The sequence below is a fragment of the Anopheles moucheti genome, chromosome 3, assembly GCF_943734755.1.
Source record: "Anopheles moucheti chromosome 3, idAnoMoucSN_F20_07, whole genome shotgun sequence".
NCBI lineage: Eukaryota > Metazoa > Arthropoda > Insecta > Diptera > Culicidae > Anopheles > Anopheles moucheti.
The window spans coordinates 86,465,453-86,681,565 of record NC_069141.1 but is presented as its reverse complement, the minus strand read 5'-3'; the positions used below and the strand labels follow the sequence as shown (position 1 = coordinate 86,681,565).

Below are 216,113 nucleotides of genomic sequence, written 5' to 3'. Positions count from 1 at the left end.
TTTTACACTATTTATTTGGACGAATTATACTCTTCATATTGCATACATGCAGGCGCTTTGAAGACCTCACCTTGAATGTAATTTATTATACTAAGATAACTTAAACTCCTTTACCTTTACCGCTTTATATTTCTAGTTATTTCTATCACGTAAGGGTAGTAAAATTGCTCCAAATATGCTACTACACCCGCCAAAACGCAGTAGAACAATAAATAAAACCGAACTAAGTCGTTAAGGAACAGACTGAACATACTAAACGGTTGTGTTAATGATTGTAAGTCGCCTTTACGGCGATCCAGTACGATAGCTTATGACTAGTTTCTACTCATTAACGTTAACTCATCCCTTAAACACAATCATTCCGCAGCTTGTTTTCGCGTCTTGGCGCAAAGCAATGAATTCACCCAGCTCATTACCATTTTTATGCATCAAATCGCCCGTGTTCACCCAGAGCGTTACCGAACGCGATAGTTTTATGACAGTGCGCGATAATTACAGCGATCATATTTCATAATAACCGCCCCGAAAACCCACTCATCCGCTACCTTCCTCTAGCGCAAGATGCTAATTAAGCTCCAAGACCATCAAACCGTAATTAGTATCCAAGCTTCTAGCTCTTACATCTTTGGCACCACCGTACCCAGGAAGCGTGAATACCTTCCGATGCATTTAATCGACAGCCACGGTGCAAAAGAGCATTTGCACCAACCCGCATATGATCGACGGTGACTTGAACTCCTCACATCGCTCACCATCGTTTGTAACTCATCAAAGTAGTCTCGGGCAAAGAGCTCGCTCGGGAAAGCTGTTTAGGGACGCCCAGTTCCAGGTACACTCAAGCATCCCTTCAGCGTGCCGGAACCGACCGTTACCATTGGTATGCTTTTCAATCGATGAAACTTGTGGCAGATTTAACCTTCAGGTCTCACAGCGCGTCCGCCAGTTCCGCTGCCATGCAACGGAAGAGTGACGATTTTCTGAACCGGAAGCCAAGCGCTCAGTCCAACCGGAAAGTTCTTCAAATCTTGCTCTCCATTCGCACCATCAACACATACCATAACTGGTTTCGCTTTCAGGAACGCGAGGGTGTAAAATGTAAACAACGGGCACCTGTCATACGGTTCAGCTGGTATAAGGTGGTGAACGGCGGGACAAGGAATCCGGTAAGCTCATGGCGTACTTGACGGCACAAACTGCTAGCGATTCGATTACGATCAACCAAAGCGTGCAGCAGAGGCTGGGAAAAGGGGACGGAATGCTCAGGAATCTAGGAATAACTCTAGAAGAGGCGACCGACTATTGCATCTCGCTGCCATGGCAGGAATCCGACGACACCGTAGCAAGGCTGGTGGGCCAGCAACAGGCAGAGGAGAGTTTTCCATTAAGCAGTAAATAGTGCTGGTGGCATCTTTCGAAAAGCCCGATGCAGTCACCATGAGCGACGGTGAACTGTTCCAATTTCTGCCATTCAGCTTTGCTCAGGGACAGCTCGAAAACTTTACACCCAGAGGTGAAGGTGTGGGCCCGCTTTCTACAACGGACCAAGTTGTGACTAAAACAAAGTCATTTAAAGTAATCCGGCACCAAACTTCGTGTTTTTTTTTTTGTTGTTGTGGCTGTTGTCTTCGGTGTCTTCGGATGCAGCGTGATTTATTTTTTACTGTCCCACCTAGACAGGGCAGCATACCAGGAACTGATTTGTCACACGGTTTTCCGTTTTGCTTTTCGCTTCACAAGCAAAAAACCACCGAACCAGACGTTATACAGCAGAAACAGTGATACAGTGAGCAGGAAAAATAGTACGATCAAACCTGCAACACAGCAAGTGTGAAAACAAACTCCAAACATTGTTTCAATGTTGACTGAAAGCAAATTCTTCAGTATATTTGTCTGTCTCTGTTTATTTTCGACTCTTTTTTCTCCTTGGCTTCTTGTGTTTTTCTTTCTTTCCATTATGTACATGCTTATATATCCGTTTTATAACAAAATAGCAGTTTTCTTTTTCCGCAACCTTCGTCCCAACAAACAACACCAACTGTTCTTTTAGCTGTCTGCCAGAGCAAAGGTGAAAACTTTACTCCCGTGCACTCTTCCTCTTAATAATGTTAAATGATAAGATGGGGAAAACACCAAGGGACGGCTAAAATACGCTCACCCATCCACAACACACACTCGGCTGTTACTCTTCCCGAAAGGAAGTTTCCTTTTCCGTACCGTGTTGAAACGATAATTCTTCTTCCAAGTGGCTCATGCATCCATCATGGCGTCACGAGACAATAAATATCTACCGAGGTAAAGGTAAAAAGTTCACTCGTTTCTTCATTCCTGCCCAACCTCACGTAGCAACATTTCAAATCCTGACAGATGTCACCAATTTCTTTGCTTGTTTTATGTTGTGTGCAGAGCATTTCGTCTGCCTACCGCTGTCGGATTTTGCGACCGGAACCGGATGCACTGTGTTATTGGGATGGTGCTAGCCATATGGTGGTACCGGATTCTGGCTAGTTAAAGCAATTGAAGTTTTTAATTTATGTCAGATCGTCAGACAAGTTATGGACGAAGACGAGTTTTTAGGGTTATTTTAATTCCATTTTCAATGTTGATTGTGTCAAAAACGCCTAAATTCATGCAATTCGCCATACATATTTACACTCATCACTATTGACCGTACTTGTCAGTCACATTCAAACAGGTTGCCAATCTAGAAAAATATTTCAATTAATTACCATTGGAAATGCTTAAACATTGAGTTACCCAATGTGACAAAATGACTAAAAAATTTCAGTGCTGCCATCGATGAAATAAAATCAATGCTACCTTTAAATCGGGATTGCGTCTACTAATCCCACTGAGATAAATTGTTCCTCAAAACCGGCGTTCTGCATTCCTGTTGAATGATTTAGTGGGGTGGCAGTCATTTGCTGATGTTTCTCCCCATTTTGGCCACCTTGCCGGGTATTTCTCTTTTTTTTTCGTCTCCCCTTTCGATCACACATCGTAAATCCTCTTAATCGATTCCCAAACGGAGTCAACCAATCATCAACAAAATTGGGCTTAACAAAACCAAGAGCACTGCATAATCTGAAACTGTGTCATCAAACCGGGTTGTTCCCAATGCACGTAGCTCTACATATTATCGGTTGATAAAAATTGCATTTCGATCAACCGGATTATGGATGCATGGCGGATTGGCCGATCAGGTCGGTTGCCAGGGCTGGTTGTGTACTGAAGGGTGGCGGTTGGCATTGGTATCAGGTACACGATTACTTATGCACTCGCCAATTCCGAGAACATTGCATGGCTTATGTCCCTTCCGGGTGGGATTTCTGTATTGTGTAGCATGTCAGAAGCAGGACGTACATTCCGTTGGTTGTAAAAATTCCACAAAAACCTTTCCATTTCCTGCTTGCTCGAATGATTTGTGTATTTCGTAGGTTTATTTGCCGGTATCATTTCCAACAACTTTTAATCATTTTAATAGCAACAGTAGCAACAAATACTGAGGTGGAAGTTTAATTTAAAATAACAAATTGGACAGCATACTAGAACTAGGCCAAGTTTATGACAGCTCTTATAGTGAGAACGAACGACGCCTGGCCTGCTGGGACTAACGTGAATTAACTCGCATTTGAGGTGGCGTTTATTCGTTTTCCCTTAAAGTAAATAAGTTGAATAAAAGTTCTCCCAAACAAAAGCGAATAAAAATTCACCTTAAAAGCAAACCTTAAACTAAAGCCATTCCTTCCGACCAAGCGAAAGAACAAAGAACATTTTAATCATTGCTACTGACCAAAAACTTTCCTCCCTTCACTCCTGCTGGCTTTGGGTGTGTATGTGTATTTGTGTATGAGTAACTGTGCACGCTGTAATTACTGGGCGGTATTTGCATGGAAAATGCATTCGATATCCAACAAAAAAAAGCCATTCTTAACAAAGACACAGAAGCTTTGTTGCAGTTCGTGGAAAGGATGCGGCACTCACACAAAAAAAAGAAAACCATTTCGTTTTTCGCGGCAATAATGAAAACTCGAACCTATTTTGCTATCCACCGACAGCGTTCTGTCGTCCGGCAATGGCGGCAATGTAAACGGAGCGTAAAATTGCGGAGACCGCATTCAAACTGGTAAACTTTGTTTCGGTGCTGTGCGGGGAAATTTGGAAAGCTTGCCTATCATTCAACCATTTATTTGAAACCAAGAGAAAGTTAAAACCGTGAGCATAGTTTCATTCTACAAAAATCACGATAAACGTCATTAGCCTCGGATGTAAAAACATTAAATTAAAATCACCACACTGTTTTATTACGGTGTACAAGATTTTTCCACAATTTCTTGTGTTTCCTTCTATTAGTAAAAGCATCCTCTTTCGACCATTTTGACTCCACTGAGAACGGTGGACAAATATGCCGACGTGCGGATTTTCCATCCACAACCACATCACAAAACAGAGAAAATGGACAAGAACCGCATTTTTCATCACGAACATGTCGCTTCATGTGTTCGCAGCCGGTAAGTGGAAACACATCTTTCATACTGTTCTGATACCGTGGAATTAATGTTTGCTTTTATCTCTCTTTCTCTTCATCTCTTTTATTCTCTCTCTGTCTGTGTTATATATTTTTCGACCATTCATAAATTCCAGAAAAGAATTGCTTTGTTATGAGTGCAAGTTTGTTTAAATTAAGTTCTTAGCATCATCGTAACATATATCAGATTTTATTGCTACAACTATTTCGTTGGAGTGAACAGCAATTGATTGCAGTGCTTCACACTCTGCGATTTGTTCTAATTGTCTCGGATTGTTTCAATTTATGGTATGATTTATTTTAATTATCCAGAAAGCTTTAATTTAAAGAAAGAAAATGCACAACAAATGCCTGGACGTAAATATTCGTAGTTAATAGTATTTCCTTTTAACAAATGATGAATGATGCATCATTTAAAACAGAAATACAAGTCCAACCATTCCAGAACGCATCATCGCAACAACAGTATCGTGAGCAACTTGAAAACTCCCGCGCATAAACATTTACCCTTACCTTAGTGCCACAGCTCGCAAGTCTGCACTGTTCAATCGAGTCAACTAACACCAAGCCCTCTTTAAGTGAAAAGCTAAAAACATTTAATTTGCTAAAAATGAAGACCCACCTAAGACTGCTCCTGTTCAGTCACTTCAGCACAACAGCATCACTTCCCATCCATTCGAGAAGGTGTATTTTCAACCGTGTGCCGGTGCCGCATTTGTTCTGCTTTTATTTGCACCTTTGCTGTTTCTGCTGTTTCTTTTTCTGATCAGCATGATTGCTGCCGGCTGCTTGTTTCCCAACCGACGCAACCACACGGCTCATGAAAATTAAATCGCTTGTTCCGAGACAGTTAGGAGGTTCGGTTGTGGGCTATTCTGTTTTCTCTGCCCGTGCCTATTCATTTTTCCCTTTTTCCCCACGCTTTCACTTTCAGCTCATGTTTGCAGATTTGCTCCGGCGCCATGATCGCGCCAGTAAACACTTGGCGGATGTGACGCGCACAAACTGCCGGATACCGGTCGAAAAATACGGCTTTTAGTGCAGGAATAAAACGAGATAACCAAACCGAACGCCTTTCGGGAATGGCCATACCTTCGGGGATTGGGACAAGGGATCCCGGGTTCGTTTTTTATTCATTTGCAGCCACATTTCGCCGGTATTTTAAAGCGTTCGCGCTATAATTTGCTCTGCGCAAATGTGTCCCTACACGCGCGTTCGCGTTTGTCGATTTTACTGAAGTATCACCAATTTTTCTTTCTTTGCCTACCTCCGAATAGGCCTTTCACACGAACCCTTTGGAGTTGGTTCTGAAAAAGAGACGATGGCATTTTCACATACCATCGCCATTCTTCGCGCCCCGGTTCATCCAGATGTTTTGGTAAGATCTCGGAAACAGTGAGCTCTCCACCTACCACATTCCTGTCATTCCGCATTCGAAACCAGTCCCGTATGGCCTTTCAAAGCATTACCCGAGACGTACGAACAAACGTTATCTTGAGCGAAGAATGGCAAAAATCTGTACGTAGCCTCCGGGCACAGTTGTCGAATCCTTCGCATTTTCCTCTTTACCATCCTTCCGAGCTGGGTCCCGCAGTGCAATGTACACGTGGGCTTTTTACGAGTTGTTAGTACATTAAAATGTGTTATGAATTTTACAAATGTCTTCATTTTTGTTTCAATGAAACGTGTACAATTTGCACCATCGTACCCACGCTGCCACCGTCGTTATTGTTGTCAACGACTTGAAATTGACAATAAACGTCTCCACTAACGCCGCAATGATATTGGTTTGTTTCAGCGTGAAGCCGTTTCTCGCCAAGTTGAGAACTACCTTTGCCTCATTCTCCTCCCAAGCCCCGTTGAAATGATTCTTGCTATCGTTTGTATTTTTTAATGCTCTACAGAAATCAACTTAATGGAAATCAGCCAACCCCGCTGGGGGTTGTAAGAAAGGCATTTGTTTTCTTTGCAACGATGGCAGACATTGATTCATGCGTGCTGGATCATTTACTTGTGCTTGCTTCATTCTCCAAGGGCAAGCGGCAAAACAAACATCATCTCGGCAGAACAAAGGGTGTTTCTTTCGGTAAGAAATTGAGTTAAAATTAGTGTGTGTTGTATGTAAAGATGTCAACAACATGTTCCATTTATTTCCCATCAAACGACGAAAGTTGTTTGTGGAGCATTTGATTCATTTTACAAGAACTGCTAATATCATATTCATTTTAAAACGATTCTAATTTTACGCACACGTGTATAGCATCAGCAAATGTACGCATTTTGCATACCTTTAGGCGACGGCTTCTTGAACAAGGTTCCTTTTAACAAGGTACACGTTCAATGTGCCAGTTGTCTACATCCTCAAGGTAATTTATTGTTTACCGAAGCATACCAGTAATTCGATACTATGTTGTTTAAGCTCGTATGCACATAAGACACTATAACTAAATATACCTTTTTGGGTCAACTCGCTAGCATTTTTTCCATAAGTGTACGCGCCAGAAAGTATGCAATATACGATTTTATTTTGACTTTTATGCGATATTTACCAAATAAATCAACCTTTATGTCATTTGTTATATTACTTTAAGAACGATCGTAACCGTAACTAAAATAACTAAACACAATCTAAAGTCTCTAAGTCAATGTGACTGATACATTCATGTTCAACGTTCCTCCTATAACAATGGTAAATTTAATAACTTGAAATATGTTAACCGTATACACGATCGATCGTAGTTCGAATCGCTCAAGCATCACTCAGCTTTCAACAATGTACCAATTTCAAATCACAAAGAGCACTTTACATCGCCCACGGTAAACCTGCGCAAGGTATGTCAGTATACTTTAATATCCTTTGCTAGCTCAGCGTCGTGAATTTCCTCAAATTTGATCCGGTTATCAATTCCCGCACACATTTTACACCACATCCAGAACGGGACATGCAGCACATACACCGCATTGCTCAAACACTAACCTGGATGCGGCTCTTGGAGCACGGTTCACGCCCTTGAACCGTGCCCTTTACTACCCTGCGTACCGTGGGCACTCTCCAAAATTGCGGTAAATTCAATAGAGTGTTTTATTGCAAGGGCGAAAGGTAATTTAATCTCTTCCCGCGCAGGTAATTAATTTCCACAAAGACCATCCGCAAACCGCACAAATCTCTGCGTGCCTCGGCATATACGTGAGTGTATGTGTCCCTATTTTGGTTAGCTGCAGAAGAAACCTACCCAACCCCAGGGCCGGATGTTCAGAATGTCACCGCGGTTGCAATCATAGCGCGACCGTGTGCCAGTGTGGTTGTGTTAGGTGCCTGGGATTACGTGGCGAGAGAAAACGATACAGTTAATGTATTCAATAAAGTATGCTTTGCAACTGATCCAAAATGCTGCGACCGGATCATCCTGGACCTGCCTCAAAATAACGCTCACACACAGAGAGACAACTCCATTGAGGGCACCATTCCCAAATCAACCCGGTCCCAACTACCAGGTCAGTTCTCGTGCCATACTGCTGCTTTATCAAATCCCCAACGCTAACACTGCAAAAAACGCCCCATTGTTCACGGTTATTTATGCTCGCAATAGAGCACCTCTTACAAACACACTAATGGACGCGCACAAAATAAACCTTTTCGCGTCTTCGCCGTTTTTAAGGCAAACGGAACGAGTTTTGTCCAATTTATCTATGGTATCGGTAGGATGGTAGGCGATATTTATAGCCACAGCTGGTTAGCGATCTCATGTTGACATCAGTTTTTGGTTTGTTACTACTGGTTCCAGCTTTGTTCGCTTCCCTTGTCCCTTGTTGCTGGCACTCTGTACTAAAATGGTAGTCAAGAAACAAATCGGATTTTCGCAAGTAAATTTACAAACATAAATCGGCGAATACGATACGATAAGATAAAGCTTTGGTTCGTTGCAAACCGGATGGCAGAGAGTTGATTTGTGCTTATTAGCTTTACGATAAACAAATGACGCTTGGATTTCCCTTCCCTATTAGAATCCTTATCTACTTTTAACGTACGATGCACTACATCAGTGTATGATGCACAACAAAATTGCCCACGTTCTATACCCTTAGACAACCGCACACACTAAACGAACCCATCCGATTAAATGGTAAATCGATGTAGAGCTTCAAACTAAAGCGAAACGGTTAAGAAGCTTAACGTCTCTTTATTTATACTCTCGATAGAGTTTGGAGTATGCTTTACCCGGAAAGCTCATACGCTAGATCGTCCTACCTCGATCGAAATAAAATTCCTCTTCAAGCCAACGCTGATGCCTCCCATGTACTCCACACCGTCCGTTTGCCCAATCAGCTGCGCACTTACAATTTTCCACCAAGTTGAAGGGAATTTGGAAGAAAACTTTCATTTTTCACGAAAGCCGTACCGTTCCGGCTTCTCATTCTGCTCGATGTGCTATGCTGAGCTAATTGAGCTTAGCATTCGGGGAATAGATTTAGTTATTTTCACCAACATTGGACGAGTAGATGCTTTACTGAACCAATATTTACCGACCTGCTCTGAGTAGGTATTCTTTATCGGTCGAAGGTTTAAAGAGTAATATCCATTCAACGAACATTTTATTTTGAAAGATTCGTTTAGCATGTTGATATTAGCTTTTTTGCTTAACCAGGTTGGATTACTATAAAACCACTCTGATGGTAAGAATTAGTATAGCTGCAATGAAACTACCACTATAGTGAACCGGAGATTATTGAAAGCTTTCCTAGCAGAAGACGACGACCATCACTACTCACAACACTCAAGTCCTTTCTTATTAGCCATTATGTTTCCATCACACTCAGACAACATCAACCTGCCTGTCTGTTCGCAAACACCCAACGAGCCGGATTAATAAACAAAACAAAACCATTGGCAAACGCAAACAATTCAGCATGATGGAAAAGGGAACAAACTAATTTTATCCTGAGAGCACTTTGCAAACCTTCTCACAATTCACTTCCCACCTTAATGATGTCCCAGCCATGAAGATAAAACAATAATCCACACGTCCTGGCCGGAGCTTTGCGATGGTGCTTAAATGCCATAAACCTCGACTGAAGCACCAGGGAAAACTTGGAAGTTTTCCCCGCGGACTTAACGCATCGGTAGTGGAAAACTCATCATTAGCAACCCGTGCGGTGTGCACGCTAAAACAAACAATAACGATCCCACTCGTGCAGGAGAAACAATAGCACCGCATGCAACCAAATCCACCCCACAAAGCCCGATTGATTCGTCGGAGCATGCTAACCTTTCCACCTTCCTCGGTAAACACAGCAAGAAATAAGCTCTCACGTATCCGCTAGTTGGCACACACTTCCACATAACAACGATCAACAAAAATCAATATTATCCCTAATTGGGCAAAACCACTAATAGAGACGCCGAAAGTTTAACGTTTAATTTAATTACACCCGGCCATCCCCTTTGTAACGGTGTGTAGAGTGAACGGGGGGCATTAGGGGAAAACGAGCTGCCGAGAAGGATTCGAGGACCCAAATTGTTCTCGATTGCTTTTTGATAAAGGACCGATCGGCTTCTACGGGTGTAACGACGAAGAAAGCATCCTACACGCTGTGTATCGCGCTCAGACTGTGTAGGTCATCCTCACTTGCTCAACCGGTCTCGGGGGGTCGGACCGGCCGAAGAGATTAGACTTTCGAAGAGAAGAATAATTGCCACACCACAGTTCTAAGGTGTTTGAATGATTCTGCCAGGGAAGCGAATTTGGGAACGCCTTGTTGTAGTCCGTAAGCTTCTTTGTTTGACAGATCTTTACTTTAGCGCTGTTACTTATCACCTCGTCCTTTAGTATCTTTTACATGATTGGCTAAGATTTTGTGTACAATGTTGGTCGAGTTCATTTAGAGTTAGCAGAGCTCAAAATAGCGTTTAGTCATTGTTGCGGATGAAAAATGTTTCCAATTGCATAGTTTTAGGCGCAGTACATCACAACAAATTTTGTAATTCTTCTAGCAGAAAAGTATGCTTTTACAACATTAAAAAGCCAACCGTGCTATTATTATATTACATTATTTCACCTCAAAAACACAACATTGACGGTTGACTGCCATATTGCCACATGTTTTCCATTCATCGCAGACACTAAACATCCTTGCAAAACACTCCAATCTTGACAGGTATTCGCACGAAACATACACAAAACAAGGAAAATCACCACCGAAAACAATTAATCAAGATCATTTTCCCTTCAACCTACGGGTTGGTGAGCTGCTTTTCAGGTTCATTGCTTTTGGTGCGTGCTCGGAAGGATCCAATTTTCCGCACACACAAAACAACAATTTCTTCTACTTGCTTCCGCTCCCTACCATCCCAAACCAAAAGCCCAAACGTACGCTTACGGCTTACAACCAATTTGCGGGCTCTCTTTTTCGCCCAATGCCCAGTGCGTTTTCCACCACCATGCCACCAAGGTGGTGTGTCACTCATTATCCAAATTAATTCACCGACTGTAAACTTCCGTCCTGTGGCGCGCTACCGAACGAACGGAAGAGAGAGAAAAAAAAACCATACCGAACGACCTTTTGGGCCCTTATCCGGAAGGTTCTGTTTTGGGCTGTAACACCACCGGAAGCTAATTGCTGCGGTTTGAAAGTAAAAAACTTTTCGCTTGCGGTCAGAAATGTCCTCACGTGGAGTCCCTTACCGTCCTGCGTGTGAATGTGAGCAAGGATGTACTAACGAGCTGGGATTTGGATCTTCTTGCGCGGTGTATTTGTGCATGTGAAGAACAATTTTCCAGTTCATTCTCATAGCTGAACCCATTGTTTGAATATTTGTACGAATTTTCTACTCCACAGTACAGCACCACGCATTTGGTGTGGTCGATGTGTCTTTCCGGTTTTCAACACTTTCCATCCATTTGCCGAGTCACTTGTTGGAGCGAACGAGCCAACGATGTTTTCATTCCACGTTCCATACGTTCTACTGCTAGAACAGGTATATTCATTGGACTTATCCCCCCCTGAAATGCCTATTTTTTCTCAATGCTTTCACAAATACCGAAAAACATTTGACTTCGGACTGTGCTTTGTACAATATCTAGAAAAGGCATACGGAAACAAAACAGCCCTTGATCAGCCCTGTTGCAGCATTCTTGACGGGCCCGGCAGGAAACCCACATTTGGTTTGCCCCTCGAAACGGATCGTGAGTGGATGTACCCACAGGTGAGAAGTTATCTGCATAACACCGAGATACGGTGTAGTCAATATATGCTTGTGTTTTCATGAACACAGTGTGCGAAGCGCATTCAACGTATAACCCATTAAACCAATTTCATTCTGCTATTTTCGATCACTGTCAGCATTTGTTGTGCGGATTGTATACATTTAGGGGCTTTTGTAAAGGTGCACGTGCAGGCATTTAAATGGATGGATGATTCTATTTTGGCCTTCGATCTTGAGATATTGGCTCATAATTCGCATGGGTTTGCCGTACTTAGCCTAGTAGTATGCATTCTAGGACATTCCGAGACGATGCATGCTATTCACCAACTCCTGCCGATGAGCAACCAACAGCAGGCCCGGAATTCGTTTCGGTTTACTTTGACGCAGTACGGAAGACGGACTAAACACAGATGGCGCTCAAAAGAATTCATACCGATCTCACCTAAATTTTTGATGAACCCGTTAAGCATGTGTGAAGATCCGTAAATAAATAATCAGACAAAAAGCTACCAACAGAAAAAAAGGATGGTCTCTTTCCTCCGGGATAAGAATGGTCTTCTTTCCTTCCATTCTTTTCCTTCCCATCCTTTCAGAACCTCCGGAAAAAAGCTCTGATGCAAGAGTGTACAAGCCTCTGCCATGTTAGCAAGGTGTTACACCCAGCATCGCAAAGCCCCGAGAGTGACTGAAACGTGCCCGGGAAAAATTCCAAACATACCTGACCTGTAGACGGTCGATAGGAATTATGGGCCAGATAGCTACGCAGTGCGTGCTTTGAAACGTGTCTGCTTTACGGGCCGCACAAAAGCTCCACCGGGAAGAAAGGATGATCAATCAAAGGCCCAATTTGTAACCAACAGCAGGAAAAAAAACGTCAAAATACATGAAATTGAAGCATCGCTTTGCTATCTCTGGTTGAAAGACCTACAGCACACAAGAATGTACGGGTTTGCTTTGAATGTGGTACAAACAGAGAATCCATTTGTCTTAATTTAGTCCTAATTTTCATCCTTATTTAGGAAGGAGCAACTAGCAAACGGAAAACTACAACAAAGAAGTACATGAAAGAAAATCATACATTCCTTTCTAATTAGCTAGAACGAAAGGGAATTTTTGCAACCCACAAACAGAAAATGAAAATGGTTTCTCTGTGTGTGGCACTCAGATCAAAGTGAATTTACAATTTGTTCACCAATCGTTGATTTGATTCGTGCTCAAACTAGAGTGAATCTCGATTTCTGACACATTTGGTGTACCTAACGCATTAACCAAATGCATTATGAATAATTTATCGACTAGTACGGATCTAACCTGCTACGCTACCTGGTTAGACCAACGCTTGTGATCTTATGGAATAAATTTTCCTTAACATAAGCATGAAATGTGTTTATGCTCAATAAGTTTAAAGTTGTCATATTGCTTTAACATATTTTTTTTATCTTACACATTTCGAAATACAGCACCGTAATTTAAACGTGATGAAACATTTCACGAGTGACAGTGAAATGTTTCAATTTAAATATAAATTAATATGTGGTGGTGCACAAATTCAAAATAATTTATATTATTATTTTTAAAAGCCTTACGCTTTCAAGGCAAATTGAATATTACAACTCCATTCATTTTAACGATCAATTACGATTTTACAAACATGTATCATCAAGCTGCAATCGAATGCAAATGTAACGTTTCGGACAAGGAAAACGTCACAACGGAGAGGGCAAAGCGACGAGATGACACCGTAGTTGAAAGTTTCATTTACAATTCTATAGAATTAATCCTAGGTATAACGATCATTGATTCTTCCTTACACTTTCGGAGCATTGCTTTATAGAATCATCATGGTCTTCTATCCTGTAAGTATCACATACTCTCACTCAAAAGAAGCTTTTAAAATACATGTCCGAACTTCTGATGTATACAACATATACAGTAAAGTAACGCCGTAGGATGAGTTGGAATAAAATGAGATCATAGTTTAATGAATCATATAATACATGTAAACAAATGCAAAATGAGAACAATACAATGCATTCTATAAACCAAGACGATGTTGCCTTCAATAGTCTATCGAAGACGCCTATTCACCCCGCTCTAGATTGTGATGGAGGGATGTTCCCGTAAATCGAGCATTTGTCATACAATTACAATCATATTTGTATGAGTTATCATTTTCGTAGAAAATCCACGCATCAACACACTACTTGTAGTTTGCTGTACAATGCTGGCAAGCGATGTAAACTGTGGAATCTTTGAACTACCAAAGCTATTAAGTCGCGAGCCGTTTCGTTCTGCTACATAACATACAATTCGAAAATTCACGACCCCTTGCGTCTTAAGAAACATTCTCATGTTGATAGCGTTATCATTTAAAGAGCCTGCTGCTACAAACACTCATATACACTCATATTCAAACAGAGCAATAAACACATAAACAGGAAAAAAAAACCAGATCCCACGTTTCCGTTTGTTAAATATTGTCAATGCAGTCCATCACGAACCATTGCCTCTTACGCATTCATATTGTTTCGTTTAGTTAATACATTTTCGTCAACACCAATTAACAGCTTATGGTGGCTTTAGTGTTCAAAATGTATCTTTATGTCGTGCGACCGTTGTTCATAGCGCCACCGTGTAATCAAGCGAAAGTGATGTGTAAGGACAGTGTCTTCTTTGTTTTAAGTGATTATTATTCATGGATTATAATGTCATTGGCTGGTCAAGGTAAGTTTATCGCAATACAATGTAGCATCGATCGCTTGCGGTAATAGTTTGGGATAGTGTGGGATAAATCTGTTTTAGATTCGTGAATCTGAGTGAATGCCCATGAACCATGAATCTTGAGGATTAATGGAACTCTTGAGATTCGACTCCTAATTTGAATGATTCCTCACTCAAGAAGCATATAAACAACTCTCCTCAAAAGAATCATTAACCACAACACTATTCTACACAAAACATCTAAACTGATATTCTCAACACTGAACGCTCTGCATTACATTGGTTTCGAACTCAACTGCCGTTTCCGGAATCGGTTCAAAAAATATAAGTCCGACATTTGCAGTTATCAAAGGTTCGAGGTTCAAAAGATTACTGACACTATACAAAGCTTGCTCTTCAAGTACACTGCTTCCAGTTTGATAGTCGAGAAACATTTGTACAGAGGCCAGAGATACATTCAGCTTTGCAGCTTTGCGTTCAGCATCGAGAAAGTCACATTAAAGAGCAATTGCTCACCTGGTGTTCATGCCTTTAACTGTTTTTGGTATTGTTGTTTTAAATTTTTGTTGTTGGGTAATATTACTACCACGTTGTGCATGTGAAAACAACCATCCCCCCGATAAGAGAATCTAATCTTACCCGATGCTTCTAATCTTAGTAACAACACGTTGCTGAACTTAATTAACAGCAGCAATGCAAAAAAAACATATAGCGAAGAGATTTAGTAAAAAATGATGCACTATCAATCATGGCGTGCGCGTACACCTTTGAAGATCATTAAGCGCTGAGCGCTTGACAAGCGTGAACGTATAACGATCATCGAGCGCTAGGCCTCGTGTGGTAAAAGTGCCGAATCATGATGAAGGTCAAACTACTTGTCGCGTTTGTTCCACGTAAAGGTATTTTCATACCAAACTGTTGGTTGATCTTGTTGCTGACTCACGCTACTTCGAATAATCGAAGAATTTCATGATTTTAATATTTTGTTTATTTCATAAAGCATTTTGTCAGGAATACTGGTCACATGCTGCACTGTGAGCACAATTTATGTTTAATTTCGCTTCTTTTTCGCATTTACCGAAACGTTCTTTTTCGAACGTCCACCACACAGCAGCTTAAACAGAAGATAGAAAAACAGAACCGGAACACCGATTATTGTAGCGATCACATCGATTCCGTGGTACTGCAGGAAGCCCAACTCCTGGCCGGCCGATTTTAAATGCACCGCTCCGTGGTGCCGAATGACGTACTCTACCCAATACACGGCCAGGTCGAGTGGTTCTTGCGGTTGATCTCGGTACCGAGCCGAAATGCTTTGGGCCACGGTTTTGTACTTCGTATCGCCCAGGATCTGATTGATTGCACTCGAGAGACGATCCTCGGATATTTCCTGGTAGGGTAACAGCAGCCCGAAGCCAGTACGTTCCGCTTTGGCCATGTTTAGGTACTGATCGCCAAACACCGGAATTCCAATCACGGGCACTCCATGATACATTGACTCGGTCGTACTGAGCAGTCCACCGTGCGTAATGAACAGTCGCACATTCGGGTGGGCCAGTATGTCGTCCTGTGGCCACCATGCCTTTACGATCACATTTTCCGGTCGGTTTGGTAACGTTTCATCTTCCCACTTCCAAAGCACGGTTTGCTTCAGCTTGGCAAAGACGCGCAATATCGCTTCACGCTTTTCCACCGGCAGTTGACTGCTCTGAATGTTGGAACCCATCGAAAAGTAAATCACACCGTTCGGAGCATTATCCAGCAACTTCTGGATGTCTTCCGGCAGCGGGTTCGGTTTGCGATTGACGTGCATTCCACCGACCTCGATCATGTTTGGTACGTACGGACGCGGATAGCTAAGACTGAAGTGATTATTCAACAGTGCCAGCGATACGGCGTGGCGACGTAAATATTCTAATGGTGGTTTTGGATCGGGAAACGCCGCTTCATACATTGCACTTTGTACCGGAAAATCCAGAATGTGTCCAAGAACACTGTCCATAATGGTCATCAACATGTTACCGATCCGCTGTATAAATGACATCTGATCGGTAAAGCTCAGAAACGGATGAGGTACGTAAGATATCGGGGATGGCGTTCCGACCATATCATTCGTCCAACGGGATGCTCCGAACGTGGACAGAACAACGCATGGAGCTTTGAAGTGATGTGCAAAACCTGTGCCAAAAGATTCGTTTAATCAGTAAAAATTCTCAAATATTCAGTGCGTTCATTTAAGCTACCTAGATGCGCATCATTCAAGAAGCTTTCCATGATGACTAGATCAAACTTTTCGTTCGATTCGATCAGTTTCTTCACGTTCGGGTGCAGAAGCGTGTAGTTGGTGAGCATTTGTCCAAATTTGTTCGTCATCGTAATGCTCTCCCATACGCTTTGATCGGCCATTTCGAAAAGATTTGGTACGAGATCTAAAAGTAACGTTTGAATTGTTACAACATGCAAAATTACAAAACAATGTACTTACCCTTGACGATATCTACACTTCCGCTTATATCTATATCACGGTAATTTTTTAACGGTTTCTTCTGAGGGAAAGCGTTGATAACAGTCATCTGTGGGCAGAAAGTATAGTAACCAATCTTACAGATCACAATCCGTATTCACACAGCTGATAAAGCACTTGCTACACCTTGAAGGAACGCTTACCTCATGTCCACGTCTTGCCAGCTCTTTCGTTAGCGCCGATCCGACAATGAAGTGGGACCGGGCGGACGTTGGTAAGATGGCCAAAATCTTAGCCCCTTCAACCGAGCCAGCATAAAGCATGGCCAGCAACGCTATCACACTTGTCCACTTTATCTTCATGGTTTGCGTTGTGTACAAGGTCACCTCGTTAAAAAAAAAGTTACGTAAGCCACCAGAACTCCCGACCGTATTGGTACGCGGCACAATTGCAAATGAATGATTCGATATTTTTTGTTTGCCGTTGGAGGTGTCGTATGAATCTTCCTCTACAAGTAGCAGCATTATCTCATCACTCTTGAGCGGCAAAACTAACACTCTTCTAACGCTGTACGCATGTGTGAGTAGAACAACGTTGTGCGGAATTTGTCTACATATTTGTTCCAAAATTCCAAACAAACTATTAATCAGCGATGAACATTGAACCTATCCGTTAGGTAGGGCAAGAATATTCAATTCGACTAGTTAACACTAATCACGCAAGCAAATTCAAGTGAGATTTATCTGTTGCAACACAATACTTCTGTTAGCAATATACTTTTTTAACTACAATATCTTTTTTAAACATAAGATTTCGTTTTAATTTTTATTTGATACTGTTCATCCGTACAGCGGAGCTTCCCTAGCATTTTACGCAGGCTTGCTAGATTGTTTTCTAATCGTCAGTGAGCTTGTGTGTGTGAGAGTCCGCAGTTATGCGTATAAGAGAGGGGTTGTAAAGAGAGCTTAAATCAAACTCAATGATGGCTCAGGTACCCTTTCCGAACTCACGCATGATAAGATTGCGCCACTAGACAGACGGTTCTCACACGTGCGCGATCCTGGTAGACGACTAGTTTGTACTAATAAATGACGGCGAGCAGTTCAGTTTTCGGGAACGTGCGCTCAAAATCATTCGCGAGATAAGGGGTTATTTGGGTGACATCTTCTCCCTGACCCGGAACTAGAATTCGTTTGTGCACGAACTAGAAATTATGCACGGAATTAGGAATGGCGTTTTCCTGGCAGTGCTAGCCTTAAGTTTATTCGGATGCATTACGCCACCAACGGATGCGGCCCGAATTCTTGGCATATTACCTTCCGACGGACGATCCCATTACATCATTGGTGCTGGTCTAATGAGAGCATTACTTCACGCAGGTCACGATGTGACCATCGTGAGTCCGTATGCTACGCCGGATACACCACCTGGCCGTCACCGTGACATTCTACTGCCAGAGTTAGGCGAACCGCTGGATGAAGCCAAACAGAATCACTTCGAACTCAAGAACTCATCGAACCTGATGGTGTTATATATGGTGTACAATGAGTGTGGACCTCTGCCCTCGCAAGCCATCCTGAACCATCCAAAGATGATTGAGCTGATGGAATCCGGTGAACGGTTTGATGCGGTCATCGTAGAGTCATTCGCAACTGAGGTACTTTACGGATTGGCGGAACATTTTGGTGGCCATCTGATCGTGTTCGCTACATTCGGTGCATCAATGTGGACAAGCGAACTCGTCGGTACACCGTACCCGTACTCGTACATACCGCACACCTTCCTTAGCTTTACGAACGAAATGTCCTTCTGGCAGCGCTTTGCGAACGCGGTGGTGGGACATGTCGACAAGCTGTACTATCGCTGCGTGTTTCTTCCCAAACAAGAAGCCATGTTTCAACGGTACTTCCCGAACGCGAAGCTCACCTTCCAACAGACGCTTGAAAGTGTCCGGTTGGTGTTCGTTAATCAACACTTCAGTCTCAGCTATCCACATCCGTATGCTCCGAACATGGTTGAGATCGGAGGCATACAGATTCAACCGCCAAAGAAACTTCCTGTTGACATCCAACAGTACCTGGACGAATCTTCCGAAGGTGTTATCTACTTCTCGATGGGTTCTATTCTTAAGGGACGAAACTTCCCGGAAGAAAAACGTGCCGCTTTCGTAAATGTGTTCCGTGGACTGAAGGAGAACGTAATCTGGAAGTACGAGAACGATAGTCTTCCGGACAAACCGCCAAATGTGCTGATCAAGTCGTGGATGCCACAAAGCGACATTCTTGCTCATCCGAAGGTGAAACTGTTTATCACACACGGTGGCCTGCTCGGGACTACCGAGGGACTTTACCACGGTGTACCAATGGTCGGTATTCCAATATTTGGAGATCAGGAGCTCAATTTGGCTCGTGCAGAGCACGCCGGGTATGGTGTGAAGCTTGCCTACGAGACACTGAACGAGGAGACGATCTCGGCCGCCATCCAGAAGGTGCTCACTGATCCTTCTTTTACCGAGCGTGCCAAACTCATATCCGAACGCTACCGTGATCAACCGCTCGGACCGGCCAAAACTGCGGTCTACTGGGTTGAGTACGTATTGCGTCACGGTGGTGCTCCACAGCTTCAATCCCCGTCCGTACGGTTGTCCTTCATCGAATACAATTTGCTGGACGTATACGCAGTGATGGTCGCGATTGCCTTATCAGTGTTAATTGGCATGGGTGCGGCATTCAAGGCACTGCTGAGACGTTTGGGAATCGTCAAACGAGTGCTCCATGATAGTAAAGGAAGCAAGAAACGTCAATAATAAGAAGAAACACAGTTACCAAAAACAAATACAACCTAAACGCCATTTTGACGATGTGCCATAGATGCGAAAAAAATACAATACCTCTTGTTGAGATAAAACACAAAAGGAATCTATCTACATGATTAGATTATTAGCAGTGAACAGTGAGGCCTTACGCCTTAGTTTCAGCGCAGACATTCGATACACAGACGTGATGTTGATAAGCATAAACTTGATGGATTGCGATTGTCAGAGGGCAACGAATTCTACCACGTGCCGTGAAGATACTAGTTGAGATACTCGAAAAACGGTCCAAGTAAAGCTAAGATAACAACGATCATATATTATAACAACCAGTTATTTTGAGCCCTAACTACTAACGGCTGCCTAATGCTTAATGTAGACGATTCCTCTTATTCGAATCGAACGTTCAATAATATTCAACACTCAAGTTCTATTAAAAAAGGGGGGATTAATCTTTCTACTGTTTCAGTAAAAGTTGAAGTAGATTGATGTAAATGTTAGCTCTAGACCGTATTCGATCGTCGAGGGACGTCTGAATTGACGAATTTGGTAAAATCTAACATAGACCGACTGCCAGTTTTCATATACGGCATTTTCAAGACAGCGAGTGTAATGCGGATTGCATACATGTTAGGCGTTAAAGTATTATCTCACAGACGCATTATGCAGTTAAGGACGGATTAGCTGTTTGATCCGCTATTCAAATAGACCATTATTTGCATATTTTACATTGAATGTTATTGTAGAAGTATCTCAAAGGATCTTACCCATAGCCAGCAAGATGAAGAACAACTTGTAACTGAAGGAATTAAAACTGAAATTTTTGCATAGCATGACCGGCAACAGCACATGAACTTCAAGTTTTGTTTCACGGTCAAGATCGTAAACAAGCTACGCAAACCAGTCTTGGGGTACGACACAATTGGGAATAAATGATTGTTTATTTCTGTTGGAGGTGTCACATGGATCTTCCTCTTCAAGTAGCAACATTATTTCATCACTCTTGAACGGCAGAACTAACACTCTTCTAACGCTGTACGCATGTGTGAGTAGAAACACGCTTAGCCACATATTTGTTCCAAAATTCCAAACAAATTATCAATCCGCGATGTTGAACGTTGAACCTATTCGTTAGATAGGGCATGGATGTTCTTTTCGTCTAGTGAACAATTATCGTGCAATTCCATATCAGCTGTTAATTCCCACATCACGAAATTGGGAATTTTAAATCTAATGGCGGGCAATATTGAATTATCACACAATCTTAGTGATGATTTTTCAAACTATTCCTGTATTACTTAGACTAGTCTAACAAAGCGATAAACTGTCCAACGGAACTCTAGAAGAAAGAGGTGTGCTCATACATTTTTATCCACATATGCAATTTTCCGTAGCTTTTCAAACGAATGTTGAACAAATGGCCCAATGTTTTCGTAACATTTCAGTCGCTCAGCACGAGATAAGAGACCTATCCCAGCATCAACCCCTGCATCATCCACGTCAAGTTCAATGGCGATTGAACGACCGCTTCAATGAACGTGATCAGCCTGAAAGTCTGCTGTTTAGCGCTTGATTAAAACGCTTTAAGTTGTGGGTTAAATGACAGACAAACACTACATCTTTCGTTAACGTGTCGTGGATCGCCCGTTAAAAATAGGAATCTATCGCCGCCGTTGTTTGGCCGGTGCTGCTTTGGGAAGGGCACCATTTGGTTTCAGAAGCTTTTCCGCCCATCGTGCATTTGCGAACATGACCATTTACGAGGGTGCATTGTCATTGGCATTGTTTGGCTTAACATGTGTAAACAAACAAATATAGATCGTCGTCAGTAGCCATCTGCCGGTATATGTGCATGCACCGGGAACGTGATGTAGCGTAGAGTGAAGCTTTACTAGCATTTTACGCAGGCTTGCTAGATTGTTTTCTATTCGTAAGTGTGTTCGAGAGAGTCTGCAATGTATGCGTACAAGAGAGGGGTTGAAAAGAGAGTTCCAATCAAACTCAACGATGGCACAGGTACCCTTTTCCAACTCACGCATGATAAGATTGCGCCACTAGCTAGAAGGTTCTCACCCGAGCGCGATCCTGGTAGACGACTAGTTTGTACTAATAAACGGCGGCGAGCAGTTCGGTTTTCGGGAACGTGCGCTCAAAATCGTTACGTATAGTGTCATTCGCGAGATAAGGGGTTATTTGGGTGACATCTTCTCCCTGACCCGGAACTAGAATTCGCCTATGGAGTACAGGCGTATGTTGCCCCTAGCAGTGCTAGGCCTGCTTTTACTGGGATGTAGTGCTCCACCAACGGATGCGGCCCGAATTCTTGGCATATTACCTTCTGTCGGACGGTCGCATTACATCATTGGGGCTGGTCTTATGAAAGCGCTACTTGACGCAGGTCACGATGTGACCATCGTCAGCCCGTACGCAATGAAAGATGCGCCATCTGGCCGTCACCGTGATATTCTACTGCCGGAACTAGCCGCCGCGCACGACGTAACTGGGCCGAATCTCTTCGAATACAAGAACGCACCGAACCTGATGGTGTTATATCTGGTGTACAATGAGTTTGGCCCTCTTTCATCGCAAGGTGTGCTGGAGCATCCGAAGATGATTGAGCTGATGAAGTCTGGTGAACGGTTTGACGCGGTCATTGTGGAGTCGTTTGCGAGCGAGGTACTCTACGGTTTGGCGGAACATTTTGGTGGCCATCTGTTTGTGTTCTCTCCATTCGGGGCATCAATGTGGACAAGCGAACTCGTCGGTACACCGTACCCGTACTCGTACATACCGCACACCTTCCTTAGCTTTACGAACGAAATGTCCTTCTGGCAGCGCTTTGCGAACGCGGTGGTGGGACATGTCGACAAGCTGTACTATCGCTGCGTGTTTCTTCCCAAACAAGAAGCCATGTTTCAACGGTACTTCCCGAACGCGAAGCTCACCTTCCAACAGACGCTTGAAAGTGTCCGGTTGGCGTTTGTTAATCAACACTTCAGTCTCAGCTATCCACATCCGTATGCTCCGAACATGGTTGAGATCGGAGGCATACAGATTCAACCGTCAAAGAAACTTCCTGTTGACATCCAACAGTACATTGATGAAGCTACCGAAGGTGTTATCTACTTCTCGATGGGTTCCATGTTAAAGGGACGAAACTTTCCAGAAGAAAAGCGTGCTGCTTTCGTAAATGTGTTCCGTGGACTGAAGGAGAACGTCATCTGGAAGTACGAGAACGATAGTCTTCCGGACAAACCGCCAAATGTGCTGATCAAGTCGTGGATGCCACAAAGCGACGTTCTTGCTCATCCGAAGGTGAAACTGTTTATCACACACGGTGGCCTGCTCGGGACTACCGAGGGACTTTACCACGGTGTACCAATGGTCGGTATTCCAATTTACGGCGATCAGGAGCTAAATTTGGCTCGTGCAGAGCACGCCGGGTATGGTGTGAAGCTTGCCTACGAGACACTGAACGAGGAGACGATCTCGGCCGCCATCCAGAAGGTGCTCACTGATCCTTCTTTTACCGAGCGTGCCAAACTCATCTCCGAACGCTACCGTGATCAACCGCTCGGACCGGCCAAAACTGCGGTCTACTGGGTTGAGTACGTATTGCGTCACGGTGGTGCTCCACAGCTTCAATCCCCGTCCGTACGGTTGTCCTTCATCGAATACAATCTGCTGGACGTATACGCAGTGATGGTCGCGATTGCTTTATCAGTGTTAATTGGCATGGGTGCGGCATTCAAGGCACTGCTGAGACGGTTGGGAATCGTCAATCGAGTGCGCCATGCTAACAAGGGAAGCAAGAAAAATCAGTAATAAGAAGAAACGCAGACAGCAAATACAAAAACACCAATTTGACGATGTGCCATAGAAGCCAAAGACAAGGATTGCGACAAAATAGTAAAGGATCTACCAAAAATCCACACGATTAGATTATTACAAATGAGACTTTACGCTCGTCTGTTTCAGCGCAACATTTGACATACCAGCCGTATGCTTAATGATGATAAGCGTAAACATGATGGATTGCGATGAAGAAATTCTACCGCACGCCGAGAGGGTGCTAGTTCAAATGCCCACAAAATGGTTTGGCATAGTGTGGCTAAGATAACAACGGATGTGATATGTATACGCGATAAGAACGTGCGTGTATTCCGTGACACTTGTTACTTTTTCGAATTGAATGTGATTGAATAAATATTTAACAATACAATCTCGCCTATGACTGTAAATATAAGCTAACGACTTTCGTAAATACACCCACAGACCATGCGCAGTGTATAGAAATAATATAATCATTCGTGCTTAATACTTAGTCAGATTTTTCCAATAATGATGCTTCCTACTCGTTATAAAGAGATCCAATTACATACAAACGTTCATAACTGTGACAATATTCCCAATCTCTATCCCAACTAATGAGTTATGCATATAGTAGCTGTATGTGATGCAACGAGACACCTTGGTCTATTGATAACTGTTCATTGATCTACAATTGAGTTTAAATGATACAATGTAAAATGATCAATTTGTCACTTCGCATTTGTAAAACGTCGACAAGTATCATTTGTTTTCTCGTATGTGCCGGCACCGTTGATACGAACAATGCTTTTACAGCAACAATTAGCTTTTACATCAACAACCTTTTTTGCCGCTGTGCTGATGGGTATCGGCGTGTACTTGCTAAATGATTTAACGATCGGTTGTTGAACGTTGAGTTCTGCTAGTTTTCGTAATATTCGTCAGCAAAACTTCGTACCATGTGCGCGTACCTACATTTTTTTTAATGTAGAACATAACAACGCTTTTTAATGTTTTTATAAGCATAAAAGGAGTTGTTTGCGCCATCTATGGGCAAAAAAACGAACATAGCGCTGCTGTCAATTTCAATACAATGCGAGTGTAATACAAATTGCATACACGTTAGGCGCAAAAGCTTATATGTTCGATACAGATACATTATGCTCTACACATTGCGGCTCAAAGGTCAGGGTCAATTTTGCTGTTGGAACAGCAGATTAAATTGTACGTTATTTACATATTTATTTTGAATACATTGTGAAAGGAAAAAGAGACAAACTCTAATCCAGGATGCACACGTACCGCATCACTAACGCTTAAGTTTCTTAAACTAGTTCAGACTAACTTTTAAAATCAATAAAACACTACAAATCTATCCTGGGGCGGTCCAATGGCTTGTTGGTAGTGGGGCCAGTCTTCATAGTGTGAAAAAAATCATATCCATGAGCTTCCAAACAGCAATTTTCAAATTTGTTCCAGTTCCAGTTAAATTTATTAAATGTTGGTCACATACTGTGAGTGCACTGTGAGCACAATTTATGTTTAATTTCGCTTCTTTTTCGCATTTACCGAAACGTTCTTTCTCGAACGTCCACCACACAGCAGCTTAAACAGAAGATAGAAAAACAGAACCGGAACACCGATTATTGTAGCGATCACATCGATTCCGTGGTACTGCAGGAAGCCCAACTCCTGGCCGGCCGATTTTAAATGCACCGCTCCGTGGTGCCGAATGACGTACTCTACCCAATACACGGCCAGGTCGAGTGGTTCTTGCGGTTGATCTCGGTACCGAGCCGAAATGCTTTGGGCCACGGTTTTGTACTTCGTATCGCCCAGGATCTGATTGATTGCACTCGAGAGACGATCCTCGGATATTTCCTGGTAGGGTAACAGCAGCCCGAAGCCAGTACGTTCCGCTTTGGCCATGTTTAGGTACTGATCGCCAAACACCGGAATTCCAATCACGGGCACTCCATGATACATTGACTCGGTCGTACTGAGCAGTCCACCGTGCGTAATGAACAGTCGCACATTCGGGTGGGCCAGTATGTCGTCCTGTGGCCACCATGCCTTTACGATCACATTTTCCGGTCGGTTTGGTAACGTTTCATCTTCCCACTTCCAAAGCACGGTTTGCTTCAGCTTGGCAAAGACGCGCAATATCGCTTCACGCTTTTCCACCGGCAGTTGACTGCTCTGAATGTTGGAACCCATCGAAAAGTAAATCACACCGTTCGGAGCATTATCCAGCAACTTCTGGATGTCTTCCGGCAGCGGGTTCGGTTTGCGATTGACGTGCATTCCACCGACCTCGATCATGTTTGGTACGTACGGACGCGGATAGCTAAGACTGAAGTGATTGTTCAACAGTGCCAGCGATACGGCGTGGCGACGTAAATATTCTAGTGGTGGTTTTGGATCGGGAAACGCCGCTTCATACATTGCACTTTGCACCGGGTAACTCAGAATATGTCCAAGAACACTGTCCATAATGGCCATCAACATGTTGCTGATCCGCTGTACAAATGACATCCGGTCGGTAAAGCTCAGAAACGGATGAGGTACGTAAGATATCGGGGATGGCGTTCCGACCATATCATTCGTCCAACGGGATGCTCCGAACGTGGACAGAACAACGCATGGAGCTTTGAAGTGATGTGCAAAACCTGTGCCAAAAGATTCGTTTAATCAGTAAAAATTCTCAAATATTCAGTGCGTTCACTAAAGCTACCTAGATGCGCATCATTCAAGAAGCTTTCCATGATGACTAGATCAAACTTTTCGTTCGATTCGATCAGTTTCTTCACGTTCGGGTGCAGAAGCGTGTAGTTGGTGAGCATTTGTCCAAACTTGTACGGCATCATTATACTTTCCCACCTACTTCTATTGGCCGCATCCAAAAAATTCGGTACAAGACCTAAAATTTACCGTCAAATTACATTAACCGCTTCTAAAACCAACTCTAAGCACTTACCCTTGATAACATCTGCAGATCCGCTTACATCTACATCACGGTAATTTTTTAACGGCTTCTTCTGAGGGAAAGTGTTGATAACAGTCATCTGTGGGCAGAAAATATAGCATAACTCTTATAAATCTTCCAATTTGTTCCATTCGAATCAATCATACGGCTGATAAACACCTTGACTGAACGCTTACCTCATGTCCACGTCTTGCCAGCTCTTTCGTTAGCGCCGATCCGACAATGTAGTGTGACCGGGCGGACGTTGGAAAGATCGCCAAAATCTTTGCCCCTTCAACTGGTCCGATAATGATGCATGCACATAGCATGGCTAGCAACGCCACCGTAACCGCCCACGTTATCCCCATGGTTTGTTTAACGGGCAAGGTCGTCGTGTTAAACAAGTTACGCAAGCCACCAAAATAAACTACCGACTATGTGCGCGGCACAATTGAAAATGAATGAAATTGAATGTAATTTTTTGGGGCTATTCTTTTTTCTCTCCAAGCGGTGTTATCAGATAAGGTTGAATTGCGATATGGCTAAAGAACGAAATAAATGCACTCGCGGTCTTGAGGGGAAACGACCCAATAATGGATTTGGAAATCAGCTGTTACGAAGAGTTTATAAAGAATTGTGTTATTGAATATGATAAAGTAGTGTTGTGTGTCAACTGCACAAATCTGCTATGTCATTTTAAAAACAATGAAACAATGATTTTTCACACTTGAACAGCAATTGAAGAAAATTCAACTTTCAAGGAAATCGGTGTTAAGGCTTGAGTTATACCGTTAAAAAAGCCATCTGGAAAAGCACAAATCATAACCATGCTATACAGTGTTGTTGTCGGCTTCCTCGAAATGAGCATCTAAGCTGAGCAAATCATCACTGCGGTTTCGTATTAATTTTTGTATTATGTCATTATTATTATTAAGTGTTTAATTTTGCGCACAAATTTTTTTCGAAGCGTTTTCAGGTTCGACACCGTGTATACACACCTTCAGTCATGGCTTTACCTACGCACTCACGCTCACTGTTATGCACCTGATGCTATCTGGGCTTCTTTCCCGTGTAGCACACCTGGTCGTTTCATGCATTGGCATCGAAAAAGCAGCCCATTTTGTTCGCACACTTACGCGTGCGTAGGTGTCCGTAGGCTTTTGATCGCGGTTGCGTTCGTTTCCATGGTTTCTAAATTTATCACGGAATTACCCCAGGTGTGTGGTTATGCTTACCCGAGACCCTCGAACACGCTGCAAACAGGAAATTATCCGACGTAGGCAGCGAGAAAAAGTGAATTTAAAAACTGTTTTGAGCTTATATTAATGAAAGTGCCCGTGTGCTCCGTGTGTATACCACCGAGTGGTTCTAGTTGCACTGAGGAAGGTGTGCTAAAAAGAAAACTACACTTATTCACTGATCAAAACCCTGGAGATCGCTTTTTTGGCAATGGCTTTTTGATATGCTGCGAGCCGCAGAAACGCGTGATTATGTGTGAGTGCGCATAAAGTGTGATGTTGCGGTGTATGCATGTGGATTGTCGCCTGGTGACGTCGGCAAATGGATGTTGTAAACAAATTTTGCATAATGTTACGACGAGTAGAATGATTCTAGGAATTAAATGCGTATGTGCGTATGATCTCGCGGTCAACAAAACTGCCGCCACCACTATAAGCAATGAGCGGCGCTTAAACGACGGTCCCATGGGTCCATTTACTTTTTGGACCACCTCTAGAGCATATTTATATCTTACCATTACCCAAATTCTTTTTGTTGTAATGATTTTTCTTTGCATTATGAACAAAACCCAATATTTTTTTCGAACAAAGTACGTTTTTGCTCCACAAACTGTATAGATATTTTTCGGAACGTTATCAGCAAGTCCGCAAGTACTCCATTGATAATAGCACATTATTACCTATCTGTTATCGTTCTGCACACAATCATGGGTGGTGATTCAACGTTTGATAAGTGACATATTGCAATCAATTCTAAAACGTAAAGTCAACAATTACTGTATCACCTGTACTGTGAACCTGCGTCCTACTTGCTTAGCGAACATTTTCTCCTCTTTTTTAAATTCTTATCTTGGCAAATAAAATGCCTCGTCCCGGCCAGAGCGAGTGATAGACACCCAAAGCCACCACGTTTCTTATCAAGACTAGTGAGTCTTCTGCAGCTTATTTACAGCTCCTCAACTCTGGCACCGAGTTGCTTCCGATGGCTGGTTATTTTTTATCTTCCCTTTTCCACTTAAAAGCATGTGAATGATCGGCTGTTTGCTATAGAACGGCTTATTAGACATATCTTTATCGCGTAGCCAGATATGGCAAATTCAAACCTTGCAGCGAGGGTCCGAGTCTAGACGAGATTCTAGGCATTTTACTGACCACAAGATCATGAAGCTGCATAACACTCATTGGTAGATCTCGTGGCAATGGCGTAATCACGTTTAAAATAAACTTGCATCCCATGCATAAACTTGTATGTTAATGTAGTCGGGGAAAGGCGACCGTTTCTGTTGATAAACTCACGCAAATCCATTTTATAACACGTGGCGAATGAAGTATACACGTTTTAATTACCATGACTTGCGTTGCCCATAGCAACATAATTTTAACTAACGTATGATGCTTCTAAATTGAAAGTACAAAGTGTTCAGCATTGTAAAATTAAATTAAAAGGGTGTCACGTGTAGTAACAGATCTGTTACCATGCGGTTGAGTTGTGTCGGTGTCATACATCTTACCTGTATGGTTTGGCATATCATCATATAACGGTTGTACGCTCATCGATTGCATCTTATCAGCACCTAACGCATTCAACATTGGTCGGATGGTGTTTTTTTTTTCGTTTCTGTTATTGTTCCGATACGCATCAATCGTACGGGCAATCGTGCCCTCTCATCAGTTAGCATTCGCAATGAGATAGACCACGCTATCCGGTTTTATTTTTGTGAGTGCGTCACTTGGAAGCATTCTTGTCGCTGATTATTTCATTTGCCTGCACGATTTTACTTATTCGACGGTACAGCCGATTCGAATTCTCGGTCTGCTGCAGGAGTCGCTCCAAACTGCACGCAGTCGAGTTCCGTCGTCTACAAAAATCCAATTAAATATATATTCATTAACACTAGTAAATCCTCGGTTAATCTCTTAAACACCCGTGGGTATATTGTTGCTTATGTTTGCCGAATGACTGACGTTTATGTTGATGAGGCGTATCTCTTAGAATGGCGCTGAACATTAAACAGGAGTACTCAATAAGCAGACGGGTATAGGCGAGATCATCCACGCCACGCAATGTCATGCTTCGTTTCTTCTCTCAACGACTGTGTGATCGGTGTAATTGAAATATCTCTGACAAATCATAGACTCAACATCAGCGGCTGACCGCAATCTGAACAATCTTTGTTTTGTTGTTGAGACTGCGATCTTCGTCAGCTGGTTTTGATGAAACATTTCTGTTCAAGGTTTTGCGTGCGGTGATCTCGATTTTTCAGCAAAGCATTAACAAAATAACTGTCCGATGCGGTGAGCGAAAAACATAAAAACACGCAAATACCTTTCGGCTACGGGTAGATTCACCCCCCAGTTTTGGTAACAATGTAAAGCATCCCCTTCGGACAGAGAAGGGTGACTGCCCTTCAAACAACGGCTGTAAAATTTGCATTAAAATGAGGTTCATTCTCAGCATCAGCCTCGAAATGTGTTTATTTCAATAGTTTTTGAACACAACATGAACGGCCGGCGCAACAACGTAAAACAATCTGGTTGGCGATCCTGCAACTTGGCGGTTGTGAGGGCGTAGCACTAGCGCTACCAAGAGACTGCAACTACTATTAGAAGCTACTACAGTTCCGGAACCAACCATGTATGCAAAGCGCAACAGTTGGACATATACAATTACTTGCTATTCATCAATTTACTATTGTTTTAATTAACTTATCCCCCCACTGGTGTGGCACTGTGTGAGCAAACAAGTCGAATGCAGTTGGGGGAGAAAGCACCCATCAGCAATAGAGATTATATGCGAAAGACTACAGCCAGACAGAAGGCTAAACACACATCATCTGACTGCATAATACTGGGAAATTGAAAGTTGAAAGATTTCATTTTCGATCTGCAGTGCGTAGTGGGCATGTAGTGTTTACTATTTAAGGACAAATTGAACCAGCAAACATCGTTAATTTCGGAAAATATTAAGTATTTAGTAATCTGCTCGTAATCAAACCAGTAATCAACGTATGAATATGTTTATAATCATTATTATATACACTCTTTGAAGCGCAGCATTAGACGACGTAGGGCGTAGGGCATTAGTCATTGGTGATAACGTTTTCTTTTAAGATACCTTGCAATGTAGAGATTACTATTTAAGTGAGCATAGAACGGCAACGTATACTATGGCAATATCTAACAACTAATTGATTACACAAAAAAACCGAAAGCTATCAGCACAATACCCCAATTGGAAGAGAAAAAGGGAAAGTTCTCCAAGTTCTTGCACTTGCTTGGGGTTGGGTGTGAGTGCGAGATTATTTTGTGTCTACTATAATTTGCATTCCCACTCCAGATACCTACCAGATATCATCGAAGCGACCGACCCACATTGCAAGTGAGATAAGAAAAACAAACCACAATTACCCTACCCTTAATGCTCGTTGAGGTAGATGTGCAGTGAAACAAGTGTGTGTGTACCAAACCGAATTAAAAGACGACAAAGGGGAAATTGCGCCTTTTGGAAAGTGTGAGATGAAGGTTCATTGCTACACTCGGAATATGGTGTAGATGTGTTTCGCTGCATGCAACAGTGTGAAACGTTTGATCACAAACCCACCACCGGAAGCGCACGGTTTAGCATAACACGGCCCGATCGCCGCACTGATCTTTCCAGCTTCAATGAGAGCGGAAGCAGATGCGTCATAGCGCAAAACAATGTCGTCGGATAGGATACACCGGTAAGTGCGTAAAGAAAGTGCTGCAACACGCAACGTTCCGATGCAATTGCATGGTGTGTGGTGGGCACGGCATAGACAATAGGGTGCACCGAGCAGGTCACACCTGCATCCACAGCCATTTGCTCATGGTTGTTTTTTCTCCCTTGAATTCCAGTGCCGCTAAAGATGGACTGTTGGATGTGCTCCGTGAGGCGACCCGTTCGGAGGCAAATGCTAAGGATGTGGACGGAATGACTCCGGTTCTATGGGCCGCATTTGAGGGACATTTCGATGCACTTAAGCTGTTGGTGGTCCGTGGGTAAGTCCTCACTAAGTAGGCTATTGCTGTGTCAAACTGGAGCGTATTTTGAGATCCTAACGCTCTATACCTCTACATACCTCCTACTACGCAGCGGAGACCCTGACAAGTCCGATCAGTTTGGGAATACCGCGCTACACCTGGCATCGGCAAAAGGACATATGCAGTGCGTAGATTTCCTGGTACAATTCGGCGTAAACATTTACGCACTCGATATCGATCACCACAGTGCGCAGGACCTGGCGGCCATTAACAATCGCGATAAGATATTGCGCTACCTTGATGCTGCTGCGGCAAATTTAGAATCGAATGATAGGTACGGGGAACGCATGGTTTTGCGCGCAAGTTGCATTTGATGATTAAGTTCGTTTAATTGTTGTAGAAAAAAGGCTCACGAATTTCGCGAACAGGCAAAGAAGAAGAGCGAAAAGCGGGCCCGCGAATTTGCGACCCGCCAGCAGAAGCTCGAGCGAGATCAGGACACGAGCTTACGGATTCGTCCACACAGGCCATCTAATATGTTGCAGGCGCTGAAGCACAAACTGTGGTCCGGAAGCCAGGGAAACCTAGCGCAGGGACAATCAAGAATAGTCAACGAAGCATCGCAGGCAGCACTGGGCACGACCAAATTCAGTGCTCTGGTTGGAGGGACGGTACGTGGTGGCGGGGCTGTAAAAAAGCGTGCAGATGCGATGAAAATACGGCAGCAGATGGAAAATGGAGGTAAGCAGCACGGCGTAATGTTGCTTCACCATTCATACGTGTCATTTGGTTGGAAATTTCCTTTCATGCGCAAGATTTCAAAATTGGCGAAATGGAATCAAACGGCAAACGGAGCGTTCGCTCGATACAGGGTCTCAGACGCGACTCGGAGATACTATACGTCGGAACATACAGCTCTAATGATGAATCAAACGCGTCCGAACGACGTGGTAAGCTGCAGGATGTATTCGACGTAGATCCTACTAATGGGCAGGATAATGACGACGCGGACGAGGACAGCAATAGCGGTGCGAGTGGAAAATTCGGTACCATTTCGCGTTCGCTTAGTCAGCCCGATTTCCTTGCAACTACAGTTACCACCGACGAAATAACGGAGGACGTTCTTCTGCAACGACCTTCCGGCCTGTTCAATCGACCATCCTTCGGCAATCTAGCCTTTCCGTACGTAACGATGTTTTGTCAAGTAGCAAACATCAGCTAACCTGTCCACTTCTTTTTTCCTCTCTTCAACAGCCGATCTGTGTCCAACGTACTCGCACAGCTAGGTAATGAGCAGTCCTCCACGAGTGCCTCATCTGAAGGCTCGATAAAGGCAAAAGCTACAAAAGCGATCAAACCAAGATCGCAGCTTGTCATCTCTGACTCCGATTCAGATATGGAAAGTTCGGATAACGATGAAAATGATGATTCGATTGCTATTTTACGGTTCCTATCAGCGTTCAAGTTAGAGGATTACTACCCTGTGTGAGTATTCGGCGTAAGGTATGGGACACATTACGTTGGGCGTTCATTAATTGGGCGGATTGTTTTTAGTTTCCAGAAGAATGAGATCGACATGGAAACGCTCATGATGCTGACCGAAAACGATGTCAAGTCATTGGGTCTTCCGCTCGGTCCGTATCGTCGGCTTTGTAATGCAATTCAGGAAAGAAGGGAAGCAATGACCACCCCTGGTTCGATAAGCGACAGTCGTCTGTAGTACTTTTACTCGTGTACAGTGTATAATAACTGGATAGCAGCATGCTGCTGCCCATGTAAATTATTACGAAATTTGATGGAAATATTACGTATCAAAATCTAAAAATTGAACTACCATGTTTTAAAGCATTAATGAACATCATCCGGACTTGACATAGATGCGTCGCGTTAATATGGTCTTACCAGAGACATTGTACAGACCTAGGAAATCACAAGCAGCACGGGAAAAAGGTTTTCACTCAATGATCTTAAATCGATAAGTCGTATGGTTAAAACTAGAACCGTGGAAAAGGAATTAACACAGGCAATTTTTGTGGCCTTGGTGGCCTTTTTTTGTGGCTGGATGCGTACTGCTAGCGACGGCTAAATAAAGGCAAAGAAACCCAGAAATGGCAGGCCTAGACCTCTTGAGGTTGTTGTGCCCATCAAGAATATGTTTGATCACTTCAGGATCACCAGTTTGGGGAATCTTTCGGATGATGGTTGCATCCGAACTTACACGCTCGGTGGTTTGATAAATAAGGATTAGTTTATTCATCGTCCTTTTTGTTCGTTGATCTTATTCCTGAACAGTTCTTGTCGGCTCTTGCCATTTATGCGACTGGCTCCGGTATTTCTTCGTAATACTCCAGTTTTGTTAGAAGGCCTTATGGTTTTAGCTTATTTTGTAACATCTAAGAAGACCATGTGGGTTTAGTTTGTTCTGTAATAATTTACTCGTTCGGTGGCCGTATACCGTTTACCCTATCCTATACGTAATAATTCAATCGTAATCGTAATCAAGCGTACTCTCTGTTTCGCTTTTCTCAATTTTTAGGAATACTAGCATGCTCGCACAGAAATCTGTTCGCGTTTGTAACGAGAAGCTTCCATGAAGCTTCAGTCGAATTTAATCGTGATGAGAGCTAGTCGCTTGTTGTCCTTGCTGCCTAGGTGTTGTTCGTGATGCTCTGGACAGCACTAGCAATCTCATCGAAACAGTCTTCATTTTCCCATTCTTTGTCCGCAATGAAAACGACGCGTTCCTTGCGTTGAGCAAATTTTTTAAGTAGCACTTTGATGTTCTGATCGCTATAAAGTGCCTTCGAAACCACAAAGACAAAGTAACAATTCTGGGCTTCTAGCTTTTGAAGAACGTGACGCATATATTCCGGATTATCGCCGAATACGAGTGAAGAGCAAATTGGTACGCATATTCTGAAGTTGCCGGTGATTCCGGTGTCGTCGTTCCATAGGACTGCTTGAAACTGCAAGTAGCCAGCAATACAATCACACAACATTCCATCACGTTGGTCACCGTCATTGTTTTTAAATAGAACTGCACATCCCTCCGATGGACCGCTCATGTTCACGGCAACATGTTCTGACATGATAGCTTTCCGGTGTAAAATATAAGCAGGGGCTATGTAAAAACAAGAGACGAAAAAGATTATAAGTTTGCGTTTTGCATTATACAGGTTGTGCAGGGTGTGGGTACAACAGGGCCACTGCTAACAGGTATTTTCAGATAAGGGGCGCGAATTTTACGATAACCACCCGAATCAAATAAAAAGGGGAAACGGATCGTGTTGATCTAATACACACAAGTGCACTGTGATATTGCACCTTTGAAGACGGAACGTTTTTCCAGAAAATTGCCCGTGGAATATTTCACAATTCAGGCACTAAACATTGTACAAACGTTAAATGAGCAAACCTGAACCTACTTACAAACTTAAAACACAGTTATTCAACTTATTTCTTCGATTGCCTGTATTTTCACTCTGCTGCAAAGTGTATGAATATAGAATGTCGGTTATCCAGAGCAAATTGACGTTTCTTGTCATGAGAGAACAGTTCCTGGCCGTGCGTTTACACGACGATTATAACCGTGCGTTTAGACGACGATTATGCGATGCGATGTTTTAATATTATTTTTTTAGCAATGGAAAGCGACAACACAACACCCAATCGTTCTAAATTGGACAGTTTGTGTGTGTTTTTAGCGTTAGGCCGTCTCCACATGGGCCGCGTTTTCCGCGGTACCGCGGAAAACGCGTATAACCTGTATGCCACCTCGCCGCGCTCGGCTGCCATATCTCCGCGGCAGGCTGTCAATCTCCGCGGCAGACTGTCAAACAGGCGCGGAAACGCGGCTTTGTTCAAGATGGAAGATGCGGCGAAGTGGCATACAAATTATACGCGTTTTCCGCGGTACCGCGGAAAACGCGGCCCATGTGGAGACGGCCTTACGCACAAACTTACCAATTTAGAACAATTGGGTGTTGTGTTGTCGCTTTCCATTGCTAAAAAAAATAATTTTAAAACATTTTTAAGAAAACATTAGGCCTCCTCCACATGGGCCGCGGCCGCCGCGGTACCGCGGAAAACGCGTATGCCACTTGGCCGCGGTCGCCTGCCAAATCTCCGCGGCAGGCTGTCTTTCTCCGCGGCAGGCTGTCAATCTCCGCGGCAGACTGTCAAACAGGCGCGGAAACGCGGCTTTGTTCAAGATGGACAAGTCTGCGGAACCGTTCACATCCGCGGAAATTGACAGCTTGCCGCGGAGAATGACAGCCTGCCGCGGAGATTTGGCAGGCGACCGCGGCCAAGTGGCATACAAGTTATACGCGTTTTCCGCGGTACCGCGGCGGCCGCGGCCCATGTGGAGGAGGCCTAAGGTAATTATCAAAATATTTTAATCCACAAATACATACCACTGCTAAAATAATCCGATGTTGCAACTGCCTGTTCACAATTAAAGGGTACCAGAGCTATTATCGATTTTGACAGTAGCGATTAATTTTTCGGAGCAAAAAATTAATTTTTCGGAGAAAAATTCATTTTTCGGGGAAAAAAATTAATTTTTCTGGCAAAAAAAATAATTTTTCTGCCAAAAAAATAATTATAATCGTCGTGTAAACGCGCGGTTATAATCGTCGTGTAAACGCACGGTATTATTGTACAGTCTGACTTTTGCAAACAAGTCAATAAACACAACACAAAGTTTGTTTTCCCTATTTCGATGATTTTTACCGATTTATTAAAAAATTACTTATTTAAACAACAGAACATGTCCGATAGCGGTAATATAAAGGTATGTAGGGACGTGTCCACTTTACAAATTATCTCACAATTTCGCTACGCGCAGATGGAGTTTGCAGTACAAATCCGTGGAGTCGGATGTGTGGAAGCGATAAGGAACGCACTATCCGGCGTCGGAACAGTGACGATTGATGCTGACAGAGGAAGTGTGCTGATCGAAACATCACTGCCGTGGCTGGAGATCGACAAACGCATCGAAGCAACAGGACGGCGAGTCGTACTGACGGGATTCGGAGGTACCGGGTTTTCTTCCAATCGAGTTGATCCAGATTGTGATGAGTTGCTAATCCGCATTCTTCTACAGGACAATCAGCGGTTGCGATGGTTGAGCATGGAAATGAATCAACTAACGTGCGTGGTGTTGTTCGATTTTGTTCCATCTCGAATGTTGCCGGTCAAAAAGGGGCCGTTGTTGACGGAACAATCGATGGGTTGACCTCAAACGGTAGCTATCAACTGAATGTGCACGAGTGTGGAGATATTTCGGAAGGATGTCAGTCGGTAGGCGATGTGCTTGATTCCAACAATATAACTTCGGATGCGAGTGGACGAGCTACGGTACGGTTTGTTAACCATCGTCTCGAGGTAAGCGATCTTATCGGACGTTCGGTAGTGATCGCTGAGACTGACAGTACAGAACACTTGCACCGGCTGAGCTGTGGAATTATCGCACGGTCGGCAGGCATCTTTGAGAACTATAAAAAGATTTGCGCGTGTGACGGGACGACGATCTGGGATGAGCGCAACAAATCGAGCCCGGTAAATAGTAAGGACCGTTAAGAATGAAAGATTTGAATTGCTTGCACGATTCGTTCTCCTTCTTTTGTGCGACGTTGCCTGTACCATAAGCTCGGGCCAACTGAGGAGCTTACTTCGATGCTCATATGCCGGTCATCAATCAACTATTAATCGGGTGGGGAATAAAATTCCAAACGGCAACGCTTGTTGGTGTTGCAGCGAAGTGATGTGATACTTAAATTCTTGTTTCATGTAATGGGTACAACCATGAGTTTTTGTTTTGAATAAAGCTTTACCCCAACGGGCTCAGTCTTCTAGCACGATCGTACTACTATCGCAAACCTTCAGCTGGGCAATTTGAGCCCGACACAGCTGCTTATAGTTTAGCACATAATCATTACATTTGGCTGGCGCAGAAATGGCAATGGTTGAATGTACGCCGAGCATCTCCAAATCCCGTTCCAACGGTAAAAGGGCGGTTAACAACTCGATCGTTCTGATAAACTGATGCTTCTTCACACTGTACGTCATTTCACCGATCGTTTGCTTGTACCAGACGGAATACGTCCCCAGTATGGTTTCGTTGGCGGTGCAGACTTCACGTGCAAACAGTAACAACAGTTTCATGTCACTCATCAATTCCATTTCCACCACCGAGCGGAACATATCTTTGAGAAAGTTTTTCAACAATTTGTCTTCCGATTCTCCATCCTGCGCCATCACGTGCAACAGGTAGAGTGCGTATTTAAGCGAAAATGAACAGGATTTTTTGCTGAAATCTTTTAACACACTTAAAAAGTATGTTTTATCGTGGACTAAATCTACGATCAGGCATCCTAAAACTGTACCACGGAGTGTTTTCATTTCATCACGCCACTGTACCTGTTTTCCGAGAGCTTCATCTAAACTATCGAACGTATCACCAGCTGCTAGCAGTAAATGTAAATGTTCCACTGTTACCTTTTGCAGCTCATCAGGTAACAAATGTGGCTTTAGCGCATGCAAATAACAGCGAGGAATTACGTCCGGTGTTTCCTTCAAATCGATCAGCAATGCGCGAAAACTTTCATTCAAGAGGTTGGTGAGAGTGTGCGACTGAACATTTTCTGCAATTTGAACATTTTCATGAGCAAAAGCAATGTAGACCAACAATAATGATTCGTCGTACCTTGATAAGCGTACCTAATGATGTGAGCAAGAAGCTTGTATTCAGTTTCCAGAAGATCATTCATTATCTGTTGCATTAGATCGTTTGTATCTAGGCTGTGAATAGGACACACGAAGTACAGTTGAAGGTAACATTAAGAAAACTAATACTGACCTTAGCATATACTCGCTCGCTGTTAGAATGTTTGCTTCCTGCAACAAACTCAAAACCCGTGCACTTCCTATATTCCATTCCTGGCGCAAGAACGCTTCCTTCAGGGTTTCCTGTGCATGCAAAGCAAGCGCAATAAAGATCGGTTGCTCAGAATCATCAATGGTAACATTACCTTTTCCTTGTAACCTAAATGTGTGAGCTGTCCGCGATACTCTGCCTCGTATGGTAAATCGAGCATAGCGGTGCGACGTTTCGTTTCCTATGGCGACCAATCGAATAAGGTTTTTTTTTACACACAAGAGCATATGCAGCATACGATCCGGAGGATTGCTATACTACCTTTACCAAGTGTTGTATCGTGCCGTATTCCATTTTTGAATTATTTATTTCCCAAAACGCAAAAGCGAACATCTCCCAACGCACTCGTTTTCAAAACTTACAACGTCTGGGAAACTGTCACAACAAAACCCTTCGCCCTTCAAACAAACCCTCTTGCCTACCTTATACGATATAAAACGCAACAAGCTAGTGGCAGCTTCTTTTAAAAGTAATCCATATGTTTATTCAGAAAAGTGTACATCAACATTTGGTGTTGCTGGAACGACACGCTGGACACGCGGTCTGCCGCTCACTCTAGGCCGAATTGTGGATGTTGAGCCGGAAAATGTCGTGCGCACAGAAAAACGTACCACCCAGCGGCTTCAGCACGAACGTCTGGGAGTAGGCGTGCGGTGGATCCTCGTCACACTGCAACCGGCCAAGCACGTTGATCAGTACACCACCGTCAAACATTGGCTGGGAGTCGACGGCCGTAAGTACCCGTTTGATGTTTTGAAACGTGAGGCTTTGCAGCTTCTCCAGTATCTTGGCAGCGCCCTGTATCTGTTGCCCTTCGAACGTCATGAACGATAGCTCCGCATTGTATAGGTTCACCAGGCTGGGCCGTTGGGTCGAGTCATCGAATAGTGCGTAATACTGGGTCACGAAACCTTTGCCTATCTCCTCGTATTGTGGATTTATAGCCATAATCGGGAATGAACTAAATTTCGAACGAGAAACGAACGGACGGTGTTGCTGTGCGTACGGGAATGCGTTATTTTTTCTTCTTTACCTGCCGGCGAAATGTCAATGGAATCGTTTTCGTGTTGTTTGACGTATGTCAAACGAATCAAGCGCGGATGACACACACAAATACCCGACGCTGGTTTCTCGTACGTTTGAATTAATTATCAAATCCCTTGCTTTTGGAAGCCACTAAACAGCCTGCGTAAGCAAACAGCGTGAATGATTTAACTTTTTCTGAACAAATTTCTTCTCTTCGTACCGTGCGGAAAACCGTGGCTTCAATCTTTCGACCCCAGCCAAACAGGTCCAGCTCGCACATGTCAAGCAATCCGATTTGACAACCTAGACGGGGGCTACGTGATGTCTAGACACGGTGCGCGAGCAAGAAAAATGTTCAATCGAAAACTTCATGCCGAATGGTGCAGACCGACACGATTCCCTGTGCAGTCCGCGCGTAGTGTGATGAGTGAACGTAGTTAGCCAGCCCGTAGCACGTTTGCTCTATCGTTTTGCCTTCCGTAAGCATATAAGCTTAGCGTGTTTCCTTTAGTAGGTGCTAAAGAAGGATAGGGGGCCCGTACTTCCACGGGTGTGTGAATGTGGTACGCAAAGCGTGCGGATCCAAAATCGTAGTGTGCCAAGCGCACTTAGTTCCGTGCAAGAGTGCAAAAAGAAGTGTGGTGCAATCATTAATACCGGCTACGAGGGACAAGTCAAATTATCCCTCCCGGGCTTTCGCGCGTTAATTCATCCTTCAGTTTGGGTCCACTTCGATGCACAGGATAACGAATCCTTACCGTGTTTCTAGCGCCATGGCCGGATGGTTGGTGCTGGTTCTTTCATCATACTGCCTCGGTTATGTCATAGCCACCGAATGGGGTAAGTAAGAGGGATGGGAAGTGTCTGCGCCTTCTGCGACGGTCGTCATTGGTGACAGTGCTCGTGACCAGTGAACGAGGGGAAACTAAGCCAAAAAAAACCGCAAACATCGTTTCTCTTCTATCTGCCATCCAAAAATAATCATTTCAGCCACAATTCAGCGAGAGCTCTAGTGGTAGATTGGACACAGGACCATTAGAAAAGAGTTTCTCATGTACCTTAACGCGCGAAGGTGTGGGCTGTTATTCAATGTTTGCCTCAAATGGCCATCAGTGCGCGCATCCTTTGATGAGGAGCTTCTACGCTGGTGCTTGTGGGTGACATGTGTTGCCATAGTAATAGCCAGCAACAGACGGATTACACAATTGGGGAAATGATTGGTTCCTTTTGTTATAAAGGTCTGACACGTGTTGGTGCCAAAAAAGAAAATTGTACCAATATTTATGGAATGAAAGTTACATTTCACATTACATATCAATCAGTTGATCTTCAAAGTTTAACAGGAATTTTGGGATCAATCATGATATAGCCAGTTTTGTGTTCTTTTTGATCACCGGCTTAAAGATCTTCGTAATGCTTTAATAAGTAAGCACATCGTGTTACAAATCTCGTCCTGAATATCGGAATGAGTCCAATTCCGGCATCCATTCACCGATTCTTGCTTTAATCCAACTACGTACTTTATGTATTGTCTTCTAGAATTAGGTGCCTTTATTTTGTTGAACTCCTACATTGTTTCAATAAAATAGCGATCACTTTTCAGAGGACTTTTGTTTTGCTAGAAATCCGCCACGATCGCAATTCACTTTGGGTCGGCATTAATTTCAGTCTGGTGTATTCATTAAGCGTTGTGGAGTTTTTTGATTGCTGTTCGCGATCGTTTGTGGTGGGTTTTCTTACGGTTCCTCGGTTTCTACCAATGTCCTCCCTCTCCCCTATCAAGTTATTCGTCGTACCAGTACTTTGAACCGTGCAGATTTCGCAAAGGCCAACTGATTTTGTATCTTCCTCCTTCTTCGTCCCCCCTTTTTTTGGGAAAGTTAAAAAAGCCCGCAAATGTGGCGGTCAAAAGTCCATTCCCATTCGTCACGTACGCACTCCAAGTCAACCGTGTGGTCAGGCCGAGGCTGTTATATTTATTTTTTTATTGCTCCTCTCTTTCCCTACTACCAGACCAAGTTGTATCGTTTTCTTTTTTTCATTAGTTTTGCACCAGCAAATCAATGAATGATTGAAGGCCCATAGACCCAGATAAATTCCGCTCGAAAGAGTTCACTCGCGAACCGTGCCCACTACTATTGCCCATGGTTCCGTAATAAACTTGATTGAACGTTTCATGTGTCATTTAACGTCTTTCCTTCGCTTTCGTCTCGTGATCGGGATCGATCGTGGTGCCGTACACACGATACACAATTAACAGTAACGAAAATAAAAGCGTCCACATAGGAACGTGTCCTTTATTATGTTTTCTGCGTTTCCAAACCCAAGATTACGTATTGTTTCTTCGTATGTTATCTATATTTACTGTTACATGCTTTGCCAAAATTCCCTCAAGATTTCCTTCTTCGCAGCAACGTGATGAACGTTATTCGCCGCATTTGATTTTGATTTGCTTATCAGCCTCCGACGCTTTCGAGTCAGTTAAGACGCATTTTGTGCAATGGTTTTGATAGGACGCTTGATGCACGAAATGGTTGGATGTAAATGGTTGTATATGGTTGAATGGGGTTTTCCAACATTCTGTAAACAGACTCTAATCTCCTGGATCTGTTTACAACACCGCCGAGTAAAAAAAGAACTAAAACTATAATTGTTTGCAGTGTAGATGTTTATAAAACATATCCGATCCACGCTTAGACAGAATATTCTTAACTAAGAATGCTTACAAAACCATTTCTCAACCCGATGGTATTTGATGGATGGTCAGTCAAAGAAAATGGCATGATCATCAGTACCATTTTTGGCTTATCAACAACAGAGAGCCTCAAACCAACACATAAACAAGGGAAGACATGCCTTCAATCGGAAGAGAAAAGTGAAACTGTGAGGCGCCAAAGGTGGAACCAGTGCGACATAACGATGATAAGCCAAAGTGTGCTTGGCGCTTATCTTGTGCTTGACCAGGAGGTAAACCATTGCACTATTACATACACGAAACCTGTCTGAGGTTCATATACTATGCTGCAAGAGGTAGAAGTTATGATTACGTTTGTTAAAATCACAATTCAAGGTTACAATCACCTTCAATAGTATGGCAATCAGATGATTAAGTTCATATTCCTTAAGAAGTCGTCCTCACTTCCTTTTTTTTGCCTATTTGAGGTGTGCATTTAAACTCTTAAGGACATTCCAGCCCAATCAATCTGTTCTGTCTTTATGCAGTATCTCTGTCTTTACTTGCTTTATCTTTAGTATTATGGCAATTTTGGGCGAAGATCAATAATCTGTCGATCATGCGGCTGAAGATAATCTGTTGATGTATCTCTTGAGGTATTCAGTAGAATTAGATACCCTATCTCTGTGCCTTAAATAGCCCATATCCAAAAAGTCAAGAAATTCAAGTCTTGAAGATACAGATCCTAGATTTATGACCGATCAAACGTCATGTATATCAAAATAGCTCAATATAGGACTCAAGGATGTTTGTACAGCGTTTAAGACAACGATACAAATATTAACCTCAGGCTCTCTGTGCGAACATACTGACGATTGACTGACATTAATGCGTCTCAATATAGACGGAATCGTGATCACTGGTAATGCGCATAAAAAACATAATGAATCAAACGAAACCACCTGTTGGGGCTGTCATACAACTTTTACCCTACCGCCTGGAACTGTAGATGTAGATGCTGTACACGGGTACTGCGCCGGTCTGGAACCGTGTAAGACGGAAAAAAACCAAACCGAGTTCATTGTACACCACCACGCTACACTTCCTGTTTGACAGTTCTTTTAGCAGTCAGCGACCGGATAGCGATCGGAACCTTCTTATTTTCGTTTGACCGTTACTGACAGATCTTTGGTAAAACCGGTGCTTGAACGCCGAGCCACAGATGTTTGTGCAGGTTTCCGTGCTGCACGATTTAACCTCCGCCCGGAACCGGGTTACAACGTGCGTTTTGCTTCCGTTATGCGTTTTTGCTTCGTTTCAGCATAAATTTGCCGAGCTTCTCTCGTGCTGCTTCCCCTCCCGGGGATGCTTGGGGCAGCTGAGAAGCGGCACAGAAATAAAACAAAGGTCCGGTCGATCGCGATCGGTCGAAGTAGCTGCGATTTGCGTCAAATCGTGTACACACGATCGGCATGCACGGTTTCTGTTTCCATTTGGAAGGAAGCGGACGTAGGAAAGGCACGCTCGATGGCCGGCAAGGTGTAAGGGAAGTTCTCGACCGCAATGCAAACACATGCGCCGACCGTACAGCAAGTTGAATCGGTGCGGAGATTTGCGAAATGTTTGTCTTTGAATGAACTTCCCAGGTTCTGGTTGTTGGTTTCGGAATGGAGATAATGAAGGCAACACTGAGGGTAGAAAACATAATCTTGGAGGAGCGTACGTGCGCAAAAAAACAAGTACAAAATAGCGTCAGTCATGTGACGTCTGTACGGTTAAGACACATTTAATTTACCGTATGCCCACACTTTGCTTTCAGCTTAACTCAGTTTGGACAGGAAGTGGCCCCGCGGCGACGTATGAGATGCCCATGAACTCCTGCTGTCGTGCCGCTGTCGTTACCTATGGTGCCCGCGAAAGCGAAAGTACCCGAAACCAGACCAGAGGTTCAAGAATTTGCCAACAACAATCAACTGTGAACCTCCTTCCTTTCGGCATTGATCGGCCTCATTATTTGGTTTCGTGTTTACCATCGAGGTTACGATCGGCCGAAGACATCGCTGCAATTTACCGGAATGCTTTAGCGGCAAACTAGCGCTACATCCGGTGGATCTTTTCCGATGCCGCATTGCGTTACATAACGCAAACGCTCGAGCCCACGAGCGTTCTACGATTGGCAAGTGAATGTGGCACCCTAGACCTTGCTTCTCTCACGTTTGCGATGGACCGAGTGCACCGCCTGCTGCACAGTCGCCACCACGCATGCCACTGTGTTCCTGGCCAAGGGATGTCTCGATTACAAGTATAGATGTATTGGAAATTTGCCAACCATCGGCACCGTCATGCAGCGTCAAGTGTACGCCAAGTGTGATAACGTCGGCACCTTTACAACGAACGTATCAACGTGTCGTGTTGTGCTATCATTGTTATTTGCAAAAAAAAACAACCCGTATCGTAAACGTGGAAACTTTATCGTCAGTAGAGAAGGGTCGTATCCTAATCAGGGGACGCATACCACAACCGTCTCGATATCGGGACTACCGTTGCTGAACGCACCTTCTTCTATCGATGAGCGTGCTTCGTGGTGAGATTTCGTTGTTGATCCTCTAATCACGATCTTTCTACTCGAACGTTGGCACATCGTGACGTGACTGTTTCAATTAGCCAAATCCGATTCCAGCTTCGGCGTTCGGTGTCTCTGATGTGGATTTGGGTGTTATTTACAGCCTATGATAATCGTAACATAGTTTTACCGGATCCCTTTCGCGATTGACTTGACATACGAGATAGGCCCCAGAGTTTTTGGGGTGGGCAAAACAATTGTGAATGGGTCTAATGAACTTGTGGTAGTTTTGTTTTATTCTAAACGGTACTAATGATCGCGAACCTAAAGCTCTTCCCACAGTTAATCACAACGTGGTCCCTTATTTTTGGTAAGGAAAAATGATTACAGCGTGTCAATGTGCTTCTTTTTGGAACGTTTATCAGAGCTGACCGAAGTAAATGACTCAACGGCTGTATCTTTACTTCGTTTCGTAACATCGTGGGTGATTTTTCGGCCATTCACGCGGGGCAGCGTTAAAAGCTTCTCACCCCGAAACAATGATACGTAAGCTGAATAGAATGTGCGTAGAATTCCTGTAGATAAATTCCACCGGTCCGTCACTTCCTGCGCTTTTTGTAGAATGCGAAATTTGAGCAAATCCCAGCTAAATACGCTCCAAGCGCCTTAGTGTCCGGTTCTTTCCAAGCATTCGTATGAGAAGGGAAACCTGAAACTGCTGAAATTTGAAATTGTTTTACGCAACAAAAATTCCAACGTAATGTGGTTGGAAAAATTCCTTGGGAGAGTTGTTGAAATGACGCTTGCCTATATTATTATCGTCATTACGCTGCGTCTAGCAGCGTGCAGCACGGACGGTAAATGAGGTAACGTTGGGAAGTTTTGATTTTTGACGCCCTTTAACTGTTTAATGGTGATAATTTATGCCGCCGAGAACACTTCATTAGTCTGCACGTTAAGGCACTCCCTGCTGAGTAACGATTAGAGGTTATTCGACTCAATGTATGCAAAAGTTATCAAGAAATATTTATTATAAATTGATCGTTCTTATAACTTCATCTGCTCTTTTCCCACTGCTTCACGAGTCTATCGCTTATAATCATACGATAAACATCCTTCCATGTTCTAAACAGAAACTTTGGCTTATTTAGCGAAATTTAAGGCTAAAGAACATGATGACCGTAAGAAGCCTCACGAACGGCAACGCTTTGCATTTCAAAACACAAAGTCAGCAATAGCATGAAGTGGCCTGACCGCAGCTCTGCGCACAAACCGTGGCATCTAATTTGTAACACAAGGTCCCTGCACCTTCTCAATGCGTTTGACCATCAGCGTCGCAGCCGTAAAGCACGGCATTTACAATGTGTTGCAAATGCGAGACATAATTTGCACATTTGCAGTTCTTTTTTTTTGTTATTGCTGATTGTTGTATGCATTAAAGCCCGTCGGTGTGGTTCATTTCGTAGTAGTACCCCCTGAGGCGATTGGAATTAGCTGGCTCGCGGGAAGAACTTTCGGAAAACGTTTGTAGAAAATTGGAAGCAAAGCTCATATTAATTTATAGAGATGATGATATATGATATTTAATATGGAACTATAACCGTGCTGAGAATCCTCAAATGTAATATATGCACCACATATTTTATGCGATTTTTAACAATATTTTCTAAATGATCGTAAATATCATGATCATGTCGTGATCATGTTCATGGAGAATCTATCTATAACCCTGCAGATTATGCTGTCCTTAGCGCTTTTAAAAGTAGAACCCTAAAACAATTCGTTACGAACTATGAAATGTAAAATCTAACTCAAGACCATTAGGACGCTATTGTCGCCGATCAATTGGCCCCGATGCACTTTTTAAAATGGTCTACGTGCTAATTCACGCATGTTCCACAATAGTTTATCGTCGTGCTTAAAAGGTAGTTAAAGTTTATGCCTACAATTTCCCGATTGTAACACACCTTTCAACTGAACCGTCATCTATCTTATCGATCTATTTCATCATAAACATTATACGTAGCAAATTCGCGTTCTCCACACGTTTGGCAAGAGTGTACACGATAGGAGGTAATCCATTTCTAACCATTGGGCGCCGGGCCTGTCGGGCGACTTGCGTGAGAAGATAATGTTTTTGGCAACTTTGAAGATATCTTCCACTTTCTTCTTACAGTTTTTCTTGTTTTGTTTATATTTTTCTATCAATTTACAATTATAAATATATTTATTAATGGATGTATTTCTTTTGCGTTTTCTGTTCCCTCTATAGCGGCCACAGTGACAACGGACAATGGCATTCTGTTTTTCGATTCAAACTGGCGCAAGATATCTTCCGCGGCTCATCAGTACAGTCGCATTTCGGCGTTCGCGTACGACGAAGTACTTGGCAAGCTATACTTTAGCGATCTCGACCATCCGGAGTACCGACTGTTTGCTCTCGACTACGACGATGCGGATGAGCTGCACAGGATAACCAAGCTGTTACCTAAATTGCCCCAAACGGCCTACATCAGTGGTATGGCATTCGATCATCTGGAACGTCGCCTGTACTGGACGGAAAAGGGGACCCGATCCATCTACTACGCTGAGATTGATGCGCTGCTCAATTCTTCACGTTCTGGAAAAAGCGTGACGAAAGAGACGGGTACGACGACAACACCTCCGACAGGTGCGGAAGATACGTCCGGAGCTTCATCGTCGTTAATACACCTTGTGACGACGGTGGAACCAGAGCACGAGCTAGCAGGATTAGCGATCGATGAGTGCAGAAGGCATCTTTACTGGACCAACTCTTACCCGAAAACGTCCAATATTGTGCGCGCATCGATGAACGGCACGGTGCTGAACATGCACGAAGATCAAATATACGTGCCGAGAGGTATCACGGTGGACCATTATCGAAACCGGCTCTACTGGGTGGAGAAGAAATATGGCCGACGCTACGCGATCGAGAGCGCCAACCTGGAGGTGAGCGATCAGCACACCCTGCAGACCGGCCTCGATCGACTACCGGCGGACATAGCGGTGAACAATGATTTCATCTACTGGACCGATCAGGAAAACGATGAGATCTATGAAATGCCCAAAGAACAGAACGCCCAATCCCGTACCGTCTACCGTGGGGAACATCCGTCCGCAGTGATACTGCGCGCAAACCTGCTGCTAAATCACCAGCGAAACAACCCCGATTGCCAGGCGGTGGTCGCTCGCATCCTGGAGAACATGCAAAACTCCAAACCGGCCACCGTGATGCTGCAAGAATCGCAACAGAGTCAGCTGACCGTGTGCCTTAACAACGGCACGGTTAATCACCATACGAACACGTGCCTTTGTCCGTCGGCATTCGGTGGTAAACTTTGCGAGATAGACCTCTGTAATAATTTCTGCGCACAGGGTAGCTGCCGTATCGGACGCGATAATCGACCGCAGTGTGCTTGTGACCGGCGGTACGAAGGTGAACGGTGCGATCGGAATCGATGCGATGGGTTCTGTCTGAATGGTGGTCGGTGTCAGTTTGGTAATGCCACCGCAGACACAAACGATCGGTCCTGCCTGTGCGATCGCACCGGATATAGTGGGGCACGGTGCGAGAATCCAATCTGTGGGACAGATTACTGCTATAATGGAGAGTGCTACGTGGAGGATGGCAAGCATCCCAAATGTCGTTGTAAGGCGGGCTATCGGGGAGAGCGTTGTGAGGAATACAGCTGCAATAACTACTGCCTCAATGGGGGCCAGTGTACGCTAGACAATGAAACGATTGTTCCTGAGTGCCAGTGTGGGGAAGAGTTTGCGGGCAAAAGGTGTGAAATTGCGGTCCGGCTGTGTAGCACTTACAGCGAAGATCCACAATGGCAACAGTACTGTCTGGGGTAGGTTATGATTATTTTTGGTAATACTAATGTCTCAATAATTTAACGCTGTCATAGTGTGTCGTATCCGAAGTAAGCAAGTAAACTAAACTATGCTTTTAAAATAACGTTCTCTTAACCATGACCTGACCAAATCATGTTAACGTTGATTAACGCGTGGTAAACCCTTACCAAACACTCTATCAAATTACGCCTTATTCCAAGGACGAATCGACGAAACATTCACCAAAAAGACAGGTGCGCCATTACCAGATCAAGAGTTGCCACTTGGAAACGCGCAAAAACGCAAATACAAAATACGGACATTGTGAACCAGTGTAACTGGTTTTCGTGAGCACCCGGACTTACAATTGTTTATGCTTTGAATCGTGTATTTTTCATTCACCGCATCCTCTCTGACCACCCGTGATGAATGGTTGGAGATTAGAAACTTCTCTGGAGACAAAGTTGCACACTTTAAACAACACATCAACTCCTCTAAACGTGGATCACATTAGCGTTTGATTAATGATCCTGCATGTGGACGTTTTTAATTACCTGAATCTATTCGTTGCATTCAGTTAGAATATTTTTACGGAGGACAAACTTTCGACGGTCGAAGAATTGAAGCAAATTTAGGCGTATTGGGATAGAAAATAGACTTTCTCCGACGTTGTAATGCTACAGAACTTTGTAGTTTTGGAGCAGAATTGGTAGAAACATTCTCAGTGGACTCACGCCCGTCTCAGTTGTGAGTTAGCTAAACCAGAAAAAGTAAAAAATGAACTACATTCAAAAATTAATGTAATTAAATTTTAAAAACTATTTTCGATTACTACATTTTTTCCTTTTTTTCTATTCTTCCTTTTTCAAACAGCATTTCCAAAACGTTACCACTTATGGAACCAAAGGTAACATACTGCAAGGAATCGTTCAACCGGACCGTAGTTTACACGTCGCTCTGCTTCACCGTGTCGTTCGCGTTGCTGCTAGCCATCGTGATCATTGTACACCGGATGATGAAACCACCGAGGCCACGCATCACAAAAAAGATGGTGGTCACGCCAATGACCTCCCGGCCACCAACGACACAGTGCGAGATTACAATAGAAAACTGTTGTAACATGAACGTGTGCGAGACGGTAGGTCAAACATTATCCAGAAATGTAGCGCTCCTGCAAGAGTAAACTAATGCGTATCCATTCCTTCCATAGCCCTGTTTCGACACAAAGCTGCTTAAAAAATCACAAAAAGAGGACAAACAATTTCTGCTCGAAGACATCGAAGATGTTGGGGGATCTTTTCGAAAGCTGCCGAACTGCGGTGAAGGAACGTTACACGAGCGTAAATGAGTACTGATGACTCGCGGTGGTAGACTAATGAATGCCTTCGCACGCCTGCCAGCAAACTGGTGGTCGTCAGCGCTGCTCGGTGCAGACAGTGAATCGACCATCAGGAGGAAGTCCGATTGATCAACGTGAGGATTAGAGCCTTATTTGTACAATAACGTGTGAAATAGACGGTGCCACACGACTACCCTTTCCGGAAGTGCGGGAAATCATCGTTATCAGCTTCCTAGGTGGAAAACTGTCTGGCCATGTGTAGCAACCCAAATGCAGTGACAGTACACCAGTTATGTTTCAACACTGCACACTGCACACACACACAGCCATTGTCACAGCCAAGTGTAGAAACCAGAGCTATAGTGGTTTGATAGTTCATTCAAGTGCAGCTAGAGTGCATTCATCTCCTGGTTGATTGTGCCCTTACAGTCAGCGAATCCAACTAAAGACGAAACACGTGCTTTTTGGTAGAAGTTCAGCTATACCATAGGGCGAAATAGTACAAAACTTCCTGATTATTGCTCTTACAAACAAAACAAAACTAAGCAAGCTAAATGTTTTCCATGTTGAGTCGCAAACACAGTTTTACAACGCAGTTCCAGAGGTGCACCACAGTAGATGAACACGATCGATCCGGTAGTGATAAGAATCAAGGCAACCCCAAGTTCCTGTATTTGTGTAAAAAACACCTTAGGAGAGTAGAACCACACCCCGCATGCCATATTCTTCTATTGCTCGTTCTGCAGTTCATACATTTTCATCGAGGAAACTACACAGCAGAGAAGCCTTTTTGGTGCTTAAATAAGACAAAAGCTACTCCAGTGTTTTGGCATCGCTGTGCTAAGGCTATTCACGTAAGCCTTATGCGGAGAATTGAACAATTGTTTCGTACTTTACTTTAAACATTACATTGCTGTGAATGGTGCACTTGCAACTTAACTATTTTCCGTCAGTGTAGTTTGTTTGAACAGGATAGAAATGTTGTTAAAAATCGTTTGCCGCTTCTTCATCTCTCATTCATGCGTTTCTCACGCTTTCATTATGTTATGGTTTAGTTTAATTTATTTACATGTAAAATATTAGGGGCTTCCAGGTGGAAAACTTCTTCATGTAAGTGGTTTTGTAACACTCACACCAAAGTGACTCGCAAGCTCACAGCCATAGAGAGGATCTGTTTTAGCTACCTGAAAAACGTCCTGAAAGGAAGGATTGCCTCCTGAGTAATGGCCCCCGCAAACCCCATCTGGACAGGGGTGGAATAGAATAAAACAAAACCGCAGAACAGCCAGAGATCCGAGCGAAAGAAATGAAACAGATCTAACGCCAGGCGTTGCCTCAATGTATCGGAATTGTTAACTTAGCAAAGTATGTAGTGCTTACGTGCAACACTTAAATGATTGTATCTTAAACTGATCATAGGAAATGTGATTGTAATGGAAGGGCAAACCAAATGTCTAATATCCACATGAGAATATGTGATATTAGATAAGTTTATAGTTCAAAGTGAACAACTTTATAGGTGTATATTGAAGGAAGCCACTTGTAGTAGCAATATTTTCAAAAAAGACTTATTTTAGATAAAAAAAATACAACAAAACCAAAATGTTTTTTCTCTGATGCCCCCTGGGTAGTATCCGAATTATTTTTACGTTTCTGAGCACAAAGTTCTTCGCTCACCAGAAAAGCCGGTCTCCAGCCAGCTGGAATATATGTATCTGAAGTTATGTTTTTCAGCTTAATTCAGAGAGGTGAAAATATTCCATTGATTAGGCATATTAACATCATCGATTACTTGAATTTTGATCTTTTATGAACCTCCACAGATGTTAAGTCACTGTTTAAAGTAAGTACCCTTGGCCCAAATGATTGCGCACTTGCGCATTGTTTCTTTGAAGCCCGTCTACCGAAACCCATGCCATCAACCTAACCCAACCCCTTCTTTTGGATTGTCAGAGGAGAGAATCTTCATAGAGAACCCACATCCTTAGCGAAGGAAGTCTGCTCAAACAGGAACCACCATAGTCAGGGAACTGCCCGATTCGCTTGAGCGCCTACTATTAGTCCGTATTCCTCAAGCCTCGGAACCTATGCCGGATGGCCCGCTAGAGCATTTACGTCAGCGATAGGCGCTCTGGTTACATTTGTCCTTACTAAGAAGCTAACAAAACCGAGCGATGATCATTGGTTAGATGTCAGGCGTTCAAGATGATCACGGAATCCACACAGGAGTCATGTAACTACCTGTGCTTCAGCCTACTCCCCTCGCGATCGGCAAAGTACGGTCCGCGTATAGACTAGAAGATAGTGGGGCTATTCCTCCGTGTTTCCTCAAAGTCACTCTTCGCGCACTCTGCCTCCGGTAGTGCCACTTTAGATAGCCAAAGCAATTAGAGGGACACCTAAGCTCGATTCATAATCCCTACTCCCTACTCGGGGCTGATACCATTCGTCTCACGTTTGTTAGTTCCACGATACCTTGACCTTAAGCCCACAACAGAGAGGAGATACGGCGCATTGACACACGGATGGCACCGCGCTTATACCCAACCTTCGCACTTCGCTTCATGCAGATCAAGGTCGTAGTTGTGTGAACGAGACTCCGGATAACTAGTCCATGAGGAGAACTCACTGATTTAATGCTGGAGCTACGGCGCATTGGCACACAGGTGGCACCGCGCTTATCCCTAATCTTGCATTGGCCTCACATAACTGCGGAGGTGATGCGCAGACAATAGCGTTTAAAACAATTAGTCCCAGGATTGCCAGGTTTCTGACCCCTGTCAGTCCTGCTGCAAGGCGCGGCAATATTAGGTTTAAACGTCCAGTGGTAGCTCCGCCATAGTCGTAGAACACCTTTCAGTTCCTGAAACTCTCGATCCTGCGGATACATAACGGATTTTAGAGTTGAGCTGTTGAGGGATGTGACAATGAAATCCCAACAGCTTCCATCCATGATTCTCTATCAACTTCAGGTTCCTACATTTCGCGACCCACAGGCGTCCCAACTTAGTTAGGCCATACTGAGTTAGTGAGGACCAGTATGTCCGGATCCAGCAGCGCCACGAGGAGGCGTGGGATCGGACTGCACCGGTGACTACTGGTGTTAGGTATCAGATCGTATGAGCAATTCACTGAGGAGAGGTTAAGCAGACCACCCTCTGTCTAACCTAACCCCTTAGGAGGCTGGGTCATATGCCTGAATTGGAGGGACGGAGACCAATAAAAGTTTGCTCCGTATTAGGTGTGGTTAGCTTCCTCTTTGGTCCTGGTTTCCTACGGGACTCCATCTGGGATGCGTAGATTTTTTTGCGACGGGAGTTTGAAAAAGAGCCCTCACAAGTCACTCCCAAAACAACCGCAACGCAAGGACATCATCTGCGATTCATTTATGGAGTCTTTGGAATCCTGTGTAGTACCATGGCAATACCTCGGCAAACAAGAGGAAGATATTGGAACCCGTACTTGCAAGACAACTTTCCGGATATAGGACAGCAACGGACATCGGACATTCACTTTTGGCATTTCTGATATTCAATTCTAACGAACTTACGGATATTTTCAAACGAGCATTAGTCTATCAAGAAAATGTTCGCCCACGGTTACAATTCAAGCAAACCCGTACAGCACGTCCAGTCAAATTGTTGATAAGAAGCAACCTGTCAAACGGAGTGCATCACAAGTTTAGCCAAGCACGGGGTTTTGGTACGCTTGTACCTTCTTCTAATAACATCCGTGCTGTAAAGAAAACATTGCCTTGGTGCCGCCAAAATTGTAAATCGATTATTGCCTCCCTTGCACGTTGTCTGTCAACGGTGAACTCGTTTGCCTATCTCTAGACCGACCAACGCGCGACGAATGCTCCTGTATCGGAACAATCTTCTAAATTACCCAGCATGAGTGAACCCGCATCATTAGGCGTGAAGAAAGAACCGAAAGATGTATCCAGTAAGCAACTGAGTGGCGCAGGTTCGTCGTTTTCGAACCTGAATGACGATGGTTTTCCGGCGGGTCCGTCACTTAAATCGCCTACCCCGGCGGATGATAGCACCTTCTTGAGTGACGACGATTCGAAAACACTTACCATGCTGGAACCGGTGAAGAAGGCCGCAGGAGGAGCGGCGAAGAAGAGCTTTCCCGCTGCTGCTAAGGTTGTTCCGAAACATTCAAATGTAAGATTGTAATGTGTAAAGGAAATGATTTATAAAAGCATGTTTTTATTTATCTGTCTGCAGGCACCTCGTATAACACCGGAGAAGAACGCACTGGTGGATAATGGTAAAGCTAAGAAAACACTCGACAAGGAGTCGTTTTCGAACGATAGTATATTAGAAAAGATGCGCAGCAAGCTTAGCAAACAGATCGATCGGAACCCGTTGAATCCCGCACCCAGTAGCCCACCGTTGGACATGAGCGGTGCAATTGAGATACCGCAGGATCTTATACTGAGTAACGATATACCGCAAACTCCGATCGCGGCCCCAGATACGAAAGAGAGCAAGCTGGATGATCACGACCTGATCGCCATTCTGGAGGGCAATGTTGTTGCGATACGTGAAAATGCATCTGAGATCGAGGTATGCGTTGGTTCGGAAGAGGCGAAGGAATCGGGTGAAGAGATGGAGGTTTTATCCTTTGCGATTATCAATCCGGATGAGCTGGAGCACGCCAAAAAGGAACGGGAAAAGGAGATTGCCCGTCGCCAGATGGAAAGCTTACCGTTGCTGCCGAAAGTGAGAAGACCGCGCACTAAAACGGTTCCTAAAAAGGGCGCTAATCAATCAGACACACTGGTAGAGGAATATCCAATAGAGGTTAAACAAACGCCTGCACAGATAATAAAATTGCCCCCAGGCATAACCATCAAGGGCCAGACCACGATTAAACCGCTCGTAAAGATTCCACTGGACAGAGGTTTGGAGATCAAGAAGGAGCCACAACCACCGGAAGCAATTAAAGCGACGTTAAGCAAAAATCTAAAAGAAAAGCTGCCAAAAGATTTGACATTGTCTACTGTTCCGGTGAAGAACACGGTACATACCCCGGATGGTTCGCCCGAAAGCTCGCTGAAGAAATCACAGCTGGTAAATTCACTCGTTTCGGACTGGGATGATGAACCGGCGGTTCAGCGTCAAGAGGTGGAAGATGCGTTAATGCAACCGCAAAACGAATTACCTACGTCTGCACCCATGAACGAAACACCAAATGAAACCGATGGGCAGAAACAGTTCATTCCGCCTATTCCATTTGCAGAACCGAAGCGGGTGATAAAGCGCAAAATTATATGGGATCCAACGGAGTCGAGCATACCGTTCGCAAGCTTGGTCAAATCAAACCGTGCCCAGTCGACAAATTTAAATGCAAATCCTCCGACAAATTTGATTCCGCTGCGTCGCAAGCGGGCGGATTCGGTGGCCGTGCAGATGATTGACAACACGCCCCAGTTTAGTATGGTGGAACCGGTTCGACAGCGAGCTAAAACACCGGAACTGGGACAGGTCATTGAACGGAAAACGGTTCCACCGTTGGTGGTAAAGAGCGAAGAGCTAACAAACGATCTCAAGGCAAAGAAAAGAAAGAAAAACGAAATCGAACGTTTGCTCGGGGACGAGGGCGCCATCAACATGCTGTACGATGTGGAGTGTGAAACGAACCGCAAAGATCTCCTTAAAGCAACCGAAGTAGACACGAGCGATGAGGACGAGAAATTGCTTGCTAAAACAAAAATCATAACCGATGTAGTCATAAATCAGGGTAAATCGCCAAATGAGTCGACAACTCCTCAGGGTTTACGCATCAGGACGAAGCGCTCGACCACACCGATGAACCAAGTGGTAACCCCGCCCACGAGCATCCCTCAAAACAGCACCAAAGCGTCCGTTTCGCCACCCACCTCGACGTCCGGATCGATAAACAACCGCTCGGTGAAAAAGTCCACAAATGGTACGGCCAGCGTCCCACCGATAACCGGCTCACGCAAGCGTAAAATGACAGCGTCTGTCGCAAAGGAGTGGGAATACGTGTACAATGCACAACGGAACGACGATGCCATGATCATACGGCGGCGCTCGAACAGTAGCTACTCGAGCGGTGCTAGTCCACGCCGTTTAAGCTTCGACCAAACGAACGAAAGCGGAACTGGATTTGGGTCGGAAAATTGCACCTCCCCACAAAGCGCAACCAACAGCAAAGCATCCAACCAACAGCAGCCGGAAGAAGGGTTCTTATTTGCCAAACCACCCAATAAGAATGAACCACAGCGCATGGTTACGAAGCCGCCTGGTACGTCGGCCACCGAGGAAATCAAGTTTAATCCTTCGCTGGTGGCTAACATGAGGGGTAAGCTTACGAAGGTGCTGAAAGGCTTGAAAGCGGGTCCGTTGGCAACGAGCACACCCGGACAGGATGAACCGTCCAAAGGCACCAAACAGCCAGTCAAACGCAAGCCCACTCCGAGCGGTTCGGTCGATGTGGTGGATTCTCCCTCGAGTGTAGACGTATTGCCGAGTAGTAGCAACGATAGTTTACACAAGCAGTTGGAACAGCTTAAGGAGATGGCATGCGTCAAGCAAGGAAACTATGCGGAAATAGTACTAGCGTCAAAGGGAATCATTAGCGAAGAGGGAGGAAACACTTTGACAAACGTGTTTTCGCTGGAAGTAGGTTTCACATGTTTTGAACTCTGAATCTTACAAACAGCAGTATACATCGTTTTTGTACGTTCTTCCAGCTGATGCACGGGTTGATCGACGTCTTGACCACACTGCAGCGCGATTCAACCGTACGCGCCGTACTGATACGATCGGCTGGTGAACACTTTAGCCGCGGTTTGGACGTGGGACATTTAATACAGCCAACCGAAAAGCGGAAAGTAATTGCCGAAGAAATGAGTGCGTGTGTGATGTAAGTGGTTTGGTTTCCTTTGGTGGAACTTTGAAAACAGGATACATATTAAGTGATCGTATTTCTTTTTGCTCTTTCGCAGGAATTTCCTCAGGGTAATCATTAGCTTCTCGAAACCGATCGTAGCGGCCGTACACGGTGATGTGCTCGGTATGGGCGTAACGATACTGCCCATTTTTGACTTGGTAGTCGCCCAGATGGGTAGCAGTTTCACCGCGCCGTACGGACATTTCGGATATCTGCCGGAAGGCATGGGCGCATTCACCAGCTGCCGAACGTTGAAAGCAAAAACGGTACGTCCACAATTGAAGCAACATTTCTTTATGGCACAGCTTAATTCGGTTTCTGTTTTCCGGCAGGTGGCGGATCTGTTTATGCAGGGCAAACGTTTGACGGCAACGGTAGCGTTGGATTACGGGCTGATAACGGAAACGGTACCACCAGAGCGTTTTGAAGATCGTGCCCGTGCGGTGGCGAAAACGATAGCCTCACAATCCGTGCAGGTAGGTTGAGCGCACTTCACCACCAGTCGTAATCGTAAATGGGGACGCACCGGGCTAAGTATGCCGGTCCTTGATAAAACAGCTCACTGACGTCATCTTCGTACTCGTCCAGATCGAATTTGCACTGGTGCGACATTGGGCAGGTGCAGCGATGATAGATAAACCCGTAATCGCGTCGCCCATAGCCACAGAACTCGTGCGGTGCGCAACGTTTCATTGCTGTGAAACGAATGGAAGCGATTTCGGTGACACCGGGTGTTGGTTCGGTCGGTTGTTTTCAAGTACTTACCTACGCATTTGTAATTTTGCACCACCGTAAACAAGTGCCGTGCATCGTTAAAGTCTTCGCCAGACCGATTGTGAAACGTCCAGTAGCTCTGCCGATGGTCGCACAGACAGTCGACAACGATCGACACATTTTTCACGCCGTACGATTGGTACAGAGTTTTGCGGCGCAGTGCAATCTCACCGTCGCGGCACGGGCGCAGATTGCGCAGCGGTGCGCAGAACTTCATCTGCGTCCGGCTGTTCACATTCATCACGTTCCCGTGGCGTGTATGCACCACCGGGCAGCTTGGTGTATTTAGCGGGCACCTGCACACTTTGTCCACCGTACTCGGCATCCAGTGGCGATGATGAACGATGTTGCACACCTCATTCTCCCGGCATGTACCCATCATTGTGTCCTGATGTGTATTTGTTTTTTTGCAAGAGAAGAAAAAGCTTCTATTATGCGCGGAATGTGTAGTTTTGATTCATTCTTACATAATCTTCATAATGATAACGATACGAGAGAGTCCCTCGTGTCAGAAGTATGGTAAAGATCGTTACGAAGAGTAAACTCGGAATCAAATCGTTTGTCGCGCAACCACGTGCAACCATCGTTTCACCAGAAGTTTTCGGGCACGCGGACGTTTCTATGCGATGGTTGCGATGAGCCGCGAAGCGACGCGACCCTATTAACCGACTGATGATCGGCCAAGAAACTGATTCGGTCTGCCAAATCGTACGCAAGCCAAACCGTTCGAACGCACGAGCTCTGCCAACCGGACGAGCACACCACGGCAAGGAAAACCATAAATAAGCGGGCCAAAGCTATACGCCCAGATTTGCAAACCATGCATGCTCTCGATTTGCTCGCTCTTTTCTTCCTACCGGTGGCCAGCGTCCAGTCGGGTGTGCCGGAGAAGTGGTAGCTGGGAAACACGATACGTTCGGAAATACACTTGTTCAGAAAACCACCTGCAAGATGCAAGCAAAGGTCTACAGCAAGCAAGCGCCCGCCGATCGTGTCGATCGAGTGTATTGGAATGGATGAAAAACGAGCGTCAGTGTTTGATGGTTTGGTGTTACAAGCACACAACATTGATCGCTTTCGGGAACATGAAAATGTTGTGGAAAATAAATCTTCCACACAAAACCCGCAGCCCCGAAGGTGATCCGGAAGATGGTTTACGAAATTTTTGCCAGTGGAGTGAACACGAGTGCCGCTGTCAATGATCCTTCCCTAAAGGCATACCACGGCACGTCAACTCGAAATGATCCATCACCATCGGAAAAGCGGAATGCGGAATGGGAAAATCCGCGGTGACGAAAAGAATCGTACCGGTTACCAAATGCCGCGCGTGTGTTTAGATAGAAATGAATAGATACATCCGTTGCGGCGAACCATTTAGACAGGCGGGAGACATAAATAAACAAACCTTTGGCGTGGCCCCATCATCATTCTCATTAAGATCATCAAACAGTTTTTTTTCCTGTTGCGCTAAGTGAGTGGGGGGAAAATGAGCGGATCACGTTACGTGCGTTGATCGTGCGTTTGAACGAATGCAACTGTTGCTTGGATGAATGTTTGTTCTTTTGCACGCACTCTCCCTCTATCTCTCGATCGATTCACACCAACGCGGCGAGTGATTTAAAGATGTGTTATCCTTGAAGTTGATTTTATCTCTTCGTGGGGGTGATTGAACCAATAGGTTCGGTGCGATATTGTTTCTGAATGTTATTTGAAAAATTCGCTAATGGGAAAATGGTACACGATGGTATGGAAAAGGTATTTCTGTGACGTTTGTTCCTTACCGGACAATTGGCAAAAATCTGGCCGTAGTATCCAGCTGAGAATACTCAATATTTTTAATGTTCTTCTTGTGGCATGCCCAGCTAACCAGAGTTCTGTGAGTGTTTTACTTCCAGAAATAAAATGTTAATATACTGACTACCATATATCGTAGATCTCGAACCGGATGAGAGATCTTTGTCAGTTTTGAACGCGATCCTTGTAGCGGAGACGTACATGAGTTCTGGAATCTAAAAATATGTCATCTTAACAACATTTCATGGACTGTTAGCAACCTTCAATTCTTGTGAGATTCCACCGATCCCAAAATAGGTGAAGACCTGTACGACTTCAAGTAGACTTCCCCGACTTCAAAAAAATTCCTGCTATGGATTACTTTTTACCAGCTGTGTGGGATTTGAGAAACAATTAGTGTTTAATGTCAACAAATCAACAATATTTTTTCTAAGATCTCCAAGGAGAGCAATGTGATCTCCTTCGCTGAGATCATTGTTCATTTCGGGTTTGACTGGTTTGGATTTGGCTACCAATGCAGTCGTTATTAATAGCATAAATTATGTTACAATCTATATTTATGATCCGTCACGCATTACCGCTAGTGGCAATGCACTGGCTTCATGTGGACGTATAATTTTAGATATATACACACACACCCATGAAAAAGGGATCCCCCTCTTTTCATTCACCCGCACGCTACCGATGGGCGATGTCGAACGTGATCTAAATAATGCTTCCCTTTCTCAAAACTATGAACTCTATTTGGATTTTATTAACCATTTTGTGTTTCTTTTTATTCATCATACAGGCGATGCAATCTATTAAACAACACCTGCGTCGAGATCTTATGGCCAAGCTGGAGGCGATGTTGTGGTTGGAGAAGAAAAAGCACTCCGAGCAATGGGTAACGGCCGAGTGTCAGCAGAAGTTTAAGTTGTTCGTAAACAAGAAAGGAGAGCTTTGAAATTCTTGCATGTAATGTGTGAGGAAAAATCAATAATCAGTAATACGTACAACATGGTCCGAGATTGTACAGTGACGTGTTTTTGCAATGGTAGCATTCGTCCATACCATATCTATATTACACACATAAGTTTCTATAGGTTTCAGCAAGTTTAACAAACTATCTGTTAATGATTTGAATCGTTGTATCTTCCATTAAACCGAAGGTTTTCACGGCAGTTATATTAAACAAACACACACCTTCAGTGCCTATGCCCTTTACACGTAACTTTCAGTTCAATCGTTGATGAATGGTAAAATGATCGTGACCTTTTTTAATTAATTTTGCTACTTTCTTCTTTACCTATTGAATTACAGGAGGCTAACGAGCTAATAATAGGCGAGTAAGATAATATTATTTAAACAAAACGAAAGGGGCAAACAGTGCAACCAACAGAAATTGTAAAGTGCAAAATAATGATGATGAAGCATGTTCAGTTGAACTACGCGACCAGCAGGAGAGTAACGAGATGCTTGAATAGCAAGTTTTTTTTCTTTCACATAAATTCACACATATTTTTTACACTTTAATTCATATCGGGAACCACGGAATGTCTGTAGAATCATATAGGTACAACAAAACACAGTTGTAATGCAATGGGGTTTTCTTTGCAACGAAAAACCAATCACTGAGATGTTTGATTATAGATATACCATTTAGCAATACTGATAAGAAATATATTTTGAGCTGAATTTGTCTGTTTACATATTGGAGTACCTGCAAATGGTGGATTCTTTTGCTAATAAAAGTATGCTTTCATTTGGTATCCGAAATGTGCGCTGAATCATTTGTAAAATGTTTCTCCATTATCTGATTAAATTATTTTTTTTTTTTAAATTATCGTTTGAACGGCTAGGTCATATATCTTATAAACTACGCTTAATATCTAGTAGTTCACCAATTCGGGGTGGGACATTTCCTTCTCTCACCATTGCGATGCACCTTATCCCGGGTGAACTCGGTAGGAATAGCTGCATCATTTTGGAGTCCCTCTTGTCCTCCTTTTTTGGTGGGCTTTACTTTCAGATTATATCGACATTCAGACTAGCCGTCTGCGGCGTCCTTTGGTCGGAGGTGAGTTTTAGAGGTCTTATGTTCGGCGTCGTGACCAGCTTGCCAGTCAGCATCTAGGGGACCTTTAATTCGTTGTCGTCCGTGTGCTCCAAAGGCCAAAGGCTCCCCAATGTATCCTCGACAACAGCAATAGAGCATATAACAGCAAGGACAACAGAAGCGAGGGACAAACAGCTGTAACAAGGACTACACAAAAGGAAGAACAAATAAGAACAAACGATAGTGCGTACTACCTACAGGATGGGGAAGGGGAGGGAATCATAGGGTGATTCCGATCTCTTTGGCGAAGTCGAACAAAATCCGTGAGTACTCGTAGTCCGCGAATTGGCACAGCAGCAGATCTTCCTGATGCCCGAACGGCTGTTAGAAGACCGGGTCTTGCGGCGTCAAATTCACCACATGACCAGAGGATGTGATCGATGTCATGGAATCCAACACTACAGCTACAAACCTTGAAGTCGGACATACCTATACGTTGAAGGTGCGCATTCATTGCATAATGGTTCGACATAAGTCTAGACATCATACGAGTGAACGCACGACCTACCGGGAGGCTGTGAAACCAAGGACGCAGGGATACCTGTGGTGAGATTGAATACGAGAACCACCCGAGCTCATCGTCATCCCACATGCTCTGCCAGCGAGCCATGCATAGCTGTTGTGGGGTGCAAAGTAACTCGTGAGGGGAATCGACCTCTCAAAAAAGTTGCCATCAGAGGCACCTCGTTTGGCCAAAAGATCTGCCTTTTCATTTCCGGAGATACCGTAATGAGCAGGCAACCAGATAAGCGATATTTGGAACGCTTGGTTGTACAGAGAGCTTAGAATATCCAAGATTTTTCGGAAAAAGTAATCAGAGCTCTTTATAGCCTCAACTGATTTCAGTGCTTCGACAGCGCTGAGGCTGTCTGTGAATATAAAATACTGATCCGAAGGACTCGCACTATCAGTAAAATAACGGTCCTTATACTGTTGGTCATACTTATCCACAAAAATGCTGGGAATTGCCCTCCAACGAAGTTTATTAGGAATGTTCTTCATTTCCTCCCTCATCGAGGTATCGATTACTAGAAGGGAATTGTAGGACTCCGGTAAACTGGCGCAGTTAATTGCTCTTGTTGCGCTAGGGTTTGCCTAGATACAAAATCATATACATCCATGATTCCAACTCGTATTCGGAAACCACTATAGTCAGGGAACTGCCCGATTCGCCGGAGCGCCTCCTCAATCCTCAGAACCTATACCGGATGTCCCGTTAGGACATTTACGTCAGCGACGAATATTTGAATCTAGCAGCAATCGAAAGCAGCCCTGAACAATATTGAGCTACCAGGGAAACCATCTGTGCATGACGCTCGGCGTAATCTATATCGACCATTTGCGACTAAAATGCAGTGTTTAATTTAAAAATTACGATTTCCACTACTCATACTGAAATACGTGTGTGTAAACAAAACGTAAAAATTATAATTTTAAAATCCAGTAACCTTCCAAAACGTCCAAATTATTTGTCACTGTTGACGTATTTGAATGACGTTCGTACATAGGCGGCCGCCGTTCTGTCGACGTTCCATCTTCGTTTATTGCACAAACTGATAACGCCGGCAAATCATGTCGTTGAATCTTGGAGATCCATTCCCGAACTTCAGTGCCGATACCACAATCGGTACGATCGATTTTCACTCGTGGATAGGCGACAGCTGGGCCATTCTGTTTTCCCACCCTGCGGATTATACGCCCGTCTGTACGACGGAATTGGCGGCGGTCGCGAAACTGGTGCCGGAATTTGCCAAGCGCAACGTAAAACCGATCGCCTTATCATGTGATACGGTAGAATCGCACCGCGGATGGATCGAGGACATCAAAGCGTACGGCCAGCTGGCCACCGGTGATGCTTTTCCCTTTCCCATCATTGACGATTCGCACCGGGAGCTGGCGGTGAAGCTGAACATGCTCGATAAGGATGAGATCGGATCAGCCGGTTTGCCGTTAACGTGCCGGGCAGTGTTCGTAATCGATGCCGGTAAGAAGTTGCGGCTTTCGATCCTTTACCCGGCGACAACGGGACGGAACTTTGCGGAGCTACTACGCACGATCGATTCTATGCAGCTGACGGACAAGCGGAAGGTTGCGACACCGGCCGATTGGATGCCGGGTGACACGTGTATGGTGCAACCGACGGTTCCGGAGGATCAGCTGCAGTCGTTGTTCCCGGCAGGTGTAAACAGTGTCACATTGCCATCGGGGAAAAAGTACTTACGCAAAACGGATTGCCCGAAATGATGCTGCTGAATGTTAACTGCTGGATACTTAAGCATGTGCATACAAGTTCTTATTGCCAGTACAGGGTGAAGTTTTGTATAAATTGTTATTTCGATTGACCAAAATCATTAATTGGATTTACACTAATATATATGTTTGAAAGCCGTTTGTCTCCAGGCTAACCAGCGTAGCAGTGTGTATGGTGGTTGTGATTTATTGGAATAACTTGAAGAAAAACAAAGGTCATTTAATATCCGACACAAAGATGTACTGGTCCAGGATAACCGCAGAAAGGTACTGCTCCAAATAGTTTCTCGGTATATCCGCGACACGGGTAAAGATCTCTAAAAACCGCAGCGCGGATAATGCTTCAACGCCTATAGCGTTTTTCGCTCTGTAAATAATGAAAATTGATTATACTTCTGTTCCGAACTACGCCACGGTTATCAAGGAAACTTACTCTAAATTAGCGTGCACAAACGAGAGCACATACTGGCACAGATACTGCAGGAAAATGTCCGTCTCAGTCGCATCGAACTGCCGCAATACGGTTAGCAATCCGATCGTAAGCGGATGGCCATCGATCGATTCGTTTTTTCTTTTCGCTACTAAACTGTCCACATTTTCCATGTATTGTAGCTTGGGCAGCGTTGAAATAAGAAACAAGAACAGTACGAGCGGTAGGAAACGTGGTGGTTCCTGCTTGAGGTACACCTTCCGGTAAGGATCGTACAAGCCGGCGAACAGCAGGTATGTGTTCAGTTCCGCTACCAACTCGGGACGTGGGAGTGGTTGAGTTTCGTCGAGCTTGTGACGCTGAAAGTCAAGCAGAATAGCCCTGAATAGGGAGGAAAATATTAGTTTACATTAGCCAACCTGCAGATTATCAAGTTTTTACAGGCCATTCTTACTCGTTTAACGTTCTGAGGGAAGCTTCCAGTTTGGTTGCCCTTATCTTACAACTACAGTTGAGTTCCAGCGCAAGCTGACAGCGAAGTGTTTGTTTCTGGCCAATTTTCAACAACCAATCGCCAGCCGAACTGGAGCTAAAGAAGCGTGACGTGTTCGAGATAAATGTTGGATAGGTTTTTGCAGGATTGCCCACAATGTCCGTACGCTCCAGGTCACTTTTAATTCCCGCAAACACATCGCTCCAGTTTGCTTCGTGTTGAATTTTGCGCTGAAGTGTACCGACGAGCAGGGTTTCCAGTTCGGATTTGAGCATCGCACCGTACAGCCGATCGAGTCCGATCAGTCCAGCAGGACCGAACGTTTCGTTGATTTTGTTGGCGAATTTGTTCGTTAGCAGCAGCTTGTGCGTTTTGTAGTCGTACCAGCTGGAGCAAATATCAATGTAGATCGTTGTTCTAATGGGAAAAAGAAAAGTAGATAAGAAAGGGAGATTCACCGGCCCAACGCTACTCACTTTGGATCCGTAATACGCAGAATCTCTCTTGCCAATCGTCCCATGAAATTAATCGACGTCATGTCGATTGGTTGATAGATCGGAATTGGTACCAAGCTTCCGTCAGGGTCATCAGTCAACCCCACACCAGGCTGTTCCCATTCGTGCGGTTTACTTTTCAGAAACGGTTGACATTCCTTCTCCACGTTAAACCGAATGATGCGGGCCATCTCCTCGTTCCAGATGCGCATACAGTGAATGTTGAGGTAGTCCTGCACGTACTCAAACGAGCGCCGATACCCGTGGATGATCTTGTGCAGCGAGTCTAACTTTGGGAACAGTTCCGATTCCTTTACCTTTTGACCAAACACAAGCTGCTGATGAAATGCATCGGCAACATTCTGCACCAACTTCCTACGTATGCCGTCCTCAAGCAGTTTCCTCGAGTCGAGTTCAACCACCCCAACGAGCGTGGTCTGCATCGCCAGAATGCCTTCGGTAAAGGTGGACAGTGTGTAGGTAAGCTTCGCTATTTGGAACCGTTCCTCGAACTGTGCGTATTCCTTCATGCGTTCCTTCTCAAGCCGGGCCGGAAGTTCCTTCAACACGTTCGTCTGCAGGTCAACGATTTGGGCCAGCAGGGTAAACATCGTTTCCGGAATGATTTGTACAACCTTCCGCACAAAGTTCGCTAGCTCGTTGCTGTAGTAACGCGACACATCGATCAGATGTTCCGATTCGGCTTGATTCAGTCGCAGCAAAGGTATTTCCAGTGCCGATGCGAGCTTCAGGAATGTGGACCGTAGCTTTATCACCAATCTCGGCTGGTGGCGAATGTTTTCCTGCATCATACCGGTATACCCATCGATCAGTCGCCAGGCGTAACTAAAATCTCCTATCAGCTGCAGATTAATCAGATCATTCTCCTTGATGCTGATCGTATGGAACATTTCGTGCAGATACTGGCGCGTCTCGACGATGTGCTGTTTTACCTGCATGTTGCGATTCAGCCCGTGAAAATCCTGCACCTCCTCCAAGGCTTGCAAAAGCTGAATGATTGTACGCCCGGTTTGACTCAAATGCTTTTCCTCCCTGCTCAGCCCATCAATCTCTTTGCGCATGTTCGCGAAGCATCGGCTAAGGCTGTCGTTTTTACGTGTTTTCACAAACGGACGCTCGCCGGAAAATGCATCCGCTAGGTCTTGCATACGGTCGGTGGCTTCTCGGCGATAGTCCGCCCACCGATCGTCTCGTTCCTCCAGCAGCCGCTTCAACATCTCACGCACCTTCAACTCTAGCTGGCTCGTGTTGAGCAGTAGCTCAAAAAATAACACACCCCGAAACTCTATCTCCTGCTCGATAAGTTCCCGAACCTGGCGGCATCGTTTCGTGGCTGCTGTTGTACCGACGTCAATCGTGTTGGCACTGCACGTGTGCAACATTATCCAGCGCACGGTAATGTTACAGTCGCGTACCAAAGCCATCACGCGCGGCATGTGATCGAGTAGGTTCTGTTCGGTTAGGTTCCCTTCGCGCAGAATGTTGCGGGTGCGGCTAAGGAGCATTTCCATCGATTGCTTTTGCCGGTGACATATTTCCTTCAGATTTCCATTGTCGAGCGTGTTGGTGAGTGCCGTTTTGGCAGCTTTAAATGGTTCCCAGGCACCTGCAATATGGAAAAAGAGGGTTGCATTGACGGTCAAAGGAAGAAACAATTGGTTGCATACTTATCAAATTAACCGTGATGCCCATGTAGAGCGATACGATCCAGTTGTTTGAGAAGAACTTGTCAACGATTTCGCGCATTCGTGCCGATTGATTGTGTAGCGTTTTAGGAGAAAAGAAAAGACACACGTACAGCATTCCGGCCTGGTTTGCGAGGGCCGTTGAATGTTGTTCCGGCAGGGGATAAACTGCTATTTGATTGTACACGTCATCCGATCGTAGCCGGCCAATGACCATTTCAATGTACAGCGCACTGATGGGGACGCGGGCGAAAAAGTCTTCTGGATAGCTGACCACTTTACGGCCCAGCGTTCCACCATTGCTACCGGGAACACCATCGTTGAACCCGGTCGAACGAAGTAGCTTGCAAACTTCGTCGATGCTGCTGTCACTGTGGGTTTTCAGTGCACTGTAACGGTTGTAAGACACAAGTATGCGCTCTCTTACGAGGCCGGGGATGTGTAGATCGACTACTAGCAGCATCATTCCGTACAGGTACAATGCTTCACACTAAAACAGAAGGAAATTGATAAAAAAACAACCAATGCCGTTCGGGAAAATGTGCATTAGTCCTCTACCATTAGCTGTTTTCCTTCCGCATCCTGGAACACCTTCTCCATCGACTGCTGTATGAAGAGGCCTGTGTTCAGTTCCTCAATGAACGTATTCAGATCCTTCACGTACTTGTGAATGCTTTCAAACACGATGTAGAACCGATTAAGCGTGACGATGTAATTTTCCCGCAATTCTTCATCGAGCAGCCGTAGCTTTTCGTCAGCCTCGATCTTTGCTTCCTGTGCATCGGCAATTTGAAAGTACCCAAAATCTTTAAGAATTTCGCCATACTTTTGCTGTTCGTCCTTCGTTTTCAAGCTGCAGGTTAAAGAGGGAATACGAGTGTTTTTGATTTGGTTTAGCATTGAATTAAGCCACTGTAACACCCAACTGCTCACTAGAATAGGTCCGGTACGTAATCCTTCAGCCGCAACAGTTCGCATATGATAGTGTTGCCTTCCGCAACGATCTGCAGAATCGTTTGACCGCACACATTATTCTCGGCAAGGAATTCCGTCGCCATCGCGCAAGAACTCTATTATCAGATGATTTGATAATCAACAATGTTCGTGAATCATAATTTAATAAACAAACATCAGAAGTAGGGGCGGAACAATCAACGGAAATTGAGCAACTACGATGGGCGCAGGGTCGCTTGAACCCTTGGTTACTTGAATGGAGTATGCGAGCACACAGAACAGCTTAGTTAACGAATCAACATGCGACATTCTGTAACGTTTCTTGTATATTTTATAATGCATGTCTATATAAATTGTTTTGCTGGCTGTTCATACCGTATTTGCATTTTATTTGATACAGTTTTCAAAAGTTATTCATGTTTGAATAAACACTGTTCTATGTATAACATCCCACAGTGCAATGGGAGAGGGCAGCTGTCAAACAACGCGCTCGACATTTGACAGGTTGTCTTCAGAAGAAATAATCCGCCCGATTGGCGTCTTCGGTGTGAAAAAGTTGAAAACCGGAAATTTACAGCAACAAATCGCTACGGAGTGTATTCGCCGTTGGTTCTCAATTACCAAAAGGTAAGTGTATCGATTTGCAGACTGCGTATGTTTTCTATGGTGCGATCGATTGTGGTATGTTCTATCTAGAATTTAACGCTTGCATTGCGTTGTGATGCCGAAGAGCGCTTGCTCTAGTGGAGGAAGTGAAAAAGTGGCAATACTTGTAAATCCTGCCTAATTGAAATGGTTTGTCCCGCAAAAGAGCTGCATGCAGCAAGCAGGTGTCTTTTCGCATTAGATTCCAAGTGTAAACAAACGTGAAAGATAGTTTACGTCTTTTTTGCGCTCAACCAAGAGCCGTCACACGGGAAGCTTGACGCGTAAAAGCTTTCCCTTGCATTTGGTCCCGTGCGTGCGTCTCCATGTGGGTGTGTGTGTGTGTTTATGAGAGGAAGGATGCAAGAGCGGGAGGTATGATGATTTTGAGTGACATTTCGTTTTCGGCGCGACACTAATTGTTCTAAATTCTGCATCTAATCGATAAGGGTGGTTTACGTTGATGCATTTTCGATGCGGTGTAGTTTTTCCCGTCAGATTTGAATCTATGGGAAAATCTGCGCCTATGCTTGCTGCGGTTCCATGCGAGAACGGGAAGCCATTTTGATTTATGCTGCCTAGATTGGGCACGCAGGAGTGAATGTGGCATGCGGTTTCGCGAGATTATTACATCCCCATGCAGAAATAAGCAGCTTAGCACGGGTCTAGGAGTGATTGAATTAGCTAACCAGGCAGGGAATTTTGTAAACAATTAGGATAACGGAGCATTGGTGAAAATGTATCTTATTTGACAGTGGCTGTCATGTTGCAGCATAGCACATTCATCACGACGCATCGGTGTGCGTCGTGTGCCTTTGCGCGCGTGTGTGAGTGAATAATGTATCCCCAGAGAGAGAGGAATTTGTAGTAAAATGTTCCATCTCCTTGTACATTTTACGAGTGCTGTAAATATGAAAAAATGTTTTTCATTCATAATTCTGAATGCTGTATTGTTGTACTGAGTAGATGGGTTGTAAAAAAATTGTTTGTTAATTTGACATAACGCGAAGAGAAAAAAAGCGAAAAAGCACGCAATGCGCCGTTGACAGACAGCTGACACATTACACGCACACAAGCGTACGCACGCACACTACAGCTTGCCTTGCAGAGCGGCGCCATTTTGTTTTTGTCGTACAGCGTGAATCGACCTAGCATCATTGTACACGGCCAGAGGTGGGCATTGTAGATGCTGCATTTTGCCGCGTTCGAAATAGACAACTCGTTGTCAGCGCTGACAGTTCTCAAGTAGCCATCGGTTGGCTTTGTTGTTTCTCGTACGTGCGTCGTCTCCCAACAACCTGCTTTCTCCGCTTCTCTTCAAGCACACACCAGTCAAAGGATTTTTGACAGCAGAATAACATTCACGAGCATTCAGAATTGTGGTTTTTGTGCGAAACATTTGCTATGGTTTCGATACGTTGAAAATGTTTACGCTGTCGGTGGTTGATGTGGCAGCAGCCGGTGGTCAGTGAGAAATTGTATCAGGAAACGGTGTGGCTACAAAGAAGTGTTTCCCCTAGCAGAGAGTGGTGGTTGTGAAACGAAACAGTGGTTAGTTTCTTTTTTTCACCCCACATACAGCTATCTACTGTGCACGTACGCAGCAAACGAGCTATGAACGAAGTGCAGGAGTGGACTATATATCATATCAAGAAGTGACTAATATCTTCGATTTTCGAACACTATTTCTGGCCAGATAAAACAGGACTCTAAAAGCTACTACATCGAGCTGAGTGACACTGCTAGCGCAAGTATCGACAGTGTCCTCCAGTACGTGAATCAGCAGCAAAGCGGCGATTCTAGAGGCAAAAGGACGGAAACCCAACAGTAAGCCAGTAGCAGTAACGCAGGCGGCTGATACCACCCCCTGTGCCCAACTTTTTCGTTGACACCCCCGTACCAAAAACAGCCTCAAAATTGAGGAAATCGAGGAAATCGTGGAGACCGAGGTTATCCTCTCTCCTGATGAGATGCACCATGAGGAATTCGAAATAACGATGGTACCTATGGAATCGACAACCGTGCTGACGCCCTCCGGTGGAACGGGCACGATGAAGCGAGATGTGCGGGACATGGTGCGAGAGGCCACCTTTCAGACCAAGCTGCTAATGCAGGAAAACGAAGGTACGTACGCTGTTTGCAGTAGAATACGATGGTCCTAATTGTGCGTGCGTTATCTCTGGCGAAGCAAAGTTATTTCGCCGACCGTTAAAAGAAAACCAGTGACAGTCTTACAGCCGTGAATTGCTTTGATTTACCCTCCGTTCGATTCGTAAACAAGAGAACTATCAAAATATGTGTTGCATAATTTTCAACGTCAAAAGATGTCTGATGTAGGAATGAACGAAGAGCGGGGAGTTTCTTTATTCGTTGCGGGAGGTGAGGCTAATGTCAGACATGTTTTCATGCCTTAGAATAGCCCTAAATGGTCTATCAAGCATCCCTGAGATGGCCTTTTATTGTAAAGTAATGTATAAACATGTTGCTAATGAAAAAAATGTGTGCAAAAGACTAGAAAATACGGGATAAAATGTAGAACCGATGCGGTGCTTCTCATGTGTCAGGGTGACATTTCTGAAGAAATCCAACATGGCGCCCGACGACAGCGGCGAAATAATGCTATCGAGAAACAGGGAAGAATGCTTGAGTAAAACCAAATTGAAAGCGATAATCCGTATGGGCGCTATGATTAAAAAATGATTTTTGACCACGTTTTGTTTATAAGCGATTAGTTATGGTTAAAAAGGTTGTGGCCAACTTGCCTAATCCAGTAAATTTACGTAAATTTACGGCGTACATAGAACGCGCCGTAGCTATATGTTGTTAATTTACACCACGCAACTGTACATGACAAATGCTGTGAAGCGCGTACAGTATGTGTGTGTGTGTGTGTGTGTTGATGAGAGCATAAATTTTATACAGTGGCACATATAGAAATATATGATATGCCCTAAACACATAACAGCGCTAGTTTTCCCTTAAATGAATGGCAAATCACCAAAATAAGATGCAAATTAAAGCATGGCCTACTTCAGTTGTTCGATTGAACAGTGTTCGTGTTTCAATGCTTCTTGGCCTGTTTGTCAGTTTGACATATTTTATCAGCTGGAATTGAAAGTTTTATTGAGGCTTTCAATTTTATGTTTATGTTTTGATGGTTACGTTATATGCGCGCGTTTTTTCATTCGTGAACGTCTTGTTTTGCTTACACGGTTAACCAATTATCAGTTGTAGTTTTGTTTTGTTTTTTCACTGTATCTCTCTTTTAATGTCGTAAAGTCGATTTATTCGCATTATCTTATCATATTTTTCTTTTCTTTCTTCGCACACCCGCCCGCATATGCAGCCCAAGACTATCATTTCCAGCATGCGTCGAGCGCCGATGATACGGAAGGATCGGACCAGGAGCACACGATGGGCGACATGACGTTTAAGACCGATCCGGATGGAAACGATACAATGAACTCCAGCAACCAAAGCTCAAGCCGAAAACGCCGCGGGAATCTTCCAAAGCAGTCGGTAAAAATTTTAAAACGATGGTTGTACGAACATCGCTTCAACGCATACCCGACCGATGCTGAGAAGCTTACGCTGTCACAGGAAGCCAATCTGACGGTGTTACAGGTAATGTAGCGTAGTGTCCCTTTTTTGAAGAATGAAACCAATGTTTTAGCAATAATTAAACCTGTAACACGCATTTCGCAGGTGTGCAATTGGTTTATTAACGCGCGGCGGCGTATATTGCCGGAAATGATTCGTCGTGATGGGCATGATCCAATGCACTACACCATCTCTCGGCGGGGCAAGAAGTTAAGCGGTCAGCTAGTGGTGGGGCACGATGGGCAGAATCCGCTTACGATGAGCCCAGCGTCTGAAGTGATTGTCGGTGCGACGGAGGAGATCATCGAGGAGGAGGAGGTGATCGAGGATGGCGTACCGCACATCATCACCAGCCACGGCCAGCAGTTTGTGCAGACACCATCCGGATTGGTGAAAGTGGAAGAAGATGTAGACTTTGAAGATCACATCATCTATCGGTAAGCATATTATGGCTGGTTTTTGAACAATTGAAAATAACGCTGTTTTGTTTATCAACGTCAGTTCGGACGACAGTAACATCGAGTATGAGTACGCGCAAAGCGAAGAAGAGATGCCAGTCACGGAGCAGGGCGACTGGGACGGCATAATCCGTTATGCCAATGAGAAGGATGAAGAAATTCCTGAAGAGTAAGTGTTGTTCGTGCGTTGTAAATGGCGATAGTAGTCACATATTTTGAAACGCCTTTTGCTGTTACAGAATTACGGAAGAGGAAGTCATTGCATCGGATGGCGGAGAGAATGATTTTTTTACCACGACGTCACACACTAATCTCGCTAATATACCCCTTCAGCAAAATGCGACCCATGTTACAGGTAAGCAGACGACTTATGTCCGGTATATTGCTTAAAAACTCAAATGTGTCGTCGAAGAAAATAGGGAAAAAGTGTGAAAGACATTAACATTAATTGAATTTACTTTCCCATGCTCACTTTTATTGCTTTCCGTTTATCGACATCGAATGATGATGATTGCCTAAAAGGTGCAGCTCGCCCAACTGTGACGACGACTGCTGCCAAAATAATTACATCTACACCAGGTACTATTACTGCAAGCTTAATAAACAACTCAACGCTTGAATGTATGCAATTGTGATACGAAAATGAACCATTTTTTGCATGGACTTTTTTGTACTAACATACTTTTATTTCCAAGCTTTATTTTTTAAAGTCCGTGCTTCTCTCTATCGATTTATTGATGCTTGGGTTCGGTTGATTTAAAATGTTATGTTTGTCATAAAATTCTTTTCCGCTAACGATTTTACATTACAAATGTATATCTTCTGAAACTTTACAGTACCATCAGGCATGCAGCGAGTGATTATCGGCCAGTCGAACGTTATCACGACACAGGGCGGTACGCTGAAACTTGGCGACAACTTGACAGCCGTCCCGTTACAAGCGGCCCTGAAGGCGGGCCCCAAGAAGCTGACCGTCGTGACTAGCTCCGGCAAAACGACGACCGTGACCGCAACGCCGTTGAGTGAATCGAACGCGAAGACGATAACGGCCACACTATTACCGAGCGGTAATAATGCCAACAACAATAACAACAATTCCCAGAACACTAATCCACATACGACAACGGCAGTGAAGGTAAAAGGTAAGTTGGCGTAGGGAATACAGGGAGAAAGAAACCAAATGAAGCAGCTAAAATAGACAAATGCGAAGAAGAAGCAGTCGAACATATCCTGTTAGTAATTAAACAAGTAACATTTGTACAGTTGTCGGACAACTTTGTTTGTAATTAATTTCATCTCTTGCTGTCTCATTTGCTTTTTGTAGGTGTAATTCGCGACGATAAGGATCAGTTCAAGTGTTTATACTTGCTAGTGGAAACTGCCGTGGCCGTGCGCCAGCGAGAAAAGGAGCAGGATGATGTGCACGTTCTGGGCAACTAGAATGATGTTTTGTCTGGATCCGGTAGCTGCAGTGAACACTGGCGATAGAACAGATGAAACCTGTCGAAACAAGAGGCACACGATGCAGCATTTTGTGGTTTTACCAAGTCATGAAGTAATGTAGTCGATGCGTTGGGTAACAAATGTATACCCGCCACCAATCTGTTTGCATCGTGAGAATGTGTGGTTTTACAACGGCAGGTGATGGCTACGCGATCGTCGATGTGGAAGATATGTGCTTGCTATGTTTGGAACGGAGAGGATTGTATATATGGATATCTCTGTGTGCTCCCCCGGTGTGATTGGTAGAAGGGATAAAACATTCATTTTAGTACGTATCACATAGGGCGATATGCGTTTGTGTTTGTGTACACAAAAACTAGAAAGATGTGCATGAGCATGAGGAGAATCGATTAGTTTTTAGAGCAAAAGAGGACGTAACTTGTGAACGTAGATAAATTCAATACTAAGCGACCGTTCATATTATGTTTAGACATTTTTTTTTAATGATAGCCGATACATCCAATTGCAAATTGTATCGGGGAAAAGATAATGGATGTAAAAAAATATTTTTGGTTTCGTTAGAACGGCCGCGCCTCATCGACTTATTTTCACCACGTAGCCGGATAGTCAGTCCTTTCTACGGGGATTTGGTCCAGGAGGGATTTTTCCTCGGTCGGCCGTTCTAATGAAACAAAAAGAAGTAGGTTTTGTTATGCTTTTCTCAACACTTTTTCCCCTCTTTTTAATTCTCCGTGTTCTTGTGTGCCGTATTGTAAGGCGAGAAAGAGAGAACACACAACATGAAGGTTTAGCTTTGTACAAAGATTAAATGTAGGGACATTTTTTATACAGTTTAATTTTGACTTTCTTCTCGATTCGGAAGAAAATCGTATCTAACTATAAAAACGATACTAGTGCGTCGCAATTCGTGTTACTGGCACATTGGTCAAAGTAATTTGGTAGCACTGCGAAAGCAATAGAACCGACAAAAAGGAAACAGAGTATGAAAATAAGTTATACGAATTTTTCCTTTTTCTTATTCTATTGCTTCCATTAGGGATGTACACAAGCCTCACAGGTGTTGCAATATTTATGTTTCATTTATGCTAAAGTCCAACCTTATTAAAGTAAAAAATGCGCTGCTCAAATACCGTTCATACGCTGGTCATAGAAATATCTTTTGTTTGGCTCTTAACATGAGCATATGGACAAAGAAAATGTATTGTGAAGAGTTATTGCCAAAACACAAAAAAGCTGTTTTTACGACGGTACGGTACGGTACCATCGCTTTGGCTCGGTGAACATAATGAACGCTATTTGAACGACATTTTCATTTCATCGTAGCTTTTATTTCTAAGCTGTATGTTTAAACGATACAAATTCATTTCATTTATACTATTGGGATCCCCTCGTTTGACAGGATAAAGAGAACTTGATTTTTAAATTTATTTGCCCACCACTGATTGGTTTGGTGTTAACACATGCAACGCCGTGTTAAAATCGTGCTAGACAATTTCTATAGAGTATCACTCGAATTCGGGTGATGCGGCGCCGGGCGTGTTAATTAAGGTTATTGTTTTATTTATCATCTTGCACTCATGTTGGACTTTTGCCTAACTGAAACAGATCTGTTCTGCTGTTTACGATTTTCTTCCTAAAGAATCGGCTTTTATTCATACTTCCTTTAGTGATTGGTGTAATAGATTTTTTTTTAAAAATAAAATCCTTTTTTATTAAATTAATTTTTCTGCGTTCGTTCCTCATGTGTTTTTGACAAAATAAACCATCTCCTTTAAAGCGTTAGTTTTTCGATAGGATTACTCAAACCGAGGGAGAGAGAGAGAGGGAGAAGTAGCAGCGAATGAATGGCCAAAAAGTTGCGCCCTGTCGAAAGGTAACACATATGATGTCTACTGTATGATGATTAAGACAGGTGGGATCTCGCCAAGGGTTAGGAGCGGTAGCAACCAAAAAATGCAAAACAAGAACAGAACGATGTAGAATGAAACATGGTACAATTTGGTAAAAACAATTAGGCTATAGGAAGAGGGTGGTTATAAATGGCGAATACCGTAAAAGATACGAACCTGGCCCCGCGCACGTGCGTGTGATTGTTAAGCGGTTTATCACCTGTGTGTGTTGTCACTCATGCAGTTTTGACCCGAATTATGTAAGAGAACAGATAGACTCTCAGTACGTACTAAGCAGACACGTTTTATAAACAACTATGTAAAAAGAAACCTCCTGCGTAGAGGAATGTCCTGTAATAAGTTCCCCTGCTCGCAACCCCACGTACATTGTTATAGAGAATGTTCTATGTAGTGACCGATGGATGGGAAGCAAAACACAAAAAGCACATCTCTTCTTTCTCCGCCCTCTATCAACCGTACAGAAGGTGATAGAATCATCTTTTATCTCTTTATTCGAACGAAGAATCAATAGCATCCTAAGGGACACACCGGCATAACCCACACAGAGGGGGAAATGTGCATTAAGGGACAACCATAGGCAGTACATCTATCTACGGTGGTTGTATCGTAGAGTGTAACTGTAGGAATCGCCAACAGAATCGATCACTTGAATAAAAAAATGTCTTCAATAAAACTTTAAACAAAAAACTAATCTTAGAACCCTGTCGGTGAAGACACCGTAGAGCGGCGACAATCGGCGGGCAATCTTGTTGCTCGGTGTCTGGCGGCACCGGGAGACCAGCAAACTTCGCGGCTGGTTGGTGCACGGCGGAGCCCGCACAACAGACAGTGTTCGTCCCTACACCACTGAGAAGCCAGCATGGCTGCGAGGTTTACAGCTTCCCCAATAAAGGTGGCATTTTACTGTTCGAAGTTCGATAGAGATCGATCAAACGATCCGCTTCACGCCAACCACTAGCAACCGCACCCTGCACGGTTGAGTACAACTGTGGATGGCTTGCTTCTCCAGCGAACTGTACGATCGGTGCGTGGTCGGATGCAGCGATCAGTGGTTCTGCTAGCTCTGCTGCAGTTGCTCGCATTGCATCCGATTTCATCGAACGACTGCTGTAAGAGCCCCGGAAGTGTGGATTATTGTACCAGCGACTGCGCGAAAACCAGCGTGGAGCTTCCAGCACCGAGAAATGTGGCAGAAATTTACGCAACAAGAACATCAACCCATCTATTACTGTCTGCTCGGGAAGTGCTTCCATTACACGTGCATCATGGCCGTAGATCCACGCAACCAGCAACCGTTCGGTGCGATCCGGCACGAAGAAGGCGCACACACTCTCCAACCATTGGCGACCGTCGAGTCGCAGCTGTTCGAGATCGTTCGCTTCCCACAGCAAACCGAACCCATGCCAGCTGTTATCCTGTGGCCAGAACGGTTCTTCAAACTCCAGAAACATCTTGTCGATCGTACCGATGTAGAGGCCTTCGATGGCGTTACGCTTCGGATCGGGCAGCGGAGGATCGAACCAGAGCGTGTGCATGTCCTGCAGTACACCGAGCGATACGGTCAGTATGAGGTGGTTGGCACTAAATGTGGCACCGTTTGTACACGTTACAGAAACACGATGGTGCGGGTTTTCTGGACGGCTACTTGACTGTGTATTCCATTGAATCGACTTAACGACATGATTAAACTTAGTGTACTCTTCTACCATTATAGGTGCGTCGCTCTGTTCAGGAAGCTTACGCTGTGAACAAGATTGGGATATTAGACGTATCTTGGAGGAATACGAATCACCTTACCATCAGCAAATCAAGCAGCGTATGAAATCCTCGATTTTTCCAATTAATCAAAAACTCGTCCTGATTGTCTTCGAACTCTAGCAAACCAGCTCCGGACACCTCGTGCAGCGTATCGGTCGCATTGTACGTGTTGTGATACTTGACAAAGAACTGGTACAACTGGTAACAGGTGTGCTGATCTATACCGGCAAACTTTCCAGCACGTACAGCATCATAGAACCTGCCGCAAGGAAGATGTGATTTCTACAATCTCAAGATTCGCTGTTAAAACTAATGGCCTTATTGCAACTGAATTCCATCTGTAACGTTGGAAGCTGCAGAAAGATAAGATGAAGAAATAGGTCTTACACTTTATCGTAGTTTGCTCCAAGCGATCCAGAGAACGTTTGCAAAGAGTTTACATCCTCCAGCAAAGTGTGCAAGGTATCGATCACCCGATCGGACGCTTCCTTTGGTACCGGTTCGCCATTAGATTTGTAATACAATTCATTCTCCTTGTGCTGCTCTATCTCGATCAGTCCATACTTCGAAGCCATATCGTAGATGAAATTGTTTTCCTTTCCGTGCACCCTTGGACGAGAAGGAACGGAAGGAAATGGGCCGTTTTAAGTACAGCAAATTTACTTCATCCCATGCACACCATTCACCATTACCATTGAGCGCCATAGTCCAGCACGTTTGTGCCTCGCCGCACGGAATGAATGCGTCCTCCGATACGGTTTTCTGCTTCCAGGATCGTTAGATTTCGGAATCCTCGCTCAAGCAGCCGAGTAGCAGCAGCTATGCCAGCTCCACCGGCCCCCACAATAAGCACGCTTGGATCAAATTTACTCATCACAACGACCGCTTAGAAATCTGGTAAACTATTGGGCCGCGAACAAGTGAATTAAATGTTTTTCAGGCGCGATAATGAGGAGCGATAGATATGTGCGTATCATGGCTGCGATAAGATTAACACATTGAAATAGGGATTGATAAATGTTTCAAACCAGAGGTGGATGTGACAAAGGTTCACCTCACAGCACAACTCGGAGTTATGTTCCGATCAGAATGATGGTTACCTTGGCAACAAACAGAGTTGAGTGAACACAGCACGTTTGTTTTGTCGCCGGCTGTCAAGAAACACCTGTTGAAGGTCACTGCAAGTGTCAAACAGCTTCCCGCGTAACTCAAATGAAATTGAAAGTTGGTGGATCGTTCGGTAAGAAAATCGAAGATACGAAAGTGTTGTGTGCTTAAATTCGTGATTTTCTTTTTAATTTTGTGTGCTGGGTTTTCATTTCATGTTGCATTAAGTAGGATGAATTCGTCACTCCTTCTCAGCTGTAGTAGTTGATCAATCGATTTGCCTCACGGAACCCACTATCGATGGCACCATGAACGGTGGAATAGTGAATCGGATTAGTAGCTTCACCGGCAAACAGCAGTACGGGCTCATTCGCCGCATTTTTAACCGGTTTTCCAAGAGATCGCGCACCCGTATTCAAGTTCTCGGTTGTTATTGAACGGCTCGAGTATGAACCGCGGAACAAGTGATCCGATGACCATTTAGATCTGCAAAATAATTCAAAAGGTAAGCCTACCTTACCAAACAAAAGGTTTGTTCCTACCTTAATAGACCCTGAATGTTGCCAAATTTCAAGTTTTTGCCAAATATTTTTAGCAAATACAGAATACCATCCTTGATTGGCGCATCCCGCAGATACTCGGCTCGCCGTCCTTCGGCACCATTCATCCAAGCCATCAGCACATTCGGTTGGTTGTCGATGCGGAAGAAGGTGGACACTGCTTCGGCCCAGGCGTTCGGTGACTGACGCAGTGCGTTCAGATCCGATTTGTACCAGAGGAGATGGACGGTGTTGGGGAAATCTTCCGGAATCGGCGCATCGAACAGGACGAATATTTTGTTAACCGTGCCAAAGTACAGCCCTGTGATAGCCTGCTGGTTCACGGTTGGCAGTGCGGGTGTAAACATTGTACGATAGTTCTCCTTCAGCACGCCCAAGGAGACGGTTACGATGACATTGTCGGCCTCGTAGGTGGTACCATCTTGTGCCTTAACAATCACATCACCATCTGTCGATCCTTTCCATTGGATGTTGGTAACGAATTTGTTATAGGTGATGAGTTGACTGATCGGTACCGGTGTGAGCGTTTTGTTCGTTGTTCCTGGATAATTGCCCTGTAGAAAGGCGTTGGACAATTTGCTTGGATTGTATGTCGAACATTGAGAGGAAACAAAACCTTACCGAAACAATGTCCAGAATGGTGGAGAATCCTTTCTTCCCATTCCATGCAATCCCTGGTTTCCGGCCGGTTCTACGTAGCTGTCGGTTTCGCTAGCTGCCACCTCGAACCAGGAATCGTAAGCGGTATAGCCACGCTCGTAGTTGTGATAGTACACTAAGAACTGTTCCGCCAATTCACGGCTAATGTCCTTAAACGCTGGATCGGCCATCTTTTTCCAATATTCTTGCGTGAAGTATTCACCCAAACTTCCGTCGAACGTGTCCCTGCCCGATGACTCAATAATACCTTCCGCCATGGTTTGCAATCGGTCCGCCACTGCTTCCGGCACCTGTACCCCACTCGAACGTACCAGTGCGGCAACCTCATCCGCAATGATGGAGGACTTCAGCAGCCCGCGGTAGACCGATGCCAGCTGGTACACTACGTTGCCCTGTTCCCCGTGGCACCATTGGGCACCCAACTCTACAATACCACCACCGAACGGAGTCGTACGGATACGGCCTCCGAATCGATGTGACGCTTCCAGAATGGTGATGTTCTTGAAGCCCTTTTGGTATAGACGACTAGCGGCGGCAATACCGGCTGCACCCGCACCAACAATAATTATACGAGGGCTCTCCGCTCCATTCACCGTAACGACGTCGGCCAGGACGGCAAGAACGACGAATAATCCTATCAGCGGTGTAGACCACTGCATATTGGTTGGAGTTTCGATCGCACGGCACAATACCAGGACACTCACTGTTTGAGACGCGTTGCGTGTCTTAGCAAACACGCGAATAGTGTTCTATTACAGTTGATGGGCCATATTTAAACGATTTCGGGCGAGGGTATTCAAACTAGGAAACACAATGAACTGTTTGTTGTATTAAGAACGCGTTTGCTATGTAAAGAATACGGTATGTGTTTTGAAGAATCCACGTGTCTGTCGGCAGTAACACACCCACTTCTTATATCGAGCTCTTGTCACTTGATGTGTGCTGTAGATCCGGCACTTTTGGCTTAGATCAATGTTTAATGCGATGCTATTGTAGCGGTTATTACGTCAATACTGTACAAATGATCCAGTTCGTGCTCCGTTTTGTCGTGCTATGTCGTACCTCTGATGAGTAACTGATCACCGGGGCCTTGATTAACTCTGCGAGGGCTCTCTAATCTGGCTGTTTATTCAGTTTTTTTTGTGGAATAATGTACAAACAATTTATAATGCGTTAGTACTATTGATTATCCATGAAGCAAACACAGTGTGAGTCATAGTATTTTACAAGTGTAATTTCATATTGTTGAGCTACGTTTTATTTACTTTCAGAACCGACCTAACGGCCATTGTTAGCTGCGGTGTTTCTCGTAAAAACAACGATTACAGCTCACGGATACATCTTGAGCAAACGGTCCGCTTCACGGAATCCGCTCTCGATAGCGCCATGCACCGTGGAGTATTGGAAGCGGCTGGTTGCTTCTCCGGCAAACATTACCACAGGTTTGTTAGTAGCATCTGTCAAAGGCGTGGAAAGATATTTCGCACCGGTGGCCAGCTTTTCCGTTGTCATCGATCGACTAGAGTAAGATCCTCGGAACAGACGATTTGATGACCATTTCGACCTAAGAGGAGGATGGGATGGGATTAGTGTACTAAATAGCGTATCGATTTCACTTTTCCTACATCACATACCTTAGAACAGCTTGCACATTACCGAAATTAACATTCCGAACAAAGATACTCAATAGATGCACTAAACCTTCCTGGATGACATCATCCGCTAGTAGTTCTGCTTCACGACCTTCGATGCCATTCAACCAAGCGGCCAGCACGTTTGGTTGATGATCGACGCGAAATAAGGTGGACACTGCCTCTGTCCATGCGTGTGTGGAACGTCTTAAGACTTCCAGATCGGACTTGTACCAAAGCAGGGAAAGCGAACTAGGAAGTTCTTCCGGAATAGGCTTATCGAATAGAAGAAACACTTTGTTCACCGTTCCGAAGTAAATTCCGGTGATGGCTTGTTGGTTTATGTCGGGTAGCGCTGGTGTGAACATTCTATGATGGTTCTCTTTGAGTACACCTAGTGGAACAGTTACAACCACATGGTCAGCTTCGTATTGGGAACCGTCATCGGTGGTAACACGAACTTGCTGATTCGATGTACCATCCCACTGAATGTGGGAAACAAATTTATCGAACGTTACGAGCTGGTTCAAGGGCACTGGTGATGTCGGGGTTGTATTCATTGCTCCCGGATAATTGCCCTATTTGTAATGGGTGAAGTGGTTTTTATGAGTGTGAGAATAAAAAAAAACCCTGTAATCTAAATCTGTCCCAAGCACACTTACTGACACAATATCGAGGATGATAGAATACCCTTTCTCACTGTTCCAAGCGATCGTCGGATTTCCTTCCGCTTCTTGGTATTTGTCAGTTTCGTTTGCAGCTACCTCGAACCACGAGTCGTAGGCCGAATATCCGCGCTCATAGTTGTGATAGAAATCTAGAAACTGTTCGGCTAGTTCACGGTCTATGTCACTAAATTCGCTATCTGACTGCAAGGTTTGCCAGTACCTTTCCGTAAAGAAGTCACCCAAACTGCCCGCGTAATTCTCCCGTTCGATCGACGTAATGATCTCGTTCGCCATAGTTGAGACTTTTAAAACAGTGCTTTCATCGATATGTGCACCATTGGAACGTACCAAACTGGCACCATCGGTAACGATGGATGATTCGAGTAAACCGGGATACAAGGAGGCCATCTCATATACCACGTTGCCTTTCTCACCATGGCACCACTGTGCGCCGAGTTCTACAACTCCACCGGCGAAGGGCGTTGAAGCGACACGTCCACCGATGCGGTGGGACGCTTCCAGTATGGTGATATTTTTCAGGCCTCGCTGATAGAGACGACTCGCCGTCGCTATTCCGGCAGCGCCTGCACCGATTACGATTATTCGTGGGTTGACCGCACTATTAACCGTGCTAACAGTGATGATCGCTAGCAAACAAACGATCGTACCACCGATAGCAGGGTGACACTTCATGATGGAGGCCGTTTTTTGTTAGTAGATCAGATAAGCGATTTGGTGCTGGAATTAGACATTTAAAGGTATTTACTTAGGTTGGGTTAATAAGAAGAAAAATGCAATGGGATATCTATATTACCCAGTGTTAATAAAAGACTTTACTTACTTGAAAAAATTCTGAGAAAACGGATTGTACAGTGCTGCGGATCAGACTTCTAGGCTCCACCGATTGTGCTGATAAACTGATGCCCTGCTAGAATTTGCCAATCTAACATGAATAATCATTAATTTGCAGGGTTGTTTATGGTGTTTCATGGATTTGAGTTTCTGTACAAAATTGATCCAGAAGACAAACATGTTTCATCGTAGAAATTGCTAGTAATTAAATTATGTTTGCAAGTAATTGGATTGTTTTAAAGACGATACACTATGAGATTCGGCATTTATTCCAAGATTTAGAATAGAATCTGTCATCGCACCGTTAACCCTGCAAAGCTGTTGCTCAAATCACGCACTGAGCTACACTTGAGGAGGAGTTTGAAATTTGAATTTCATCGTAACGACGCACGTGCAAAGATTTTCTTTAGTGGTATCTAACTGTCTATTGTTTTCTCGATTGTTTTTACGTTGAACAAGGCATCAGGAATAAAGAGGTTGATTGTTTTAGCTAAAAACAACTATCATCAATGAATACTGTAAAAAATGAATGGCATGGCAATGGCATTCAGATCTATTTTAATTTAATTATTCATCTTATTGATTGCATGGACTACGAATTGGTTTATGATTAATATTTAGTAATAATAAAAGATCTAGTTTAATCGTGTTATAAAAACCGTTTTCTCATCAACAAGTGGTTGAAAGGCCCTTCGCCTGTCAGAGTGTGTGTGAGAGAGAAAGCAAGAGAATTGAGCTATTTTTCAAATGCCGAACACATCGGCACGCACACAATAAAGCAACGGGAGCAAGCGTTACGCGACGTAAGAGCAATTGTTGACGATTTTCATCTCCCAAAACGATGTTGTGCTCTTCGCCTGCTTCGATGGAGAACGCACGTAGAAAAGAAAGGGAAGTCCATCTCCAACAGCCAACGCGAACGGACGTACGGCGTGTGCGTGTCCACTAATACCCGGTACGAACGACGGTAGTTTTGACGCATTTTCCGATTCAATTGTGTTCCGATTTGTTGGTGTGTATATTAGGAAGTAGTTTAATGTAACGCAGCCAAATACGATCACATTTGACAGAGATCGTGTAGGAGCGAGAAGGAATGAGAAAAGATCAACGATTAATATCGATAGTTTGAAAATTAGTGAACGTGCCAGTTGTTTGCTGCTGTGTGTTGCAAGTGTTTTTTTTGTTTCCTTTATTCCCTTACACCAGGGCGACGTTGTGCGTTAAATGGACATTTACAAAACGGCTCATGCGACACAGCATGTACTTACACACACCTGAAGCTTAAGCCGGACGCCTCGAGGCTCCAAACCTGCGGGCCTCTGCGCGTGTGCTTTGTCTCGTTTCCGCAACTCTAGGCAAAAAGCCTTTCGGTTTTACCTTCTCTCCCCGTGTTTAAACGTGGTCACTCTTTTGTCTCTTACTCGCTCTTTCTCGTTGTGTTCGCGTGTTTTTTTTGTTCGATCTCTTTAAACCGCGATCGTGTAGTGTGTGCCTGTCGCTCTCGTGCAGTTGTGTGGGTGTAATTTTGGTTTATTTTTTGCCGAGTGTGTTTCGGGCTTTGTTTCGTTGCTTCGCGCAAAGGCAAAAGGGTCCTTTTCTGTGTTAATTGAACAAAGCATCCTTAGCGTTTCTTCGTGTGTGTTTGTGTGCATCGTTGATGTAGTGTGATGCGACAGGTGATTCCCAGAAGAAAGAAAGGTCCCATTGCGAAGTGTGTGTGCGCGTGTAAAGTGCGTGCGGGAGCAAGCAGATTTTCTATCTTCTTTTCTCTACCATTTTTTTTCGTTCGTTTCTCTCTTTCTTTCTTTTTTGCAATGCAACCTTTTACCGCAGAATGCACCGTGGTGTGATGCGTTAAAAAAGTGCGGTCGCGCTATTGAATGGGCACGTATGTGTGTGTGTTTGCGATGCAATCGGTCGCTGCAATGTGCCTCTGAAGTAAAAAGTGATGGTAATTTTAGCAACGAATGCACCAAATCTTAATAGCCCGATCGATTCCTGGCGTAAAGTTGGCACGGTTGGCGCCATCCGTGTGTTGATTTGGCCTTTACACGGTTGTTTGGCTTGCAGTGAATGATCGTCTGTTTGTGCGATCGTCGGTACCGGCAAGACGGAGTAGCACCAACAAGGGGCGAAGCCGATGAAGCTGGGTTGTGATTCATGCGTGTAGTCCCCCACCGGCATCGTCTTCACAACAACGAAGATCGTACCTTCCCGTTCGGAACCGGTGATTCATTCCACAGCAGATCTCATTGCTGCCGCTTTCAATCATCATCTTCTCGGTGAAACAATCACTATACGGCTTACGTTGTGACCGGGAAGTGTGCTGTTGAATAGGATTAGTGTGGAACAAATACTATGACATGGGATCGTGTACGAGACGACACTTCCTGTTGTCAATATGCATCCTGCAATTGGTAAGTTAACTTTATAAGGATCTCTTCAACGATTTCAGGCTAAATTTACTTAAAAGGCATTGACAGTTTTGAAGAGACTAAAGAGTCCCGGGAGCATCAAAGTCTCTATAAGCATACAGGCAGACGGACAGGCAAAACCTTCCCAGTGAGACCTTAAATCCCTTAAACCTTGTTAATATTTTTTTTAAACACTTATTTTATGTTACAATGACAATTCTAGTGTCATCAAGCACGATAACACTTCAATCATTAAATGTCCTATTGATTGGCATAGATTTGAAGAATTATTTTGTTAAATGTTGTATATCTTCGGCAGACCTCAAATAGCGTCAGGGAAGAATCATCATCAAGAGGTTATCTTTTGAGGCGTAGATCACTTCAACCCCATCAGTTGAGGTTGAGGTACTGTTAAGGAAAGTTTAGTTTTGTTTTGATAGTCTAAGTACGCTGTTTATATCGCAATCCATCTACTCTAGATTGCATTGATCCAATCTGCTTTTTTATGTTGCTTTCCTATCTACACGTTCCCGCATGCCGAACGCCATTAAACGTAATCTGTTTCGGTGAATCGCATTACGTCACGCCAAGCAGCACGATCATCTTTGATCTAGATGAGTTTTTAATCGTTTTCGTGTAAGAACCGTTTCTTGCCAAGAGCGAATGGATATCATTTCGTTTTTTTTTTAATTTTCAAGCTAAATAAACATTTTTGCTCCTTTAGTGTGTTATAAGGCAAAGAATTTATAACACCGAGCACCATGCAAATAAAGTACATATTTTTATGTCAACTTTTGCTGTACCATTAGCGTGAAGATGTATCTTTTTCGCACGCCTCGGCTGACAGTTAGTGCCTTTCGAACGTAATCCAATTTTATCGTTGGAACGATATTTTTACGCCTCTGTGCACCATTCCAAGACCGGAAGCCGTCCGGTGGGGTTCGTCTGCAAAATCTCACACCATTCGATGCGGTTGCGACACTTGACGAGGTTAAAACACTCATTTCCTGTCGCGGTTCTCGATCTTCTTCCTGGCCGTCCGTTCCACCCAACCAACCGCCAATGTTGAGACACTACTCCTCGAGACCGGTGGGAAAATTCCTTTTCTTTGCGTAGTTTTTCCCCATTTCCTTGTGGATTTTGCCCTGTTGTGTACGTGGAAAGGAATGTATTTTGCGATACTTCACCTAGCGCTCACACCACCACTTGGTGCAAACGCGATAGGCAGACGACCTTCCGACCGTTACTGGCGGCACTAATAAGCGGACATTTTTGAACTGCATCGAGTTTTTCGAACCCTGTCGCGTTACTTTCAAGGAATGGGGACATCCGGGAGAAGAAACCGACAAAAAAAAAAAACTATGATGGAGCTACCGAAATGACGAGTCGGCATTCTGGCAGGGAAGAAATGCAACCCAGCTTAAGCCGGAACAGAGAGATGATGGAGAAGCAGACAGCGACATTCCAGCCGGTTCGAAGGATTTGTGGAACCTTCTTCGCTTGAGAGGTTTCCCGCTCCCGGCCCGAATGGAAGATGCAAAGACGAAGAAAACAGATATTTATTTACATCCTGTCGGTGGCCGACAACGAGCACGAACCTCGATTTCAATATATCCAATAACGCTTTAGTTTGTGCGAAGAAGAGCAACGATTTCTTTGACCTCGACGCGGACGGTTTTTGTGGCCTACCCGTGGCCGTGGCTCCGGCGGAATAATTCTTCCTTCTTCCCGTTCCTTTGCGCTTCGCCAAAACGCTTCACGCAAGACGCGCCAAGTCTTTCTTTCCGCCGTTTACTGTTCCTTATGCTTTATGGTCGTTTCATTAAAATTCATTCATTTGCCTTTTAGCGTGCGCGGCCCGTGCCTGTGCGCGGCTGTGACTATCGGGATTATTGTAGCTCCTTCCCTGGGTTTCAGTTTGTGCCCGTTCTTCTCTCGCGGGACGATGTTGCCTCTATTTCTGTTTGGCTTTACATTTTATCTCTTGTTTTTAAACCCCCTTCGGTTCGCGGTTGGTTTGCCGTTTTGTGTCTTGATCGAGTCGGCTCGGACGCTTTGACGCTTCGTTATGCTTCTCCCCGTTTGGTGGCCGATCCGAAGAAAGGCTCTCGGTAGCACCGGCTTTGTTTGCGTCCTCCCGCGACTGAACATGCTACGACGATGTTGTGTTTATGTTGCCCTTCTGTTGGGCCGCTCTCTAATGGGAAAAGGAAGACGCAAGCAAGCGTAACATGGTTGTAGCAGCATGTGTTAGCTTTAAGTTGCTGCTTTACTTTGTTTTAAACTACAGCCCATTTGTTCGCGCGGGGGTAAAATGGGCTTTCCGGCGGTGGTTGAATCCCGCAAGGGATATGGGAAAGTGGAAAAGAATTGCATTCGACGTCACGTTTGTTTGAACATAGAAATGAAATAAATAAACCGAAACATCGGAGCATCGTTTATCCGTGAAATGTAAGCGCTTGTTTATTTTTTTGTTGTTCTTGGTTTTCCCACCATAAACATAGCACTAAATGGGAGTTTTTTTTCTCTCCTATGAGAAGAGTGATCGCTGGCAGGTAGAATACATGGATTTTTTATGAAATAAAATAAAAATAATGACACATGGATAGAAGAAAGATTCATCGTTGAATTTTAAGAAATTTTATTCTCAAATATTTAGACAATATTTATTTTGCTGAGTGCAAAACAAAAAATAATTTGACTTTTCTTTAAAATCTATCGATGTTTTGTTGTAAATGTTTTACATGTTAGCTTATGACGTTTCTTGGAGATCAGATGATTCCATGGCAAGTGGGCTTTTGACGAAGTACACTGACGTTTGTGGATCGAATCTCATCTGGACCGGTACTCTATATCAGGGACAGCATGATAAAAAAGGAAGACTAACTCCTCAAGCACTCGCTAGCTATATCAATACTTTACGATTAATGCACAATGAATTTTTGAATCCTTGCCAACCTCATTTCTCAAGCTGCAATATCTGTAGCATCATATATCAGCGTAACAAAGTTGAGTCTCCAAATCCCAACCAACATCATCCTCCGTAGTAAAGCATGTCAAAACTGTCCCTAAACGGCGCTACCATCGACAATGACTCTCTCGGCTCAACGTATCCCCATGCTGGTTCCATGCTCCTTTTTTTGTGGCGAATCGTACAACATCGACCAAAAGTGCCTAATTCTCGGTTGTTGCACCGGAGGATGTTATGTCTGCACGTTGTCTGGAGAGTTTAGGATGCACAGTGAACATGCACCGTCCCCATTTATTGTACGGCGTGGTGCGGTTACAGTCCCGTTTCCGCTTCCGTCCGGACGCGAATGGCGTTGGGTCCGGTAGTCAAAAGGCGCCGGTTGTCTACTGGCGCAATACGTCCAACTTTTCAGCGATTCTCCGAGATAAGCGAAATTGGTTCGGGACTGGCTGGGTTGTTGTGTGATGTCGTTGCATCTCCGAGTATCTCCGGATGCACTCAAAGGGTTGCACGGTGTTGTAGCAGTTGGAGATATCGAAATGATATTAGACGCGCTTCCGGTGCGTATAGTAACGTTCCAAAGTTTTGATGAGGAAGTTAGACACGAATAATGTTGACGTTGAGGATTATGTTTTTTTTTGTTACCTTCCTTCATTCACATTCTCCAACTCCACTGCCACACTCACAAATTGAATTATCTGCACAAGAATGCAACCTTGTCGTGGGTTAGCAAACGCATCGAATTAGGGAAAAGCTTATTGGAAACGCGGGATTGTGTTGTTCCGTTAGCATAGTTACAGTTACTACCCCCACGGATCGCATTTGGTTCGATTCCGATAAGCAATCTAGCGCCATCAATAGCCCGCTACAGCACACCGAAATCACCCTTAATCATCTTAGCAATTTGCGGAAGCACCACCTCTGCTTCAACTCTCAACAAGCACACACGGCCGTTAGCAAAGTTGGCCATGCCTGGGGGAACGTACTTTGGGAATGTTATCTTACTGACCTGGTTTCGTTTTTTTGGGTGATTTGTGTTTTTTGCCGTTGTCTACATGGAAAACGCGTCCCATCAAAACAGACGATCGCTTTGATCGTAAGGCAGTGGGGTGTGAGCGGATTTTTAACCTCGCGTTTTCTTCCGCATTTAGCCACACGAGGCCACTGCCGATAGATTCTATAGATACGGATGTTGCGAAAAAGGTGTGTCGTTGGACTTCAAAGCGACCAACGCTACACAGTTTCGCGTTCGTTTCTATTGGCCCCTCGAAAGGGCGTTATTCAATTGCCGTACACAGTGAAGTTTGTTGTCGATCGATGATCGGCGGCGGATGGCGATGTTGGATGGATGGTGGAATGGCACACTAATCGTTCGCTTGCTCGCCTGCTCAAGGTTGCGCACCCGTTCACGGTTGTCGTCCAGCATAAATCAAAGCATTGTTTGGTGTGCGCTTACGATCGGGCGCGTGTAGGCGTGCATCCGAGCCGCGAGTGTGCAATCGGTCGATATGTAAATGTAAATCAACCGGTAACCGGGCGGGATCGTTCATCCCACGCTCGGGCCATGCTCTCCGAGACATGTGTGTCTTAATTGGTGGCACTAGACAAACGATGGGCACTAGGCAAAGTTGTAACACCATATCGTGCCAACCCTGGCCTAGGTAAGTTAGGCAGCTTTTTTGTTTATGTAACACTTCCAATTCAAATGAAGCCTATGCTCTATTGTGAGCAACAAAAACTCGTATTATCTTTATTAGTGATTTTTTATGGAGTGTTAACCAGTTTATTTGTGGAATAATGTTTTTTTTTAAATCTTACCTTATCTAAAAAAGCCATTAGGTTTGTATTGCTTCTTTGGTTTCGTTTTTTATTTGTGTGTTATTTTTTCTTCTATTTCTTTATTGATTCAGTTTATTCCTTTATTTACTTGTCTGTTCATTTATGCTTTTACGTATTGATTCATTTATAATTTGTTCATTGATTCGTTTTCTTTTGTTTATATTGACTTGTTTTACCGGTTTTTCTTAAATTTACTTATTTGCCCAAGTTATTTATTTATTTAATCAATCCTCAATTCTTTCATGTAAAATCATTACTTTTATATTAATTTTCAAAAGCATTCTATTTCGAACCAAGTAGCAAGGAAATAAATAAGCCTCAAAGCTCAACAAATGAACGTCAATGATTTTCCGACCGGAAACGCTTTAAAGCACTTTTCCCAAAGTTCTATCGACTGGGTGGGTGCCGCATTGTTCAATTTAAAGTAAGAATTTTTGCGACCAATCATTGATAAAATGATGTCAACGATTCCTTCCCATTTGTGCCTGTCCTGCGTACTTTGAGCCGTACGCAAACACCGTGACCGAAGGGAGCAAAATACAAAATCGAATCCTCGTGCAAAGGTGGCAGGGCGGTTATAAGGTTTATAAGCATTTGAGTGAATGGGGGGGAAAGGAACAAAACAAAACAGCACCACCTGCCCAAAAAGCATGATGTGAAGTTCTCTCGTCTATCCGCCCTGACGCCGCGTTGTCGTTAACGAGTTGTTGTTCAACCGCTTGTGGGGGTGGCTCGGGCCCAGCAAGAAACAATAGGCTACCGAGCCGGAATTGCTTTCACTTGACAATTTCTGATGTTCGATCGGGACATAAAGTGCGACGAATTCAATGACATCTGTCTTCGACAGCCATCATCACTAACAACCCTCCTGTTACGTACAGTCGGTTTGATAGGGGTGTTTTTTTCTGTTGTTGTTGTTGATGTTGGATGAATAAAGTTCCATCGAGTTGTTCATCCGTTGATGAGATGTTTTCAAACCAGCCAGGTACTGTTTGGGAATGAATGAAAAAATAAACCTGCTTATGCTGTATTTTTCTACAAAGTAAAACAAATTTTGCCTACCTTTGAACCATCCTCCCTTGAAGACGGGTGACCTAATCGGGCACAGTAGGTTCCCCGGTTTTGGTAGCACTTCCGGTCGGGTGCAAAAGGATGGCATTTTATTGACAAGTTCCCATCGAGCTATTAGAGCGGGAAGCTATTCTTTGAAATTATTTTTCATGGTTGGTCACATTTTGTTCCCTTTAGGAGAGGGTTATAGTAGTGCTAGAAAGGGGGACTGCAAAGTTTTTAGTTAAAATCGAAAAGATTAATTAATATTGTATCATTAGTTACATTACCTACAATAACCACACGATAAATTAAAATAACACATGTATTTCTTGTTCGTTCGATAAGATGGACAATATCGTCATTCATTTGTGTAATTCATTCATTCAAAATAAATCGATAGACGTCCATATCGATCGACTGCATATGGTGGTAGAAATCGCAGCAAACTTCACCCGAAACAGTGATAAGATAAGATAAGATGATATATTCGTCAAAGCCTTTTTTGTCCTGTGTGTCCGTTTGTTCCCGTTTTTGTGTGGTGTTGTTAAAAATGAAGTCACCCACACGCAGGGTGTTTTTTTTTTGGTGTGTGTTATCGAAGACTATTGAATTTTCTTCTTTTTTTCTCTAACTGGTGCATTGGTGATAAAAATGGCTGAACAAGGGCATAAACGTAGGGTAACCGCAGGGAGTGATAATCGAAGTGTCACAAAAAATTGTTACTGCCTGTTTGGTCCGTGCATTCGTGCAGGAAGCAATCGAGCGTGTAAATTGTCTTTCGATCGGTTTGGTAGGTATTTTGGGATAAAAGGTGACATGTTACAGCTGTCGGCAGCTAGATGATAGCAAGTTGTAGGTTTCAAAGTATTAATCGTGCACCACAAAAAATATTGTTTGATGGAAGATTAATTTCCTTCAAAGAAGTATTTAAGTGTGTATGTTTTAGATTAGCTACTGTTTGTACAACTTACTGGTAGTGCAAAAAATAACCTTCAGCAGTGTGTGATGTACCACACATCACTTGAACTTCTGCTGCTTCCCTATCTATCTATAGCTTTAGATAAATAAACGGGCAGTTGCAGTTCAACCGTACGTTGTGACCAAACGCAAACAGTTTCCGATGATATCATGTACCGAGAACTTGCAATGACTGGACGCTCATCACCCTCCGTTTGCTAAATTACCTTGACAGTGCATGAAGGCTGTAATACACTCATGTGTCTTTTAGTTTTTTGTTTTGTTTCCAACACCGTATCATTGAAACTCTCGGAAGCTTTTCATCGTCATGGCGACTAATCTTTGCTGACGGAGGTATATCTATAATTTTGTTGCTGCTATTTCTTCTGCAACATTTCGCCCTTATGAGTATGAATTGCGATAGGCGACCGAAGAGAAGTGAAGGAGTCGATAAAATGTTTTTGCTTTGCTTTTGCAAAGCCTGATTAGATTCATTTGTAACAACGTTGGCCGATTGCGTCTTAACAATGTGCAAATTTGTGGCGTTTTTTATTATCACACTGAGCTGTAGGACTGTCTATTGTGTGTTAGTAAAAGCCTTTTGATGATGAAGTAATAGTATTGTTTTGTGTTTTTCTTTAGCTCGGTTTGAAGGTTTTCGTATTTGTTTGTTGTTTCAAATTTCATTCCATTTTTTGTGTGTGAGGAATAATCACCAAAATGTTATAGAAGAACTTTTCCAACACTGCGTTGCGTGTTCCGCTCGGTTGTCTTATTGGGTCTTATCCGTACTGTTTCTGCGCTGATAATGAACTGAGCTAGCGAAAAGTGCTGAACCAGCACGCAGACGTTGCCACTTTATCCGGCTATAACCACCACCACCCTGTGCTGATACAGCTGCTTTCGAGGTTTCCGTTTCAATATTTGATTTGTCGTTGGGCGTTTTTTGTTCTCCACCAATGCATTGCCTCCACGGACGATGGTCCTATTGCTCAGGCCGCCCCCCACCAAAAGAGAGGGGTGGAGAGAACCTTTGACAGCCATCATAATACCGCTGGAGGCAATGTTCTACGTTCCAATACGTCACACGTGTACATACCGATGAAATGTGATCCGTTTTCAATTCTGATTCCGAACGAAAAACGCGCCCGAGAGCTCGGTCGCTCAATTTTTTAATGACTTACGTTGAATACACCCACCCACCCCCATCGCGGTGGCGCATTTGCGGTTCCGTGCGCTTCATTTGATGTGCATTTGATAGACATATCGTTCTTTGAGGTGGGTTTTGAGGTTTGGCGCATGGCGGCACTTTTACAGCAAGCTTCAATAACAACCTGGAAGGGGATTCCTTGACGGGACACGGTTTGGTTCGCGCATATGCCAACAGGGGCACGATCTCAATCAAGCTCGATTTGCTCGAAATAATTAATGAGTTTTCATTTCTACTGCTGCTACTCGTTAACGTCGGCAGATTGGATTGTGTTCTAGCAAAGCGTTCCAGTTGTTAAAGCGCTTCCGAACTTCATTCTATTGGCACAAAATAAACTTATATACTGAATATGAATTTATGTGGGTTTTTTCAAAGTTTTTTGATGATTTAAGGTAATTAAATTAAGGCAAAGCTTATGATTAGGTTAAATTATATTTAATGTTAATGTTTTCAATAGACAGCAGGTCGCATTATGCAGAGGTTAACTGTCTTGGTCGTCCGATCTACGGCTGGCAATTAATGTCTACCTACAGTTAGTAGTTTTCCCAGCAAATAAAGCATACCTTTCACCTCCCCGGTCTTGGCCGCATGACTAATGAAACATAATCGAACACGATCCGGCCCAATTAACGAAACGTGTCTAATGAAATTAATTGTCACATTAACGCCACGGTACGGTGGCATCGGGCATCATATTTCTTTCAGCATTCCCATCCACGAATCCGGTGAAAATCCATTCCATCGATTCGAATTTCGGTAAAATGGGCGCCTTTTGCATCGTTCACCTTTTTGGACCGGCCAGCTTCCGGTCGGGCGAGAATGACCAATCATTAGTCACCGGTAAATCGTACGCCGGGTGGAGGCCAATTCTGTGGAAAGAATTCGGTGGAGGCAATAAAGTTCCAGGTTCGAGCAGACTCATCGTTGAGTTATTTTTCGCTCACCGGCACAAACGGTGAAGGTGTAAGATGATGTGTTTGCGATGAACAACTGCTTCTGGCGCTGTGCGGTGTGCGGTTTGCTCTGAAACAGCTTTATGGCTCTTGGAAGGCTATGAGCTGTTCTTAAATGCAGGAAATGTGGAAGGGCAGATATTTTAGTTCACTTCTAAAATATCATTAATTCTGTTCTGCAAACTGCTTGCGAACGGTGCTGGGGAGAGGGTGGGGCTAATTAAGTGGTTGAGAGGGTCGTTTTAGGTGTTGTGTTTGGAGCAACTTTTAGTGAAGGAAGATGTAGTAATGTAGCAGGCTACAAAGGTGTGTATAAAGTTGTAATTAATTTTGATGGAATAGTTTTTCGTCCAAAAACAGGTTATTTTAGTTTTAAGTGGTTGGGTGAATCTGATTGATTTTATACACAAAATGACTTCGAATCTCTTATGATTCTTTTTATTGGATATATTGGAGAAGCAATAAAATTAAGTGATAAAAGGTAAATAAATCTTCAGGAATTCAACCCGACCGTTCTTTCGATATTAAGAAAAAATATCGTTGATTTTTTTGAGAGTTGAACTCATGATTTGAAAAACTCTTCATTCACTCTTCTTCATAAATTACGCTGCTCACGACTTCTGTGTCCGGACGCGGAACATATATGCGGGGAATTGAGCAACCGGCTCACCAAAAGCTTAGGATTGAAAAAAAAATGGTAAAAGTAGAACTATGCTCCAAGGGTAATGTAGGCAGAAGAATACACTAACGGCCATGCCCCTTTCCCAAAAACCCCACGATCGTGAAGATCATGAACAACGGATGACCGTGGAAAACAACGGCAAGAAAAATAAATGGCTCCGGTAACACCATTCGGACCGTAAAGATACGTAATGGACGTACTGGTGGAGCATGAAATAGCGGCAAAAATGGCCAGGAATGAAAAGTCATGAGTCAAAAAGCACCAAACTGTTCGTAGCAGTGCCTGCGCAGCATTTCTGCTTGAACTTCAAGCCTCTTCCAGGTCGACGGGTCGATCGCATGCGCATCTGTCTCACGTTCCCCGGGGTTCACCATCTTGGTCGGGTGTAATAAAACCTCAGGAAAAGGGTACGTTTTTGCTTTCGGAACTCTCCAAGTCTCCCCGTGATCGTGGCTCGAAAGAAGGTGATGAGTTTAACCCAGCTCGTGCATTCGATGCTGGTTAAATGATTCAAAGCCTCGCTGGAATATATGTGTTTAGCCATCCCTGTTTACATGTAGGAAAATGTGCAGTACAAAAAAAAATCCAATTGTTTGCTCCCCACAATCGCACAATTTACACGTAAGGTATATGGAGAACAAGGAAATAAAACGGTTGTCTCCCTGAAGGTAACGCTATCTGAAAGTGAAGAGCAATTTTACCAATTGTCGTTAATCATTGATTCATCTGTAAATCGGTTGGGCGCCGATCGATCGAATGGTAATTGGCAAGTATTGTTCATCAGCTTAACAGCTATGCATGATTATGGCTCTTTGCTCTTCGTGTTGATTTTTGCAGAATCGACGGATAAAACCAGCCTTTTAAGTACAAAAATAACAAACAAACATATAGACAAAGCACAAAGCAAAAACGTTAACAAAAACCAGTAAAAATGTATCAAAATACTTTTTTCTGATTATTTTAGTTTAAAAATTGCTCAATGAACTGCTGGCTGTTCATCGCAGTGCTTTTAAAAATTCAGATAAAACTTCATTGCAATGCAGAGAACTGTTACCTTTTTTATGTTGCAAAATGTCCAAATATAGTTGTGAAATACCATCCCTTTGTAGGCATGTTTAGTGTTGCATTCCTACGTTGCCTACAGTATATGCTCGGAACAATGTACAATACGGTATTCCCATTTGAGCAATAGCCATTGATCGGGGGATCAGCGCATACCGTTCTGTACGAGCCTAGTCTTTAACCAACCTTCCAATCGCAATGCTCCGACCGAGCATGTACCGAGCTTACCGAGAACCGGTTTTGTGCCTCACCCGATCGGACCGGAAATGCTTCCCTACGCCATTTCTCCAGCCGCGTGTGGACCACTTTTATGCCGGCTGTGCTTTGCGCAAACTGTTTCGCCTTCTGCCGACCCCCACCTTGGTACTGTCAACGCTTGGCGATCTCGAGGGAAAAACCGTACCCAACTCGCCAAAGATCTCATCTTATCGTGATCCTCACGCTTGAACTGAAGAAGTGAGATGGCGAAGGAAAAGAATTTTCACACCCAATGGATGGTGGAGAAACTGGGCACCCGGGCAATAATGCCATTGTCTGCATAAAACGGGCTAGAGCGTTTAGAAATGCGGTTAGAAACGAGACTAGAGTAAGAAAGGTTTTGAAGCGGGAACGTTAAACAGCGAGATGGTTAGTTCGCTTTAGAACGGCCTCGATTTTTGCAAACAAAAATAGCCTTCGAAAAAGGCTTTGTTTAAACTCTCCTCTAAATATGTCGGAATGTTGGGGTGGGAAGCGGTTCCATGAAGGTTTAATAAATTGGCGCTGACTCATTGGGGTCTAGTAAAGTGAATGTAATCGGGAGGTCTGTAAAAAGTGAATAGAAACATTCTATCGATTGCTCATAGCACCACACCACGGTGCTGCTATTTACCATGTTTGATGGCAAAACAGTCATTGTGTGCAGCGAGCACATTTGTAACGACCACTTTCCAACGGGCCCATTAAAATGTAAATTACACCAAATTAGTAACCAAGTGGATTGCTGGATAAATAAAATATATGAAATGTAATGTGAAATGTTGTATGAAATATTGAAGAGACACGAAAGCTTTACTCCAACTCCTGGGTCTGTTCTTGTTTTGGGTAAAAATGGAGTTATGAAAGACATTGCGGATGCGATATTATTTTATCTATTACACAGTACAGCAACTGTGTCCTCTGGCTGTACAACCATTAATCTTTTTTTAACGTAATTTTACCACAATGTCACGGGAAAATAAGAAAGGCCACATGTTGGACGGTTTTCACAGAAGTACACAACAAAAAACTCCAAATCCATCATTGCTCAATCTCATGTTGTGATTTCCCATCGTAGATGGTCCCTCGGGTGGGCTCCACTTGTTCGCATGATAAATCGCGATAACATCGTGACGAGTAGCACAACAAATAATACAAAAACCATTCGCTGCAGACACATGATCCTCCCTAATCGGTCCCATCCCGTTCGTGGGTGCATTCCAATGGGACTGTATCAAACCAACCGTCACTCGTTCGGTTCTCTCCCGTCCTGGGGTTGCGTTGAACACTTCACCGCATCCACTTTCGCCCTCGAAACCTGCAAAGGTTTAGAGCCTTTGGCCGTATGGTCGTCACACATGCTCCTCCACCGTACGGTGTCGTTTTTCCCATACAAAAACATTTACGGCCGCCGGTCGAGTGGGAAATTTTCCGTGTTGTGCGGCTGAGTGGAATTAGTCGACCGTATTTCGGTGAAAATTCTTTCGTCGTATATTGTGGGTTTTCCGGGCTTCCAGGGCAGAGCCGGGGATTAGAACGGACGGTAAACAATAGTAAGCGGCACTACGGTGCAAGAAAATGCGTAAGAAACCGAGTGTCCGGTTGTCGAGGCTGTTGAGTCGAGTTGTGAAGTCGAGTGAGGAAATTCGAGAGCCTTTTGTCTAGGGTAGGTAGACAAGTCCCTGGCCGGTACTTAAACTGCGGGCATACCAGACCAACCACCCTCCGACTGTTGGTTTCGGACGTCCAGTCGGGTTGAAGATCTTTATTGCTGCCCCTGGGGTCAGGTTTGGGTCCTGTGTTCGGAAGGAATAAAGGAAGGATTTTGGTGGCTTATCGTCATGTTGCGGTGAACGTGATTTTTCAAAATTATGTTCTCACTCCGAGAGCGAGTGCGTGGAGGCTTTTGATTCGATTTCTCATCCTTCAATAGTTTAAAGAGATTGAAGGATTTTGTATGATTACTGTTTGATATACATTTTATGCGTAAGCATGATGTTGATGCTTGCGATTGCGAATTTGTGGCGCACGCTGGTGACAAGTGGACCGGAAGCATTGTGCGTGAGGAATCATAAAGAAACCTTGCTAATGATAGCAAGCTTCCCTTTCGTTCCTTGGTTTGGTATGTCCAGAGCGGGTACACTGAGCCAACGATAGTGCACAACTGCTCGTTGAACGCGATAATCATCCATAGCGAGCGAGCGAGCGGGTTCCAAGCTCGGTCCAAGAATGTCGTCCCTTCGGACAGAAGAAGGCTCGACAACAAGGTTCGAGGACGAACTTGCTCGTTAATTCTTCTTCGCCCGTTTTGCGTTGATTGATGTTTTAATCGATTTGTTTCTTCGCCCTGCAAAGCCGTATTATGGACATTCTGGTTTTCTGCTCGGTTCGCCACTCGTTCAGTTCATTGATCAGAGCTACCTCGTTTTTTAATGACTAATGATTCCGTTCAGTGACCTGCGGTGCAGAAGAGACAAACTGGAAAGACGAGACGACGCTAAGCATTGGTCACGTTGACGTACCGGCAAGGACGTCATTCATCTTGTTCTGCCGGGTGACAAATTCTGCACAAACTCGTTTCCGGTGTTTTTTGTTTTTATTCCTGATCTTGTGCTGATGTGGTGCAATTTGCTTTGCATATAAAGTGGATAGCTTGATGGAAGAATGATGTGTTTCAGCGTGGTTTCAAGCAACATTGTATTATAGTTGGGTTTTTATGCCTATCTACGTTATTGATTTCGATTCCATTAAGTTGTTTAAAGAAATACTTCCTTTTGGGTGCTACTGTCAATTGTTAATAGCGAAGTTTGACGTTTAAGTAAATCGACTAACTGTCAAATGTGATTAATCGCCAAAACAAATGTCAATGGAACTATATTTGTCAGAGTTCATTCAAGTGCATCATTATTTAAATAAATTAAAGTACACTAATATAAAATTACATTTTAATGCTATTTTTCTGCTGTTTTCGATTTATTCATTATGATTATCGATCAATTATCAAAATAGGAAACATTCACGAGCGCCATCTACTGGAAACCGTGCTTACTAAATTCGATGTGTCCGAATTGGTTACACGAAAGAGATTAAGTTGAAACAATTTGATTCCACATGATTTCTAATCGTGATCGTCTGGAGTGGGTTGAGTGTTCCAAATATCTTCATTTCCACCCAGTTTACCATCACGCTGTTTATGATAGGTCAATAAAACAAGTCAATTAATCATTGTTATGCACATAATCGAAAGCTCTTTTTAAAGAGCTCATAATGCAGATGATGGGTGATGAGTTCATTAATTGAAGTATCGATGTGTTTAGATATGACTCGTGCGCCTAACATTGGTGGCAATGATGATGATGGTTGCATTCTTTCTTTTTCACTTACTCTATGAACTATCCCCTGGCCCAGTCAATGGTGCCAGCCCAGCCGTTGGCTGAACCCGCATCATTCGAAAGAATCATGGAGCGATCGTTCGAGGTGATCGGTATGCGATGCGTTTCATTTAATGCAACTATCCGTACCGAACCTTCCCTCCCCGAAATGGAGCGAGATTGAAAGATTTATTTGCTCGCGTGCGTGCGGTTAAATGCCACTTTTTGGGGTGGGCTGCAGTGGCACTAAAGTGGCGTCAGCTTTTCGCCTGAAATAGTGTCACTTTTTTATTTATTAATGCCGCCTCACCCGTGGACCGGCAATTGGTCTGTGCGGGGTGCGGGTTTAGTGTGTGTGTGTTTGTCTGCTAATGGACAGAATGGAAACAGTTCATTCAATTTAACGCAGTTCGGTTCTGGGGTGCTGTTTTTTATTATTACCATCATTTTGTAACTCTCTTTTCCCTGTTGCCAGCTACACATTTCCATGGGCTGCATGTGAAATAATTCGGTTTTGGGTGCTTTTCCCTCGGTCTTGTGGGTGAGAAGGAAAACCCCAAGAGAGATGAACCGTTCCGTTGAATCGTGATTCGTGTAGCTTTTCCCAGTCGCGCCAGGCAATCGCGCCTTTGGGGGGGAGTTTTATTTATTTATTCATTTGTTTTATTTATTTAACTTAAACTGTGTCACTTTTTACTGTTGTCTGGCAATGGGCAACAAAATCCGCCTTCCGGTGGTTCACCTTCTCCCTCGTTCCCGAGCACTGAAGTCATCACGCTAATTGAGCGTTATTTGGGATTTTAATAAGGTCGCTTTAATTGATGATTCGCTGCCGACCGACGCAATGGCGCTGGGACTGAGGCTGTGCCAAACGGCACTCCACCGTTCGTATGTTTGTGTTTTTTGTTTGCTGTTTCGTTGTTCCCGTTGTACGAGCGTAGAAACTTTATCAATTATGTGGTACCGTAGTAGCGTTTATAAGCCGGGAGAAGCATGAAAGCATTTTTCCAGAGGGCTAGAACAGGGAGCATCAAACAAGTAAGGGTGTTTTTGTGGGCAAAAATCTGGCATCTATTTAAAATTATAAACCCGATCGGAACCGTGTGATGAGTGCTTTAAAAGGAAAGGCAACAGAAAAGATTTTAAACACCTAAGGATCATTTTTATGGCTTCACTTTTCGGCTGGCAGTGGTGAGTTTAGCTGAAAATGTTTCAGGGTTTTGTGCTTTGTTTTAGGGTTTGTTCCTTGTCTTGTATCCCGTTTTAATCGAACGTTCCTTTTACGACATCAAGCTCAGGAATGTTGCTACCTGTTTGTTGTTGTTGATATCGCATCGCATCAATACTCGTCCTTGATGTTGCGTTTGACCTGCTGCTTTATTTTTCTCCTCCCTCCTAATTCAATTACCAATTACGGTTGTGTTTTTTTTTTTATTTTTGGTGGTGGCAGATTCCAATCCAAGCGTACAAGTCTAGGCCCAAACCGTGCAACTGTCCCTTCGCGGTTCAGAGCGTATCGAATTACCCGGAAAAATGAGTGTGTGAACGTGTTTTGGATTCGTTTTAGTGCTTTTGATATGTTGTTTTGGCCGTTGGCGTTCTTATTTTGTTTGATCTTCTTGCGTGTCTTTATTGCAATAAATGAACGTTTGTAAACGATTGTTAACTAAAGTTCGATATGATGAAAAACTCAGGGTTTATAGGAACAGTACACAACGATAAGGTCAACAAACCGCAACTAAGTGTTTGGCAGCAGTTGTTGGTTTATTAATTTACAACTGTTGCCCATTTGTGGATGCTGCAGTGTGTTGTCATCCTAATACCCGTGCAAAGCAGAGAACTTCAAAGCTCGAAAGCAAAATTGGTTTCTTGGCACGGTGGAAGTGAAGATGAGTCTTTCCCCATCTGGAATAGTGATGTTTGTGTGTGATTTTCATTCCACACCACACGTTTGCCTGCTCTCGTTAACTTCTGTTGGTGATGGGAGTTCCACTCTAGAAGATGGAGTACAGTGTGTGCCAAGAGATTATGCGACTGCGGAATGAGGAGCTGGCAGGAGTTGGGTTTGATGTTTTGAAAATTAATTTAAAAATTGATTCTGTGTCACACTCTAATTATATGTAATTTTTTAATAGAAATTGCAACAACACACACTAAATGGAAATAAAAATATTATGCTTAAATTTAACTCCACTCGTCACTGTAGCTTTTTGACCCCTTTCTGGATGAAAAGGATAATTTTCGTGCTGGTTCAACTGTTGCCCTACTGTTGCGCTCTGGCTTGCTGCAACCATTCGTTAAGCGTTCGTCCCGTTTCTTGAAAAAGTGATTGCGGTGAGCGGAGAAATCGTATCCCGGGTCTTGTAGGGAAAACGATGTAAAAGGGGCCAGCTTCTCGGTACACAAACAGGCGGTGGTGTGGTGTGCGTGTGTGGGTGCGTGCGAGTGCATAATAGCAGGGAAACATAGAAAGATCCTTCAAAAAGGTAAACACATTCGTGCCTGTGGTGGTGCATCCCCGTTGAATGAAGACCCGAATAACCTGTTTTTGACTTGTGTCCCTGCCTGCGCCTTCCTCTGTACATGTTTGCCGCTTTTCAGAAGCTGGCAGCAACAGCAATATAAGCAAAACACCTGTCGTACTGCGTTTCCTTCGCGCTTTTTCTTCTTTGTTTGCTTCTCTCTCGTTGTGTGTGTATGTGTGTTGGTTCATTCCCTGTATAAGTCCTTTTTTCCATTTGCATTACACCACTGTTTGCTTGTCATTTTGTACTCTGTTCTATTTCCATACATCGTTTCTTTCTTCTCGCCCTTCGATTGTTTGTTATTATTTTGGCCAAAGAAAATTGAGCAAAATTCATGCCCTCGGCTCTTCGCATCCTTGCGTGGCCACCAGCCCCAATGTGATATGGGCCCGGTGGGCCCTTCTTCTTACCACGCTACGGTGAGTTGGTGAAGTTGATCTGATGGATCAACGGGCTCAAGTCAATCCTTTTTGAGCCTTCGCGCTTGAGTGACAGCTTTTATCGTGCATCGTGTTGCGACGAGCTTCAAACAGAGGAGGGATTGTGGGATTGCAAGGACTTTTTTCTTGTTACGTTGCCTCGGAACTCGTGTCGGAAGTAAGGAAAGTAATTTAAAAAATATCTTAATCAAAGAATGAAAGGGAGAGCGGAACAAAAAAAAATGTGACATTTTAGTTTAGGGAATTTTTGGGGTTTCTTCGCTTTTGTCACTGTTGCTAAAACAGCTTTCAGAAATAATTGGACGCTCCCTCACTAGAATTTCGCTTTGACAGATTTTCGTTAAAGGCTGCTTTGATTGAACATTGAGCTTTTTTTCTCTTGTTTGATCCCACGTATTCCATCTCTTGATAAAATCTAAAATGAAGAAGAAAAGCTGTTGAGAAAAGGCAAAAAAAAGAAAATTGACAACAATGTTTATCCAATCCACATCCCCCTTCGACGAGGATGATCCTAACGAAACATTACTCCTCCACTTGAAACTCGACGCACAGAGCAGTGAAAGGGAAAGTTTTAATTTCGCTTTTAATTTTTCCCTAATCAAACACGACTCGACTCGTAGGGGGGGTTTTTCTTTAGAGAGAGGCGGCTACCGTACCTTGTCAGGTACGTATCCAAATTTTTAATAACTCCTGCACTCTGCATACATAAAACTGCGATGATTGCGATACATAAGGAGAAACTCTGCCATATTATGTTGCATACCAAGGCAGGTGGCCGTGGGCCAGTGCGCCCGGGCTAGTGTAATTATTTGTTTAGGAGGCACAACTGTTCAACAAGCACCAGCCCCTTCTTCGCCCACTCGTTCGTTAGCGGGTATGTTTTTCTTTTTTCGAGGCAGCAAATGAGCGGCTGGATCATGAGATGAAAATGGGGTTCTCTCCTTTGGCCGGAAGAGTGGTATGTTATTGTTTCGTAAATGTTTGATGAATGTGGCAGAAATGGCGTTTACTTTGGAGGGTTTTCATTTCTGCCCAACAAAAGTGTGACGAAATACGTTGACACAGGAATGTAGCTCTCGCACACGCTTCCATCGTTCCAAGTTGCTGTTAAAATGTTCTAAAATGGCTCATTTTCGGCAGATGATTAATAGGGAATTGCTTGAAAGTTTTTGCTCGCACACCACTCAACCATTAACGAAGAATGCGACTGACAAACATTCTTCTGCTGCAGTTGATTGATAGTGACACTTTATGTTGGTTGGTGACGGTGTCCCATTCCCGTGAATACCACGGTGTGCTGAGAGATGAGCGTATTTATTTGTGGTATATTTTTGTAACTTTGAGTGTTGTGCTTCCAGCGGTGGATATTTTTAAAAGCGCGTTTTCAAATTTCTCACATCATAAACTGTGTAAATTAACGGTGGAACAAGTGCGTAGCGCGTATTGCAGATCCAATTCGTTTTCTTCTCGGATGCTCGAGAAAAGAGCGATCGTTGCGAGAAGAAGCGATTTGAGACGATTTGTGAACTATTTCTTTGGTGCTTGTTCTTTGCCACTTTCACTCACTGGCTTTATGCTTTAATGTTTGTGCCGGCAGTTGGCGCGAAAGGTCAAAGTGTGCGGCCATTCCGAATGGTGCAAAAGTAAAAGTGTACCGGTAGCCGTTTGTGGCTTCAAATTTGCTGGCCTGAATTTCCCGATTCACTCGTGTGTTGGTTTGCATGCGCAAAACAAAACAACGATCAAGCCAAAGAGAAAGTAAACTGCCGCCAACCTCCTTGAACCTTGGCCGTTGTATTGGCATGATTTTTTATGTTGCTGCCGTTAGAAATTGGCTTGTTTAGAGTGGTGGTAATTTCGTTGGTGGAATAAAATCATCTGTGCCATCATTATCAGCTACCTCGTCATGATGATCGAGATCGTAAAATTGGAATATAAAAGAAAATGGCTGCGCGCAATGAACATTCCAACGATCTTTTTATTTTGTTTTGGTAAAAAAATACTTGAAATAAGTTTTAACGATTCATAATAGGGCATTGTTTCGCTAATAAATAATATTTTGACAATTTTACTTTTACTAAACTCCAACACACTTTCATTAAACACTTTCTCTCCGTAGTTTAAAGTTAGGATTAAATGAGGGTAAATCGTAATTCGACTAAACAATTTTAAATCGCCCGAAAATCGTTTATATACTAACCATGGGGCAGCGCTCTGATTTCGACCCAATTTAATATGGGGCTAACCGCGACTCGCGTGCTACCTTGCTTTCTTCAAAGGTAGATACAAAAAAAAAACACCGAGTGAAATGAAATTGTTTCCCCATTTCTATGCTCGTGCAATGTTGGGTTCATTTAAAATTTGGCTTCCCTGTATTTCGTGACCATTTCGTGGGAGGAAAAAGAGCTGAGAAAATGCAATACCAGAATGGGGATGTTGTGTGCTTGCTGCCGCTGTCAGAGCGCGAACCCCGATTGACTTTGATATGCCCTGCAGTGAAAGGGGGCGAGCGTCCCGTTGGGGGGGTGGGAGAGACAGTTTCGTCCGCCATCAACTGCCATCAACGAAAGGCCCCACTTTGCCCACGTGACTGGCGGTGAGATTTGTTTATTTTTGTACGCGCGCAGTTCGCTTCTGGAGGGATACATGCCCCCGGACGAGCAATCGTTCGAAGTCGTCTTTTGTGCTTCCCGGGAGAGTTTTCCTTTGTAGTAAACTCCTTGAAGCGGTTTTTCATTGTTCGACTCAGTTTTATAAGTTGTTTCGCAGGGTACGCGTCACAGTTGTGTGCTAGAGAGTTACAACATAAATAGAATGTTAAATATAACATTACAACGAATTCTCTTCGGGTCTTCTTATATCGTCAAATTAAAGTGGCATGTTGTCATTTATGTTAGCAATTATGCTCATGGTTACACCGACTGTTGAAGATCTCGCCACGGTTTTCCCGTTTATAGACGGACCATAAAAAGAACCTCCTCGGAAGACTCAACTTCATCTTCAACCGCTAAGCAATGCTCATTACGCGGGGGCGACGACCGAGTGGCGTCCAATTTTTGATGGAGCTCAAGCGTAACCCATAAACCGGCCGCTACGACAGCCAGTTCCCTTTAGTGTGTCATCTATTTTTAAACTTCCGTGGATAAGTTTCTGGTACGTACGCTTTCGGTAGCAAACCGACAACCGACTAGCCCTGTTTTGCCGCCAACAGGTGGCCACTTTCAGTTTCGACAGCTTCCGAGCGAGACTGGCTGTTCGCTGGTTGGGAAAAACGCGCGTCAGTCTAGCTCTGTTTGGTAATTGAAATCTAATGTTCATTAAGAAAACATCAACTTTTTGCCTTCGTCCATCGGTGTGGGAGAAACGAAGCCGTTCTAAGTATCTGATGGGGGAGCAAGCATTTGGCAGTGGATTGATGGGCCCTGGAGCGGTAAACAAATACGATGCTCGGGGGTAGTATTTAAAAGTTGTACTTGGATGTACTAAATTGGTTTAGTTGCGAGATTTTTAATGAAAATGGGTCCTTGGGATCTTTTTTATGCCAGAATTGGAGGGGGAATTGGCAAAGTTGATATGAAAAACTTTGAATTTTTATCAGTTAAATTCAAATATTTTTATTCCTTAGTATCCTGAAAAACCCTACTGTTCCCTACTGAAGCCGCCACCTGTCGGAAATCATTGGAACTTCAAGTAGCATTTGTTGGACGTACTTCAGATGAAAGTGCACACTTTTTTAGTTCTTAAAACATCAGAACTTAGTCCTCTAATGCATTGAATTCATTAAACTTATCCAAGAATTGTTTCGGGAAAGTTTCACCACAGTAGTTCGATTATGAATTGATGTTACGCATGTCCAAATGCGTAACGAAATCGAATGAGTTTATTGTACTATCTAGTTCTCGCATCTATCAATCGAGTAAAATTTCTTGTTCTTCCACTGTACCGCCATAAATTAAAGCCCTATTCATGACATTTTGTTTTTCCTCCCTCTCGTTCGTGGGAAAAAGCTAATTTTATGGGCATTAGAAGATGTTATATCTCGTTATGTTCCGGGCTTACTGCATAATCCATGATGTGAGAGACGATTAAAGCCGGTCATTTGCTTTGGACGATATTGCGCTCATCCTTGTAATCGTTGGCCTACCGTCAGCTCACCGTATCGGCGTCCTACAGACAGTGGAATTAATATGTGTTCAACTGCTGCATCCAGAAGGGGGAAGCAAGAAGGGAGAAGACATCCACCGAAATGCCCAAAATCGTTCGCATACATATTGAAAGGCAATCATTTTGTTTGGTCTATATTTTCCTTTCATTCTCCTTCGTTGCCTAAGGGGATCGGTATATAATTTTGTGATTCATTTGCTTTTTCTTAGAAGGTAAGCCGGAAGGTAACGGGGACAAATCTCGACAAGGTGGATAAAGAATCTTACGAGATCGGTCGGTGTGGGGTGGAGTGTGTGTGCGTTTCTTTCCACAGCGATCTTATCGAATCGCACACCGGTTTGTTGTTCCGTGTCCCGTTGGCTCGACCCCGAGCTCCCATCCTGTTTATACTTGGCTGTCATCGAACTGTGGGCTGGTGGTGGTTGAAGAGCAAACATCTTGCATGTTTTATGAGGTCGTGTGTAGAGCCCATGATAGCAACCTGATAGTTAACCGATGCCTTTGTGAGATATATGCTATTTCAGTGGTGCTTCTGTGGGTGCCTCACCCGGTGAAGAGACTGCCCGTTCGAGTTTCTCTCCTCCCTCCCGGTTGCCAAGTGTTGTGTAGCCGTAGTGGCAAGTAAAACGGTGAAAGTAGAACAAGCTCTTCAGGAGAGAAATGCACACACGATCGAATATTGCAATACGCTTAATGCGCGCACTGCCTCAGTGAGTATGGCGAACAGGCATTCCGACACCATGTCACGATTGGGGCTTCGTGCTTCGGTACTCTGTTACAAGTCCAGGCTCGTTTACCAGGTGTATCCAGTGTGGATTGTCAGTTCATATTTCCAATCTCACAGCGTCACTTTCACCAGTTTGTTGTGTTTTGCTCTGTACCAAAAAATGTCAAACCATCATGAATATTATTCATTTCTGTCCATTAACAGCGGTAAGAAACACCAAAAAGTGAGTGAACGTATCTGATGCTCGTAACCGAAGCCCCGTAATTCATCTTCAAACCATCCAAAGATAGACCTTCGCTTGGTGCGTAATTTATGTGACACTGATGGAAAATCGCCGGCCTTTACCGGTGTGAGTTATCGGCAGAAAAGTGATACATAATGCGACGCCTTTTGTGCCTTGGGTTGTCTTTTGTTTTTGAAGTGAAACATCAATAATTGAGTGGCCGTCCTTAGTTTTCAGGGGTGGGATTATTGTGATGGAGGACGTCCACCGTTATGGGGTAGCGGGTGGGAAAAAGGTCGGTTTTTATGCTTTTAGTGTGATCTACTTCCGTTTGCTTTATTGTGCATTTGCTGAAAGGCCAGTCGGCCAGTTGTTTTGAAGGAAGTCCGAAGTAGAAATATGTTTTTTCCCCTTCTGTCTTTTAGACCTCTGCTTTGATGGAAGGGAATCATTTGTTATTATTTTTTGTAAAGGAAGGAAGCGATACACTTTCTTTCATCGATTGATAGAGACTCTACTGCTAATCCGCGCACATAGCACACATGTTGGTCACTGGACGAGTGGCTTCGATTTGCCGCCTTAATGCTGGGTTTGGGCCGGTAACTTTTCTATGCCTCTCTAACCCATTGCACTAGATCGAACGCGACCTAGAAACACAGATCGAACTGGAACTCGGCCGTGCTGCTGCGTGAGATTCGTATTGGCCACACAGACCCCGGGAGGCCGAGACCTATGTTGCCTTCTCTTCCGTCCGCGATCGTTCCCATTACTCGCGTGATGATCTTCGTTTCCTGCTAAGTAAAGTTCATCGTATGTTGTGTAGTTGTTGCTACACCTCTGTTTAATTATTGGTCAATTAGATGATTGAAGTTCAAACGGGTTCCCCTGATGGGGAAGGGTTCGCACTAGTGGCAGGTGACGGGGCACTTAATCGTGACTTTGAAAATTATTTATATTGAGAGTTAGTTGGTCAAAGAAAGCTGTTATTTATAGAGATGATATCACTTTTCAACACTAAAAATGTTGTTGAAATTAAATGAACTCAAATAAATTGCTTAAATTATTCAAAATTTGGGATACTAATTTGTTTCTTTAACAATGCCTCGTCTAATCTTAGTTTTTCCATAAATTAGATGCCTATCAGGTGATATTATCTGATGTTGTTTGGCAAAAATACGGATTGTTTTGATTTACTTAATGAACAACCCACAGTACAGGGGTGTTTTACTGAAATCATTTGAAATTCTTTTCCGTATGTTTGTGTCGGTCAGTACCCACATAAATAAATTTCGTTCTTTATTCATAATTTAGAAAGGTGCGTTATTTCACGCTGATTGGACGTAACGTCGACGGTACGAATAATTTATGCAGCTCTGGTCTTTTTTTCTGGCGTATAAAAGAGCGCAGCAGACTCTTGCCGAAGAGTGGAGCGTGTGGCGTTGGGATGAAACTTAATTATTGCGTACCATTTAATTTGCTAATCTTACAACTCAAGCCCGCCGGTTGGTCGGTGTGCAGAAGGCACAGTAGAAACGGTCTGATTTGTTGTTGATTTAGGTTTGAAGTAATTTTATTTGAGTTAACATGATTAACAGCTGCATGTTTGGGGGATGTGGGCTGAAGTTTCTTCCAACACCAAGCGTGAGTGCGGCTCTGTGTGTGTAGGAAACGGTGATTTCAATGTGCCATGAACGTGATATATTTGGGAACAGAAAGTTACAGAACCGATAGTCACATTTGTGTGAAATGTTCTTGGGGAATTTGTTTTATTTTTCCGACACCGTCACGGTTAAATATTTAACTTTTCGTTTGCTGCGCTATGAGACGCTGCTGGAGCATTCGAAGCCTTTACGACACAGCCTGCGAGCGTTTCATTTATTTGCTCTCCAAATTATGATGACTTTGTGCTGGACGTTTGCTTTGCCCAGGAACTATTTCATTTCCCATCGCTTTCGGACCCGGCGGACAGCACGCAATCGACACTTTGGTGGATCCCACGGTGTATTTTCGCTCTCCATTGTTCCATTCCGCCGACATTTCGTTGCTGTTTGCGGTGGACGCGCCACCCGTGTATTGTATTCGGGGCAACAGAGTGAAGGTGTAAAGGTGTGACTTTTGTGCTGCGGTGAACGATCACGTGCCAGAAGACACGCATAAGGCGCGTTACTTATCGTTTGGGGGATTTTATTTGCATACGATTTACTACCAAACTCCGAATGAATCGGGAATCGCAATCGCGTTTTTTTTTCTGGCATTATTTGTCCTAACGACGAAGAAATTCCAACAACGCATTTCGTTTAACACTATGTCCATCGTAAAAGCAGACACTGAATGATTGTTCAGATTTATTGCGCAATCAAAACAGGGAGGAGGTGAGCAAATTCAGCTTTGAACCGTTCCATTCCAGATGATAAATTTCATCGAATTCATTGTAAAATTTCAAAAGTAAAAACAGCACCACATTGAGAGTAATCAGAAAACGATGAAAGTGCAACAAAAAAATAAAATAATTCATTCGGAATTTAAGTTCGTGTGTAAAAAACGACTTTGTAGGGGGTTATTTGTTGTTTGTTTGAAGTGCGTAATAGCATAACATAGAACGGATGAAAGCAATTACAGTAAAGCAGGGCAAGTAGAAACATCGTTTACTGATAACGTGATGCACTGCAACGCGCAAGTGATTGTTGTTGTGCTTGTTGATACGCAACGTGGCGAGAAGAACACAAAGAAACCAATCACTTCCTGCTTGAAGTTCGAATATTTTTAGCTTAATACATTGCAATGTAAATGCTTTTTACTGCAACATTGCATGCAAGATGTCATTAGTATTCACGTAAAATGTACTTGAAACTGGTGAAAAAAAGCTTCCTCGTTGCGTAACACTGCAACATAAATAAGGTTACAAGCGATCATCATGCAACCCTTATCAATGTTTCATCGTGTGTAGAATTGTTTCTTGTAACTGTTATCTGTACTGTGCATGCATAATAAGCTTCGAAGTGGGAAGGCCATTGCTCTTCTGTTTTCTTACGCATTTACTTGGAGCAGAGTTGTAGTAAATTTATGCTAGACTATTATGCAAATATATAAAATTGTTATCCCTCTTAACTTGCTATTAAAGATTATTTGTTTTTTTTTTTGAAAACTTTTATAGTAATTAAGTACTATTGATCATTCTGTCTCCAACCGTCGTTCGGATCGGATGCATGTTTGCTACGCTCCGCACAAGATACCGGCAATCCCGTAAGAGGAAAGGTCAGCGACTGTACCCAGGTGTTACCATCGGCAATAGTAGTAGTGTTAGTGAATAAAGATAATAGTGCGTACGAGGTGCGTAGGTGTTACGCGCACCTGCTAGTTAAGCGTGTTATCCTTCTCCTTTGTTGTTCGTACTGTTCCGTCTCGCTTACTTGTAGGTAAGTCGAAAAGTTACGTCGTTTTTGTTTTTCGTAAAAATTATTATTTTTGTTTAAAAAAAATAATAATTACAACTCAACCCCGTTCCGGTCTCTTTGGCCATAAAGGCCAGGATGGAAGTTGAAAAAACTTCCTCCGACGATGGGTTCACCCCGGTGGCAAACAAAAAAAGAAAGTCGGCCATCCAAGAGGATGATATTTTGCCGCAACAATCCGCTGCGTCGATAGTCTCGACGTCCCCGGATGGTGCGCAGAGGCACCGCAGTTACCCGATCTCGCATCGGGGTGAATTTCGGGTGTTCATGATGCCCGGTAAAAAAGAGCTGGACATGCTAGCAATAGCATCGTCGCTGCACAAAAAGTATTCGGCAGTGACGGACGTACTTCGCGTCCGCACTAATAGAATCCGGGTCGTCGTGAACGACCGAGTGCAGGCGAACGCCATTGCAGCGGACCCTGCTTATACGGAGAACTACCGGGTGTATATTCCCGGTAGCATTGTTGAAGTGACTGGTGTGGTAGAGGATCTCGACATTCCAGCCGAGGACCTCAGAAAATACGGAATGGGCGGTTTTCGCTCCTGTGCCACCCCAGCTGTGAAAGTGACAGAGGTCAAGCCTTTGTACACTTCTTCCATCATAGATGGTAAGAAAGTGTATAGGGAGACCCGCTCAAAGCGTGTCACTTTCGAGGGAACCGTACTACCGGGCTATATCGTGTATGAGGGGCTTCGCGTCCCTATTGCAAGACCCTTTGTCTCCAAGGTACCCACCTGCGAGAAATGTAGCCAGATCGGTCACTCAAAAGAGTTTTGCAGCAACAGAGTCAAGTGTGTCAAGTGCCAAGGTCAGCACTTGTCCTCCGAATGCACCGCAGCGCCATTCAAATGCGCTCAGTGCAATCAGCACTGGCACGAACTAAAATCGTGCCCGGTGTACAAGAGGACACAAGCTGAGCTTAAAAAAGCTCAATATCAGCTGGCACGTGGCTCCTACGCTTCAGTTCTGGTGGGTGGCCCTTCAAGCGAAAACGCTTTCCGTCTCCTGGAGGAGGAGACAATCCCCTCCAGTACGGAGACACTGCGCCCAACTGTCTCGGAGGTGGTTGTGAGAGTGAAGAGGACAGTGACTCGTCGTCGCAGGAAAGCCCCAAAGAAGGCTACACCTCCTACGGAGAAAAAATCTGCCTTTGCAAAAGGCAAGAAAAATTCTCCCTCCTCGGCAACCCCTCGTCTAGCAAGTGCCCCTCGTCAACATACCCCGGTGAAACCCCGGCAAGACGAGACGCTTCCTTTCAGTCCCATCCTATCCCCAGCATCCAACTCCCGACCCAAGCTACAGCAAAAGCTGAGGGCTCGTCGTCAGGCCCTACAAGAATCGGTCCCATTGTCAGGACTGATCGATTCGCTTATTTCAGTACTGGGCATACCAGAGCCACTGAAAAGCATTATAACCATGGCGCGTCCTTTAATACAAGGCGCTCTAAAGCAGTGGCTTGGGCAATGGCCCGCACTGAGTACGTTAGTTCAATTGGACAACTAAAGTTCCAATGGCTAACATACTCCAATGGAATTGTAGAAGTTTTCTTGGAAAAATAGATCTTTTTAAAACCCTGGTCTTCAAGCACAAAACAGATGTGTTTGCCGTCTCTGAAACCTGGCTTACCCCTGATAAAAGTATAACCTTCCACGGATATAACATCATCCGTCAAGATCGAACTACTGCAGGTAGGGATAGTCGTGGTGGGGGTGTTTTGATTGGTGTCCGGAGAAATTTACCCTTTTTTCGGATACCCCTCCCCTCATTACAAGTTATTGAATGTGTCGCAATACAAGCAAAGCTAGGCGATCTTGAATTATCTTTTGCATCTGTCTATATCCCTCCGGAAGCCGGGATTGAAATAGAGAAGATCACAAGGGATCTTGAAAAAATAGCAACGGCAGTAAAAACGCCCACTTTTATCCTGGGAGATTTTAACTCCCATGGACACGACTGGGGATGCACCAAAGACGACTTACGTGCTCCAGTCATCAGGGACTTCTGCGACAAACATAGCTTGACAATATTAAACTCCGGTGAAGCTACTAGGGTTTCAGGGCCTTTGGCGCGTGAAAGTGCAATAGACCTGTCTCTATGTTCAGTGTCGCTTGCTCTGGATACTTCGTGGAAGGTTATCCAGGACCCCAATGGCAGCGATCACTTACCGATTGAAATGGTCTTCACTGGTAGGAATCGTCAGGTTGATAACGCTCCTGTCAAATGCGACCTGACAAGGAATATCAACTGGGCAAGATACAGCGATCTAATGTCAGCTTCGCTGCCATCTATGAACTCCAGTTTTGATCCACTCGTGGAATATAAAAAACTCGTAGAATGTATAAACGAGTGTGCCCTTGCAGCCCAAACAAGGGGACCCCACCAAGCAAGGTCCTTTAGCAAACCTCCTACTCCTTGGTGGGACAGAGACTGTCAAGCTGCATTTGTAGCGAAGAGGAAGGCATTTGGCCAATATAGACGCCATGGTTCCAATGTTCTATACGAACAGTATAAAGCATTGGAACGAACATGTAGAAATCTGCTAAAAGCAAAAAAACGGGGCTTTTGGCGGAAATACGTCGAAAGCCTCCCGCCTTCCACTTCGCTCCGTTCGTTGTGGAACATGGGTAAAAGGATGCGAAATAGCAAATTCACCAACGAGAGCGAGAAATTTTCGGGAGATTGGCTCTATCAATTTGCGGATAGAGTATGTCCAGATTTCGTTCCTGCGCAAAAATTTGAACAACATGCGCCTTGCAGTGATCCTATCATGGACTCGCCCTTCAGTATGGTCGAGCTCTCCCTAGCTCTACTTTCTTGCAAAAATTCTTCTCCAGGACTGGATAATGTTACAAGCAAATTGCTTCAAAACATGCCAGACTTGGCGAAGAAACGATTATTGAGCATCTTCAACAAGATGTTGGAACTCAATGTCGTCCCGCAAGAGTGGAGAGAGGTGAAAGTAGTCGCAATTTTGAAGCCTGGCAAACCGGCATCAGAGCACGGGTCATACAGACCTATATCTTTGCTATCGTGCTTGCGCAAGCTACTCGAGAGGATGATTCTTTTTCGTCTGGACAACTGGTTGGAATCCAACGGACTGTTGTCCCGTACCCAGTTTGGCTTTCGCAAGGGTATGGGTACAAACGATTGCTTAGCGCTTCTGGTTACAGAAATAGAGTTGGCACATACTCGTAAAGAGATGTTGGCCTCTGTATTTCTGGATATCAAGGGGGCTTTTGACTCAGTATCTATAAATATACTGGGTCAAAAACTTCAAAACGCGGGGTTAAGTCCAAAGTTGAACACTTACCTTTGCAACCTCCTTTCCGAAAAGGCAATGAATTTCGATAACGGTCTGGTTCAAACAAGACGAATCAGCTTCTTCGGACTCCCACAAGGGTCCTGTTTGAGCCCCATTTTGTACAATTTTTATGTCAATGACATTGATTCTTGCCTGGAGCAAAATTGCAGCTTAAGGCAATTGGCAGACGACGGTGTTGTCTCAGTCGCTAGCAACAGCATCGTAGGTCTCCAAAGCCCTTTGCAAACCACGCTTGACAATTTACAGGTGTGGGCAAATAACCTAGGTATCGAGTTTTCTCCAGAGAAGACTGAAATGCTTGTTTTTTCGTTCCATTACGACACACCGAAAAATAGGCTTGCCAACGTGTACAAACCTAATTTTGACATATTTTTATATGGAAAAAAGATCACGACTGCCCAAACTTTTAGATACCTAGGTGTTTGGTTTGATAGTAAAAATGTGTGGAGGTCACATGTAGATCAACTGGCAATTAAGTGTGCCAAAAGAATCAACTTCCTCCGAACAGTCACAGGCTTCTGGTGGGGTGCACACCCATTAGATCTCCTGCGGCTGTACAAGACAACGATCTTATCCGTCTTGGAATACGGATGCATCTGCTTCCATTGGGCAGCCAAGTCGCATATCATAAAACTAGAACGTATTCAATATCGTTGTCTTAGAATTGCGCTGGGCAGTATGAAGTCCACTCATACAATGTCCTTAGAAGTGATGTCCGGAGTGATGCCGCTGAAACTGAGATTTTTGCAGCTATCGCTTCGCCTTTTACTACGTTCCACAGTATCTAACCCTCTAGTGATTGATAATTTCAAATCGCTACAAGAGGCAGGTTCTAAATGCAAAATCATGGATGTATATCGTGATTTTGTATCTTTACAGGCAAACCCTAGCGCCACAAGAGCAATTAACTGCGCCAGTTTACCGGAGTCCTACAATTCCCTTCTAGTAATCGACACCTCGATGAGGGAGGAAACGAAGAACATTCCAAATGAACTTCGCTGGAGGACAATTCCCAGCATTTTTGTGGACAAGTATGGCCAACCCTATAAGAACCAGTATTTCACTGATGGATCCTCTTCGGAGGTGGGCACGGGTTTTGGTGTATTTAACACATGCACCGAAATCTTCCACAAACTTAGACAGCCATGCTCAATCTATGTAGCTGAGCTGGCTGCTATTTTTTACGCCCTATTACTTATAAGTGCGAGTCCTCCGGATCAGTATTTTATATTCACAGACAGCCTCAGCGCTGTCGAAGCACTGAAATCAGTGGAGGCTATAAAGAGCTCCGATTATTTTATTCGAAAAATCTTGGATATACTAAGCTCTCTGTTCAACAAAGCGTTTCGAATATCGCTTATCTGGTTGCCTGCTCATTGCGGTATCCCCGGAAATGAAAAGGCAGATCTTTTGGCCAAACGAGGTGCCTCTGAGGGCAACTTTTTTGAGAGGTCGATTCCCCCTCACGAGTTTCTTCGCACCCCACAACAGCTTTGCATGGCTCGCTGGCAGAGCATGTGGGATGACGATGAGCTCGGGAGGTTCTTGTATTCAATCTCACCTCAGGTATCCCTGCGTCCTTGGTTTCACAGGCTCCCGGTAGGTCGTGCGTTCATTCGTATGATGTCTAGACTTATGTCGAACCATTATGCAATGAATGCGCACCTTCAACGTATAGGTATGTCCGACTCCAAGGTTTGTAGCTGTAGTGTTGGATTCCATGACATCGACCACATCCTCTGGTCATGTGGTGAATTCGATGCCGCAAGACCCGGTCTTCTAGCAGCCGTTCGGGCATCAGGAAGATCCGCTGCTGTGCCAATTCGCGACATTCTGGGTCAGAAGGACTACGAGTACGCACGGATTTTGTTCGACTTCGCCAAAGAGATCGGAATCACCCTATGAATCCCTCCCCTTCCCCATCCTGTAGGTAGTACGCACTATCGTTTGTTCTTATTTGTTCTTCCTTTTGTTTAGTCCTTGTTTCAGATGTTTGTCCCTCGTTTCTGTTGTCCTTACTGTTATATGTTCTATTGCTGTTGTCGAGGATACATTGGGGAAGCTTGGACAGTCGCACCTATGTAGGTTGGGACAGACGCTACCATGACGCAGTCTGGTATGCCAAAAACGTCTGAGACGACAGCCCACACGGACGACAGCGAATCAAAGGCGAGTCAAAGACTGGCAAGATGGTCACGATGCCGATCATCAAACTCACCTCCGACTAAAGGACGCCGCAGACGGCCTGTCTGAATGTCGGAGTAAAGGAGGACCACCGAAAAAGGAGGACAAGAGGGACTCCAAAATGATGCAGCTATTCCTACCGAGTTCACCCGGGATAAGGTGCATCGCAATGGTGAGAGAAGGAAATGTCCCACCCTTATTTGTGAACTACTAGATATTAAGCGTAGTCTATAAGATATACGGCCTGGCCGTTCTTCCGCTAAATAAAAAAAAAAAAAAGTACTATTGATAGAATTTAATGTATAATAAACTCACACACACTCTCTATGCTCCCTGCCAAACAAGCCTGTTGCTCTCGGTAGTGGTGATGGTAATTTACATACGATGAAATATGTATTGTGTCAGTACCTAACCAACAAGTCATCTTCCCGTTGCTAAACCGTCCCCCAGAACGAAGGGAACCAGAACTGTGTCTCGAAGTGTAGCGCTAATGGTCATGCTAATGAGAAAATTCAATTATTGGTTTCTTACGCTTTTCATCGTGTGCCTCTGCGAAATATTGGCTAGATGAAAAAGCTTTCTCAACTCATTACCCTGCAAAAAAGCACTTCCCTCTGTGTGTTGTTGGTGTTGTGTAACGCGTAAAAAGGTCGCGGTCCTCTAGAAGTGAACTGCACCCAATTAAATATCCTCGAATCTTCTCATTATCAGACAGCCTGTGAGTCATTAGCTTCAATGTGCTGTGCTGTAGCTTAATTTTCCAAGCCCAAATGTCTAACGTGCACAACACCTTTCGGTGTTTTTCTTTCTTTCTCCACCTTTTGCAGCTATTCCTCATCGAGCGCCAGGTGTTCGACTTTCTCGGCTACATGTGGGCACCGATCCTGGTGAACTTCTTTCAGATCCTGTTTGTGATATTCGGTTTCTTCGGTGCCTACCAGTATCGGCCCCGGTACCTTGTAGCGGTAAGTGTTTGGGGAGAATTTAATTGATGAATGTATTTTACTAACATAAAACGGTTGTCGTGAGCCAGGGGCGAGGAGAGGGCTGTGATTTTACAAGTTGGATCGTAAAAGTGACAGTTGTGTCTCTTAGAGAAAAGCGAAGAGCACCGGGCTTGAAGAGCTCTCTATTCGTGTGTACTAAGCGCTGCAGCAACAGTGAAAGTGTGAAAGTGTTAGGCAAACCAAATTCCTAAACCTTGGCGGCACCTGTAGCGATCGATAAAAAGTAATAGATAGCCACAGCCTCGCCGAGCAACGTATGATTAATTCGGGGCGATGTTGTTACCAAACCCTTCCGAACGATCGTCAGCGTTTTGTTGGTGGGTTGATTCTTTTACGCCGGTCGCCTTTTCGCTACCCTTTCCTCGGTTATCAATAAACCCAGCGGAATGTATATCAGCCGCAAGGGTAACATAAATTTTCCACGATGAATTATAGCAACTCAACAACCCAGTGATAGCGGGTTTCGTAGCGGGGTCGGTTAAAGCTGATGATGAGCTCGTATTTTTTTTTCCTCCCCCATTTGGCAGAAGCTCTCTGGTGCTGGCAGGGCCGTGGGGCCGTAATTTGGTTACGATTCGAGCGGAAAGACGGACGGAATGGGAATGATTGGGTGTGGGATTTTGCTTCCCATCGTAAAGCGTTCAAAACGGGGTCCGTCTGTTGCAAAAGGGTCGTAAAGAAAAGGGCTGTGTCAGCGAAGCGACTTCTAATCCGCGGCTTCGGTTACGCTACGCTGCACCCATTACCTTTGCAGGGAATTTTAGTATTCTTAACCCTTCGGGAGCACAATGCAAAGGAATGCGAAAGCTGATCAGTTAGAAGCATTAGCATTTTTAAGAAAATCTTTCCTTATTGTGTTGCTAATAAACAAAATGGTAAGAGCAGCAAAAATTCAAACAATATTCAAAATGTAAAATACTTTTCGATTATTAATTTAAATTTTACCTTAAATAACCACCCCTCCAGGGTTAATTTCGTTACGAGCGGTTTCTTTTGAGTTTTTCTCAAGTTTCCCGACCTCTTGTTTGTTGAAAAGAACAAAAAAAGGAAGCATACTCCGTGCTAATGACGGTACGACAACGACAATGACCGCGGCAAAGGAGAGACCCCCGGAGCAAAAAGTCAGCGTCCCTGCAACGGAATTTTCCGAACCCCAAAACCCCTTTCGTAGCTTTCCATTTCCGTCTTGCTGCACGCGGGAGGGTGGCCACCACCGTAACAGACACCGGAACACTGTACAAGCACGTGAAAATGTGTCACTAGCGTCGGTTTTGTGGGATTAAATTCTCCTCCCCCCCCCTGTCCGGGAAGGTTTTCGGTCCATCGCATACAATTTCCCGAAACAGGCCACTTAATAGCTCAATGACAACACAGACTCTGTCGACAACAAGCACCGTAGATGACGAAGATGCGGCGTACAATGGACGGCGCTGCGTTACATGTCATTGTCGGTGTTTTTTTTTTGGTTAATTTTTATCTCTTCGACTTTTTGACATGGTGAACTAATTTTATGGCTTTGGACTGTCGTAAAATGGATCTTTTGGGGTTGTTTCAATTGTTTCGGTTGCTGGCGGTGTAGGGTTTTGGTGTTGCGATTTAAAAAGAGTATTTAACTGTTGTGGACGAAGTTTTAATTCATTTCTACTTTTTATCCATTTCAGTATACCGTGTGGAGTTTGCTGTGGTTAGGATGGAACATCTTCCTAATCTGCTTTTACCTAAACATAGGAATTTTAGATAGGGTAAGTAGTGTCGGATGTGATCATATACATTATTTATATTTTATTAAGGTTTATTATTAATTTTATATTTAAAAAAAAAAGTACTAGTTTTTTTAACTACAATGTTAATTTTTGGCTTAATAAATTATTACTGAGTAATGTCTACCATACGATGGCTTTCATGGTCGGATGGATCGGGCTGGTCAGGCTGAATGAGAATCGATGAAAGACTTTCGCAGTTTTAGACTGATAGCCGAAGCTCAAGAGCCTCACAACGTCAAGGCTAAATTTGGGTTTCTAAATGAACTATTTTTATTTTTCATTTGACATTATTTAAAGTGACAAAAAATACAATAATTGTAACTTAACAAACCTCAGCAAAGAACATCAGCAATTAGTTTTATTTATAAATTTCTCACCTCCACACCCAAAGCAATAGTTTGTTAGAAAAATTAATATGTGAATGTACGATGAAGCTCCCCTCAGATAGATAACTATTTCATCTCAACAAGCTACATACTGTGGCTTAATCAAAGTTTCGCCATACTGACGCTTCACTGTAATTAGAATTCTTCATTAACATCAGGAGGAAACGAATCCCTCTCAACTTGCCCATTTGCCGAAAGTTTGTCTCCTTGTGCGCTGTTTCACTATCGATCGTCTGATCGGAAATGAGAAAATCCCGCTCCAAGTGGTGGACTTTTCCAATAAATAAACTTCTTGCCGTGGAGTGTCCTTGTTTTTTTTATTTGCTCGCCTTTGTCAACTTATACGAAGTTACAGGGTGGAGATAGTGGCAATCCACTGGTTTCCGATAACTCTTTGCCTATCCGTGGCTAGTGGGATCGGGAATGCTAATGGCAAGCTGTAATCTCATTAGCCGATAAACGTTATCATCACGCTACGCTATCAGGCATCGCACTAAAATCTTGTCTAGACGATCATACATTTTTTTTACTATTTTGCGATTCCGCCAAGGCTTACTGTGTCTGCTGGGTTTTTTTCCTCCACACTATTTGTGGCCAAACAAGAAAAGTGTGCATTGTTGCAATTTCGAAGGGAGCAGAGTAAAATGAGTCTCTTGACGCTGTTTGTTTGGACCAATGCCAAGATGCGGAAATCTTCGACCGAATGGGCCATCAACCGAACTGCAACGGACTAAGCTTGTAGGCTGTGTAGGTCTCTTTCGATGCTTTCACCATAATGCTGTCCATTAGGCTTCATTACGGGTTGAGAAATATACGCAAGGTACTTTCTATCGCTTACCTGCAAATCCCAGCGTCCCATATCGCCGTTGGGGACGTTTCGCCACAGGAATCGATAGACTAAAATGGTTATGACTTCGGGTTTCTTTGCATGACCAGGTTCAATCAACGGTGTAGTGTATGCCGTTCTGCAGCAGTCCTACCCCGAAAGCAACCATCGATGCAACTTTCCATAATTGGAAACCATCGCTCTTCACCTTCGGATGGCATTGTGTGTTTGTGGCGAAAGCAGGACTTGTAAACAGCAGCACACCACAGCAAAACCACCGAAACCCAAAATGGTCCCAACAACATTTCGGGACCGTTTCCCATTAGCGCAGTAAGAGCGCTCTCCCTACCTACATCCTCAGGGTTCGATTGGATGCCGGTATGACGTCAGGACGTTCGCGGCACACGAGTGAGTGAGTGTGCGCATTGGCGAGCGCATGGGAGAGCACGAGATGGAGAAAGTGTTTCGATGGCATTGCGGAATTCCGACGACCTTGACCCGAACTATGTAGTCGGTTCCAGGTCCTTCACGTGCGAGCGACCAGTCTGCCAGCAGACGGTATTTCGGCTGGAGAAGAGAGCAAAAGCAAAGTCAGCAGTCAGAAATAACTGCGGCCGACCGACTCCCAGAGGGGCAACTGAGCGTGGTTGACGGCGTGCAGTAGTTTGGTGTCCTTCGTTTGAGTGTCCTTTTGCATCGCTGCCTGCGCTACGGCGCAAAGCCACCCGGGTGGAGTGGGCGGGCGGTCGTAAAATCGTTACGTCACAGACGGGCGATGATGTCGGTTCCACGGTTCGAGACCTCGTCTCGTGTCCTGCGTGTTTTTGTGTGTTTTTTTGGTGTTGGTGCATGCCTTTGTTCGACTGCAGACGCCACTCGGTCTGAGGTGAGTTCTATTTCGTCTTTCATCCGATGGTTACGCGACAACATGCGGTGGAGAGATTGATGATAAACGGGTTGTCCATTTTCTGCCTCAGCTGTACCATTTTCAACTCGATGTTTTTGGTGTGTGTGTGTTTGCAGCACATAATCGTAATAGAAATTGAATTTTCGTGAACTGGAAAAGCATCAGCGCCACGGTTCGCGCCACAGCACATCGTCATTTTGAAGCTGATTTAATTTGACGATTGCATTTGTGATTGGCAATGAATGTTGGAAATAGGTTGCACGCAACACAACCAATCGATTTAATGGACTATAATGGGCTTTGCTTTTGAGGTTTATATGCACCTGTATCGTCTTGTCTGTATTGGGAATTAAGAATGAAATCTTTTATTTGAATTGGTTTTGTATAACACAAAACTTTGCGTACAATTGTCTGCCCACTATTTCAGTGATCATTTAAGATTAGACTCAGAACTCCGCAAAGGACATTCGGCATATAAAATATTCGGTTTATATTTTAAGCTGATATCGTTCTAAGTTATCCTCACAAATCCTCTTTGCCCAATACGTTACACGAAACATTTCTCACCCGGACTGGCCGGATTTAACCACACGGGGGTGCCACTGCTGCAGTGCTTTTGCTGTTTGATTGCCATACTTTCGTGCGTTTTATGTGACATTTCGGAAATCTTTACGACACCCACTGCCATCGTCAATCAAAAGAATTCACATCGCAAGAAGTTTCCCACCAGCCAGCCAGAAAGCCAGCCAGAATCGGTTAAAGAACACTGACACTGATTCTTTGGACCAGGAAGGTGGCAACGACAGCTGACCTTCGGGTTCGATGTCGAAAGGTCAAAAAAAGGATACTTCGGTAGTTGTTGCTTTCAGTCTAATGATGCATTACGTACTGTGTATGGTTGGCCGGGTGAATCTATTTCGGAAGGATAATTTATAAGGCATTGTTTATGGTTGCATTAGCACATGCTCTCGAAACGTGGTTTTGGGCTTAAATATATTATAATTTATATTTACTTTTTGTACAAAATTATGATGCATTAAAATCATCCACAACTTACCGACAATTTCAATTTTGTTAGCAACTTGCCTAGACTTTAAAGCCTTTGTTTCAAGTGTATTTACCATAATTTGATGTATTGTAGATTTAGGACACACTTCTTCTGCAAACCGATGCTTTCTAATGCGGATTTCTTTGCTTGCATTACAAAATATACAGGATAGTGATTTATTGAATTTGGGAACGGGCAGCGTGTCCTGGTTCGAGGAGAATGGCTACGGTTGCCGACCTACCTACCCCACCAATGTCACGTCGGAGGATCCGTACCGGCCAGTGCGACCAGAAAAGGTTGACGGCTGTCTGCTGGAATACCACATCGTGGAGGTGGTACATTCGGGCGTCCATTGCGCACTAGCGGTAGGCATTAAAACCCAAGCATCTGCATGTGGTTTGAACAACTGAAACTAAAACGTACCTCACAATTTAGGTGTTTGGAATATTTGGAGCAATCTGCCTAGGACAAACGTTCCTCGACGAGGATGACAGCTGTAAGTAGCCGTTTCCTGTTATTAGGAGCTTTCGATCCATCCGTAACCCCTCGATCCTTATCCCCCCTGTGGTCCATTGTTCCCGTCCAGTGTAGGATACCTTTCCACCTCTTGTTTGAACCGTGTTGGACATATTTCGTTGCCGTTGTTACATCAACGACATTTAACAATTTGCCTCTTCCCTTTCATATATTTATGTATCAGCTGAAGCAGCTTCCCTCTGCTTTCACTCATTGCCACTAATTCGCGCACCTCTGTTAGGCTCATAATCACTCATATCACTAACCATCTCATCATCTGGTTCGTACTCTACTACCCCTCTGGCTTGCGAGCTGCATGTGTATCTAGGCGTTTGTGTTCTAATCGTATCTAATCCGTTCGAGAAAGTAATCACTCATCGGGCTCGCGGGCTATCGGAGTCGGGGTGGCCAATTAGCAGCAGAAGCGTAGCAAATCGTTACCGTTGTTGACGCATGCAGAGAAGGTTCTTCTATGGTCGTTCTGTTTGGGGGCGTTTTGATACCCAGTAAGCATTCGTAACCATAAATAGCAGTCTCATGATGTGCTTTTATCATATCGGTGAGCTAAATAAAATAATCTTAAGTTAGTTCTCCAGTAGCTATCATTCGCAGAAATGTGGGAGTAGCTGAGGGGAAAAAGAAACTAGGGCAGTAGATCGTATTTAGTGGGGGCATTAGAAGGTTTTGTAATGGGACATTCTTAAAAGATAGAATTTGTGGATAGCAATGTGTCATTTTTGCAGTTAGTTATAATCATTCTTTTTTAATTGATCAAATACGTTTGAGATGTTTGTTTTCCTTCTACGATACCAAGTACGACACCATGGATGACACTTAAATACGGATGATGTCAGGGGGGCATCTTTACGATGCGGAAAGTATGCATCATCACAGTCTCTCACTTGTAGGTCGTATCATTATTACTCAAGTGGATTGTTCGGCGGAAAGGTAGTGGTAGTAGTGATCCGGTCGGTCGTTAAAACACATCATCCACAAGCGGCTGATTGAACGGTTTTTGTTGCTCGATGTGAGGTAGTAGACCCCCCGCAACCGTCGAAACGCAGGGCATTTACAGTCCTCCACCGGTACCATCTTACGCAGAGAACAATGGTTGCTGTGGGCCGTTACAACGGGAAGTGAGAAACAAATCACTACGGTTGGAAAATTACGCCCATGAGTCAGACGCATGCGATTTGCAATGAAAAGTTAGCTGGCAGTACGCGGAAGTGGACGAAAATTATTCTAGTTACGCGCGTGTTAACCTCGTAACGTCCGGATACGTCCCCGGAGCATTGGGTTGGCCATTGTTATGTGGCTTGATCCAACGGAAGATGCGCTTCGTTTCTTCTCCGGGATGGGGGTTGATGCGCTGTGAAACGTGTGCTGATATTGGAATTACTTTTTTTCTGCAGCTCGTAAATTGGCTTCTCTTCTGTTTGGGAAAGATTGTCAGATTGGTGTGTGAAAAGAGGGTGTTTTACGAGTGTTTTCTGGGACGGTATGAAGGTGTTAATTTATTTTTAATTTAATACTGTGTTGTTTTTCCTTGTAACACATTTTTAACATGATTTTATTAAGTATTTCTTTGACAGTTTGTTGAACATTTACATTGAAATAACGTTTTTTTTAGACTGGTTCAACAGTCCCGGAAGAAAAGCTCACTCTACGTGAGTTATTTTCATCTTGCCGCATTCGCAATATTTCATTCACTTCACTACTCTTGGCTGTGAAGGGAAAAAGAGGGACAAATGTGTGCAAAAAACGTGTTCCGTTCCACCGTTGCTGATTTGGCCCAACATTGGCAAACAGCCCACCATGGTACGCACGGTACGCAACGATGCAACATCATAAATGTAGATTAAATTTTTCGATATTACACTTCTGCCCGTAGCCCGAGCTAGTCGCACGACCGGTAGGACATAGCTAGGATTCTTTAACATGGGTCACGATATGGAGCCGGTTCTCGGCTCTGAGGTCAGCAATTGCATTGCCCAAGTGCTGTGGTGCATCCTTGACTAGGCGAGAAAGTGACACCAGTTTGGAGTGAAGAAGGCAAAAGATGTCTCCCCATGAAACTCGATTTCAGTCTCCATGGGAGATGAAAACAGCAAAGCGGAATGAACAGACCCGGTAGAACTTATTTTTATTCCTTCTTCGTGACTTCATCCGTTTTGTCGTTAAATTGGTCTACAGAAGACGGTATTGTGTGCTTATTTCCGATTGGAATTTTTGAGGAAATGCTTGTGTAAGGTGCAGTTCATTGCATTCTGTATTGATTATTCATCCGCACCACAAACCAAGTTGTTTGTTTGGAAGATAAACTATACAGTCCCAAAATTCAAGATGGTAGATATACGTCAAGTGAATGAAGAAAATGATAATTCTGTTTAATTATTATCTCCACCGGCACGATTATGACATAAAGTTGGTCTGCGACCCCCTGTTAATCCCTGTTTTCCATCCGGGCCATAGTTCCTTGCCCTGTGCGAGGGTCAAAGGACGGCCAAGTGTGACAAGCGGTTGCAGTTTTCACACCGTGTCCCAAACGCAAAAACGTGACATTGCTGCGAAAAAATGCGCACGTAATCCTGCGAAACTAGACCGACCGCGGTCCGTTGAAGGTGTGGAATGTGTTTGGGGGTTTGCGCTAGTTCTAGTTGTTTTGTGTTTTGGAAGGCGCGCGGCACCTTCCACAGGAGTGTGTCAGCGGAAGTGTGCCTTCCAGCAGGCTGCAAATGGGGCAGTTGTGTGTGAGTGTGATTGACTTTTGGCCAGAAGTGCCTGAGGATGACGTCAACAAAAGTAGAACTTTGGTCTGTAGTTTTGTAGGCTTCCGGATGACTTGCGGCGGTAGTCTTGCTTTCTTTCACGTTTCTTCGCTTGTGTTGCGAGAAATTTGCAAGACATCGCAAGACAAGGAGACATGGTTTTGTGTAAAATTGAAAAAGTTTTCGGTTTTGTTTTTATTTGTATTATATTTTTGCGTTTTTCTTAAACTTAAATAACAAATAAATAGTACTTAGGCTCCATTTGATTGATCGTTCGCTAGAGAACAATCACAGTTGTGGATTGTGGGTTTTTATGTTTTCTTAGGATAAATCTATTCAAATCCACTTCTGCTTTCCTGCTTTGTTTAACCTTTTCGGCTGATCTATGCTTAGCGGTTAAATTATCGCTTTTCGGGAAAGATTTAGACCTTTTCTTGCATATGTTCTTAACGTTTTATTGGCTTTAGCCCTATGTTGCCGTAAAGGAACAAACAAAACCCGAGCTATAATCGTATCGAAAATTGTGTTTCTCTCGTGCATGCCGAACCCACTTAGAGCACCGGAAGCGGTAACGCGCTCCGTGGCTTTTCCAGCTCATCCTACCGAATCCGCCCGCGCTACCGTGAGTGGCTGGCTCCTTCCCGGAAGAGCCTGAAGGATTAAAGTGAATGATTTGCATTCTTCACGGTGCACATCCATCCTTCTGCTTGCCATCCGAGGGTGGAATTGTATCGTCGCAAACGTCTTTTCCGCGTTCGGTGGTTTCTTAACGCCTTTTTGAACAGCGAAGGATGCTTACATGCGGAACACGGGAACGTTCCTCCGGTGTGGGTTTTATTCTTCTTATCGTCCGTGGGTGTACCCACAGATTTTTATAACCCACTCGCCCTTGCGTACGGCAACCTGCTGTCTCGTGTTGAAAATCAATTTCGAGCCAAAAATTGATCAAATCCCATCATCCGTTCCGGGCAGCGTGTGCTCTCCTCCGTGTGCGCTTCCCGAGGGGGCGTTCGACACAAAAGCTTCAACCGCTTTGGGATAGCAGACAAGCACCGGTGATCAAGCAGGAGGGCAGGAGTCGACGCCAATAACGATTAATAATTGAAGGCCGCATAACCCGTTCCGTGTGCGCGAGCCAGCATAATGCAGAGGCAGTGTGTGGAAAGCATATTTCCAAAGCATTGCGAACGAACGGGGTGCGATCGGACAGGGAGTGCGAGTAAAGGTGGAAGATGTTTAAATTTTCATATACATGAGACGGTACAGTTTATAATCATTTTATTTTGTTGCATCCGTAGCATAGGTGAGAAGAGCAGTAGGTGCAATTGATGCCGCCGTACTTGACCCGAGGTGAGCCCTCACCTATAGTAGACGACATTCTGCCCTTTGTGGCAGGAACAATGAATTGAAATATACAATGTTTTGTCAGCGAGATTAAACGTTCTGTTTAGAGTGAAGTCTAATAGACTGATGTTAATGTGTTTGTGTTTTGCTAGCATAATACATAATGCATATTTGGCTACATATCATGTCCACTTATAAGTTCCGTTGTGATCGCCGTAGAGACATTAATATTAATGCAATTTTCAACACGAATGGAATGTACAAGCCTGAACTACTGATAGTAATTATTATATGTATTAAGTTAAGGCAATAGTCGAAGGTTTTTTTTTTAATTGTACGAGGAATATCCTTTATTTACTTCGGATTGAACTGATAATTGAAATTATAAACTTTTAATCGTGTGTTAGTCTGTTGGAAATCCAGCTTACGAAATAGTTCCACGTCTGATTTTTCATAATTAACGACTGGCATTCTAATCTAAAGTTTGGGAGCTCTATTGGGACATGATTCATCTATGTTGTCCAAGTTCTGCAAGTACATCTCTAACTACAACACCTGGCAGCTCAAGCTCTTTGTAAATAATATCCAATAATATTCCTGTGTTTCTTACCAATTCTTTTATAACAAAAAGTCCCCTTTAAGTTAGTTGTCTTTCAGAGGCAATATGTAAAAAAAACAACAATTCTGACGTTGGGTCTCTACGTATGTAAATTCCGTCATATACCCATTCCAACCACCACAATTCACATCGTCACTTCGCTTCGTCCATTTCCATCATCAGCACGTGCACGGTACCATGTCATGATTTCATTTTCATTGTGATGAACAGCTTCAAAAAGAGGTGTTATTGTTTTGTTTTGCATATTCAGTGCAAGTTACCAATTTTGCTGTTGAATGATGCAGCGTTTGGGTGTTGAAGTTACCTGTTCTTGATTTAATGTTCCCTGTAACGGTGGTTTATACAACTATCATCTCACAGTTAGCGGCAGCGGAATTGCAACACAAGCGATAGAATAAATTTGTTGCATTCTTTTGTTTTCCTTCTCTGTTATCTCGTTTTCCCATGCCGTTTTTGGCTGGTTCATCTTTCTCATTGTTTTTCGCTGGTCCTGTTTTTATTTCCGTTACATTCCAACATATCTTTATTCGCATCTTCTTGCATTTCTTAATTGTATTTCTTTTCTCTTTCGTTTTCTCCTAACCGGTACCGTTTCGCTACTGGTACTGCTCTGCTACTACTACACTACTACTACTTCTACTACTACTACCACACTTCTTCTACTACCTCTACTACCTGTCCACAACCTGTCAACCTGTCTCTACCGCCACGGTACGGTATCTATTTTGCAGTCGATTTTATGGGTGGAGACGCAAAGAGTCCGCAGCACACGGCGGTGCATCCGATGTACGTGAGCTATAGTAGTTTACCAACCACCAACAGTGCCAACTCGACACAGCTCAAGCAGGCGGCCAGCAGCGCTAAGCTGCTGCTGCTAACGGCTAGCAATGGTGGCAGTGGCATAGACGGAGGTGGAGGAGGAGAGGAAGGAGATGGTGGCACTGGTGGTGTTGGGTTTGATCGTGCAAATCACACCAAAGGCCAGAGCAAACATCCATCATCATCTCTGCCGAATCACCCGGTGCCCAATAACAATCCACCATCTGGCGGGGCAATAATAATGCGCAATAACACCGGCATTAGTGGCAGCTTTGGTGACGTGCTGAAGGCAAAGCTAAATGGGCACGGTCCGCCCAGTAACAGCAATCACTCACCCTCGAATACTAACACACTCCTGTCATCCTCATCCTCACCGTCATCCACGTTCACGAACATCCACAGCAGTCCCCAGAGTCTGCACAATGCTCACAACAACAACAACAACAACTACCACCACCACAACCAACACCATCACCACAACCATCCCCACAATGTCCACAACCATCAGAACAGCACAGTTGCTGGTCAGCAGGGAATGAGCGTGAATGGCGGCGGCAATCTGCTGACCAAGCTGAGTAGCACCAACAGCATCAACAGTGGAGGATCGCGAGTGATTCTGCTGCAGCATCAGGATAGCTCAGAATCGTCCCCACCGCCGACAGTTCCGGCGAGAGGTCTCAGCAGGAATTCCAGCTTCAGCAAGGCGACATCCTCCGGTGGGAGAGATCATGCCGCGATCATGAACAACAACCCCCTGCGCAAGAACAGCAGCAGTGTGAGCATTCTGAGGTACGGTGATGGTGGCATACAGGGACAACGAACGGCGGATCCCGAGGACGACACATTCTTCATCCCGAGAAGTGCGTCTTCCTACCAGACACGGGCCGCTAACTTCGGTATCAGCAATCCGTTTAATAACGTGGTACTAGGGCGCGGTCCCGGATACCGTGGAGGAACGTCCGGAACTGACGGAGGTACTCCGGGTGAGGATGACGGTCGTCGATTACTGCTGCTGAGTGGGTCCGCCCAGCAGCTGGGCAGTTCGACACCACAGAAGCGCAACTCGCTGGTCGGTGTGGTTGTGGCGAGTGGCAGCGGATCGGCAGGACCCGCAACACCGGGCTCCTGGAATGGCCGAGGATCTCCAGTGCCGCAAGTACCTCCTCTACCTCAGCATTATCCACGCAAGGGATCCGATGCGGGATCTGCGACGAATAATGCCTACCTGACGCGATCTCCCAACCTGAATCGTATTGCACGCCGTCACAATGGAAACGGTCCTGGAGGCAGTAACGTGCTTAACAACAATCACGGTCACGGTGCAGCGTTGCCAGACCGAGGACCTGGACCGGGACCGCGTAGTGGTAGCAGTGGACGTCTACCGAGCACCGCCACCCAATGTGATCAGATCCGTGAGTATGGTGGACCGGTCGGAGGAAAACCGCTTGGATATTGTGCAGCCGCGGTGCCATCGTCCCCACCGGAGAACAATAACTTCTCCGCACTACCGGGTGGGTTCCAGCGTAACACCAGCACACCGTCGGGCATTCCGGTGATGGTGATGCACCGGGCCAAGTCGCAGGATCGGTTAGCGTACCGAAGTCGCCGGCCGGGACGAACGTTCGGTGCGAATGGTGGTGGCGCCGGTCATCATCATCACCACCACCAGCAGCAGCAGCGTCCACGATCGTTCTGTAGCAACAATGGTGCCTATCCGGACTATGTGATCCTGGAGCACCCAGGGAACTAGGGCTGTAACACTAGATCTAAGCACGCGTCATAAAAAAGAGCGATAGCACGACAAGCCGATAAGGAGGCGCCAACGTGTCTTCGTGCCAACGTGAAGATTCCCCCCACTAAACCATCCCCTTCCCGGGTGAGTGAGGGAATCGAAGAGTCCTTCGGGACGGTGAATTATTGATGGCGGAAACAAGTCGCCGCGCTGGCGTTCGAATGAATTTCCTGTCGCTCCGATACTTCCCCAACTTCTCATCCCGACATCCATTTCCATGGGCTCCCTTTTCGCACAGGAAGCAGCGTGTCGCCAGTGTCGGATTGGGTCGGCCAGGTCGATACGCGCCTGTGGTGTGGCGTAGAAGGCAGTGGTTTGTGAGAGAAATTATTGTGTCACTACCGCCGAATGCCCCCGTTCCATTGCGTTCGAACCGACTAATGATGGTTTAGAACTGGATAAGTTCTGTATTTCCTTTTGTGTGTCCTTTTTTTTCTTCCTTCTCTTGGGTGAGGTTGTTATTGTTGATTCTTGTATTTCGTGAATTTTACCCATCTGTTACGACCTCCTTTCATCATCGTGCCCGTGCCATCGCCGTGGCACAAAACTGAGCTTTTGATGGGAACTGTTTGAGGTTCCCGGGACACGACTATCTGTGCGTGTGTGGCCGGGGACGATGGTGTGGTGATTATTTCTTCCATGAAGAAGTGTTGCGTGATAGCACTTAGCGGGCAAAGGTCGCGCGGTTTTGTCGCATCCACGATTTATGGTATTAATTTCCATCCAAGGATTTGCCCTTACGCAATCGGGAACTTTTCGGTGAGAAGCAAATTAATGACGGGAACCGGCTGTAAATGCTCTACCAACGGAGAAGTAAGACGCGCTAGATTAGGAGATTTGTAAAACCTGGAATTAAGCATCCCCCTTTCTGTAGCGAAATTCTTCAAACTGTGGCGCATATTTCTGCTTTTTCTCTCGTGCGAGTTGGAGAAAAAGTTAATGAGATAGAATCGGATTGAGTGACGGTTTCGGTGTACGCGAGGTCATGTGTATGTGGCAGATTTTACAATCCCAAACCTCATATATTTGTTTGATTAATTGATATGCAGCATTGAGCGTTCGAATCAATGAGAAGTGTGTATCAGCGAGTGCACCGTGTACGAGGCGCCCTTAAATGATAACGTTCTTTTTTCGTAATTTTTGTTTTACTAGAGCGTTTGGTTACTATTACCATTAGAATGGTTCTTACCGTACGTAGATTAGAAACAAAAACTATATTTGCCCAGCTTATGGTTTTCCTTTCCGCGCACTCATTATTCTGAAAGTGTTGGGAAGTTAGATAATGTTCCTTAAATACTGTCTACATCAAAGTCGTCGTTGGGAAATTGACGGAAATTATTGTGCTTGATTTGGTATGTTTATGTATACGTAGACATGGCTATCGGACTTTGTAGAAAGTTCTTGTTTTAGTAGTACAGGGATTACTTAAACAACTTTATTGTTCCACTATCGTCGTGACTCCGTTGTGAACTAGTTAGTGTTATTAAATATATATATGCATCGTAGCGGATAGATGATCGTACTGTTTGAATTTTCCTATCGATCGAAGGACGAACCCAGGAGATTCGTTTCTATCGTTACATATGACTGTGTTATAGGCTCTGTTTTCCTTTTGTGTTGTTTTAGTAGACAATAAGTAATAGGACGAATAGCTACGAATACTTCTCATTCAACGAAAGCTCCTCCAAAAGCACCCTGGGAAAAAGTGAACAAATTTTGATTTGTTCGTAACGATTGTTATGACGTCGTCTGTTTGTAGCGGAACACGAAACTAGCAAAACATGTTATCGGTAGCAGCAGTAGCCAAAAGCGCAACATCAGCCGTATTTCTAGCCAAATTAGTGCGAACCGCATTCGCATGGACAAAATGTGTAACGAAACATCTTGCCACGGGCGACAACTCGGTAATGTCGCAAACCAAAGCCCCCCAAGTTTGGGGGAGAAAAAAAGCATAGTAGGCCGTAAAAGCGTGTAGAGATAAATAGTAGACTAGCGAACGAAGAAAAGATATGTGTTTTATATTCACTTAAGATTAAGGCGTTTTTTTTGTTCTATACACACCTAGCGTACGTTTACAGGCACTATTACTCGATTTGTTTGTTTATTCCCTTACCCTCAAGCACTCAGCAATGTTGCTTGTTGTATTTTTTTTTTGTAAAGAAATGTTCGAATCATTCGTTTGAATGTACAAAGCATACTGAAAATAGGTACCGAGTGAAGTGGAACGACCCACATTAGTGATAGTGATTTAATTGCGAGAATTTATTCCTATATAATACTACTTCCTTGCGTAGGGCGTACAATGAGCTGAATCAAAACACGTGTGTTAGCGAAGACGGATTCTCTTACGACATTTGTTTAATGTTGTTTTACTTTTTGGTTTCGAAGCCATTTGATTCTATTGTTTTTCTCTTAAGAAAAGCTCAGCGACATTCAACGAAATGAAAGCAATGAATATAAATAAAAGAAAGACAAAGATGAAAAACACATATTTTAATTGGGTGAATTTACTATTCATTTTCGAGTTGTGGAATTTAGGGGAATTATTGTACAGCTGTATTATATGTTATGAGTTTGTAAGAGGATAAAAAAACAACTAAAGTATAATTTATTTAGCGAAAACAATTATAATTTTTCATTTAGTATATTTTTGTAGATCGTTACAATTACAGTAAATTTAGTGATGAAAGCGTAAATATGAGTAATTATTATTATTATTATCTTCCAATCAAACACTTTGCCAATGACACAATTTAGACACATACCCTCTTCGCATATAGCATATAGTCGTAAATCATTGATTTGAATAACTCAACCATGCACATAACCACGTAACAAAATAGCACCACAATCAAGTGAAAGTTTTCGGTGGATGGTTTTTTTTATTAGAAAAATTACTGCTACATTTGTACAATGTTTGGAAAAATAATTACTTTTCTTCTTTTTCTAGTAAAATTTCTTAACAAAATACATCCCCGATCGGTGTAGATATTATTAGCGTTAACAATGCTTTTTAATTTTTTTGCTGAGTTGGATACCTCAATCATCCCTTACCAAAGCTCCAAAATCACAGACTAAACTGATCTCCTAACAATAAGTGTTAAGGTAAGTGCTAGTCTCCTTGTGGTCATCATCATCAGTTAGTGGGTATATTTGATTTGTTATTGGTACCTTTTCATTTGCAACTACTATTGCACATTTATCACCGCAAACACGAAGAGAGAACTCCAAAGTAGTCCTGCATTGGATTATTGGATTAACTTTTGAAGGCTCATTTCCACACCCACACTAGCACAAATTGCATTAAGCACGCGTCGGTGTTTTTTTACTTAGCGCTCGAATTGACAGTACCTGTCAAATGTGTACCGATTGAAAACCCCTGCCATACTTAGTGAACTCACTGGGGGATGAGACTAGCACGTTGCCTACTTACGTACAATGATCAAGTTTAAGTGCGCCCACCCTTCCACACCATCTGAAGCTTCCTTTGTCTCCTCCACTATATCGTTCCTTACCATTACTCCTGTGTTCTTCTCTGTTTTGCAAATATGTTTTTTTATAAACTAATTTTTTGTTAATGTTTTGTTTCCTGTTTTTTCTCTCTCTCTCTTTCCTTGTTTCTTTTCTTTCTCTTCCCTGTTATCTTCCGTTCACGTTGCACTTGTCCTTTCACTTCCGCTTCTATGCCCCTTTTTATTCTTACCCTACCTCGATTTGTGGTCTTTCGTTGGCGCGTTGTTCCACCTTTTTCGGTGGTACTAGTGAGCAGAACTAGCAAAAAGTCCAAACACCGTCAGTCGCTGTACTCGGTTGAGTTCAGCCGGCCGGTGGACACGATCCGGGGTGCCCACCCGAACGATGCGTTTGATGATGATGATTTGATTGGCGGTGCAGGTACCGGGGCACCGTCCTCCCTGAGTCCGAAACCCATGACACCGCGTCGCGTCAAACGTCGGTCGGTAATGCAGCGGGGCACGATTGGCAGTGGTACGGGACGTCAGAGTACCTCCAGTCGTCGGGGTCATTCGTCTTCGTCCGGTGGATCGGGCGCGATCGCTTCGGGCAGTGCGGGACATCATCATCACCACCATCACCATCATCGGAGCAGTGTGCGGAACTCACGGCGAAAGACAACGCACCAGAACCCGGTAACGAAGTTGCTCAATCAGCAGCAGCAACATCTGCAGCAGCATCGGCACCACCATGTGGCTGCGTTGGCAGGGCTGGAGGATGCGGCGGGCACTATGACGCTCACCAAAACCTTCCCACCGTTCGTCCACAACAAGAACCCGGATCTGACCGAGTCGAACCTAAAGTCACTGAACAACGACTACATGATGGGTCAGTTGAACAATTTCGGCCAACCGGTGGGCGAGGCGTCCGCCAACAATTTGAACACGTTCGGAGCGCACCATCACCATCATCAGGCGGTTCAGCCACCGTTACCACCACATCGGCGGCAGGCACTCGTACACACGCCTACCTTCCTGGACGGTGACACAAGCAGTCCGATCGATCCGATCTACTACAACATGAACTCATCTTCGCCACTGCTCCAGCAACAGACGTCCTGGGGTGCTTCTTCCTCACCACAGGCACTCGGGGGTGGTGCCGGCGGTGTCCTCGGTGGTGCTGGTACCCATGCAGGACTGTCCAACCCGGTGTACCAACACTCAACGACGAACCTTAACCACAGCCCTGAACTGAACGAAGAGTACTACGGCACTAATGGGCAGAATCGTCCACCATCGGTACGATCGAGTTACTCCAACTTTCACGGCACGCGTCCACTAAGCTCTTATCTCGGTGGGCCGGGTGGAGCCCAACAGGTGGGCGGAGTTGCTAATCGAGGCTACAATGTGTCTCCCCCGGGACAAGCGGGTCCCGCTGGACAGGTGGAGAACGTGTTCGCTAACCTAGCGAACGGCAACAATCCGGTCCAGGGTCAGGTTGGTAGTGGTACGGATCCGATTGCCATTCCGCAGCTACCCCACCGTCGTTCCGTTTCGCGCGAGAGTCTTCGGGCGATGCATTTTCTGAACAGTGGTCCACCGGCTTATAATCTTAACTACCACACACCACCGGACTCGGAGACGACCATGTGATCGGGTCGGTGGAGAAGAACCTTGTACATACAAATACACACTTGGCACTCGGTAGGTGAAGGATTGTCCATGTTTTGCTGGTGGAAACGGAATCTCCCCCCGGAGTGGAGAATGTAAAAAGCAATAGATATTATTAACCTACTGATGATAAGTGGTGCGTAATGTAAACCTCGGTTGCTAGTATAAACAGTATTTCTATAGAATCCATTTACACCTGATCTGATCGACTGCGGTAATTGGTAACTGTGGTGGTGACCAAAAATGTACAAAGCGAAATATGGAATTATTTAGGGGTCTAAAACTAATGTAAGAATGGAATTTCAAGCGATTGCAGTTAAGGGACTGAGTGTCCTACGGATAGGAGACAGAACTGTGTACTGAATGATAGGTAGGTAGGGTTTTTAGCTACATACTATAGAAGACGTGTTTTATTTTGGAAGTTTTTGGAAGGGCACGATCGAACTTTAACCTTTAATATCCGGTAGCAAACTGATTGCATTGTATTCCGATATGACGTATAATACAACAATATGTCATCCGATTTGTATTTGAATCGTGTCCTTACGTTTTATCTAAGTACAGTAAAGTGTAGCAATCGAACGAACGAAACCGTTACGGACCGTTTCGTATGTTGTGATTATTTAGCTAGATAAACAATAACGATGAAGCACCATGGCCTGTTAGTGGCCCTTTGGTAGGAGTGCTGTTAGAGACTAAAAAAACGATCTTGAAATGCCAAAGTTTATAAAACTTGTAGTACTATTAGGCAGGAAAATAGTCGCTCATACATACAATCTCTCATCTTTTCGATCTTCCCTGAAACTCTAACGGGTGGAATATAGTACGCATTAAGGATAGCAAAATTGGCAATAGCTTGCAGCTATTTAAGATACTTGATCTTACATTAAAACATCCCCAGCGAAGCTTCGGATGACATGATCGCGTGTATGATAGGATCGCTCCTTTCTTCGACTTTTCCCACACTCTGTAAGTGAGCAATCGCGTTATTTTCATAGTTTTTGAGTGTTTTTTTTATTTTCGATTTCGATTTTTGTGTCAATAAAAGAGCGATAAACAAGCAATATAATAACAAAAAGGACAAAACAAAACGAGCGAAAGTTCGATGCGTCTTTCTTTTTCGTTGTTCACGATCACCGTTCAGGTACGTTCGAGTGATGCCTTCTCCTTCAGCTCCCAGCAGGACTCCCAGAAGGTGACCAGCCGTTGGTCGGTGTTCGAACAGAACTCCTTGAAGTCGCGCAACATCTTCAGCTGGAACAGATCGTCCGTTTGTGCAATGACGAGCGATTTCCACTTCTTGTTCGGTATCATGTGGTTCCAGGACCAGAGGAATCCGGTACGGCGTATCACTTCGCTTTCGTCCTTCGTGTTCCCTTTCGCTCCGGTAACGTGGCGCGTGATGTAGGACGGTTCGTGATTGCTCGCTGGCACCATCTGCGATTCGTACGATGCCGAGTACCGGTTAATGAAGGCGATCGGTTTCTTAAAGTTACTGCCACCGGATGCGAGCCGCTGGCGTGATCGTAATCCCATGTTGGGGTTCGGTACCAGCAGGAACATATTACCACTACAGTGTACGTACTGATAGTCGAGCGATATCTGATTGCAGCCGGTTTTCGTTTCCACCGTACAGCGCATGAAACCGAACCGGCGTACGATTGCTTCTTGAAACAGCAACAGTCTCGTTGGCCACGTTTCCTTCGGGAACTCCTGGAATAGGCAGCTGCGATGTTGCTTCAGGCAGTCGATGTCCAGTGGAATGAAGATGGGGCCGCGCAATGGGTCCGACTTTTCGGTGAACGGTTCCGCCAGCGGATCCGCCGGTATGGTCACGAGCTGGAATCCGCACTGCTGTGCCTTTCGGCACCAGCCGTAGATGAGATCGTACACGATCGGACCGGAAGCCGTAATCCACTGGACAACGATCTCGTACGCATGCCCGGGTATCATTCGCTGGTGGTACCGTGCGTGACCCCACTCCGTTCGATCGGATTTCGAACTGATATCGATCTCGAGGTGAGTTTGCTTGTACAGCAGTCCATCCTCCTCGTCCTGCCTGTCTATCGATTCGCACAGAAACGTCGGTACGCCTCGATCGTGCGGATCGACCGGTCGGGTAAGATCCGGATGTCGTATTTCCACCTCCATCCATTCGTTTTCAAACGCGGATAAATCACCGAGCGGAGGGACGTACTCCGGTGATTCCTTTTCTTGCCGTACGATGTAGTACAGACAAAAGCCAGCAACGACAGGTTTGTTAAAGTCCCCGGAAGCATGACAGATGAGACGATTTCTACAAGTACAAGAATAAAATGAATTAGGTGAGTTGAGTAATGATGAAGCAATCCAACACCCTTAGTTACCGTCTCATTTCTTCCAGTATCTCGACGGGTTTGCATGGACCTTCGATACGATTCTGCAGCCAGTTGATCGCATCGTACGATACGAACGTGCACGAGGGCATGCTTTGTGCTGGGGCCAAAAATCCCACACCATGTACCGCGTGGCGCATTGCATCGAATATTTCCTGCAGTGTGGCCGTCGACTTTAGCTTGCCACATTCACCGCCGAAATCATCTCCATCCTCTGGCAGTCCCTGTTCGGTGGCCGTATTCAGCGTGGACAGTGGAATACCGTCGACCGTCGTCCTGCCACCCACCGAACTTATCATTGGCGATCCAATGCCCGGCGTAACCGGTGTTGCTGGACCGTTGCTATTGTTGCCGTTGGGTACGGTCGACGCAGCAGATCCAATAGCACCGCTTCCGATAGGTGTTGGCGACTGCATGGCACTACCACTCTTGTCCAGCACCTTCGATCCGGTTCGTGTGAGGATACTGCAGAGCACAACAGAAGCATACGTCTTATTCTGATCGGGCAAGCGGTTTGCGTTTGGTGTGGTTGGGTATGAGAAAGCGAAGCAGCATTGCAACGTGCAAGCAAACAAGTGAGAACAAATCTATACACGACAAAAGCAAGCAGTCTACGCGGCTTACCTGCCATGCTGAAGGACAGAAGGCCTACCGTGCTAACACTACCTCGACTTTACTTCTGAGCGCAAACTTTTTCTCTTTTGATTTTAGGTATTTTGGAAATGTACAATGATGAGGATGGCAATGGGCACAAAATAAAAACACGCAACTAACCTGTTACCGGCAAGGGTGCTAGGGAAAGAAAAGCGATCAGGAGTATGATGATGGTGAAGAAGATGATGATGAGGATGACCATTACTAGTGCTGTTATAATACAGTTTTACCCATCCACCATGCTGCTGGAAGAAAAGATTGAAAATCAACATAATTTTGCAGTAAAAACGCAACACACAATCATACAGAAAATAGTGATACAAATGAAGAAAATTGTGGAGAACACAATGCTATTCTTTGCCAAATTCTTGCTTATCGAACCGGACCAATTTGTGGTGCGCACAGTTTATGTCTAAATGTTGTTTGCGTTTTGTTCTAATATTTGTTTGCAAATGTGTAGCGACCACAACAGTATTACAGTAAACTATTAGCACAATTAGGAGAGAAAAAACAAACTGCAGGTAACACACAGATACGAAACGAGCGACTGTAAGTGCAATATATGTATAAGCGGCAACAGAAGCAGCAGCATCAGCAGTAACACACAACGCAAAACCAACACCACCGCAAACGGGAAATGGCCCTATCCCCTTCAAATAACCACCCAGCAGCGGCACATGTGAAAGCGAACGAGGAAAAACCCCGTTTTGCATGGTAGGAAGATAGTGAACATTAACCTGAACCTTGACTTCTCCGGTAGACGGTTGCTGAAGACTCGTTCGCGGAACTGTTGGGGTGCCGTTACCTTTTGGTTTTGGACAGTGCGTCGCACAGATTGCGGTATCGAAAGGGATGCACAGAGAGGGAGGAAACACGGGAGATAAAGAGGAGAAAAAGACAAGAAAAATCCAATTAGCTATCGCAATACTTCAGCTAAAACGTTGACGATCGTTTGCATACTGTTGGGAATGGTGAAGGTTGGAATATTAAGTTAAATTAAAAAAGTAACAGAAAAAGGCACGAGGTTGTGAATGTAAAACAAAACAAAAATAGCAAAGAAGCAAAAACATATGAAGCATCGTAGAAAAAAAAATCTTCCACCACGCCGTAAAGGAATTAAGAAAGCTAATTAATAAAATAACCCAAAAGAGCGCGAAATGTAGTACTTTTGCGATAACTCAAATTATTATTTCGTTAAAGAAGTTCGATTTGAAAGCAAAAATGTCATAAAAGCATTACGATCTTGCAAGGGTTTGAAGGCGCTTCAATTGAAAACAGTAAACAAACACAAATAAATCCATCCCAACCACCAACAGGCTAAAAGAAATCGCATATAATCAACGGTAAGACGTAACACAAAACGCTATAATAGTGGCGGCAAAAAAACAACAAAATAAACATAACAAATAAACAAAATAAATGGAAAAATATAAGATGAAATCAAAACAGTGAGAGTCTTTAACATTTAAGATTGATCCACTAATTCACGGCTGATGCTTTGCCTTTCTCTCTCGCTTAATTCCGAACAGATTTTGTTCGAACTGAAATTATATTAAACTTATAATAACCATGATAATAGGCTACGATCAAGGAGACAAAAGGACAATGAAGGGAAATAAGGAGTTGGGCATTGTTTCTTTTCTTTTTGGGTTTTTGTTTTCGCACACCTGATTCGGTGGTGGTCTCGACAGGATGCTGGTACTGTGGCGTCGTCTGGTAAGGTGCGATTGTGGTGGGTATCCCTGCAAGGATAAGTTAGGTGTGTATGTGCATTCACATTATAGCCGGAATAAATTCGAAGAACGGGTATAGTCCTGGTACGACGGTCCATTAGAATGTTTAAATGTCTATCTTAAAAGATTAACCCGCAATGAATGTTTTAGACTGGTTCGTTCTGTACTCTATATATGTCTATACACACGGAAAACAAGTTTATAATGTACAGAAAAGTAATAATAAGTGGCACTGATGAGCGAAAACTAAAAAAACTATTTACTGCTCGTTTAGAAACAACTGAAAGAACAAACATCAGAAAATGGACATGTGCGACTGCACACCCATCCAGCTTCTGTTGCAATGAATGAGCTTTGTTTAAATGCAAGCAGTGTTGGCGCTGTGATCATCATCATACATCATCATTAGTCACGTACACGGTCAAAATTAATTAAAAGTACACACGAAGAACAAAAAAAAATACAGTCAGTGACTAATGCCATCCACGTGCGTCTAACGCTACGCGAGGACTAAATTGTAGGTACAATCGTTAGCAAAAAAAAAACAAGATAACAACAAAACACATCACATATAATTGGCTGAAAAGTGGAAAACATATATAAGCCACTGCCGGCCTCGTTCGAGGGAAACCGTTAAATGGTTCCGATCACAGCAGTACGGCGGCAGCAGCAGCAACAGCTCCACCGGAACCGTCACCGGACGAACTTACCCGTGGCTTTTTGGCCGGTTGTAGTTTTTTGATTTTGTTCAGATACGCCTCGACAAAACGCACGAATTCGTTACAGATCTGCCGATCCGGTGGGAACGGGCTGTCCTCATGGTAGATGTCACAACGGCGCACCGTACCGTCTAGAATTTTCTTCATTGCTGGATCTTCCTTCGGCAGTAGGTACATTCGGTAGCGCCAATATTTCATGTTCTGTGGAACAAAATGCGATGAGTTAGAAGTGTTTGTTCACCGGAAATGCATAGATTCGATTGGAACCGTTCAATAACCTCGTGCAATGGATAGTCGGTGTCGCCACGGGTACAGATGTATTGGTCCATATAGTTCCAGTTGAAGTTTTCCAACTTTTCCGTGGTGAAATGAACTCCGCTCACCTCGTACGTGTCGTGCTGTGGTGCATGAAACCGGTACCGATAGTCAACGTTGATCGGTGGATAGGGATGGCTAACGAGTGGATAGAAAAAAAATTATTAATAGAATTAATAGTTGACTGGCTTTGGAGCCTTATTTTCTATATCATACCGTGGTCGGTAGCGTGTCACAGTGATGGCCGAACCACTGAGAGAGATGCGATGGAATATGCGTCCGATTGATAGCAGATACTCTTTAGTCGGTTCCTGAGGTGGTTGACGTCGCAGAACGCTGCTAGCGGTTGTAAAGTAAGACACCGGTTGTAGATGGCCACCACAGCAAGGCGCGTGTGGTGGATTTGTGGCACTCTTATCGGGAAGCACGATCAGTTGGAAGCCCTGGAAGCATTGAGAAGACAAGTTGAATAGAACAGGCTTGTTGTGGAGGAAATTTGGAGGACACTTCACGGAGAGTTTAAGTGGGTATTATAACTATTTGTTTGTTGTATGTTAACAAGGTTTAGATAGTCGCAGCTTTGAAAGGATGCGTGAGGAAAAAAAAGGACGGGCATAGGATAGCAAGCTTTAGGATTGCAAAAAGCAGTGAGAAATATAAGAGAAAATCACGAAGTTTAATATAATCAGTACAACCGCCCAGTTATGCGTCTTTACCTGTGCCAATCGTTGTGAAACAAGCTCCTTAAAGACTTCATCCGTTGACAATGGTTTCTTGTACACCGCACGGTTCTGCGCATAATCCGCATTGAAGTCTTCCGGCAACAGCGTATAGTCCGAGACGACGTAATCGTTATGTAGCGAACGTTTGTCCGGGAAGTAATCGGTTGTGATTGGCAAACAGGCAGGAATCGTTAGCGATTTCCAGTCCACACCTTTGAAGACGATTTGCGGTGACGATGGGAAGATGAGAAGAGAAGGATAATTAGTGATCGCACTTTAGCAGAACCCAAAAAAAGGCACTATACTACACCGTTGTAAATACGAAAGCACAATAAAGCATACAATACAACTAAAGCACCTTTCCTCTTGGGATTAACAGCATGTTAATGGATAAAGATACGAACAGGTTGGTTGATCAGATTTTGTTAGTGAGTAGTAGTAAGCATTACACATAATAGAAGAAAATTATATATCTACTCTTCGTGCTATACACCGTACCGTACTCAGTCTTAAGATCGTGTAAATCATGCAATCATGCTTTTGTAAATTTTCATTTCGAACATGCACATTCGGGAACGGTATGTACGATCGTGTTGGATAAGAGGATTTTAGGAATTGTAGATAGTAGGGAAACATTATGCTTTTCTTTTGCAAACAATTTCAAAACCGATACAATACAGCAGGCCGATTCGGAACGACGACGCATGATTTACATTACCTCAGTCAGGGTGGATTCGCTAGAGAAACGTGCGTACAAGAAGGAAAGCACAGACTTGTGCGACTACACATAACACAGGGACAAAGATGCTATTCACAGGCTTCACAATACTCATTTATAAATATTGTTCAACATTCCCTTTTTTGCCACACCCTAACACAAGCGATATTGACAGCGATACATTTAGTGACACACATTCAATAACTGTACTGAAGAACAGATATAACCACATTCAACGGATATGTTGGAACGGGGACTATACGCTCCCCCTAAAGTAAGCGTTCTTTTCGGGCAGTCCAGAACGCGTTCTTCGAGGGCGATCGCATATCTGTGAAACGAAACATTATGCATACTAACATTACCTACCGAAACAAAACACAAAGAGTACACGCGCTACTAACATCAACCGAGCAGAAGAGTAACAATAGCGATATGTATAGAAACAGCACTTGGAAACGTTTTAACGATCGTTATTGATCGTCCATTTTGCAGAAGAGCTAAACAAGATGGAAAAGTGCTAGTTGAGTTGTGTAACACATAAGAAAATAGGAAAATAGGAGTGCTAGGCAGAGAAAAGACTAATACTAAAGACTAAAACAATATCATGGAAAACCAAAAGCTTTTTTTCTGATAGAATGTGCAATGGCAACGGAAAAAGGGTTGCACGGTGTAGCTGTGTGTGGGTGTCTGTGCATTTTCCAACCTATGATCACTCTGCCGACTGTTGATGCGCTTTCCCCAAGATGTCGGTTTTGTCCCGTACGGTTTTGTTGATGTTTGGTTCGTCGACACATGGCGGACAGATTTGTCGGTGGACACACACGGACGCATTTGCGGGGTGGTGGAGCACAAACGGATGAAACGTACGGACGCATGTTTTGTGATGGGCACATATACACGCACACATACAGAAACACACACATACATACATTTGGGATGGGATATAGAGAAAAAAGTGAAGAAAGAAATCGATGTTGAATTAGAAAAAGATAAAACGGTTTCACGGATACGCGGTAAAAACGTTCATTTTGTGCGGCCAGATCGAACAGGTGCGGGTTGTGTGCCCCGGTAAAGTGGAGAGAAGTGGATGGTAAGGAGCAGGAGAAGGGTATCCAAGTATCCACAAGATGTATATCCGTTTGCAGGCAACAGCGGCATATTAATGGTGTCAAGAAAAAAAAAGAAAGCATCGACGGTTGGGAAGAAAAGAGAGAAACGTTAAAGTGGTGCGAAATGGCGCAGTATGGCGAGTGGTGCGTGACACGATGGAACGGAAAATTGATCAGGATCGGGACACCGTGGGTATTTGACTTTATAGGAAGTAGTTGTATCCGAACGGATAAATGAGCAACATCGATCGATAAACAGCGAACAACGAACATCGATCGCAACGAAAAGCGAAGCGACTATTTGCCATCGATCGTTTTGTACTGTGGAAAAGGATATTTTTAATGCATCATGGTGGTGCGTTTAATGAAGAATGAAGGAAGCGTGGATATGGAGAGGAGAAAAAGAAACATTCGGTTATTGTACTGTATCGTTGGTTAATTATGATGTGTGCGGCCATGGAATAATAGCCGTATAAAGAGAGGAGTGAAAAAGGTCAGTGGAATGATGATGATGATGTATCAAACAACAGTTATTAAAAGTAAAATAAAAAACACTGCACGAACTGCTGTGATTAGCAACCAAACATGATGTGTTATGGCTGATGAGAAAATGAGGATCGTTTGGAATGGATTACGGATGTATGGGGGACCAGCACCAGCATAATTCTGGTGCTCAGCGTATGATGAACGATACTATCAACTGATAAATCATGGGAAGGGAAGATGAGAAAAAACAACGCGATACACGGCACGTATTAGTTGATGAACCGCCATCACAAAGATCTGGCCGTGTCGGTTCTACCTGTGGTTAGGGCCGGTGTCCATTCTTGCTCGCCGGTAGCACCCCACAACAGGGTAAGGCTTTTGGAAGGCGTAACCGGTACGTGGGGACCGGCCGGTGAGTGTAATACGGACTTTTTCCGATTGCCTAAAATGTGTAACAAAAAAGCGGTATTAGAGAAACAGAACTGAGTTAAGTATGTTAGGATATTTAGCAATCTTACATCCATTTTCAGCGATCCACTTCAAATCGTCCTCATTAAGCCGACTATCAAACGAAGCGGAACTGCCATGCCGTGCCCGACCCCAGGTGCAAGTGGATGTGTGCGCATATTCACTGCTTGAATCTAGATCCACAAAATAACTGGGCGATTGGGTGACGGCCGGGACAGCCTGATAGTGATGCTGCTGAATAAGTACACCTTGTGGTCCCTGCAAAAAGTAAATACAGTAAAGGATAAAGCAAAAAAAACAAAATCAAACACAGTCAATACCTTCGGGAAAATGTGTGTCCATCGACGTCGGTTTGATGTAAGCTTGATGGTAACGTGTGACGGATCGAACGGATTAATGAGAGCCCGTCCGGTACGTACGACCGGACCGCTAGACGAACCAAACGCACCGGCGCGGCCTTCAATAATTGGTGACGTGATGGTAGTCGGTTTCGGCATGCCTAAAATGTCGCTCGTATTGGGAGAGCTGCTACGTGAAGCGATGCTCACATTCATCAGACTGTTGGACGCATGATAAATATCCGGATCGGACATTTTACGACGCAATCGCGATGGGCTCAATGTGTCCTGTTCCCATTCGCAGGCTCTCGCGTACGTGCCGAACCCATCCAAACTGGGCACGGAAGTTTTCTTTGTGCGTGCCATGCGCTGCAACGAACTCGTACCATGGACAGCCGGTAGCTGAAATATCTGATCGTCGTACGCATCGTAATCGAACAGACAGTTGTGAATGTACTCGTTCTTTTTATCGGTCGTTTGTTTCGTCAATCGCAAACGTCCCGGTCCAGCGGGACGTATTTGTTGTGGTTCCGTGCTGCCACCGATCGCCGGTGGCGGTTTGATGCGCGGAATAAACGTAGAGTACGGAAGCTTCTTGTTGGTCGAATAAAAGCTAAGATTAATCCAGTGAGGCATCGAATAGTCGTCGATCGAGGTGAGTGTATCTTTGTTGTGGAACTTTAGTAACGGTACCGCATGCAAGGGCTGCTCGCCGACACACACCAGATCGCTACCGACACCGTTATCGATGATTCGTTGCTTGGTGATGTTGGTTAGCTCACGATCGACCTCGAACACTCCAACGCCCGGTGTAATTACCACTGACAGCTGTCCAGTACGATCGAAGCTCCGGTCAAGATAATGCTTCTCGAACACGTTCAGCGAAATGTTCAGCACTTCTAAGAAGTTTCCCTGAGCGGCGGTAGAATTAATGGCCGGTGGAATTTGCGTACCCGTTGGAAGATCTCCTCTCGCATGGTATTTAAGCACCACGTCCCGATAACCGGTAAACAATCGTCTCAACTGCACCAGCGTTGTGCTCCAATCATCGCAACGCTCATTTTGAATGGCAACACGATAGAAATCCTCGTAAAACCGTCCCCTGTAGTCGATCTGCAAACAGTCGCGCATATGGGGCGGGAATTCGTCCAAACTTTTCGCTGTGTAGAATGTTCGGGAGAAAAGCACTATCGTAACTTCGTGGTTACTGCCAAGCTTCTGCCATTTTTTGTACAGATCGGCCAGAAACCCGTTTACCGCCTTCTCGAAGTATAGATCACCGTATATGTCAAAGTCCCACATTTCGGACGACATCTGCAGGAAGAGGTACACCATCGAGGTGTTGCTGCGGAAAACCACCTTGGTGTCTTCGTTGATAACGCCACAGGCCACACGTTCGCCCTGCGACCACATCTCGTACACCTGGCACCGTATACAGCCATCGCACGATTCGATCTTCTTGTTCAGATACACGCACGTGTTGGTGAGCCGTGTCTTCAAGCGCCACATCTCAGACCTGCCAATGTACTGGTCTTTGAACGTAATCTCAACCGAATCGAGCACCACATCGGTCGGGTCTATCACACGCATGTAGACATCGTTGTAAGCCTTCAGATTGAACGTGGTGGCCACATTCACCTCCACGCTGATAGTTTCGCGCGAGTTGAAGTCTTTGTTCAGGGACGTAACCTGCAGGAGTAATCGGCACCCGTCATCCTCCGGTAGATATATTTCGACGATATCATTTAGCTTTAGATCCGGGTGTTCCTTGGGATTTAGCACCAGATCCTCAGCTAGTAGAAATAAAGAGTCACGATGATTTTCTGGTAGACACAAATGCTTACTATACTTACAGCTAAAGGCTTTCTGGTGTGTGACAAGTTTGAACAGTTTTTGCATCATTTTTTTTCGTAACAAGTCCGTGGCAACCACAAACCATTACAATCAGAGTTGGGAAAAGCTATAGTATAACTTTTGAACGTAAAATTAATCACGGTTTCTACGCACTACAGATGCTGGTACGTTCTCACTGAAACGATGAACAAAAGTGATTTCTGATAAGCGGTTGATACTTTGGGACACCACGGAAGAACAGCTCCGTCAGCTGATGTAATCTACTGACTCTACTCCTACTTCGGCACCAAGTGCACCGCAATCGTTGAGAAGTATTAACGCTTTACAAGCGCCGCAATCACAACCGAATGGTAAACATTTAACGCCACACACTTTACAAAACGAGATAAGACGAAAATTAGGGATACCACAGAAAGCACCATACATCAATTATGTGCGTTTGCCACAAGTTGACAGCAAACATATGATTGGGCATTGTTTATCTGCGACTTCCCTTCCAGATGAGGTTATGGCATTTTATGTAGTGTTTGCAGTTTAGAACCCTTTTCATTATGTCTTCAATTGATAAGCACTACTGAATGTTTGTTCACCGTATTAAAGTATAATTTACACGTTTAAATTGATACATTTCCCGAGTGTTACGCGTTTATGAACACAGTTGTTTACCTTTTTCGATATGGACAACACCGACGAGTTGACAGGTGGTTTGGTTTGTTTTTAACTCATGGTTGAGGGTTTCGCATTGGATCAACTCACATTCCATGCGTATTGTTTTGGAAAGTTTACACAACTTGTTCTGCAAAATTTGTAACTTATTAACTCATCCAATTTTATTTCCTCTTTTTATCAGAAATCCTGTGGACAAAGATTGCATCAAACTAAATAAAACGAAAAATTTTCGATTGCAGCATAGCTTGCGTGCAAGCAGCATTAGCGCATATGTCTTGCATGCAGTTTATGTTTCTTGCATCGTAGTGAATTCAAGAAGGAACGAGTTCTGTTCTTTTTATTTTCTTTAAATGGGCAATTTAATACCTGTGGAAGGAGAACGCAGGAGCCGTTACAATGACGAGCTCCTCAAACTATACGAAGAACTCATTTTCGCCAGACTTACCAGGTTCCGGTTGGTCATGTTACATTGTATTAGAATGGCACCGGACGACCTATTTTGTAAAGTTCTTTTAGATATAGGTCGTCCTCATGACAAACAGAGCAGGTCAAATTGGGTTACAGTTAAGACGTTGAAACGTTCGTCACAAAGTTCCGGACATACCTCCTGCAGCAGTCCAAGACCAGTTAGCGCTTGGTCTGATGTAGTTGCGAGCAATGTAGTTCAAAAATATGTTGTATCGAAAATTATGTTGTATTTCTATAATATTATCACATTCTTCACACTTTGGTTTTTATTATGACATTGTTAATGTAATCGGTGTTAGGTTTGAGTTATAAAATCTTTTATTTAACATTTTAATAACATCACAATCAATGCAAACCAAACAAGACTAAAGCCAGGACAAAACGCTGACGGAAATAAAGAAATGATGCAAGGTAGAAAAGATATATAGCAGTAATTGTCCGGCGCACAAATTATCACCAACCGACGGCGCTAACGACGTACGTCCTTACTGTGACGTGCACTGCGTAGCACTCTCGGTCGTCTACACAAAACGATGAAGCATGGTGTCGGCACCATCCATTGCGTTCCGGTGTAAAGTTTACAAACCCCGGATGGAGTCTGGTTTAAAAAAGCAAAAGCCAACCTTCCCGTACCTTCATCATACGCCGGTATCCATCCTTACTATTGAACCCGTTTGGGTCCAGGCTGCCTCATTGAAACTGTTTGCGGTTTGTACCGAGCATTCATCACCCTCGCCAAAACTCTTGGGCTACGCGTGAAACCCAACCGCTTCTCTTATGCGGACGATGACGACGACGACCACGACGACGTGTCGTAATTGAAATTCAAAATGCAATTCATAATTAAAATATGCGCCCCGGCAAAATCTTTGTTGGTTGGGCAATGAGATCATTCTACCCCAGGAGAACGAAATTCACCATCTGAATGGTGCCACCACTGTTAAACAGGAAGCCCCAGATCCCAGGACTGTACACTGGCAACTGTCTCCGGTACGGTAGCAGCACAGCAACGGAAAAGGATTGCGGGGTTTGCTTTCTTTTTATTTTGCATCCTCGGTCTAGTCTCGGACGAAGGAAGAAAAATGTGCAGAGGAGCAGAAATGCTTGGGACAAAGATAAACAACGAAACAAGATCAGCCGTTCGCCGTGTTCCGTTTCGTCGTCGGTTTAGTTCTTGCACTCGCTTCCTGCGTCTCCATTCCCTGCCTATTTTTCCTTGCCTCGATCAGGAGTTAATTCATCTTCGTTGCTCGTTCATTTTGTGAGCTTTTCACCACCCTCCCCATTTCCTCGTGTTCAGTTCCTTCCTAGCCGGTGTATCCTTTTCTTCTAACCAAAGCGTGCGTCTCGGTACAGCTTATCTTTTATTCATCTCCGTTGCACCTTTTCTCGCTCGAGTGACGTTGTTAGGAGCAGACTCAAGCACTAGATCCCACTTATACACACAAACACACACCCATACACACCTACTAATCCAAACACACAAACACGCATGGCGTCCTTTCAGGTATGTCCTTTATTTTCCAATATGCGGGTATACGTCTCTCTGTACAGCCGTACCCAGTATGTCAGGAAGCCACTTGACTTTTCCTTACCATCAATTCACTTCTTACGATGTTTGAATGTGTTTGTGCTTCCTCTTTCTCTCACACCGTCCCTCAAGAAGCTTCCGTTCCGCACAAGCATTTTCATCGGTATCAAATTTTCCTGCTAGTCATCACCGTGACATCCATTCGAGAGGAACAAAAAGGTATTCAAAAATAAGAAAGCACAAATACGATCCGTTTAAAGACATTTCGCATACATTAGTCAGGCTTGCCACAGAACCGGCCACCTGATTCAAGAACAATTGTTTTAGGGGATAATGTTTTTTTTTCCTCCCTCGGTGAAGTTGTTGACCTAAACGCCCACCAGTGTTTGGACGGCCATTTTCGACGCGTTGGGATTGACGGGATGAAAATGGATTTCGGCGGAAGCGTTATAGCATCCTTTTGGGAGGCATCGTGGTCCTTAAGGAAGGGAGGTTTTTTTATTGCCCACAATGAATATTTAAAGCAGACCTTATATTATGAACATATTCGGACAGTAAAAACACCAACAAAGGTTTCATGTGAAAATACTACAATGTCGATGAATAATAATGCTTTAAAATAATTACATGATGATTGTGAGGAAATTGTGCCTAGAGGTATGCAATGTAACATCAGTTTTAGTCGAATTGATGTTACCAAAAACAAATCTGATTGGCTTTTTACTAACCAAACTTTTAATGATCATGGACATGAACTACTCCCAATTATCCGTTTTAACCCAGAAGTGTGAATGAAAATAATTGCGCAGGTAATATTGCGAAAATAGCCACCAGTTATTCGGTTCGAGCCTTGGGTGCTTCTTCATTCTCCGAATCCCTTTTTCTACCAAACACTAACCACACAACCAAAGGGCAAAAGAGTCATTCATCATAACCGGTGTCCCTGTCGACGACCAGTTTGACGTTTTGTTGGAAATGATTCCCGGATGCTCACAGCACCGTGCACGTTTTCCAGGAAACAGCCCGTGTTATAGAGAGTTGTGACTGTGTCTGCTTCCGGCAGAGGCGCATTCAACTGAACAAGCCAAAGCATGTGGTTGCAGGCGGTCAGCATTTCCGAACGAGCCTGCAATTCCCATTGGCATCTTTACCACTGCTAATCCTGTCAACTGACGTGTGTGCCGGACGTGATGGAATTACTCAGAAGCTTTGCTATCTGTTTTAATCCAAACCCTCACTACTCACTACTCTCGAAGGGCGAAGATGGCAGGTATCATAACTTTTCCGAGCTTTAGCATTGTTGAATTAAAAAAGAGCGCTCTTCATACATCGAAGCGAAGGAAATGTGATACGTTTAATGGCAAACTATAACTATAAAGGAGGGAAAGAAATTCTCTTTTGTTCAGTGCAAACAGATGGAACATACGGTCCAGGAATGCATCCTGCAAATAACGTTCCACTTTGTATCATGATGGCACAAAAAAAAAACGAACAGGATTGAATTGTAACCAGTATCATGAAGGTAGGAATTTGCGAGGAACAACGAATGGAACGAATGTTAATAGACAATTTTGTTACGTTGCTCTTTGCCTGCTGGGTGGAAGGCGCCTCAAAATGGAAATGGAAATGAACGAAACTGTGCCACAAACAAATGAAACAAATCCATCCTCATATGTGCTTCCTTTTTGCATGGGAAGTATTTACTGAGTAAAGTGAAGAGAATCGTCACTGGAAAAAAGTGCGCCAGGAAGAAAATGGTAGGAAAGATTCAATAACATAACGCATCCGTACGGTTGGTGATATAATATGGACCACATTCCGGACAAGGTTGCCCGGAAAGAGCTCGCATGAATGTTCACCTCAAACCGTTTGGTGTTTCCACACGAAAGAATGATGGCAACGAGAAGTGCTGGAACACACAGACGCAAACCGGTGACATTCATTACCGGAGATGTTTGGCAGGGCATTTGCCAGGAAATTAGCGTCACAAGAGCACTCAAGCTCGGGCATCTCAAACATTCGCACACAGCATACGTAACGATGCGGCCACGTGTGTGGATGCGTTTCTTAGGCGGTTAGTCATCGCTGGCTGGTCCAAAAACCCGTTCCGTACCCGGACCACTCAGGCAATGCCGGCGTCAGTCCCATTCATTTGCGGTATGCCCTGATGTTTGACGATGATATCATTAGATACAGAGCCGGGCCGTGTCCTTCCAGAACTTGGGGGAAATTAGTTCCACATTCCATTTCTCCAGCATCAGCAAATGATCACCGACTTGTTTACGCGAGCGCGAGTGCTCTTTGCGAAATGCATTTACGCACCATCCTTTCGTGCCGTTGTGATAAATCCACAACGCTGCACAGGTGCGTTACTTGTTTGATCAACAAATTTTGCTCCTAATTAAGGTGCCCGATTTGCCAAGAAGTTTGCCTACAATCAGGCGACGGCTGGTTGTTAGGGCGAGCGTTTGACATGCCGGTTGAGCGCATTAACCGTTCGTACGTCCTTCGTGCTGTGTTGGATAAGCGAAGTGGCATTCCGTTTCTTCTGACCCAACAGCCGCTAAACCCGGCCACAGTAAGCCACCGGTGTCACCGGAAAGTTCTCGTCCAGGCAGGAGAGGAAAAAGAACTGCACACAGTACCCGCTGGTTTGGAGTGGAATTTTCATTAAATTCCTGTTGCTTGTTAGGTGTCATGTTGTGCTTGTCAGGCCGTCGTCCGTCGGTGGCGCTTCCGTTCACGCCATGACGCCCAAGTCGCACGAAACAAGACAAACCTAGTGCGTGCGTTCAACCAAAAGAACGTACACGAAAGGTGCATTCGCGTGAAGAATGTCACTGTATTTTGAATGTTCCGGTACGGGCAAGGATGGCTAAGGAACGGTTCAAGTTTGCCACGTTCCTTCGTTAGGCTGGACGGGGCCAGATTGTGAGTAAAAAATCGACAACGATTGCCTGGAGCATGTTTTCGTCTGGAAGCGAAGTCAAGCTGAGAAGGTCAGTAGGAGCTGGAGGAGTCTTTATCGATCGGTTAACGATATTAGTGAGATTATGTAGATTTTACCCCGGTTTATTATTTTTTGTTGGTGGAACAGTTTCGAGTTCACTAGGAATGAACAATTGTATACTTAAAACGACTAGCTCTAGATGAATGAGAAGATACAGCACAATCGCATTTAGTAGTGGAAATATCCCTCGACTTTGCTCTTGTAAACATTCTCACTTGAATCCACTTTACCAGAACAAAGTAACGTGCATAAGCTATTAAGGCAAACAATAAAATCTGTTCATTCTCATCGTAATCGGGTTAGAAAGTGCGGAAGAAAATTAGTGCTAAATCGCATTACCTACCTCACGCGGCATGGTTTCGCAAACTACTGTACGAACTGCGTTCCTTTTGAGTTTCCAAAGACAAACCAGTTGCTGGTACAAGACCAAAGTGAACTAAACAAGCCGAGAGGCTTACCGTACCGCAATCCATTTACTAGCTGCACAGCATCGCTTACGGTTGTTTTGAGGAACTGAGTCGTGATAATCATGTTTTTCACTGCTGCTTTCTGCGGCAGCATCCGTCCATGAACGTCGACTCCATTTTTGGGCCTATTGCTGTACGGCTTGCCGAAACCGAAACGGAGCAATAGTAGAAAATTTTGCTTCCGACTTAATGTTTTGTGTGTGAGGCCATTTGCCATCCAAAGTTTCTAGCAAAGACACTAACACACTAGCACTGGCGCGATGGGAAAGGACGATGGGACGACGGGCAAAGCATTCACAGATGGAAAACAAACTCGACTAGACAGTGATAGTGCTTATTTGCATATTACATCAAGATCGTGATGGATTCGTCGAAGAACAGCGAAATAGAGACTGGAACGGTTGCCTCCGGTTTGAGCTGACTGTTTGCTTCCAAGACACCGAGCACCGAAAATGGAAAGCTTGTTGCCTGTTGCGAATGTTTTGCTAGCTAACTAATAGAAAAAGAAATGGCAAATCGGCACACAAAAAAAAAGCAAATCACACTCCACGCCAGTCTTCCGTCTGCTGGAGACATATTCTTGTGCAGTCCACTGATGCCTCTTATTTGCCATGGCGTGTTACCGTTCCGTGCCGCTTCGTATCGTTGACTTTTATTACCCCGAGGACATGGGGCAAGTTGTCGAGAGTGTCGTGAAGGGACGTGTAGAGAAATGCCAGGAATGGTAAGCATGAGTTTGATGCATGAATTGTTTTTGTCTGTTCGTCTGAGAGGCACAAAAAAAAAACAAAACAGTCGTATCGATCATCAGTGGTACCGATCAGCGAATCGAGCCGGAACAAACCGACGAAAAGCAGTGGGACAGGTCGGCAAAGCAAGAATGAGGCGTTTCTAATTGATTGGTTAGCTGTGTAATGGCAGTAGAGTGCATTAAAAGTAGATTATGTGAGGAAACCATATTCGTAAGGTTGTAAGAAAAAAATCGTTTTATTTTAAACTAACAAATTAGCTTGTTAGTATAAATAACGAGTATAAATTTACATGCTATAAATCAACAATTACGGTGTTCGAATATTACGAAATACATTTAATATATCCCTGTACAATTTGGGACAGCATTACTTTTCTGACGGCACAATCCACCGGTGTATTATTCGCCAATTTCCCAGCAGCATAACAGCCAGCGACACCACAGGACGCTAATATCAAAGTTATCGATGTTCACATAAAATTTCGATTTTGCCAACCAAATGTGTATCCACCATGAGTACAGCGAACACGAAGACGAAGTCACTTTCTTGACCAAAAACTCAACTGCAACCGAATGCACGTGAAACATTTGGAAGCGGAATAGCTGCATGTGAACTTTCTGAATGCATTTTGTGTTTCAGTTGCGATGCAGTGCGCGAACAGCTGCAATCCAGCACCAGCAGTGACGGGATATTAGTTCTGAGTGGCACAAGTTTTTCAATATTTGTTTGCGCATTGCGCGACCGCGCAGGGGTGCGAGCACGCGGGACCGCGGTCGTGGTCGTTGTTGTTCACGCTCATGCATATCATTTTTCGTTCATCGTTCTGTTCGTAGCGCTGTTCACACAAAAATAGTCGTTGGGTCGTAGAGAAAATGGGAAAACTTTTTGCTGCACAAGTTTATTGTCTAATTTCGTTGACGCACGGGTTGGTTTGACGATTTAGCACCATGCAAGCTGGAAAGTTGTTAAGAAATAGGAACGGATCTATGTTTGCCAAGTGTAAGAATTGTTTACTTGTATGAAGAGTTTAGTTTGTGGTTTGAATTCATTCGGCAATTTAACTGGGGTGTAGTGTATGGTTTTCATGAGATTATATTATAAATTGTAAAACAAACTTAACTATGCGTGCCCTAAGGTGCATTCTCACCAAATTCCCTTTGCATATGTGTTGTTTTACATTTAACCTTTAAGTTGTAAATAAAACTATAATGACCAGGCGTCTCCATTAATCTTGGCACATTGTATCTTATCATCAAATATCTGACCTGGCATGAACAGTCTGGCAGAATTGACATTCACTCGATTCCATATCCAGTTCTTGCGTAAAGTTTGGATTTGTTTTGTGTTTTACTATTAATATCGCTTGCGCGATGCAATAAGTTAGGCACGCCATCTATTGCTATACTATTTCTTAGTTAATACTATGTTTTCAAATTTTGATAATGTTGATTTGATTGAATATTTCATTCAGTTTAGAATTTTTATGTTCCCGTTGTTTATACAAAATTTTTAGTTTGTTTTGTAACGTCAAGTTAGTAAAGATCGATTGGGTTTGGTACGCATACTAACTACTGGGCGTCTCCATTGACATAAGGCATCTGTTATTTCCAAATTAATCAAAATTTGCTGACAAAATTACACTTTGTTTTCCATATTTATACCTTGATAAGTGAAGTTATAATTCTGTTCGTTAAGTTCGTTACAAGAAATGATTTCAAACAAACGAAAATGTTCACCACAGCGCTCGTAATATCGAAAAAGATTGGGCGCCTCCATTTGTAGGAGATTTTATATTTCTATTTTAATTCTTTTAAATCATAATTCCTGCCGTTCAGTTTGTAATCAATTTAAAAAGTTTGATATGTTAAACTAATTTTCTGATGAAATTTAATTAAACTAGGAAATAAAATCACACACAGCACTTACAGCAAACAACTAGTCATTCAAATGTTACTTTTAATGCAAACAAACTAATTTGCAGCCAGTGACAGTCACTAAACTGTGTGCATTGCAGTTGCGCAAAAAAAAATCGGGACGTTATTCGAACGCTGTCGAAGAGTCGCCGCCCGGGTCGCACGGTTTTTGACGGAATGGAATATCCATCAGAAAATTACGTTCATAACTGCTTTTGACTGCAGTCTAATGGCTTTTCAGTGGTTGGCTGAAAGTCGGAAGATTGGCTTGAGAGTAAATGCATTTGCTGCTGTTTCACCCGAAACCTGGGAAGCAGCTGCCCCTCGCTGTGTCGTTGGCCGGTGGCCCCGGTGTGAAGGTAGTTTTTCGGCTGGCACGTTGCGCACAATCACGGCTGACGGTCGAAACTGACAAAACACATTTCGCCCATTCATAACGCTTTAATTTCTTTTGCTACTCTTACACACCCCCGGTTAGCCGGTTCTTTCGGACTCTCGGCACGGGATTATCATTGGGAATCGCTTGGCACAGTGCCCTAAACACACAAACACAACCCCGTTTACGAAAGCGCTAGCTGCAATGGTGAATCCATGTCGGAAGGCATGGATGTATTATGATGTTTTCTTGTTTTGTTTGTGTGCATTTTAGTAGAAAAAAGCCACAAAAGGTGAGGGACAAAAAGAGCAAAGGATAAAGGGACAAAACGTCCCCTGCAGATGCACCTTTTCGCGTTGGTGCATTCGGAGTGCTCGCGGTTCAGCGCAAACTGGCACCGAGTTCGTAAAGCAGATGTCGTCTCACACCCTGCACGCTACCGTGCATTCATTCGCTCTGGCGCCTTTCACTCCGGACGGAAAATGTTTCATTAAAATTAACGTTTTTCTATCTTGAAATGGCGCCACGGTAGAAGAAAATGGGAGGGAAATAAAAAGAATATCCTGTTTGAGCGGCCGTTGGTTTGTTTTTCCTTTTTGCTACAGGTGTTTTCTTCTTCATGTGTTCGTACTCTAGCTTCCAGCACTTCGCAAAGCCTTTTTTCCGTTCAGCACGCGCTCGCAGGGTGGAATTTGACCGACAGAGGTACGTCGAACGGAACGAACTCGTTTTTGGATGCATCGCAAAAAGGCGGAAAAAAACCCCGGAAATAATTGTAGAAATGTCATAATTTTCAACGAGCATAAACGTTTGCATCGTGTTCCCTTTTATTCTGCTCGTACCTTCGTTTTCTTGCTTCCTTGGTCATCCGAGGCAACGATTTCTATGAGACGAGAAACTCCTGCACCGATATGCAATCTGGAGATCCATTTTTTGTTATACAAAAGCCCTGGAATTAGAAAAAAGCCGGCTTAAAATGAGATAAAACCAAAGCAAATGCATATAATGAAAAGAACATTATAAAGGTTAAGAAACGTATTGGATAAAAATGGGCAGCAAGATAGGGACTGAGTGAAGGGAAAGTAGAAGGAAAAAACGAAACGAAACGAATTGCACAAAATTCCTCTTTCCGTATCGCGTGATCGAAAGACGGCTGGAACCCCGGCGAGGTGTACGAAAGGTGGTAAAATGGCGAGGCTATAGTACTCGGTTCCCCCCTTTTGTGCAATGGATTTTGGGGCGGATAAGCGAATGAATAATTTTAATAGCCACGGTGTGCCCGGAACGCATCGAATTGTTTCTTCACTACGCTTTTGCTTTGGGTCTCCAACGACACGATATAAACCGGGCAAGCACGGTGCAGTGCTTTCTGATGCAGTGTATGTGTGTGTGTGTGTGTGCTTTCCAGCAAAGCGTCGTCCGTTAAATAAATGACCGTTGGCGAAAGGTTTTCCTCGCTCCCTCGCGCCCAACGGCGATGCTTCTTTTGCCATGGCTTCACAGCTACAAGTTCTGTACAGGGTGAATTTCTTTCGCTCTTCGAATCTGGACGCGAATTGGTTGGATTATGAGTCGGTGCAATAGTGCTGCAGCGTTGTTCACGGGTGCTTAACCCGTTGCAGAGGGAAATTAGTTGATGATGGACATTGTCTTATCTACTGCCAACGTTTGCTGGAACAAACACTGAAACACGGTTGAATAACTGTTCGTTGGAAAGGCGAAGAGAAACGCATTCTTAACAATACACAATTTATTGATAGTTTTAATAGAGATAGTAGAATAAATACACTTGAATGGAGTCTTTCTTCTGCAGAGTGGGTGAGAGTTGATGAGTTTGATCTTGAGCAATTTAAAGTGCTTAGTTACTTATTTAGTAGCAGAGCGGTAGAGTGGTAGCGGTCTTTTGAAAATTTTGTAGCGTGTCTAAGTCTAAGTAGTTGGTCGAATTCATTTTCTAGAGCGTAATGTTCATCTGTAGCAAACCCTGAAAGTATTACGCCTAACAGTATGCAATCAATTGTTGTGTAATAAATATTTACAGCCTAAAGGGTGTAGAATATGCAATAGTTTTATCGAATTTAATTTGCTATATAACTATTCCCAGAAACGTTATTATGCGGACATTATTTACGATTGCGAAATTAAACCCGATCCAACAATTGCGAGCAAATTGCTGTGTACTGTGTTAGCAATTAAAACGTGATCGTGTTTAGCTTGTCCGACATGCTAAAAATAAATTTTGTATGCAATAGTTAACATCAAAGTATGTTATCAAAGCCATTGCTAAAATAGGTGAGAAATTTCCCTAGAACCATGGACACCGGATCGTAGAATTTGTCCGAGACACTACCGGAAAGTACCGACGCCAGGCATTACCATACCGCGAGTTGAATTAGAATCGGATATTCCACTCCGTTAACTACGAGAATTAATTAAACTATAAATTGGAAAATGGAATTATTTATAATGAACTAATGCTTTTTCCATTAGCCAATCGTGTCGGGGCCGAGACAGCAAGTGCCGTTCGCAAACGAAGCGAAAGCGTCTGCTTTTGCGATTGGAGCACATTATGAAGCAAGCGTATAAAAGCGAAACCGCTAGCCAAGAGAGGATAGTGTACATTCCCGTTGGAAAAGCTCAGCGATCCTTTCTACTACATCACTCTTCCCTTCGCTCCCCTTCCTCGGGGACTGATATCTGAGCATCCCAGTATGAAGTGCATGAGTGCATCAACAGCATCGGTACGTACAGTTGGGCCTATTGTGAGCCTGAAAGCGACCGGAAAGAGCAAAGCGCGACCTGTCGATGGCATTGCTTTCTGTGATGGTTGCGTACAGTATGGTTCTAAGCTGAGGTTTGGATGGAGCAGCTTAAAGCCCCCCAGAAGGAAGGGAACCATTGTATGCTCCCATTCACCAATGACCCGTGGGTTCTGTTTGTGGATAGGTTACGGGTGCCGTAAACATTGGTTGGTTAGATAAACGTAATCCACAACAACAACACTGATTACCGCACGAACTGTGCCCGGATAACGCTTTGTCCGGTGCGCGGAATGTACGTACATGCAACATGGTCCGGTTAGAGTAACATTCTTTCGTGTTGCAAAACTGGTAAACGCAGCGTTGCAAAGATGCGCTTCGAAGAAGACAACGTCCCGGTGAAAGTGGTCGTAAAGTTTACGCGTTGGTTAAAAGGAAATGTTTGTTAACCATGCCAAGGTAGCTGCGGTACGTACTCGCTTCACCGAACCCGTGACTCGAGCGATAGATCTACATTGGATTAAGCCACGGGCGTTCGGACCGGACGCCAGGTTTTGTTATCGTCGCACAGGAAACGGCCATTTTATCGTCACTGTATTTGCGGCTGATTCAAGCAACGGGACGAATGATAAAATTAACCACATACGCTGGCATATTGGAAACGGATATTAGCTCAAATATGGCAGCAATTACAAACGCCACCAGACCACAAATAAAATCGAACGGGCGTGCTTTACGAGATACATTTCGTCCCACGCCCGGAATGGGCATTGTGGCCGGCAAAGCGTACCCCGTACTGGATCGCCGTCGATGGATTATTAGATTTTGCAACGATTACGGAATGAAGTAATCGTCATCGGTGTGTGAAATGAGCCCCAGCCCCGGCAGGGACCCACCAGCGGAGCATGTGTAAATTTCAATTCAATTACGGTTACCGATTAGATGCACAACATTGGTTTTTATGGATTGTGCGAGTGTGGAGGGAGAGAATGAGAGTGGAGCGAATGAGTGGTGAGTGAGTTACAAAGTATGCACAATACTCGGACGTGCAATGTTTGGTTGTGGCAGATTGGTTGTAAGTTTATTTCCACCCAACGGTGTGCGTTTTTGCGTGAGTACAAATTAGACGGACTGGTGCCGTTGATGGCCGTTGGAATTTTACTTTATTACACGGGCAACCGTGAACTTGTGGGAGGATAAGTTTGCTGCGGCAAAACATAACATGTTTATTGGGGTATTGTTTTTAGTTTCCAAATTCCAAAATTTAATGTACGAATTTTTAAGATTTATTATCAAGCAATATGATTCCGTGTAACTAGGGAATTCAACCTCGTAGATTGTTAAATAACATTGTGGTAGAAATTAATATCAGAGTGAAACAATTGATTAAGCTCCTTTGTCAAACTGACAGAATGGCTTTTTCGCATTATGTACTGCGGGTTGCATAGTTTTAGGATGTTTCAAAATATTTTATTTGTAAGACGTTTATTAGTATAATACGACAGAAATTCAAATATCATGCACGTTGCAGATGCAATAGAATAATTACAATGATTAAATGGAGCTTGAACACGATATAGTGCTCTCAATTCAGTATGATCTGTATGATTGCTTAACCCCTAAGCAGTAGTTCTAGTGTTAAAGAGTTGATAGCTGGCGGTGAGCTTATGTTCTTAGTTCGAGATGATATGACCGCAGCAAGGATAGTTAGTAAGCCCTTAACCGACATTATTTTCAATTGTTTCCTTACCAAGCAACAAACCACCCGTTTACATCGGCTCTGGGCCAAAACGTTCACCAAGCAGGGAAGGCATAACTTGCACTTCCCGGTCAGCAGCAACTTCATAATCACTCAGCGCGCAATGGGCGATCCTTTTATGCATTCGCTCACCACACAAGGCAGCGAAATTTCTCAACAAATTTTACACTTTGACTGTGATTTGGGCTGATACTGTGTCATTTATGCTTCGGAAGCACGAAAAGCCGGCCAGCAGAAGAAAAGCGAAAGCCGGTACGATCGTGCTCTTGAGTTTTTTCGCTTTTGGTCACAACTTACGAAAGTTTTTCGGTGCTGTTCACGCGGTTTCCCGTTTTGCCTTCGTTTCGACATTTAGCACGCTTCCATTCGGTGTACGTGTGTCTCTCACCCGTGCCTAGAAGGGTGAAGTGAAGAACCAGGGATGGCAGCTTTGGCCCACGGCCCGAATTGTGGGAGCGCGAACAAAGTTCTACGGGCGATAGTCGTTGTCGCGTACATTTGCATATCTTAATAGGCAACATAAATTCTGGCCCAAGTTCAGGGAACCCCCGTTCCGTTCGCTCGCGGCCACACGGACGTTCCTTGTAAGGAAAGCGAAGGGTTGGGAATGGGCCAGTAACGCCCATTCCCGTTGGGACGGGAAGACACTTCGGCTAGCGTGTGGAAGTTACAAAAGTTTGTTGGGAAATAATAGAAAATGCAATTAAGTGAAATGCTTTTCATCGCTACGGAACGCCAAGTGCATGGACCTTTTGCCTGGAGTCCGATGGCGCACCGGATCAACATCCGAAGGGAAATGTTTGTTCCTTTGGCTTGCTTGTATGTACGTACGTCTAGTTGAGACGGGAAAGCAACGAGTACTCTCGCGAGTATTGGCGAATTGGCCCAGAGCGGGCGTGCTTTTTCTAGGGCACATGTTACGCTGGGTGTTGCGAAAAGTGTTGCGCATGGTTGAGACATGTAATAATTTTTGAAATTCGGCAATAATCGCTACTCTTACATTGTGACTACCAGCGTTTTAATTTATTTCAATTAATAAAACAATTGAAAATTGTTTCCACTTACTTCTACCCGCCATTACTTTTTTACCCACCTAATAATGATGCGGAAGAATCGGTCAAACATTCCGCGAATTCCAGTACCAGTTCGCGTTTCTCTTGCTCGCTAGTGCGTAAATCTAACGTAAGTGCCATTTCCCACGAAGGTCAAAAAACAAAACCCGGAAAGATAGGAGAATCCTTCCAAACCACCCACCCACTCTCAACACCACACCGCACCGTGGAGCTGGTGTGGCAAGTGAAATATATGAATATTATTTAACTTTAATTATGATATTATTTAACCCGAGAATGTGCTCATAAAATATTTTGCTTGCTCATTTGAGCTGACCGAGCACGCTTCCTGCGCTTCCAGGGCACGACAACCCTGTGTGGTTGTGCGTAAATGGGTTGTAGGCAGCGAGGAGGCCCGGGTGGAGCGCTAGAGTGGCTCGGAAAATAAACCATTCAGAACGGCAACCAAGGGCCGGGATCCGGTCGATGGACGGGCGGGAACCTATCCGAAACTAACTGCTCGTGCCTTATTTGCCTGTTCCGGAGTAAGTGGGTTATTTGGGGTTTTGTTTCGGTTCTCCGCCCTCCCAGGAAGGAGGCGATAATTAAGTTAACTTTTTTAATTCATTCGCTCGGAATAAATGAGCCATTCTTGTCAGGTGCTGGCGGTACGCAAAACCGGTGGCGCGATATGCCGGTGCACGAACAACACTCGGTGCCGGTTAACGCACGTTTCGCCGGCGGAAACTGGCCATTGTGCGCGTAGTTCTTGGAGTGTGATTTGCTTTGGTGCGTGGGAAATTCCATAAAACAACCACCCCCCAACCTGACCCGGTGGCATTGTTGTTCGGAAAGCCGCTCTTTGCATGCGAACGTACGATGTACGCAGCGCTATGATTTCTCATTAATTTAATGGGGCGCTCTGCATTTGGTGTGATGCAAGTACAGGAAGGAAATGGAAGAAACCGGTGCGAGTAAATCGTGTGAGAATGTAGTTTTGGTTTTACTTAGTTCTGGTAGTGGTGGGTCTATCCTTAAAGAATTTGTGTGATCAAATGTATTAAGAAAGCTTACCTGGAGTGGCGATCAGTGCTGTTATATTGGTGAGTTGCTAATACAACCTTCACAAACTTCATGATGTTAACGTGCATTGAGAACAAAAATTCATTTATGTAATTCTTCAATCAATGCTGAGGTACAAGTAGAAAGCACCTTATTATTGTTCATGGAATAAATCTGTTATCAGAGACCCACATAGTCTCTTTGTAAGGCATGGATATTGCTTTATGTTTACTGAACGAGATCATTTAATTTTCCCAACTTTCATAAGAGTACTGCAATAAGAGTAAATTATTGACAGCCTCCTAAGATTTCCGATGAAATATTTCTTTCTTAAAGTACACATATGATTCAGGGCGTGCAGCCCATTACATTAACTGGGCTTCTGATGGATGATTCAATAAAGGAGCGAATGAAATGACCCCCGGTGTGCCTAGATAAATACCACAATGGATAGGCAATCTTATCAACAAATCATGCTGGTCTGGCTGTAATCTCGAGGCTGTTGAAACCTGCTTTAACACAGACATTTGCAGCATAGTTAACTGCCGAACCGTGATCCTATGTGCGATCCTTTTGAATGATTCCCCATAGTTAACCGGGCCACCTATAAACCATTATAGTATCAGATCAAATTCATGGTTGATGAACACCGCGCAAACAATTGACTGTGAAGTACGTGTATGGACGCTTCTAATCCGTGTGTGATAAATTTGCGAGCCACCAAAAACAATTCGTCCTATCTTGAGGCTTTACCCAATCGTTCCACCCTTGCTCTGACAACACCCTTTCGGAAGTTTCGGTTGTTAATCAAATCAAAGCAACGACACACATTATCGCATCCCCACCCGTTCCCCGACAGGAATTGAACCGGAACTGGTCGCAGGAATGTGTCTGGCGATCGGCCTCTCTTGGGGAGTGCAGTTGAGTCACATCTCCCTAATCGCTGGTTCGGGAACAATTAGAGTGTTTCGCTATCGTCGATCAAACGACAATTGATGGAAACAATGGGATGCATTCGCATATCGTCCATTACGTCACGGTGCAAGTGAATGTATCGACACATCCTGCAACTATGCTGTGAATGCATACGCGTGTATGTGTGGGTATGCGCACAATTATTAGTACTAATCTAATTTTCCATCGACAACTCCCGGGCACAATGGTTACGAGCACGTGAGGCGCATCATAATGGGTCATGTTAACAAAATGGACGATAATGCGCCTTGAGTTATTGGCGGTGAAATTATCCACGTTTCTTTCGTCCGGCAAAGCCGTGGTACCTGTCTCTCCTGGGATGGCGGGTTTCGGTTGGCACAAGCGAGAGAAAAAGAGAAAGGTGAGTACTATCTTACGGGTGACAGCTGCTGTTATGCAAGTTTGATGTGTTAAACAACGGAATAGCTGACTTTTGCAAGGTGTTTAAAGTCTGCATTAGTTGTATTAAGCTTATATTCCAACAAAGAGCACATTAAACCTTTACGCTTGATCGTAGCAGCAGAGAAGATCGCACTATTTTTGCATACCGAGTCCAGCGAGCTCTAAACCGATGCATTTCTTAGGATTTAATAAACCTTACATAAGCTGACAAATCTCAATCAAAAGAAATCTGAACATGCTAAGTGCGGAAATACTAAAATCTATGCCCAGTGTACGATTATTCGTTCGATAAAGGCTCCACAACTTTACTCGACAACATTAATTACACCCAAAAACAACAGGCACACCCGGGGGACTAGAGTTTCTGTGTTAATTAAAATAGAGATTTCAGAAGAAATTGCAATACCTCTCCATTTCCGGGCAGAAAACAACAAATCAGACACTCGCTTTCATCACGATGGCGAAAAACATTCCGTAGTATTAATCGGTGGTTGAAAATGTCGCTGTATGGCGAAGTAACACGGCGCCAGATCGGGTACGGTGGGTGGCGTGCTCGCTCATTGCGTTTAGTATTGCGTGAAAGTTTCGTTGGTGCGTATTGTTCCCCGAGCCAGGGTATCATTTTTCCACCAGAGTGAAGAGAAAATTATTCCCTTCGTTTGTGTCCGGGGACAACCAGTGTGCCATTTTATGCTGTTTGCATCGGTGTCCCGCTGAGTTACTATTTCAATTATTTGCACCACGATAATGGTTTCGAATGCAATCAAACATTTCAGTTTTGGGAGCAGTTTGGGCACGTGATGGGGAAACAGGAAACCGGGTGATACGACCAGCGTCCGGCTCTATTTACGTTCGTTTGTGGATGCTGTCGTTTCACGGTGAATATGCTCGAAAACGGTTGAGTGCACTGTACAGGAATCAGGACCCATCATTCGCAAGCTTCAACCCAACCGAGAGAACACGGCATACCCGAATGCCGTCACAGCAATCTCTTAAATCAGCGTATAGCGAAGTACGAGTCAATTTGAAGCGGTGCACAAAGGAGGTAAGTATTGTGCGAACGGTACAGGTCGGTTTCGATGCGAATCTCGGCGAATTCCTCGCCCGTCGAGCGTGATTTGAATGTGCTGTATTTTAATAATTATTTTCTGCAAATGAGCAGACACCCGAACGAAGGGATGTACTGCCAAAATGGAGACCAGTTCGAACAAATAAAGGAACGCGTGGGAATGACATTAATGGTGCGATGTTTCGTTGTTTTTTTTGCCTAGGACTGGTGGTATTTGATTCTTTCAAGTGTTTAAATGAGCGTACGTTAATGAGAAAGTTAATGTTCGCGATACTCTGCAGGGGAAAGCGGTAAAGAAAGGTGTAAATGTTCTTGATTGTTAAGCGAATTGCATACCTAATAGGCGCTTAAGTAGAAGTAATCGATCAAAAAGGGAGTGTGCCAATTTGGAGCTGTCAATTTTCATCGATTACTGAAACATCATTTCCAAAATTTACCAAAAACGCTTTACCTCATTCCTGGAATGTTTGGATTTGCGGTTCCTAAAAAAAGGTTATCAAATTCGTTTGCAAATCATAACGGAAGGAACAAAATTATCACTCTCATCAACTTCCGGGAAATGAAACAATAATGCGCGCTCATCCTGAATCGCTCGATATTAGTTTTCCACCCAACAAGTGACGGTTTTTAATAGGAAAATACCCCGCAAACAAAATCGTTCCATCGAGACGCCTTATCAGAGACTCCGTTTGATGATTGCAAAAGACTCGGTTCGAGGGTATCAATGGTACCGTACCGTTTGCCGTACCGATGTGGTGTTGAAATATCCATACCCTCCCCTAAAACAACCAAACTCGTGCCAACACAGAACCATGTACATGACAGAAGGTGGTGGAGGTGAGGCAGGAGCAGTGGAACATCCGCCCTGGTTGTGGTTAGGTCAGGACCGGGCACAGATTGGCTATTGGCTGGCGGCTGTTTGGTTGGCTGAAGTTTGGCAGCATCGTACCGCTGTTGTCTGTGGAGCGTGTTTTTGGGCCGAAAATAATTAAGTAATGCATTATTTATTTTACCAATACAGCTCCCCGGTGTACATTTACCGTAAAACGCCTGCAATCGATTGCGGTACTTCGGTTCTTGGAACGAAAATCTTTTCCTGGAAAGGGCACTTTTCGACCGTTCGATCGGCCGGGTACACCAAATGGTTGGTTCGCTACACAGCAGCACTTGTCTATCGTTCGGAAACTTTCGTGCAGAAAATGCTCTGTTCCAAGTATGAGAATCAGCATTTCATGGTTTTAATGGCTTTTTGGTAACAGGTATCCGAAGTCGCATCAGTGTTTTGTTGTTTATTTGACGTTGGATATGTGTAATTCAGTAAAATATTAAGCTTGGTAGTTGGTATGGTCCTGGAGAAATGGTTGTTATTTATATACATGCAGGAATATAAGATCTGGAATATAAGATTAGGTTGCTTTATATCTTCACACAGGGACGCTTAAATGTAAAGAACACTACGTAGATTTGTTATAAATTCAGGACTCAATATGAAAAATCTTGCTTTAAAGATGCCTTTCCCCGGAATTTACTTTAAAGTTTCGTCCGCATATTTCTGGGTATTACGGTAGCTAGGTTTAAGGTTCAATGGTGCACCGAAAAAGTCATATGCTGTCGGACCGGTCACCAGCGACTGTACACGGAGCGATGGATTTCGGTGTTTTTGAAAAACATAACTATTGAATTTGCCTTCCGGCTGACATGCTTTTGATTTTGGCCTGAATGGAATGAAACCGAATGCATAGCAAAAACCATGCAGCGTCTGACATTTGACGTGTCACGTACACGGGTTTTGGAAAAAAAGAAGAACTTTCCACTCTCAGTCGCAGTGTTTTGAACGACGATAAAAATAGGGTAGAAAAAAGAATTCTAAAGAGTTTCAAAACATCCTTGGAAAGCTGTGTCCTGCAAACCAAATCAGAACACGAATGATGATGATGATGATGAACGAGTGCCATGATTTTCCGACTCGTTTGAAGATTTGCTCCGAATGCGTCCGTGTGGTAAGAAGGTTTAAAGCCAAGTTTTTTTTGGGGCGTGTGTGTTCTACTGTGAGGTGACGATATTGTCATCGGTTTTTCAGCCTGAGCAAAACGGAACAATGCAGATGAAGTTGGGCAAGTACGCCGCACGAAACGTTCAACTTGCGATAGCTTGCTTGCTATTCACACCCGAAACAGAAACATGAATGGCTGTGGATCCTGATCTTTGATTGTGGGCTTCTTTTTTTGCTGCTTTCTTGACACGGAAAAGGTGCCCGAACTGTGCAGTGTAGAGAATTTGTCCCGTGTGCATGTGTGGCTGTTCCCGGCTAAGCTGCACGTAGCGCATTTCGCTTACGTCTCGGTACCGATAAGGATAATGGAGTTTATTGCCGGGAGCCAATGGCAAAATAGGTTCCGTCTGTCACCATTCTCGGTGGGCATCCAGCAAGGACGAGTCTTCGAGTACGCTACGGCCCTGGTTATGCTTTGAGTGTGGGTCTTTTCTTTCATATCTGATGGACATCAGTTTTGGGAAGATGTGCCCTCCCAAAAATGGAAAGAAAAATGAAGAATTCGAATGAAATCATAACGGAAGTTTTGGAGCTCAAACGATATTGGACTATAGAACGTCAGCTATGTTTTCTAATATTAGATTTTCTCGGAATGGTAAGGTTTTCGCAGCACTGAAATTCTGCTTATAAGAAGATGACATTTCTAAAATTCCAGAAAGCGTACTAAAGTTGAGATTGGAATTTGGAATAACAGATCCAATGTATGACTACGAATAGGCATTGCTTTCTGTAGCTAGAAGGTGTGGTTGGGATGTTCAATATTTTATATAAATTGCGCTCTAATTTACACTTTAATGATTCAGAAAGTTGATTAACGTCAACCACGCGCATCGCAAAAACGTTGAACTTAAAATAAGCACTTCGTTTCACAATATTTGTGCAGTAATTGTCACATAATTGTGTTTTACCTCAACAGAGAATTAAAATTGAATAAAAAACGAGTATAAAAAATAAATGTTCCGCACTAATAAAGCAATTCCAAATAAGCTCCATGCATACGGTGAGCATCGTACGGTTTCTGGGAAGGGAACAAGATATTGCATATTAAATGGATCGTATGCTTCTGCTATGAAAACACCGATCACAACCTTCCTATCAGACAAGAGTCTACCGGTGCTGTTGGTTACCTCGACGGAAAGATAAAGTTTTACTCGCCATCGGTAAGCAATGCGGCACAATAGAGAAAACCAAAGTACCGTCGAACGAAGCCAGAAGCACCGGTCCGTAGACGGTATGACCAGAAAGCAGTACTACGAGGCGCTCCCGTCTGTCACTGGACGCTAAATCCTCGTACACCGAGTGGCCATTACCAATTGCGCTGCGGGAAGAGATCAAGCGTAAGGGGCAACATATGGGTGTTGCACAACATGCGAAACTTCACGTCAGTTGCTTTATCAATTTTATTGACATTTATTTAGTATCTACATTTAGGCGCCGGGAGGCGAACTGCGAACACATAATGCTGTGTGTTTCTGATCGATAGGATGAAAAAAGCAATGAAGGAGGGGTTTATTTAGGGGGGATAAGTTGTGCTGTATTTGTCCTTACACGTGCCCATGGTCACGGTACGGTGAAGCGGTGTGTAATGGGGGAAGCGAAGCGTAAAAAAATATGTCCATTTAGCCTGAGCACCAAAAACGGATGTCATTTTCCACCCATACAGTGCAGATAACCTGATGCTCGACAATCCTTCGGTCGTTACAGTGGTCGGTCAAGCATACGGAAAACAACATCCGATCGCTCTTGGGGCGTTAGCTTAAAGATTTAAGCAACAAATCGTAACCGTCGGTGCGGAACGCTCTTTTTTTACGACTGGTGCTAATAAATAACCATGTTAACAAGATTTTAATAGCTGATTCACCAGCTTTCATGACCATCGTGAGAGGTCCATGATTCGTGTTCTTATGATGTGGAGCTATATTTTGGGTGTGTGTGTGTGTGAGTGAGTGCTGCGGTTTACACACCGCACTCGGACGTTTCTATTCAACGCTGGTGTCAACAGTGTCCTGTTGCGGCTAATGCGCCCTGTTGTTATTGTTGTTATTTTTTTCTTCCGTCAGCTCGACGAGCCCAACCAACAAACCGTCGAGGGTTATTAATGTTATCGTTTTGTTATCAATTTTATGCCTCCATTATCTCCATTGAGGCTGGATAAAATACAGCGGCAATAAAAGTGAACTCCAAACGAACAATACGAAATGGTGTCAAATTATTTCGCCGAACAAGACCAAGCTTTGTGTCTGTGTGTATGTTTGGTGTGGATTTACTGTCGGGGATTATTATTGTGCCCACCAAAATGGTGGTTTTTCCTTCCCCTTGTGGGGTACTTTTATGTACTTTGCCAGGGATTTAAACACCAGTACCAGCAGAATTGGGAATCGTGTTGGGTGGTATTAAAAATTAATAATTATGTACAGTATTTTCCACTTACACTCGATACGTGTTTGGGGAAACTTTCGGACCGGTAGGATATAATGTGTTGAACACCTGCTAAGTATTTAATGCAATTGATTCAGCATTGTTCTTACTGTTGGCGGAATGTAAAGGTTAGGTTAACGATCTCCTTCAGAGCTATTTCCCGTGACATCAACTGAACAAGGTCACGAAAACTGCTTATCACCTTTCGCCGGGAAAGTTGTGAGCTTTCAGCAGCACGAATTGACAGTGATGAACATGTCAGTAAAGTGGTGTGCTGTCAATGTGCTCATTCGGATGAGAATCGTACGTTTGATTGAAACCTGTCGTTCTTTGATTTTCCGGTCTGTTTCCGTTTGTTTTAAATTTGTTCACCTGGCACTAACAGGATAAGCTGAAGGATATTCGCTCATCATTGTCCACACCCCTATAGATTGACCGTCCGATTGATTAGCTTCAAATATGCAAAGGTAAGTGAAGATAATACGAGCTGAAAGCTCGTTCCAGCACTGATATACGAACTCTTGGAAACTGTACAGACTTTTTGGAAATGCTTCTTCACAGAAACTTTTCAGCGAAAGCACTTGAACTTGGACGGTACAAGAACGCCCATAAGCATGTGAAAACTTTTCGTTTATTGTTACCGGTTTGTTAGAAGTCTAGAGTCTAGAAGTTTTGAAGTACTTGGATGAACACCCAGTCAAGCACGCGTTAAAGTTTCAGTTATTAAGTAAATGAAACAAACGTATTTGTAATGTGATACTGTTAAACACAACACCCCGAAAGGTCCAATACAAAAATGTCAAAGACTTTCCGGGAGTTCCGTGTAAGGATGTAACATCTACACGCACTCTGTCTCGTCCGCTCCGAAGCAACTTAAATTTGATATACCGTCAATGTAACCCGAACCGTGATGCGTTGCGTTCTCATGTCAACAATTATTTAGCTTCCACACCGGAATACAATCATTTGTGCTCGTTTCCTGGCTGGGAACAGTGGTTGGGTTGTGTGGACGCGTAAGTAGGTTAGCAGGATGAGTTCAGAATTGTAGGTCACGACGGTCTCAGTACCAGGACACACATCGAGTAGTGCCGGGATGAGTGGGATGGTGTAGATAACCGATAACTCCGTTCCAGATGTACTGTTGTTGCTTTAGGATACAGCAATTTTTTCTTGTTAAGTAAACATACATATGCTGGTCATTTTGGTGATGGATTGACATTTAGGGCGTTGAAATGAAAGTCTAAGTTGATTGTGTGGAAATGTTTGATCAAATTTGGGCGTGGAATTACATGATATACCGCAATTGATAAATGAAGGAGGTCAATCTTGAAGGTGATCTTGATCAAACCATGCTGAGATAACTAATCTTCTGATTCAACTCGTCATTCAGCTGACTAATACATGCTTCGTTTGTTGCAAGCTTGTTAAATAGTTCATGTGGCGTAATTAATGTTCTATCGATTTCCTTCGAGTACTGGTTGATATTTGGTATGCTTTCTCTAAAAAGGGACAAACAATATTTCATTATAGCAAGTGTTTACAGTTGAATTTTTATTTCATAAATTAGATCTGATTGGAAACCGCTTCCAGCATACGCGAAAGAGGTTTTATTCTGTACTTTCTAATAAATGATCGTGTAAACAAAGCGCTGCTCACAAATCGCAAACATATGGTGCTTTACGATACGAACAGCGAAAGAACGAAAAATCCATACGACTGCAAACGACAAATAGTTTGCGGTAGCATATGTCATCTCACTCACAATTTGTCAGCTTTATTAATCGACAGCATGAACAAAAAGTGCAATTGTACATGTCGAAAGTTTCGATGCAGCACTGTTGCAAATGGTCGCAGATATAGTGCTGTAGGGAACGAATGCATCTCTATTCATCAACGGAATGTATAGAGCTGTACAGGATGATGTATGATCGCGAAAGGATAAAACTATCACGTTTACATACATTGTTCGCTTTGTTTTGAATCCGTGTATTGTTTCGTTCATCCTGAGAATAATTAAAAATGTGCTTCTATTGATCTTTATGCTTTGTATTAGTCAACAAATTCCGAATGATTTTTATTTATGGGCAATTCATGCGCTTACTGCAGATTAGTTGCGTTTGATAATGAAACAAAGGACGTTTCATTGGAATCGTTTAGCGAAGCTATAGGAAATATGTCATCAAACGTGTTAGTGGGCATTGATTTACGGTTCAAAGGAAAATAATACCGTAATAATACAAAGTATTGTTAGGGAACAATATGAAGCATTACAACGGCTTTTGAGCTTTAATCGTCTAAAAAAGGCACATTCTCGATGGTAATTAAAGAACTTTAAATGGAAGTCAATAATGTTTAGAACAATGTAATTTAAATGGTTAACGTTTCTATTTGGAGCATGTTTCTTAATATTGCAATGCATGCCACACTTATGAGTAACTGTAGTAAAGCATTTTTTCTGCTAGGTAGGTGACGACTTGGATGACCCGTTGGATACTTAAAAGGAGCGAAAAATCCATGAATAGTTAAAAACAACCTCAACACCGACTGGCGTGGATAATCTGTTGACATTTAATAAGCAATAAATATTCTCCACCATGTTATCTTTTCATCGAACGCTAAATACGGTGGCGAATGGCCTGAGCTAAGGTTACTGGGCCACATGGAAGCATTTACATGTACGTATCCTGCTAGTCGTTTAGTACAAAACAAAAAGTACAGCGGTACGCGCGGTACACTTCGTGTAAGTGCTCTAATTTCCTCACATCCGATTCTGAAGCGATAGAAAAAAAACCAGACCAGGCACACCGGAAGAACTTTGAAACGTAAATTGCTTTCTTCGCACAGCACTCGTTCGTATTTCACGATACACCGAAAGTGAGTGCCGTGCTATATGGCATTGAAGGAGAATTGTGAGAGTTAGTAGAACGATATTCACATAAACCCCTTTTGATATAATTATTCAAGCTCACTGATGCTAGTTGATATTAGCCGGTGGAAAGCTGTTTCGAAGAGTGTATGCAATTGTTCTAGAGTGGCTCATTAATGGGCTTCATTAATACAAGTCATGCATTTTAATTCCCGCTTCGTAGAGCTTTTCTGATGTCACGATCTATCACCACGGCTCACGAAGGCAAATGAGATGATGCAGCAGAATGTTTATAAGTTTAATGAGAAGCCACGCTTTTGTACTTTAAACCACGTGCTGTGGAGTTGTTGTATGTTCGAAGGTAGCTCAAGCAAAGCGATTTATATACGACAATGAAGTGAGTATGGAAATTGGCTCAATAATGAGAGCTGAATATGTCAATAAAATAGTTGTATTTCTTAGAGACATTGTTATTCAGAGGAAAACCAAAGCATGGATCTACTTCTGGGGATTCTCTGGACGATTACAGATCTCTCAAGAATCGGTAAACCTCAGAAGATGAAAGTTCCTTAACATGATTCATTTTCTATCCTTTCACTTGATCGTATGAAGAACTTCTGTTCCGTGAAGGTGACGGCAGCTTCATGATCATAATGAAGGTGCAGGATTATAATATCGAAAATTATTCTAATTATTTATTAAGCCTGTTATATTCCTAAACATGGTCGCTTGAATAAAACCCAGATAGCTGGCCACTCGCGTAGCGACAGATCCCTCGTTAAGTCCCCCCTCATGCTCACTAAAGGCAAACACGGCGTACAGCTTACCGTGTGCCACCATTGGCGCACCTGCGTCGTTGAACCACTGTCCCTGCTGCGTACCGTGTGGAGGAATCAGACAGAAACCATGCTGTTGCCATATGATTTCCTTCGCCATATACTCCTTCAGCAGCCTAACACAAGCGATGTTGTCCGAGATCAGGGTGTACGTTGCACCGCGCAGATGCGTCGTATCGTCTTCATTCTTGCCGTACGACAACATCGTCACTTCAATAGTTTCCGGCAGTGACATGCCGATATCGATTGGTTGTATGGTGTCACTGTACTGTACATGACCACGTATCAGCACCATTGCAATGTTATTATCCCACCCAGCAAACTCTGGATGTCTGAAGATGTTCCACACCTCAAACCACTCGGCATAGCCATAGAAATCGGTCGCACCTAGCGCAATGTTGTATTCACTGTCCGGGAATAGATAGACGGCACTGGCCGAGGTTAATATCCATTTTGGCGTGATGATGGCCCCATTTCCTATGGGTTGTCGTGCGTATGCAATGGCGGCCATAAATGGGTACTGCCGAACTGACACGTCCTTTCCTCCGACTTGACGTGTTACGGGCTGGACGATGGTTACACAACAAACAACTATTGCTATCAGCAAGAGTTTCATTTTCCATCAACTTTTGGGAACTAAAGCGTCATATTGATTGTTTGGTTTTTAATATTTTCGCTATTGGCGTCAGCACGACTGAGCTTGTTTTGTAAATAGACTCATTTGTTTCACGTGAATGCAGTGAAATGAGAATAATGCATTTAGTTTCCTGATTTCGATCCGCCACCACAACGTTTGATGTATGCATAATTCTTCCTTTTTACATCACAGTAAGCTATGGTTTAAACTACTTTGCATTAAATATGAAATAATTTTACTAAATCAAATGTTTCCCATATTTCGCCGTGGTGTTTCACGATTGCATTAAACCGTGTAAATTGTTATTACAATGTCCAATAATAATTATATATTATATTTGAGGTTTATTATCAATCCCAGTAATTATGATATGCCATTAGTATTGTTTTGGTACTTGTTTTATTGCTCTATATGTGATTTATAACAAACAACTTGTCTCAAATAACTAACTGGTACCTGTAGCACGCTTATCCAATTTGCATCATCTTTTCTTGAATCCAGCTCCTAAATTTGAATACGCGTGTCGCAACGGCTCCGTCATCCGACACGCCTCCTTCGTGCTCAGCAAACGCAAACAAACCGAACAGTTGACCGTTCGCGATAATCGGTGCGCCCGCATCGCTGAAAAACTGTCCTTGTTGTTGGCCAGGAATCGGGAACACACAGTAACCCTGTAGGTCGGATATCATTCTCTTCGCTAACCAATCGGTGAGGGAATTAATGCACTCACGATCTGAGGTGAGTCTGTAGTCAGCCTCGCGTAGACTGTGCGTACCATGCTCATTTAGGCCAAAAGAAAGCATCTGCGCAGTGACAGTAGCTGTGTCCGTGTCGGGCAGTGCGATTGGCCGCACCATGTCAGTGTACTTGATAGATCCCTTCAGATGTATCAGAGCGATATTGTAGTCCCAACCGACAAATTCAGGATGTTTGTGGATGTGGTTCACCTCGTAATAAGTGCCATAATCGAGGAATTGGTTCGTACCAACCTGCACATAGTACAGACTCTCCTCCAAAAAGTAGACGGCACTGGCGGACGTTAGAATAAATCTCTTATGAATGATGGCACCATTTCCCACGTGAGTGTTGGCATATGAAATGGCTGCCATAAATGGGAAGTCTTTAATTGCTACATTCCTACCACCGATGTGACGCACCTGTGCCCGTGCGGACCGAGAGTAATAGATGCAAATTAGCGAAAGGAACACCAACGAAACCTTCATCTTAAACTACACCACGAGAATCGTTGGGGGCATTTTATAGCAGAACGATGTACCGGAAATTTAGTAGGCATTGAGAAAAATGGAGTGCAATGTGCCTGTTGTTACAGTTAACAACAACAAATTATAATTGGTCCGGCGGTAATTTGGTAACGGTTAGACTATTCGTTCTGCTACGTTCTATATCGTTCTCGTGTGATAAATATTTCGATTGTAGTAGTACATAGTGCTATAATTTAGATTTTTCCTAGCATGTTTTTTCTACATTCGCTTGAAACCATAAACAATTGATCTGACAGTTGATATAGAGGGGTTTCCCCCAGGGGCGTTTTGTTTTTACGTGGTTTGACGAAATTAATGACGATTATTTGTATGGTTAGCATTAACCTTATTGGAGTTGTGCTAATAGTTCATTATTTTCTAATTTGTTCGGGTGTTTCAAAAGTGTTTTAAATGGTATAAAATTTAACACAACTTAATTGGTTTGAAGTGAAATATGTAATGCTTTGCTTTGAATATGTAATAACTTTTTTTATTGCTCTATATGTGATTTATAACAAACAACTTGTCTCAAATGGCTTGCAAGTACCTGTAGCACGCTTATCCAATTTGGATAATCTTTTCTTGAATCCAGGTCGTAAATCTGAAAACGCGTGTCGCAACGGATCCGTCATTTACGCCTCCGTGGTGCTCAGCAAACGCAAACAAACCGAATAGTTGACCGTTCACGATAAGCGGTGCGCCCGCATCGCTGAAAAACTGTCCTTGTTCTTGGCCAGGTATCGGGAACACACAGTAACCCTGTAGGTCGGATATCATTCTCTTCGCTAACCAATCGGTGAGGGAACTAATGCACTCACGATCTGAGGTGAGTCTGTAGTCAGCCTCGCGTAGACTGTGCGTACCATGCTCATTTAGGCCAAAAGAAAGCATCTGCGCAGTGACAGTAGCTGTGTCCGTGTCGGGCAGTGCGATTGGCCGCACCATGTCAGTGTACTTGATAGATCCCTTCAGATGTATCAGAGCGATATTGTAGTCCCAACCGACAAATTCAGGATGTTTGTGGATGTGGTTCACCTCGTAATAAGTGCCATAATCGAGGAATTGGTTCGTACCAACCTGCACATAGTACAGACTCTCCTCCAAAAAGTAGACGGCACTGGCGGACGTTAGAATAAATCTCTTATGAATGATGGCACCATTTCCCACGTGAGTGTTGGCATATGAAATTGCTGCCATAAATGGGAAGTCTTTAATTGCTACATTCCTACCACCGATGTGACGCACCTGTGCCCGTGCGGACCGAGAGTAATAGATGCAAATTAGCGAAAGAAACACCAACGAAACCTTCATCTTAAACTACACCACGAGAATCGTTGGGGGGCATTTTATAGCAGAACGATGTACCGGAAATTTAGTAGGCATTGAGAAAAATGGAGTGCAATGTGCCTGTTGTTACAGTTAACAACAACAAATTATAATTGGTCCGGCGGTAATTTGGTAACGGTTAGACTATTCGTTCTGCTACGTTCTATATCGATCTCGTGTGATAAATATTTCGATTGTAGTAGTACATAGTGCTATAATTTAGATTTTTCCTAGCATGTTTTTTCTACATTCGCTTGAAACCATAAACAATTGATCTGACAGTTGATATAGAGGGGTTTCCCCCAGGGGCGTTTTGTTTTTACGTGGTTTGACGAAATTAATGACAAGTATTTGTATGGTCGGCATTTTCTAATTTGTTCGGGTGTTTCAAAAGTGTTTTAAATGGTATAAAATTTAAGGCAATTGAATTATTCTTAAATGTTGCTTCTTTTATATGAATTTGTACGCTAACAAACGGATGTTTCGCAAATGCACATGTGCTTGTAAAGAATTATGTAAATCAAATAATTAAGTATGAATTTCGATGGTAACAATAATGACTACATGGATAAGAAAGTGCAGTATCACTTGGTACAGTGCTAATTGTTGCAAGCACAACCTCCGTAATCCGAACCAAATAAACAGTAACGTAGCTAGAAGGCTTCCATAGAAGAAAACAATTTTGTTCACCACAAACAATAGCACTGACCGGCATACCACCGTCGGGCAGGGTCGTTTGAAAACACGGATTAATTTGTCGTTATCTGCCGAAACACTTGATCCAAAGCAAACCGGTACGCACACGCCGGCAGGAGAAGTCCGGCAGCAGTCGAGATAATCGAAATATCATCGAACAAAACCAATTCGTCAGCATTGCCCATCGACGAGTTGCTTCGGTGTCCGACCAAACCCACCACAAAACGTGAAGGCAAGCTTTGCCGCTATTATCGTTCTTGCTTCAGTCAATTCCGGTTCGAAGGTCATCCCTTCTTCCGTTTGGTGAAAGGGCAGGCGAACGCTAAGCCGCTGTGGAAAACGATCCGGAGGTGGTAGTTGCTTCGGTCGGTACTTTGCGAAACGGTACGGCTTCCTGTCAGTGGCACTGCCTCCGGGACTGTTTGGCGACAGATCAACAGCGTGTCCGGACGGTTGTGCCGTAATTCGGCGCATCCTGCTGCTTCTTCCCAATCAGACCAGTCAGCTCGCCGCTCGCACGGGCGGGGGGGCGGCGCAAACGCGGAGCGACGGCAAAACGGAAAGTGAAACAGATAGCTCCGGAGTGTCGGCGAATTACCTTCAGCTCCCACGTGCCCCCTCCCGTAGTCCCCAGTGACCGGGCCCCTCGGTTCACCCGCTCATCCTCGTAGTGAAATTGAGAAAATGCGATACTTTCGCCCGGGGAACCGGAACGCGAAACGCGCGCGTTTCGGCCTGTTCGGAAACGGAAATCCAATTTAATTTTGACATTCTTTCAAATATTGATGAAGCAGCGAAATGTGTTTCATTATTGAGCTGGCAAACAAGGGCAACAGACACACAGACCGGATGGGATGAATCTCTTTTCTCGGTTTGACGGTTTAATTTCGTCCACCGAGGAATGACATTCGTTACGGTGACTGATTTCGGGATACGTTTGATGCTGGTTGAGGAGGGTAGGGGGGTTAATTTTTCTGGCGTTAGGTTTTTGCTTCTGCGAAAAGCAACGCACTTCGCAGCGGACACATTTTCCAACGCACAAGCAGTATTGGGTAATGTGCACTGTTCGCAGCAAACCGGCACTATCCGGCGATGACATAATTAATCTAAAACGCAATGCAGCGCGCAGCGTGTTCCGTTTCGGCGCAATAAGCAATTGAAGCCATTAACGCCAACTTTTGTATTCGGTTGGTGGACATATGTTTAACATAACGAAGTTCTGACCTACACGCACACACATCAGAAACATTGCGAGAGAACAGGATTTTCATTAAAAGCGGGAATTACTTTGAAATTTATCGCCATAAATTTCCGGAATCATGCGATCGGTAAATGGGAATTCATAATGTTAGCATAAAGTCAATAATTTGAGTTGGGAAATTTAGCATTCATCTTAATACGGATGCGTTGCCATGCATGTGTTAGCGAGAATTTTAGCATGTGCGGCGGTGTTTTTGTTCGAACGATACAGCGCGTTAGTAATTATCGTTAGTAGCGATGCTTTTATAGTTTTTGGACCAGGTTGGTAAACAATTCACGAGAATGTTTGATGAAAATCGGGTTCGGTGTCGGGTTGGCGTTTGTCGTTCCACTTTTGTTGACAGTTTGGCTTTGTACATGCGGTAGCAATACAGCGGAAAATATTATTCGTAAGTTTTTTATTTTGAGGAGAATATGTTTTCAATTCTCACAATTTTAAAATTACGTGAAATATTAATATATTCTGTTTGAATATAGGAAATTAAATTTTTAGTTATGTTTTATCTGATCTATTCTTCACTTTTTCGGCAATTCAATCAATTTTCACCTTCTTATTTTATTTATATTTTCTTTTCATGATTTATTTTGGTCTCGTTATGAAAATCAATTAAATTAAAAGCATCGCATTTACCATTTGCTGATTTGATTGCGGTTTTTACCATCGATTGGTGGTGAAAGATGCTGTGTGACGGTAAACAATCAATTTTAAACCCATTTAAAATAGATTCTTTTGATGCCGTTTTGCTACATGAATGTGAGAATTTCATTGATTAATTGAAGCTAATTGAAATTGTATGCTGTACGCTTACACAAAGGGGTTTGAAAATCAGACGCACTAGTATTACAACTGCCGTACGCGTACCCAGTGTAGACGTGAGCACAGTTTGCACGAATAAACCAACCCTAACAAGCGTATTGTGCACACAGAGTCTGGCTTTGTTCCAACATTCCAGAAACAATTTGCAACCAACTATCCTGGTTTTGGTGCGGTAAACTGATGCGATGAGACGATGGAAAGGTTTGATCCTTCATTCATGGTATAAATTCTACCGAGACATCATTTGAAGCCATCAAACCACATAAACCACAACAGCCATTTGCCGCTGCTGCTTTTGTATTTTCGTTGGCACACGACGGCTGATTGGAACGCGCACGACGACCGTGAATGATATGATCGTTGGCATGATGACATGGGCCAAACAATGAATAATCTTACCACGGTTTGAGGAAGGACGTGTGTTTGGTTACAAGCAATTGATTTTTTGTTTGAAAAGTGTCTCATCAAGAATGCTTTTTAATGTGCGGGAATGTAACAGAGTTCATAATGGGGTAACAGCATAATGGTGCACATGTTTTGTCCTCAAGTTCTGGAACAAACTCTACTGTTGTAAAAAAAAGGGCACTACAAGTGCATTTTTCTACCGCACTTCGAGTCATGGTGCAACGACTCACATTTACCACCTGGGAGTGTGCCACTCTTGCACTCACTTTCCATCGATCACTTAAAGCCATTCTTCGATACAATCGTCAAGTACTTTGGTTGTAGCATTTGCACGATAGTCATCCAGTGTCCATCGAGGCATGGCATTATGCACCTTCGCTACTAACTGGCTCCAGCGACCATATCAACCTGTCTCGCCTACCTCCTTCTGACCCGTGCCACACCGGTTAACACTTGTCAGTGCGCTGCACGTATCCGGGACATGCTGCCAGCGGTGCATCGCATCGCAACGTTGGGTGCGTTGGGTCCGATTAGCTTTGTGAGCGCTATGGCAAGGGTGTTTCTGCTACATCTAAGACCTGTTTACAGCTGCAGTGCTGCAGTGCTTCGGCTTTTGGAGGACTCTCGGGGCAATGTTTACTCGTCTCCAGTCTGCTCCTCGACCTTCTGCGGTACACTCAGCACTCCGAGTGGTCGTTGTTGGTGTCGTGGTCGGGATGATGCTTGTCCCAGTTTGCAAACGGAGTCACATTACCGGTGATGTGCACACATGACGACACATCCACTAGCCAGCTGTTAGACGCTGAAGCAACTTTAGAGCGGACTTTCCCCGGAATGGTATAATCATTTTATTGAACAATTACCAATCGCTGCAGAGAGGTTCTTGGAATAGTATCAAGCAGAAGAGATGCCAGTGAAATCAGATCTGAAACACTAAGAAGGCAACGAGGCACAGCTCGAATTGAGTGGAAGATCGATTTAGAAAATGTAATGCTTTTACGCAATGAAACGATATTTCTTATTTTAATTGAATGATAGCCCCGACGTCTTCTAGGTAATCTTGGAGAATTGATTTATTTATAGAAAAATGTTATTACTTTGACGAATATTGCACACGTTCTATAAATCATAACTACATGCAAAACACGGTTTGCGTATAAAAATGTTGTTTTGTTACGCGAGTTGCAGATTTTCAGGCGAATTGAATTTAAAACAGTGAATTGTTTTTGATTTTAGATTTCTAGAAACATGTGATACATCTTTTTGATCTCTAGCAGTTTGCACGTCTGCTATAATTTCACATAATCATCACTAATACCGCAACTGAATGGACTAGGATTTGGGTATCTTCGTGCAAGACGATTGATTCACTTCGATTTATCTTCCACTTGCTTGCGTAGACTTTGAAAAATGATCCACAATCTGGGAAACGACTCAGGCGCTCGGTGTTCAAAACTCAGCACAGTGCATTTACGTCGAACAGTGGTAAACACTTACGCCGCATGATCTTTTGACAACGGAAGCGAATATCACGTAGTCACTGGAATTCGACGAACCGCCGTACAAGTTGGTGCCCTTTAACCACCGCTACTTTAGGATCAAGAGGCTTTCGGTTTTCAGTTCTACGGCCACTATACAGTGCACATGTAATTCTTTTTTTAGTGCCTTGCGCCAAGCTCTCACAAAGCGGAATGGATCCGATTACTGGAGTCGTTTTGCGCGTAGAAAATTTATAGCTCCAAAAGCAATCACGATAAGCTATCGTAGGCAAACAGGCATGTGGTTAATGCTGCCTTTCTCCCACATGTCTCAGAACACACTTAAGTCCACAGACACACACACACACGCACATGAAAGAAAACCGCGACGCATTCGAAAAGCAAGAGACTTCACCTGACATTGTCGCATGGTGTGGTTGTAATGGAAGCAGGAACTTGGCGGAGATGAAGGCTAAGCGTACGTACATAAATCACAGCATCGTCATCGTCCATCATCGGTTCCTAGGTTCGCAGCAAATATGCGAGCCGGTGTGTCCTTATCATGCGACAACCATAAAATCTGGCTTTCACACTCAAATGTATGAACAACCATACATTCACACACACACACACACACACGCACAAGCAGGGACACTTCGTTGGAAATTAAAGTCACCAGGAAGCGACCGCGACTTTGAAGTCATCATTCAAACGCCTTCGTGGGATTGCGGGATTGCATACATTTCGGCGCGAGATGGAACATGCTGGAAACCAATTAAACGCGTAAGCCTACCGAACGCTGAAACCGTATCGATGCTTTGTAATTCGGCTTGGTAGTGAAGGTAATCAAACACCAAGCTCGGGTTTAATGAGATTAATGGTAACTATAAGTCCGTGTGAGCTGAATCCGAAGGCGCTATCGCGCACCGTTCGGATGCTGCGAGAGCATTGGGAAAATTATTCACTTGTGAAGTTGATGTTGAACATAATTTCAACGACGACGGTAAGAACCTTTCAAACTTAGAATAAAATGAGCTTAGTGAGAAGATGTTCGGAACTTGTGATAAGATTTACGACAACGCAGATAACAAACTAATTCGTGAATTAAACTATTCTTGAAACCTTTTTTAAGGAGGGAAACCGCCGTCAATTAGAATCAATTTTATTCTCGTTCTCACACGGAATGGATTTTGTCTCCATTTACAAACAGCTGATAAACCGGAACGAATAAATATTCTTTAACTACCATCTTCATCAGACGGGAGGATTTTTCACAGAATGAGCCACCGGTTGCATTTCTCCAGTGCTTCCACTTAAACGCCACATCTGGCAATGGTTAGAAATTTGCGCCACAGCAACGCAAAATCATCAAACAGTTTAAAATGCGCCCTTCGTAGCGTGTATTATTTGTTCAAACGGGCTGGAACGCTTCCTGAATATCGTACGCACTGGAAGGCCCTTCTTGATAGACCCAAAACCTTGGAAAGAATAAAAAAATCCTTCCCCAAACCAACCGCAAGGACCCACGCGCTCGAGTGAAATTCAATTCATCGCAATTTAACGGATGAAACGTGATTGAATGCCATGAAAACTAATTTAATTACGGTAAACTAATTAATGGCTTGGTTGAGCTGGAAAAGAGAACGTGAAGCGGAGGATAAGAGGAGCAAAAAGCAAAAAAGGCAGAGGCGATGCAGTGGTAAGGGAAAGGTTTTTTTTTTAATTTATTTATTATTTTCTTTGCCTGTTGCTACCACCTTCCGGGTGGTTAGCTGTTCTGTTTGGTTGTTTCACTTTACTTGTGTGTGCCTTTTGGGGTGTTTTATGTGTATGGCTTGTGGCTACTGCTGGTTGGTTGGGAAGTTTCGTGGTTCCATGCCGCGAGCCGCCAATGCAAAAAATTGTAACAAACAAACGGTGCTTACTTGATTGACTTTTGCTAAAGTAAAAGAAGTTGAAAGACATGTTTTTCTTTAATAGGTTCAATAAACTAGTAATTATTAAAACGTACTATATTAAAATCAGATAGAGAGAAGGAAGAGAGCAGAATGGAACATAATGTTGAATATCTTTGCAGACATGTAAACAAACACTTTTATCAATTGAAAAAAAAAATGAATTGATTTTCATTCGAAGTGCAAGGTGAATGTCTACTACATTTTGCTTTCATGTAAGCCTATTAAAATATATTGCTGTTATAAAACTGATATTCTTAATTGTGCAAGTCTTGCTGTATTAAACTGTAAAACTTAGTATGTAAAGTGATAAATTAAACTCTTATTTTTCCAGTCGCCAAGACCAAGTGAACTATGGCGAAAAAGAATGTTTCATCCTTTAGAAAATTGCACCGCAGTACCATTATTCTATTTTACAAATTTTTATTGCCTTGGAAGAATCTCATCGGTTCAGCAAAATTTAAATAATGCACCAAAAACTGACCATCAGCGTTTGGAGTAACTGCAGACAACGTCTTTTACTTCTTGCAAGTATCACGACAAACTGAAAAAAGAATCATAGCGAATAACAAAGCGCAACTCTTTTTGGCAGCAACCGGTTGGACCCCGGGAAAAAGTGCATAAAGATGGCATTTGCAGGCACAGACGGCATTCGGACCACCCCGGTGCTGGACAGTTTTATGCTAGAGGCAGAGGAATATCGTTGCAGAAAAATAGTTCCTTCCTTCGGAATGCTAATTGATGCAGTTTAAGGGAGCGTTGCACTTACACGGAGCATTTAAACGGGAGCGGTTTGGCATAAAGTTTAGCCGCTGTATGCGTCGCCACCAGCAGCAACACGCGCACAGCAACATGGCGTAATTTTGGAAACGTATGGCGCTATAAAACGGTGCCCGTGCTGGGCGCGTTATGGTTAAGCGTTTTGCAAAATGAAATTGTGCCGCAGTTTTAAATTAATTCACAGCCGTAGCGACGACGCTGTGGATGAGCGCAGGGCACACTGAAGGTTCAGAGGGAATGCAGAATAATGCAAACAAATAAAATGGAAGAAGATATAATTTGCAGAACAGAGGAATTGTGCCCCCAAAACAACGCAACATAGAGAACGAGTGAGCTGTTAAAATTCAGCCGATGTCCTTTCCACATTTAATCGGGCCATCCTGCCGGTCGCCATTAGCTGCGACGCCGTGATCATCATTATCGTTATCGTCGTTATCAACATCATCATAAATTCGTCGTAATTCACTCCAAGCGTCCCTGTGAAAGTGATGAGCGGATGGTGTTTGTACGTGCAGAGCACGTAATGAGAGTAAAATTAAAATAGGAAAAAGAAATATCAATTCGAAACCGCCATGTCGACTCACAGCAAACCCACAGTTCATGGGATGTGGCTGGAACGACCACACACAGCATGATGATGTTGGAATTTTCCACTGTCAGACATGCAGGTGGCAAGTCATCCCAACGCTGAGTCTGCTCACACAATTTACATACTCAGTGCACGATCAATCGAATCGGCGGGCATAATTGTCAAGGGATAAATTATGACCCCTCTCCACAACATGGACGACAGTAGCCGGATGAGTAGGCTCCGGGCGTAAAACCCACACGCACACACACAAACCCGGCCTTCGTTTTCGTCTTCCTTTACGCAATAGCTTGTGTACATGTTTGTTGCGGTTGGTGACAAACACCTCACGCACGCCCGTACGTAGAGTGATGGGATTAATTAAACAACACCAAACATACATGGGTTATATGATTTTACTGGTTTTTAGTTTTTCGTTTTCCTTTGTTGAACGTCCCATTGCAACATTTCACCGATTGTAAATGTTTTCGTTTTACACTAAAAACACACACAATGAAACAGGCAAATGCAACGAGAGAATAGTGGATGAATGAAATGTTAGTGGTATTGAAGATATGCAGCTTGTCAACCAGTGACCACAATATTTGACAACTGATTGACAGGTGACAGATAGATTTAGGTGCACAGAAAATCAATGGACAACATCAGTAAACCATGGTGGATCTATATCTGTCTGGATACTTTTAAATTGATTAAGTGGCAGTTGGAAAGAATGTAGCCAAGGGACGATTGTACAGAGGCTTACTTGTCACTTTGCAGGAAAAGTCGATGGAGGAAAACATCGATTTTTAGCATTTTAACAAACTGTAAGCAAACTTATATGAAACGCTCTGGACAACTCCGAAAAGTATGCAATCGGCATCATAAAATATGTATTTAGTTTATTTAGTAATGTGTATTACTGGATTGTCTAAAAATGCTTTCGATAGAAAAAATATTATAATGCGGTAAGTGGTATAATGTAGTTTGTGGTAAGAATATCACTGAAATTAATGGTAAAGTATTGTTGATGCTTATCAGGCTAGATTGACAGTAATAAATGAAATGATATCCACAGCTGAGTTGTATTTTGATTGGTTTTATACTATCACTCCCACTGCAATTCTATATATAATTTACTAACACTGATTTCTGTGGGAGGTATCGGAATTACCCTGATTCGAATTCTGCTGTTGTCATGACACACGATGCGCAACATGCTTTTGCACGCCGTGATCATTTTAATTGGTTAATAAATTGTACACGATGCACATTCTCACTCAATATAAACGATGCATTGAGGTTGCAATTTCATTAATTCTGCTCTGGCACTTTTGCAGCAGCAAATTTATTAACATGTTCTCGTAAAATGAAAACGGCATCCGGTTGTGTCTTTCGGAGTGGTTTGGGTCATATCATCAGCACGCTACTATTCTGTACCTTTTTGCTCGACTGTTGAAGTCGGTTTTTTAGTTTGGGTGGAAAAAGAATAAAATACACATCTTGCATCGCATATCGTTGCGGCAGCGCTACCCGACGTACGTCAGATCGAATGACAAATTCGTTTTATTTTATAAATATGGATGAAGATAATGCTGATTCAAATGTGGAATTCGCTTTCGAAATGAGCATCGGCCAAAAAGATCTTCACGGCTACGGCCCCAATTCTCGGTCGGAGTACTGGATGGGGGACATACTCACCGCACACAGGAACACAGGAAAGTGCTGTATCAGCTTGGAAGATTGTGTCGGTCGTTCCAGCTTACCATCATCATACTGTCACCAATATGCTCGGTGGTGAATCGGAAAAAAGGTAACAAATTATAATATGGAAAAAGCCATCCGACTGAGCCGTGTGTCGTGAATGGGCGGTTTTTTTGTTCACCATTTTAAATTTGTCATTTTTCACTAATATTCCAATACGGTTGACTCGTTTGTTTCCCGGACAACGCATCGTCCTCGGGGCCAGGTGAATAATAATTTGTGCATTAAAACAATCTCCATTTTTTCTGAACCTGCGTGTGTGTGTGTGTGTTGTGCCTGTGTGGGCAGCTTTCCACACTGAACCACACCCAGCGACATTTAAATTTATTATTAATCTCATTATAAAACGAAAAATATTTATTCAATTATGTTCGCTTGAGTGGTGCATGATTTATTTAAATGCTCAATAGGTTCGCATTTGCATGAATGGTGCACACGTACCTGCGTGCGTTTGTGTAGGCGATATTGCGCGATTGTGTCTAAGAGCCAGAAAATGGCAAACCTCCGACCGAATAATAAAATACAAGCGTACAACCAACGTATTCGTAGAGCATCAGTGCAAAAAATTATGAATATTATGAAACTGAAAACTGATTAATTTGACCTTCTTAAAAATGAGTTTGAAGAAGTAGGTACGGTACATTCATTAGTGCTGAGTACTGATGTCCAATTGCCATGAAACGTTGAAGAGTAACTAAATGCGCTAAATAAGCCATTTATTCAATCATGCACCACCTAACCGAAAGCACTCAACACATTTTTTTCTTCTCTACTTTAGTTACCTTCATTAGTCTGGTGGATATGAAAATTAATCCTCAAACGAAAGAGCATAACGAAACAAAATAACTAAAATGCACTGCGGACAGTGCCAGTTTGCGGAAAGCAACAAGAACATAAAGCACAATGTCACCCGGTGACCAGCGTTCCTTTTCAAACCATGACCCACGCCACAGCCCTGCAGTACCATTAGTTCTTTACTTTGCACGCAAAACCATCATGAAAAACGGCTGGTCGGAGCGGTCACGATTTTCTGTGTGAGTACATACAACAAAAAAAGGGAGCTTACTTGAAGAAACAGCTTCACAAAGGATCTTTAAATGAACTAAAAGTAAGAAGTAAGAGGTAGAGAGAGTGGGATGGAAAGATCTCACGAACTGCCGTTCCAAGATGGGTGGCATATTAAACTAACTCTTGAAGATACCTGCGATTAGTTGCAGCGAGCTTGATCGTGTTCTTTCGGGTGCAAGCTTAACGTATCCTTTGCTTCATTTTGCCGGCCAGCTCCTTCCCGGAAGCGTGCGCTGAACCACGGAACCTGAAGAAGAAATAAGGCATTCTCAGTGTATAAAATTTAATGTGTGTAATTACTTAATTAGATTGCGGAGGATTCGTCGTGCCCATTCAGGGTGCTACATTCTGCGACTATGGTGGGCCAGCATTAGTGTGGACGTGAGTTTCCTCTTTGAACTTTGGTTCGGTCTGATGCTGGGCAGTGGGTTAATGCTCGAGGTTAAAAAATAAACCAAAAAAAAAAACATAAAAACGGCACCGAGCTCGATTATGGTTGAAGCGTGCTTGAAGTTGATCTGCTTCAAGATCGTGAAGGTAAAAGGGCGAAAGAAACAAAAATTAATTACACAACTTCAGACGTGCGGATTTAAGCTGATTAACTGATGTGGCTTTCGGGCTGGGGGGGGAGGACGATGGTTTCGGGCTCGGGAATGCAGTGGAAATGGTTCGTTAGTGGGTGAGTGGAAAATTGCGTTAGGGTCTGCCAGTCGTTGGCTTGATATTTGTCGCTTAAAAATAGCTTACAAAGTAATGAAGGAAAGCAGCAAGGCATTTATAACATTACAGCACAATAGATTCATGGAATAGTTCATTTTTATGCCACAGATATATAATGGACTGGTTTATGGAAATTTGGTTTGTGTATAAAATTATTCGTTGTACCACATCGCTGCATAGTTTTTTATATGCAATCCGTTAGATAGTTACCATGCTTATCATTTTTCAGCGATTATTAATATTTTTAGGTTGCATCATCTCATTGAAAATGTGCCATAAGGTTTTATGAACCTATTGCAATTATCGTTCTATAGTTATGCAGTAGATGAATATAATTTATCCACTTACCAGGCTTAATATATAAAGTTTCCAACCCAGTCACCCATCAAAACGAATGGCACGCACGTTTAGCTGGATGCGTGATGGCAGCGAGTGGTTTGTTTATAAAATTAATGTCCTTTATTGTCCTCGCAACATTAATGTGAACCACATTAAACGGTTTGGCATTATAATATCCACAAATATTGGATAGCTAGTGGGTGGGATGGGATATGCACTGGAACAGAAAAGAACTATGGGGGATTGTGGGTTTTGCTAACGACTAAGCGTCCCTTTTGGACATTATTCGACGGATCGGTGTCCAAAACCCCCAAAAACATCCGATGTTCATGCGATGTATCATTTGCATTTCATTTAACAGCCGGGACTACTCTGTAGTTGCTCCCCCGTAAATATAGATCCCATTCCACTCTATCACCGTTTGTTCGAATGATCTCTCGCCGCTGGTTGGCGTGATCGTAAGTCTTTGGGCGTATTGCTTTTCCCCTTTCCCATTTTCCTGAATTTCGCAAGAACGCACATTTGGCTAAGCCCAAATGATGGAAAACATAATCATAAATCAGTGTAATATAGCCCACCGACAGTCGGTAACAGCCCAAACGGGTTCTGGCATTTTGACTCTCGCCCCTTACCACCCCACAAAATGTTCGTCGTCGCGGCGCTCAGCTTTTCCCAGCTATCCTCGCATACACACTAATGGCGCTGCGTGGAGGTTTTGGGGTGTCCGATTCCGCTTTCGCTCGTGGTTGAATTAATTTATGCCAAAAATTGCTCTTTTGTTTCTACGGACGGATCGACCAAATCATATTAAATTCAACGAAACAAAAGAAATTAATTATTTTATACAAATGCTATCGCCAGTGATGGTGTCTGCAGGGGGGAGACAGAGAGGGTTTTTATTCGGTGCGCGGGTGCGATGTTCCATACCATCCACCGTTAACCCCTTTAGCAGGTGCCACAAAAAGGGACACGGGAATAAAGTGTGACAGTTGTGTAGAATGGTTGTGGGCTGATAAAAGCTTATGGCATGCGATGGATCGATCATACGACAGCGTAAAATCTGTCATTTCACTTGTCATATATAAAAATCGGGGAGCTTTTTTTTTGCTTTTGACCAACATAAAAAGCGAACCGGCCTCTCCTTCGCCGGTCTGCGAAACGCACATTATTGGTTTGCCGGGCGGGCTACCACCCATATTGACCGGGGCTCGTCAATACACGTTTGACAATTTTACGGCCACGGTGCCGTGCGGTCCAAGGCTGGGTGGATAATAAAATCGCAAAATCCTATCGGCAACCTGACCGGATCGAACCAATCCTTTCGCTAGCGCGTTATGCACGGTGGGCTGAGACTCAACAAAAGGCTGTCGATTTTTCAACCCACCACAGAGCGGGCTGGTTGGTTCGAAGCGAAAATGTAATTTTATCTCCACAACGGTAGCAAATAAAACCTCATGAAATGCGATATCTGTTTTCTGGTACGGCAAGTGAAAAGGAGCAGGTCCCATGAAACGCGTATTATGCTGACCGAGGCAATAAATTTCTAGAACCGATGAGCAACAGTGCAACCGCACAAGACGTTGCAAAACATTCAACGCTTGGATGGAAACAAGCAGAAGGGTTTTTTTTTGGGTCTAGTTCCGCTGTTTTGGAAGGAAAGGGTAAATGAATTAAAAGCAAAAGAAAAAGTTTGCTTCACTAGCGTACCGGGATATTCGAAAAACAAAAAAAAAAAACAAAACATAGATTGATCGGGCTCTATAAGGGCTATATCGATCAAATAACTTTTTCTGATTTACAAAATTGGTTTGTATGAAGTAAGTATTCTGCTTACAAACAGTAAGAACTTTATGTATTGTTCTCTTTTTATAGTTCAAATAGTTCGTAGAACACTATTTTATTCCACAGATCAGCCTTTAGCTATACTCGTGATTTTGTAAGAACTTTCGTGTGTCCGAAGCGTAGAACAAATATTCCGATCACGTCACATTAGTAATTCCTCACGAAATTTGTGATTTGCTTGTTAACCCGATAAAAATTCACTTCAAATTCTTCAAATTCCTGCTCTTCCAAGAGCATCACCAGTCTGTGATTTTTCTTATAACGTAGTAATTACGTAGCAGAGCTTTAATGTTTGATTCAATTGCTTCATCGCTTAAACTGGCTTTTAATGAAATTTTTCGCTTTACGCTCATTTCTGCCAATGAAAAACTTTAAATCAATTGTTGGAATCTTTCTTTGATCCTGAAACATCGTGTGTGGCATTGACCGTACTTGCTCTAGCAAGCGTTCAGTACGGGGTACTGGGAAGAAACTAACTCACCAGTCGATAATGGCCGTATTGGACATAAATTCTACCCTTTGGAAACATTTGTGAACATTCCGGAACGGCACACGTTGTACGTAAGCTAGGGACGATGTGCAATCTGGGCCAGCTTCTTGGAGTTTCGTGTGGTGGCTCTTTAAAAGGCACACGATGGGGATCTGTTTGAAACGCTCTCCCCTTCTGGCATGGCATATCACTTTGTGTTGAACGTAATGGTTTTGAGCTTCTTGCTACCGGTTCATGTCGATTTAATCCCAAGGGCTATCTTTTTACGGTTAGGGGATCTCGGACGGGTTTTTTTTCTGTTCAAGCCATGAGAATGTCCGACTACCTACACCAGTCTGCCAGTGGTGATCTTTGCTGTGGTACTGTTGGGCACGTTTGAGTTCTTTATTCAAAATCTCGGTAAACTGATTTATATGGTGATGAATAATCAACTCTGTCGTGATGGATGGGATTGAGTCCGACATGAAGTGTTGGAAATGATGCTTATTAAATTTATGGCACAATCATTAGGTTAAATAAAATGTTTTATGCTGAAAATCATTAGCTATCTGGGGGGTTTTTTATTGGTAACAATTTTATTGCTAGAAGTCATTCGCTTTAAACGACGCATGACGTAATCCACTGTATCATGGCTTAATCAAAGATGCTTCTACAATCCAAAATGAATCTTTAAACGATTCCAAATTTATAACTCACTGTGGCAACGGGCAGAAAGGAATCAACAGCATACAGCCCAAATCCACAACAATGTTGCTCGCGATGCAGTGGGACTATCGAAACAAATATTATGTGCCCAGTGCGGCCCATCCCACGGCACATATGGTTCTCCCTTCTGCTGGCCCTCTCTGGTCGGTGGTTTGCGTTCGAGAATAAACATAAATTTCCGTATTTTAATTCTATTACATCGCAATGGCAAGCACCGGGATGATCAATGTGGAATCCCGCTGTTCGCTTGTGGCCCGGTTCGGTCACTTCGGGTGTACATTGGTTTCACTGCTGATGCGGTGTACGATAGCTAGCTCTTCGAATGCCAGCTAATACGCTGGCGGGACGAGCATATATTTTCTAGCAGCACCAGCACCAGCACCAGCACCAGCTCGGCAAGAAATGCTCACAGTGTGCTTTACAAGTGATTTCGCAGTAATATATAGGTTCGTCCCTAGACCGTACACCAGCCAGTGGCTTTTGCGAACGTTTCAGCTGCCTACATCCAACGTTGGCAAGGCGTTAGTTTGGGTTAGTTGAACAAGCGATGCTAATTCTTGTCATTCCCGTACCCTTTACCTTCCCATGCCAGCACACAGCGTTCCGTTTTGGCACGGAAGGATTCACGAATAACAAATAGTGTGTATTTGGGTCGTGCGGAACTGGTGGGAAAAAGTCAACCATTACCATCATTACCACCCATGGGTTATGAATAAATTGCTGGAGCTTTCTTGGTGAAAAATTGACTGAAATCCCACTGTGGTTAGTAAATCTTGCAATTGACCCAGCATCTTGTTTGCTATCGAAAACGATTGTTTCGATGCGGAAGAAATATTACAACGGCACGTTGTTAGATGAAGAGGAAAATTGAGCGAAACAGAGCATAATTACTTATTTACAAGCATTATTAATAAAGCATTAGCAATAAAGCATTATTGCAATATAAAAGTCAGCCTATGGTTATCAATTTTCAAGCAAATTGCATACTTTAAGGCATATATGTTCAAGAAACAAAAGCGTGCGTCACATTGTTTTAGTTACTTGTATATATTATACTACAAATTATGTTCATATTGCGCATATCCCGTGCTCCGGACCTGTCATTAATGAAGACAATCACTGTTATTTATTTTACGTTTGTAATATTCAACGTATGGTTTTTAATTATCACAATAAACAATCCAAATTCATACAAATCCGAACCATTACACCAAACACCAGCCACTGGTGTTGTAAATGGTCACGAAGCTTATTACAGCACAAATTAAACACGAACAAGCAGAAGCGAACAATTCATCACCATCGATTGTTCGTCATGGCTGCTTGGATCGTACAGGCGAGCACACGGTTTTTTGCCCCCCCAATTACCAATGTTCTGGATTAAAATGTCCACTCCCGTCTGTGATGTAAAAGAGTACTATAGCAATTTTACACAGTACGCTCCCGATTGCAAAAAGCCACCAACTCCAAGTGGGCTCAGTGACGGTAGCGGTAGCATTAAAATTTTTAATTGAGAAATAAAACCCATCCAGACGTAGCGCAGCAATAAATTTTCCACCCGCCAAAGAACGGCAACGGATGCAGTGAGTGGTAGTGTTGAGCGTGTTAAATAATTTTCTGCCTGTCCAGTTTACGGGTTTTGTCCGAATCGGGCTTGAAGCGTATTCCCCAGCCGGTGATGATTCTTGAACGATCGGGCTGTCCGGCCCCCGCCCACCCATTCCGGGCATTGTCGGCCCACTTAAGGTTGTGGAAGATTTTGCGAGCGAAACCCGGCACGAATTGCAGTTCGGATGGTTTAGGATTCGCTTTTTATGCTGCCGTTGTTTCTCGCTATTGGTTTGGTCCGTGGAACCGTCAAAAGTGAAAAGAAAAACAATCGTTAAAATGAAGGCCCCGAGAGTGGTTCGTCCGTTAATTTGGCTTGTCCCGCATGTCGCTTCAGCATTTTGCGGGCCATGATCTGCCAAAGAACACGATACAGAAAGTCCGACGGTACTGTGAGTTGTGGCTCTAAAAGTGGACTGCACGCGTCCCGCTCATGTCCGTTGTTTGGCAAGCTTGGTTTAATTTATGGCCGACTCTTGGTAGCGACCAGATTCGTCGTCGTCTTTCCAGTACCGTGGGCAGTTTTGCTGTGTCCCTTGCCGTGGTAGGAATGTATAGTATCGTTTCATTTATTTATTTTTTTGCGTCCGTTGTCTCGTTCAAATCCTTCGGCTTCAAATTTTGATCCTGTCGTCCATCACCGATTACTTGTTGGGAAGTTTTTCGGAGGATATTTTTCGAGACCACTTCTCGATTGTCGGGTGAACGCAAAACCGAAAGAGTGAACGAGCTTTTGGTTTGGACCGTAGCTGTCACACGCTGTGTGTGTTTTTTTTTTTGTGGGTGGCGGGTTTTGACGGTTTTTGTTGTCTTGTTTCACTTTCGAAAGCTGTGTAGTATTGTGCTGCTGATTGCAACGGGAACTTTATTTGTGGTTGACCGTGTGAATCGCGTTATGAGGTGCGTCCTAGCGAATTAATACAATTTAAGACGGGTGGATTAGGAGCGTTCGCTTGAAATTGCGCATAAAACCTCGAATGTGGTGGGATGCGGTTGAATCTAGGCGAAAGAGATTAGCCAGTTGGAAGCTTTCCTGATCCATGACCGGGCAGTTGCGCCCCAACGGCTTGGGATTGTTTTTAATGATTGGTGAGACTTCGTTACGGTGGGATAATTGTGGATATGGCTTCGAGAAGATTCTGTTTGGGTTGTAACGCCAAGTGAATTGAATTGTGAATTGAAGAATTTTTGTATATTTTGTTTTAGGAAAGAGTATAATTTTATGAACAATATAGCTTAATAAATTTAATGTCTATGATTAAATACAATTCTGTACAATTATGATAACAAAAAAGAAGAAAAAAAAATGGCGAAGGTCAACCACTCTAACTGAAAGAATATTAAATCGCTTTCCGGCGAACCAGAGCCGCGCATCAAAACGGTTCCCATCCGGCACGGCATGGGTTGTGGAGGCTCTGTACAGGTAATGTCATTGCCAAGAGGGGGAAAAAATACTAAATGAACCTAAAAAAGTTATAAGCACATGCACACACATCTACCCACAAATGGAGCGAGGTTTATGAAAAAACGGTAACGTAAATAAACACTGGCATAAATTTATTTGCAAACGCAAGCAAAATGCTCGCCGACCGATGCAACCCCTTATGCTGGATAACTACCCCGTATATCCCTCGGGAGGGTTCTGTTGGATGTGGTGTAGCGGAAAATGTACACCTTGTCGGAGCGCTGTTTTCATTTTTATTTTTTAGTTGGTCCCACAAGCGTCCCACAGCATGTTTGCTAGCGTGAGTGTTGTGGAGCTAGAGCGAAATTGAGTTATATGATGTATGGGACATGGCGTGGTCCGTCGGTATTTTACAATGTGGTCTGTGTATCCATCCTCCAGCCGAACACAGGTGTGCGGTGAACCTGAAATGTTCGCTCCGGCCATGGGTCGCGCGTGTGGTCATGTTTGTGGATGGGTAAGGCACGCAAAAAAAAAACCAGCAGAACGAAAAGGAAATCCGTCCGGCTCGCAAATCCGTCCGGAATGGGCAATGGGCGGCTGGTGCAGCTGCAACTTAATCAAGCCAGTCTCAGCTAAACGGTGACAGGAGAGAAGTAGAATGGCCGTCGTGGGATACTGCTGAACTAGTGTTTTAAGCCCGGCAATCCTTGCGGTGGTGGTGGAAGTTGGAAAATGAATGATCGCTGGCAAGGTGTGGGAAATATGACCATAAAAACAAACATGAAAGCATGAAAATGAACGATAAACAACGTGCAGGAAGTACGGAAATGGTTCTATCAGTGTTCCCCGTTTTGCACACGGTGAAGAATCGTAATTCCGCAGCGTTGTGTTTTGGAGCTTTTTTGTACTGTTTCGCCGTTCGTTCATTCAGGATGAAAAGGATGAATGAATATGTCTTTGAATCTGCGATACGAAATAATCTTGTCTTCATTTGTAGTTCATTAGTACGTTCTCTGCTTTGTGCTTTATATTGTGAGGAAGAATATGGATTTCGTTTGGAAGAGCAGTTGGGCTATTTATTTAGCCATTTTTGTGGTGTTTATGGTAAGGTGGTGTTCACCGCGATGATGGGGGTTTTAGAATGCGCCTAAATGTAGGCAACACAGGTGACACAGCTTGACAGTTCCGATCCGCAACAACTTTTTACTTCAGTGGATGCTACTTGTTAGTGAATTTCGTACCAATCTTTATTGTTATGGAATCAGCATCCTTTAAATTTAAGCAAACCCGAACAATGAATTACTTTTGTAGCGTTGATGTGCTTTTGAAAGCAATCGAAAATGTTGTACATTGTTTCAAGTACGGACAGACATTTCTGCAGCATGTGCAATTTCAAATGAAAGGACAAACGGAATGACACTTGGATAAGTAATTGGATGCACGTTTGCAATGGATGAGCGACTTGTTTCTTGTGTCTGCGCTCTACTTAGACGCAGGATTATATTTGCATCGGAGGCACCCTCAGCTACGGACAATAAATTATGCATTCAATTTCGGATAACGTTCAGCTCTTCATCCGTGATGAACTGGTTTTTGGGCAGAAAATTATTGGTCCTAAAAATAAATTACTAACTGACATCGTTCTGTGTTGATGTGTCCGTTTGTACTGGGGAGGGCAGCCATGTACAAATTCAATTCAAAACGCACACCGAGATCGAAGCGGAGAAACGTGCTTAATGGGATTTTTCGTAGTGGCTTAGTGGGAGTGGCAGCTGGTTACGACGAGTGGACTTGGACTTTTTGTGTGGGGGGTGTTCAAAGTCGCACCGGATCATACCTTGGTAGCCATCGTCATGAATAAATGACTCGAACACCGACACGAAACTGCATCCTCCGTTATCTGCACTGTAACGCTGGACCAATGCTGGACCGACCCCGGTCCGAGTTGAAGCAGTTCCATTTCGTGCTCATCTCCGATGCATATCACAGTCGCACTGTGGTGCTGGGCTGCAATTTCATCACCATCATCCTGTGTGAATAGTGCACGCAAAAGTGGATCCCTTTTCCCAGCGTTGGCTTGCTGGCCACTCTACCAGCGCTTTACTGTCAGTGCGGGAAACTCGGGAGCCTCGAATCGTATCGAGAGCTACCGTAAATCGACGTAAGCGATGGCGCTGCACCCATTCGGCTCGGGGTGTTGCTTCGTGTGTATGATTATTTATGCACGAATTTTAATTATATTTGATCCACGTACACAAGAGCACCTGCATGGGGTGGCCTGCAGAAGAGCAGGATGTGCTCTTGCGTTAAGCACACTGGAACGGGTGGCATGTGATGAAAATTCGACAAACGACTGATCGACTGACCGAGGCGGTTGATGTTCGCGTCCGGTCCGGTTACCTTCTGGGGTGATGATCATCGCTAACCGATTCCGCTTATTGACACTAGTCGTGCTGCACCATTTCACCGTTCATCTCCATGCCGATGCACGCGAAGCGAGTCATTTGTTTGCGTCCCGCAGGGTTCCCCGAAGCTGTCACAATATTTATCGTACATAATGAAGTTCAGTGGAGGAGAAAAGAAGCTTCCTCGACGCACGCAGTTGACCATTCGCCCTGAAACAGTACATCAAGTGCTCTGCTGCTCGAAACAATTATCGTTTGCTCGTTGCTAGCCACTGACCCTACTCCCAAAACTCTCGTTTGATTGTTGGGACTATTTTTTTTGTGTGTGTGTGTTAGTGTTTTGTTTTCGGAGAACCGTGCTGCATGTCCCAAATGCTGTCCGCACAGTTGTGACCGATTGTGGCCGAACGATAAGCGATCTCAAGAGAGAAAGCGGACGCCAAGGATGCGATGGGTAGAAGAAGTGCTATTTCGTTGGCTTCCAGATGATACACCGTTGTTTATCGTTGTACCGCTAGGGTTTATGGACGTCCCATGCTGCAAGGTGGTGTGCTGCAGAGATGCTTTCCGAGAAGCTAGTTGATAACTGAGGTTTTGTCTTTTTGTTTTCTTACCAATGCTACCACATGACCAAGTTGCTGACGTCATTTGAAACTTTAGTCGTGGTGAGCATTTGTTTGTTTCAAAAATTGTGCTAGAAATTTAATAAGTTTCTTCTTGCTGTTAAGAAAAAGATGTACGAAATGAATATTTTTTTGATTTCCGCCAATGGGCCACCATGCGTCTCCATGGGTTTTAAACAAAAATAGAAATATTAGTACCTCATTTTTTTAAAATTTTAATTAGGATAAAATCTCCTTTAGATATCTTCTACTTCTGTTGAAAAAATATTATGATTTTTCATACTGCTATATTGATATTTAAAATTCCTTAGCGATATTTTTCATCGCGCAACAATGAACAACCATGCGTCTCCATGGGTTTTGAACAGTTGAAAATTTGGAATATTAGTACATACCTCATTTTTTAAATTTCAATTAGGATGAAATCTCCTTTATATCCCTACTGCTCCTTTTGAAAAACTATATGATTTTCCATATTGTTGTATTGCTAGAAAGATATGAATATTTAAAATTCCTTTGCGATTTTTTTCATCGAGCAACAGTGAACAACCATGCGTCTCCATTGAAGCTTGTTTGCAAATATTACACCAAATTTAAACTATTCAAATTTGTGGAGAGGGAAATGTTTCGGCCTTTTTGGTATCACAAAGGATTGTGGAATATATTATTAATAAAGTCTAATGAAAAAACGTTTTTTTAGCACACACTGAATCATGCTGGCTGACAACCCGAATGAAGGTAGAGGGTCTACGGTTGATTTAAAAATGCCTGATAAGCTTTCAGCGCTGCTATTGTAATGGATAACGATGTTGGTGGATTTTTCTTGTTTCGTTGCTTTTGGGGCATTGGGATTTGGGATTTGTTTGAATGAAGTATGTTCTGTGTATATTTTACTATAGCAAAACATAGGAAAAAAAGCGATGGATACATAAAGGAAATGTAAACCAACGAATGAAACGAATGTTTCCTTGGAAGCCTTAGAAAGTCATGCATTGTTCATGTCTCATCAGAAGGTTTATAAAAGAAAGAAATGATTAAGAAACGATTTTTATACCAAATTTTGGGACATGCAGAAAATAATTTATGACGCACATATGGGTTGTTCAATTTTTGTGAAGATATTTAAGTTTGTTTTCGCGATATTTATTTAGAAAATGTTAACAACACTTAGGAAATGAAAAATACGTATGTTTTCGTGTTTATCGTAAATCATAAATTTGCTTTGTTCGCCTCTCTCGCGTCTTGCAAGCGCTTCAACGTTGCGCACATTATCAGTCAATGATGTTAAGCTTAAATTTTGTCAGTACAAAGTTCAAATTTGATTCCGACCGCTGGCGGATGGCAGCTCATACTTAACAGCGTGACACCAAGACCCGCTGCCGCTGGTTCGCCAATGGCAACGAGTTTCGTCGATGTTTAACCAAGCGTGAAATTAAATTTCATATTCTTTACGACCGTTCGCTGCAAATAGCACCCCCATGAGGGAAACCTTCCAGCAAACAGCAGCTCATTTGCCGTGATGCCGTGCCTCGGTGACATTGTAAAACATTTACTTCACAACCACTTTGGGCGACCCGTTAGCGGTCGATGGGGCTGCGTTCGGATGTGCCTCATTGTTCTGCAGCGTCCGATTCGGGAAACCATTCGTTTGATCGTACAGTCATCACGGGAACACTGAAAGGATTTGCTCGACCGTTTCGTTTTGCGATGCAGCAGTCTGTTACTATGCGCAATGTGTTAAAATTGTGTGCAATGTGTCTAGCAAAACACTCATGGGACCGTTAATATATTGAAAGGGTTTCCCTTGTTGTTGTCGTTGTTGCATGTATGAGTAAGGATCCCTCCTAAAGGAAGGATGCGATTCACGGCGAGAAGAAACTGATTTTATTACGCCGTGTTGATTTTTTCTCTCCATGGCGTGGTGGTGGCTGAAAATTCGTTTAACAAAACCACGACTTTCCTCCAGCGATGCTAGCTGCCTGTGTTCGACAGAGACTTTAACCGAACCTCATGTTGTCAAATCAACGTGAGTTTTGGTTTTGCATGTCGTGCTCGGTTGAAAAAATCTCAGAAAAACGTACGAAACTATCGCTGCATTTGAAGGAGCGGATCGTACGCTGCCGGTCTCGATAATCATCCGTGTTTTGGTGTCCACACACACACAGTGCGCACTGCACGGAAACCTCATGAGATTTCACAGTGACACGAAGAGTGTTGCATGCTGCCTCAGTTCTTTTACCCACCCATATAAACACCGCCGCTGTACATTCAAACACACCGCAGAACCTTAAACGGGACGAAGGACACACGGAAAGAACACCAACGATAGTTTCCTCCTCGGTTTGCAGTTCGCTCACACTTTAATTTGATTTTTAATGAAACATAAATATTATCATAAAATTAAACCGCAAATAATCTGCACCAAAAGGACGACGGGACCGGTTCGGTTCTCATACGCTAGACGTGGCCGGGTCTCACACTGGGATGATTATTAGTGTGAACGGTTGCGGTTCCACGTGTGCCTGTGCGTCGGTTATGTGGTGTTGAATATTTCTTTAATATTTTTTCCGTGTTTAGTGGATGTCGGAATTTCGAAGTTGTTGGCTGTTTTTGCGAATTGTTGCTCTAGTCATTTTAGTGTTTCTTACTAAATGTGGATTTTTTGTTTGTAACAATTTTACATAAAAGGGGTAGAGAATAATATGTTATTTTTAATCAACTTTGTAAACGGTTTTATGGTACATATACATATTTAATCACAGCTTTCCTATCTTAAGTTCTTTCAGATATTTTTTTTTCTAAAATGGCATGATTTATAATTGTTAAGTTAATCACCGTTAGCCTTCGACCATAGGGATTAAGCAAAGAATTCAATTAATTGAGTCGCTATGTTGTAGATTTTTAATTGTTTCTTCGATTGTTCATGTTAAACAATGTTGCTGACAACAACCGATTGTTAGTGAAAGTTTAACCTCAAATAATCAAGCAAGAAACAAACCATCCCCAAGTGTCAATGCTGCGGAAACGACACATCGTTCGCCACTAGCATTCATCTACATGTTGAGTTTTGTTTACTTTAATGCGGTGACCATGCGGTGAATATTTAACGCACTTACTGTCCGTAGCTTCCCTTTGCAGCGAGCAACTTTGCAAGGTTAACTAATCCAACGCAACAACAAAACTTAGAATTTCAATATTTATCCTAGTGAAATTACATGGAATGATCAAAACCCGAGAGGCAAAGTGACCGGGCAGCAGCAGAAACCGGCAACCGTATGCAAGTAAAACACGTGGCATAAACACGAGCGCGTTAAGCTGGAAGTGGTAGTACCAGCGGCCATTAAATATGCAGAGCTACATTAAACAGAAGCCGGAAGATGCGGCAGCAGGAATTGCATGGCGGCGGGCATGTTCACAGCACCCCCAGCGTTTTGATCATGCACGATTGCTTTGGCACGAGGGAACCGGGCATCTTTGTCTCGTCTGACTGCTGCCGAAGAAAGCAAAGTTCAGATTGGTTTGGGGGTTGGGTTTGAGAAGCCGACATGTTGCATGGAAGCCAATTTAGTGTGTAGTGCGGTTGAAGGGGCAGCAGAGGGCCCCGGGCAGGCGGTGGCGTTTGGTGAAACACTCTTGTGCGATATTAAGGCACTCCTGTTGTTTGCTAAAGAGTTCTCCACACAGCAGAAACTTGAGCGTACGAAGAATACCCAGACCTGCTGCTACGACGGTGTAATATGGTGGTCAGATTTTCGGTCGCACTTTCCGCTATCTTGCTGCTGGGTTTCAGGATTGCCTGGAACTGGTATGGCTCGTCGCACAGCTGCGTTATGTTCTGGTGTTCGGTGTGCGCAAGATGCTCTGGTTGGGTGATACGCCCCCCCCCTCCTCCACGAAATCTTAAGACGCTCAGGAAAAAGTTTGCCCACCTCGCCTTTTCATACGCCCGCGGGGCGCGAGGCATCCGACTAACAATCCGGACGTAAGGATTTCTGCACAACTTCTCAGTGACAGTTAGTGTGCACCTCGAATCCCACCCACGTAGGGTGGGGTGCGTGTCAACGGCAACTGAAGCGCAAACAAAACAGCAACAAAAAATTAGCACAAGAACCGTGCAGTGTGAAGTGCAACAACACAATTCGAAATAGGGTTTCTCGCACACTTTCGTAAGGAGTTTGTGAGGGTGTTTTCATTTATCCCTGGCATCGGAATGGGTGAGGCGGATGGCGGAACTTTTCCACTGCAGTGGGAAACTGGTGCTGTTGCACATTCGCACAGTACCGGGGAGGCGCACCAGGCGTCAAAGGAAAGTTGCAAATGTAGTCCACACGAGCGCCACACAATCGCAATGAAGACAAATGGTTTTTACTCGCAGCAATTGTGATTGTTGTGCGAATTGTGTGCTTCCGAGTGCTGCCTCCGTTGCTGTACGTGTGAATGCACACGTATGCTGCTTATTTATTCACCTTTTATGCAAACGGAGGAAGTATCAAAAACCCCTGGCAATATATTAGCTCTCACTGCTTGGCCCGCCGAGGGAGCTACGGCAGCAGCACCGAAGTAGTTTGTTTCCCGGGGAATTTGGTTCCGAAAATCCGGCATCAACCATCAACATCCGGGCCGGGCCTGGTTCAGGGGGCTTTATCCTTCCCCTCCCGCCCAAATCGGCGCACAAGATACGGAATTCCTCTGGTAGCCCGCCCGAGATGCCGGCAGTCGCAGACAGGGTGCCAGAGTTCAGTGCTACCGGGTAGTATCGGGTAACGGAAATGAAGAAATATTTAGCATAAATGATTCTATTACGACGGGCAGATAATTTGAATTTACAAGTTGGCTGCCATGTGCCACCCCGGGTCACATCTTTTCTTCGGGACGTCGTGCAGACGGATGCGGATGTGGTGGAAGTTTCCCAAGCAAGGCGTTCGTCAGAAGCTCGTTACGGTTGAGCGGAACATATATAACTTCTGGTAGGAAGAAATCGTGATGGAAAGAATGTCAGTTTTCGGGAGCATAGAAATCCTCCTTCCTTCCCTCCGGCTCCCCCGGTGACGGTTAACCCCGTCGGTTCGGGCATGCGACGAGCAAGTTTACAAAGTTGGAACGAAAAACTCTTTAGGGCATGAAATGTGAGAACGATAAGGTGTACAAATTTGTGAAATGTATTTTGTTAAAAGGATGGCCTGTTAGAAGGAACTATCCCATTTGTAGCTTAAGTTTTCATTTACAAAGGAAAATATCTTTGTACACATTGCTGCCCATTAGCTGCGGATAGGGTAGCCAACTCCGAAGATTTCCCTACCGCACTAGCCAGCTTACTGACCACAAACTGCTTTGCGGTAAGCGTTCTTCCAAAAACCATGCAACCCTTTAATTTAATTTATGCTCCACATTTGCAGGCAGGCCCTTCGAGCCCGAAAAGAAACGTGAAGACAAATTTACATCTTCCTGCTCGCCCGAGGGGGGGTTTGTATCTTGCATGCCCATGGTTACAGATTTTACGACCTGGAAACATACCTTTTGCGATGAAATTTCAATTAATCCTCTTTTACGGTTCTGTGACATTCCAGCCGAGTGATACATACGTCATATGCGTTCCATATGAAAGCTTCCCGTTTATCTTTACAGGTTGCCGGTCCCGGTACACTTGGGGTTCTTGGGGACGGGATAGTTTTTGCCATCCCGGTACGTCCTTCGAATCAAACCTCGCCCCAGTGCCGTGAGGATGTGCAACGGAGCGTTACCTTAGTCACCACCTTGGAGACGTAAATTTAATGATGTGAAGAAACTTATGACGCCGTCAGTTGGACGGAGCGTTTATGTCTTGTGTGCTAGCTGTTTGCCAAGACTTCTATGGTTGAGACATTTTTTATGCGATAGGAAATGTTTCCTTTCAGAAGAAAACGCTTGAATTGTTGTGTTTTGTAGCTTGAAATTACAGTTGATGGTTCATGGGGAGGTGGTTCAAAGCTCAAGAATAACAAAAATATGATAGAATTACGCAATCATCGTTTGAAAATGAAACTGTTTTATTTGTCATCAGTGTTTTTAACTCTACATTTTAATATGCTCCTATCCTTCTTCCCTTGGATTCGTTTCCAGTGGCTTTTTTGGTCTTAATCTCTTTATAATTAATAAACGTTACTATTGCTATATCGATTGATTATCCGTAAGCTGAACTGCCTTTAACGAAACTCTCGTAAGTTACACAACAAGATCGTGATGGCATAAGAGTAAAGTAGTAAAACCTAAAACATCGTTTTACTAACCAACTTTTCTCGTTTGCATAGTCAGCTTCCATGAACTCTGCTGCCACCAACCCGGTAAGGCAAAGTTCGCTGGCATGGTAATGAAGCCACCGTTACTTGGATCTGTTTTCGTTTGATCTGACATTCTGAATCCATAATAAAAAGTATGCAACCGATGTAAAATATTGACGCCCGAGAAACGGTTGCGTAAGTTGCGAAATGAAATGACGAGTATAAAACTGTTTACTTTTCTGCAAATGCACCTTCCTTTGTTTCCTTTCTTCTACAATCAACGGTAATAATTTAAAGTAATTTTCCGTTCATCAAAAATGGTTAGCACTAGTCGGTAAAAAAAGCTCATGAACATCCTTCAAAAACAATACGCCCTGTCAGCTGAACCACACTTTTATGATCTGTGTTCGGCCATGCGCTAGCAACGGAAGCGTAAAAGGGACGCCCCAACAATCAATGCCGATCATAATTTACATTCACCAAACAGATTGCCTGCGGGTAATCGTTTCAATCTGTTCACCAATCATCTGCAAAACGATGTTGCGAAAAAATGTCCAGCGCGGGGAACACATTTTCCCCCAATGCCACCCCCGAATGAACACCCTTCGTATCTCTGTTTCTTGGGCTTTCATGTTAACGGCTTTCGAGGCATTTCGACGGCCAGCTTTCAAGCGCCGCGTTTATACAACGCTTCCGTGTCAAGGGGCCGTCAGCACGGAACGTGCAAACGTAGAGATAGCGAGCGATTCCATTCGTCCTTCGTGTGTGCGTGTGTGTGCGTGTATTTTTTCTCTATATTTTCCCTTCTGTGCCATGATTGTGGTGCGGTTGTGGCTGTATCCACATTTCGCGCAGACCCACCATTAGCGCTAATCAATTTACATTCCCAACGCCAACTGTCCGTTGGTGGTAGTTCTACGGAGCATTTCCAGCACTCGGGCACTCGGCAATGGCGGAAACGGCAAGGTGGTTTCAAAAATGCTCCCCAAAAAGGGAAAGACGCAGCAGTTACCCTTTTGCGAGTTGACCCAAAGTGGCAGCCAATTAGCTAACGGCAACCGAAAGCAAGGGTTTTTGTTGGCCTGTTGTTGTTTTTGTTTCGTAGTTTTGCTAATGTTTGCTTTATTTGCACGCGCCCTTGACTGGTTGCGGTTTGCTGCGGACTGATTGTTTCCCTCGGACATTAAAAGTAATGTTGTAAGCGAGGTGCCGGACATTTGAATGGAATGTTGTTGTTTGCTTTACGGAACGGTCTGTTAATAATGTTGAGTGAGTTAAAGTTGGGTAAGCCTCACACTCGCTATTTCCAATGTTCTTGGTACAATTTTTTTGCTTAGAGAGCTCGATGGGAGCTTGTCAAGAAACAGTACACTTGGGGTGATTTGTAAGTTCCACCTACGAAATAGAAAGCTCTGTATGGTTGGATGATTTGGAAAAAAACATGCAAAAGTCACAAAAAAAAAATTTATTCGCTAGAAGCTTGCGGTATCCACTGGCCACAGTATGTAGTCGGTCGAGGCTATTTGCTTAAATTCGGTCCAAAAATCGACACGTTCCAATAGGTACTATGCGCCCAGAATGCTAATAATGTAATTGAAAGCAGTTTTCCGCCTGTTTTTTTGGCCCCCCGTTTCACATGATCCCAGCATCGGGTACGTCCGTTGTCTACCGTGTTAAACCGATTGGCAGAGGAGAAAAACAAAAAGAATCGTCATAACAGCCGGTGGGAGTACAGCGCATTTGCCCTTGTTAGGCTAATTTATTCATTAGCTCCTATTGTGCTGAAGGTTTTTCGTTTCTTTACGCCACCGCAAAGTGGAAGTGATGCAGTGGACGTGAAGGAACCTTTTTTTGTTCCTATCCGCAAGGCCTGGTTACCCATTTTCACCGATGGTCAGTTAACCATCGTGTTTCTTATTCCTCCATCCTGCTGGAAAGCTTCATACAAAGTAAATAAAATAGTGAACAACAAAACATAGCAAAAAAACAACAGTGTAAGTAAGGCCGTGTATCGTGTGTTGTGTGGAAAGCATAGGAAAGCCACAAAAAAAGAAAACTCCCCACGCAAAGGACGCTCTTGACGCAGTGCTCCATTCGACGGCGTCCTGGACAAAATGTCCCGAGTGACTGTTCGCTTCGACCAGCAAAACAGGGAACGCGGCCCAAAATGAGAGATTCATTATTTTTATTAGATTAAGTACCTCAATTATCTGGTGTTCGCATTTCGGGCTGTTCGGTTTATTCGCTACCGCACAAAAGGCTACTGGATGAGTGAAGCAGAGTAAATTAAAGGTGGTGGGAAGGTGTGGCTCATCTAGTGGTAAGTAAGATTTTATTATATTATTAACTACTTAAAGTAACAAAGAGCGTTAGCGAATCGAAACAAGAAGCCAATTGTTTCACAATCTAATTCAGCGAGTAAAGTTTTGTTATCAATTTAGCAGGTTTCGTCGATTGCTTGTCAAAATTAATTACCCTGAGGACAGCGTTGTGTAAATGGATGATTTACATTCGAAAAAAAAAAAAACAAAATAGGCACAGTTTCATCTTTCGCGACATCATGTTTAGGCAACATTACCTTTCTATGTTTGCTGTAGTTATTTCGGTTAATGTAGTAGTACATATTTCCATGGCTTTATGCCTTCTTTCACGAAATCTGTGACTCCTTACACCTAGTGAGTAGAAGACGTATGGTTGTCTAAGCTATATAGCGGCTGCTCTCGATAAGTCTTCGACCTGTAACCTCATGCTAGTACGTCAGATTATCAGTATAGAGAGTATACGTGGACTCTATCACCACTTTTTACGTGTGCTGCTATCGAAGGCTTTTTGCGATCGATCAACGGATCAATCAACCTCTCTTTTATCCTGACCACTGACTAGGTAGGACTTTATCTGTGAATTCTATCAATAAAGTATCGTCCTAAAAAGTATCGACGCATGATGAATTTCATATCATGTGCTTCAGCCACAGTATTCTTTTGCGTTATCACCTTTTGCATACAAAATCAAAACAATTACGCTTCGTTAAATACATCTCTTTGAAATGAAGGAAGTCGAAAGATAGAGAATACGACAGAAGAAGATGTTATCCTAGTAGATTATAGAGCATTTCGACAACTAGAATGAACATTTGTAGTCACTCAATAATAAAATTATTATTTCAAAAAGTTAATAAAGAAAGAAAATGAACAGAAACTTTATTTTCCAGATTGAACATGGGAATTATAGCGGTACGGAAGTAGGAAATCAAAATACTCTTTCAAAGCTACGAAGCTTTCAAAGTTTTTGCAATCTTTTTCGTGAACTTGGCCGCACTGCAAGTGAGTCTTGTCGAGCTGGCTGCTGCAAAGTGAATATTTTATTTTTCGGAAATTGGAAACTTGCAAAACCATAAATTTTGTGTACGGCTTTCGATGGCACGTGCGGTGGACCTCAATTGTAGCGCATCCTTTTCCCCCGAACCGAACGCAACCCGGTGCGTCTTGGTTCCGTTTTCAGTCGAGGGATCACCACCAGTGCCTCTCTTGGTACGGTTAACTCAAGGTTCCGGGTTAGATGCAATTTCCGAAATAGATTTTGAAGGGATTTAGCGGTGATGAATGGGTACAAATTTCAATTAAACTAAAATCGATGCCCTGCATCCTAGAGTGCCTGTCGTTTTACCGGAACCAGTTCGATCTTATGAAGTGCGTCCTTATGCTGCCGGTGGAAGGAAGCAGAACAGTAAACAGAACGTTTGATAAAGCAGCAGAGAAAAGCTGCTTAAGCAATACGGCCTAACCGTTCAGTATGAATAGGGAAAAAAGATGTGAAACGCTTTAATCCTACACTTGGATAGAAACTTTTTTTTTAAATAAAGCTCAACCGCATGGCTTATACGGCCTTATATCAGAGAGAGACTTAATTTTAATACCGGCATTAGTCGTAAAAAAATGTGTAGCTTTAAAATATTTACCCCATCGTTAGGATGGGTCTCATGTTCATCATACATGAAGACGATGATGACTGTAAACGAATGCTAATCGTCTGCGCCATAAATCATTACTGCGCTCGAGATGTAAATTATATTGCATTATGAAGATATTTTAATGTGGCACAATAAAAGTTTGCAACAAAAGGTAAAATAAAACGACAACCTCGCATTCCGCAGCATGATTGCGGAAAACACCGGCAATTGTGATGGCAGGCGATGATACAGCCTGCCAGGCGCTATCGTTATCTCATCTTAACCGTTCAACAAAACGCTCCGATTACGATAATGATCGTAATGAGGTAGTTCGGATGTTTTTACCACAGCGAAAATAAACGAACAACAAACAACAAAGATTGTCCGGGAGAAATGAAATGGAACAGATAGCCAAAACCACACCGTAAGTCCGTGGGGATGGTCAAATGTGTGGGTTTTTTATGTGCCAAGCAGTGAAATAAAATATGTGCTTGCGGCACGCATCGTCAGCAGCGTTAGTAGGCGATGATTCACATAGCGGTGGGCCGTGGGAATGATTGTGATTTGATGGAACTCGTTCGTTCGGTGGTTTGTTCGTTTATTGAATGTAACAATTCCAGGGCTTTACTTGATTCCTTCTGGTATGATAAACATTTAAACAACCACAGAACAAAATCTTCTTCAAGCAGCTGGTTTGTTACAACTAGTAGATATCGAGAGCATAGAGCAGATTATTAAGAAATTGAAACATAACAAACGACTTTGTGTTAAAATTGTTTGCAAACGTGCAAAGAATACTGTAGATTTTGTTATCTGGAAAACTATTTATTCTAACATGTGAAAATGCTACTCCGAAGTTAATGCCCTAATATTTCCTTTATGCGTCTAAAAGCTCTCTATTTTGCATACCTTTAGGCGCCTTTATTCTCGTTATCTAGCTTTAAACGAAAAATAAAACAAGAAAATAAGCAGACACCTGTGACAAAATCTTTTATATGAAACTACTTGAATAGAAATAAATTTTACAAATTATTATTTCTCAATTCAATGAATGTACAACTTATTGAAAAACTACCTAACGAACATGTTAGGTAAGTCACACAATTTCTCGTTACTTACCGATTATTTTTGCTTGCGTCAGTGCAAAAACTCCTTCCCAGGTCCGTTAACCCACAGAAAGCAGAGTACCATCACCGCACACTAAACGGATGTCACCTAAACGTCACATGAAATGACAATGGCAGCTGCAATCTGCTGCTGGCGTGGTGAATATGGAGCGGTTGCGGTATGGTACGGAGAACCGCTGTTTTCCTATTTTCTGCTCCCGTCAGCGCTCAAACCAACAACCATTGTGGCGTGGCGTTAATCGGTGGCCAGAGAAGCATGATGACTCTTACAAAATGGACCCACACACACACACACACACACATTCACGCTCTCACTATGTACGAGGGGATTTTTTGGTGAGGTATTAAGCCAGGGTGTACTCTTTTTTTGTAATGGCAACTTTGAAGCTTTAAAACCCCGACCTCCGGAAGCATATTCTGAATGGGATTTTGTAGCGATGAACGATGAACGAGTAGCAAATTGGTTAAAAAAAGCGGACTGGAACAAAGAGTGTCCGACTGTAGCCACTGCGTACTTGTTATGATCCTCATTGTGGTACGGGATTTGCACGGCAGATGAAGGATACAAACGTGACCCACACACGTACAGCGCCACAACAAGGGCAAAAATGAAAAAGAAGGTGCGATAAACAGTAATGTCTTTTTAATGACTGCTTTTGGTACTGTGCTCGGGGCTAGATTATCAACGTGTCGTTCGCAGCCGACCTGCCCGCAGCATTCACAAGGTGAAAATCCATCCGATTTCGGTGTCGGTGGCGGTGTTCTGCGAGTTGTGCTGAAGACAATTTAAAGAACTAGTCTCGGTTGAGGGGCGTTTTGTTTTTGGCCGTTGTTTGGTTTAAATTATTCTCAGCAATACGCTAGACTTCCACCACTCTGAAAGCCACCCAGTGATGGTGAGTGTCAGTGTGCGTCTTGTGATTAGTCTCACTGTTTTGCAGACAGCCGTTCCGCAGCGTGAAAGCGAAGGTACGAGTCCGAGTGCGGTGGAATGTGGAGTACGCAATGCATCCGTGGGTTGGCCATTTCACGTGGGACTCTATCGGACGGAGAATAACAAAAGTCTCTACTTCTGCGGAGGTACGATCGTAACCAGCTGGCTGGTGATCGGTTCGGCACACTGCGTAAAACCCTACCGGAGTGAGATCCTTGCGGTGCACTACGGTGTCATCGATTTGACCCAGAAGGAGTCCACCAACTGGTGCGGTGTGGAGTCGGTTATCATACATCCCGACTATCGAGCACCTGATTTTAGTGCCGATATAGCTCTCCTGCAGCTGCAGGATGCGATACCGTTGGGGACACTAGCCCGTCCGATCTGTCTGTGGCCGGAACCGGCGGACCAGGAACCGGCACCGCAGGGCGGGGAAGATCTAGAGGGTACGCGCGGTACCAGTGTGGGTTGGGGTATTGGGGCGCACAATGTGTACACGAGCGTGCTGCAGAGCGCCATGACGGTAGTGTTACGACAAAGCCGCTGCATGGAGGTGTTTACGCAGAAGTTGTTCGAGCACAACGATTTCTTTTGTGCTGGTAAGTGTGCTGACCGAGGGGGAGAATACGCTAGGAAAAGCACCCTTAATACCTAACTGTGTCACTACAGTAACGCCAGTGTGCAGCGGCAGTGGAGGCAGCGGGTTCTACGTTGAGCGTAAGGATCGTTTCTATCTGCGAGGCATGACAACGTTCGGCATTGCACCGAAGGGCTACTATCAGTGTGGTGTTAACACATTGACGGGATTGCTTAATGTGGCCAGGTACACCGGTTGGATAAGGGACCGCATGCAGGCGTTTGAGTCACAGCACTCACCAATGGAGTCAAGCCAGAGTTCAGACACATCCGAAAATCGAAATCAACACCCTGACCCAATCGGCAGCACCACGTGACCGTTGTTTATGTAATGTAGAAAAAAGGTGGAAAATAAATTCATGTCTAGAACTTTCTAGTACGAGTCATGCACAGCGTTTCGCTTGCGGGCAGGCACCCGCACAAAGCACATCGGTGGGGCTTTATCTAACTTTAATGATCGTATGCCAATAGTACAAGCTTCGTGGACGTGCACGCGGTGGAGAAGGTGGTGTGATTTATTAGTATAATTTACTGTTCATAAACACGCCTTTTGTTGGCAGCCAAATTATTACATGTGTATCGCTCACGCCCGGAATCCATCGCTCATTTGCTCATCGTATGATGCAACATCAAAGAAGCTCGAGCAGATAAAAGAGGGACTGAGTTTTTTGTTTTTGAAATTCTGTGATTATAACATTTCCGTCAATGTAGTAACATACGTTGGGTGGTCAAATTGCATTACACGTTCGAAAGTGGGAATTCGACAATTTAGTTCAACAACCAGCCGGCACGTTGCAACCGCAAGTATTGTGTTCCTATTTAAACAGAGGAACTTAATGAACTTCGCTGCTGCTGAACTTGCTGCTGGTTTAGGTATGAGATGACATATTGTTCAGGTCCTCCGAAAAAAATCTACCACTATAATATTAAACGCCGTAAGGTATGCAATTATGATAACAAAATCGGATCTATCTATCTATAGGTCTTGTGTATAAGTTCAATTCTATAGTTTGATTGATATGCTGTGCTTAATGGTAGATAATTTTCGAAAATATTGCTGATTCTTCATAGCTTAGCACGTGTTTAATTTAATCAGCGTAGAGGGGTTCTAATTACTGCCAATGGAATGAAATATTTAAAATGCCATGGGGGACTCATGACGATTGCTCTATTTATATCCAAATCCACGAAGATCTTGGCCAGACATTGATGTTGTGTTACATACTTATTGTACTCACCGCTGGGCAGTAGATTCTGCCTATGAAGAAACGTTCCGGATGGAAATTGGTAACGGTCATGTCGTGCGAAAAACCAATACTACAGATTTATTCTTTAGTTTCCTCTATTTATGGAAACCTTTATTCATCGTAATTTTGTAGCAACAAGCTTTACCCATCATCTAAAATCCCTTACTCCATCGAAACCCATCAACAGATGACCATTTACCAAGTGATACAAGTTGCTTTAGCTAACTCCCAAATCGCCATTCCGCCCTTATGGCACATTAAATATCAATCGTCCACTGGTCGGTGTGTGTGCTGGCGGGATACGTTAGAAAGATTTTCTTGAGAAGCAATGAAGATTGTGCTTACTTTCAGCTATTTTTGGCCCATCGTTTCCTTGTACTCGAGAATGAAGAAGCCCGCAAGAAGCGATACTCTCCGAGGAAAAGCGCAACACATTCGTACAACTGATTATTACATACACACACATACTGTTTCTCAGTGCTTTACCAGCAGCCATCATTCCAGATCGGCAGTGCGGGTTGGAAGGTCTCTAGTGAATCATATTTTAACATAAACTTTACCAACACGTACCATTATCGCCTTAATCTAACCCAGACAAACGCACCGATCTCTCCCATCCCCGGGTCCGGGTGGTCTTCAATCGACGGAAATAGTTAGCCGGGTGGGAAGGCAGCTCCGAGTGCCACTACCCGAACGCTCGTTTCCGATTGACGCACATATTGCTCGTTTTGATTGCTTCCTATCGTTTACAGTTTGTGCTTCCTGCGAAGGAAATGAGTGTACCATCCCCATGGAAAGATCGATCGAACAAGTGCACATTTCGGATTGCAATGTCACGAGAACCGGGGTTCCGTAAGTACGTATGCTGTTCTTATCCTTTTTGCAGAAGCAAAAAAAGGGATGGTTTCTTTCGTTGAATGTGGTAGAAAAGCAAGAATCGTCTCCATATTCATTGTCTTGCCTTTACTCCATTCCTTTTTTGTTATCTTCTATCTGATCCTTTCCTCATCCTTACCAGACGGTTGCCAGACGGTGGTAGAAAAGGGATTGAACATTGCCTTTCGGTCAATATGTTCGGATTGGGACCGAACAGCATGTTTCAGCCGATGGCGAAGCAGTGACCGAAGGATGGGATTGTTGGGATGGGAGGAAATCAGGAAACCCATCGAATATGGTGAACATCGGCATGATTGACACCGAGATGAGTATTGCAAAACACGGCTGTTCATATTTAATGAAGGTTGTGGAGAATTTCATCTACTCAATTGGTTCCCATTTTACTGACAAAGCAGACTCATGAATTCCTTTTTCACTTTTGTCTCACGATTGCTCGTGAGTAATAAGTCGCTCCCACTATTCCGATCGCTACACGGTTTCAGTGTAAACTCACCATACACGCACAGAGCAATATTTACCCCATTTCCAAAAATTCCTACCGAGGGTGGCCACAAAAGGCGAAAATATTAATGAGGATAAATTTGCCCGCCGATAAGTTCGTTAAAGCGTTCCGTCCGAGCGATCGTTCTACCGACGCGCTACGACGGAAAACGAGAACCGATTGGACCGGAAGTTGCTTCCTCTTTGCTGTAGCGCGCACACACATACACACACACACACACACATACATCCATTTTCACATTGGCCATTTGCCAGGACTAGGTGACGTGCCCAACCGGGCACATCCACTTCGCACCGGTCCGTTCAAGCGAAAGAAATCGTTGGCGCCGCGATGGAAGGAAACAGAAAGGGATGTCCGGGGAACAGGAAGAAGAAAGTAAAAACAACCCCCGAGAACGAATTTGTACTGCAATTTATCATATAAATTAAACTTTTTCCATGAATCATTAAACTAATTTCTCATTCCCGATACGATAATGCAAATTTTTACGCCCTGTAGTGGCTGCGCCATCTTTCTGCTGGCGTTTTGGGCTCGGACGGGGCTTGCCTGGCCGGAAAGCTTCCGGGGTCGATTGAGAAGGTAAGGTGGAGGTGGAGAAAAGTTGACCGAGTAGAGCCCGCTATGGAAGCACCGCGGTGTATGTGTACTTGGCAGATTGCAGCCAGGAAGGCCAGTAACAGATGCAACACATCCACCGGAATCAGTGTCATAGCGGGATTTCTTGGCGTGAAGCTGGGCGGAAACAGGGTTAAAGTGAACCAAAAGAGGTTTTTTCTCCTTGTATTGCTTCTTTTTGCAGTACCGGCCCTAAATGGATGGTGCTCAGGGAGCTATTTTCGCATTACAAGTAAATAGCTTGACGTTGCCGTAATGTATGCGCTCGAGCGCACTATGGCAATGACATTTTATGGGCGACAGGGCAATATAGCTTCGTTTTATTTGATATTAAAATTCCATAGTGAATAATTCATCAGTTTTATTGTGTTTCAGTTATTTTTCAATATAATGTAAAGTAAAAATGCTTACTTCAAAGTGTGCTAAATTGTTAGTAAACTGTCATCCATTGAGTTAGGTACACTCAGGAAGCAATTTATTGCGACCAAAACGCACTGCATAATGCATAAGAAAGCACAATATTTGTGACACGTTTGAATGTTCGTTGTAGTAAGTAAAAAGGCAAACGCACAAACGCATCCTTATTATGTCACCATTCGGGTGTTCGCAGTGAACTTTACTCTGCATCTTGACGAAATCGAAAAGCAAATCGAAAAGCTGAGGCAAAAGCGATTCCGATTTAAAACACTAACACAAACCAAGTGTTTAACTTTTGCCAAGTTATATCGAGCCACTCCAACATGTTGCAAAATGTCTGTCGCACGAACAAAAAATGCATTGCCCCCTTGGAAACAAACGTGCAGCGTTACATTCAGCAATATGAGTGCATTTGCTGCAGTTTTCACACCTTCTCGCGTTGAAACCGCTCGACAATTTTCACTTTTCTCGTTATCAGTTCGATATCAAAACTTTTGCCCACTAACGATCCCCATTTCTTTGGCCGGGTTTCTTGAGTTTGTTTTTCTCTCGCTTTTCTTTGGCCGGGGAAAGTTTACATTTGCCTGACCTACGCTTCATGTTGGGCTGGTTGGCGTAGGTTTTGCTCCAATTGCTCCCAATCGCATCAACGGTCCGAGCGATAACTTTTCCTTCCCGGACAATTCATCGTAGCCAACGTACGGAAAAAAGTGGAAAAATGTTCGTCGTACATTCTTACTCCAAATGGTAGAACGGACACAGCACCATGGCACACTACGATGCATACGCGGTGCATACCAAAGCCATGTGCACGCTCGCATAAAGGAGGGAAAGTTTCAAATGGATTCAAAATGTCCATCTAGCCGTGCCGCTAAGACACCGGGATAAAATGCAACGCGCACGGCACGGGTGCACAGTTCGGTGCCCGAACGTTTTGTGGTGTGTCTTTTTTGTTGGCATCTTTTAGTTTTTATTTCTTTTCAATTCAAACGTGAAAAGAAAGCTAACAGGAAGGGCAAATTCCGGCTTGCTTTCCCTTTCTCGGCTTCACCCTCGGTTCGGCTTTTCGTTTTTCTGTTTGACAAACTGTGACCCGTCGTGTGTACGCCCACTGTTTGCCTAAAGAATCAACTTTTGAAGCACGTTCTCTAGGATGGGTGGGAGCTTTCCTTTGAGTTTGTGCCATTTCGTTCTTTTTGTTTCCAGTGTGTTTTGCTTACGTTCTGTTTTTCGTTTGTTTTTGGTTCATTTTATGCCATTAGTTTTTTGTGCACTTTAGGGCAACATTATTCTGATGTTTGTTTGAATGGTTTGCTGTCTTTTGGCGACGTTTTTAATGAAATAAAGTATTTTTAATTGGGTGTTTG

General features: G+C 43.7%; 23 protein-coding genes across 32 annotated transcripts; 10 read left to right on the top strand and 13 right to left on the bottom strand.

Annotated features, from left to right (window-relative positions):
* Positions 1-15,464: 15,464 nt before the first annotated feature.
* Positions 15,465-17,340, bottom strand: LOC128303633 (UDP-glycosyltransferase UGT5-like). The gene is made up of 4 exons (XM_053040642.1): positions 17,118-17,340; positions 16,936-17,023; positions 16,694-16,879; positions 15,465-16,628 (listed from the first exon to the last, which is right to left on the bottom strand). The coding sequence occupies exons 1-4, from the start codon at positions 17,274-17,276 to the stop codon at positions 15,502-15,504; spliced, it is 1,560 nt and encodes a 519-aa protein (XP_052896602.1). The 5' UTR covers positions 17,277-17,340; the 3' UTR covers positions 15,465-15,501.
* A 787-nt stretch (positions 17,341-18,127) lies between these two features.
* LOC128303081 (UDP-glycosyltransferase UGT5-like) lies at positions 18,128-19,720 on the top strand. Its single transcript, XM_053039935.1, has one exon. The coding sequence runs from the start codon at positions 18,128-18,130 to the stop codon at positions 19,718-19,720; it is 1,593 nt and encodes a 530-aa protein (XP_052895895.1).
* A 2,134-nt stretch (positions 19,721-21,854) lies between these two features.
* Positions 21,855-23,942, top strand: LOC128305644 (UDP-glycosyltransferase UGT5-like). Its single transcript, XM_053043198.1, has one exon. The coding sequence runs from the start codon at positions 21,962-21,964 to the stop codon at positions 23,549-23,551; it is 1,590 nt and encodes a 529-aa protein (XP_052899158.1). The 5' UTR covers positions 21,855-21,961; the 3' UTR covers positions 23,552-23,942.
* A 1,084-nt stretch (positions 23,943-25,026) lies between these two features.
* Positions 25,027-27,006, bottom strand: LOC128305645 (UDP-glycosyltransferase UGT5-like). Its single transcript, XM_053043199.1, has 4 exons — positions 26,699-27,006; positions 26,514-26,601; positions 26,271-26,456; positions 25,027-26,205 (listed from the first exon to the last, which is right to left on the bottom strand). Exons 1-4 carry the CDS (start codon positions 26,867-26,869, stop codon positions 25,079-25,081), a joined length of 1,572 nt encoding a protein of 523 aa, XP_052899159.1. The 5' UTR covers positions 26,870-27,006; the 3' UTR covers positions 25,027-25,078.
* Positions 27,007-27,630: 624 nt separating this feature from the next.
* On the top strand, positions 27,631-34,017 carry LOC128305646 (pre-mRNA splicing regulator USH1G). Of its 4 annotated transcripts, none has more exons than XM_053043200.1 (8): positions 27,631-27,718; positions 31,077-31,461; positions 31,616-31,759; positions 31,854-32,075; positions 32,142-32,482; positions 32,557-32,923; positions 32,996-33,226; positions 33,296-34,017. In XM_053043200.1, the coding sequence occupies exons 2-8, from the start codon at positions 31,439-31,441 to the stop codon at positions 33,459-33,461; spliced, it is 1,494 nt and encodes a 497-aa protein (XP_052899160.1). In that variant the 5' UTR covers positions 27,631-27,718; positions 31,077-31,438; the 3' UTR covers positions 33,462-34,017. The 4 variants fall into 4 exon arrangements, with proteins under 4 accessions (XP_052899160.1, XP_052899163.1, XP_052899164.1 ...); XM_053043203.1 differs by lacking the exon at positions 27,631-27,718 and adding an exon at positions 27,752-27,777; XM_053043204.1 differs by lacking the exon at positions 27,631-27,718 and adding an exon at positions 27,869-27,887.
* Positions 34,018-36,414: 2,397 nt separating this feature from the next.
* Positions 36,415-37,382, top strand: LOC128301839 (copper chaperone for superoxide dismutase). The gene is made up of 3 exons (XM_053038478.1): positions 36,415-36,536; positions 36,591-36,780; positions 36,849-37,382. Exons 1-3 carry the CDS (start codon positions 36,465-36,467, stop codon positions 37,322-37,324), a joined length of 738 nt encoding a protein of 245 aa, XP_052894438.1. The 5' UTR covers positions 36,415-36,464; the 3' UTR covers positions 37,325-37,382.
* Positions 37,383-37,574: 192 nt separating this feature from the next.
* LOC128301838 (uncharacterized) lies at positions 37,575-39,015 on the bottom strand. The gene is made up of 5 exons (XM_053038477.1): positions 38,943-39,015; positions 38,776-38,862; positions 38,604-38,713; positions 38,451-38,545; positions 37,575-38,388 (listed from the first exon to the last, which is right to left on the bottom strand). The coding sequence occupies exons 1-5, from the start codon at positions 39,012-39,014 to the stop codon at positions 37,589-37,591; spliced, it is 1,164 nt and encodes a 387-aa protein (XP_052894437.1). The 5' UTR covers position 39,015; the 3' UTR covers positions 37,575-37,588.
* Positions 39,016-39,139: 124 nt separating this feature from the next.
* LOC128303515 (probable nuclear transport factor 2) lies at positions 39,140-39,731 on the bottom strand. The gene has a single exon (XM_053040495.1). The coding sequence runs from the start codon at positions 39,627-39,629 to the stop codon at positions 39,237-39,239; it is 393 nt and encodes a 130-aa protein (XP_052896455.1). The 5' UTR covers positions 39,630-39,731; the 3' UTR covers positions 39,140-39,236.
* Positions 39,732-40,087: 356 nt separating this feature from the next.
* Positions 40,088-51,722, top strand: LOC128303720 (protein cueball). Its single transcript, XM_053040771.1, has 4 exons — positions 40,088-40,547; positions 47,217-48,819; positions 49,676-49,940; positions 50,013-51,722. The coding sequence occupies exons 1-4, from the start codon at positions 40,442-40,444 to the stop codon at positions 50,148-50,150; spliced, it is 2,112 nt and encodes a 703-aa protein (XP_052896731.1). The 5' UTR covers positions 40,088-40,441; the 3' UTR covers positions 50,151-51,722.
* A 2,136-nt stretch (positions 51,723-53,858) lies between these two features.
* Positions 53,859-61,334, top strand: LOC128301612 (uncharacterized). The gene is made up of 6 exons (XM_053038185.1): positions 53,859-54,289; positions 54,374-56,797; positions 56,869-57,041; positions 57,124-57,334; positions 57,401-57,544; positions 60,427-61,334. Exons 1-6 carry the CDS (start codon positions 54,035-54,037, stop codon positions 60,580-60,582), a joined length of 3,363 nt encoding a protein of 1,120 aa, XP_052894145.1. The 5' UTR covers positions 53,859-54,034; the 3' UTR covers positions 60,583-61,334.
* Positions 57,375-58,489, bottom strand: LOC128301614 (uncharacterized). The gene is made up of 3 exons (XM_053038186.1): positions 58,310-58,489; positions 57,834-58,230; positions 57,375-57,763 (listed from the first exon to the last, which is right to left on the bottom strand). Exons 1-3 carry the CDS (start codon positions 58,424-58,426, stop codon positions 57,561-57,563), a joined length of 717 nt encoding a protein of 238 aa, XP_052894146.1. The 5' UTR covers positions 58,427-58,489; the 3' UTR covers positions 57,375-57,560.
* A 1,920-nt stretch (positions 61,335-63,254) lies between the features above and the next one.
* LOC128300415 (peroxiredoxin-6) lies at positions 63,255-64,147 on the top strand. The gene has a single exon (XM_053036457.1). It carries the CDS (start codon positions 63,307-63,309, stop codon positions 63,976-63,978), a length of 672 nt encoding a protein of 223 aa, XP_052892417.1. The 5' UTR covers positions 63,255-63,306; the 3' UTR covers positions 63,979-64,147.
* On the bottom strand, positions 64,119-68,165 carry LOC128300414 (WASH complex subunit 5). Its single transcript, XM_053036456.1, has 7 exons — positions 68,041-68,165; positions 67,666-67,960; positions 67,090-67,597; positions 65,384-67,028; positions 64,869-65,324; positions 64,418-64,795; positions 64,119-64,351 (listed from the first exon to the last, which is right to left on the bottom strand). The coding sequence occupies exons 1-7, from the start codon at positions 68,163-68,165 to the stop codon at positions 64,201-64,203; spliced, it is 3,558 nt and encodes a 1,185-aa protein (XP_052892416.1). The 3' UTR covers positions 64,119-64,200.
* Positions 68,166-68,601: 436 nt separating this feature from the next.
* On the top strand, positions 68,602-74,683 carry LOC128301829 (uncharacterized). Of its 5 annotated transcripts, none has more exons than XM_053038466.1 (9): positions 68,602-68,688; positions 70,403-70,830; positions 72,053-72,330; positions 72,412-72,743; positions 72,808-72,933; positions 73,004-73,119; positions 73,293-73,343; positions 73,601-73,906; positions 74,089-74,683. In XM_053038466.1, the coding sequence occupies exons 2-9, from the start codon at positions 70,677-70,679 to the stop codon at positions 74,202-74,204; spliced, it is 1,479 nt and encodes a 492-aa protein (XP_052894426.1). In that variant the 5' UTR covers positions 68,602-68,688; positions 70,403-70,676; the 3' UTR covers positions 74,205-74,683. The 5 variants fall into 5 exon arrangements, with proteins under 5 accessions (XP_052894426.1, XP_052894423.1, XP_052894427.1 ...); XM_053038463.1 differs by having other exon boundaries at positions 73,287-73,343; XM_053038464.1 differs by lacking the exon at positions 68,602-68,688 and adding an exon at positions 69,764-69,879 and having other exon boundaries at positions 73,287-73,343.
* Positions 74,684-76,496: 1,813 nt separating this feature from the next.
* Positions 76,497-78,993, bottom strand: LOC128301828 (spermine oxidase-like). Its single transcript, XM_053038462.1, has 4 exons — positions 78,589-78,993; positions 78,284-78,505; positions 77,936-78,155; positions 76,497-77,880 (listed from the first exon to the last, which is right to left on the bottom strand). The coding sequence occupies exons 1-4, from the start codon at positions 78,768-78,770 to the stop codon at positions 77,011-77,013; spliced, it is 1,494 nt and encodes a 497-aa protein (XP_052894422.1). The 5' UTR covers positions 78,771-78,993; the 3' UTR covers positions 76,497-77,010.
* Positions 78,994-79,254: 261 nt separating this feature from the next.
* LOC128304629 (peroxisomal N(1)-acetyl-spermine/spermidine oxidase-like) lies at positions 79,255-80,909 on the bottom strand. Its single transcript, XM_053041836.1, is given in 4 exon segments — positions 79,255-79,489; positions 79,546-80,117; positions 80,185-80,237; positions 80,240-80,909. Coding segments are annotated over 4 exon segments (1,503 nt in total). The 5' UTR covers positions 80,883-80,909.
* A 643-nt stretch (positions 80,910-81,552) lies between these two features.
* On the bottom strand, positions 81,553-83,215 carry LOC128303080 (spermine oxidase-like). Its single transcript, XM_053039934.1, has 3 exons — positions 82,517-83,215; positions 81,858-82,432; positions 81,553-81,787 (listed from the first exon to the last, which is right to left on the bottom strand). Exons 1-3 carry the CDS (start codon positions 83,213-83,215, stop codon positions 81,553-81,555), a joined length of 1,509 nt encoding a protein of 502 aa, XP_052895894.1.
* Positions 83,216-84,288: 1,073 nt separating this feature from the next.
* LOC128304769 (GATA zinc finger domain-containing protein 14) lies at positions 84,289-137,123 on the top strand. 3 transcript variants are annotated; one of them, XM_053042000.1, is made up of 7 exons: positions 84,289-84,386; positions 85,208-85,791; positions 117,991-118,128; positions 119,832-119,912; positions 123,268-123,465; positions 123,536-123,596; positions 134,721-137,123. In XM_053042000.1, the coding sequence occupies exons 2-7, from the start codon at positions 85,738-85,740 to the stop codon at positions 136,061-136,063; spliced, it is 1,875 nt and encodes a 624-aa protein (XP_052897960.1). In that variant the 5' UTR covers positions 84,289-84,386; positions 85,208-85,737; the 3' UTR covers positions 136,064-137,123. The 3 variants fall into 3 exon arrangements, with proteins under 3 accessions (XP_052897960.1, XP_052897958.1, XP_052897959.1); XM_053041998.1 differs by lacking the exon at positions 134,721-137,123 and adding an exon at positions 129,079-133,493; XM_053041999.1 differs by lacking the exon at positions 134,721-137,123 and adding an exon at positions 129,079-133,493 and having other exon boundaries at positions 84,295-84,329.
* A 98-nt stretch (positions 137,124-137,221) lies between these two features.
* On the bottom strand, positions 137,222-147,644 carry LOC128304768 (GATOR complex protein Iml1). The gene is made up of 13 exons (XM_053041997.1): positions 147,572-147,644; positions 145,701-147,511; positions 145,431-145,638; positions 145,229-145,354; positions 144,021-144,038; positions 142,594-142,811; positions 142,094-142,320; positions 141,841-142,015; positions 141,554-141,763; positions 140,778-140,852; positions 139,231-139,355; positions 138,448-138,921; positions 137,222-138,377 (listed from the first exon to the last, which is right to left on the bottom strand). Exons 1-13 carry the CDS (start codon positions 147,618-147,620, stop codon positions 137,222-137,224), a joined length of 4,872 nt encoding a protein of 1,623 aa, XP_052897957.1. The 5' UTR covers positions 147,621-147,644.
* A 26,216-nt stretch (positions 147,645-173,860) lies between these two features.
* LOC128303079 (trypsin-6-like) lies at positions 173,861-174,625 on the bottom strand. Its single transcript, XM_053039933.1, has one exon. The coding sequence runs from the start codon at positions 174,623-174,625 to the stop codon at positions 173,861-173,863; it is 765 nt and encodes a 254-aa protein (XP_052895893.1).
* Positions 174,626-175,113: 488 nt separating this feature from the next.
* Positions 175,114-175,869, bottom strand: LOC128305193 (trypsin-7-like). The gene has a single exon (XM_053042527.1). The coding sequence runs from the start codon at positions 175,867-175,869 to the stop codon at positions 175,114-175,116; it is 756 nt and encodes a 251-aa protein (XP_052898487.1).
* Positions 175,870-176,466: 597 nt separating this feature from the next.
* LOC128305197 (trypsin-7-like) lies at positions 176,467-177,219 on the bottom strand. Its single transcript, XM_053042532.1, has one exon. It carries the CDS (start codon positions 177,217-177,219, stop codon positions 176,467-176,469), a length of 753 nt encoding a protein of 250 aa, XP_052898492.1.
* A 33,172-nt stretch (positions 177,220-210,391) lies between these two features.
* LOC128305323 (coagulation factor XI-like) lies at positions 210,392-211,385 on the top strand. Its single transcript, XM_053042710.1, has 2 exons — positions 210,392-211,031; positions 211,102-211,385. Exons 1-2 carry the CDS (start codon positions 210,392-210,394, stop codon positions 211,383-211,385), a joined length of 924 nt encoding a protein of 307 aa, XP_052898670.1.
* Positions 211,386-216,113: the final 4,728 nt, after the last annotated feature.

Coding starts and splice junctions, on each gene's coding strand:
- LOC128303633 (XM_053040642.1), bottom strand. CDS start 17,276: ATGAAGATAAAGTGGACAAGTGTGATAGCGTTGCTGGCCATGCTTTAT. Junction 16,880..16,935: donor AAGTGTAGATATCGTCAAGG/GTAAGTACATTG, acceptor CGTTACTTTTAG/ATCTCGTACCAAATCTTTTC. Junction 16,629..16,693: donor CTTGAATGATGCGCATCTAG/GTAGCTTAAATG, acceptor CTTTTGGCACAG/GTTTTGCACATCACTTCAAA.
- LOC128303081 (XM_053039935.1), top strand. CDS start 18,128: ATGCACGGAATTAGGAATGGCGTTTTCCTGGCAGTGCTAGCCTTAAGT.
- LOC128305644 (XM_053043198.1), top strand. CDS start 21,962: ATGGAGTACAGGCGTATGTTGCCCCTAGCAGTGCTAGGCCTGCTTTTA.
- LOC128305645 (XM_053043199.1), bottom strand. CDS start 26,869: ATGGGGATAACGTGGGCGGTTACGGTGGCGTTGCTAGCCATGCTATGT. Junction 26,602..26,698: donor TGGCAAGACGTGGACATGAG/GTAAGCGTTCAG, acceptor TTCTGCCCACAG/ATGACTGTTATCAACACTTT. Junction 26,206..26,270: donor CTTGAATGATGCGCATCTAG/GTAGCTTTAGTG, acceptor CTTTTGGCACAG/GTTTTGCACATCACTTCAAA.
- LOC128305646 (XM_053043200.1), top strand. CDS start 31,439: ATGTCGTCGGATAGGATACACCG. Junction 32,483..32,556: donor GCAGCAGATGGAAAATGGAG/GTAAGCAGCACG, acceptor TTCATGCGCAAG/ATTTCAAAATTGGCGAAATG. Junction 32,924..32,995: donor TTCGGCAATCTAGCCTTTCC/GTACGTAACGAT, acceptor TCTCTTCAACAG/CCGATCTGTGTCCAACGTAC.
- LOC128301839 (XM_053038478.1), top strand. CDS start 36,465: ATGATTTTTACCGATTTATTAAAAAATTACTTATTTAAACAACAGAAC. Junction 36,537..36,590: donor CCGATAGCGGTAATATAAAG/GTATGTAGGGAC, acceptor CGCTACGCGCAG/ATGGAGTTTGCAGTACAAAT. Junction 36,781..36,848: donor CGTACTGACGGGATTCGGAG/GTACCGGGTTTT, acceptor ATTCTTCTACAG/GACAATCAGCGGTTGCGATG.
- LOC128301838 (XM_053038477.1), bottom strand. CDS start 39,014: ATGTTCGCTTTTGCGTTTTGGGAAATAAATAATTCAAAAATGGAATAC. Junction 38,546..38,603: donor GCGAGCGAGTATATGCTAAG/GTCAGTATTAGT, acceptor TCCTATTCACAG/CCTAGATACAAACGATCTAA. Junction 38,389..38,450: donor CATTAGGTACGCTTATCAAG/GTACGACGAATC, acceptor TTCAAATTGCAG/AAAATGTTCAGTCGCACACT.
- LOC128303515 (XM_053040495.1), bottom strand. CDS start 39,629: ATGGCTATAAATCCACAATACGAGGAGATAGGCAAAGGTTTCGTGACC.
- LOC128303720 (XM_053040771.1), top strand. CDS start 40,442: ATGCACAGGATAACGAATCCTTACCGTGTTTCTAGCGCCATGGCCGGA. Junction 40,548..47,216: donor TGTCATAGCCACCGAATGGG/GTAAGTAAGAGG, acceptor TTCCCTCTATAG/CGGCCACAGTGACAACGGAC. Junction 49,941..50,012: donor ACATGAACGTGTGCGAGACG/GTAGGTCAAACA, acceptor TTCCTTCCATAG/CCCTGTTTCGACACAAAGCT.
- LOC128301612 (XM_053038185.1), top strand. CDS start 54,035: ATGAGTGAACCCGCATCATTAGGCGTGAAGAAAGAACCGAAAGATGTA. Junction 54,290..54,373: donor GCTTTCCCGCTGCTGCTAAG/GTTGTTCCGAAA, acceptor ATCTGTCTGCAG/GCACCTCGTATAACACCGGA. Junction 57,545..60,426: donor TAGCCTCACAATCCGTGCAG/GTAGGTTGAGCG, acceptor TTCATCATACAG/GCGATGCAATCTATTAAACA.
- LOC128301614 (XM_053038186.1), bottom strand. CDS start 58,426: ATGGTTGCACGTGGTTGCGCGACAAACGATTTGATTCCGAGTTTACTC. Junction 58,231..58,309: donor GTTATCATTATGAAGATTAT/GTAAGAATGAAT, acceptor AATACACATCAG/GACACAATGATGGGTACATG. Junction 57,764..57,833: donor GCAAAATTACAAATGCGTAG/GTAAGTACTTGA, acceptor TTCGTTTCACAG/CAATGAAACGTTGCGCACCG.
- LOC128300415 (XM_053036457.1), top strand. CDS start 63,307: ATGTCGTTGAATCTTGGAGATCCATTCCCGAACTTCAGTGCCGATACC.
- LOC128300414 (XM_053036456.1), bottom strand. CDS start 68,165: ATGGCGACGGAATTCCTTGCCGAGAATAATGTGTGCGGTCAAACGATT. Junction 67,961..68,040: donor TACGTACCGGACCTATTCTA/GTGAGCAGTTGG, acceptor TTTAACCTGCAG/CTTGAAAACGAAGGACGAAC. Junction 67,029..67,089: donor CATCACGGTTAATTTGATAA/GTATGCAACCAA, acceptor TCCATATTGCAG/GTGCCTGGGAACCATTTAAA.
- LOC128301829 (XM_053038463.1), top strand. CDS start 70,677: ATGCACCATGAGGAATTCGAAATAACGATGGTACCTATGGAATCGACA. Junction 73,344..73,600: donor AATAATTACATCTACACCAG/GTACTATTACTG, acceptor GAAACTTTACAG/TACCATCAGGCATGCAGCGA. Junction 73,907..74,088: donor AACGGCAGTGAAGGTAAAAG/GTAAGTTGGCGT, acceptor TGCTTTTTGTAG/GTGTAATTCGCGACGATAAG.
- LOC128301828 (XM_053038462.1), bottom strand. CDS start 78,770: ATGAGTAAATTTGATCCAAGCGTGCTTATTGTGGGGGCCGGTGGAGCT. Junction 78,506..78,588: donor CTGGACTATGGCGCTCAATG/GTAATGGTGAAT, acceptor TTCTCGTCCAAG/GGTGCACGGAAAGGAAAACA. Junction 78,156..78,283: donor GGAGCAAACTACGATAAAGT/GTAAGACCTATT, acceptor TCCTTGCGGCAG/GTTCTATGATGCTGTACGTG.
- LOC128303080 (XM_053039934.1), bottom strand. CDS start 83,215: ATGAAGTGTCACCCTGCTATCGGTGGTACGATCGTTTGTTTGCTAGCG. Junction 82,433..82,516: donor TCATCCTCGATATTGTGTCA/GTAAGTGTGCTT, acceptor CATTACAAATAG/GGCAATTATCCGGGAGCAAT. Junction 81,788..81,857: donor AATGTGCAAGCTGTTCTAAG/GTATGTGATGTA, acceptor TCCTCCTCTTAG/GTCGAAATGGTCATCAAATC.
- LOC128304769 (XM_053041998.1), top strand. CDS start 85,738: ATGGGATCGTGTACGAGACGACACTTCCTGTTGTCAATATGCATCCTG. Junction 119,913..123,267: donor ACATAGGAATTTTAGATAGG/GTAAGTAGTGTC, acceptor CAAAATATACAG/GATAGTGATTTATTGAATTT. Junction 123,466..123,535: donor GCGTCCATTGCGCACTAGCG/GTAGGCATTAAA, acceptor CTCACAATTTAG/GTGTTTGGAATATTTGGAGC.
- LOC128304768 (XM_053041997.1), bottom strand. CDS start 147,620: ATGATGCAAAAACTGTTCAAACTTGTCACACACCAGAAAGCCTTTAGC. Junction 142,321..142,593: donor TTTCACAACGATTGGCACAG/GTAAAGACGCAT, acceptor CAATGCTTCCAG/GGCTTCCAACTGATCGTGCT. Junction 138,922..139,230: donor AGCACCCTTGCCGGTAACAG/GTTAGTTGCGTG, acceptor TGTGCTCTGCAG/TATCCTCACACGAACCGGAT.
- LOC128303079 (XM_053039933.1), bottom strand. CDS start 174,625: ATGAAACTCTTGCTGATAGCAATAGTTGTTTGTTGTGTAACCATCGTC.
- LOC128305193 (XM_053042527.1), bottom strand. CDS start 175,869: ATGAAGGTTTCGTTGGTGTTCCTTTCGCTAATTTGCATCTATTACTCT.
- LOC128305197 (XM_053042532.1), bottom strand. CDS start 177,219: ATGAAGGTTTCGTTGGTGTTTCTTTCGCTAATTTGCATCTATTACTCT.
- LOC128305323 (XM_053042710.1), top strand. CDS start 210,392: ATGGTGAGTGTCAGTGTGCGTCTTGTGATTAGTCTCACTGTTTTGCAG. Junction 211,032..211,101: donor CAACGATTTCTTTTGTGCTG/GTAAGTGTGCTG, acceptor GTGTCACTACAG/TAACGCCAGTGTGCAGCGGC.